The sequence below is a fragment of the Zootoca vivipara genome, chromosome 16, assembly GCF_965207765.1.
Source record: "Zootoca vivipara chromosome 16, rZooViv2.hap1.1, whole genome shotgun sequence".
NCBI lineage: Eukaryota > Metazoa > Chordata > Lepidosauria > Squamata > Lacertidae > Zootoca > Zootoca vivipara.
The window spans coordinates 285,436-566,458 of record NC_142599.1 but is presented as its reverse complement, the minus strand read 5'-3'; the positions used below and the strand labels follow the sequence as shown (position 1 = coordinate 566,458).

Below are 281,023 nucleotides of genomic sequence, written 5' to 3'. Positions count from 1 at the left end.
TACTGGTCATTGGACTCAAATGCACATGACTCTCGCACAAGTACCGTAGATGAAAGACCATCCAAGGAATGACTCTGGGAAGGCGACAGGAGCAAAGAAAAAACCCACGTTGCCTTACACGCTTTAACTATTACTTACCTTGGATAGTTCAGCAGCAGGGTCCCACCCTGACAGCACCTCCAGATAGGGTTGGGAAAGACATTCATGTTGCCCACAATCCTGACCAGCTTCCTATGTCTGAGATAGCAGCTAACCCTTTGCCTGTTTGATAGATGGGTGACTTTATGCAATGAATTCTTAACTGGTTGTGAGGTCTTGGTTATCTAGCTCCGTCAGGAGAGCATGAGATGCTTATTTGCCCTGTGGAACGCCCTCCCATCAGAGGTCAGAGAGATAAACAACTACCTGACATTTAGAAAATACCTAAAGGCAGCCCTGTTTAGGGAAGCTTTTACCAGTAGTCTGTGATATTTTAATGTATTTTGATGTGTGTTGGAAGCTGCCCAGAGTGGCGGGGGAGACCCGGCCAGATGGGCGGGGAATAAATAATAAATTATAATATTATTATTATTATTATTATTATTATTACTACTCTCAGGTACATAGGTTTGAGCCCCACACTGGGCAAAGGATTCCTGCATTGCAGGGGGTTGGACTAGTGGTTCCTTCCAAATCTACGATTCTATGGTTCTATAAACAGTGAAACAGAGGACACACGGAGGGATTAAATTATTGAAAGCTACAGAACAATCATACACACACACAAATCAGTATTCTCTCTAGAAAGGAAAATCCTGCCTCATTGTATGGCACCAGCATCCTTGTACAATTGCTAGGGTCCCAGCAGAACCCACTATTGTTGATGCCTGGCCATCTGAGTCTCCTATAGAAAACCTGATGCTTTAAGAATACCAGGCCCAGTGGGACTGCATCGTGGGGAAATTAAAGTGGTGCAGACCATGTTCAGTCCTGGCCATTCAGGGTCACTGCTGCAGAATGGAGGCTACTCGTTGTTACCTGGTAATCCTGCCACCAGCCAAGGAAGGGCTCACTACCTTTCACAGGGCTGTGAGGGCACTTAGGTCAGGGCCTCCTGACAACTTGTGCCACCCTTGCCAATCCCCGAGAGTGGTGGCAAGAATGTAGGCATCATTTTAACTCTAAAAATCTTCTGACAGTCCTTTGCACAGCCAGGCATCTGCTGAGGTTCTGTTGGCTAGACCTGAAGCAAGAGGGGGCCACAGAGGCCCCCCAAAACCTGGAGCCAACGCAAAGTCCTCTGATGGGTTGGTAATTAGGAATAGGAAGCAGAGGATTAGCAACAGATGGTCCTTACAGTCAAGGGATGTTAGCAGTTGAGTTCCACGCAACTGGTGTTATTTAACATAAAAATGATCTGGAGTTAGGCATGTCCCGAGAAGCAACCGAGGCTGTGGAGATTCAGCAGAATGCTGAGAGCCCAAAGAGAGTGGGGTCCCTCAGCCCAAGCCACTCTCTACCATATATACCAGGTGAATGGCCAGTTCCATGTTAGGGATCATCAGGGAAATAAAAATGCTTTGACCCATGGTGTGGCCACCTTTGGAGTGCTGTGTTCTGCTAGAGTTGTCCCATCTCAGCTGCAGGAAATGATCAAGGAGCTGGGAGCATTGATCTGATGGCGTTTGGGGCCTTTGGTTACAAAAAAAAAACAAACCAAACCAGGTTGTAAGTCAATGCTAGTTGTCCTCAATGTAGACCCACTGAAATCAATGGGCCTAAGTTGATCATGCCCATTAAGTTTGTTTACACTGAGTAAACAACATTACACACAACCCCAAATCAACATCTAAGAAAGGAGGGAGCATAGGGGAGGCTTGTACGATTCTGAATGTTGTACAGAAAGGTGATTTTTCTCCTTCACATGAGAACTTGAGATCCAGCCACTTAAACCAAGTATGAGAATGGCTAGGCAATTATCAGTTCTTGGTCTCTGGGCATCTTACTGAAAAGGCCATCCCTGTGTCTGAGGCAGCCAGTAGCATCTGATGACACCTTAAATATTAACACATTTATTATAGCATAAGCTTTTATGGATGCTAGTCTATGTCACCAAATACATGAAGTGTTGCTGTGAGTTGCTGGCATATGTAAGCACACATCAGTTGTTTTGGGGATGCAGGTAGAATTATGAATACTAAGGTCAAAGGGAAATGAAATGTAGTGAGCAAAGGGTTCTTAAGCAAGGGTCCATTAACTTGGCACAAACATTTATTTTTCCAACGTGATAAAGCAGTTGTATGCCAATTTTTGTTTGTGTTTATATGTCCTTTTCTGGGAAGAAGGTCAATAGCCTTCATCGTTCTCAAGGGGGCCTGTGATCCCCCCAAAACCAACTGGCATGGACAGTGACAAACTGGCTGTTGATACAACAGAGCATAGGCAGGGGAAGCCAGTTAACACTTGTCCTTTGTCTTGGTTCAAGTCGCAGCGGACATAATTTAATATCTTTAGAATTTGTAGTTAATAGGTTGCAGTAATTTGAAGTTCCTCTATTGCTTGACTCATCTTTAGGGGTGGGGTAATGTCTGTTCTGGAGTGGATTTTTGCTGTTGTTGTTAAGCAGAAAGCAATACAGAGGAATGATATCTGGAACACAAGATACTTTAGAAATAATTGTGGCCTAGCAAACCAAAGCCTGAAATAACTAAGTAGGATACATAAAATAAAAAATAATGCATTCCAAGTGCAGATGAGGACTCTAGAGAATGAACTCAATTATTCTAATGTGCCACAGGCTTCATGGAACATACTTCATGTAAATCTTCCACACTTATAGGAGATAAAATTAGAGTTTAATCAAGAGAATCAATAAATAAGAGTGTTAAATCACCTCCAGGCCCAGGAAGGAGAGTCCCCACACTCTCACTTTGTGGGGACAATGAACATGACGGTGAAGGCTAACACTTAATGGGCAGACCATAATAACTTCAAACTCATTAGCGCCCCAGGCCCACCTTTCAACTTTGTCACTTGGACATATTAAAAAGGACAAAGCTGCATCGGTCGAGACGGCAAGCATTGCTTTCCTCACCCTCATCCCAGCCGGCAGCCAGGATGCCTTGGGGGCAACTGGGCTACTGGAGCTCAGGTCACCACAGAGGCTGGAGATTCACTGGGAAGCGCTGCCTGGCAGAGTGTTCTCCAGAACTGCGCACCAAAATGGCTCCTTCATGGACATTCCTCATATGACAGGAAATCCGGCTCTGAAGGGACTCCATCAAAGGAGGGAGATGCGCAACCAAGATCAGGATGCCATTCTGGATCTGGTGCTCATGCCAAGGCAGCTCCTCCTATTTCATCATCATCATCATCACCCTTATTAATTTATTTAGAGCATTTGTACCTATTATTCAGCCAAAAAGCTCCCAGAGCAGCTTAAATACAATTTTGCCTTCTTTGGTGCACAGTCTCTTTCCTGCTCCCTTCACCTGCTAAGTGGCCTCTGTCTCCTTTGACCCCAAATAAGAGGCAATGCAGACTGACTACTGAGCCACACTCACTACAATAGAGGATGAAAAGAATCAGAGGAGGAGGGAGAGGGGAACCAAATCTCAGAAAGAGGCAAAAAAATGTATTCATATATGATAACATGACATCACCCCTCCCACCCCACCCCACCCCACCCCCGGCCATAAACACTAATGGATAGCCAAGTTAAGATGGCCAAATTCCACTATCACAGTAACATCTTCCTATAATCGAGCAGCTGCATACTCAGTTTTGCCTGTCCCAGGGCCTTGGTGGTATAATTGGGGTGGGATGGGGAGGAATCCAAACAAGCCGTTGCTTTTTCTTAGCCTGTGTGGATATTGCCTTCTTTGAGCATCAGCTGAGGGCAATGGCCAAAGGACTCTCAGCTGCTGCTCTTTGGCCATTCTGTGAGGTTTCAGGCAAAGTGTCCTTCCAGACAGAAGGCTCTGCCTGCCCCTCCCTCTGAACCAGTTCCACATCCTCCATTGCTTCTAATTCTGCCCTTCCTCACCAGAGCCGAACACAACAGACAAGGAGTATTTTTTGAGCAAATTTATTTAAATTTTCTTAACAGTTTAGAAACTGCAGAAGTAAACTAATTTTTACATTCGCTACAAAGTTCCCCCTCGTCATTTATTATGAACCCCCCCCCCACCAAACCCACACAACTGATGCATTGTGTAACTTGCTGTTTGGGGCAGGTCTTGGGGCTCTCCTTGGTATTGGTGGGAGCAGACTCTTGCATGGGAAAAGCCAGCCCTTGGATTATTTTATGAGCAACAGACCTAGAGTTGCAAGTCTCTTAAAAACAGTATTTATATATTTACAAAGCTAAACATCTGGTGGGGTGATGAAGAAGCACCATAATCCTGGAAAGGTCAGGCTCCAGATGAAAATGCAGCAAGCTTCTATTGCACTTTAAGTGCCTCCCCCCGCCCCCCGCACAAGCCAGTGGTATGCTTGCCTCATTCAAAAAGAGGGTGAGCTCATCAGACCTCGGTGCCTTTGGACCAAACAAACAAAAGTCCATTAGCTCCCAAACAAAAAGCCAAAGCCAAACTCTCAGCTTGCTTGGGGTCCTGGAATATTTGCTGAGCTACTAAGCACTGTGATAGTTATATCCAAGATAAAATTCACCTTCCTCAACTGAAAACAGCTTTAAGAAATGTCTATGGAGTGCCAACTTTATGTGATCATGTGCTTGGTGCAAAACTCCTGAACTTCTGCATAGCTTCCAAATGAAACTGTTGGAAAAGGCAACCTTTCCAGAAAGCAGCCGCTCTGGCTCTTTTTGGGCACTTTGCTTTTATGGTAATTTATGCTTAAGAACAGAAATGAGAAGGTTTCAGTAATGCCTTCACTCCTGATGCTTATGACTTAGAAGCATTTTCTTATTTTGCCAATTATAATGAAGAAACACTTGATTTTCCAATGTAGAAAACTCCAATAAAACAGACCCTTTTGCAGCAGACAGATAAAAGTTGTGTTTGTATTTTTCACTCAATAGAGGGGGAAATGATCCTTACTGCCAATAAACAGTTCTGATTTGATTCCAAGATAGTGACAATCTAGAAATAAATACCTATAAATACATTCAGAGTTCCTATTACAAAATCATGAAGGAAACACAAAATGGAGAATTAACTTCTGATCCAAACCTAAGCATAAAAGACAAGGCATGTCCTAGCAGGAAGAGACACTCAAGACAGGCATAAAACAAGAGGGAAAGAATTGGTCCAGCATCAACAGTCTTGAAACATACCAATTAGCATAATTCAGCAATCTCTTCCTCTCTTAAATGACACTAGGTGGCTTTATTTGCTTTGGGTATACATAATGAAAGCAGCTTCTTTCTTTTTTTGGAAGAGATTCAGTACCTTGGAGAAACTGCAGTGGTCTCTCTGTACAAAAGCACACCATATGTGTGTGAGCGCGTGCATGCATGATTGCACGTGCAAAAATCATGCACACACATGCGCGCACACACAGTTGTATCAACACGCCATGTATGCGACTGGAGCACAGATCGGTCTTCATTCGTCATTGGCAGCACTTGTCCCTCTCACTTCACCTTGGTTACGCAACTGTATGGGGGAGAGGGGGGGAAAGAGTCTGTCAGTCAGTGACCAATTTTCACTGATAGACAGACAGACAGACAGACAGACAGACAGACAGACAGACAGACAGACAGACAGACAGACAAATGGTCTTGCACATTTCTCCAGGGAAGAAATTCTTACCATTTCTTACATGGTGCAGCTAAACCACCAAGATAAAGGAATATTGTGAAGCTGATGTGAATGTCAATTTACAATTGAAGCAACATTCAGTGATTTGCAGGGTGTCCCACTCAGAATAAGAGATCCTGATGTTGTGCATTTAGGTGTGAAAGCCAAACTTTGGGGCTCTGGAGGCTGTAGTTCATTCAGTAGGAAGATCTGGCCTTCTTGGAATTCCTCGGGAGCCCAACAATGCTAACTTGAGAGAAACAGCCTAGAGTGCGACTATGGCTTGGATACACCTTGCAAAACGAGGAAAGGCCTGCAGCCTGTTACTGCTTTTCCAGTTTAACCACCAAGTTTTTAGTGCCTCTCCTACTTCAGAGCAAGTCCTGAGTGACTCAGATAGCTCTGTCTAGGGTATATCTAGGGTGTGCCAGGAAAGTACGAGGTTCTGCTACTGGGGTGAGGGTGGGGTTTGTTTCTTTTTTAACATTCTGAAATAAAGCCACAGCTGCCACGTTCACAAGAAAAGCCACTCACGGTTGGGAAGAAGCAAGGACCCAGAGCCTGTCGCTCTGAGGAGATGCCTTTGCCCTGGAGTGTCTCGCCCTCCCCTGACAGGCACACCAGGTCCCCAGGTGAAAATGTGCCTCCTTACCGAGGCTTTTTAGGTTTTTAGCTTCTTCTTTTCTGCAACTGTCTTCATCAGCTTTCATTTGCTGGCATTTTAAAGAATTGTTTTTTACTGATGGGTTCTTTATCATTTATATTATGCTGTACCTCAACATCATGACAGGTGGGCTACAACTCTTTTAAGTAAAATGAATAACAAATGAAATGCCTACATTGAGGTGCCAGCGCCTGAGCTAGGAAAGATGGAAAAGGAGGCTAAAGGAGCACCGTTGCATCATTTGAGTGATGCAAAAACTCCCCTTGGCAGGAGAGGCCCGCGATCCTCAGCACCCAAGTCACTTACACAGCTTCATTTGGCCTCTGACCCTACAGAAGATTCCTCTAGACATCGGCAGCCAACGTACCTCGGACGGAACCCTTCTTACGCATCTAGATGCAAAATAAAACTGTCAGCCACCAGGCAGTTAACAGAAAGGATTACACTGGTCAGAGAAAAGCCTCTGGTAGCCAGTATCAAACAGCCTTGTGCCCTGAAGCAACTGAGAGGAAGGAAGAGCACTCCACTTGCAACCAACAGCACACAGCTCAAGCAAACGGCAGAGTTGCCCAGGGGAGGAGAAATGGAAAAAGAAGAGGAGGAATTACCACCAAGCAAATATATTTTAAAAGGTTGAGAAAGGGATCCCCCGATGTATGTTCAGTTTAAAAGTGGTGCCTGGGTCTAAAACAGTTGAGAACACCTGTCCTGTAACATCTCTCCCCTGCTGGGGCCTCCTATGAAGGGCAAAAAGCCGCCAGATGCAAGATGTTAGTCACAATGAACAGCAAGAAGGTGGGATGCAGGAGGTGAGATGAATCAGACACACAAGATGTCAAGAAGAAACAGAAAAGCTGGCTGAAGAAGAGATGAGCCAAGGCAGCCAGAGACCTTCAAGAAAGCAGGAAGGCCAGAAGAGGTCAAGGCAAGAAACCAGGTCCTGAGGGGGCAAGAGGTCCGTAAAGTCCATTCCCCCTCCCTCCAGGCTGGGCAGTCTTGGCACCCCTCAGTACCCCTGTGCCTCTGATCAAATGGTAAAAGTAAAGGGACCCCTGACCATTAGGTCCAGTCGTGACCGACTCTGGGGTTGCGCGCTCATCTCGCATTATTGGCCGAGGGAGCCGGCGTACAGCTTCCAGGTCATGTGGCCAGCATGACAAAGCCGCTTCTGGCAAACCAGAGCAGCACATGGAAACGCCGTTTACCTTCCCGCTGTAGCGGTTCCTATTTATCTACTTGCATTTTGACGTGCTTTCGAACTGCTAGGTTGGCAGGAGCTGGGACCAAGCAACGGGAGCTCACCCCGTCACAGGGATTCGAACCGCCGACCTTCTGATCAGCAAGCCCTAGGCTCAGTGGTTTAACCACAGCGCCACCTGGGTCCCTTCGCCACCTGGGTCCCTGATCAAATGAGGAACCAATAAATGGGCAACTGGGCTGCCCAGAGACACATAGTTGCTTGTGAAGAGGGCAGCAGCTTCAAGGAGCACAGCAGCAAGGGCTGGAGGGGCTGCTGGAAGTCCCTGTGCAGAGCCCAAGAGCGACCTGCGTTTACCTCCATGGCGGGAGCCCCACAAAGCAACACGCAAGAGGAGACAGGCAGCAACAACACGACGACAGGGAAGGACAGAAAAGAAACACAGGACAGTCTCCATGACGTACATGTAAAATCCTTGTTCGCTGGAGATCTGAACAAATGAGCAGCAAAAGAATGTGGCAGACACCAGGGGGCACGAAGCAGGTAGCCCCTTGCTCTCTTGGGGATTTTCCTTCCTGCTCTGACTCTTTCCTCGGGGTTCTCAGCCACTCTGCTCTATGGGGAGATGTTCCTTGTAGAGCTAGTAGCATTAGCAGAAGCGTACAGAACAAGCACATGTATCCAGGAAAAAGACAAGTCAAGTTTTAATAGCCAGATTTCATACAGGGGAAAGGAAAGCCCTGCAGACTGGCCAGGATGTCCTGGTGAAAGAGGCAGCTGGCCCATCAATCTGTGGTTTGTCTGCCCTTTTTAAAAGGGGAGCTGGCTCCAGTGAACAGCCTGCCTACAAACTCTGCTCGCCACTCTTGCCTTTTTGCTTCAAGAGGAGCCTCCAGAGGGCTGAGCAGTCTCTCCCACCACAGTAATGCTCCAACAAAGTGCAGTGCTGCATTTCCCAGAAGGCCTGAATACAGAACATGGCAGCTGCACCAAGTCAGAAACCTCTGCAAGAGCACTCTTACCGCTTCCAGCTCTCTCTGAGTTTCATCCTCCATCCGCCGGATGTCCTCCATCGTCAGGTCAATCCACCTGTCAATCCAGCAGAAGAGCTGGCGATGGAAGTTGGTAAATATCCTTTTTTCTTGCTTTAGAGAGAGAAAAAAAGCAGGCTGAGGCCACAGTCCCTCAGGCTCCCTAAGCAACTGCTGTTCTAGTTCTCCTTCCGCTTTCATAGCTGCCTCTCCCACAGGACTAAGGGAACAGTCCAGAAGCAGGAGATTCGCCCCCAAGAAGGCAATTCTCCAGTCAAACCAAGCTTGTCTCCTCCAAGCTCTGACAAACATTCCCAGCTTCTCACCTTCTGAATAAAGTTCTCTATTTTGTTCTGCAGTCCCCACCACTTGAACTTGATTGTCACCAGCTTGTAAGCGCACATTTTCGGACAGTCTCCATCAGCAGACAACTCCTTCTGTTTGCAGGGAAGCAAAAGAAGGTGGTGAGTGGAGCGTTTCTGTTTGACAGGCATCAGGCACTCTGGGAACTGAATTGAAGTGTCTTACCTTGAAGTCATCCCTACTAAAAAATCAAGCCACAATTCTATGGAACAGGACCTCCTCTCTCTCCAAGGCTGCTTTGGGACTGTCAGTGCTGCACCCAGGAGGCCTCTGGCCCAGTGGGCAGTCTTCCTTCCAACATAGCTGGGGCACATTTTCACATGGGCAGGCCAGCCACCCTCCTCAGAGAAAAGGGCTGATAGGGGGCTGGGGGAAGCTGGGCTATATCCTACCACACAGCAAGAAATGCTGGTGCCCCAGAAGAGGCAAGGGCAGCAAAGAGCCAGAATAACTGAACTGATATTTTATCAATGCTACATTCGGTTCATAGGAACACGGGAAGCTGCTTTGTGCCAAGTCAGACCCTTCTAGCTCAGTATTGCCTCCACGGAATGGCAGCCATGGTTCTCCAGGGTTTCCGAGGAGGGAATCTCTCCCCCGCTCGCCTTGAGATTCCCCTGGACATCAAACCTCAGACATTCCACATGCAAAGAAGATCCAAGGTTTAAATAGTTTAAAGGCAACCAGCATGTTTACCTGCTGTGGTTGCAGATTAATAGGAAGCATTTAGGATTAATTAGGATGCTGAATGCTGCAAAAATCTGGCACCATAATAGAAAACTAACTTGCTTGTTTTGCCTTGACTCCCACCCATTCACAGGAGAATGGAGCCTTAAGAGATCTATGCCTACAACCCCCCCAATTCAGGCCTCAAGCCACAGCCAGGAGGAAAATACAAGGTGGTCTCCCTCCCTCCCTCCCTCCCTCCCTCCCCCAGACACTGACCACAGGCAGACATGCCTCTCACTCAAGGGCAAATGCTTCACCTGTACACCTGTGCCTCACTCTCACAGGCCACCTATTCAGACATACCTCCCCCCCCCAAACTACCCAGACACTTGCTCTTGTCGTTCTCTCACAAACACACCAAACAGATGCACACCTCTCCCTCTCACACTCATGGCCATCCAAAGGGGGTGATTCAGAGGGAGGGGCACAAAGCAAAACACTGAAAAGGTACAGCAGGCTAGATTCTCAACCCCCCCCCCAAAAAAAACAGTAATAGTCTATATGTTTTATCTCATATCTGGTTCTAAAAAGACTAGAAACTTTTTTTAAACAAAAGCTGGGAATTTACGAATTATGGTTCATCCTGGGGGCACCAAAGGACCACAATGCTTGTGGATGCTGGGTTGGCAATCCCTGCTCAAGAACTACTCTGTGTTGAGTTTTTCTGTTGATTAGGACAGAAAAGTCAAATAGTATTACCTTCCAGTTAGGTCCCAAAGGGCCTCTCTTGGTCTTGACTGACTGGAACAAGGCTGGGTCCTCATCAGCTTTGTAGTCCTGTGAAATCAAAAGCCCAATGAGGAATTAGGATGGGTTTTTTGGGGGGGGCACTCAGGCAGCATTTTTCATTGCCAAAAAACAATCAAGTAGGAGCCACAGAAGCTGTAGAAGAAAGGAGAGTACAGCTGTGTTCTCTTCATTTAGCAGCAGCTAAAGGAGGGAAGAATGAACCCTAAAAAGGGGAATTTAACACAATACTGGCCACTTTTCCAGAAGACTCGCCCTTAAGCTGACTTCTCAATGAGTCTCTACAATATCTCTACACAGGTGTTATTTGTTTATTTATTTATTTATTTAGGAAGCCTCATTAAGGAATCCTAAGTCCATTTAAAAGTTTGGACTTCACTTGATGCCTGAAGGATAGCAAGGATGGCAGCAAGCGAACACATTCTAAAAAGTCCCCCCCCCCCAACCCTGAGGAATCGCAGAGGGTCACATCTGTTGTTTGGGGGGGGGAGCATTTTGGACTTGTTTATGCCAGTGGGTGAGCAGGCTTTAAAAATCCGTGTCCAGGCATCTGACCAACAAAATGGAAGACTGTCCAGCCTCTTGGACCCCCCCCCCCGCCCTGCCCCCATCAGGATGATGAACAGGTATGCAAGAATCAACCCCATGGATACCAGAGAAGCAAAATGCTCCATTAGCAGTTTTGCAAGATGGGAGTTCTGCTGCCCTCCCTCCCTCCCTCCCTCCCTCGGCATTTGCTCCCTGAGCCAGGCTCTTTCCATGTGCAGACTGGGACCTTGGCCTTAAGTCAGTTGAAGCCAAGGGATTCCTGTGCAATTGCCACAATCACTCTTGGGATGTATTTTTTCCTTCTGCATCCAACTACAGCACAGAGCAAACATCACCTCAGCTCTAATTCTGAGTAACAGAGAAGCAACTGGCCAGCAGAGCCAACTGGGAGGCTATTGGGGAGTGGGAGAGAGAAGCGGCTAAGCAGTTGCCTTCTCCTTGCCACCAACTACAGACTGTTCATCTCATTATCAAACCAGTGCAGCCCCCGCAAATCTTCAATGGCTGGTTGCTTCAGATTCCTTCTCCTTTGCCTGGCAATGAGAGCACCATCTTGTGGGCAGGCCTCCCTCTTGGGCAGCAGAGCAGCACTTAAGCCACTTCCAATGGCCCCTAGGAGTTGGCACCTATGCCTGGTGATAACAGAGTAAACGATGCCAGGAGGGAGCTGCAGCCCAAGATAGGAAAAGAGGTGCTAAGGAAACACTAGGCTTCTTTAAATGAACCCAAATCTCCAGGGCCTGATGAGCTGCACCCACGGGTACTAAAAGAGCTTGCAGATGTAACCTCGGAGCCTCTGTCTATCATTATTTAGAATTCTTGCAGAACAGGTGAGGTCCCTGTGGACCGGAGGAGAGTAAATGTTGTCCCCATCTTCAAAGGGGGTGGGGTGGAGGAAGACACAGGTAAGTACCAACCAGTCAGCTTGATGCAGATACCAGGAAAAGTCCTAGAACCGATAATTCAACAGTTGATCTGTGAGCACTGTGATTACTAAGACCCAGCATGGGTTTCTCAAGAACAAATCATGCCAGGCAAATCTCATTTCTTCTTTTGATGAGTTAGAAGCCTGCTGGATCAGGGGAATGCTGAGGACATAATGCATCTTGATTTTAGTAAAGCTTCTGACAAGTCCCCCATGAGATTCTTGTGAGGAAGCTGGTAAAAAGTGGACTGGACAAGGTAACTGTTACCTCGATTTGTAGCTGGTTGGCTGACCAAACCTAAGGAGTGTTCACTAATGGTTCCTCATCATCCTGAAAAAAAGGGACAAGTGGGGTGAACACAGGTTCTATTCTGGCCCCTTTTGTTGTTCAACAACTTGGAGAAAGGAATTCAGGGGTGCACATCAAATTTGCAGATGACACCAAGTTGGGAAGGTTAGCTAATGTTGCAGAAAGCAGAATCTGGATTCAATATGACCTTAACAGATTGAAGAACTGGGCCCAAACTAACAAAATGAATTCCAATAAAAACAAATGTAAGGTTTTACACTGAGGCGGGAAGAACCATCTGCACAAATATAAGATGGGGGACACCTGGATTGCCAGTAGCATATGTGGAAAGGATCTAGGGGTTTTGGTGGGCCACAAGATTAACAGTGTGATGCAACAGTGAAAAAAACTAATGTCTTTCTTTGGTGCATCAACAGAAGTATAGTGTCCAGATCAAGGGAACTAATAGTTTGACTCTATTCTGCCTTAGTCAGACCACACCTGGAGGACTATGTCCAGTTCTGGGCACCACAATTTGAAAAGCCGGAAGGTGTGCAGAGGAGGGGGACCAAGATGATCAAGGGTCTGGAAACCAAGTTTTATGAGGAACACTTGAGGGAATTGGGTATATTTAGCCTGGTAAAGAGGAAACATGATAGTCATCTTCAAATATGTCAAGGGCTGTCACATGGAAGATGGAGCAAGCTTGTTTTCTCCTGCTCTGGAAGGGAGGATTCAAACCAATGCCTTCAAGGTACAAGGAAGGAGATTCTCACTAAACATCAGGAAAAACTTTCTGACACTAAGAGCTGTTTGACAGTGGAACGGATGTCCACATGAGGTAGTGGACTCTCCTTCTTTAGAGGTTTTTAAGCAGAGGTTGGATGGCAATCTGCCATGTATGATTTAGCTGAGATTCCTGCATTGCAGGGGGTTGGACTAGATGACCATTTGGGGCCCCTCCAACTCTACAATTCTGATTTGTATTGCAGCTATTTTGAAGGCCATTTTTGTGGCAAAAAGGCCTTTAACTTTGTTGTCAATGAAAAGAGCCCTCTTTTCCACAAATGAGAAAACAACCTTGGAGCCACACACACACCAAGTTCACAAAGTTGTTAGTCCCATTAAGTTGCAAATCTTGTGGGACAAGGAAGAAAGGGGAAACCCCACTCACAGGCAGCTTTGTGGGGGTGTTGGTGTGTAGGCAGGCGGGCAGAATGGGGAGCGTGAGTCAATTGGCTGCTCTTTGCTTCTGCTCCCTGGATAGAGGAGTGGGCTTGACTTGCTGCAGTTTTACAGATCCTTTGGAAGGCTGTCACAGTTGGATTCACCTTTTCTCTAGGATGGTGATGCCCAACTGCTGCAAAACATTTTTATAACCAAAAGCATACTGAGCAACTCTGGTGAGCCCCAGTGATATTTCAAGGTTATGGGAATGGCTTGTTCTCTCCAATATGTTTTCATTTAATGTGAAAAATCCTGCTCTCCATATTGTTAGAGACACTGTCAATTCACTCAGAAGCACTTTCCACAACAACCGCTGTATTCTATATATGTATGCTAATGAGCCCTTTCAAGAACAGCATTAAAAAGTGCTGGAACCAGAGTCAGCCGTGGCTTCATGTCAAACCACAGCAGGCGCCTCCAGCAAGATTGCAGCTCCTCACTTCTCTTAACCTAATTTCATGTATTAAAACTAAATTAGCAGGAATGTTAAAACAAGAGGAAGCACATTCAAAAGATTCACTCAATATGCAAGTCAGCGTGGAGGGAGGTAGATGGAGGATCCTGTCACAGCATGTGTCTGCATGGGGAAAACAGCAGGGGCAGCACGCGGAGATGGAACAACAGCCAGGGCCCTTGACCGTCCTGCCAAGGGGGTTCCCAGGAACTGTAGAGACATCCAAGGAAGGAGTCCTGCAGGGATCAAGCCCTTCAGCCAACTGCCCAGGAGGGAGTTCAGGAAAGGCAGGCAGTGGTTCATGCTCTGGGTCTGGGGGTGCTGCTGCTGCTGCTCCTTCTTCCTCTCCACAAGCCTGTTGCCATGGGAAGGAAACTGTTGGAAGACCCTCCCCACTATGTACATTTCAACCCCCACACCCTGGAAGCTGCAGCAGTAGCTCATGGTTCACATGCAAGACGCAATGAGTCTGCCTGCTGAATGAAGACCCAAAGGGCTGGTCCAGATAAAAAGGCTAGCTAAGATGACCGTGCCCTGAGGGCAGAGCTTCCTTGGATGGCAGCCCTAGGATGGCGAGGAAAGCCAAGGCAACTGACAGGGAGATGATGCAAGTGGCTGAACCATCATGGATGGGCCTGAACTTGTGGCCTGGGTCCCTCGCCAGACGGAGAGCCAAGGATATGGTGCTGGGAAGCTGGCCTGGGCAGAAGAGGGGGCAAGCAAGGGAACCCCCAGCCCTGGACACAGAGGAAAGGCAAGAAGCTGATTTCAATTTCTGGTTTTTCACTCTGCTCATTTTCTTCCAAATCACTTCCAAAAGCAGAGGCCTTTCTGTAGTTAATTGTGTGTCTCCTTCTGCTTACACTTTAAAAGATTCCTCCTCTCTTGGGAAGTGACTTTTGTATACAAATCACGTAAAACTGCTTAGACAAACCTCTGGAGATGATTAGAAGGGGCCAGCTTTCCATTTATACCTTAAGAAAGCAGCAGATGTCAAATGAACCATTTGTATACATTTGGAGAGGCAAAGAGCTGGCATCTGAGTTTCATTAGGACCTTCAAGAGCACACAGAGCTTGGGGCCAGCTGCTCATTGATTAGAGCTTTGGAACAAAAGGCACTGCCTTGCAAAGACGGTTTGGCCAAGGTTCACTCAAGACGAAGGCCGAATGCTGAGCAGCACATGAGGAGCTGGAGAGCAAAAGAAATCCCTGTGCTCCCTTCACAAGATTATCTGCTCACTTTTCAGCCAAATCTGCAATGTCAAGAATAGCCAGGCTGTGGCCTGATTCAGAGAGGATGGCAAAGAGCTTTCTACTACAAAAACACTCCGGGGCTGGGGATGGGGGGGGGGGGAAAGCAACAGGAAGGGCCTTTACTGCTGAGAGATCGCCTTTCCAAACCAACATAGGAACTTGAAAGGGAAAATATGACAAGTGTTGCAAAACATTCCATGGACCGTGCTGAAACAAAAAGAACAAAAAAGTCGCTTCAAAGGTTAAGCCTGATGAAGAGAGGAGAGAGAAGCCCAGCAGAGGGAGGTCTGAGCAGGGGGGTTTGATGGCCCAATCCTGTGCAGGAACTGCAAGCTCTTCCAAGGTCAAACCCTTCCAGACCTTGAATTAGAGCTAGGACAGCACAACTGGGATGCACAAGTCCTCCAACTACCAAGTGGGAACGAATTGCAGATCATTCCTCACTTTTGCGAGTGGTTCCTATAACTCATGTGGAGCGTTCAGAAAGGAGTGAACTTGTGAACTGTGTTAAATGCAACACAGAGGGGGGAGGAGGAGGAGAGGGGGGAGAGCTGTTCAGGATTACAGTACAATCGTACTTGGTTTTCGAAAAGAATGAGTTCCGGAAGTCCGTTTGACTTCTGAAATGTTCAGAAACCAAGGCGCGGCTTGGTGTGGGTGGGTACAGGAACGTCCTGCAGCCAATTGGAAGCCGCTCCAGACGTTCGGCTCCCAAGGCAAAGTTTACAAACTGGAACACCTACTTCCAGGTTTGCGGCTTTTGAATTCCAAGTTGTTCGTGAACTAAGCTGTTCAAAAACCAAGGTACGGCTGTACTATGTTATTCTGCACATGGATCATTCACCCACTCTACAGCAGAAGCAGCTAACCTGCAGCCTGGATCCCCTCACCGAGGAGCTCTTGTGCACTCTCAACATTTCAACAATTAAAATTTTAAAAACTCTGTTCTGAAGAAGTGTCCCAGCAGCCCCCCCCAAAAAAACCTGGCTGCTACTGCCTCCATTTACCTTGCTTTTAACAGCTTCTCTTCTCCCTCTGCTGTTGTGACATTGTCCAAAGTGTCCTTGGCACTCAGAAAGGAACACTCCTTCCCCTTCCCTCAGCCCATATTACAATGGGCATGTGGTGGGCGGGGGGGGAGGCACATTTGCAAGCTAAGGCGGCACCTGAATGCATTTCCCCCCTCCTCAACACAGCGCATGGGCGGGGAGGGAAAATGCTGCAGAATCTCCACCCCCCACCCCACTGCTGGTCTTTGTGTCTGATTGTGTTTGTGAGGCCTGGGGAGGAAGGGGCAGAAACAAGGCTAGAGGTGCTTCTGCCCTTCAGATACAGCAGCTGCCAAGCCAAGCAGGCCAGGTGGACTAGCACAAAAACAGCAAAATGTTTCAATGAAGGCACTGACCCGGGAAAAAAGCCTTCCACGGGCCCATGTGATTAACCCCACCAGAAGTGTCTGCTGCACCCTGAGTTGTGTGATCTACAGCTGCATGAGGCCACTTACTCCAGGCTCCACCTGGCTCCTGTCAGCAATGTCAATGTGGACAACTTCCACGTTCTTCCATGTATTTGGATCTAAGTCGTGCACCTGCGGGGAGGAGAGGAAAGGGGGTGAACCTGGGCAGCAACTAAGAGTTTCCCTGATAATGCCCTCCTGGCTCAGGGTACAATGTGGTCTTGAGGGTAGGATCAGTGTGAATCCATTTCCCTCTGACTGGGGCCACTGTCAGGCTGCAGCTCACCCGCCCAATATGGACCACCAGCTGCAAACATAACAAGGCAAAAGGAGGGCATGAGACCGTTTTGAGAGGAACATGCATGTCTCATTTTAAAGAAAGTTAGTTTCACATTTAATGTAACTTTCTTTCACCTGAGCATTTAAAAACATTTTAAAAATTAACTTTAGTATTTTAAACTAAATGAGCACTTATCTGCTGGGTTTTTTTGCATGTATTTATTGTTGATGTGCTTGTTTTAGAAATTTCTTACCTTGAAATAATTGTTAAAGGTCAGTATACATACAAGTTTTAAAAACCACAGAGTTGGATGGAGCCAGAGGCTGAAGTACAGTCTGAGCACTCAGGGTACGGGAGAAACATTTGCTTTGGTATGAACCCCTGTGCCCCCCCACCCCCCACATTGCTTATGAAGACATGACTCCAGTGGCTGTCATGCTCTGGAGTCTGCTGTCTGGCAAAGAAGCAGCAGCAGTAAAGGCCTTGCCCAAACAAGGTGGTGGCAAAATGTGGCTCTCCAACTTACATTGTTAGATGTTCCCAAATCTGATTTATGCCAAGTCTCAATTTTGATGAAGAAGTCGTCTTTCATATATTCATTCTATCAAAGATAAAAAATATAAATAAGGCAGTAACTAATGTGGTTCATTTGTAAATCCTCTTCTAGTCTTTTGCAATATATCCATCTGGTCTTTGGAGAGGCAAGTGGGGGGGGGGGACCTGATTCCCACCCCCAACTCAAAGGCAAGTACATGTGTGGTGGAGGAAGAGAACTGTCAGGAAGCAGGAGAATGCTAGACGCTTCCAACCAGCCACAGATTCTTTCCTGCAAATGTCCCCTCCCCAGACCCCACAACTGCAAGCCAGCCCTGCAAGCCAGATTCATAGGAGAGCACTGCCCAGAGCAGGTAGGGCAAAGCACCTTTCTCTACCCTCCTGGCCACAGCTACCACATCTGTGTTGGGGAGGGGACACAGCAGCAATGCCCAAACAGAAAAGCTCCAGAATGTCACCCCACTTTTAGCTGCAATGTGGCAGCACGTGGGAAAGAGTTTAACACACCACAGACTAAAGCTTTTGTCTGACCCACCACTCCCAGTTTAGCTCTCAGAGAGCTGAATATGGGATACGTTCCTGATTGAAGGCTGTGAAGGAGGGAAACCATTTTCAGAGAAAGGCAAGAATGCTGTTTTTCTTTTTTTAAAAAATGAGGTGCCTGTACTCATAAAAGGGTTGTGGGTGCCAGCACAAAATGACTGCCATGAGGAGGGGTGGTACTCTACTGTTGAGTACTATCAGAAGAAGCACTGCACCTGAAAGAGGGACCTCACACCAAGGCCCCAGGTGCCTACATTCAACCGAGAAGAGCTAAAAAGCTTCAAAGGTGCCAACAGTTCAGCCTATTCACAAGCCAAGAGAAACATAGTACTCACCGTTACAACTGAAGCCCACCAAGACATGGAAAGAAAAAGAAAAGGGAGACAAACAGGTATGAATGTATCTCAACAGGAAGCTCAACAGGGTGTCATTCTTCTTTGGGTGAAATTGCTGGTCACAACAAAGATAAGTAACTTTTGCCTAAGAATGGCTTCTGTACCTGAGGGCTAGAAAGTACTAAGGGGATTATTGGGTTGTCTTTGTTTTTACTATGTATTTTGTGTTTTTTGTATTGCAATTTTATGTTGTGAACCACCCTGCGCTCAACGGGTATAGGGCAGTATACAACCTAAATAAATAAATAAAACTTAACGTGATAGAGATCTAAAATAATGTCAACATCATAATGCTGTGCATACATTTTCACTTGGGGATAAGAATGGTTGCAGACGCTGGGTTTTTTCCCCCAATGGCTTGGAGCACTGAGTGGGACTGCGGTGGTCAGGGTGGCCGCCTACAGGGCTCATGGTTTCCCACAGAGTGAGACAGCCAACAAATACCACTTCCTCCACAGCCTGGCACTCCTGGCTGTGCCCCACAGCCGCTATCCCATGATGGCAGCCCCCTGTCCCTGGGCATGTTCTCTGCCACCCTGTATTACTACACAGTGACAAGGGACCTGGTCCTGACCAAGGCAGCACCTTACAGTGGTTCCCTCCTCATCCTCAGCAGGACTGCCATGGCCCCTTGACACCCCCAGTCCATCCCCATGTGCCCCCTCTCTCCCATCGCTGGGGCAGCCACCCCTGCTGCTCATTCCCCCTCTTAGGCATGCAAGAAGAGAACCCTGGGAGAGGAGAGATCTCCCAAATGTCAGAGAGGGATCCCTTGAGGTCTTCAGCCTGCTCTGAATATGTCTCTATCCTGCATCTTGGAATTCCCTAAATGCCGAATCCTTTTTTAGAAGTCAAGATCCTTTTCAAAAATTGCAACCAGATTTGAGTTTGTGATGGAGGAAGAAAGAGCTTAGGCCTCAATGAAATGTTGGTGCTTTTTAACTCAAAAATGAGAGTGATTTAACTTAACAAACAGCCGCCACCACCACATCATAATGCTGTTATACAAATGTATGGTGCACTTGGAATACTGTGTTCAATTCTGGTGGCTGCATTGCGAAAAGGCAGGTTGGTCACTCTAAAAAACTGTATTCAAGGTTACCTGTGAAATACTAAAATACAAACAGCATCAAAGCAGGCATCATGAAAAGATGTGAGCTAAAAACAAATAAAACAAAGCACTGCAAACTGCAAAAAAGACCCTCTGGACATCACAACTTAAGAACCCCTTGGTGCGCTCTCTCTCAGACACCTGTGGCTCCTGCAGCATCAGGTCTAGGCTAAGGCACACACTACATGAGCCACAGTCACCAGCAATACCCCCCCCCCCAGTCTGAGAAAGCAGCTCTTTATATCTTCAGACAGCTCAGGACTGAGCTACAACACAGAGCACACAGCCCAGGTTAAACTGCGGTGAGCCACAACTCCAATGAAAGCAATCCAAGTTGCAGGCAACTCTGAAGAGTTTGAGATCACCCATATCCTTGCAGTTCTCTGAAGGGGTCAGGCATTTGGTGCTTCCCCTTATGAGGACCTGACATTACTGACAAGCCCAGTCAAAATCCCTGGAAGTCAGAGGGGGGGGGAGACTGAAGTGGCAGATTACTTCCCTGCCTGGCCCTGCCCCACAGTGGTGTTTGGCTTGAACACCTTTGAAACCACAGAGCCAAAGTATGGGGAAAGGAGACTCACTTGTCCTGCAGTAAGGATAGGCATTCCAGGCCTTTTCATGGAATACCAACGAACCTTCTGGAGCAAACATCCGCACAAACCCAGGAACTTTGCTGCAACAAACCAAAGTGGGATGTCAGATGTGAGCCTTGCCAAGTGAAGTATGGTCCAGGCACCTGCTCCAAGAGATGCATCCCTTACCCAAATACGTTCAATGGCAAATACAGTTGTACTAAAGTCAGGGGCTCAGCTCTGCCTCTTCCCAAGAGTGTCGCACTGCCAACAAGGTCAGAGGGAGGGAGCTATGGTGGACAAGGAAAGGTCATCAAGTCCCAAGGAGGATGTCTCTCCAGCCCACCCCAGCTGCCGATATCTGTCGTGCCCCCAAGAATGGAAGCTGAGGAAGGTACTCAGCAAGGGGAGCTCCTGTAGCCCCCAGGCTGCCTATCAGGGATTAAGGCTGAGTCACCCCACTCTTTCAGGCCCACCTATCTGCAAGCAGCCCCTTCTCTTACCTCTTCAGGTGGTAAATCTTGTGTGTATACTGTCCTTTTTCGCCATCCTTCTCATAAGGCTCGTTGGTTAAGACTTGGATCCCTTCACCACCACCTGTCTCATTTTTACTGGCTTCAGCCACAGAATAAAGTTGTCCAACTTGATACTAGGGAGGGGGGGAAGGAATGTTAAGATTCTTTTTTTGTAAAGTGCCCTGTGTCTTTCAGCAGCCTCCCACACATAACTGTGATATTTATGGAACCGCTGGGAAAGCCCAGGGAAAGCCCACAAGAGTTCCCTTTGCTGTTGTCCCCACAATGCTCTGTTCTTTGGCCAATAAAACCCCATGCTCCAGTATGGCCAGAGGTTCTCCTGGCAAACCATGGTTTTCTCCTGGCACCCCACATATAGGACTACCATTCACCAAGAGATCTCTGCTAAGGCTCAAGAGAAAACTGTTTCCCAAGATGGCTTACACTCGTTCTTAAGAACATTTTACAACATGTCTACTTTTTTAAAAAGCAAAACAGTAGCATAAAACAATTCCCAATAAAGATAAATGAACATGTTAGTTTAAAGCTTTAGCTAAAGGCAGGTTAAAATATCATGTTTAAAGCCCACTTAGAAGCAGTCAGGGAAGAAGCCAGAGACAGACCTCCTTCTGGGAGGGAGGGACATACACAGATCTGTAGCCTCCACTGAAAAGGACTCTGTCTTTTGTATCCACCAATGGTGACTGACCTAGTAGCAGAGCCTCTGTGATGGTGCTTGGCACCTGGGCAGGTGAGCCTTCAAGCACTCTGGCCCCAAGCCATTCGGGGAGGCGTGGGGTGGGGAGAGCTTTTTTTGGCCCAAGGGTGGCACTGACAGTCAGTCATTTTTAAAGGGCCACACGCCTGTGGCAGACACAGCCAATATATATGCATACACACACACAAAAATATATACACTCACCAGTCATGCAGGAGCAAAGCACCTACCCCCAACCCTACCAAGCATTTCTAGCCCACCCCAATCCAGCACTTGGGTATGTCTGGAAACACTGCCTTTTGGTTTGTACAGATCAAAAGAGAGTACTGTGGCGTTCCTTTAGAGGTCTCTCCCTGAAGAACAGGCAGAGAGCCTTGTCTCCTGATCAGACTGAGGTATGAAGCTGGCATTTGCCAGCCACTTCCTATGACATGGTTGGCTAAATCTGGCCTGTAGGCTGCAGGACTGGCACTCCTGGATTGAAGCTTTAAGGGTCAATTCATCACAGAAGCAAGCAGGTAGCCAATGTATCTGACACAAAACCAGTTTCATGTCCTCTGAACACAAACATCACTGAACCATCTTCAAAGGCAGATAAATGTTTGCCTGCCAAACTGCCTTGCCCACCCAAGCACAGGGCCAGCAGAAACCCTGGCCCCTTTTCACACCCTCATCTTCCTGGGCTGAAGGGGAGTTGAGAGCTGGCTGGAAACTCATATCCTCACCAGTAACCAGAGTCACATAATCCCAAATAACAAGGAAGCAGCTGCCAGGCCCTTGTGAGCAGCAAAGGATTGGTGACACTTCACTGGGTGGTGACAGTCGATCCATTTTCGGAAGGATGGGGCAACCATTGCCAGGAAAAGCAGCAGGCAGCGTCTAACTTGATTCAATCCAAATAAGAATTCGATCACCAGGGGAACGGGGCAGGGACACACGTACCTCTTGCACAGAGCAGGGCAGGACCACACGGCTGAAAGACAAAAGAAGAAGAGGCTATGCATGTAAGACAACTTTGAAAGAGGGCTGGCAAGAGGCTGGCTAAGGACTTATGTTTGCAGATAAAACAGTTTCTTGATGCAAGGGGTGGAACAGTTTCACTCAACTACAAGAAAGCTCAAATCCTGTCCTGAAAACAAACAAGAATTGGCTAATAAGCTTTGCAGTGCTTTTTGTTCTAGAAAAGGGCTATCCAACTTTTCATACTAAGTGGGCTGTGAGAGGACTGTGACACAGAACCTGTGGGCGATATACTGAATTAAATTTTCATACTGTAAATTAAAGAGTGCTCAATGTATTTAATATATACTATTAATATAGGTAATTTTATATATATAATTAAATATGCAATTAATTTTATGGGGTGCTGCTTTTCTCACATGTCTGAGAAAGAGACAAGCAGCAGGGTTGTGGCGAAAGACTCCCCTGCTCCTTGTCCCTTCAGCCCTTTTCAGCTTAATCTGCTAATTCAGTCCCCCCCCCCCCCAGGCCAACCCTCTGACTTCCAGGGATTTTGACTGGGTTTGTCACTAATGCCAGGTCCTCCTAAGGGGAAGCACCAAAGGCAGACACCCCTTCAGAGAACTTCTTTCCTGGGTTCTTCTCCCTTCCCCTCCACCAGAGGCAACACTGGATCTGATTGCCTGGGCACCAGGTTATTTTTTCTACAGCTATTTAGTGGCACTTTAATGGTGGGCTTGTGAAAGTGTATCACTAAAGATATTTACCTCCAGATATGGAGGTAGGAGTGGAAACACTATAAAACCATGCCCACTCAACCGATCCAGTTTAGGATACCTAGAGATGGGAAGGCCTGGGGGAGGAAACAGAAAAAATGGGGGGGGGGGAACCAGGTTCCCCTGTTTTTCCCCCAAAGCCGTTTTTTTCTTTTTAAATTTTTTATTTGCTTTTTTGTTGACACACTGAGAGAGAAAAAAGGAAGAAACCCAAAAATACAAATGAAAATAATAATGAACACAAAATTATTTACAAAACAATAAAGCAAGATTTGGTCTTTGAACTATAGACCTGACCTCCCGTCTATTCCTTACTTCAATTATATATTACTTGTTGCCAATACACCTTTATCATAATTTAACTAATCCTTAATTTGTCTAAGGTCTCATGTCTTTCTTAAAGCTACTACTGAAGTTATTCGAATGCTGCAACAGAGTTTAAACTGCTGCAATTATTTTTCAAATACAGTGGTACCTCGGTTTAAGTACACAATTGGTTCCAGAAGTCTGTACTTAACCTGAAATGTACTTAATCTTAATCCATTCCAGACGGGTCCGCAGAGTACTTAAACTGAAAGTACTCAAACCGAAGCATACTTAAACCGAGGTATGACTGTATACTTTAAAGACCTCCCATTTTGAGACAAATTCCTGTTTTGGTTTACTCTTTATTTTTTCTGATAGACTATATAACTCCGCATACTGTCAATTTTTGAGTCCATTCATGAATGGGGGGATTTCATCACTCTTCCATTTCGCAGCAATACAAACTCTTACTGCAACCGTAGCGTATAAAAAGATAGCCTTCATGGGGGGGGGGGGGATATCCAAATCTGTAATTCCCAGGAGAAAGTTTCCAGGGTGTTAAGTACCATCGGTGCTGCATTTTTTCCATAAATCTTCCCATGGTTTTTCCATAAATTTTCCCATTGGGACATAGTAATTGAGTGCCCAAAGTCTTGTGACCACTTAACCATGGCTGTTGTAACCTCCCCTCACGTCGGTATACTTTTGAAAGGGTTGGGGTTTTTTAGAATTTACTAGCTCAGATTCGAATTGAGAAATTTCTATTGCAAAACCCTTTTGTTTATCAGATTTGAATTTTTCATATACGTGATGGTATTGGAAGCAATCTGCAATGAACTCTCTTATTTCCTCAAAACTTTTAAATTTTAGTTGGTTATCTTCTTCCTTTAGAAGTGTTTTGTATGTTGGCCAAATTTCCTGGGTATTTTTCCTTTTCACCGTGGAGGCTTCTATTGGGGAAGTCCACCATGGGACTTTGGGCTCCAACAGACTGAAACAGAAGCAGATTCTCAAGGAACTCCTGCAAGGGCCCTGCCACCTTCCCTCCACCAACTCCCCTAAGAAGAAAGTACTGGTATAGCTGACAACTCTTGTCATGCAGGGACACACGAACCTCACCCTAGACTCACCTGGTCACCTTCCAAACTGGCCTTTACCAGGCAGGATGGACAATGGACTTACGAAAGCAAGAAGCTGGTTGCATCGCTGCACGCTTCATTGGACAGCAGAGACTAAATAAGACGACTCCTAGCTAAAGTAACAGGTTCAGCAGGATGCAAAGGTCTCTCCTGCACAGATCCAGACACTGGATTGCATCAATGAACTTAGTGAAGCATGCCTAAGGGCTCATTTCTTCAGTATCACTGATTAAACCTAGAAGATAACTTCACATTTCACCACTGGGGTTTGGAATCAACTGTCATCCCTACAGATAAACCTTTCCACAAAAGTGTTTGTGACTGTATCCCAGTCTCCAGTACAAAACATTCCGGTACATTACAGGGATTCTATAACGCAAGTCAGTAGCACAAGATGCTAACTGGATCCCGTACAGTGGAACCTTGGGTTGCAAACGTGATCTGTGTGGAAAGCACATTTGCAACCCCTAGCATTCACAACCCACAGCGTTTGCAACCCGCGCACACGTGTGATGCGATTTGGTGTTTTTGCGCATGCGTAAGCACCGAAACCCGGAAGTAACCCGTTCTGGTACTTTTGGGTTCGGCGCAGAGCGCAACCCGAAAACGCGTAACCCACAGCGTTTGCAACCCAAGGTATGACTGTATCTCCCGAAATTAAATAGGAACAACCCAAAGCAGCTCACTCTATAGGATTATGTGTCCAGCAAGGCCCAGAAGGATCTAAATTCTGCTTAACTTTACGTATCCCACTCAACAAACTTTTCAAAATGAGTCTTAAACCCCCCCAAGTTCCATATGAGTGAGCAAAGCTCCACATGGATAGGAAAATAATATTCCTGCCTCCGGACAGAAAGTTCGTTTTTCTTCTAGTTAAATACCATTTGACATTGTCTGGAATTGAAGCTATTGCTTTTCTTGGGGGAATTCGCACCAAGCCATCCCCGCAGGTGCAGCCCCTGCCTTCCCAGTGATCTTCCCTTTCTGCTCGACTGAGTTTCTCTTTCACGGAGAGGTTTGTGCCATCCCTACGCCAATACGAAACCTGGCCAAGCCGGTGCGTTCTGTACTTCAGGACTAGCCTGGTGGCAGCTGCTCAGGCTTGGAGAGAAAGTCTCCATAATTAATAAATAATCTCCATATTAATTATAATTGTTAACTTGCATAGCTGCCCAGTTTTCCCTTTTCTCGCGAGGAAGCCTATTCAGCATAAGGGAAAATCCCTTAAAATAAGGGATAACTGGGCAGCTATGAACTTGTCAGGCGGCCTTCGGGTCCGAGAAGGCATCTCACCAACAGGGGAAGGCGCTCCCCCCCCCCAACCGCGCAGAAGCCACTGAGAAGCGCAGGAGGCGCCCAATGGCCGGCCGCCGCCGGGGCCTCCCTCCTTCCCTTCGGCCTTCCGCCCTGATTTCCCCTGAGCAGGGAACGGCCCTGGCGCCTCTGGGCTTCGCCGGGAGGGAGTCGAGGCAGGGGGCAGGGGCGGCGCTGAGGGGAGGCCGAGGGGGACGAGACCGGAGGAAGGACCCCCCCTCCACTCCCCCCTCCCTCCTCCGCTCCGGCCACTCACAATTCCTTGATGAGCACCATCTTCCCCCGCAGACAGGAGGCCAACGCGCAGGCGCGACCGGCGCCTCCTACCCATAGCGCACCGCGCACTTTCCGGGAGCTGCTCCCCGCCCCGAACGAAGAGAGCAGCCAATCGCCGTCGTGACCTTGCCGAGATGGCCCAGCCAATAGGAGCGGGACTTGGGAAGGCACGACGGCCGGGAGTGTCCGCACCGCCCCACAGCCTCGCGAGCCATTCGCTCATTGGCTGAGCGCGCGAGCGGACGGGCCGCACTCTCCAGCCAATGACAAGGGCGCCCCGGTTCAAGCCCAGCGGCATCTCGTTCGCCCCGCCGCTAGCCAATCAGCGCCACCCGGCGTCCCGAGGCCGGGCGGGGGAGCGGAGCGCGGCCGGAAGTGACTGGCACCAAGCCGAGGCGGACATCCGGCCGCCCGACGGAGCGGCTTCCGGGTCCCGTCTGCGGAGGCTGTTTCTAGCGCATCCAGGGCCAGCCCTTCCGGGGCGCCGGGGAGAAGGTGACTGAAGACCCCCGGGCAGCGCTGGGCCCCTCCCCGCCCTCGCTTCCTCCAAACGGGTGGAGCCCGCCGGCCCCGGGCGGGAGGCATTTCTCGGGTGAGAGGCGTCCCGGCGGCAGCCCGCCTTTCCGCCCGCGGCCCGAAGCGCCGTCCCCCGGGGACACCCCCGCCCCGTCGAAGGCAGCCTCCAGACAGTTGAGTCAACTTGACTGCGTATGGAAATAATAGTAATAATAATAGTAATAGTAGTAATGGTTTATGTGGTTTACACGAAACACCGTTCGCGCTTCCGAGTCCTTGCTGCCTTTGCCACCTGCCTGGACACCCCCGCTGGCTAAAGCTGAGAACACGCAGGTTGCCGGTCAGCTCCCCGCCTGGGACGGCTGCCTATTCCGGCATTGCAGGGGATTGGACTAGAAGATCCTTGGGGTCCCTTCCAGCTCTACCGTTCTTTGCTTCTATGCCGCGAGTCCCTTCAGAGATGCTTCATAAAAACGCCAAGCCAAAAGGCACTGAGCATCGCCCCAGAAACAAGCCACACACAGGGAATATATAGGCCACTCACGGAGAAAATATAGGCCCAAAGAAGAACCCCACATTTTTATAGCATAGCTCATTAGGGCTCCCTGATTACACGCAGAATACTGATCTGTGGGATTTGGACTGAGAAATGCAGAGTCCTCCTTCCTCACAGGAGAATTCAAATAGGGACACTGTCCAAAGTAGCACAGGCTGCTCTGGCACATGTGGCAGTGAGACAGCTTTGGATGGTACACAAGAGGTAGAAGGGTAGTTATGTTGCTAACACAATGTAATTCAAAACAATACAAGGAAGGTTTTTGTCAGTTGTCCTACATTCCAACTACCCAAGCTCACAACAGTGGCAGAGAGTTGCTCTTCTGCCTTTAGCAGTCCTCAGAGGCAGGACCTCCATTAAAACAGCATTTTTTACATTACTGGCAAATAAACCATATTGCCCCTGAAGAACAGTTGCATGGATTGGTTTATTTGTTAGGGCAAATAAATCACTTGCAGCTTCCTCCTGTGTGGTCCTCTATCTCTCCCTGTTGATTTTTAGCCATCTCTGTCATGTGCGGAGAGGGAGAGTAGGTGTGGGATTTTTTTCAGCGCGGGCGGTATTTGTGTCATCTGCTGGAGTGCCATGCTGCGTGGCAGACCCTCCTGGCTCTGTGAATCAGGTATTGATGAGGCTTTTAAACTTTACTATCGTTTATGAATGATTAACATGGAAGAAGTGAGAGGATGAGGAAGACAATCAGAGGATGGACCCATCTTTGAAGGGGTTCCTGCTTCATGCTTGCAGTTTTAATGATTAACACACGTTTGCTGGGTTGTTTGCACTTCTGATTAAAAGCTAAAGGTTACATTTCAGCTGGCTGAAGATCTTTCGCTAAAGCTCAATGTGCTTTACAAGCGGCACTTTAGCAGTCAGAAGTCAATGTATCTGAGGTCTGTTGAGCTTTTCCCCCGGAAACAATGCGTAGGGTTGGACAGCTGGAACGTGTCCAGAAGAGGGCAACCAAAATGGTCAAAGGCCTGGAAACGATGCCTTATGAGGAACAGCTTAGGGAGCTGGGTATGTTTAGCCTGGAGAAGAGAAGGTTAAGGGGTGATATGATAGCCATGTTCAAATATACGAAAGGATGTCATATGGAGGAAGGAGAAGGATTGTTTTCTGCTGCTCCAGAGAAGCGGACACGGAGCAATGGATTAAAACTTCAAGAAAGAAGATTCCACCTAAACATTAGGAAGAACTTCCTGACAGTAAGAGCTGTTCGGCAGTGGAATTTGCTACCAAGGAGTGTGGTGGAGTCTCCTTCTTTGGAGGTCTTTAAGCAGAGGCTTGACAGCCATATGTCAAGAATGCTTTGATGGTGTTTCCTGCTTGGCAGGGGGTTGGACTGGATGGCCCTCGTGGTCTCTTCCAACTCTATGATTCTATGATTCTATGATCTTGATGATCCCAAGGCATTGGGTTGGGTATGTTGTGGCGTTGCTGCTGTTTAGGGTGTGTAGGTGTTATACAGTAGTGATGTGTGGAAGTAAGAGCTGGACCATAAAGAAGGCAGATCGCCAAAGAATTGATGCTTTTGAATTATGGTTTTGGAGGTGTAGACTCTTGAGAGTAGGGTGTTTCATAAAAAAATTTTTTTGAAAATGTTTCCTCCCTTGATCTTATCTTGGGCGTATGGTATAAACATAGTCAAATTTCAAATTTGGGACAAATCGGTTAATATTTAGGCCCTGCTCCTACAGATTGAAATTTTGCCTCACTACGAGTGATAAAAACATAGGAATTTGATTCATTTAATTCTCAGTATGTTAAATTGTGAACTAATAAACATAAATTTTAGGTTTTATGTAGAGCAATAATAGTTGCATACTATTATTTTCTGGAGTATTTATTTATTTAAGATAAAACATGTTGATAATTTACATGAAAAACCAATGGTTTTGAAAAAATTATATGGAACAATTAAGCAAACGGTGTACTAAACAAGTAAACATAAACAATATTATGTAAGCATTTAGTACAATTTATACCAAGTAATTAAGTATAATGTGATGTTTTGATGCAACACATAATATGAGTGGCATTTTATTGTTTATGTTATATAATTTTTTCCATTTTTTCCATTTTTTGTACATATCCCTTTTAAATCTTAACTCAGTTAAAAGTTCTTTCAATAGCCACCATGGCTTCTTTAGGCACCTTCCATGTTTCCGTCTCATTGGTATTGCCTGAAGTTGTGCTTTTAATATCTCCCTTTTAACAAACTCCCAACCATCGTGAGCTCCCTTCCATTTTAGTATTACTCACCATGGGATCTCACCCAGCATTTCCCTAAGTTTTCTGAAGTCTGCTTTTTTAAAGTCTAGAATTTGAGTCTTAGTATGCTTGGTTGCTCCTTTCCGCTGTATAATAAACTCCAGAAGAGCATGGTCACTCCCACCTAATGATCCTGCCACTTCTACCCCACTAACCAGGTCATCACTATTGGTTAGGACCAGATCTAAAATGGTTGATCCTCTTGTTGCTTCTCCCACTTTCTGGACAATGAAATTGTCTGCAAGGCCAGTGAGGAATCTGTTCGACCTTACGCTCTTGGCTGAGTTTGACATCCAACAAATATCAGGATAGTTGAAATCCCCCATTACTACTATCTCACTTCCTTTTGGATGCTTGGTCATCTCTACCAGGAAGGCATCATCTGTGTCCTCAGTTTGGCTTGGGGATCTATAGTAAACTCCCACAATGAGATCACTGTTATTTTTCTCTCCCTTAATTTTGACCCAGATACTCTCAATTTGGCTTTGAATTTTAAAATCCTGGATCTCTTCATAGGTATACACATCTCTGATATATAATGCCACTCCTCCTCCTTCCCTGTTTGGTCTATTTCTCAGAAATAGATTGTAACTCTATATTACTACATTCCAATAATGAGACACACCAGGTTTGCTGTACCAAGAGCTCAAGTTCATCTTGTGTATTTCCCATGCTCTGTACATTAGTATACAGACATTGAAGACCATTGACCATTCCCCCATGTCTCTAATTTAAGGATATTTTCCTGCCACCACTGGGTCTGCCTGCTGTTTGCTCCATTTGGTCCTTGACATTTGGATGATCATCTTCAGCACTTGATGGACTCCTACCTTGATAGACTCCTACCACTGTCTCCCTCCCCCACATAAGTCAGTTTAAAGCCCTCCTGATGAGGTTTTTGAGATTCCTGGCAAAAACATTCCTCCCAACCTTTGTGAGGTGTAGCCCATCACTTGCCAGAAGTCCATCTTCAAGAAACTGCAGACCGTGATCTAAGATTCCAAACCGTTCCTGTTTGCACCATTTGCGAAGCCAGTTATTCCCTTCCCCTATTTTTCCCTCTCCCTGTGCCACGTCGTTCAACTGGGAGGACAGATGAGATGACAATTTATGCATTTAATTGCTTCAACTTCCTGCCCAGAGCCTCATAATCACTTTTGATCTTCTGGAGGCTATGGCTTGCAGTGTCATTGGTTCCCACATGGACCAAAAGGACGGGGTATTTGTCAGTGGGTTTTATGATTCCTTGCAGCCGTTCTGTTACATCTTTGATCCTGGCCCCGGGGAGACAGCACACCTCTCGAGACATCTTGTCAGGCCCACAGATCACTGCTTCTGTACCCCTCAGTAGGGAATCCCCTATTAACACAACACACCTCTTCATAGGCTTGGTCGGGATTCTTCCATGTGGTGTCCCTTCCAAGGTCACCTGCATATTCCTGGAGGACTGACTTTGCTGCTCATCTTCATATTCCTGATCAACTGTGATGAGGGAGAGATCTTCAAATGGATTCTGTTCCTCGTGTTCCATGTTAAAGGAGAGCACTTAAAATTGATTGTGTAGTTCTAAACACTCAGAGCAATCCCTAGGCCTTCTGCTTCTATGAGTCATGTTCCTCCATACATCTGGCTCCTGTTTTGGGGAACTGACCTCCTCCTCAGGGATCAATTGCTAGAAGTAAGGCAATTGCATGATGAAAGAATCCTTAGCTGATTAATCCTATGAGCTGGACTAATCAAGCAAGCAATCAAATTTGTATGTATGGGCAGAAACAATAGTTCTGAAGTCGCCATCATAGTTTCTGTGCCTGTAGCTGATGTCTGCATCGCAAGCATTGAGCCAAGCTAGAATTGAGCAGCACATTATTGGTAAGAGCTCTCCATCCACCCCACCCCCCCTTAAACCTTACCCAACACCCACAAAGAGAAAAGGATGGCCGAGATCCTTGGAACATCCAAGCCCTCCAGCACTGGACCACGCATGTGCACTTGAGGGCATAAAGCTGACGATTTAAAAAGAAACCAAATGTCAGGGGCAGTGCTTTAAAATGTATAGTAGCACATGGGTGTGTTGCCCTCAAAAAGTGTATTGTAGAGCAGGAAAAAGTTCAGAAAAGGGTAGCTGATATGCTCGAGGAGCTAGAGCAACTCCCTTATATGGCAATGTTACAACATTTGGGCCCTTTTAGTTTAGAAAAAGCAAATTGTGGGCATGACAGAGGTGTAAAATGATGCACAGAGTGGAGAATGCGAGCAGAGAAGAGCCTTTCTCCACTTCTTTGTAATGCTAGAACCCCAAGGAGTCGTCCAATGGAGCAGAATGGACAATTCAGGATAGGCAAGAGGAAGGACTTCTTCACACACGGCATCAATAAACCATGGAATCCACTCCCACCAGAGGTCAGGGTGACTAGCAACTTGCACGGTTTAGGGAGCTGTCAGCAGCTGACTCCAAGTCTTCAGCCCCCATGATAAGGCTATCATGGCCAAGTATAGTCACAGTCCAGCTGGAAATCAGCTGGTGTGATTATGGGATGGGGATGGGCATGTCGGCCTCGCCCATAGCTGTCAACCCTCCCTTTTTTTGCGGGAAACTCCCTTATTCCAAGCCACAGCTGTCAAGTTTCTCTTTTTTTGCTGGAAATTCCCTTATTCCAGTGCTCTTTCCCACTGCTATTCTGGATTGTTAGATATACCGTAGACTGTCCCTGGGACAGGTGAGGCTGCTGACCCCTTATTTTCAAATCCGAAAGTTGACAGCTATGGCCTCGCCCTTATCAGAGGGGGACAAGCAGCCATGTCATTGGGAAGCTCGACAGCCCACAAAGGCTAGCAGATGGAAGCTTTTGCCACCTGGGAAGAAAACAAAGGTCCTAAGGTTGGTCCCCAGCAGCACCTCCAGGTAGAACAAGGAGAGACACCTCCCTGAAACCCTGGAGAGCCATTGCTGCCAGCCAGTGTTGACAACACTAAGCTAAATGGACCCATTTTCCGACTGGGCTGCCCACACTCTGCAAGCTGGCAGGTGGAAGATCAGGTGCCTCCAAGGTCTGAAGAAGCACCTCAACTCAGGAGTGGCTGGAGGAACCCAGACTCAAGATGGGTGGCAACAGAACTCCCTCCTCATCAGCCTTTGTGAAATCTCTTGCTGCTGGCTTAAAAGGCACCAACTGCCATTGATCAGTGTGGGTCATAAGGAGGAGATCTTAGTGGAGGAGAAGAAGGATATCTAACTCCGGTTAAATTAGCAAAAAAATCTAATAAGTGTTGTTAATGTAAAGAAACAGGGGGTACGTTTTATATCTGGTGGGAATGTAAGGGTAAAGGGACCCCTGACCGTTAGGTCCAGTCGTGACCGACTGGGGTTACGGCGCTCATCTCGTGTTATTGGCCGAGGGAGCCGGCATATAGCTTCCAGGTCATGTGGCCAGCATGACTAAGCAGCTTCTGGTGAACCAGAGCAGCACACGGAAACGCCGTTTACCTTCCCGCTGTAGCGGTACCTATTTATCTACTTGTACTTTGATGTGCTTTCGAACTGCTAGGTTGGCAGGAGCTGGGACCGAGCAATGGGAGCTCACCCCATTGCAGGGATTTGAACCGCCGACCTTCTGATTGGTAAGCCCAAGAGGCTCAGAGGTTTAGTCCACCCAGAATGTAGGAAGGTTAAAAACTTTTGGAAAATGATTTATATTGAAATTAATGTTTAGCGTAACCTTTGTTTAAAAAAACCCAGAAGTCTTTTTATTAGATATTGTAGTAGCGGAGATTCCAAAAGACCAGAAAAAAAAGTTTCTGTATGCTATGACGGCTGCCCGGATACTGTTAGCCCAAAGATGGAAAGAGGAAGCAGTCCCAACCAAAGAAGATTGGCAAACCAAGTTACTGGACTATGCTGAAATGGTGAAGCTAACTGAAAAGCTCAGAAATCAAGATGACAAGAAATTTTTAAAAAGAATTGAAAATGTTTATGTATTTGCAAAAGTATTGTAAACAGGTTAATACATGGGCAGGATTTTAAAAACTCTTGTAATTTTAGAAATAGTACAGGAAATCTGAGGTAAATAATAATTTGGAGTAGAAATGATATGCAGTGGATGAGGAGAGAGGGAAGTCACGGGATTCGGAGAATCCCATTTTATCAATTTGATACTTTGTGTATATTTTGATATTTTGTGTATATTTTTCATTGTGGTTATTGTATTTGTTATTGTGTTTTTTTTGTTCTTGAAAATTTAATAAAAATGTTATAATAAAAAAAGTCCCACCACTGGATCAAGACAATGGGAGATCCTATTTCCTGCTGTGTCCACTCTCAAGTAGGTGTGGTGTGTGGTATTCCCATGCTGTTCTTCAAAGGTAGACTGCTTCTGAACACATTCAGGCCTCACACTCAGGAGCCTCCCTTCTCTTGGGCAAGCACCCCATTCAGATCCATCCATGCTTGTGGCAGCAATAAGTTTGAGGTCAATGTATTGAGACAATCGTTAATATGGTGGCTTTATTAGCAGTTTCAGCCAACACTCATTTCCTGCTGGAGTTCCCTCAGCCATTCCCCAGGGATCATTTCCAACTCCCACCCCAATCTCTCTTGTAAGGAAATGTCTCCTGATTACTGCAGGGGAACCTGACCTTAAAGCAGTGAAGTTCATGCACGAACCAAGCAATTTGACTCTGCAAAATTTCTCTTGCAAGCACCCCTTTCCTACCCCACCCTGACCCAAAGAGTGAAACATTTATCAGCACAATGCTTCTAACCGCCCCTTTGCAAAAATATTGACAGTTGTCTGAGTTGAGGGAGCAGCCCTATAATTGCTTCAGAGCCATTGCTGGTTTGCCTCTATCTGGCTTATATGTGAAAGTTTCCCTGGCCTGGTGATGGAAAAGGGGTGGGAAGGGAGAGAGAAGTGCTCCCTAGTGAAGATGCCACACCATTGGCATGAAAGGGAGACTGCAGCCTCCTGAGAGTTGTGCTGTGGGTGGGTTTGAGGAAGATGGGAATAGGCAATGCCTTCTGAGAGCCTTCCAGATACCTTGGGTTACAACAGGCACCCCCAAACTTCGGCCCTCCAGATGTTTTGGACTACAATTCCCACCATCCCTGATCATTGGTCCTGTTAGCTAGGGATCATGGGAGTTGTAGGTCAAAACATCTGGAGGGCCGCAGTTTGGGGGTGCCTGGGTTACAACATTAGATGGGTAGAAATCCTTGGCTTTTTCTCTCTGCCTGTGAGAGTTTAAACAAATGCACTTTACTACACACCATCAGAGGAAATCCTTGCTGTGGCCTAGCAGCTAATAATTCCACTGTGCCAGCCCATGGCAAGGGGAGCACAGGATGAAGTCACCCAGGGCCAGGCAGGTGGCAGGCGCTGCATGGGGCTTGCTCAGTGCTGCACTCGGCGAATGGATTGCACCTGGGAGGTCTGAGCATGAGACCCCAGTTCCCGGACATGTTTGTATTCGCCTCCATGGCAATCGCTCTCCACTACATACTGGAAGCCCCGGTACCCAGGGAACTGGAAGCAGACCCATCTGAGGAGACAGAAAGGAGGGGGGAGGGAGACATCCGCTGAGATGTGGGGAGATCAAGCCAGCACAGAGCAGGGCAGCCACAGGCTCAGAGGGCAAGGGGTGTTTGGAGGCTGCAAGGCCACACACCATCCTCATCTGCATAGAATTCCCTGCTGCTGTTTATTCTTAGGGAGCAGAGGCCCCTAAGAATGGCAAGGCCTCCGCTCTGCTGGTTCAGGGAGCTGCCTTCTTCAGACCAGAGGGCCCACAGAAACACCAGAAGGAAATGTCACAGGTCAGGCCACCAGGCCTTGTTGTGCAAAGTCATTTTGGCTCCATCCTATTGCTATCAATCCATCTCTTGCAGGAAGGAGGAGGAAGCCAGTTCTCTACCAAAGACGAGTCCAGGGACATGAAAACATTGCAACATGCTAGCTCAGCTCTCCTTTGAAACTCACCCTGAGAAATGTGACCCTCAGTTCCAGCCCTGAGAAACAAATGGAAGAGCGGTGCTTGGCAGGGGCCCCCCAAAGTACTTACGCGCCAGAACTCGCATGGAGGGACCCCACCTCGTTGCTGCCCCATCCCATTGCCTTGAGAGATGGGTAGTCATCACTCAGCTCCCCTTTGCGTCCCATAAAATTTTCCTGCTCAAATATGGTCATCTTGCTCTCCCGGTGATTCTGTGCAGGGCAAAAACATCATCTTATGCTCTGGCCTGGACTCCTCGTGATGAATAAATGCAAATAACAACAATATCAATATCAATCATAATACCAGCTACCATGTCTGTCCTGCAGCTCTTGGACTCTACAGCCAAGGAGCCGAATCTGTTAAGGCGCAGGGGAGCAACCTACATTCCTTCAGATGCTGGATGCGAACAATTCCCGCCAGGCCAGTGTGGCCCTTAGTCAGGAATGATGAAATCCAGGCAGCCCACTGACACCCTAAGGGCTGCGTTCCTGTGCCAAGGAGATGCTGGCTGCTTCCTCCTACTGATGCTTCTCCTGGAGGGATGAAAAGCTTGCCTGAGCTACCACCTGTCTCTCCTGATGTCAGTAGCGCAGGGCTTGGTTTCCAAAGCCACCAGGCAGACTTGGTCGACTTTGACTTTCCCTGGGACCTCTAAGGCAGCGTGGCTGTCAGCTGGGTTCCAGCAGGCTTGCTGGCAGTGGACCCAGGGCAGACCACAGGAGGGACTTCTCAGTGATTTACTTCAACCATTAGCTCCTGTCTGAGACATGGTAATGCCTGCTGGTCCAGAAGGCTTTCAAAGGGAATGAGGGAAATTCATGGAGAAGCAACAGTTAGTCCTTCTTAACCCCCAGCTTTAGAAGCAGTCTATCTCTGAGTAACAGCTGCTGGGACTAAACAAGATGAGGAGGATGCTACCTTCAGGGCTACTGGGTGGGCTTCTAGGCTCAGCCACTTCAAGATGTAGGATGCTCAGCTAGGTGGACCCACCTGAGTCTGATTCCACCTGGCTCATCTTAAGTTTGTTAGCAAAATAAAAAAGCTAAGCTCAGCAAGTCCTGCAAGCTCTGCTAATTATAGCAAGTCATGTATTGAATGAGGGAGGAGCAGGAGACGGAGGCAACACAAAGGGCTTTATGAGGAAGAAGAGGAACCTGGGTGGAGCAATGTTGCACACACACACACACACACACACACACACACACAGAGTACCTTAATAGAGTATCCCACCAAATGTGGAGCTACTTCCTGCTCCAGAGGGTAGGACTTGAACCCATGGCTTCAGGTTCCAAGAAAGCAAATTCTGACTAAACGCCAGGAATAACTTTTTGACTGCAAGAGCCTGTTGACAGTGGAACAGTCTCCCCGGGAAGGTGGTGGACTCTCCTTCCTTTGCGGTTTCTAAGGAAAGGATGTATGGCCACCTGTCATGGAGGCTTTAGCTGAGATTCCTGCATTGCAGGGGGTTGGACTTGATGGCCCTTGGGGCCCCTTCCAACTTTACATTTCTATGATTCCTCAGCAGAGCAACCCTACTCTCACTGAGGAACATAATTTGGAGTCTTAACCTTGGTCCGCCTGCTCAGTATTGCGTGCACAGGCAGGCAGGCGCTCTGCAGGGTTTCAGGCAGGGTCTTTTGCTGGCCCTCCCTAGAGATGCTGCCGAGGACTGAGCCTGGGACCTTCTGCATGCAAAGCCGGCAGCCTGGGCTACAACTCCCTCCACGCAGCCTGCCTCCTGCTGCCCCACCCCAGTTGCTCACCGCGCAGGAGATGGGCCGGAAGGAGCTCAGCCGGTGGGCATGGTAGGCGTTGCTTCCGCTCCAGGCTTCCCAGCAGGGGTAGTCACCTTGCTCCAGAACAAACTGCTGCCCCTGGAAACCGGGGTGCTCAAAGCCGACCCACCTGTGGGGAGAAAGGAGGCGGGCCTCTGTAGCCAGGAAGGGGCAGGCTTAGCTTGGGGGATGAACATTCTGCAAACAAAGCTCGGCAGCAGCTTTCTCCCCGCTGCATGCAGCACAGTCCTGTGCACATTCACTCTCGGCGCTCCCCATACCATCCTCACGACAACCCTGTGAGGTAGCCTGGGCAGAGAGACTGTGATGGACCCATGGTCACCCAGCAGAACCCTGGTCTCCCAAGGTCCCAGCCCAGCACTAACCATTGCACCACACTCCCCATCTGAGCAGGTCTAGGGTTGCAAGCCTCAGGGATTTGCCTGCTAGGAACTCTGAGGAAAGGAGTCAGGCCCTGAAGCTCAGCAAGGTCCACTCACGACATGTGAGTGAGGCATTCACCACCAGAGCGAAGGTGGGAACTAGGCAAGGACAGTGGGGTAAAGGGGTCCCAGGAAAAGCAAGAAAGGGAGCAAGAATTCTGGGAAGCAGTAGGGAGCCAACTCACGTGCCACTCTCAATGCGGGCTGAGCAGACATTGTCGAAGCCACACAATGTGATGTCATAGCACTCAGAGGTGAACTCCTGCTTCCGGCCCTGGAAGGTGGGCTCGTCCCAGGCCACAATCTGAGAAGAGATAAGGGTGGGGGCTCAGGGGCCTGGGGAATGGGGAGCAGGGAGGAAAGCCCACCAGAGAACCTGCTTTCTGCTGTCGCTGCTCAGGGAGCTGCCCTCAGACTGGCAGGATTGAATGGGGCACCGGTGGGTGAGGGTCTCTCATTCCTCACTGGAGGGTTGGGGGCTTGGTTGAGAGAAGGGTCAGGAGCAGCCAGAAGTGACCCTGACCCCCTTTTCCAGAGCAGGGGTGAGTGGAAGAAGCCACACACTTAATGCCCACCACAGTCGTATATGAAGGCATGTGCCTGCATTCAACCCCACATGCAACACCTCTGGGGAGAAGCATGAGGAAGCACATGAATGCAAATAACCTCATCTTATCCCCAGAAGAGCCAGTGAAGTAGGAGGAAGGGGAAGGGAGATTTTGAAGGGATTTGAACCCAGGCCTGAGCCAAGTGCTCCCAAATCACTACACCATATGATTCCTCCTTAGTGCAGAAAGATCTGAGCTCAAGTCCTTCCCTGTCATGGATTCCTTGTTTAGCCTTGAAGAAGTCACTCACTCTAAGCCTCAGCTCTCCATCTGCAAAATGGGCACAACGAACACAGGGAAGCACCTTGCAGATTGGAAGTGTAAGATAAATCACAGGATTTGATTCTGTTAATTGGTTTCAAGCAACCTGCCCCAAATTTCTGTTCTTTGCCTTCACAGTTTCTTGATACTGCGCCCCCCCCCCCGCAAACAAATTTGTTCTCTGGGACTCCTCTACAACCCTGCTATACACTTGGCTCATTGCTCCATACCTTCCAAAGTCCAGAGACTTTTCCGCTGTGATGGCTCATGGTAGACTCCGCTTCCCTGTAGGGGAGAAAACTCAGGGCCAAAGGTGTTACAGGACGTCTTTGGGAGCAAAGCTTAATGCTGGAAACCTCTTTCCAGGCCACACCAATATGGAAAAGCTGGGATAAAGGAAAGACATGTGGAAAGGGCAAGACTAGTGATTACTCAAGGGACCTGCCTTCAGCCAAGACTGAAGACACTCCATTCAGGACACATTTAAAGCCACATTTCATCACATTCACACTTTCCTTAACAAGATGAGAACCAAGCACAGACCTACCCTTTGAAAATTGCACATATATGAATTTTTGCAATGCAGTTTTCCAACCAAAGTTTTTAAACATTCATATATTAGGGTGAAATAAAAATGGATATATTTGTGAAAATAGCATACACTGTTGTATTCTATTAGAGAAAACTGCTTGTGAAATGTGTACGTTGGTCAAAATTGTTCACATAAATATTTTTAGCAGAAGAAAATTGCACTAAAATGCTTACAAATACTCATTAAGATTTAAAAAAGGACAACCTGCAAATTGTTATAGAAATGTGAAGAACCAAATTTAAGGTTGGAAAAAATGAGGAACTAAGAGAGCGAACATCGGCAGATTCTTCCACCACTAGACAGCACTTACGGATGAGTTTGCCACAGAGCATGTGCAGAGTACAGCTCCCCTTTCTTGCCGCTAAGACACCTATCAGGGCACGTTGCCCTCGGAAAATGATATCCAATTCTTCCTCAAGTCAATAGTTCACACCCGTTGCCTGGAGTTGCTAGTTTCAGGGTTGTACCCAAGTCTGCCTGATCCTGTTCTAGGGTTGAAGTGAATGGAGCCCCATGGGACCTCCGATGTCACTTACCTGTGAGCTCCAGCCAGACTCCCCCCATCAGCTCTTCTCCAGAGGGATTTTTATATCCGTTGTGCACCCCCAAATCCCCTGACTCAGCACAGGCCGGAACAAAAGTCCGTCTCACAGAGGATCAAGCTGGCCTCATCCAGAGCACGACCCCCACAGTCAGTTGCAGTTGCACTCTCTCCCTCTCAGCGCAGGAACTGGAGGCAGGGACAAAGTCACTGGGCACATGGTGGGGTTCAGAGCAGCCCCTGTGTGCAGAACTACTGTTTCCCTGGTGCTAAGCTTGGCCCAGAAACAAGGGGATGCGGAGTGCCTCAGAGCATAAGCAGAATGCCTATGAAGTGGTGTGCGAGGTGGAGGAAGAGGATAGAGAGAAAGCCACTTCTATCATGCTAGAAGCCAGCCGCGCTGTCTGGTGAAGGTGCAAGACTGAGGAGCACCTGCTTAAACTTTGAGTCTCCTTTCCACAGGAAGTAGCAACGGCCACCAGCTCTTATGAAGGAGGCAAGACAAATTCATGGAGGAAATGGCTATCAATGGCTACCAGCCCCGATGGCTTGCTCTGCCTCCGCTGTTGGCGGCAGGGCGCCTTTTCCACCTTGGGGGTGTCTGACTGACCGTAGGCAGGCAGGAGAAGATTGTGGACTAGATAGGCCTTTGGCCTGATCCAGCACGACTCTTCCTACGTTCTTCTGTGGGTGCCTCCCTCATGGCACTGAAAAGCCACAACAACCCTCAGGGGAGACTGAGATGGGGATTTGCTCAGAGCCACCCAGGGTGCCAAGGAAGGTTTGAGCCTGGGTCTCCCTCACTGCATGGCTCTCATGGGTGGCCCAGGAGGCCTGGAGGTTGGGCGAGGTGCTGTTGGGGCTGCGTGCCCGGCTTGGGGTGCTATTTATAGTCTGGCATCCAGACTGAGTTGCAAAATATTCCTCAGCCCAGCAAGGTCTTTTCACAAGCTCCACAATGGAAGCTGCTTCATCAGCAGCTGCTCTGCCTGGGATGGAGGACCAGTCTGGTGGTGGCAGGGGCGGGGGGGGGTATTGTGGGGCAGAGGGCAGGGCTGGGCGGATATCTGGTGGTTTTCCAGCTGAGTGCCCTCATTGCGAGATGTGATGACTGTGGTCTTTGAGGAGGACTCCGATGACCAAGCGTCTCCATTGTGTCCCCCTGGGCTTTGCCCTGGCCAGGGCATAAAACAAGAGTGTATAAAATGCAAGGGAGTCACGACATCAGCAGAATCACTCCACCACGAAGCACCAGCAACCCAGGTAAGAGGTGGAGGGAAGGTGCCCTGCATCCTGGAGACATCTGGGGGCTTCTGGCTAGTGTGTGTGTGTGTGTGTGTGTGTGTGTGTGTGTGTGTGTGTGTGTGTTGCCCCATCAAGGCATGAGATCTGCCTTCATTTCCCTGGGAGAGCCCTTTTTTTGCTCACTCCCTTCACCATGGAAACCTTCTCATCAGTTCCTCAAGCAGTGGGAAAGATGGGTCAGGATCTGAGCAGCAGGAAGATGGACCAGATCAAAGAAATGTTATCAGGACAGGTAGCAGAAAGTCGTTCTTCCCGCAGGATGGCTTTGGAAGAGTGCTGGAGGCGGGGAAGGCTATCAATGGCTGCACCCACCATGGCTGTGTCCCCAGCTGCAGACAGCTGTGCTTCTGAATGCCAGTTTCTGGAAACCACAGGAGGGCAGAGGGCTCTGGGACTCCATTGCTTGTGGGCTTCCCAATGATGCCTCTGGTTGGCCACTGTGAGAACAGGGGGCTGCGCGAGGTGGTCCCCCATTGCCCTGATCCATGAGGCCCTTCCTATGTTCTTTCCTCTGAGCATTGATGAAAAGCAAACACTGCCCTGAAGAAAGGGCAGAAAGGAACTGGCAGCAAAAGGCAGGGGTGGAAAACAGAATAGTACCAAAAGGACAAGATGAATTTTGGGAAGTGGCAAACTCTGCCCCACAAGTTAGATATTGGAAAGGAGAAGTAACAGCATATTTCACCAGAATGCTCCCGCAGTAAGTATGGTAGGGATGTCCCACGACGATGGCAGTTGTCTTTTAATTGGCAGCTTATTATTAGTTGTGCGGAAAAGTGTGCAAAAAGTGCTTTTCTTTTGTGAAACCAGAGGGAGTCAGCAGGAAAGGACAGGAGGTGGCATGAGGCTGCTCCAAATACGTAGGGTAGGCACCTGAAAAGGTGCTTTCTAACCAAGCAGGTGTTACAATTTCAGGTCTTACCCGGACACGGCCATGTCTGAAAGCACAAGAAGCACCCCTCCCAGCCATGACATGGACAGGAAGGGAAAAGACAGCCCCACCCCATCCAACAACTCATCCCCCGATTCCAGCAGCCAGGGGGAAGAGTCCTCTGCGGAACCTTTCCGGGTAAGCTGGGCGAAGGACGGTGCCAGTTCTGAGCAGAGAGGCAGGACTAGGGGAGGGGGCCCTGATCCCTCAGAGCGCATGGCTGTCCCTTCGGTGCTGCATCCAGTCTGGGCCTGTCTTGGGAGGGGAGGGGAGGGGAGGGGAGGGGAAGAGAGCCCTGTTGGAAGCCCAGTCCCCATCCTTTGGTTAGGTCAGTGGCTGGTAGCCCAGAACTGGAAAGAAGGGTGAGGAGGAGACACTTGCAGCTTTCTCTCTCTCTCCTGCAATGGAATGGCCACCAGAGCGTCAGGAAGGTGATAACAAGAACAACCTTTTATTTGTACTCCCTCCCATCTGACTGGGTTGCCCCAGCCACTCTGGGCGGCTTCCAGCATGTATCAAAACACAGGGAAACAAGCTTCCCTAGGCAGGGCTGCTCACTCTCCCCACCCAGGCAAGCACACCGGACCTCCTGAAAAAACGGCTGTGAGAAGGGACTGGGGAGGCCACGGGGGACCCTGGTTCCACCCCTGGGGGCCCCTCTAGATATCCTTCCTATGGGGCATGCAGGGTGATTTGTATTCACAATGCTCAGGGGGAGCCATGCGCAATCCCATGTCCAATACTGTTTGCACCCTCACAAGATTTGGGCTGGTCACCCTGCTTCACTTTTAGTCAGTGCCTATCCCACAATTCCTGCTGAAATCCTGTAACTTCTTATACCACAAAGATACTGGTTTGGCTTCGCCTCGCTCTTGTCATCTTTTATCCCCCCTCAGACAGCAGCGGTGGGCTGGCATCACAGAACAAACCAGGGCAGAATCAACCCCCCATTAAGGCTCTGCTTCTGTGCCCAGAACGCCTTCCCCCTCCCCAATGCCTGCCAGGAGGGGATTTGGCTCTCAGCCTAATCTGCCCCACTAGGTTCTTGTGAGGATCAAGGTGTATAGGGGGGGAATGCAGGCTCTCTTGAGGTCCCTGGAGAAAAAGTGGGATGCAAAGAAAAGCAAAAAATCACAAAGAGCTGCATCTTTCTCCAGGGTCTGCTGCCTTATCAGAGGGTTGACATTCACCTCCCCATATGCTCTGCTTGCTTTTTCTGTATAGAAACTGTACAAAATAGCATCACCATACTAGTCTTTCCTCTGTAAGGCAAAGGCACCAACCCTGGCAGTGGCACCCTGAAACATCTTACCAGAATCTGAATTAAATGGGAAATTGAAAGGGGGCTCTGGAAACTGACAGGAATAAAAGAAGATAAGGCAGCTGGGAGGCGGAAACACAGGAAGAACAGAGGGTGGCAGAAGAAGTTCGCTACATGGCCATTTCCTCACCAAACACACCAGGGATATATGTGTTTGGGTGTGCATGCATGCATGTGTGCAGACAAACACGCATGTGTTCTTGTATTAACCCAGCAGGGCTACAAAGTATGAAAATCGGATTTATGCTGTTCCTTAATCCCTGCTGAGGGAGTTGAATCTGGGACACGCAGCTCCAGAGTTCACCTCTGCCACATCCCTGGACATTTGAGCCACCCTCCCTGAGTGCTCATTCCTTAAGGGTGTCAATGGAGCAGTATGTAGCCCTCTGGCAGCTGGCTCCATCCGACGTGGCACAGACTTCTCAGGGTTCATATTTTGATTTGGGGCAGCAAAATGACCTATTCTGGCTGGATCTTCTTGTAATCACATCTGTGCTGTTGATGCATTTTGTTCTGGTGTCCCATTGCCAAACTGGGGCTTTACTCTAGATGTGCTGCCTGCCCTGGGACCTTTCAGGGAATGAGAGAATATAAATGTGCATAGCAAATAAAGAAACAAATCCTCTAATAACTGCTGCTTCTGCTTCTCCCCCAATGCCCCCAAGGAGACGTTTCATATTGCTTCTTTCAGATCATTGTGTTTGACCAAGAGAACTTCCAGGGCAAGCAGATGGAGTTCACCAGTGCATGTCTGAACCTGGGGGACCACGGATTTGACCGGGTGCGCAGTGTCCTGGCAACCTCTGGACCGTAAGTGATCTTGAGAGGCAAGTGCTGGAGGCGGGGATGTGCTGGGCTCTATAGCCAATAGGAGTCCCAGGGGATTCGCTTCCTTCCTTCTTCTTTTAAAAGTAAATCTCTACCCTCCTAGAAAGAAAACAAGGAAGCAACATAAGACCTCTCCCCTATTTTATGTGAGATGAGCCAGGCAGGCTGCTATGTCATAGCTGCCAAGTTATCCCTTTTTTAAAGGGATTTTCCCTTATGCTGAATAGGCTTCCTCGTGAGAAAAGGGAAAACTTGGCAGCTATGCTATGTTTTAGTGTTTCTAATCAATGAATGAAATCAGAGTTGGGGTTGATAAGGGAGCTATTTGGACATCAGGATACACACACCCTTCCCTTTCTCTGCTTGAAATAAGGTACTCCATGTAAGCTATTTTCTGCAGATTCTACTACTCGTTAGACATGTTTGCTCAAAAGTAAGTCTCTTTATGGTTTATAGGGCTTACTCCCCGGTAAGTGGGTGCCAGATTGCAGCAACCTAGGCTTTTTTGGTAAGGAAGCGGTAGAGAAGAGCTCATGGTGAGAGGGTCCATTGTGCACACTCACCTCGAAGTAAACTCACTTGAATGCAATGGGGAATTATGCATCTAAATACACAGTAATCATGCAAAATTGGATGAAGCCTTGGAGGCATGCTAATCTACAGGTGGGAGTGAAAGGGAGAACAAAATGAATGCCTTTGGTTAAGACAAGCAAAAATGGACGCCCCCAAAGCAAGCACAAAGTCTCCTTTTACAGCCATTTTATACCTCCAAACATATGGCCAGAAGAAGAGCCTGCTGGATCAGGCCCGTGGCCCATCTGGTCCAACATCCTGTTTTCACAGTGGCAAGCCAGATGCTTATTATGGGAAGCATAGCTGCCAAGTTTTCCCTTTTCTCGCGAGGAAGCCTATTCAGCATAAGGGAAAATCCCTTAAAATAAGGGATAACTTGGCAGCTATGATGGGAAGCCCACAAGCAGAGCCCAAGTGCAAGACCAGTCTCCTTCTGACAGTTTCCAGTGACTGGTGATATTCAGAAGTGTTACTGCAGGCATCCCCAAACTTCGGCCCTCCAGATGTTTTGGACTACAATTCCCAGCTTCCCCGACCACTGGTCTTGTTAGCTAGGGATCATGGGAGTTGTAGGCCAAAACATCTGGAAGGCCACAGTTTGGGGAAGCCTGTGTTACTGCCTCCAGTGGACCAGCCCTGGGGCCCAGAAGACCTTGATAGCTCTCTCCTCCATCCATTTTTCCAGTACTCTTTCCAAGACATCAGAGTTGCTGGCCATTGCTTCCTCTGGTGGGAGTGAGGATGCTCCACTTTGCCATGCTTTAAAGGCATTATTATTATTATTATTATTATTATTATTATTATTATTATTATTATTATTATCTTACGGTATATACCCTGCCCATCTGACTGGGTTGCCCCAGCCACACTGGGAAGCTTCTAACATAATATAAGAACACATTCTCATTCTAATCTAGACTTCTCTGCTTCCTTGGGCATATCACAGGAATGGGAACTATGACCTGACAAGGAGTTCTCACATTTTGAGCTGAGCTGATTTGCAAGAAATGCTTTGCTTTCAGCCAGCAGCCTTGACTTTCAACTGTTTACTAGCCATCCAGAGTGGATGGGGAGGCCCGCCCAGGTGGGCATAATAAATTATTATTATTATTATTATTATTATTATTATTATTATTATTATTATTATTACTTTTGCCGGTAATGCTTAAGGAATCCCAGCAAAGCTAAAATGAGTCACAGCAAATGTAACATCAGGAAGTTGGACTCCAGAGCAGAAGAAATGGAAGTTAAGTCTGCTAATAGGAGGGACAGACAGCGGTATTCTATCTGATACGTGGCACAACCCACTTGAATCATAGAAATAAAGAGTTGGAAGGGACCCCAAGAGTCATCTAGTTCAACCCCTGCAATGCACCCAAGAAGAGCCCTGGAGCTGGATGAGGCCTTTGGGGGGGGGGGATCTAGCCCACCATCTTGCTCTTACAGTACCCAGCCAGATCCCTCTTTTGGGAAACCCACAAGCAGGACACAAGGGCAATAGCAGCAGTACTCTCCCCCACAGGAATCAACTCCCAGGGGCCAAGGGGTCTTTGCCCCCCTTCCCCTAAAATATTTGAGGGGGCTAGTTGATTATCTTTGCCATTCAAATGGAGTACGTGCACCAAATCATGTGATCAGTTATGCAGGGCAGAGCTTACCGCCCCCTTAAAAAATATTTTGCTCAAGTTGGCTCCCCTGCTCTCCCCACTTGAGTTCCTCAGTATCCTGCCTTTGATGCCGGAGGTAATTTTTCTCAACTGTAACAAGAAGCTGTGACGCAAGGGGTCCCGTTGTTTTGGGGTGGGACTGTGAGGCATCCTGCTGCTGGCTGGGTGGGGCTGATACAGAGCAGACACTGAGGCAGGGGGGTACCCAGGATCAAAACTGGGGGGGGGCAAGAGAGGGGAAGAGAGAGGGAGGGAGGGAAGAGTGAGAAGGAAGGAAGGAAGGAAGGAAGGAAGGAAGGAAGGAAGGAAGGAAGGAAGGAAGGAAGGAAGGGGTGAGAAAGGAAGGGAGGGAGAGAGAAAAAGGAAGAAAGAAAGAGGGGGGAAGGAAGGATGGAGCTCCCGTCCGCCTCCGCCCCCAGCTCAGGCTGCTCCTCCCCCGTCCCACGTTCCTGTCGCTGGCTGCAGCCACAGAGGGGGCGAAAACAGCCCGATTTCAGGCTGCTTCTTGCCCTCCCCACCTTCCTGTCGCTGGCTGCAGCCGCGGAGGGGGTGGAAACAGCCCAATTTCCATAATCCGCAGCGACTTTTCCCCTTCAGTTTTCAGAGGGAAAACGTGCAGGTTATGGGCCGTAAAAGACAGTAATTTTTTTTTGCTTCTGGGGGGAGCTGCCCCCCTGCCCCTTGCTGGGTACGCCCATGCACTGAGGTGCAGCTTCTTGCTGGCAGAAGTGAGAGAGTGCCCAGAGAAGCCCGAATCACAGCAAGGCAAAGTGGCTATGATATTCTTCCAATTACAGTGGTAACTCGGGTTAAGAACTTAATTTGTTCCGGAGGTGTGTTCTTCACCTGAAACTGTTCTTAACCTGAAGCACCACTTTAGCTAATGGGGCCTCTCGCTGCTGCCCGCCACCGGAGCACGATTTCTGTTCTCATCCTGAAGCAAAGTTCTTAACCCGAGGTACCACTGTACAGAGCAGGGAGGCTTCCCAGAAGGAAAATCCAGGGATGGAAGGTCAGCCGAGGGACACATGGATCCAAAGCAGCTCCTAGCAACCCAGGAGACAGAGAGGCTGGCAAAGGAAAACGCTCAGGAGCAGGGAGAAAGAGGAGCCAGCAAAGCTGGGTGGGAAGGGGAGGTGGGGGGGGGCTGTCAAAAAGCTTCCAGGAATCGACTGGCCACTGCAAAAGATCCTTCTCCAAGGACAGAGTCTGAGCCCAACTGCCCAAGGTTTGTAGCAATCCCAGTGGCAGAAGCAGACCCACAGACCTGCAGTTTACCCCTCGGAGTGACCATTCGCATCCAGGGGCGTAGCCAGGTGGTGGTGGTGATGGGGCGGTCCACCCCGGGTTCCACTCAAGGGGGCATCACTTCAGCGCCCCCCACCTCCACCGACAACAGCCGCTGCTGCCACAACCGCCATTGCGGAGGCGCCACCGATGTTGTCGCCATCCACCACTCTGTTGAGTGGCATGTGAAGCAGCCAACGGAGCCTCGCCAGGCCCCTGGAGGGTGAGGCGGGGCTCCATTGGCTGCTTCACATGCCACCCAATAGAGTGGCACGGGAGGGGAGGGGCCGGGCGCGGAGCCTGGGGGTTCTCTGAGCGCCATAAAAGGCCATACAGGCTCCCACGTGGCCTTAAAACCCCGCAGCGGCTGCAACCCCCTATGGTACAGCGCTTGGGCGGTTTGCTGGCGGCTCCGCTGCGTAGCATGCATGTGCGGAGCTGCTGCATACGCTGCATGTGTCGTGTGCGGCGATGCCCCACTCCCGGGTGCACGCCCACAGTGCCACCCCGGGTGCCGGAACGCCTTTGTCCGCCCCTGTTCGCAGCAATTCGAGCCTGTAAAACCAACCAACCAACCACCTACTTGCCTGTATTGGAGGAAGGAGGTTGAGATGGAAGCAGGTTGCAAATGGTGTGTGTGTGTGTGTGTGTGTGTGTGTGTGTGTGTGTGTGTGTGTGTTATAAAGCCTTGGAAGACAGAGCTGTGCAGTGCTGCTCTCTGACTCCCAAGTGGGACCCTTGCCCTCTGGACTGCTGGAGAAAGATTTGGCTGCCACTCTAGCTGGGTTCTGCATGTGGGAGGGGAGGAGGTCTTGAAATGCTGACTGCCAAGTCACGGCTGCTCTGCTGCATCCAGTCACCCTCCGTCTTTCTGTCTTGTGGCTGCCAATATCCTCCATCCTCCGGACGCACCTTCCTTTGCACGCTGCCCTCAGCTGGGTGGCCTTTGAGCAGTGCAACCTGCGTGGCGAAATGTTCATTCTGGAGAAGGGCGAGTACCCCCGATGGGACACCTGGTCCAGCAGCTGCCGCAGCGACTGCTTCCGCTCCCTGCGCCCCGTGAGAATGGTGAGTCCAGGCCTGGCATCGTGCAGCGTAGTGCCTTTGGGCATCTGCTGAGGGCCCCCACTCCCAGACCTCTTCCTCCCTCGCAATCTCATTCTGCCACCTCTTGCTGTGGCCTAGGAACCTGTGGGGTGAGGAAAAGGAGCGGTTGATGGCCCCCGCCCCCCGCTCACCTTCATTTGGCACCCTCTCTCTCTCAGCAGGAGGCCCAAGAGCAGAAGATCCTCCTCTTTGAAAGTGCCAACTTCAGGGGAAACAAGATGGAGATCCAGGAGGACGATGTGCCAACTCTCTGGGCCCACGGTTTCTGTGGGCGTCTGGGCAGCGTGAAGGTGCCCAGTGGAATGTAAGTCAGAGCCTGGATCTGACCGCTTCCCTCTGAATCAATGGCTGCCATTCCTCTTTGGGAAAGCTCCGTAGCTTGTGCAGAAGACCCCAGGTTCAATTCCTGGCAGCATCTTTGGCAGGGCTGGGAGAGACTTCCTCTGTGGGGGGCCTCTGCCAGTCAGTGTAGGCCATTCTGAGCTCGATGGGCCAATGGTCTGACTTGGTCTAAGGCTTCATATACTGTATTCCTCTTGGAGAAGAAAGGGTTTGGGCTGCAGCCATGCCCTTGGACATGGCAGCCCCTGGCATGAACCACAGATCCTGTCAGGGAATGGTGAGTTCCGAATGCTAAACACTCCACTTCTTAGTGGCAAGGAAAAAACAGATATAAAAAGAATTTCCTAGGTGCCAAGATCCAGGATAATAATAATAATAATAATAATAATAATAATAATAATAATAATAATTTATTTATACCCCGCCCATCTGGCTGAGTCTCCCCAGCCACTCTGGGTGGCTCCCAATCGAATATTAAAACAATACAGCATTAAATACTAAAAGCTGCCCTAAACAGGGCTGCCTTCAGATGTCTTTTACAATTAAGATAGCTGCTTATTTCCTTGACATCTGATGGAAGGTGCCACTACCGAGAAGGCCCTCTGTCTGGTTCCCTGTAACCTCACTTCTCACAATGAGGGAACTGCCAGAAGGCCCTCAGTGCTGGATCTCAGTGTCCGGGCTGAATGGTGGGGGTGGAGACGCTCCTTCAGGTATACAGGACCGAGGCCGTTTAGGGCTTTAAAGGTCAACACCAACACTTTGAATTGTGCTCGGAAACATACTGGGAGCCAGTGTAGATCTCTCAGGACCGGTGTTATGTGGTCCCGGCGGCCACTCCCAGTTACTAGTCTAGCTGCCGCATTCTGGATTAATCGCAGTTTCCGGGTCACCTTTAAAGGTAGCCCCACATGGAGCACATTGCAGTAGTCCAAGCAGGAGATAACAAGAGCATGCACCACTCTGGCGAGACAGTCTGCGGGCAGGTAGGGTCTCAGCCTATGTACCAGATGGAGCTGATAGACAGCCACCCTGGACACAGAATTGACCTGTGCCTCCATGGACAGCTGTGAGTCCAAAATGACTCCCAGGCTGCGCACCTGGTCCTTCAGGGGCACAATTACCCCATTCAGGACGAGGGAGTCCTCCACTCCTGCCCGCCTCCTGTCCCCCACAAACAGTACTTCTGTCTTGTCAGGATTCAACCTCAATCTGTTAACCGCCATCCATCTTCCAACCACCTCCAGGCACTCACACAGGACCTTCACCGCCTTCACTGGTTCTGATTTGAAAGAGAGATAGAGCTGGGTATCATCCGCATACTGATGAACACCCAGCCCAAACCCCCTGATGATCTCTCCCAGCAGCTGCATGTAGATGTTAAAAAGCATGGGGGAGAGGACAGAACCCTGAGGCACCCCACAAGTGAGAGCCCAGGGGTCTGAACACTCACCCCCCACCACCACTTTCTGAACACGGCCCAGGAGGAAGGTGCGGAACCACTGTATGACAGTGCCCCCAGCTCCCAACCCCTCTAAACGCCTCTCCTCCCTGGCCAGGGATGTGGGGCTGGCATCGTCCAGGGGCAAGTACTCTTTGGTGAGAGAACCCCAGCAAAGATTTAAAATCACAATATATGCAGTGCAAATATAGGCTATTAGACCTTTAAAAAATACCCTTGCGAGTTCCATAATATGCCCCTCTTACCCCAACATAGAAAAAGACCACATGCTTGGTAAGTTTAAAACAGTTTGTAAGTAAAAACGGTTTACTTACCAACTCTCCAATTGTCAGATTTATGTGCTTTTTCCATACAGCATTCAGGAAAGTTGCACAGGCAGTAAAACTTGGTTTAGTTACAGTGGTGAAAGTTCCTAAATTATTGGTATAGGAATTGAAGAGTGGTTTGTAAGAGCCATGAGGTCTGAGCTTGGAGCAAGCAGCTCAGATCTCTACATGCTAAGCTTCTCAGGTAGATGGAGGGTGAACTATAGGCTTGACTACTGGTACCTTTTTCCCAAGGTGAGGGGAAGTGACTTACTGTATATTCCTGCGTATAAGACTACTTTTTACCCCAGGAAAATCTTCTCAAAAGTCGGGGGTCGTCTAATACGCCGGGTCGTATTTCTTATACGGCAAGTATATCCCAAACTCTATATTTTAACAGGAAAAATTGGGGGTCGTCTTATGCGCCCAGTCGTCTTATGTGCCGGAATATACAGTAGCTAAGCCTGGCAAGACAGCTTACTCCAGGGGTCCCCAAACTACGGCCCCCGGGCCGGATGCGGCCCAATCGGCCTTCCAATCCGGCCCGCGACGACCCCCGCCGCCCGCTGCCGCCACCCGCTCTCACGGCGCGCGGCGCAGCGACGATCTAAAAAATCGGCAAAAAATTGCCGAAAATCCTTTGTGCGCATGCGTATGGGCCTCTCCCGACCCGGAAGAGGTCATTTCTGTGCACTTCCGGGTCGGGGGAGGCCCATACGCATGCGCACAAGCGATTTTCTGCGATTTTTCCCCCGCCCGTGTGCGTGTGCGCATGCGCACGGGCGCGCACTCCCCCGCCCTCCGGCCCGCTGCGCGCGCACTCCCCTGCCCTCCGGCCCACCGCGCGGTCGGCGCGGCGGGCACCGGCCCGCCGCGCGGTAAGTCTGGGGACCCCTGGCTTACTCTATGGCATTAACCCCTTCATGCATTAATTAGGATTAAGCATGTTGGTTATATGAAGGTTGTTATCCCACACTACTCGTGTTCAAATGAGCTTTGGGTGGCGTATTTCCCTAAGGAGGGGAATCTGCCTCTGTTGCTCCCACAAAGTAAAGAGGATTTTTCCTCCCTCTCTCATCCTGCTCGGGCCAGTGAAACTGATGGGCAGGAGATTTGGGCGAGACCAAGGAAATCCTTCCCACACAACACAACATTATTTTTTGGAACTGCAAGATAAGAGGGATTGTCAATAACTGAAGTAGCAATATAATGGGGACTAGACAAATGCATGGGGAAAGAGGAGGGGGAGTCTGTATGTCAGTGAGTCTTAGTCATCATGATGGTGAGACGGAGCCTCCATGTGCAGAGACACTTTATCTCTGAATCTCAGTTCCTGGGTACAAGCAGGGGAGAGCTTGGGCTTCTGGGCTTCCCAGGGGCATCTGGCTGGCAGTTGTGGGGAGCAGGATGTTGCCTTTTGGCCTGATTCTGTTGCAGGGCTTTCCTTGTGGGTAAAACAGCAGCACTAGCATCCCCACTGTTAGGGCAAAATTCTGGGTGCGAGAATGCTCAGCCACCCAGCTCATCAGGCAAGGGCCTGTGGTCGTTGCGGAGTATAAAAGGAAGGAGTCCAGCCACGATCCAGAGCAAACAGCAAGGTTTATTACTGCGCAGCAGGTTCAATGCCAGACTGAACACCATGAACAGGGCTGCAAGAACTTTTAAAACTTCCCACCACCATCCCATAATGCACATTGAAAGCATCATACATACATCACTTGTGACAGGGTAAAACGTCAGAAAAGGGGAAGGTGCAAGGGGCATTAGCATACAGGTAAACAGGAGGTAAGCAGGATTAGCATAAGGTAACAATGCACTATGTCCCAGGACATTGTTAAGCAAGTACCAGTAAGTATCTGGGAGGGGATCCTTGAGTACCTGGTGGGGGAAAACAATGGGTCCAGGTGTGAGTATTGCCTCTGGCTTCGGAGGGTTGGGAATGGCAGGAGATAGTACCTGAATGGATTATGGATATGCAGAGGAGCACCACCCTGGCTACCTGACCTCTCGCTTAAAGGATTATGGCTGTTCCCAGCATCCCTGAGAGCCCTTGGCCAGAGTCGCAAAAGGGGGTTTCATATAGAAATACAGATACACGATATTCATTCATAAAGAAATATGGTTACATAGAGTCTCAGGCAACAGAGAAAGGGTAGGAAAGGGAGCCTTTATTACTCAGGGCTTGATCTTGAGGGGGTTCGTGTTGGTGCGATACTAGAGTGGTGTTGTAGGATCAAATGGGGTCCCCTTGAGGGCATTAGTGCCAAACTTGATTCCCAAATGAAGCCTCGTTTGGGTGCCCCCCCCCTATAAAATTCCCTAACACCCACCACCACACAAACAGGCAGCACAAAACTAAGACGTGGATCCTCCCAAATGCATGTTTGGGCTGAAGGTGGTTCTCAGTTTTGAAAAGTCTGAATCGCAGAATCATAGAATGGTAGAGATGGAAGGGACCCCGAGGGTCCTCTAGTCCAACCCCCTGCAAGGTAGGAATCTCATCTAAAGCATCCATAACAGACGACCATCCAACCTCTGATAAAAAACTTCCAAGGAAGGAGAGGCCACAGCCTTCCAAAGCTCTCTGTTCTACAGTCAAACAGTTCTTATCCTCAGAAAGTTCTTCCTGCAGACCACAGCCTCCCACAACTGCACTGGATCCCTATGATCTGTCTTGCTTTGGGATGAATTTTTAATCGCCCTACCTTGGCTGCCCTGTGGGCAGCTGAGCCCTGGGCAAGAGATAGCTGGGCACCTTCTCCGCGCTGTGTTTACTGATGCCAGCCTTCTCCTTGTTCCCCCCACAGCTGGGTGGGCTACCAGTACCCTGGCTATCGGGGCTACCAGTATCTCTTTGAGAGAGGAGACTTTGCACACTGGAACGAGTGGGCCGCCTCCCAGCCGCAGATCCAGTCCATCCGGCGCATCCGTGACATGCTGTGGGACCCCCAAGGCTGCTTCCTTCCAGCCGGGAGCCCCTCAAACTGAGCGACCCCCTCTAGCAGCCGGCAGAGAACATGAGAAGTTTGGTGGAGCAGGTGGAGGAGAAGACACTGCCTCCCCCTGAGGGACCTGCTACAAGCAAGAGCAGCGCTTCCCTTTTGTGTTCACCGAACCTTCCCCTTGTACATTGCACTTGGTGAACAAAATTTGTGTAGTTATCCAAACTAAAATATAGTCAAGAAGAGGATGAAAAAATGTGTGTGTGTGTTTCTACCATGTCCCATTGGGATTTAGGTCTGGGATTGTGATGGTTCACCACAGGGGCGAATCTACTATGAAATTAATGAAGATTCAGCTTTAGAGCACCCATCCTGGAGGGGACCCAGAAGACCTGAGTTCACTTTGCTTTAAAAATTGCTTTAAAAAGTGCATCACCTATGTATATAACATTTCCCTAATTTTCACCCCCATATTATTTAATTAATTAATTTATATACCATACAATTTTAATCAAAATCTGTAATGTAGTAGTAGAGTGTGGTGTGGTGTGGTGTGGTGTGGTGTGGTGTGGTGTGGTGTGTGTGTGTGTGTGTGTTGTGTGTTGTGTGTAATGTCAGGAGCCCAGGCTGCCGTCTTGATAACACAACACACAAGTCATAATTGGCTGGAATATTTATTGCAAAACAAACAATCAGCCTCGGATGCTCTATCAGAGCTTCCGTACCTTATGATTCAGTTGACCCTTCTGAGGAGTTCTTCCTGCTTCTGCAGAATATCCTGAACCTATGACCCTGACGTTTCTGGGTTTGTTTCCTGTCTACTCCTTGGGCTCATGGGATTAATTGCCTCCTCTTCTGGTGAGGAAATGCCCCCCCCCACCTTTCTGAGCCTCTTGAGCGAGTTGGTGGCTTCTCTCCATTCCACCCTCTGCTAGCGTCTTATCTGCATTCCTTTCGGTGTCAGGGGGAGGGGGAGTAGGCAGCCGACTGCTCCCAGCTGTCTGAGAGAAATGTAAGCTTTCCTGCTGCTGGCTGCTTCCTACCGTAACTCATGCTGTGCCTGTCTCTCTACTTTGGGCAGATGTGTTCATGACAATATATTTAAAAAGTGCTGATCTGTTGTGGAACAACCCCCTTGAAGATTTGATGGAATAAAATGACAAAAAATCACATTTAATTATTTCAAAATAATGGATCAATGTGCCCCAATAGTGGGGCACATTGATCCTTCATTTGGGGCACATTGAGCCATTCCAATTTAAGAGCAAAGAAGGCATTTTTACTACACAGTATAAACTTCCAAAAGAGTTTCAAAAATATCTCAAAGTTCAGAGTCAGCATCACTTCAACTTGCACTCATTAAGTAAACATGGAAATGTTACCATCTTAGAAGCACGAGCAGTTCCTCCGAAGCAGAGTGGTTTAGGCAACAATTTTACAATATCCTCAAAAGGAATCAAAGCTTCAGAAGAGGGAGTGAACTTGGGCCACTCATTCACTTTGGACAGAACACGTTTTAGAAATTTTACAATGAAGTACCCATATTCATCAGTTCCGATAACTTCAGCAACATACAGTAATGGGAAACTGGTTTTTCCTAAAATCTTCATGATAACAAAGTTTCCCTCTTTAACTTATTTAACTATTGTTACGAGACATATACATTTATTAATTTACACATTTGAAGAATTGTAAACTAACAGAATATAACACAAAAACTAATAAACTATGAATGGTATTTTCCATGGGGTACATTGATCCATGCTCAATGTACCCCATTTCCAATTGGATCAATGTGCCCCACATCACCATTTAAGACATAAATCTATTTTAAGCAAAACAGGCTGGCAGCCATGACAAATATTTAGGACATACTACAGCTATCTTAACTATGATCACATAAATGAAAAGATATTTCAGCTACCTTTACAACTTTTAGAGCTGGTTGACAATACATATAATGGTTGACAATACATATAATTTTTTTACTAAAGCTTACCTAATTTAACAAATCTGGATTTTTGTTTAAACTTCTTTGAAAACCCAAACCCAAACACAATGACAGTATGTAGTATCACTGTTGTTGTTGTAGTGTTGCCACAAACTTTGTATAAAAGCTAAAGTACGGTTTTAAAATGGAAAGGATCAATGTGCCCCATGGCTCAACGTGCCCCACTTTCCCCTACTGTGTCCAGTTCTGGGCACCACAGTTCAAGAAGGATACTGACAAGCTGGAACGTGTCCAGAGGAGGGCAACCAAAATGGTCAAAGGCCTGGAAACAATGCCTTATGAGGAACGGCTTAGGGAGCTGGGCATGTTTAGCCGGGAGAAGAGAAGGTTAAGGGGTGATATGATAGTAGGGTTGCCAGGTCTGCTTCCAAAAAATAGCAGGCAAGCATGTCGGCTGAGCAAGCAGGATCAGCAGCGCTGGCAAGAAGCCACGCGGGCCATGCCGTGACTGGTGCTCCCCTTCGCCGACAAGCGCCGGAAGGTGGGCACTGCAGAGCAGAACAGGGTCCTAGTGCTCCTGCTCAGCTCGCTTACCTCCCTGCTCTCCCCTGAGCGGCGCGGCTGGCAGAGGGAAAAGGGAGGCTGCCGCGCAGCTCCCCCACTTCCTGGGGCGCCCCTCAGCGCCCCCTGAGCGCCCCGCACCACTAGAATCAATGGGCGAGCCGGCCCTGTGGGGAGGCTCTGTCCAGTTCCCCCGGCAGATTCCGGTGGGTGAGAGCCTGGCTTTCGAGGCCCGGCGTGGCTCTCGAGGCGGCGTGGATAGCAGTGGAGGGGTCTGGCGGAGGCGGCTTGGGGCCTGGCCTGGCTTTCGAGGCAGCGGAGGAGGTGGCAGAGCTGGGTTCAGGGCACAGGCTGACTCCGGAGACAACGGTGGTGGTGGTGGTGCGGTAGTGGCGGCGGGGCCCGGCCTGGCTCTCCTGTCGTTGCCGGAGTCGGCGGAGGTGACTTCGGGGCCTAGCCTAGCTTTCGAGGCCCAGCCTGGTGAGGGAGGAGGAGGAGGAGGAAGGGGTGGGTGGGGTGGGGTGATACTACACAAATGGCATCTGTTCCTTTGACTTCCACTGGAGGGCGCTATTATTTTTTCACAAAATCATGTTTTTACCTGTGACAGGTGTCACATCTGTGTAATCTAAGTTTATGCAAACACTCACATGTTGGACTGGAACGTTGTGTCCAAATTTGAATGTAATTGGTCAAGTGGTTTCGGACATGGACATCAGGAATCACAAGACAGAGAAACCAGTAGGAGAACACTTCAATCTCCCAGGACATTCTATACAAGATCTCAAAGTAGCTGTCTTATTACAGAAAAATTTCAGAAACAGACTGGAAAGAGAAGTTGCTGAATTGCAACTCATTACCAGGCTTAAAACCATGGAGAGACCAGGTCTGAATAAAGACATTGGATTCTTATCTGAAAAAGTATCTGAAAAAGTGTGCATGCACACAAAAGCTCATACCAATGACAAACTTAGTTGGTCTCTACGGTGCTGCTGGAAGGAATTTTTTTATTTTGTTTCAACTACGTCAGACCAAAACGGCTACCTACCTGTAACTAGAACATGGACATGTTACATTTATATACAGTATATATGTATATATAGATGTACGTGTTTGCCTCGTACATTTATGACCATTTATTATATATCAGAGACCTTAAAATTCTTATAACACAGGCCACCCAGGGCATGCAGAGTGCAGAGCTGCAACAGAGACCTTGTTCCAGCAGCTTTTCCAGGCCAGAACTGCAGGTGTCTGAGCTGGAGGCCAAGAAGCAAGGCCGGTGCTAGGATTTTTGGCGCCCTAGGCGAGATCACCTTCTGCCCCCCCCCCCGGCCTAGACAGCGGTTTTGCGAGAGGTGGACGGCGGGGGGACCAGGCAGCGGCGAGAAAGGGCTCCTTTCTCGCACTCGTCCCTCTCCCGCCACCTCTGCAGCTGACAGCAAGGACAGGACCCGGGGTTTGGAGAGGAGCAGCGAAGTGCTTCTCCGAACCCCGGGTGACAAGCAGCAGGCTGCGGAGCTGGAGGCGCGCAGCTGAGCCTGCCGCCTCCACCGCAGAGCCCCCGGCGCTGCGCCTCTGCCCGGCCGCCTCGTGCGCCCTTGCGGGGCTTTCTCTGGCAAGAGGGCGAGGCTGCACTCGGAGGACCCCCGGCCTGTCATCGCCACCGTTGTGACTGGGGAGGGGGGGTGCCACCGCCGCCCCCTCAGCTCTCCTCCTCGCGGCGTAAGCCATGGCGCCCAGGGGAGGGCAAAGGCGCCGGTGCCTGGGTCGCGGGGTGCGCGGGGTGCGCCTCTTCCTGGGCACACCTTGTGGAAAGGGAGCGAGCACCGGGGAGCGGGCTCATGGTGCTCTGGCGGCAGGGCGGCGCTGTCATTGCTGCGCAGGGCGCGCGCTCAGGTTTCCCCACCTGCTCCATCGTGCGGCGCGGCCCTGCGCCCCCTGCAGGGCATTGCAGGGAAGTGCCTCTGCAGCAAGCAGCAGCAGGAGGGAAAGCAGTGAGCAGCGGGTGAGCGGGGGGCGGGGGGCAGGCTGGCAGTGCCCCAGATGATGGCGCCCTAGGCAGCTGCCTAGCTCGCCTCTATGGACACTCCGGCCCTGCCAAGAAGACCTTGATTCCTGGGGAGTCCTTGCCTGAGGAGTCAAGCATTTTTCCATGTGGGCCAGGTTCCCATCAGGTGTTTAATGTGCTGCCTGTCCAACCTCAGTGTCAGAAACCCTGAGAGCTTTTAGCAGGGGGGTGCAGTGATCGTAAAGCCTTGACTAAAGTCTCTCCTCTCTGGAATGGTATGGGAAAATGTGCAAAACAGAGTGGAACCCTGGCAAACCTCACCCAGGAGACTGATTTAAAAAGCCCTGGGAAGGAGACCAGGAGAACAGGCTCTGGCATGTTTAGGAGTGGAAAAGCCTCCATCTCTAGGAGCTGAAAGATTAGTAGTATGCCCTCAGTTATTATTTGAGACGTTCCACATAGATGTGGAGAAATATTTCTTTGTCGTTGTTGTTGCTCTGCTGCTTTTTCAAGCTGTTTCTCTACTTGGAATGAGGCCCTTTTGACTTCTAAGTACTCTCAAGGGTTCTTGCATCTGTGGGTGTTGCCAGCGCCTGCTCTCCTCTGGCTCTTGTTCATTGCAGGGGCCTCTCGAAAAGCCCGGGGACCATAACTGACTGCCCATAGGAGTCAAATCCTGGGGGCTGAGGGGTCTTTGGCCCCCATAATAAAATATTTGAGACCCCCCCCCAATTGATGGGCATTGCTGTGTGCACACCGCATCATGTGGTCGATTATGCAGGGCGGGGCTTACCTGAAACCTCCCCTCCTCCACCCCCTGGAAAGATAGGGTCCAATTTAGTTTCTAATGCCAGGTTCAGGCAAGCTGTGGTGATGCCCACCAGCGTAAATGGGTTCATAAGAGAAATAGACCAGTCCATGGAATAGAAGCTTGTGAAAAGCAATCACCACAAGGCTGTGCACTCTTCCCAGTACAGGAGGCAGACGGACCTTGAATACCAGTTGCCTGGGGGGGCTCTGAAGACCACTTTTCTTCTTTGTCCAGCATTGAGGTCAATGGCCTTTCACCCTCCCTCAAGAAAAACAGAGTACAGTACCTGATCATTTAAAGTCCTCAGGGATCAGCCTGAGATGCAAACCGTGTGTGTGTGTGTGTGTGTGTGTGTGTGTGTGTGTGTGTGTGTTTGTTTGTTTATTTATTTATTTAAAAAACCTTCAGGTCTGATTGTGATGCTACAACTCAGGGCTCATCTACACTGATTTTTTGCCCTGCTCTTTCCAGGCACAAGTCTGTGCCTTAAAGGTCCATTTCCGAGCACCCTGCTCCCTCTCTTTTTTTCTTTTTCTTTTGCTCCAGAGCTTTCCCTGTGAAAACCTGCTTTTTAAAGCTCAATTGAAACAAACAGCAATCTTGGTTTTCTGCAATTGCTATTTGTTCCAGTTGAGAGCTAAAGAGTAGGTTTTCGCTGAGAAAGGTGTAGAGCAGGGGTCAGCAAACTTTTTCAGCAGGGGGCTGGTCCACTGTCCCTCAGACCTTGTGGGGGGCCGCACTAAATTTTGGGGAAAAAATATGAACGAATTCCTATGCCCCACAAATAACCCAGAGATGCATTTTAAATAAAAGGACATATTATACTCATGTAAAAACATGCTGATTCCCGGACCGTCCACAGGCCCGATTTAAAAGGCGATTGGGCCGCATCCGGCTCCCGGGCCTTATTTTGGGGACCCTGGTCCAGGGGAAGGGGCCAGTAAATTGTGGGGTTTGTTGCCACCCATGAGGCAGAAGGAAGACGAAGAGTCTGGGCAGTCAGAGATAGGAGAAGGGGAGGCAGGGGTAGAGTTGCACGAAGGTGCAGAGGGGGAAGAGACAGAGTCTGGCCATTAGAATCTCCTCCACCCCCTACCCCACTGTCTCCAAAGATGAGGAGGGGTTTAACATGGCAAGAGCTACACACGAGAAGTTGCCAGTTTCCTGTGCACACTATGCCAGAAGGGAGGGTTTAAATGTGCTGATGGAGCTGTTGGTCCAACTGCCTGGGTCAGAGCACAAGTATAAAAAAAAGATGCCTAGCTAGCTATTTAGCAGGAGCAGTGCATGTAATTCTTGCACCTTAGGAACTGATGTAGTCAAGTGCTTTGCCAATAAAGGAATAAACTTCCAATTGTGTATCTCAGTGGTTTTCAACCAGTGTGCCGTGGCCCCCTGGGGTGCCTTGAATGATGGTGAGGGGTGCTGTGGCCAACACTGGCCTCTAACCCTCTTTCTTTCCCTCCCTCCCTCCCTCCTCTGATGCCCTCTTGCATCTCTGCCTCCCAAAAGCTTGCACAGCTTGCAAAGCAGTGTTTTCCTCCACCATATGCAAACTGTGGATCTGTGTGGTAGTGAAGAGTTAGAAGTTGCACTGCGTGTGTTACTACTGTGTAACTTTTATACTGACAAAAGAACCAGATTTACCGGTATTAGTCTTTGGATTGTGTCCTTTGTGGGGAGATCTTTAGAATAGCATATGAAGTGGGGGTGGGTTCATGCATGACCCAAGACTGAGATTCAGCTCAAAAAGGATTAATTGGAACATCAAGAAGAGTAAGGATGGCAAACGGGGCACTCAGCCCACGCCTAAGGTACAAACTCTGTGCTATTTTTCTAGAAAAAGAAGTGCTGGAACTCACAACGATCGTCTTCCTTGCTCTCTTATAATGGCAACAGTGCCAACCTGAGAAGTGCTGGAACTAAGTTCCAGTTTTTATTGCTGCCATAAATACAATTCTGCCCCTTACAGTTTTCCCACAGTGATTTACAGCTAGGAATGACTTTGACAGAAGACCACAGGTATTTAGTAACAGATTTCCCTGTACAACACTGCAAAATTGTTATCCATACAGAGGGGCGGTGGGTTGGGTGCCCGCATCTTCCGCACTGCCCCAAACAGTCCATCCGCCACCTCTCCCTCAGCTGTAGGGTGGCTAAGTGGGAGGAGGCAGGCAGACGCCCCGGAGGCCCCACGGAGCGTCCTGCCTCCCGCCCCGCAAGCAGCTGGCCCCGTCCCCATGGGCAGCTGGCCCTACCCCTGGGTGCAGGGCACGCTCACCGCCCCAGGCGCCCAATCGGCTTGCTCCGCCGCTGAGGGCGGTCTCCCATTCAGGGGTTTGGATTGGGATTGCTGGATATTTCCAGTCCCACGTTTTACAAGGGAAGAAATCCCTATGAGCATGTTCATTATTTCACAGTACTAGACGTCTCCACACCTCTGCCAGACTAATATGGAGATAATACTTGCCTGTCCCCATAGAGGTTTTATAAAACTTTTCATTTTTAGAAAAGGGAAACTGGACTAGTCAGATCCACCAGTACTATTGAATAAAGTTGCTGTAATTCAAAGTGGTGTTCAAACCCAATGGAAACAACTAAATATTTGTTTATTTGTGTATTAGTTTATTTCAAATCTTGCTTGCTCATTCCTTTGGAACTGGCAGCTGGGGTGTTTATTTCCACATTTTGTATTCAATCTTTGCATAAGCTTACATCTCACAAAAAAGTGTCTTTTAAAGGTTGCAGAATCGCACTGGTATTTGAATGCATACTGCCTCCAAGCAGTTGCCAAATGTTCCAAACGACCAGTACCCTGGAGTTATGATTTGTGTTGTTCCGAGCGTTCAAAGCAAGCTGCATTCTAACTGCCTCAGAACTCCAAGGAGCAGTTGCTACGGCGCTCAGAGCAGCCTCACTCTTCTCTTACGTCAGACACTGGAAGAGAGAGACCTGGAGAAATTCCTTGCCCTGGAAAAAAACTGATTGAAGAACTGATTTATTTGACGTAGGTGCATATATGCAGCGCTCCTCAGTTCCCCACCAACATAGCAGAGTTTTCTCAGATAGGAACAAATAGACTTTTTAAAATTTCCTTTTGTCCTGCTGCACCAAACTTTCTTTCCAGGGTAGAATGCATAACTTTGGTGGGATCATGCCTGACATCACTATTAGCTCAAACTTTAGGAGATGTCCATATGATACTGTGCCTAAGTATCTAACGGTTATCTTTTGTCTGTGTTTTTCTCCAGCATGCATTCCATCGCAAGACTTCCTACTAGTGAAGCTGAAATTCCACCCCAGGGGCATCACGGCTCCTTCCCAGTCCGACTGCTGTGCAGGGTCTCCTGCATGCAACTAGGTGCCTTTGTCCTGGCTGTTCTGGGCTGCGTAATGAGCATCTGGTCATCTGCCAACCCTGAATGGAGAGTCTGGCAGGTCATGGGCAGCAACCAACAGGGCACTGTGGTCATTGGCATCTGGAGCTCCTGTTCCATGCAAAGCATTACAAAAGAGAAAATTAACACGGTATGCGTACGCTTAAATGATGAGGAGACCCTACCAGCTGAAATCCTCATGGCCCAGGACTTGATGCCCTTGGCCTCAGTTGCCAATGCAGCGACCGTTCTGTGCATGGCCTTTGCGCTATTTAAATACATATTTGAGCCGGGAAAAGCCGAGAATTTCATTGCTACCTTCTTTTCAATTGGAGCAATGATGATCTTTGGAGCGGGTACATGCGTACTTATTTCCATTTTGTGGAATCTTCGTTCTATATTAACAAACGAAGGAATTCAGTTTCCTGAGGTTTGGGGGGTGCCTCCCCTTCCAACAGAACAACGGGCTGGAATTTCTATCTATATTGGATTTATAGCGGCAGCTTCCCAGCTGATAAGTGGAACACTGGTTCTGGGTGAAAAATATTTTTGGAAAATGAGGGAAATAAACACTTCCAAGCAAAAAGTTGAAAATGACCCAGAAAGTGTTACAGACACTGAATACCCAAAACTGAGGATGAAGACTTGCAGGCAGTACTTCTCTCTTGAGTGTGAAGAAGAAAAACCCACTATTTGGTGGCGATACCAAAGTCATATTAAAATGGAAACCATGCCAGAGTCGTTAGGAATATGGCTAAGGAATGGTTCCAGGCCTGTGACTGGCTTTTTTAAAATAGTAGCATGGGACGTTGTGAATGTTTCTGTATCCCACCATAGGGTTAACTATAAATAGGGGGGAATAAATGAAAAGTATAAAACTGTTATATTTAGGTATTTATTTTATGCTATGTCTCTTTTAGCAATAAAAAGAATGTTATCTCATCGCACACTTATGCTGGAGTGCTTATTTCGCTGCAGATTCTACTGACAGTTTATTTAATATTTTTTATTAAATCTTCTACTTCCTTACATTTTAAGGCCTCCACCACTGTGGGGAAGTATGGTGTGTCCCTCTGCCACCATGGGGAGGCGTGGCAAGGTTTGCCGTAGCTGCAGATATATATCGGGATATATCGTGATATTTGGCGGTGATATATCGCAATGTTGAAAACCAGGTATCGCCCAGCCCTAATCCTGCTGAGTTCCTTGGAGGAAAAGGGGGGCTCTCCCGGCAGGCGGCTTGCCATCTTCCGAAGAGCAAAAAAGAGGAGTCCTTTGCCGACTTCTCCTTTCGGGACGACCCTCCCCGGGAAGAAGAGGGCCAAGGGACCCTGAAGCGGCGCCGCCCGTGGGCTCCCCGCGACGGAGGTTGGCCGGGCTGCCCGGCGGCGGCGGCGGGGGCGGGCGTGTTCCTGGTCCCGGTTGCGCGTGACGTGGGTCTCGGGGCGGGCAGCGGGAGGAGCGAAGGAGGCGCCGCCAAAGCCGCCCGCCGCCCAAGCCGCCCGCCCGCGCTCCTCTGGCCTCGCCCGGCGCCCCATCCCGGCGGTGAGTGCTCTGGGGTCCCTCGCAGAAGGGGAGTTTGGGAGGGAGGGGGCCGCCTGCCTGCCTGCCCGTCTCGTCCCGTCTCGTCCCGTCCCGTCCCGTCTCGCGGCTTCGGGCCCCGCAGGATCAGAACATGGCGGGGGCGAGATAGGAACCCCCGCGTCCCGCCAGCTCTGTCTGTTTGGCGAGGCACATGGCGGCCCTGATGGGGGAACTGTCCAGCAGCGGGGGGGGGAGCGGGAGGGGGCGCCTTGTGCGCGGAGAGATGCGCTGCCAGAAGTTGAGTCGAGAGCAGAGGCCTTTTGCCTGGTCAGGCCGGCCAAAGCCCCCCCCCCACCTTAGACCGTTTGGCATCTCCGACCTGGGGCGGGTGTGTGTGTGTGTGTGTGTGTGTGTGTGTGTGTGTGTGTGTGTGGCAGACACGACTGTGCTTCGCTCGAGCTGCTCCTACCCTCGAGGCTGTTGGTTCCTGCACTGGTGGGGATGCGATGCGGGGGGGGAGAACCCTGGAACCCAGTTGCTCTAGGCCCCCCTCCCCACCACACGGGTGTCCCTCCCCAACCTGGACACCTTCCCTCTCTCCTGCCTGGCCTTTGGCTTCCTCCTGAGCCCCCCAGCTTTGAGGAGAGTGGCTTGTGGGGCCAGGGGGATGGCTTGGACTCCCCCCTAGGGGTCTGGTGTGTGCAGCTTTCAGGCCCTGCTCTCATCCTGGGCTTTGTCCAGCTTGAAGAAGAGGGTTTTTCTCTGGCTACACAAATGAGGGCTCTTTGTGGGCTAGGAGCTTGCGGTGGCCTTATGTAGGCAACTTCCTCTCTCTCTTCCCCTGCAGTTGGGCAGGAACAGGGTGTGCTGCTGTGCAGCCTGAATGGGACATCCGACTTCCTGTGTGAGAGCATGAGGCTCCAGTCCCTTGTGGTGTGACAGCTGAAGGTGGTCGCCAATGCGCCAAGGGAGCGAAGGTTGCTTGTTTGTGCCCATGACCCTGAGGCCATTGCATGCTGCGGTCTCCCTGCTAGCTGATCAGCAGAGGGTGAGGAAAGTCACAGGACAATGGCCTGGGGCTAAAGGAGGAGCTCTGGCTGGAGCAGAGGTTCCTAACCCACCATGGCCAGCCAGGTGCCCCAGGGAGAAGCCCACCAACAGGGCTTCCCTCACCTGCTGGTCTCTCAGCACCTGCTCTTTCCCAGGTAGGCTGCCATTGTGGGTGGCAGGCATGGAGAGACCTCTCCTTTTCAGAAGCCACCCAAGGCAGAGCCACCAACACATCAAGTGACAGGGAGGCTCTGCTAGGTAATTCTGTGTAGGGGCACATGTTTTAAGGGCTAGGATACAGTTTTAAGCAGCTCTGGCTTCCCCCCCCCAATGATTTCTGGGAGCTGTGAAGGGTGCTGAGAGTTGTGAGGAGACCCCCATTCCCCTCCCAGAGCTACAATTTGCAGAGTGGTTTAACAGCCTCTCCCCCCTTCATAGGGAATTTTAGATGGCAAAATAGTGTTTAAGTAGCATTTTTGTAGTGTTATCCCAGTGCTTCAAATGTATGGCATGAAAGTGGCACGCCTCTGTCTTGAATTTCCATAGGATTGTGAGAGGGAGATAATCTCTCTCTCTCTCTCTCTCTCTCTCTCTCTCTCTCTCTCTCTCTCTCTCTCTCTCTCTCTCTCTCCCCATAGCTGCACTACAGGCAATTTAAATTTATTTTAAATTTAGGAGTGGACGGAGCAGCCGAGTAATTGGGCAATGACAATAAAGATTATATTATCTTAACACCATCTTTTTCTTTGCTAAGAAGTCCCAAATTCTTTTGTTTTCCCTTGAAGGCAAGGAGCTTTTTCAATGTTTCTTCCAGCTTTGCAATATCCTCTGTTTTGTTAGACTCTGGGATTATCTCTCTCTCTTTCTCTACCCCCCCCCACCTCGCTCTGTTTCTTAAAACTATTTTCCATAACATAGTGTATATGGGACGTTTTGATTTCATAGCCAGTATGCTCACGATTAGCAATGTGCTCTATGAGAATTTGAATGAGAAAAACATTTTCCTTTCTACTCCATATCTCCAAATGATTTTCATTGTTTGGGACAATCCCATTAAACAAGAGCAGGTTAAATCTTATTATTTTTTCAACTTAAGAGTCATGATCCTAGTCATGATCCGTGGGTTCAGGGCAACCCAAGTGGCTGTGGTGGTGGAAATAAGTGCCTGACAAGCTGCTGTTGGTGAGGTGAGGGTGCTGCTGGGAGGAAATGGGGTACAGTATAGATCAGGCGTCAGCAACTTTTTCTGCCCGTGGGCCGGAGGATTCCATTTCCGGTGCTGGCTGCCCATTTCCAAAATGTCCACAGTACCAGTAATCGCTTCTGCATTTGCGTAGACGCAATTTCCGGTGTCGCTCGGCGAGTCGCCACGCTGGTTTCCGCAGCGCACGGGGGACTTGCCAAGCGGGTGGCTCGGTTGACGGGCGGCCCGTGGACCGGATAAACAGCCTCCATGGGCTGTATCCTGCCCATGGGCCGGAGGTTGCTGATGCCTGGTATAGATAAGTGGAGAGGAAGCAAACCCTGTGCCAGGATTGTACTTTCCTGATGAAAGATCATAGAATCATAGAATCATAGAGTTGGAAGAGACCACGAGGGCCATCCAGTCCAACCCCCTGCCAAGCAGGAAACACCATCAAAGCATTCCTGACAGATGGCTGTCAAGCCTCTGCTTAAAGACCTCCAAAGAAGGAGACTCCACCACACTCCTTGGCAGCAAATTCCACTGCCGAACAGCTCTTACTGTCAGGAAGTTCTTCCTAATGTTTAGGTGGAATTTTCTTTCTTGTAGTTTGAATCCGTTGCTCCGTGTCCGCTTCTCTGGAGCAGCAGAAAACAACCTTTCTCCCTCCTCTATATGACATCCTTTTATATATTTGAACATGGTTATCATATCACCCCTTAACCTTCTCTTCTCCAGGCTAAACATACCCAGCTCCCTAAGCCGTTCCTCATAAGGCATCATTTCCAGGCCTTTGACCATTTTGGTTGCCCTCTTCTGGACACGTTCCAGCTTATCAGTATCATTCTTGAACTGTGGTGCCCAGAACTGGACACAGTACTCCAGGTGAGGTCTGACCAGAGCAGAATACAGTGGTGCTATTACTTCCCTTGATCTAGATGCTATACTCCTATTGATGCAGCCCAGAATTGCATTGGCTTTTTTAGCTGCTGCATCACACTGCTGACTCATGTCAAGTTTGTGGTCTACCAAGACTCCTAGATCCTTTTCATATGTACTGCTCTCAAGCCAGGTGTCTCCCATCCTGTATTTGTGCCTTTCATTTTTTTTGCCCAAGTGTAGTACTTTACATTTCTCCTTGTTAAAATTCATCTTGTTTGCTTTGGCCCAGTTGTCTAATCTGTTAAGGTCATTCTGAAGTGTGATCCTGTCCTCTGGGGTGTTAGCCACCCCTCCCAATTTGGTGTCATCTGCAAACTTGCTCAGGATGCCCTCAAGCCCATCATCCAAGTCATTGATAAAGATGTTGAACAAGACTGGGCCCAAGACAGAACCCTGTGGCACCCCACTAGTCACTACTCTCCAGGATGAGGAGGAGCCATTGATGAGCACCCTTTGGGTTCGGTCAGTAAGCCAGTTACAAATCCACTGAATGGTAGCATTGTCTAGCCCACATTTTACCAGCTTCTTTACAAGAATATCATGGGGCACGTTGTCAAAGGCCTTGCTGAAATCAAGATAGGCTACATCCACAGCGTTCCCTTCATCTACCAGGATTGTAATTCTGTCAAAAAATGAGATCAGATTAGTCTGACATGACTTATTTTTCAGGAACCCATGCTGACTTTTAGTGATCACAGAGTTTCTTTCTAGGTGCTCACAGACTGTTTGCTTAATGATCTGCTCTAGAATCTTTCCTGGTATTGATGTCAGGCTGACTGGGCGGTAATTGTTTGGGTCCTCTCTTTTCCCCTTTTTGAAAATAGGGACAACATTTGCCCTCCTCCAGTCTGCTGGAACTTCGCCTGTTCTCCAGGAATTTTCAAAGATTATTGCCAGTGGTTCTGAAATCACCTCTGCCAGTTCTTTTAATACTCTTGGATGTAGTTCATCTGGCCCTGGAGACTTGAATACATCTAAACTAGCCAAGTATTCTTGTACTACCTCCTTACTTATTCTGGGCTGTGTTTCCCCTGCTGAATCATCTGCTCCATATTCTTCAGGTCGGGCGTTGTTTTCTTTCTTGGAGAAGACTGAGGCAAAGAAGGCATTGAGGAGTTCTGCCCTTTCTCTGTCCCCTGTTTGCATTTCACCATCTTCTCCTCTGAGTGACCCCACTGTTTCCTTGTTTTTCATTTTGCTACGGACATACCCATAAAAGCCCTTTTTGTTGCTTTTAACCTCTCTAGCGAGCCTGAGTTCATTCTGTGCTTTAGCTTTTCTGACTTTGTCTCTACACGTGCTGGCTATATGTTTGAATTCCTCTCTGGAGATTTCCCCCCTTTTCCATTTTTTGTACATATCCCTTTTAAATCTTAACTCAGTCAAAAGTTCTTTAGATAGCCAGCCTGGCTTCTTTAGGCACCTTCCATGTTTCCGTCTCATTGGTATTGCCTGAAGTTGTGCTTTTAATATCTCCCTTTTAACAAACTCCCAGATGCCTGGGACCTTCTCCTCTCCTGTCTTCACATCACCTGCCCCCCCCCCCTTTGCTGTGATGCTGTTCCTCAATTCTGTGGCTGCCTTGTTTCAGGCCATGCTCTTGGCCCAGCCAGCCAATACAGCTTACAGGGTCTCCATTTCTGATGGAAACACTGTTAGCCCTGGGAGCTCCCAAAGCCTTCTGCTCTTTTTGTCTTTCAAAGAAGGTGAGGCTGTGACCTCAGCCCTACAGGGCGCAGGACACCCATCACTTTCATTTTAATTGCTGCTCTGAAACTTGCATCCTTTGGGAAACAGCCCTGTGCAACCCAGAATCTTGCTCCCTGGATTTTGACCGCTTGCCGTGCAAAAAGGGGCCGTGATGGGGGAGGAGCTGATGCTTTAGCTCCACGATGCTGCACTTCCTCTGCCTTGCGGATATGCTGTTTGGGCTTGGCTGGCTTCCAGAGGAAGCCTCTCTGAAGCTCTTCTGAGTGTGCAGCGCCTGCCTTGGCACTCTTGTACGGGAGGCCAGATAGCAAAAGTGGTGTCTTGGATGGAGTGAGCTCCATGAAGCCAGGGGGCTTGCGGAGAGTGAGTGAGCAGCTGGCGGGGGGGGGGGCTGTGGTGGGGCAAGCCACTTGCACAGCAGACATGCCTGGCGGGGCCTCCCTGGCTTCATCTCAAGCTGTTCCATGTTGTCACTTGTGTGCCCAGGTGAGCAGGCAGGTGATGTGTTGCTGGGCTGGCACACTTGATAACAGCAGTTCAGCTTGCAACATTGCTCTTTTGTGAGGCCAGGCACCATGGAAATTCCAATAGCAAACTCTACACAACCATTTCCAATTGATGTAGAGTTATATTGCCCCAACTCTCTTGATAATGGGGGATTTAAATGCAATTGAGCCTCTGTTTGCATTTCTGCAATTTGCTCTAGTGATTTCAAAGCCTGGTTTTTGTCATAGATGGATACGGGCCTGAGGAGGTGGGGTGTCTTTGTATGCTGTGCTGCATTTTCCCAAACCTTCATAATCAGCAGTTGCACCAAATCCAAACTGTTCCACCAGTGAAACACTGTGAGCTTTGGAAAGCAACTCTTTGTTCACAAGGGATTTGGAATAACTGTTGTACTGTGGGTGGATTAAATGCTGCAGCATCAGCAGATTATCTCCTGAGCTTGTGTGATTTTTTGGTCATTTTGCAGTGGAAGAGACATGGCTTCCAGCAGAGACTCTTGGCTGCTGGACAGGAAGACGACTTTGCCCAATGTTCTGTCCATAACACAAGCAATAAGAAAACAGGGAATGACCTGCACACAGCAAGCAGGACTTTCAGCTTGTGTATTTATTTTTTAAGTAATGTACCGGTAGCAGCTTATTTGCAGGTGGATATTTTGAAACTCATGACCACTTTCTCTCTGGTGTCTCTTGGGAAGTCACCGATAGCCATGTGCCAGTGTTTTAATTGCCTGGGATAGTGATGGCCAATCTTGGTATTGTTCACCTGACCAGTTTTGTTGGGGGTTGGGATGCCTCCATCATGAAATCAGAGCTATCCACCAGTGAATGCTTCATAAATATGGAGCATGTGCATTTGCAGATGTGCATCAACTTATGGCAAACCCAGCCCAAGAGAGAGCTGCAACACTTGCACTAAGTGTGGACTCTCACACAGACTTACAAACAGAACTTGAAAATATTTTTGAGGAGGCCAGCAGGTGCCACATAAAATTGCTCTGGGGGCCAAAGCCAGGCCCTTTCCTGGTCCAGGTCTCCTATTTCTATGTCAGATTGGGTTCATGCCCATCCTCTGGCCAACTCCATCACTGGCAAAGTGCCACAATAGCTGGTTGTCCCAGTTCCACTGCAGCTGTGTTGGCATCCCTTCACCCTCATGCTTCCTCTTGGTGTTCCCTAATTTAGAGTCAAGGAGGGAAGCAGCAGGTATTGCTGCCCTCTCTGTCTCTGTCTGGCTGTAGCAGCGATGAAGGCATCAAAGAAAGGGCTCAACAGGTCACGGTGTGGCCTGCCCCATCCAAGGGTTGCAGCCCTGAAAATTAGCAGATACACTTACCTTTCCTCCACACTTTCCAGGCACAGCACACACTTTGAGGCTCCAGGTCTGAGTGCTCTTTTTTTTGCCCCAGAGCTTTCCACGTGAAAAACACAGAAATGGAGCAAATGGCAATCTTTGGAAAACCTGAATTGGTCTTTGTTGTGCTTCAGCTTCGGACAGTGGGTTTTTGAGGGGAAGGCTCCAAGGCAAAAGTGAGACCAAGGCTGGTTGATGGAGGGGGCAGGCTTGGTGGTGTGCAGAACAATTGCAATCGAAGGCAAGCTTCCTGCTGTCGTTTCCCACCCCACCCTGGGACACAAAACCTCAAAGTGCGGACCATGCAGGAAATGGTGAACTGAAGGAGGAGCTCCCCAGATAGCCCAGAGATGGAGAAGACGTTGGCCCTCTGTATGCTGTGAGACTTAACTCCCATCAGCCCCAGTCCAGAGGATGATGGGCGTTGTAGCCCATCAAGATCTGGAGAGCCACAATTGCTCAGCCCATCTGTAGGCCAGTTCCCATGGGGGTCCATAATGGGAGTTCATTGCCAACTGGTTTTTTCCTACCCTCTTTCTGTGAGTGGGAGGTAACTCTCATTGTTGGGTTTCTGCTCTGTGAAGTAGGACACTTGGAATATGCTGAGGAGGGGTCTCTGATGGGCTCGGATTAGACTTTAACTGTCCTCTCACTCCATAAGCCAAGAGGCCTTAACTTGGACCTTGCATGGCAAACACCTTGCCTGCATCATGGATGGTTCTCCTGTGGGCAGAGAGCAATTTCTCATCAGCAGATGCTCTGGGTTGCTGCCCACCCACCTTCGACTGGTGCCAGTAGTTTGGATTGCCTTGCATGTTGTTGGCTGGAGGGTGCTGCCTTGAAGCAGAAGGTTACAAAGGCAGGGCAGCCTGGAGCTTGGAGGGAAAGCTGTGCCCACAAAAAGTTCCAATCTTGATCTCCAGGAAGGACTGGAAACATATCCCGTCTGAAACGCTGGAGCCCCGGCCTCTGTCCTTGTAGACACTATGGAGCTAGGCAAGTCCAGGGATAATTGGTTATAAGGCAGTGAGGGCCTTTGGCCCTTTCCTGCTTGTGGGATCTCTGCCTTCCCTCAGCAATCCCAGAGTGCCTGGCCTCGTCTCATGGGGGGCAGAGCAAGTGGTGTATTCCACCTTCCAGGTTTACAAAGCAGGCCCCGCCGGCTGGTTGATGGAGGGGGCAGGCTTGGTGGTGTGCAGAACAATTGCAATCAAAGGCAAGCTTCCTGCTGTCGTTTCCCACCCCACCATCTCACTCGCTCCTTCTGGAACAGGAGACTTTTTATTAAAGGGAAAAAGCCTTGCACCAATTTATTACTTCCAAAATGCTCTGGAGTTTAAGCCGGATAATGAAATGCCCTTCCGATCACAAAAACTCCCCAAGGCAGTCCACAACTGAGTGCATTTGCACTCAGCAGCATCTGTTGAATCATTGCTGATTTTATTTAAACCTTGCTGACGAAGAAGCTGGCTTTTGTTCTGCCATCCCTGGTGAGGCGCTTTGTAGGAGTGGAAGGAGAACGTCCAAAGAGTCCTCTCCTATGAATATCTCTCTTGGCAGTGAGCTGCACGGCTCAGAATTTCCTTAGCAACATGCACATGTGACGGTTCTAGATTATCTCCATCCATTTGAACTACTTTTTGTGAAGTCTGTAAGGCCAGGGTTTAAGCAGATGGATTTGGAGACTTGCTGGACTGCACAGTCAGCCCTTCTGCTCCTCCAGCTCTTGGTAAAGGAGCCTAGTTGGGACGGATCTTGTGTTAATGTTCTCTCTTCCGGGAGGGGGGGGCAATTGCAGGAGAGAGTCAGCAAGAGCGAGCTTATGCTTTTCCACTTTCCCTAGTCTGCATCTTCTCCCAAGGAACTTGCCCACCTGCCCTTCTCCCCAGCTAAGCTCCATGATCAGAACCAAGGCCAGCCTGCAGGGCATGAGGGACTCAGAAACAGCAATTATGGGGGAGAATTGGTGGCAGGATGTAAGGTGACATACCTCTCCCTTTCTGCCCTCTGAGTCTCCCCTGAGTTGGGAACATAGCTCAGGGGCAGAACTTCCCAGGTTCATTTGGTAAGTAGGTTTAAGACTGCAGCCTCAGTTTATTTTTGTTTCTCTCTGTGTGTGTAACCAGGAAAGTGAAGTTGAATCACTCATGAGTGTGCATCAACTAAACATGTGAACTATCCCCTTAGAAAAGCATTGTGATCTGAGTTTCTGGGAGGAAATGAAATGCAGAGTAAATAAGCTAACATGTCTTCTGCTTTTTAACTTTTCTTAAGTTTCTTCCAGTGGTGGTGCAGGGCTGAACAATGCTCCCTGTGTAGCATTTGATCAGTGATGGCTGTTGCAAATACACAAGTCCTGTGTGTGTTTAAGTGTAAGTGAGTGCGTGAACTCACCCCAAAGATTGCCTTAGGACCCAAACTAGGTTCAGTGTCAAATGTTTCTTTGCAGCATGCAGGTTAAAATTGCTCCCCTGACGCTGCTGTTTGTATTGGGAAGAAAGCTCCCATGGGCACCAATTTTGTGTTTTTATATTGTAAACCACCCTGTGATCCTCAGATGAAGGGCAGTATAGAAAATATAATAATAATAATAATAATAATAATAATAATGCCCCAGTTGCATCTCTAGTTAAAAGGAGGAGCAAGGAAGCAGCAAGTGATGGGGAATTGGGAGTAGGGGATAGAGGGGGACACAACAGAAGGTGCCTTTGGGCAACTTTCCCCCCTGGGTCTTCCAGGGGGTCCCACCACTTTCCACCTGCGCCCTTTGTGCTTTTCTATGTGTTGTGGTTCTTGCCACCTTTGTCTGCTCAACCTGTGCAGGTCCCTTGAGAGCGAGGCTGTTAGCCAAGGCTTCCTTCTTTCTGAGCTGAACACATGCTTGGTTGCTGTCGCATTGGGACGACCTCCTGTGCTTCAGAGCGAGTTTGTTATCATCAAGATGCTGATGCTGCTTTGAAGATTGCCAGGCAGGCCATCAGGGTGCGAGTCTGGCCTTCGCCAAAATGGTGCCCTCCAGACACTTACTATGGCAGTTGGTTCAATGTATCTTTAGGAAATTAATAATAAGCCTTTGTTGAGCATTCCACTTTGATTTTTTTATTTATTAAATTTGTGTACCCCCATGCCCTTAGATCTCAGGGTGATTCACAACATAAAATGACAGTTAAAAACCCCCACTTTTGAGCATAATCCACATGTATTCCCAACATTTAGTGAAACAAACAACACCAAATGTAGCTGCTTTGTGCTATTCTAAACACAATGGCTAAGTGGATGAGAGTAGGTTTCTCAGAGCTTGCAAAGAGGAAGTTTTTACTTTGAACTGCTGACAGGCCTCCCCCCCCCCCAGTCATATTATACATATTTGTGTGCGTGTGCGAATCTATAAATAAGAGGAGGGAAGGCTGCTCATGGCTGAAGCCCTTGAAGGGATGTTGATGTCCCTCGTTGTGCTTCCCTTTGTACAACATGGCTGCCCCAGGTTGCCATGGTGACAGGCTTATTCTGTGGGCTGCACATTTGAAGGGTCCCTTCTTTAAGATGGGGACAAGTCAGTGCCTGGCAACAGCACACTTTAACCTGGGGGAGCTTCCACCAAAAACATTTAGGTTGCCTTGGGCCATTTGGAGTGAATCTGTAGTTGTTAAAGATGATGAACCATTTAGACAATAGTTCTTTGCCTCCCGTTCTAACTCAAGTGGAAATTTGATGTGTGTTTTTAAAAACTGCCTCTTGTAAGATAAAGACACTTTATGCTACACTTTGCCACACATTGCTACTCCTTGGCCGGCCGCCTAGCATGTGGTAACATCCGCCTGGTCACTTGCCAAGCGACCGAGGGCATCATGGAGGAATCTGGCCTTCAGAATGACCTCTAGCGAGATGAGGGGCTCTTATCTCGTGTCCTTCTTCCAGCTCGAGAGAGAAATGATCACATAAACAGCAGCAGGGTATTGATGTCTCTTCGACTGGATGCATAATTTTCATAGCTGCCAAGTTTTCCCTTTTCTCGCGAGGAAGCCTATTCAGCATAAGGGAAAATCCCTTAAAAAAAGGGATAACTTGGCAGCTATGATAATTTTGTGGAACTGGGATGTGGAACCTCTGTAGCTCTCAGGATCTTGGGAGCTGCAGTCCTGCCAATCTTTGACGTCCTCCATCCCTGAACTACAGTGTTAAGCTATGTATAAATGGTTCAACAACATGGCTGCTTGTTTGCACACCCAGCGCTGCTTTTGTGTGGGCTTGTGTCATAACTGCATGTCTTGGGGTTGGGTGGAGGAGGAGCCCGGCTGACCACTGCTGAGAAACGGCACCCATGCTGCCGAGAAGGGGAATCTCTTGCTCCTTGTGGCTCCCTGCTCAGCAACTGACTGACCTTGTCCTTCTTCCCTTCCTCCCTCCCCAGCGCAGAGAATCTCTCTCCCGCCTGGGTGTTTTTGGAGAGCAAGGAGCAGCTAGCAAGCCAGCCAGCCGCAAAATGAACTTCCCAGACCAAGGTGAGCGCCTGGCCACCGTAATGGATGTGCTACCATGTGCTGGCAGTGGGCGCATGAATCTTTGATGGCTCTGCCGGCGTGTTCCCCCTGTTCTCCCCCCACCCCACATTTTGTGAGATTAATATTTGATTACGCTCAAAAGCTACCAGAAGCCATTTGGAGCTGGCTTGGTTATTGGCACAGAGGCCCAGCAGTGCATTGAGAGGGAGGCTGCTGTGCCGGGGGGGGGGCATTGGCTGTGAGCCAGAGGGCCTGGCTGGGCAGAGCTATTTGAGTGGGGGTCCCACTTTCTCACGCAGGAGGCTCTAGTCTTGGCTCAGACGGGGGCTCCAGGAGTGGTTTCCTCCAAGGGAACAGAGTTCAAGGGGTCTATCAGCAGTCAGCCTTGTAAGAACTGGATGAGGAGGAAGTCCAGAAGGTTCAAAGTGGTCGAGCACCTGCTTTGCATACAAAATGTCCCATGTTCAATTCTGGCATCTTCTGGTAGTACTGGGGGAAAATGCTCTTCTGAAAATGTGGATGGCCACTGCCAGTCAGTGTAGACAAAACTAAAGTAGATGGACCGCTACTAAGCAGTTTGGCTCCCCTGTTCTCCCCATAAAGTAATACAATGCAATGAAAATATTGAGCTAAATGCCCAAAGAACAAGTATCCATCGCTGTCTTGAATGGTTGGCTTCTGTCCTTTCCAGGGAGTCTGTGGCTTGGCCTTCCATCCTCCGAATGCTGAAAGTGGGGAGAGCACCTCCGGATCCTGGGCCCATGTGGATGGGGAGAGGATGCGGGTGACCATGAGGCGGGTGCTTATGGGGGTGGGCTTTGCCATTGCCCTGATGGTCTCTGCCCACCTGGGCCAACAGATGCTGCAATGCCAGCACATACTGGGCCAAGGCGCCAACCGGGGACTGATGCGCCCAGAGAACGAGGAGCTGGTGATGTTGGACTCCAACCGGGTGGAATACCGTTACAGCAAGGAGATGCCCCTGATCTTCATCGGTGGCGTCCCCCGGAGTGGGACTACACTGATGCGTGCCATGCTGGACGCTCACCCGGAGGTACGCTGTGGGGAGGAGACGCGCATCATCCCGCGCGTGCTAGCCATGCGCCAAGCCTGGTCCAAATCTGGCCGGGAGAAGATGCGCTTGGACGAGGCTGGGGTGACTGACCAAGTCTTGGATGCCGCCATGCAGGCCTTCATCCTGGAGGTGATTGCCAAGCACGGAGAGCCAGCCAGGTACCTCTGCAACAAAGACCCCTTCACGCTCAAGTCCTCCCTGTACCTCTCCCGCATCTTCCCAAACTCCAAGTTCCTCTTGATGGTGCGTGACGGCCGGGCCTCCGTCCACTCCATGATCACCAGGAAAGTCACCATTGCCGGCTTTGACCTCCGCAGCTACCGGGACTGCTTGATCAAGTGGAACAAAGCCATTGAGGTGATGCACTCCCAGTGCTTGGAGATTGGGCTCTCACGATGCCTCCCCATCTACTATGAGCAGCTTGTCCTGCACCCCCAGAAAACGATGCAGGCCATCATGGAATTCCTGGACATCGCCTGGAGCGATGCCGTCCTGCACCACGAGGAGCTGATTGGGAAGCCAGGCGGAGTCTCCCTTTCCAAGTGAGTGTCTGTGCTGCAGCCTCGCTGCAGTGCTTGGAATGTGGGGAGGAGATGTGTGCATTCCTGGCACACCGGCTGTCATCTCTGGAATTGTCACGCCTTAGTTCACACAAAATATGGGATAGGGTGCAGCTGAGTCTTAAGAGCATCTCCTTGCGTGCAGAAGATCCTAGGTTCCGTCTCTGCTGATGGCATCTCCAGAGAGGGCAGAGAAAGTCCCCCAGGTGGAACCCTGGAGAGCCGCCACCAGCCAGCAGAGGCAGCACTGAGTTAGATTTTGCAACGGATCATTAAAACGTGATTGGAGGGCTCTCCTGCCCATTGAGAATCTGGCATGGGAGGGACGGAGAGCTCCGTCTGTCTTCCAGGCAAGCTGCTTTGCTACAGCTGCAGGAGGGGGCTGCAAATTTAGCTCTGGTAACTGAAACTCGCACACAAGGAGCTGTGGGAGGCAAAGTCCCCCTCAAAGCCTCTCTGTATTGACTTACTTAATTTATATCCTACTTTTCCTCCAGCCCTGCTGCTTTTCTAGCTTCATAGCTGTTTCCCGTCCCTCCAGGGCTCTGTGTGGAGTTTATGATCTGACCTCCTCATCTGTTGCTAAACTCACTCAAGTGCTTATGGTAATTCACCTGGCCATTTTTCCTGGGTGCTTCCCTGCCTGGGACAGCGTCTTGCTTTGTAGAGCTGGGCTTCCTTGCAAACCAACTTTAAACTTCTATAGCTATGGGGATTAAGAGAGCCTTGTTGCAACAAGGGCACGTGGCTCAGCTGTGGACCAGAGACAGTGGTGATGACAGGAGGGTTCAGATAGTTAAGCACCTCCTATGAATGCAAGCTTGTTAAAATTAGCTCTTGCCTAAACCCTATGCTAAAAACTTTTAAATTGAACTGATGAACTGCATTTAAAGCTTAAACTGAGCACTAGGCTTAAACTTCCGTTTGTACACTGAATGCTGTCCTGGCTCAATTGCTGTGGTCTTCTACGGTCATTGAGCAATGGCTGCAGTAATGAGAAGCAGATCAAGGGGCTCACAACGAAAACTAGGGACTTTGGAAGGTTGAAGAAATCAAGAGAGAATGGGAGCAGGTGCCACCCCTTGCCTCTCTGCTCTAGCCGGTTCTTACTGTTTTCTTGCCATTGTGCAGGATTGAGCGATCCACGGACCAGGTGATCAAGCCAGTGAACACAGAGGCCTTGACGAAGTGGCTGGGGCACATCCCAGCAGATGTGCTGCAGGACATGGCTCAGATTGCCCCCATGCTGGCCAGGCTGGGCTACGACCCCTATGCAAATCCACCCAACTATGGGAATCCAGACCCCCTGGTGATCAACAACACACACAGGGTGAGTGCCACTAAGCCTGTCATCCTTCAGGTGACAGGAGCTGGGTTGTGTGGTTTCCACCAGATCTGTGCCATGCGATAAAAGATCCTGCAGCAGATAAACTTGTCTGACTTTTAGCATTACTAAAGTTTGCCTTTATGGTGCAGCAGTTCAGTGATAATGAATTCTGCTCGAGAATGTGATTTTGTTAAAAAAAGAGCACGAAGCCTTCATTGTTCAAGGAAAGGGAAACAACTAGTACAATATCAAAAAAGGCAGCAAAAGTTCTTACTCTCCTTAGGGCTGTAAGATAATGTTCTGGTGAAGATTTGTGATCAGATCTACTGTTTACATAAATAAGTAATTAAGCAGCTGCTACGGCAGGGAAAGGTTTTCTGAATGTGATCAGAGCAGCCAAAGGTGTCTTCCTAGAGCTCAAGAAGAGCCTCTTGCCACTTTTCCCATTTCTCCAGTTCACTTCTTTTCCATTCTGTGATTTGCAGCATTTATTGTCCTAATTGCAGTCAGTCATTGCATTGCATAATATTGAATAGAATCCAGAATGGGCCAGCCTTATTGAGGATAGCCAGCTTCCCAACTGCACAGAGACATTCTGCAGGAGTAATCAATCACTCATGCCGTGGCCAAAGAGCAGCATTCAAAGTGGAGGTGGGCTCCGTGAGAGTTGAATGTGAAATCAGAGGTGTGGAAATATTGGGTGGGCAGGGGCCTCACCTGACCTTTTGCTCTTTGCGCAGGTTCTTAATGGGGATTTTAAAACGCCTGCCAATCTGAAAGGACACCTCCAGGTGAGTTCCCCTTTCCCAGTCACCTTTCTTCATCTGTTCTGCTCTATGCTTGTCCCCGCCCCCAAAGACCCAGGAATGTTTTGGGTCCTCCCTCCCAGGCCAGCTACTGAAGAGAAGCTGCAAATGTCCTCTTTCCCCCTTGCCTCGATCTTGAGGTTCTGCACTTTGGAACTGAATTGCAGCCATGTTTAGGGGATCATCTGGGACTCAGAAATGTTCTTCCCATGGAGATTCCTCTTCCCCTTCATTCTCTTCTAATTACAAATATTTGTAGAAAGAAAAGAAAAAAGCTCCATCATGGTCAAATGTATAATTCTTCACATTTTTAGGCAGCTTTGACTTTTTCTAATTGAGATATCAATTCTGCAGCACATGATATATAGAGGGTTGATTTAATATTTTGGCCAACCAACTTTGCTCCTCCTTGGCCAAGTCTAGAAAGGCAGAGTTCCCAGTGTAAAAAGAGCACAAATAATATGCTATTTTTTCTGCCTTGTGTCTTTTTGCAGGGTGCACAAAATACTACTGCTTTTCACTAACAAAGCTAGTGATTTCCAGGTACGTATTTGAGAAGGTGAGCAGATCTTTTTGCCAGGGTAGTAGAACTTATTTCTCTCAATTCTCAGCTTCCCTAAGTTTATAAAAATTAGGAGTGGGGGGATATGTTTGAAACCTTTGCCTTGTAATCCTAAACTTATATATTTTGGGTGGCAGCAGTGGCCTCAATATAATAAATATCAATACTTTGGCATTGAGTTCCAGGAGTAACTTTTTACTGCCTTCCTCTTTACCTCCTTTAGATGCAAATTGCTTCCCGTTGCTCTGAGGAGAAGAAAATTTGCAACCAGCAACAGTGGAGCTCTGTTATCCAAGCATATTGCTTGCTACTGATATTGCCAAATCAAGTGCTCTCCGTGAAACACTTTTTGTGTGTGTATGTGTGTGTGTGCGCATTTATTTGCCAGGTTTGGACAATTCTGACTCCCTTGTTTGAACACTCCCTGTGGTAAAAGGGTGAAATCTGTGGAAATAAAAGAGAACCACAAAGTATATTGGAGAAGATTTTATAGTGGTCTACTGGGGACCTTTTAAAAGTGTCTTGTAATTTTTGTTCTCTAATTTACAGACCTCAGATAGCTCCATTAATATAACCTCGTTAGAGCACTTTTGTCTTATAGGCAACAATCCCGAACTTGCCTCCTTTTAATTATCTCATTTGTAATTTACAAAAATGAAATAGATTTATTTATTAATTCTTAAATAAATATATGAGGCTGTCTCCTTCACATCTTGCCTTCCTTTATTTCACCTGCACTAAGAATGGTTCAGATACAGGATTAAAGTGCTGTAACCACAAAGCCACTCTTTACATAGAAGATTGTTCCTGTTGTCATCATATCGAAATTAACCCCCTCCCCAAATGTTTGTAGAAGAAGAAAAATGTGTGAATGTCTCTGTAGGCACAAGTGCCGGCACAGAACTGGGAATGATAGGCAGGGACATTTGTATAAAGCTAGAGCTGCAGGACTTGGTGACTTTCCTGGTTACTTTGAACTCCTCTTCTTACTTGCAGACATAGGGAGAGTGGGGCAGAGAGAGAGAGAGGGAGGGAGGGAGGGAGGGGGGCTCCAGACTAGGGTGGTCAGGAGGGCCATTTGTTAGGGGCCCAAAGCAGCCAAGGGCCCCTTGCTCTGAGAATGCTGCCCTTTCTACTTTGCACAAGGTACTAAGAAGCTCAGGTGCTGCCAAAGATTTGTGTGTCCTGGCTCTTCCAGGTTAAGAGGCCCACTCAAGGTGCTCTGGAGCCAGCATTGCCCAAGAAGGTGTGCACACATGGGGAGCACAGCCCTATTAAAAAGGGCAAAATAGTGCCGCTACATGGGGGTCACCACCACCAAAGGCTGTGCCAGCATGAAAGGTACTCCAATACACTAACACCATCCTCTCCCTGCACAGCTCTGCTTCTTTGCCACTGAACATGGGGTGGGGTGGGGTGGGGTGGGGGGATTCCCTCTGCAATGAGGGACAAACCCTACCAAGACCCCAAACGGCCTCTCCATCCCTTCCCATCCAGCAATCCCTCCTCACCCCCTTGCCTTCTACTATCCACCAGCGCACCTTGCTAAGCATCTCAGAAGTCTCTCCATGTCCCCTGTGTGATGCACCAAAGCAAGGGCTGCAGCTGTTTCATCCTTTAAGATCCTGCTGTGCCAATGCCAATATTTTTATGGCCTGCAGAGTGATGCCAGATTGAGCAGGAAATGTAGCACCAAGGCTTATCCATGTGATTCCCCCTCCCCCTCCCCCATCCCTGTGAATCCCCCAACTCTGTCCTGATCCATGACCTATTATGCCCCCTCTTCCCCCACCCCCGCTTATCCCTGTGATTTCCCACCTCTCCTCCCCCTAACCCCCCACTTACCCCTGTGACCCGTTAATTTTGCACACAATCACTCCCCCAATGCGAGTGTTCTGTAAAAGTTTGCCCTGTCCCAACCCTGACTCCCCTAACCACGTGTGATATGTGAAATAACACACGTTTATTCTACCGAAAGGCACGGCCCTGTAAAAGGCCCATATTCAGTTGATTCTATGTTGCGGCCTATTTGGGCCCCCCCAACCCCCCCCCCACTGGGCAGGCCCCTAAATCCACTCAGCCTAGTCTGCAAAGCCAAGGCGAGATACTGTGAAGACTCACCCCACTCCTGCTCTGTCCCAATCTAAATTTTGCTCAACCCTTTCTCTCCCCTGCTGTATTCCCAACATTTTATCATCAATCTCTTTCTCTTTCTGCCCCCACCTGCTTCCTCCTCCCCCTCTCTCACTGGGGTAACAACCTTTTTGTTTTTCCCCTTGGGGGGGGGGCTTTTGGATCGAGTCCCTTCCCTGTTCCACCCCTCCCACTGCTGAAACAGTGATTTCTTCTTCATCCTCTTCTGTCTCAAAAATCAGTTCTGTTGAATCAGCAATCTTCTCTCTTCCTTCAGGATTGCGGTTCTCTGTCATTTCCAGAATTTTTCCCAAAGTCAAATCACAGCATACGGCGTCTTCTAGTCCATCCCCTGGTCCTTCTTCATCTTCTCCCTCTTCTTCCTCTCTGAATTAATATGGATCCTCTGCTTCAAAATTCATTTCTATTAGTTCATCAGTCCTCCCATCCATGCTTGTTGCAACACCTTTGGGATTATGAATCTCCTCTGTCATTTCCAAAATTGTTATCAAAATCAAGTCCCACTGTGTACTGTTCTTCTCACAGTCCAGAACCTTCTCTTCCTTCCTGTTGATGCTTTCCGCCTCCATCCGTGGTATTGTTGTTGTCCTTATTTTATATTTTCCAAATATAAAAAGAATAAAGTCCCATCTGAACTGGATCCAACCTCTATTTCTTTACTTTTTCTCTTATTATTCAGTCTCAAATTCAACACTGAGTAGCCTTCAAGTCTATTTTTTAAAACTTCCTCTTTTGCTTATCTGCAGCTCTCAGTCTCAGTCTCATACAAACAAGCACATTCTTTTCTATTGTGATGTCATAAAGGTGGCTAGCCGATCCTTCCTTTGACCCGGCTCCAAGTTCACGGGGGTTTACCCTTGTCAGATCACAGTCTTTTGCAGAGATTTATACACACTTTATCTTTTCCCCTTACTCTGCATCAGGAAAAAGTTCTTAAAAGCAAATTTCTGGGCTTTCCCCAGCTTTACTGCATCGTCCATAACTCAAGTGGGGGGGGGCTGACTTCCCTTTTAAGCCTCCTCCCAGCGCCAATTATCCAGTCCAAATTCACAAATTTTAACTAACTTGGTCCAAATCTCTTCTTTTTAAGGGAAGAATCTGCTGCTTGCAGGCTGTAGGCTTGGAGCTTTGCTTCTTGGAGATAATGTTGGTGCTCAAAATGGCTCCCACGACTGCAACTCCGCTGGCTCTCGGGGCTCTTACGAGCTTACCGGGCAGCAGAGGAGTCACTCCTGGAGCTCCGCTGAGCTTTTTTGCCCCCGGGACGCTCTACCCGGGGTTCTACGGGGGTCCGTGTCGCCCCTGCGGAATTCCCCCCCTCGGAGCTCGAGGTTTCTGCGCCTCTCAGCCAGCGCGGCAGACCGGAAGGCGCTCATCTTGTGTTATTGGCCGAGGGAGCCAGCGTACAGCTTCCAGGTCATGTGGCCAGCATGACAAAGTTACTTCTGGCAAACCAGAGCAGCACACGGAAACGCCATTTACCTTCCCACTGGAGCGGTACCTATTTATCTACTTGCACTTTGACGTGCTTTCGAACCGCTAGGTTGGCAGGAGCTGGGACCGAACAACAGGAGCTCACCCCGTCGTGGGGATTCGAACCGCCAACCTTCTGATCGGCAAGCCCTAGGTTCTGTGGTTTAACTCATAGCACCACCCGCGTCCCTTCCAACATATATAAAAACATAATATAACATTGAAAATTAAAAAAAACCTTCCCTATGGAGGGCTGTCTTCAGATGGCTCAAGGTTTGGATAACTGCATACACTCCAACATTTCTCCCATGAAAATAGGGTCGTCCTAAGGAAAAGTGGGACATTCCGGGATAAAATAAGAAACTGGGACAGCTTCTGTAAATCTGGGGCTATCCCTGGAAATAGGGACACTGGGAGGGTCTGCAATGGCTGTGCACTTCCTCCAGTTTGCCTCTGGACACTAGTTCCTGGGAAATCACAAGTGGGGAGGGGGCTGCAGCTCTTGCACGCAGGCCCTGCTTGCCAGAAAAGACATCACCCCACGGCTGTGACTACCCCCCCTACCTATATATATATATATATATATATATATATATATATATATATACACACACGCGCACACACACACACACACTCACACACAGCACCGGGGGACTGGTGGTGGGGAAGGCAGGCAGGCAGGCAGGCGCTTGCTCTCTTGCCTGCCTGCATTCCCCACCGCCTGTCACACGAAGATCGGCGGCCGCTGCTTGCCGGGGCTTGTCAACCCCGGCAAACAGCGCCCGCCAATCTTCGGCTCTGTCCCCCGATGCGCTACGGCTCGGGGAAGCAGGCAGCTTCCCGGGCTGTTGCCGTCTCCCTGCCTGCTTCCCCAAACCAAAGCGTGTGGGGGACTGAGCCAAATTGCGGCGCGGGGGGGGGGGCTTTTCGCCGTTTGCATTCCCCCCAGGGGGAGGCAAACGGCGGAAAACCCCACCACGCCGCACTTCGGCTCGGGGACTGGCTTGGCGGTGGGGGGAAGAAGGGGAGGAATTTCTCCCCTTCTTCCCGCCACCGCCAAGCCAGTCCGCAGCGGGGGCTTTTCGCCGTTTGCCTTCCCCCCGGGGGGAGGCAAACGGCGAAAAACCCCGCCGCGCCGCAATTTGGCTTGGGGACTGGCTTGGCGGTGGGGGGAAGACTTCCCGTCACCGCCAAGCCAGTCCGCAGCGGGGGCTTTTCGCCATTTGCCTTCCCCCCAGGGGGAGGCAAACGGCGAAAACCCCCGCCACGCCGCAATTCAGCTCGGGGACTGGCTTGGCGGTGGGGGGAAGACTTCCCGCCACCGCCAAGCCAGTCCGCAGCGGGGGCTTTTCGCCGTTTGCCTTCCCTCCAGGGGGAGGCAAACGGCGAAAAACCCCGCCGCGCCGCAATTCGGCTCCGGGACTGGCTTGTTGGTGGCAGGTCTTTCCGCCACCGCCAAGCCAGTCTGCAGCAGGGGCTTTTCGCCGTTTGCCTTCCCCCGAGGGGGAGGCAAACGGCGAAAAACCCCGCCGCGCCGCAATTCGGCTCCGGGACTGGCTTGGCAGTGGCGGGTCTTCCCGCCACCGCCAAGCCAGTCCGCAGCGGGGGCTTTTCGCCGTTTGCCTTCCCCCCAGGGGGAGGCAAACGGCGAAAAGCACCCGCCACGCTGCACTTCGACTCGGGGACTGGCTTGGCGGCGGCGGGAAAAAGGGAGGAATTCCTCCCCTTCTTCCCGCCGCCGCCAAGCCAAAGCCGGCTTCCCTCGGCGCCCGCTGCCGCTTTGGCTTCCTCGGGGAAGGCAAGCAGGCGGGCTGTCTGCCTGCTTGCGTTCGCCGAGGAAGCACCGTCCCATGCCGGCGGTGTGCGGCAAGGCTGCCGGGGGGGAGCGCTTCTCTCCCCCGCCGCCTCACCGCGCACCTCCAGCATGAGACTGGGCTTCGGAGCGGGGGTTGGCGGAGCGGCGGTTGTCTGACAGAGGGGTTGGGGGGGGAGCGCGCGCGTCCAATCCCTGTGTCCGCTTGTCTCTCCGTCCAATCCCTGTGTCCCTGGCGCACATGCGCAGTACCCCAGGGACACACGGGACACACTTGGACGCAGGGACAACTTGGACTTTATATATATAGATATGCTGACACCATCAAAATGTGGGGGGTCTTGTTCAGACAGCAGAAGAATTAGCTTAGAATGCTGTTTCCAATGCCCTCAGACTGGGACTTTTATTAAGTTTTTCATTCCATGGCCCAGTTTAGTATTGAAGAGCTACAAATATAAATGTAAAAAGTACTATTTGTGTGTGTTTGGGGTTCTTGCAGGAGACAAAAAAACCCAGCTTTTCACTCGTTGGGGAACTGATCTCCACTGTATCTGAGTACAGTGGTACCTCGAGTTACAAATGCCTCAGGTTACAAACGCTTCAGGTTACAAACTCCGCTAACCTGGAAGAGTTACCTCGAGTTGAGAACTTTGGCCCAGGATGAGAACGGAAATTGTGTACCTGCGGTGCAGCGGCAGCAAGAGAAAGCACGCCTCTAGTTCAGAAGTTTCAGGTTAAGAACGGACCTCCGGAATGAATTAAGTTCGTAACTAGAGGTACCACTGTACAGAAGCAGATTTTTCCACCTTTGCCTCCCCATCACAGCTCCAAACGTGCCCTGCCTGCAGAAGTGCCCCAAGGCATCATCTGCTCGATTTTTTCGATGAGGCAGTGCAAGGATTGCATTGCAATCTGCTTTCAAAAGTTGTTTTTGTTGTCAGTGGGAAGCTGAGCCAGGGGTGACACATATCTTCCTTTATGCTTTCTGCTCTCCAGAAATCTATTTCAAATTTATTAAAAAGAGGGTGTCAGGAATGAGCCTCCTGTTTTGCAACCCAGGGGGGTGGAAATTAATCAGTGGCTCAATTAATTCAGTTGCATTCAACATTGTATTCCAGGAGTAATGTTGGCTTCTTCTTTCCACACCCCGATGCAAATTGCTTCCAATCCCTTCAAGAAAATTTGCAAACCACAAAAATGGAAATCTATTAGAGTCAATTTGTCCAATCAGTGCCCTGCCTGCCTGCCTGCCTCTCTCTCCACTCCCCCCCCCCCCGGCCTTCCATAGTTTGGATTCCCAAAGACTGTCTGAAGATAGCATAATAGAAGAAAAATGTGTGTGCAACCTAGAACCTGTCTAGATCTTCAGGAAGAGCAGGTGCTATTCCCCAGTACATAATCAAGCTGGAAGGGGTTGACTCTCCCTCAAGGAACATTTTAAAGCAGAGGCTGGAGGGCCATCTGTCAGAGACTCTCTAACTATGCAATAGGATGGACTAGATCAGGCATCCCCAAACTGCGGCCCTCCAGATGTTTTGGACTACAATTCCCATCTTCCCCGACCACTGGTCCTGTTAGCTAGGGATCATGGGAGTTGTAGGCCAAAACATCTGGAGGGCCGCAGTTTGGGGATGCCTGGACTAGATGAACATACTTGGCAGCAATTACTAGCTAGGAAACTTTCTGGTGTTTATTTCATAAAATTTATATACCTCTTGATTGGAAAAAGAAAAATCTAAAAAGTGTTGTTGAAAGGAGGATTATAAACTTGGCCAAATAAACCAAAATCTACTGGCTCATTTATAAGTTACAGTATTCTAAACCCACAAGCCAGGCAAGTAAGAAGCATAAAAAGCCCACAAAACAAGGGGCTCGGTGGAGGGTTCGGGGGCCGCTTGTCTGCTCCTTCAGCTGGAGCCTTGCCTGCTTTGGCAAAGACTTCCCTCCCGGACACGCCTCTGGGACCCGCGTGCTGCCGGCGCCACGTGTGAATGGGAGTCTGCAAAGGTCTCGCCGCCAAAAACCAAACAAAAGCGGCCTCCGAATTGGGTAGCGGGCGGGGCACACACAGTCTGCCTTGGCAGCCCAATGCCCTGGAAGGAAGGGCATTCTGCCCATGGTCAGGGGCTCCTCTATCCCCCACTTTCTTTCCGAGAGGACTCCGTCCTCCGCCGGGACCACCGAGTCTGCGGGAAGGAGAGGCCTTTTCCCTCCCGGCGCCCTTCCTTCCGCCTCTATGGTTCCTGGTTCCGGCGGAAGCGTCCGGTTGCGCATGCGCGTCCCTTTTCCCAGGCCTAGGGCGAGAGGCGGGCGAGCCGGTGAGTGAGGTTGGGGTGGCCCGGAGCGGAAGGGGCCCGCCAGGCGCAGCCCCTCCCGAGGAGTCCCGGGTAGTCTGCCGCAGACTCCGAGGAGCGCCGCCCGCCCCCGGTGGTGCTGCGGAGGGAGGCCGACTGCCCCTGGTCGTGAAGGTTCAGCTGTGGCCCCGGGCTCCTGGAGGAGAGCCTCGCAGCAGCCGGATGAGGCCGGCATGCTATGTTTCCGGGGACCAGCCAGGCGCTCGCCATGGGAGAGCCGAGCGGAAGAGCCACTCTCCCGGGTCGCCATCCCCTTTTATTGATTTCCAGTTTTATACATTTCAATAATTTTACAATCATTTTAACATTTCAAAACTCGACTTCCTTCCCCCTCTTTCTGCGTTTCCTTAAATTTATTTTTAATATTTTCTGCATATTCCAAACTAATTTACTCATTTATTCATCTACTTTAAATACATACTCTTTTAAAACTGCAGGATATTACAGTAATCCTGCCAATGTTCTTATCTGTTTAGTTTGTTTGTAAATATTCAATAAACCAATTCTATTATTTTATAAAAGTTTATTATTTTGATTTCTTTTCCCCCGATTGGTTTTTGTATCCATTCTTCTTTTGCTGGGATTTCTTCTTTCCATTTTTGGGCAAGTAACATTCTTGCCGCTGTAGTCTCAGCAGTTTGGGTTTGTGTAGTTCTGTCCCTATAATTCCCAAAAGAAGGCTTCTGGTTGTTGTTTTTACAAGTTTGTTATTGTAAACATCTTTTTCAAGTCATTCTATATTGTTTCCCACGAAGCTTCAACCCTACTACAAGACCAGCACATATGATAAGAACCTGCCTGGTCACCATTGCTAGCCCTATCACTCTTTGTGAGTTTCCCCAGTCCTCTCCGGAGGCCATGCGAGTTAATGGCCACCGCTGCCTCCTACGGGAGGGAGTTCTGTCACTTAACAATGCACTTCCTTGGGTCTGTCCCAAATCTTCCAACGCTCACCTCACTTGTCATCATTATTATATTTCTTTGTTGCATTTAGACACCACCTTTCCTCTCAAGAGCTCAAGCTGATTCTCCCCCTCCTGGGTCCCCACAACAGCCCTGTGAGGTAAGCTTCGGATGCGGCAGTGACTCCCCCAAGATCACCCAGTGAGCTTTATGGCTAGTTGGGGGATTCAAACCCTGAGCTCCCAGGCCCTCGTCTTAACCCCAATGTCATGTGCCAAGAGAGGGAGAAGAGCCTCTATTCACTTACTCGTATCTTGTCATACCTCTTGCTAATCTTTTCTCTTAATTAAAAACTCCCAAAATTGGGGAGGCAAATATACCTTTAATCATTTTATATTGGGGTAATTGTAGGACTAAACAGGAGGGAGAGTGGCAGCAGCAAAGGTTAAGATTGTAGAGGAAGCTGGGGTAGAGGCAAGGTAGAATCATAGAGTTGGAAGAGACCACAAGGGCCATCCAGTCCAACCCCCTGCCAAGCAGGAAACACCATCAAAGCATTCCTGACATATGGCTGTCAGGCCTCCGCTTAAAGACCTCCAAAGAAGGAGACTCCACCACACTTATTGGCAGCAAATTCCACTGTTGAACAGCTCTTACTGTCAGGAAGTTCTTCCTAATGTTGAGGTGGAAACTTCTTTCTTGTAGTTTGAATCCATTGCTCCGTGTTCGCTTCTCTGGAGCAGCAGAAAACATCCTCTTCCCCCTCCTCTATAAGACATCTTTAATATATTTGAACATGGCTATCATATCACCCCTTAACCTTCTCTTCTCCAGGCTAAACATACCCAGCTCCCTAAGCCGTTCCTCATAAGGCATTGTTTCCAGGCCTTTGACCATTTTGGTTGCCCTCCTCTGGACATGTTCCAGCTTGTCCAAATCCTTCTTGAACTGTGGTGCCCAGAACTGGACACAGTACTCCAGGTGAGGTCTGACCAGAGCAGAATACAGTGGTACTATTACTTCCCTTGATCTAAATGCTATGCTCCTATCGATGCAGCCCAGAATTGCATTGGCTTTTTTAGCTGCTGCATCACACTGCTGACTCATGTCAAGTCTGTGGTCTACCAAGACTCCTAGGTCCTTTTCACATGTACTGCTCTCAAGCCAGGTGTCACCCATCCTGTATTTGTGCCTTTCATTTTTTTGCCCAAGTGTAGTACCTTACATTTCTCCTTGTTAAAATTCATCTTGTTTGCTTTGGCCCAGTTGTCTAATCTGTTAAGGTCATTTTGAAGTGTGATCCTGTCCTCTGGGGTGTTAGCCACCCCTCCCAATTTGGTGTCATCTGCAAACTTGCTCAGGATGCCCTCAAGTTCACCATCCAAGTCATTGATAAAGATGTTGAATAAGACTGGGCCCAAGACAAAACCCTCTGGCACCCCACTAGTCACTTCTCTCCAGGATGAAGAGGAGCCATTGATGAGCACCCTTTGGGTTCGGTCAGTCAGCCAGTTACAAATCCACTGAATGGTAGCATTGTCTAGCCCGCATTTTACCAGCTTCTTTACAAGAATATAATGGGGCACCTTGTCAAAGGCCTTGCTGAAATCAAAAAAGGCTATATCCACAGCGTTCCCTTCATCTACCAGGCTTGTAATTCTGTCAAAAATGAGATCAGATTAGTCTGGCATGACCTATTTTTGAGAAACCCATTCTGACTTTTAGTGATCACAGAGTTTCTTTCTAGGTGCTCACAGACTGTTTGCTTAATGATCTGCTCTAGAATCTTTCCTGGTATTGATGTCATGCTGACTGGGCGGTAATTGTTTGGGTCCTCTCTTTCCCCCTTTTTGAAAATAGGGACAACATTTGCCCTCCTCCGGTCTGCTGGAACTTCACCTGTTCTCCAGGAATTCTCAAAGATTACTGCCAGTGGTTCTGAAATCACCTCTGCCAGTTCTTTTAATACTCTTGGATGTAGTTCAACTGGCCCTGGAGGCTTGAATACATCTAAACTAGCAAAGTATTCTTGTATTACCTCCTTACTTATTCTGGGCTGTGTTTCCCCTGCTGAATCATCTGCTCCATATTCTTCAGGTTGGGCATTGTTTTCTTTCTTGGAGAAGACTGAGGCAAATAAGGTATTGAGGAGTTCTGCCCTTTCTCTACCCCCTGTTCGCATTTCACCATCTTCTTCTCTAAGTGACCCCACTGTTTCCTTGTTCTTCCTTTTGCTATGGACATACCCATAAAAGCCCTTTTTGTTGCTTTTAACCTCTCTAGCAAGCCCGAGTTCATTCTGTGCTTTAGCTTTTCTGACTTTGTCTCTACACGTGCTGGCTATTTGTTTGAATTCCTCTCTGGTGGTTTTCCCCTTTTTCCTTTTTTGGTACATATCCCTTTTAAATCTTAACTCAGTTAAAAGTTCTTTAGATAGCCACCCCGGCTTCTTTAGGCACCTTCCATGTTTCTGTCTCATTGGTATTGCCTGAAGTTGTGCTTTTAATATCTCCCTTTTAACAAACTCCTAACCATCATGAACTCTCTTCCTTTTTAGTATTTCTGTCCATGGGATTTCACCCAGCATTCCCCTAAGTTTTATGAAGTAGTTTTCTGAAGGTAGTTTGTGTGTGTGCCAGAAGACAGTATTTTGGGAGATGAGGGGCATCACATGGGCAGGGGATCACATGATAAACGGTATGGGAATTACAGAATAGGAATTGTAGAATAGACAATTTTCGTTCCTTGGTTCTGTAGCAATGCATGTTGGGAGAGAGCAATGCAGACCTGGCTTTTAAACACCAGCCTGTGCCTTCTCTACTCCCTCCAGTATGGTAGCTGTCTGTAGAGAATGTGTTAATTGTCTCTGGTCCTGAAAAGAGGCCCAAGTTTTATCCATTTCACTGATTTACATTTGAATGGCCGGGCTGTGGCATGTGATGGGAGGATGGACAATAGATCAAGAAATCTCTTTTCACCTGAAGGTCTGCTTTCCATCAATTAGGCTGGGAAGACTAGGGGAGTATTGGAGACATTCCAATACCCAATTAAGGTACCCAACTTTGGACAGCTGAGAGTTATGCCTCACACCTAACATCATTGGTGACAGCTAATGTAATATTTTCATTGGTTTAATTCCGGAACCCCTTGTGGGGTATTTTGGGATAAATATGGAACCTCCAGGAACAGAACTTTGCACTTTGCTAACCCTGCCATAGTTGCAACTATGATCTACTGACATAGAGCAACTATGCTTTTGTTATTATTTTCTATGATTGTAATCTTCCTAAGAAATGTGCACCAATATTTTAAGCTGTCTTGTTTTATATTTTAAATCCTGGAAAAGGAATGCCGTTGGGTCTTATGTGCTTTGTTGAGGGTGGAGGAACCAATCTAGTCCCTTTAAGCCATTTGGTCGCTTACCGCTTGTTTGAGTCCTGTTGGTGCCACAGTAATAGTGGGCCAGGGTCTGACAATATACCTTTTGGAAGTTAATCCTTCCGTAGGCTGCACAAGAGAGTGGGCCTGGGTTTGAGTTAAGGAAAACCAAACCGGTTGGATTCCTGTCTGCTTCATAAGAAGAGACTAAGAGCCTTTCAGCCTAGTAAAAGGCAGAGAGATTTCGCTTTCGGTCTCTCTTCCCAGGTGCAAGTGTGGGGGAGAATGGATGGTGGCAGCTTCTACTGAAGTTTGTTTTGTCTAAGTTTCACACATACGTGACTGGGTTTTGCTATTCCCACCAATCTGTCCGAAATCAGGAGAGAGGGTTGGGAGAAGCGACAGGTGCCACAACCTTACACATGAGGTGGGGAAAGGAAAGGTCAGAGGGAGAGAGCTAGGTCAGGGAGCAGGTTGAGGAGATTGGGAGTGTGCACAGGGAGCTTCCTGGGCTATTTCTTCATCTTCTGCTTCCTCTCCCCATACCTAGGCCAGTTTCCATCATGTCGCTGTCCCATTTGTACGGCAAAAATGACGCTGCTGCTGATGACGATGTGGAGATGGAGAAATTTGAGATCACCGACTGGGACCTTCAGAATGAGTTCAACCCCAACCGGCAGCGCCACTGGCAGACCAAGGAGGAGGCCACCTATGGCATGTGGGCTGAGCACGATTCTGATGATGAGAGGCCCAGCTTTGGGGGCAAACGGTACTGGTCCCCCAAGGAAGTGATCAGGAATGTTGTGATTAGTGAGGCTGTTCTCAAAAGTTCTGCACCCATTTCCAAACCCTTGATTAACACCTCCCTTGATAGTATATGTCAGCTTCTGATTATGCAATATTAACTTGACAATAGCATAGATATCATTCAACAGTGAATTTAATCGGGGAAGAGCTATCTCATGTCTAAATGCATTTTTTAAAACTACAGAAACATCTGTGAATAAATGTATTTTTTCTTAACCCAGGTCTAAAGATTACTCGGCGCCTGTTAACTTTATCAGTGCTGGGCTGAAGAAGCCAGCAGCTGATGAGATAACAGATGAAGATTCCGATGAGGATGAGAAGCCTCTGAAGCTGGAAGAAATCCCCCCCAAAGAGTTTCTGCCAAAGAAGTTAAAGACAGTGAGTTCTTAGTTAATTGGGCCATAAATCACTGCATTTTAATTGTAGTTCTGGAGTGTCTTAAAGAACCTCAGGAAGCACTAACGACAACAGGATGAACCACACAATCTGGATTTTGTTGGTGTGGAATGTGCACAGTCTCAACTATAAACACCCCAAATAGATGTCTGGACTGAGACACACCAGTGCTTTAGTAATACAGCTGTCAATACAGTCAGGCACTGGATGAACTCGGACAGGGGTCAGCAACCTTTTCCAGCAGGGGGCCGGTCCACTGTCCCTCAGACCTTGTGGGGGGCCAGACTATATTTTGGGGGGGATTGGGGCTTATTTTGCCTACCCACGAACTATGATATTTATTTCATCTTTGTGTTTTAACAGGGTGGCAATTTCAAACCAAGCCAGAAGGGCTTCATAGGAGGAACCAAATCTTTTATGGACTTTGGTAGCTGGGAGAGGCATACAAAAGGAATTGGGCAGAAACTTCTTCAAAAAATGGGCTACGTGCCTGGAAGGGGCCTTGGAAAGAATGCTCAAGGTATGGCCCAGCACCCCACTTGATTTGTTGTACAGGCTTTTAAGAAGACCACAGGAAAACAAAAACCAAGTTGGTATCTGCCTTTCTTTCTCCTTCAAGCAGAATCAGCCTATCAGTTAATTTTGATCTGTCTGTAAAACCGGCACAGAAGTTGTAAACCAGCCTTGCCCAACCTGACCTTCGGTTGTGCTGGCAGAGGCTGATGGGACTTGTAGTTAACACATCTGGAAGGCATTCAACAGTGGCTACTTGCAAAGATTCTGGTTAACAGATCCAGGATGAACAGCAGCACTCCTTTCCCAGAGTGCCACAGGGCTAGTTAACTACCTGGCCCTTTAAGACCAAGAGATGCAACCCCATCAGCTCTTTTTGATATGGGTGGGGAAATCTATTGGGGCAGGCTTTCTGAAAATAGAAGAGCAAACCTGGGCTCAAGCACAGGGAAGAGTAGAGCTGCTGCTGTGCTATTTTGCCTCCCTCTCCAGCTTAGCTGCAAACTATCCCGTTTTTCGTGGGAAACCCCCGGATTTTAATCCGTTTCCCGCTGTTCTCCCAAATGGAGAAAAATCTCAGATTTCCTACCTGCCAGGGAGCCTCCATTTTGGGTGCCGCTCCGCCCATGTGTGGGCACCGGAAATCGGGCAGAGCGGCACCGGAAGTCACTTCTACGCATGCTTGGCGGTCATCTTGGTGCTGGCCGCATGGCAGCTGCCGTCACCAAGATGGCCACCGCCATGCAGCAACCACCAAGATAGCTGCCGGGCATGTGTAGAAGCAACTTCCGGTGCCTCTCTGCCCGATTTCCGGTGCCCACACATGGGCGGAGCAGCCCCAGAAGTTGCTTCTACGCAACTCCCAGTGCCGCGCCACTGCTGATCCTGCATTTTTCAGCGGGAGACTTGGCAGGTATGCTCTCCAGGCAGCTCTGATCGTTCTGTGTTCTTATATTCACTTCACTAACAGCTGTGAATTTTTCTAGGTATCATCAACCCTATTGAAGCTAAGCAGAGGAAAGGCAAGGCAGCCATAGGGGCGTATGGCTCTGAGCGAACCACACAGTCCTTGCAGGACTTCCCTGTTGTTGACTCAGACGAAGAGGCAGAGGAGGTATTCCCCCACCCCAAGCCGTCCCTCTCCTCATCTCCCCCCCTCCCAATTCTCATTTCCACATTTTGGGACCTGTGTGGAAGAAATGTGGTGGTTTCTTACAATGGTGTTTACGTCCTAACGAAAACTGCCTTCTGCATTTGACTGTTGTATCTGGCTCTGTGTCTGAGAGCAGCTGTGATTCCTGCATTGCAGAGGGTTGGATTAGATGATGCCTTGGGTCCCTTCCAACTCTGCAATTCTGTGATTCTTTCTTCCCTTGGGAAACATTTAAACGGAGTTCTTGGAACCTGGATTCGCAGTTCATTTCTGTACACATAATCACTTATGTTAGCAACTGGTAGGACCGAGAGAGTTAAAGCCTTGCTTTTTGTTTTCAGGCATGTCCTGTAGAAGACCATATTGTGGACTAGGGCTAGGGTTGGTTGGTGCCTGTTGGCGCAGACCTTTAAAAGAGTGAACCCCCCCCCCTGGACATAGTCCACTGGCAATATTCCCTGCTCAGCCCCAGGCCAAGGAAAGGGTTTGGTGCTCTGCAGTCCCCAGTGGAGTGTTTCCTCCTCCATCTTGCACTTCTCCCATCTCTTCTTTCATCCCAGGAGTTCCAAAAGGAGCTCAGCCAGTGGCGGAAGGACCCAGGTGGGGGCAAGAAGAAGCCAAAGTACACCTACAAGACTGTGGAGGAACTGAAAGCCAAAGGCCGGGCTGGGAAGCAACTGTCGGCACCTCAGAAGGAGCTGGCACAAGTGAAGGTGAGGCTGATTGTCCAAAGGAAGGTGGGGCAGGTTTCAGGCTTAAGGTCAGAAAAACTTGGGAAGAGCCTGCTGGATAAGGCCAAGGGGGGCCCATGTAGTTCATCCTCTTCTCACAGTGGCCAACCAGCTGCATGTGGGAAACCCACAAGCAGGGTCCAAGCATGAGAGCCCTTGCTCCTCCTGCAGTTTCCAGAAACTGGTCTTTGGGAGCGTGGCTGCCTCTGACAGTGGAAGCAGAGCCGTCCTGGCTAGTTGGCTAGTAACTACCCAGAGCGCTCTCCTCCTGGCTCGTTCTCTGACCTTTGTCCTCAGCTAGGGGGAGCTTTGACTGTCTTGTAACAGGTCCCTCTGCTTAGGGAAATACAGAAGATGATGAGCCAGGGAAGCTTTTCTCCCAGGTTCAAGAGTTCTTTTCCCTTAATATTCCTCCATCGGTTTTAAGCCGATGACTGGCGTAACTTATTCTGGCCTGTTAGCTCTTGTGCCCTTTCATGCTGGCAAGTCCAAGCCTGCTTTTGTATGGTATGTAATGCTTGAAGAGCAACAGAGAGCTCTGCTGCATTCTGGAACAATTGCCTGGCTTGATTTAAACTGGAAAGAAAAGTCAAGAGCCCACGTGCTTCCTAGAAGCCCAAATCCTTGACATACAGAAGTACAGCTCTTAAAAATGGCCGCTTGGCATTGGGTGTCTGTGGTTAACTTTAATGTTGGCTCATGAGCCCTAGGGCTAAGTCCTCACCCTGTCCTCTGGAATAAATGGTGGTCAGCCCTTGGGTTTCCCAGGAGAAGAGGGCAGTGGTGGAGCCAAGGTCACACTGGGGTTAGTGGGGGTGCGGAGACATGCCCTGACCCTTGTGAACCATTCCCTTGGAGCCTGCACACAGTCCCATCACTGCAAATGGCAAAAAGTGTTGGGCCATTTGAAGATGCAAAGTAATTTTGCAGTGGACCAAACTTAGGTTTGCATCTGGAATATGCAAGCTTTCGAATTTGAATTGACTGGACTTTGAAAGGTTGCCTACTGCTTCAGCAGCCCAAATTGGCCCTCTGAAAAGTATTGTTTGACCCCCTTTGTATAGATTCTGCCCACCAGGACACCACAAAGCAGCACTTGCTGTTGGTTGAAAGTGGCCTTGTAACTTGTTGGGGTTTTTCTGTTTGCTTCTTTGGAAGGTGATTGACATGACCGGCCGGGAGCAGAAAGTCTATTACAGCTACAGCCAGATCAGCCAGAAGCACAACATCCCTGATGACAACCCCCAGCTGCCTCCACCGCTGGGCAAGGACTCCAAGGCGCAGGCCTTCAGTCTGCCCGAACTGGAGCACAACCTGCAGCTCCTCATTGACTTGACGGAGCAGGAGATCATCCAGAATGACCGGCAGCTGCAGTACGAGAGGGACATGGTGGTCAACCTGACCCATGAGATCGACAAGATGGCGGAGGTCCTGGAGCAGGAGGAGGCAGACACGCGCAACCTCAGCGAGGTCCTGGAGCTGGTGGAGGAGTGTGAGAGGCGGATGCAGCCCAACTGCAAGGACCCGCTGACCCTGCCTGAGTGCGCCAGGATCTTTGAGACCCTCCAGGACAAATACTACGAAGAGTATCGGATGTCCGACCGTGTCGACCTGGCTGTGGCCATTGTCTTCCCTCTCGTCAAGGACTACTTCAAAAACTGGGACCCTCTGAAGGTGGGCCGGGGGGGGGGGGGGAAGAGCAGCTCTCAGAGGCCAAGAGCAGCAAAAGGGCCATGCCAATTGGGTGGCCAAACACCCACATTTGCTGGCCAAGCTCAGTTTCCCAAACCCCAATTGTCCTTCTGCCTCTAAAGGGTTTCTTAATGACTTTTTCCTTGCTCTCCCTCCAAGGAGTTTAGCAGGGGAGTGTAAACAATTTATTCTTTTTATCCTCACAACCAGTGGCAGAGGAAGGGGTGTGTGGTGGGTGCAGTCTGCCCCGGGTGTCATCACTGGGGGGGGGGGTGACAAAATGACAAAAATACGAGTTTTTTTAATATAAAAAATAAATAAGCCAAGTTGCAGGGAACCAGGCAGAGGGCCTTCTTGGTAGTGGCGCCCGCCCTGTGGAACGCCTTCCCATCAGATGTCAAAGAGAAAAACAGCTACCAGATTTTTAGAAGACATCTGAAGGCAGCCCTGTTTAGGGAGGCTTTTAATCTTTAATCGATCATTTTATTCTTTTGTTGGAAGCCGCCCAGAGTGGCTGGGGAAACCCAGCCAGATGGGCGGGGTATAAATTATTATTATTATTATTGGGTTCACTAAACCTTTTAGCTCAGTCAACAAACGTAAAGAAATGTGGCTGGCACTGGGCGCATCGCAGGGGCCTGCACTTACCATGAGGCCTGCAGCGTGCCTGAGCCACACTTCTTTCCTGGGAGTGACATGGTGGCTTGAGTGCCTGCAGGCTCGGCGCTGCCTGAAATGTGGGGGGCTTGTGTCTGCCCACTGCCTCTCCCTCAGCCTCCCTACAGCTGAGGGGGAGGCTGCGGAGAGGCTCCACGCAGCGTGCCCTGCTCCCATGGGTGGCTCACCCTGTCCCCTAGCTATGTCGCTGCTCACAACAACCCTGTGAGGTAGGCCAGGCTGAGAGAGAGTGACTGGCGCATGGTCACCCTGTGAACTTTGTAAGTGCATCTCCCTAGCCAAGAGTCCTACACTCTGGCCATCACACCCCAAAAGCATCCAGGGTGAGGAAGAATGCCTTCCAAATAGAAAGCCTTCCGAATAAATCCAATAAGCCATGCCAGCCTTGGGGAAAGAGCTGTTCCCTTGCTCCAAATAGGACTTCCCCCTTTTTAGGTTGACTCTCAGTTGCCTTGTGCACCTAACACACTGCCTCTCCTCTCCTCTCCTCTCCTCTCCTCTCCTCTCCAGGATCACATGTATGGCACTGATATCCTAGCCAAGTGGAAGAGCTTGCTGGAAAACGACCAGTTGCTGTCCCACGGTGGGCAGGACCTCGCCTCGGATGCTTTTCACAGGTGAATGCAGCGCCTGTGCAGGTTTGGCAGGGAAGTTTCTCTCCAAGGGAGGAGGAGCCCTGTGCTGGTCAAACAGGCGTGGCTGCTAATCCCCTTTCTTCTTTAATGTTGCGGAGATTATTTTGCTAATAATAATTATACATTGCACTTGTTAGTTGCTTTTTTATAGATACAAAAAGGAACTCAAAATGGCTTACAAAAAAGGGAGCACATAAATTAAAGCCAACATGCATTCTTAATTATAAAAAGGCATTGAAGCAGGCCACATATATAAAAACCCTCCAAATCAAAGGCTGAAGGTAGGGTTGCCAGACTCAATAGAGGGCAGGACTTCTGTGCCTTTAATTGCCCCGCTCTCTATTGAGTCTGGAAACTTTAAAGAGAAACCAGCAGACCCTTTCTTTAATTTCCAAGCAAAGGGTCTGCTGGTTTCTCTTTAAGGTTTCCAGACTCAAAAGAGAGCAGGGCAATTAAAGGCACAGAAGTCCCGTCCTCTATTGAGTCTGGCAACCCTAGCTGAAGGCCTGATGGAAAAAAAGTGTTTTTTGCCTGGCACTTAAAAATACTGTAGATACAGGCAACTCCCACTATGTTGTCCAGTGCCAAATCTGGAAGTGACCCAAAAATATTATAAAAGATGTCACTAACAGGGCAGGGTGGAGGGGGGGCGGCGGCGGCGGAAAAGGGTGTTTCAGTTACACACAGTTTCCTACAAGCACACAATGACCCGGAACCCAACCCCCATGCAACTTGGGGGCTGCCTGTAGTGATGGTGCCAGGTGTGCCTCCCTGGGGAGACAATTCTATAATTGGGGAGCTACCACTGAGAATGAAACCCTTCCTGCCTCCCTCAGAGGAAACACATGGAGAAGGGCCTCGGGTGACTAACACAGGGTGCAGGTTGGTTCATGCAGGAGGGGGGGAGGCGGTGCTTGAGTTATTGGGGTCCTGAGCCACGAAAGGTTTCATAGGTCAAAGCCAGCGCCTTGAATTGCACTCAGAAGTGAATTGCAAGCCAGTTGTGCCAGAAGTGGTATTATGTGGTTCAGACTACCCCTGCACTGGTCAATAAAATTTTATTTCAGAATTTTTCAAATTTTATAAGCATCAGTTAAAAAGAAAAGCAAAACAATAAACTTATCCCTTTGGACTTCCTTCTCCCCCTTTTGTGGATCCTTATATTATAGTTTCTCCCCCTGCATCTTCTTAAAAATTCCAATTTTTACTGAATTTTTACTGTGCTGGTCAATAAGATGGCTGTTGATTTCTGCACCAGCTGCAGTTTCCAAATTGTCTTCAAAGGCAGCTACACACATCACGCATTGCAGCAATCTAACCTGAAGGTGACCACAGCATAGGCAACAACCTACTTCATCCTTGACGTCAGCCTTGCAGGCTGGGTCTGATGGGAGTTGGGAGTCCAGCGAAAGCTTTGGTGCAGCCCATGCCCCTCCTTTCTCTGGCTATATTGTAGTAACGCATAGGCTTGAAATCCAAAAGCCGATGACGTGGAAACGCATTTTGCTGCCTATGTACCCTTGAGTTTGTTCCACTTGCTCAGGCATGTGTACCTCATGAGAGAGATTTCAGACTTTCCCTAAGCCCGAGAGAGAAGCTGGGAAAAGAGGTTTTGAAGGCGCAGTAGCTGCATTTGCACTGTCCATCAAGGAAATCTCTTAAAGCACCCCTAGTTCCTACTGAAGAAGCAAAGCGGGTGGTTTGTATCTGCCCCTGGCACCGCTCAATTTTAGATTTTTAATCCTTCAGGTTGATGTGGGAGACTTGGATGCCGTACGTGCGGAACGTGGTAGCACAGTGGCAGCCCCGGAACTGCATCCCGATGGTGGACTTCCTAGACAGCTGGGGGCACATCATTCCTGTTTGGATCCTAGACAACATTCTGGACCAGCTGATCTGCCCCAAGTTGCAGAAAGAGGTAGATGAGGGGCTCTTGGGGCTGCTCTCAGGCGCAGTGGGTGTTGAAGCTTCAGCAGGGCTTGTTGCGCGGGGCAGGAGGCTTAATCAGAAAGCCCTTGTTCCGACGGAAGCATGGTGTAGAGCAGGCATCCCCAAACTTCGGCCCTCCAGATGTTTTGGACTGCAATTCCCATCATCCCTGACCACTGGTCCTCTTAGCTAGGGATCATGGGAGTTGTAGGCCAAAACATCTGGAGGGCTGCAGTTTGGGGATGCCTGGTGTAGAGGTTAGAGCAGGGGTCAGCAACCTTTTTCAGCCGTGGGCCAGTCCACTGTCCCTCAGACCATGTGGTGGGCCGGACTATATTTTGAGAAAAATAAGTAAATGAATTAATTCCTATGCCCCACAAATAACCCAGAGATGCATCTTATATATATATATAAATGTAAAAAGGGCATGTTTGTGTGTCCGGACTTTTCTCCGAAACTGCTGGACCGATTGAGTTCAAATTTGGAGACAACGTCACATGCCAATATGTGAGTGTTTATATGCACTTTGCGTAGGCAGATGACACACCTGTGTCAGGTAAAGGTTATTTTTTTGGGGGGGAACCTCAACACAGCGCCATCTATTGACTGCTTTACTTACAACATACCTCAGACTGCACAGACTGCTGGGGGCCTGATTCTGACGTCAGCCTAACCGCCAGCCACAGGCAAAGCAGGCCCTGCTGACGGCAGAGACAGGCCGAACCCCGCCGCGCCATCGGAGGCAGGCCGCCCCTCACCGCCTCTGGGTGCAGGAATTTTACAGAACACGCGTGGGTGGGGGAGTCAGGGTTAGTATGGGATGGGATTTTACAGAACACGCGTATTAGGGGGAATGAACAGATGGAGGGCGGAAACGGAGGGCGAAAGACAGCCCGGGAGGGAGACTGGCCCTCGCCGCTCCACACCTCCCACCACCGGGCGGCGAACAGGGTGTGGAGATGCTGAGGGGGCACACTCACTCCCTGGGGACAACAGAGGGAGGGGTGTCGCCTGCGTTGGGGGTGGGGGCAGGACGGGGTCGGGATGGCTCATGGTTCGGGACGGGGTGGGGGGAGTCACAGGGATGAGCCACAGCAACGTGTGGCCGGGCCAACTAGTTTTAAATAAAAGCACACATTCTACTCATGTAAAAACACCAGGCAGGCCCCACAAATAACCCAGAGATGCATTTTAAATAAAAGGACACACTCTACTCATGTAAAAACATGCTGATCCCTGGACCATCCACGGGCTGGATTAAGAAGGCGATTGGGCCGGATCCAGCCCCCAGGCCTTAGGTTGCCTACCCCTGGGTTAGAGGAACAGACTAGAACCTGGGAGACCCAGGTTCCAATCCCTATATGGCTGCAAAGCTCCCTGGGTGACCTTGGACCAATCACTGCCTCTCAGTCTGCCTACCTCACAGAGTTGTTGTGAAGGATTAAATGAGGGAGGAAAGAACTACATATGCCACCTTGAGCTCCTTGGAGAAAAAAGTGGGATAGAAAGGCAGTAAGTTAATGCCTCTGGGCGTTCTGTGATGCTTACCGCTACTCTTGCGTCAAGGTGGAAAGCTGGAACCCCCTGACAGACACGGTCCCCATCCACTCGTGGATCCACCCCTGGCTGCCCTTCATGCACACCCGGCTTGAACCGCTCTACTCGCCCATCCGCAACAAGCTGTCCAACGCCCTCCAGAAATGGCACCCCAGCGACTCCTCGGCCAAGCTGATCCTGCAGCCCTGGAAGGAGGTCTTCACACCAGGATCCTGGGAGGCCTTCATGATCAAGAACATTGTGCCCAAGCTGGGTGAGTTGGTCCCCCCCAGGGCTGCCTTTGCAGCAGAGCAGGAGGCGGGCGACTGGGGTTGGAGGCCTTGCAGGAAGCAGCCTTCTTCTAAAACAGACCACGGGTCCATTTAGCTCCGCATTGCCTGCACACACAGTGACTGGCTCTCCGGGATTTCAGGCAAGGCACATTTCCTGTCCTGCCTGGAGGCGGAGACGGGTTGAACCTGGACCTTCTCACATGCATAATGGGTGCCCTGCCTCTCAAGAAACCCTTCTGGGGTTAAGGAAGCAGGACTGTCCCACAGAAGCACATGCAAGAGGGGCAGAGACCAAAGCACAGGCATGCAGAGTTTGCACATGGCTTAAACTCACAATAATTTTTCCTGATCCAGTGATTTGGGTTTGTTTGTTTGTTTGTTTGGCTGGCAGGGTGTCGGTTTGAGGCAGGGTAGACAGTGGGGTCAGGCAGGTAGCAGCCTCCGGAGCTGATTTTGGCTCTGGAACACCTTTCCTATTGGCTTGCTGTCTTGCTGAGTTCCGTGCAGAGTTGATGCTTTGCAGCTGCCAGCTATACTCCATCCCCTTCTCCCCATTTGGGCTGCTCTTGGGGGCAGAAAATGTTTGGGGTTGGAGGCAGCATAACATAGATCAGCACAATGTTTTCTCCACTGTAGGAATCTAGGCCAGCCACCTCCAACCTGGCACTTCCCATTGTCCTCAGTCACCACAATTGTACTCTAGTGGGGTAGACGGAAAGTGCTTGGCTGGGGAAGGCTGGTCCAGCTGATGATCCGTGGCAGAGCTCAGGGGGAAGTGTATCCAAGTGAGGAAAGAACAGGGACTTCAGCAGTTGGAAGAGCTTTTGGGATCCTCACTAGAGAAAGTTGTTTCAACGTTTATCTTGGTTGCAGCTTTGCTGGTTTCCCTGAGGGGAGAACATCAATAATTTGGGGGTGGGGGTGGGGTGTGTGCACGTGAAGAAGCCCCTCTGCTCTCTAGGCTGAGCTGGTCTAAGGTTGCTGTCATCTCCACTTTCCTCCACAGGCTTGTGTCTGAATGAGCTGATGATCAACCCCCACCAGCAGCACATGGATTCCTTCTTCTGGGTGATGGACTGGGAAGGGATGATCTCCGTCTCTAGCCTGGTGGGGATCCTGGAGAAGCACTTCTTCCCCAAGTGGTTGCAGGTGTGTGACTCCAGCAGTGTCCGGCTGGGTTCAGCCCTGAGGTTACCACAAACAGCAGCGTTGGGTTTTGTGAACTTCCCTTCAGTTCCACTTTTGCTTAAGGGCAGCTGCAGGGAATAAGCAGTAAGGAATCCCCACCCTGCCCCCGATGCCCCTGCTGAAATAGATTGGAGCCCTGCAGCTTGCAGGCTCACCTGATTTATCTGTTTGCCACAAAAAAAACTATTATGACTGTTTTTGGAACAACAAGAAGAAGCGAAGTCCTCTCTTAAAGGCAGCTCTTCACCCATGTCTCACACAGAAGGGGCCTGGGAGCTTCCCTTTCCTCTCCCAGCCTCCCACCCTGGGAGGTCTTCCTTTCCTTGCCTCTCACACTGGGTCTTTCACCAGGCAGCCATCACCTTCATGCATATACAATCCAGAGTAGAGGAGTAGAGAGATGTGATAACCAAGATTTACAGCTTAGTTATCATTAATCACCACATGATTATCTTTGTCAAGGGACAGTTGACAAGAAACGTCTTGTGCCATCTTTCCTCCCTTTCCCTTCCTGCTCACCTGATCTCTCTGGACCTAATTGGTTTGCTGGCTCCTCTGCTCTCTGCTAGCAGCAGTGGACTGGTGTTGCTGGAACTTGTTTTCCCCCCCTTTTGAGCAGCGGCCCCCTTTACAGTTCCACGTGAACTGCCAGACTTCAGCAGGGGCTTGGCTGTGCTGCCCTCTCCTTTGGAAGTTGGGTGGCTTCTGGTTTTCCCTTGAAATTCTTGTCCCTGGATCAGAAATGCACCAGACGCTGCTTCCTCGTGAGCCTGTCCCGTCTGCAGCCCAAGTGAAGCCTTGAGCCCCTGATCTTGGGTGGGGTGGGGTGTTTGTGGCCTCGCTGCTGCTGACCCTCCTCCTCCTCCTCCTGCAGGTGTTGTGCTCCTGGCTCAGCAACAACCCCAATTACGAAGAGATCACCAAGTGGTACCTGGGCTGGAAGTCGATGTTCTCTGACCAGGTGCTGGCCCATCCCTCCATCAAGGAAAAATTCAACGAGGCTCTGGACATCATGAACAGAGCGGTTTCTTCCAGTGTCGGTGCGTGAGTGATGGTTGCCAACACAAATGTCGCATTGGAAACAATCACTCAAAACAATAGTGTCCCTTTTCATATAGGAGGGAAATGGAAGAGACTGAGGCTGAAGAACCCTGTAGAAGGGCCACGATTGTCACCAGCCTCAAGCGGCCATGGGGGAGGGTGGTTGTCCACATTTAGAGATCACTGTTTGGGCTACCCTTGCTTTGCACACTTACTCATGAGTAAATCCCACTGAATCGTCCTTCTGAAGAGACACACCATGTTTCTGCCCTATGAGCTCACCATCTTTCTTATACTGTACTCCTTTCCAGCTCTCCAGAGCAGTTGGTTCTCTTGCTCGTTGCCCCCATTTCAGAAGGTCTGCAATTCCTTACCTCCTCAAAATCAGCAAACAGTGGGAGAAGAAACAGGGGCTGCACTGAGAGTGTATAGTTTATTAAACTATGGAATTTGCTCCCCAGGAGGCCCTGATCTCCCCCAACTTGGATGGCTTTCAAGGAGGATTAGGCAGGTTCATGGAGGAGGAAAGGGTTATCAAAGGCTACCAGCCAGGATGTCTGTGCTCAGTTTCCCCCATCAGAGTCAGTGATGCTTCTGAATACCAGTTGCTAGAAGCTACAGGAGGGAGAGGGCTCTTGTGCATGGGTTCTCCTTGCGGGTTTCCCACTCGAGCATCTGATTGGCCACCGAGAACACAGGATGCTGGACCAGATGGGCCCACTTGGGCCTGATCCAGCTGAGGGCTCCTCTTCTGCTTTTCGTCCCCTCACTCCACCTTTCCAGCTGGGAGAGCTCATTGTGGCAGCCTCGCAGGCTGTGTGACCCATGGCACCCTCTTCCCTTGGGCTCTGGCTGCGTGCTAGGAGGGCGCTGCAAAATTTTGCCAGCTGCCATATCATCTCTCTCCCTTTACTCCTCTGGCAGGTGGCTACATGCAACCCGGGGCCCGTGAGAACATTGCCTACCTCACACACACAGAACGCCGGAAGGACTTCCAGTACGAGGCGATGCAGGAGCGCCGGGAGGCTGAGAACATGGCACAGCGTGGGATCGGCATGGCTGCAGGCTCCGTGCCCATGAACTTCAAGGACCTCATCCAGACCAAGGCAGAGGAGCACAACATCGTCTTCATGCCAGTCATTGGAAAACGGCATGAAGGGAAGCAGCTCTACACATTTGGCCGCATCGTCATCTACATTGACCGGGGTGTGGTCTTTGTGCAGGGGGAGAAGACCTGGGTCCCCACCTCCCTGCAGAGCCTCATAGACATGGCAAAGTGAGGACAAGGTGCTGGGACTCGGGGCACAGCACTGCCATGCGGGTTGCCTTGCCTCATTCACTGGGGACCGGGAGGTGCAGGAAGGCAGTCCCTGAGTGGGATCTGCCCCAGTGTGTGGGGGGGTTGAGGGCTATTCTCAAACTCTCCTGCCAGGCTGCAGGAAGACCAGTGCATACCAAGAGGTGTCTAGCCCACCTGTATCTGGGGCTGGGGGCCAAGTACCACAACCACTAAATCTGATTGGAAGCCCCTCAGCTTTAGTGCACCTGAGCTTCCAATCAGTGCATCTAGAAAATGCTGAAGCCCTGAGACAGAATCAAAATGTCAACGTTTCCCCCCCCCCCTTAAGAGCTGTTTTGAGATGCAGCAGCCAGAGTGAGACAGTAGTTCCAAGTGTGAGATCACAGCACTGTTGGTGCAGTTTGACCTGGCAGCAGTCGGGGCTTGCTCACATTGTTGAACAGGGGGAGTCAGAACAGGGGAGGAGATAACTATGGCAATAAGAAATGACCACAAAAGTTCAGTGTGTGTTGCTTTTAATTAAAAACATTATTGGAAATACAAGGTTTGTGGAGAAGTTTGGTTTTCTGAAAAGTTGCTGCATTAATCATGAAGCAGCAGCAGCAGCAGCAAGGAGTATGAATGGCTCTCTCCCTACTGGGCAGCTTGCCTAGCACCACCCGATCTCTGCCCCCTTTTCCATCCCATGAGGGAACTCTCATAGGAGGTACCGGACCAGAGTTGAACAGAGATGGTGGTGAAGCCCAGAAGCAGATGCTTGGGTTTGCCCCATTGATCCTCCCAAGCTCTGCCGCTCAGTGAGCAAGCGAGAGACACAAGGAGAGCTTTGGCACCTTGTGCATGCTGTGCATGTCTTGTTTGTCCCATGGAAATGCTATAGACTAGAGCCACACACAAATAGACAGTGTGGCTAATCTTCTGCTTTAGGGTGGGTGGGTGGGGGGGGGCGAGTAGCTTGACATGAACATGAACTCTTTGCAACACCAGAAGTAACTCAAGCCCCTCTCCAAAGAAGGAAACCCAGACCCGGCCCTGCACCTCCAGGCCATAGTCTCTGGAATGGGAACAATTTCATTTCTTGTTTCTGATGATCTCTGGCTGATCCTCATCTGGGTAAACTGGCGGCTCCTGGAGCTTCCAGATCTCTGGGGGAAGGTCCCTCAGTTTCTCCAGCGGAAAGCAGTGGACAGAGGTGTCGTTAAATATGTCCAAGTACCGAGGGTGAGAAGGAAGGGCTTCTTCATCTGTTGCTATTAAAACCTGGAAATGGTCAAGCACAGCAAAGAGGCAGTTAATGGGGGCGACTCGGCTACTGAACTGGCCCTTGAGAAGGGAGGAGAGCAACAGGCTCAGATCCACTGCTAGCTATTGCCACATTTATGAAAGCCCCTGCAGCAGATATTTTGACTCCTCAGAATTCATCCCCTATGGCTGTTGTCAGCACCTGACATCTCCCTCCAGGGTGGAAAGGTGAAGGGTGACAGGTCCTTAGCTTTTCCATTACCTATCTTAACCACTGATCTCAGTATTTGTGTGACATGCTTAAGTTTTACAGTGCCCAATAAGACTAAAATGGATGTGCCAATTCCAAAGCCCACTCACATCAAAGGCTACCCAAGCAACCCAGCAGGTTCCGTTTCTGCCGGTTCCAGAGCAGCTCCACTCTTGTGCAAGAGCTCTGCTGCTCCCTGACCTACCAGATGCCTGTTTTCCACTGAGTGGGGCTTGATAGAAGGGCAGTTTCAGCTTGTTTATGAGGAAGTTAGCTTGTAAAGAGAATTGCCTTTGAAGCTGGGTGCTCAGCTCTTGGAACACACTCTTGGAACCCAGCAAAAGCAAAGCTGCTTAGAACACAGCCAAGCGGGAATAAGGGAGAAGAACTGACAAGCGTGGATCCTGTTCCCCCGTTAGGAGCTGACACATTAAGGGCTTCTGCTGGATGGTGAACAGTCGCTGTTATTCAAGCAACAAAGCCGTACCTTTGCAATGTAACTGTAGTCCTTTTGGAATATCCTGCTCAGCACCCTAGAAGCAAAGGGCATTAGAAAACCATTGGCAGTTGCAATAAAAGGCAACACCACTGCCTACTAAGCAGAGGGTGCTGCTAAGCTAAGAACACCCAAAGGGTTTGCTGGGTCTGGCCAAAAGCTCATCTAATCCAGCATCCTGTTCCCACATGGACCAGCCACATGCCTGTGGGAAACTTGCAAGCCAGTTCAGAGCATAAGAGCGCTCTCCCTCTGGTGGGGAGAAGCATCCCTCCCTCCAACTGGAGGCAGAGCAAAGCCTTTCCCATTCTGTGGTTAAATGCCTTCAGAGACTACCGTACTTGCAAAAATTATTAGGAAATCACTGCAAAAAGGAGTTAAAATTTTCAAAACCCAGATTTTCTGGGGAAAACAAGTGGAAAATGCCAAATCTGTTCTTGTATAGACACTGGGAGATCCAGAGCAGCAGCAGCAAAGAGGCCCAGCCCTGCCTGCTCTTGGGCTGGGTGATGCAGAAGGGCCCCCTACCTGTCTTCAATGCCCTTGAAGCTGTTCCCTATGATGACCGTTTTGGAAAGGGCCTCTATGGACCAGTTGCTCCAGAGCAGGTTGTTATAGAGAGCTTTTCCACAGTGGACCATGTAGAAGATGGTAGGATTGTGGATGCAGCGTTTTCCCTCCTGGGTGCAAGGAAGAGTGGGGTGTTATCCTCCAAAACTGCAACCATCCCCCACCCCACAAGAACTAAAAGAGTTAAACAGCTGTGAACTTTGGGTATCAATCATTTTGAGAAAGGCCACAGTCCTCAGCTGTGTGTTCTGATCTCTGGACACGTTTCTCCCTGAGTTTGTGCTCCTCTCTCCCTGGAGCTCACCTCGTTCTCCAGGAGCACCGTGAGCCCAAGACGGGCAAGGACTTTGATTTCCAGCGTGGAAAAGACAGGGTCAAATATGTAACACATATCTTCAGGGATCTGCAAGGGGAGAGAGGGAATGTTGCCTGGGTGCTTCTGGCTAGCTCTGCTCCCAAGTCTGCCACAACTGTGACCCTCACCTTCAGCTTCTCAAGCAGCAGCAGGAGGAAGGCCAGCTGGTATCGCGCTTGGATGCAAGAGGAGAACTTCCCAATGCCATAACACACACACTGCAAGCCCTGGGCTCTGCTGCAGCTGGGCTCCTCCTGCAGCTGCAAGCTGGGCTCAAGAATTGACTCAGCTGGTGGTGTGAGCTGCAGCTTCTCAAAGGCAGAGAGGGCTTTCTCCACGGAAGGCCTGGTTGCCCCCTTCCCTGCTGCCGGGTGCTTGGGGAGGGATTTTAAGATGGTTCCTGAGCAAGGAAAGAGGGTGGAATATAGACTAATGCCACTTCAGCCATGGCTGCATCTTGCCTCCCCACCACCTTCACCCCTGGATAGATTTGCTTACAAACAGGCACAAATCCAGAGCTGTAGGTACAAAATAAAAATCCAAGGTCTCTCTTGAGACGCAAGACTTACCGAGGCTTGAATCCCAGAATTCTGAGCTCTGCAGTTCTGAACTGTCACAGAAAGGCAGGGAGAAGAGGAAGATGTTATTTTACGGAAGGTGGGATTTAGGGCTGGAAGGATCTTGTGGGATCAGCAGGCTGGACAAGTTGGACCCTTGGTCTGATCCAGTAATCCTCTTTATGATGGTTTTGAGGATAGTAGCAGAGACTTATCAGGATTTAATCCCAGAACCTGATTTAAATGCCAAGTGGATATGTGAAGTAATAAGGGGGCAGCATCCTTGAGCATACACAGGGTTCCCTGTTGGCCAACTGCAGCCAAATTGCCAACCCACATGTAACATAGAAGTCTTAAGTTGCTACTGGACAATTTTTTATTTTATTTATATATATTTCTACTGTAACTTAGAACAGATCACAGTTTGCCGTGTGGCATCCTTTGCCAACCTTTTCTGCAGCTGGTTTGGACTACAGTTCCCATCAGCTGCAGCTATCACAGCTGTGATGCTACAGGTGATGGAAAGACAATAAAGAGGATAATGGGAATTATCCTGAGGATAATGTGAATTGTAGTCCAAAACATCTGAGGAAAGCAGATCCACGAAGACCGACAGACCAAGGCGCCATTTCCAACAGCAGCCAGTCAGATACTTCACAGCTATGAGCCTCTGGGAAGCTCAGAAGCAGAGCAGGAATGCGGCACATTTTCCTTGGGATTTGCCCTGCAGCAGCTGGGCATTCAGAGGTAGTCTGCCCTTGCCCAGGGGAAACCTCAGGCCCACCTGGAAGCTGCATGTGGCCCTCTTGGCAGGCCGGGGCCGCACCTTCTCCTGCCCCCTCTCCTAAGGGCGAAAATGCCCCGGTTGCCCTCCTGCTGGGATCTCAGACTGGCTGGAATGCAGAAAGTCACAAGTCACGCCCACTGGCCCCGCCCGCTCCTAGCATGTGGCCCCCGAAAGCTCGTCCACGACGCAATGCGCCCCCCCCCCCGACTTAAAAACGTCCCCGCTCTCCCAAGAAGGGTTTCTGCTTTAGGGCTAATCGCCTCCCCCAGAAGCCTCCCGGCGGCCCACGAGGCTGCCCTTCTCCTCTGCCCCCGCCCCTCACCACGCCTCCCGCAGCCGCCGCCTCTGCCTTTCTCCCGCGTCCTCGGGGCTCTCGGCCTCCCCGCCGCCCCGTTCCTGTCTCCGCCGCAGGCGCCGCCGCCTCCTGCTCCCTCCCGGGGCGTCCCAGGCTTCGCCCGCTCGGCAGCGCTCCATGCAAAGCCAGGGGCGAGCGCAATTCCACCAGGAGGGTCCCTCCGCGGCACCCGTAGAGACCATAGAGGAAAGGCGCGCGACAGACACACCACTTCCGTTACCCTCACCCGCTCGGGAGCCGCCATATGCGGGGCACGAGAGACGCTACGACCACGACTCCGCAACGAACAGTGCACAATATATTGGGCTGGGAGGGCTCAGAGTTGGAGCCAGAGCAGAGGCATCCGGGCTCTGCGGGGAAAGCCCTCAGGGTTGCAGAGGCAACCCTTGGAGTGTCTCTGAGGGCGCCTTTGGTGCTAGCGGGCCCGCCTCTCTTTGGTCCTCTCCTTCCCCAAACCCGCCCATTCATTCCCTTTCTCCCCCGACCCCGTTCGATCGCAAACCGGATGTGTTCATTGCACATTTCGCGCTAGGCCTCGGTCCTCCCCCTTCTCTGAGCGTCACGTGCGGGCGGGGCCAGTCATGTGACCGTTGAGCGCGTGGCGGTGGAACGCGGAAGAGGCCGCGCCCCCTTGGCTGCTTCTCTCTCTGTCTCTCACGTTAGGGAAGTGGGCAGGCCTGGCCTCTGAGCATGGACAGAGCGCCTCTTTTCCCGCAGGGTGGGGGGCTGTTGGGAGGCGAGGGGATGGGGACTTCTGCGTTCTGCCGTCTCACACGCCGCCCTCTCCTCGCCGGACTTTAACTCGAGCGGGAGGGTCCTCGGTCTCTTCGCGGGGGAGTTTTCTCACACGGCCTGGGGGAGCCTCGTTCCTTGGGTTAGGCTGCAGAGGCGCCTCGCCGAGAGCCCGAGCGCCGGTGGAGAGTTGGGCCCCGTGAGCTGAATGGAATTGGGGCGGCCACTACACGCAAGCAGTTACTTGGCTGTGTTTCTTCTCGTTTCCTTTTAAAAATCTCGCCCTTCCTTCAAGACACAGTGCCGTGTTCAAGGGACAGGACCTCACAACAAATCTGCGAGGTAGGCTAGCCTTGTCCGATCTTTAAGCCATGTCAAGAATGCTTTGATGGTGTTTCCTGCTTGGCAGGGGGTTGGACTGGATGGCCCTTGTGGTCTCTTCTTACTCTATGATTCTATGATTCTAAGTCCTACTCTGACCCCCTTCAACACTGCACCATCCTGGCTCTCTTGTTAAAATTAGATGCTGTGCTCTTATCAGCTGCTGTGGGTCACATGACTTGGGCAGCAGACTTCATACCTTAATCCAGTTCTTGATTTTCTTGATTTTAGGGTGAAGGAAGCCACGCCTGGAGCAGGAATCACAAGACATTCCAGAGAGAGAGAGAGAGAGAGAAAGAGCTTCAAAGAATCTTGGTTTGGAGGCTTCAGCTAAAACGTTCTTCAGTCCCCAAACTGGCATCCAAATGGCTGCTGAGATGCTAAATAAGGTCTCTGTTGTTTCTCTTGTCCTGACTGACTGAGCATCCATATTTAGTGAACATCCACATTCCCTTGCTTTGGAGTGCTGATTTTTGGATGAATGTGCTTGGCATGAAAATGAGGCTGAGGGGGACTTGTTGGCATCAGCATCTGTAAGAAAGCCACCCATTGAGGGGATTGGGCCATCCCTATTCAGAACCCACTCAGGACCCAAGTATGTGATGGGTTCTTGGAGCTATCAACCACTTCCTGGAATATGAATCTAGTCCTCTTCTCCCTTGTTCTGATAAGCGCTTTATGAAGACAATGAGATGTGGTGAAGAGAATCTGAGTTAAATGGCGGACTGTGTGCAGTCTGAGCCAACCTCCAGGGCCTGGTAAGTACCATTACAGCATCCTGGGGGCTGCTTCCTACAATCTTTGGGTTTTTTTAAAAAGAGAAACAATTGAAACTCCAACATTGAGCAAATAAGAGTGAGAGTTTCAAGAAGGACACAAGGAAGTGTTTCTTTACACAGTGCATCATTAAACTGTGGAGTGTGCTACCACAAGATGTGATGGCCTCCAATATCAAATTCATGGAGGAGAAGGCTATCTGCAGCTACTTGCTGCAGTGATTGTCTGCTATCTCTGACATCAGAGGGAATATGGCCCTGAAGAAGTGTCAGCAGGGAATGGCAGCAGGAGATGACTCTACTGCTCAGTCTCCTGTCCTGCTTGTGGGTTTCCCAGGGGCATTTGGCCACTGTAAGAAACAGGATGCTGGACTGCATGGCTCTTGGGTTATGTCCTCCTTATTTAAATAAGGGTGGGCTGGTGGTTTCATTTGCTTTGTACTGGGGCAGTGCCCTTCCTTAGTTTCTGTGGCAGCTTCTTTTAGCCTTCTTCAGTCCCTGTGTGTTCCTTTGAGATGCAGGGAGCAGAGAAGTGAAGACTCTCTGACACACTTGAAACCCACCTCTTAAGAAGCGTCAAGGTCACCTGGAAAGTCAGTAGCTGTGCTTTGAATCTCTTCCCTTCTAAACATGCCTTCAAGAATTATGGAGTATAGCTTCCCCACATCACCATGTACAGATCCCCCTGGCCTGGGGAAAAACTAGGTTGCCCCCTGGAGAATATTGACTGCTCCCATGAGATGATGCATCCTGAACGCCAAGGCGCTGATGTTTTGCAGGTGGAACTACTTTTTCCTCTATGACGGCTCAAAGGTGAAGGAAGAAGGAGATCCTATGCAGGCTGGGATCTGCTATTTCAACCCCCGCCAGGTAGGGCTGGCTTATTTCCCCACAAAATTTGCATGCGTAGAATTTAATTTGCTCTCAGCTGGCCCCATAGCCCTCTCCTCCATCCCTCTGTGCTGGCAAACATTGTACTGTTTGCTCCTTGGGGCAGGGACCTAGTAAGACTGGGGGTAGAGCTCTGTACTGATGCAGTCGTTTGTCACTGGTGGTTTTGGCCGTTCATGCTCCAAGCTCGGCAGATCTCTGTAGCCTGGGATGTGACATGGCTAATCCATTTTGTGGCTCTTCATTCCCCACATCTCTCAGACTCCTCTGGATCATCAAGAGCTTCTGTGTGGGCAGATAGCTGGCATGGTTCGCTGCATGGAGGAGATTTTGGGCTCGCCACCTGGCCTCATACGGTTGAGGAAGCTCAAGCTCTCCGTGAAAGTGGATGGAAGCTACATCTGGGTGAGTCAGTGCAAGGCGCCACAGGTTGTTGCTGCTCTTCTGGGCACGGGAATAAAGCCCGAGGAAGGAATAAGGCTGGCGATGGTGAAATCTTGGAAGATGGGTGTGGGTGGGCAGGCAGGCTGCATGATGGGAAGCTGCTGCTAGCCATGCTAGCTGAATGGAACAGAGGCAGCCTACCTTGGAGTGCCAGTTGCCGGGAGCAGACATGGGAGAGGGCACTGGCCTGCCATCCCTGCTTGTGGGCTCCTTGGAGCTTCTGGGATGGAAGCAACATGTTCATCCAGGTGATTCTCCAGCTCTGTTCTTGTGCTCCTCTATATAACATAGGGAGCTCTTTGCTCTGATAGCTGAATGGAAGGCCCATGTTGTTCAGAGGCAGCCTTCCTCCTGAGGGCCACCGATTGCCCTCCCGCCTTGCTTGTGGGCTTCTCAGAGGGATGTTCTTGGCTGTCATAGGGGATCTGAGTGCCCTGATTAGATCCACGGGGCTCACCAAGAGTCTCCCTCCCTCCTCTCTGCCGCAGGTGCTGGGCTGCACTACTGACCTCCCTGACATCAGCTGCAGGCGGTTCCTGGAGCAGCTGGTGGGACTCTTCTGCTTCTACAATGGGCCTGTTCGCCAGGCTTACATGGTGATTGCTGGTCCAAGGGGACAACGGGGCCTTGCTGAGCAGATGCTGCCTTGACTCCCAGCCATTTCCCTCCTGTTTCCTGTTGTGTTCTGACCCCCAAGCCTTTGCCCACAGCCTTGAGCCACACCTCTTAGTCTTGCCTTGGCTGACCTGCAGGCTGGCCTGCTGCACCCTTCCATCCCATGTGGGGCTTCTCTAAGCAAAGGCTTTTGTGTGACCTGGAAGTTGTGTGGTTCTCTCAAGGCAATCCAGACCTACCTCTCCTCCCTACCCCCCAAATCCAAGATGCTCAGAGGCTGGCCGTGGGGGGAAAGCCCTTTGCAAGGGCTTGGGCACATTTCCACCTTGAGTGCTCCTTTTATTTGTCCTCCAGAACAGAGTCCTGATGTGCAAATCTGCTTCCCGGACTGAAATCTTGAGTCCTCTGGAATCCTAGGGACCTCTTCTCCTGTTTTGCTGCCCTGGCTTCTGTTGGACAGGTTCCTGCAGCCCATGAGCAGCCTGTAACTCACCCACCACGGATAAACTCTCCAGTGACGTGGCCTCTTGTGTCCTTTCCCAGGAACGTGCCCAGGAGGAGCTGGACCAGGCATGGGATCGCTACGTGGAGCACCTGCAGCAAAACACCACTGACCTACACCGGATCTTCAACTCCCTCTGGGCCTTGGACAAAACCAAAGTAACTTGCTGCAGACCTTGTTGCTTCTTTGGGGCTTCTCACCCCCCCTCCCCACAGGGTGGCAGGAAGGCCTGATGGCCTCATTTGTGCTCCTCTCTCCAGGTGGACCCTTTGCTCCTGCTGAAAGCAGCCCTCATCCTGCAGACCTGCCAGCGCACCCTCCATGTCCGGGCTGGATGCATTTCCTACCAGGGGCTGTGAGTATCATGGCTGAGGGCTTGTTGTGTGGACTCTCCTGCACTCTCCATTGGAGAAAGGCTGGAGCACCTGCTCTGCATGCAGAAGGTCCCCAGTTCAGTCCCTGGTGGCATCTCCAAGGTGGGCTGGAAAAAACAGTGCACAGCTGAATGGACTAAGGACCTGACTTGCTCCAGGTTAAATGAGCCCTTCATTCAGAAAGCTGAGGACTGGAAGCTTGGCTTTTTAGAGAAGGACTGTAGCTCAGTGCTGGAGCACCTGCTTTGCATCCCCAATAGCATCTGCTGGGAGAGAGACCCCCCCCCCTTGCCTAGAACCCTGGAGAGCCACTGCCAGCCAGTGTGGACAGTACTGTAATGAGGAAGGTGAATGCAAATGGCCTGACTTTGTCTAAGGCAGCCTCCTGCACTCCAGAGCAAGTGTGTTTGGGGCACATGTCGTTCAGCCCTGCTACTTGCTCTGTACTGTCCTCACATTTGTCCACAGAGGCCATAATCCACATTTTCACCCACTATTTTCTATGTCTGCTTCTATAGACTCACCCCTTGGGCCTCCCAGATGGTGAGATTGACAGGGTGACCAAAGGACTTGCCTGCATGCAGGGATCTGTCTTGTGGCTGGGCCCTGGGAAGGATTGGGCCACACAGCCCACTCCGGGTAAATCAAGCCACGACTGTCCGAATGTTTCTGAGCAGCATTGGCAGCTCTCCCTCGGTCACCTTGCTCAGCTGAGAGCCAGGAGGGAACACAGCACCCAGCCTCAAGAAACCAGTTAATACTTGTCATCTCTCCTTTCCCCATCCCTGCCCAGGGTTGTCAGCAGTCAGCTGCCGCCAGACCTCACTGCCCGAGTTCTGCTGCAGGAGGTGGATGTAGCCTCAGAGGTGAGCTTCAGCTCAGCCAAGGGAGGGGCAGGGGTGGCTCAGGGCTGGCTCAGCGCCCGAGGAAAACATAGTGCATGGGTTCCTTACTGAGCAAGGGTGGAATCTGAAAGCTAATGTTAAAAGTCAGGTTTCTGGTCCTCATGATTGCTGAAGAAAGTCTAAAAAGGCTTCACTAGATCTTCCCAGCTTCTCATGGCCTTCCTTACCCACCACCTGCCTCAAATGTCCAGGTTTTCTCTTGAGGCAACCACAGCCTCAGGAGGCAGGAATGGCCACCAACTGGGATGGCTTTAAAAGAGGATCAGACAGATCATGGAGGGGGGGGGAGGAAAGGGCTATCTGTGGCTCCTCGCCACAATGCTCAACCTGCACAGTTGGAGGTGAATTGCATTTGCTGGAAGCCATAGGAGGAGAGAGTTGCTCTTGTGCTCAGGTCCTGCTTCCTGGTTTGTGGCTTGCCACAGGCATCTGGCTGGCCACTCTGAGAACTAGATGGGCCTCCTTTGGCCTGATCCAGCAGGCTCTTCTTCTTCTTCTTCTTAAAATATTTTTTATTGGTTTTATATATAAACAAATAAACACATAAAACTTTGACCATAAACCACTGATTTCCGGATCTTGTAAAGTCAAAACTAAATCATCCGCAAAGGCTTTTAAGTCCAATAATACAGCATTGTGGTCAGAACAAGTTTTTGGGCAAACAGCAGGCTCTTCTTCTGTCCTTAACTCCAGTCTGGAACCCTTGCCGGCATCTGCCTTGGCTTTTTTATTATCAAGCTCACCCAGTGCCACTCTCTGCCTTCCCTTTCAGGGCGAGACGGGAAACGGGGCTCTGCTGCAGACTCAGGGTAAGTGTCGGGATGGAGGGGAGATTACCTTGGTGGGTGGGTCTGCCAGGGACTGCTTGCATGAGAGGCCACACGGAGCCCTCCTGCGTCTCTGGGTGCTGGGCCTTCATGCCCTTTCCTCTGGAGGTACATCACAGTGAGGGGGAAATGGCCCCCACATATGCTCAGAGGCTGAGCTCTGATGCCCACAACGTATTGCAGAGCAGACTCCTGCGGAGGCTGGTCTGCACCCAAAGGGTGCTCAGGTGGGGGGTTCGGAGAGGGCTGCATCTTTAGGCAGCAGGCATTGCGCCTTCTCCCATCTTGCAGATTCCTTGGCGCTACTCAGAGAGCTTCCCCCATCCCAGTTTTCCCCGGTGCTGGAGACCTTTGCATTCTCACCCCTCCGCTTGCTTGACCATGGAGGTCTTGACACATGGCTGGCTCCTAGACCTCCATGCTGCTCACCCTCTCCTCTCCCCGGAGTTGGTGGTTCACAAGGCCCTGCCTTGTTCACACAGTCTGGAGGCTGTTTAACGTAGGGTAGTGATCCCAAGGAAGGAATTTCAGGTGAGCTCAAGTCCATTCCCTGGCCGGCTGTTTTGCATTATCCTATGGAACAGCAAGGAAGCTTTGCTCTTGGTACGGTTTGTGGGATCTGCTGAAAAAAGAAAGCATCTCATCTGCAGGAGCCTTGTTGATTGTTCCCCAGGTTGGCGAGGCTCACTGGATCCTTTAGTGCCATTGGCCCAGACTCTCTGCCACTAGAAATTCAGCAGGCACCTTTGGTGCCAGGTTTTAAACACCTGCTGAAAACTTTTGTATTCTGGCAAACTTTTGTATTATGCCAGCAATTAACACATATTTTCACAACAGCTACTTGATGTCCATTTTTAACTTTTTATATGCTTTTATAGTGTTGTTTTATGAAATAGCAGTCTATAAGCATTTTTATAAATAAATATTAATAAAGTGACTTGACAAGATAAAATACCATGCATAAAACAATTAAATCCAGAAAATTTTAAACAATAAATTCAAAAATGCATTAAATGTGCACCAAATAACATACCGGTATTAACAGGGTTACTGTCTACCCAGCTCTGCTAAAAGAGGAGCAGTGCCTCAGGGGGCAACTGAATTACCGAAGGCCTGAGTAAAGAAAAAGGTCTTATCTTAGCCTGGCACCTAAAGCCTGATGATGATGATGATGGCGCCAGGCAGGTTTCCCTGGGAAGAGCATTCCATGAATGGGGCCACCACTGAAAAGGCCCTGGTCACCCTTCACTTGCCTGGTGAGGCTTCTCTGATGAAGAGGAGTGCAGGGTCTGAGCTGGTTCATATTGGAGACAGACAAAATTATCACTTTGTAGAACAGAATAACTTTTATTGCAGTAATCTTTGGACCATAGCAGTACAAAGGAAGGTGACAAAATTTAAGCCAGAAACAAAATTTAAATAAACTTATATTGAAAAAAAGAAAATAGTCAGTGCTTACTACTTAAAATTAGTAATTAGTAAAATTAGTGATTAATAGTAATAAATTTGAAAGGATTCATAGTACAGTGGTACCTCGCAAGATGAATGCATTGCGCAACGAAAAACTCGCTAGACGAAAGCGTCTAGCGATTCTTTGTTGTCTCGCAAGACGAAGCTTTCTATGGCCGTGTCTCGCAAGACAAAAAAAAAATTGCCGCTTTTTTTTTTTTTGCCCTCTGCCGTTTGTTTCCACAAGACAAAAAATTTCGTAAGGCGGCACAACCCGCGGAACGAATTATTTCTGCCTTGCGAGGTACCACTGTAAAGCATAAAATGTATTAAAAGCATTTGTCTCATAATATGCTTTACTCTTTTAATAAAAAAACTTCAAGTGTGTCTCTCATGTTTTCCGCTCTCCAGGGCAAGGCTACATGCCTTCCTGCTATGCAGAGAGCCTTTCCTCCCAAGGAGAAAACAGTGGCCTGTAGCAGGAAACCCAGCTTCCTTTTAGCACCCCAATTTTCATTTTCTTTAAAAGGGGATCAAAATAACAACCCCTAATATTCCCTCATTACGAGAAGCCAAGTTACAGGGAACCAGGCAGAGGGCCTTCTCGGTAGTGGCACCCACCCTGTGGAATGCCCTCCCACTAGAGGTCAAAGAGAACTATTACCAGACCTTTAGAAGGCATCTCAAGGCAGCCCTGTTTAGGGAAGCTTTTAATGTTTGATGGATTTCTGTATTTTAGAATTTGTTTTTTTGGAAGCCGCCCAGAGTGGCTGGGGGAACCTGGCCAGATGGGCGGGGTATAAATAATAAATTATTATTATTATTATTGTATCATCTGCATTCAAGGATATAATTCCCTAGAACTGCTTTCCCACAAAGCCGCCCTCTCTCTTGAGCTGCCTGATTTCATCATTGAATCCATTTTTCCAGTTTGTAATTGTGTGCAAGCCCTTTGATGCTCCAACATCATGGCTATCAGAAGGTACCCTTTGCATTGGGGCTGCGCTTTATAGGTCCAGTCTACCCAGGACTCGTTCTTCCTTTCCCTAAGAAGTACTCTGACCCCTTTTGCAGAGCCCCCTTTACCTCCAGGGGTCCGGATCACCCCTGTTTACCTTTGGGATGATGAAGCAGCCGCCCTCCGGGACTTCCCCGTGGAGTGGGTGAGCAGGTAAGACAGGAGCTGCTGTCCAAGGGCCTCTCGCCAGCCCTGGCTTGGGTTCCTCCTTTCCTCCTTTGCACCCTGGATCTGTTATGTGTGATCTGTCAGACAGGGAAGCCAGCAGGGAAGCCTTGCTGTTCAACACACTTCCATCTTTTTTTGTGAATCCCCTGAACCCCAACAGTATCCATCCCTGGGACTGTGAGTAAAGGCAGGGTATTTTCCTTGCTAAACTAGGGCTGCCCTGCAGGTCCTAACTTATTTATTTAAGAAAATGTTTATACTGCTTGATTGTAAGTAAACCTCTAAATAGCACAAAGCAAACACCTCCCCCCCCCAGCTCCCTTGGAGGGCTTCCCTATTGAAAAGAGATTCAGAGGAGGAAGAAACTGTCTCTCTGAGGAAGCCCTGAGTGGGGCTGTTCCACATCCATTCCTTTACAAAAGGAGCATGTAGGTGACTCTGGAATCACTCCGCAGTCCTTGGATCTGGCGAAGGAGCAGAGGGAGTAGAAGGGGGCTTTCCCCGTCCCCAAGTGTGAAGAAGGGCTTCCTTTGGTCTGTCCCCAAATCACCTGCCAGCCACTTTTACTGGGGGATCCTGAGTTGGAGAATTACAGGAGAGAGAGAGAGGAGTCCCTTTCTCTTTCTCTCAGGTCCCAGGGAGGCCCAGGCAGCTGCAAAGACGGCCTGATTTCTGCTGGAGCAACTGGTGGGCCAGGTGGCACCACTTCGGTAAGGATGGTCTTGTATGTCCACCATGTTCGAGGCTTGGTGCTCTCCCTCCTGGCTGAAGAGCACTTTGCACACACCAAAACCTCCGTTGAGGATGTGGTAAGAGACTCTTTTGTTCATCTTGCTGCCAAAGGACCCCTGTCCCCCCCCCCCTTGAGCCTTGGTTGCCACCAAGCAAAGTGGCTCAGCCTCTGGGGAGTGCCAGCCTGCAGCATGGCCTTCCTGCCAGCAGGGGGCCCTTGTCTCTCGCAGGATCCCTGTGGAGGAAGAGGAGAAGGGAGCTTTGCAAAGGGAGCTGAGTGGAGAAGCCAAGGGATTGCAAGGGCCCTTTTCCATGGCTCTCTGGCAGGGCTGATGGGAGGAGAGGGGGAGAGGGAGGAAATGTGGGACCTGCCTTATACCTAGTCAGACCACTGGACCAACTAGCTCAGTATCAATTGCTCTGACTGTCAGCTGCTCTTCAGGATTTCAGGCAGGGACATTCCCAGCCGTGCCCTAGAGGTGTTGCCAGGATTTGACCCTGGGAGCTTCTGCATGCCAGGGGTATGTTCTGAGCTGCAGTCCTTAGCCAGAGTAGGAACCCCCTTCCCCTGACATGGCTTTCTTATCGCTGTGCTCAAGTGGAAAGAGCGTGGTCAGAAGAGGGCTTTCACTACCCCCCTGCGATGCTACCCGTATAGAGCGGCCAGAAGGGATGGAGCCCAGCGACCTTCTGTCACTGAGTGTGCAGTCAGGTGCGCTCTGCTCTGGGATTCCTAGGTCAGCCTTCTTAGGAGTCGCAAGCTCTGCCTTGATCCCAAGGGTGTGGAGGAGGATGTTTTGGGGAGACGAGGCCAATGGGCATGGGGCTGGGGAAGCGTGTGGCCCTGCCGCGGCTCAGCAAGCGCTGTCCTGTGTGAGCTGGCCCTGGCCGGGTGTGGGACTGTTGTGGGCAGGGCAGGTGCCTTCCCCAGGCATACGGAGCTCATTTTCTCCCTTGGCCTGCAGTATCACAGCAGCCTGGCCTCCCTGAACGGCCTGGAGGTTCACCTGAAGGAGACCCTCCCAAAGGACAGCCTCTCCGCAGCCAAGGTCACCTACGGCTTTGCGCACTATGATGCCGTGCAGAAGGTTCTGGCCAGTAAGTGCTGAGGGGGCGGCTGGGGGGGAGGCTCAGAGAGAGCCTGCTCTGTGGGAGTCCGTGGCCAGGATCCGTCAAGCTGCTCTTAGGGACTCTTAGGTCCTTCTTGGCTTCCAGCTATTGCGGCAGTGTGGAAGGGACATGGGCAGAGGACCCCTGAATGCTGGAAGCTCTTATTCAACCCCCCAAGTCTTGCATTTCTGGTCCACATTGCATTGCCGAGGGTTGGACTTCCAGCTCTGCCGTTCTGAGATTCTAACCCCTGGCTCCTCCTTCCTTCATGTTGCAGCCAACTTCTTGCCTGCTAATAGCCCCCCGGACCGTTCCTTCCTGAGGGCAGCCAGCCTGATCCATGCCAATTTCCACCAGCTGCCCACGGCTTCAGAAATGATGGTCAGGTAAGACGAGGGAGGGGGAGGCCCCTGTGCGCGTGCAGAAGACAGACAGCGCTCCCACCTGGCTTTTCCTCCCGCCTGTGAGCCTCATGAGCATGCAGGGCAGGAATAAGCACGGGGGGCAGGTGGGCATGCAGAAGGAGCTGCCAGTTGTCTCTGGAGCCAGAATGGGATCTGGGCCTCAGAGTAAGGAGCAGCCCTTGGAAGGTTTAGAAGCAGCGTCTTTCTGCGGCGGCTGCTCAGGGGCTGTGAGAGCTGCTGGTTGGCTGGGCACCAGCAGGGCTCCTAATTGGCCAGGGAAGAAGGTGGTTTTGCTGCTGGGCCCTGGTCACTCAGGCGGAAGCAAGCTGTGACGCTGGCAAGCAGATGGTGGCGTTCCAGCAGGCAGAGCAAGGCAGCTTCCCTCCTGGCTCGAGGGCCCAAGGCCGCATTGGTCGCTTATTTCCACTCCTCATCAACTACTGCCCTGCACATGTGCTTCCCCCCCTCACCCCCCTTTCCTCTCAGCTGAAGGAAAGATAACAGCACACCAAATCCACACCCTGGTCTAACTAGAACAAATACTGTACATTTATGTTGAAAGGAAAGACTGCAAGCTTTGAAAGATTAGCCATGCCCATTAACCAGCCCAATCCCTGCTTGTTCATCACTTGCGTTGACCAAGCAAGTTGCTTGCTTTTTTCAGTTCTCCTTGAGGCTCCAGTTCATTATGCTTGTTTGTGTCTTTTCAGCAAAAGTGGGGTTTTCTTTTGCTTGCTGAAGAGGACCCCGCTGCCCCTCCTCCTCTTGCATTCAGCACAGCTGTTATTGTGCCCAAGCCATGGCCAGGCTTGCCTCTGCCACTCTTGACACCCAGTGTAGGCCTTCAAGAAGGCCAGCTGAGGCTCTCTTGCAAATCGCCAGAGAAATTCATGAGACTTAAGAGTCATTTTGCCCTCCGGCTGTTGCGGGACTCCCCCTGACCATTGGCCATGCTGGCATCCCCTGCAGAGCACCAGGTAGGGAAAGGCTCATGCTGGCTGCCTGTCTTTGGACTGAGCTTCCACCTTGCCGGGGGGGGGGGTGTCCCCCTATAAAACCACCTTTTACTGAGCAGTCTCCATCTGCAGGCGCATGTCTATCTCTGGAGAGTTACTTCACACAATCTGCATAAAAGTGCTTCTATGGGGATCCCAAGTGAAGCAGACAAGGTGTAACTTTCTTGCCTGAAAGAATGCTGATCAAAAAACAGCTGTTCTCTTTTGTGTGTCTCCTAAAAATCTGCTTATAATTGAATGGTGTCCTTTAAGTGCCTACTAGTGGTGTTCCAGAAAATAGAGATGACCTTGTTGGCTTCCAGTTTTCTCCTTGTTTTTTCTCTACACCATCTGTGATTTCATGAACCTTCATCTCCTCTCTCTCCCTATCACCTGTAAACTAAAAAGGTCCAGCAGATTTAGGCTTTCCTCACAGAGAAGTTTCTGCTGTGGAGGAGAGGGCAGCCAATGGCTCCTCTCCATGATGGCTCTGCTCTGCCTCCCCAGTTGGTGGAGAAGAGGGCTCTGGTGCTTGCAAGAAAGGGGCACCTGGCTGGCTGCTATGAAGATGCTGGACCTGGGGGGCGGGTGGGTGGGCATTGGCCTGATCCAGCAGGCTCTTCTTTAGACTTGATCCCTGTTTGTAGCAGCAGAACTGCCAGGATGGGGTCAAGCACCACCCCACTGGCACAGTTTGTGTCTCACCCCACAGGAACGCCTCGACTGCTGTGTACGCCTGTCGGAGTGCCGTCCAGGAGACCTATTTCCAGCAGGTGGGCTCCCCTCTGCGCAACTCAGGAATGCCCAACCCTCACGACAGCGCCTTTGGCCTGGCCAGCAAGGCGAAGCAGAAGCTGCTCAAGCATGGAGTGAACCTCCTCTGAGACCCTCCTTGCATGGGCTGCGATCCTCCGGAACTTCTTACAGCGTTACCAGAGTTTTTGTTGGTTCGGTTCCATGAAATGGGTTGAAGGTCGTCAGGACTTCAGAGCCCCACCGTGTGGCTGGAAGAAGCCCCATCAGCCAGGCCCTCAACCCAGACCCTCAGCAAGGCTTGGCCAAAGAGAGCAGCCGCTGCCTCACCGCCTCTCTGCCCCATCTCTCTCCCCCCTTGGCTCAGTTCTAGCTGGGAGAGCACACGGAGGCCCACCCCCACCTTGCCAAGGGACAAGATCACAGCTCCCCCCTTTCTTGGGAGAGCTCCTCTGAGGGAACATGTCCCTCCCAAAAGCACATCATTGGACGTGCGTCGTCTATGGACTCTTGCCTGCCTTTGGAGAGCTAGCTTCTCAGGAAAGATTTTGTTGCTCCTTGCCCTGCTCATTTTTTCTGTGGAGCTCAGTGTAGCTTCAAACCCCTTTATTGGAGGGCTTTTTCTAAACCAGGCCGCCCTCCCCTCTCCAAATTTGATGCCCTCCAGATGTTTCTGTCTTTGCTTTCTCTTGAAGGCTGTTTGATGCTTTAGATGAGCTCTGAAACTGGGGGGGGGGGGAAGCCTGGAGCTCCTCCCCCCTGGCAACTGAGCCTCCTGCTGTGTGCATGCACCCCCACCCCTGCCTGCAGGAGGCTCAGCTGTTGCCTTTTCAGCCTCCTCCCTGGGGCCTGCCTGGCTCTTGCACATGGGCACATTGACTCCTCCGCCAAACATGGCCCGCTGCACACACCCCTCGTGACGCTGGCCCACCTTCTTCATGGGCCCATGCATTCCTCTCCCCCTGCCTTCTGAGGTGGTGGGTCCGGCACTTTGGTACTCCTTCAGGGCAAGTGGGAACAGATGCACAGCTCTCAGCCAGTTCCGCTTTGTATCAAGTGTCCTGGATTGTGTCCCAGATGTTTGCGAAGGGAAAGCGAACAGCTGCCTTCCTTGAGAGGGTTTTTTTTGGAAGCTTGGAGCTCCCGCCATCTGCTCTGTAAGTCCCCCAGCACAGCAATAAAGTTGCCACCCAGAAAAGCCCCTCTTGTTCCTGCCCCACTGGCACCCCAGCCCCCCTCTCCTGCCAGAAGGCGAGTCACAAGAGCGCAGGGCTGTGGGTGGCTTGGTCTTGGGCCAGAAAGGGAGGCTTGCAAGAGCAACAAAGGCAGGGAACCAAAACAGCTTCTGCGCTGCTGCCTGCAGAGAAGGGCCACTTGCTGCCATCTGTGAGCGCCATATGCTGCTAGCAGCTGGTGGGAAGGCTGCCCCCCCCCACAGACTGGAAGGAGCACTTTGCAGAGGGAGCCTTGGGTCATGCTCCACCCTGGACCCACATGTTCAACCTGCACTTGCTCAAATGCACCACTTCTGAGACGGAATTCATAGTCCTGCCCTCCCTCCTTACAGCAAGTTCCTAGTCCTTATGGGGGTAAAGCATTGGAAGGAATCCCAAGGGCCACCCCACCCACCCAACCCCCTGCAATGCCCAGAGTCCTGCCAGGCCCAGCCAGCCCCCAAGGGCAAGAGGTGGAGGCCCTAAGGCAGCCTCCCCTGTGCTCACCTCAGCCAGGAGGGGCTCCACAGCCGCCTCCCACAAACCAACTGCATCTTTCAGCACAACTTCTTTTTATTGGATAGCCTTTGTGGTTTTCACCGGCACAAATATCCCCAGCCATAGCACAATGCACTTTAAGACTCCCTTCAGCCACTCTGATGGGAGGGGAGCATCAAATAAGTCTTCCTCTTCTGCCCCCACCCTGCACCTCCCAGATACATGACAGGCTGCTCAGCCTCCCCTTGGCAGCTGGGGGGGGGGGTCCAGGAGGCCAACCCACCCCCCTCGACCTCTGCAGCCGCCTCTTCCTTGCAGGAAGGTGCAGCAAGTGCTCAAGGCCGGGACAGAAAGCAGCAGGGGCCAAAAGGAAGGAGAAGGCACAAAGGAAGCTGATGCAAAGCTTGAGAGAAAGGGGGGCTGGGGGTCCCACACCACTGCTCTATGCTTGGGGAAGGACAGTTTGTGCCCCCCCCACCCTCTGCTCTCACCTGCTGCACATAGAGATGTTGGAAGGGGCCTGTTTTCTTGCAGGTGGGGGGAAGAATGGACCCCAGGCCACCCAAGCCCCCATGAAAAGCTACAGCAAGAAGAGCCCCCGCCCACCTCTGAGTTAGACCAATTGGGGGTGCTTTACTTTAAAGATGACAAGGTGACACAGACATGGCTACATTCATCAATAACACCCAGGGTTGATAGCTTCTAAGGTCAGGACACTTCAAAACACAGTTAGCAACGTTAACACACTACAGTGGCACAGTGCCCAACCAGAGGAAAAGGGGGGGGGCAGGGGGGAGTGGGAAGGAGGACTTTGGGAGCCTCTCCCCCCCCCCAAAGCAAAGAATAGGAAAGCGAAAACTGCAAGGTGAGTTTCCACCACCAAAAACCTGGTGCAAAGGAGCTACACATGGAGTGTTTTGTGTGTGTGTGAGACCCTCGCACAGGCAGGCCAACTGGGGAGGGGGCTCCAAGCTCAGGGCCACCCCGCATGGCACCCTCTGCCTGCCCTCTAGCCTGCTGCACCCAAGGAAGCGGCGTCATCGTCCGGGAGCAAAGATGAAGTCAAGGGCCTGGCGCTCTGCAGCAGCGACATTCGGGTGCCAGAGGTCCACCATGAATACGGCTCGGGGTCCTTCCTCGGGGGCACCTGGAAGCAAGCAGTTCAGTGGGTGAGTTTGGTCACCAGGTCCCACCTCTCTTACTGCCATACCTTTAGGGCACTACGATGCCACCGTAAGCGGTTCTGGCAGAGCCTCATGACAACTCGGCACCCTTCACAAACTACAGCTCCCAGCCATGACAGTTTAATGAAGTCTCCTAGGGCTGTGAATGTATGATTGAATGCCCCCTCTGTAGCTCAAGGGAGGTACAGGAGCAGCAGCCCCAGGAAGGCCAGCTGGAACCACGATGTGTTTTCTGGGTCTTGCAGGACAAAGCTCTGGTCAGAGGATTGCTAGGATGCGCCCCCTTTGTGCTCTGCTGAAAAGGGTCCCCAGGTGAGTCCCCAGGATTCTGTGCACCCTGTGGTTAATCGGCATGCAAGAGGGAACAGGACTAGGGAGCACTTCACAGGACCATGCACTCAGGCCTGGTGTTATCTTTATTCTTTTAAAAAATCAAGCTGCCAGCCCTCAAGGCAGTGGGAAGAAACGCTTGAAAGTGTCTCCCTGCCCTCTATATTTCTCCCATGCTCATGTACACAAGTACCTTTTCCAACAACCTGAAATGTCAGACCTGCAGAAGCTGACTGCAAAGGTCAGAAGCTTCATGGGACGTACTGAGGCAGCGTTGCAAGGAGTCAGGCAGAGAGAGGGTTTTCCCTTCTCAGCTCTTGGGAATCAAGTGGAGCTAGGGGGACACACACACCTGTTTCCAGCAAAGCCCTCCCTCCCCAATCAGGCCCTTGGGGAAACCCCTCGGGGCCCACTCCAGCTTCTGGGTGTGTCGGGGCTCCAGACTTACCTCCATGGAATGCCGTGTGCAGGAACGAGTCGTCAAAGAGCAGGCAGCGCCCTTCCGCCCAGCACTGGGGCTCCCCTCCCACAACAAGCTCACAATTGCTGGGGGTCTTCAGTCCTGCAGGAAGAAAGAAGATGTATGATGGGCAGAGCCAAGGAGGAACGGCAACGGAAGCAGCCCAACACCAGCCAGCCAAAACATTTGCATCTCCTTGTTCCCTGAAGGTGGGTGGATTTTACAATCTCGCCCTCTACCTTTTGCAGTCCTGGGGGGCCTGCTACAGAGGGGCTGCTTTGCCAGGTTGGATCCAGAGCCCACCAGGTCTAGCGTACTCTTTCCGCCAGGAAGAGGTCTTGATGATCATCACCCTCTGCTATTATTATTAGGCACCTTTTTTCTTCCAAGGAGCTCAAGGTGGCCTATATGGCGCTCTGCATATCATTTAATCCCCACAACAACCCTGTGAGGAAGGCTAGACTGGCCCAAGGTCACCCAGTGAGTCATGGCTGACTGGGGTTTCAACCCCTGGTGTCCCCCAGGACCTAGTCCAGCTCTCCAACCACTACACCGCTTTGCCTCTCTGGCACCTGGGATGGCATCGGAACAGGGAGGCTTTGAATAGCCTGGCATGGCAACAGCCCCAGAGCTCTCCTTCACAAACCTGTCCAATCCTTTTTTCGACTCACCCCGCTAAGCCCAGTCCTACCTGGCTGAACAAGAGCAGCCGTTGTGGCACTTTTAATGGGAGGCAGGGAAGCATCCGCCAGGCTTCAGCCTCAGATTGGCCGGCCGGCTGGCCGGCTGGAAGCACGCAAGGCCCCCTCAGGGGTTGCTATGGCAGCAGCCCAGCCTGGCAGCACGAGTTGCACCCAGCAAACAATGAGAGCTGCGTTTGCTATTTGCTTGAAAGCAAGGCAGGGAGTGCAGTCAGGTGCAGACTTTTGCATGGAAAAAAGGAAAGGAAAGCACAGAATCCTGACATTGTAGAGTCTAGAAATGTAGGGGACCCCAAGGGGCACCTGGTCCAATGAAGGAAGACTCCTCTCTGCCGCCATCTCTAGCGCAGGAGACCTTTGGAGGGAGCCCATTCCCAAGACCCCCTTGCATTCCAAGTGTCTGTTCTAACTCTTAGGGGGCTGCCCATCAATTACTTGGGAAACAGAGGACATGAAAAGTAAAATCTTCACCCTGAAGAATTTGCAGAGGACCATTGACGTCTGGAGGAAACTCACGTCAGTTTTAAAGGACCTATAGAATTTATCCCTCCTTTAAGGAACAGATCCATGGACCACACCACCCTACAAAATATGGAGTGTGTGTGTGTGTGTGTGTGTGTGTGTGCACTTTGCACCTGTAAGGTGCAGGGCTCACACACCTCAAGAGAAAATCCACACACACACACACACCCCCCGGAGGAGTAGTGAGGCTTCCTTTTCAGGACTCAACTTCTGCAAAGTCCACAGTAAGGCAGGGATGGGGTAGCTGTGGGGCCTCTCCAAATGCAGACCCCAAGGCCTGCCCTCTGACAGGCTGGCCGCTGGGAGCTGGAGTCCAGCAGCAGATGGAGGGCCAAAGGTCAGCCTCGCTTTCATGATGCTCCCCAGAGCTGCCCCCCAGAATCATTTGCCCCCCAGCAGGTAAGGGGGCTGAGCTGCCCTCCAAGCTGCTGTGCTTCCCCCCCCCCCCCGGGACGGTTGCTCCATCTGTGCCCAGAGCCCCTGACTGCTAAGGGCCCAGTCAAAGGACGCTCTCCTGAAAGGTAAACTGAAGGGGCCTACCAAGGTGGCAGCGGATGCGGATGTTGGTTGGTCCGTAGTGCTCGGTGATAACGGCCCCCGGGGTCAGGAGGGAGATGCAGGCATTCCCAAAAACGTTGTTGCCAATGCAGGTGCGCAGGCTGCCCAGCAGGCGATAGGTCCGGGGGCACTTGCGGCAGTTCCGGGGCACGCAGGTGCCCTGGTTGACCAGGTAGAAGGTCAGCCACTCGCCACTGGGCGTGCTGTTGGCCTTCCAGCCCTGGGGCAAGTTGCAGTTGGAGAAGGCCTTATAGAGGGCCTCAAACTCGCAGGCAATGGTCTGGAAGTTGCGCTCCAGCAGCTCCACGTCGTGCTTCTGGGCATCGCGGGGGAAGTAGGGCATGGTGGGCAGGTCGGGCAGGAAGAAGACCTCTGGCTTCTGGATGGAGGGGCGGCTGCTGAGATAGCGGCCCTGCTCACGGATGCCCTTGCGGATGCGGCCCATCCCAGACCACGAGTAGCGCTTGGCGTACTCCTGCAGGTTGTGGTAGAGCTTCTGGTTCAGGCCGTCGCTGTGGGCGCAGCGGACACACTCCGGGGAGTGGCAGTGGGTGTAGCCGTTCTGCAGGCCATTGGTGTCCACCCCCTGCAGGAGAGAGTTCCCCAGGGTGTACGTCCGGGGCTGCTCCCGCCCAACGTGGTAGCAGTACCACACAAACATGGCCAGCAGGAAGGCCACGGTGCCCAGGGCGGTGGTGTCGCAGTCCCGCACAGACTGGATCCCACTGGCGATCAAGTCCCTCAGCCGGTCTAGAGACCCGCTCCATCCCGCCAGCCATTCCAGAGACATCTTGGGGCTGCAGAAGGGGCAGCGGGTTCTAGCACATGCAAGGGAGAGTCAGTTCTCAAGATCCCCACAGGCACCTCCACCACGCAGGCTGTCGGGGGCAAGTGGGGAGAGGCCAGCCATGGGCAAGCAGTGCCAGGGGGTCCCGGAGGGGGGAAGGCTGCATCTGTGGTGGCTCGCCAGCTCCGGCGTCAGGGCCGTAGACCCGGGAAAGCTTCAGGGGCAGCCATCCTGAAAGGCAGGTTGCCAGGATTCAAGAAGCCAGGGGCACAGCGGAGAAGCTGCTCAGCTCAGGCGCTGCCTTTCCACAGATCCGCCCCACATCGCTTCCGAGCCAATGGGCGCCATGGAGCCCCATGAGATCCGGGATCTGTGGAGCAACTTCACTTCTGCAATGCCGCCGTCACCCACATCAGAGTCCTCTGCTCTCTGGGGCTTCCTTCATTTGTTGCCCAGGTTAAAGAGATGGGCAAGTGGCGTCTGCTCCCTCCATAAGCGCCCAGTCCAGGTCCCAGTTTCTGCTCCCCTTGAAGGATCTGCAAGAAAACAGGAAGCAACATTGAGAAAACCGGTCCCTCTTGCTTCAGAGCCCCCTTGCCTGTCCAGCCTGTTTCCCACTTGTGTGTGGAGGCTGCAGAGGAGGAGGACTCCCAAAAGCAGGGAAGGTGGCTGTCCGGAGCGCTGCACACCCTGCGAGGCTCCAACTTCCAGCAGCCGGCCTGGCCAGTGACTCTGAGGGAAGATGGCAGTTGGAAAGCAGCAAAGTCTGAATTGCCCCTGGAGGCTTCCCATCTTGGCCCTTGTGCAGAATTGTGCCCCCCCCCTTCTCTCTCAAGTGGGATGCAGGCCAGAGTCTTCAAGGGAGGCCAACTGCACTGCATGGGCCCACCTTTCTTCTGTCCTGCCATCACCTTCTGGCACACAGAGCAAAGCTGAGATGAGCTCCCATGTGGCTCCAGAAGCAGCAACACCCCTCTGTTAAATAACAACAACCCACCCCCACATCTCCCATGTCATTTTGCCACCAGGGTTGGGCTACTGCAATTTTTTAAAAAAATATTTGTTTGCTGCATACTACCTTTCTCTCCATGGAGCTCCAGGTGTTGCACAGGGTTCTACTCCTCCTCCTCTTAATTCCTCACAACAACCCTGTGGGCTAGGCTAGGCTGAGAGAGACTGTGAGCGGCTCAAGGTCACCCAGTGAGCTTCATGGCCAAGTGGGGATTTGAACACTGGTCTCCCAGGCCCTAGCCTGACACTCTAACCACTAGACCACGCTGGCTCTCTAGGTGAGCAGGGTGCTCTAGCTGCACTGCTCCCAATCACTGGATGCCTCAAGCTGGGCCAGGAGCGGGGGGCGGGATGGGGTGGACCTGCAGGCTGGCTTCCCTCCCCCTCCCTCCCTCCCTCCCAGCCACCCCCTGTGCAGCTCCCAGAGATGGTTCTGCCGGCTTCGCTTGCCTGCCCTGTGCTCCATCTCTCTAGATTCGAATCAGCAGCACCAGACTCAGCCCTCCCACCCTCTCAGCAGGCACCTTCTCCACTCCCCCCCCCACGCATGCACATGTCAATCACCCTTGACAATGCGTCCCACCTACTCACCACAAACGCGGCAATTGGCACCTGAGTCAGCCGCCTGCCCCTTCTGGAGCGCTGCTGCAAACAGCATCAGCTCCCAGAGTGGTTCCATTTACTCTGCAAGGAAGGCCTGCTCCCCTGGCGGAAGTACCTTGCTGGGTCAGGCCGAGGGCCCATCCAGTCTGTACAGGGGCCAGGGAAACGTCAGCAGGAGGAGGCTGCCTTGCGCAGCACAGCTCTCCTTACCCAAAGCCAGACTCCCCTCAAAGAGCATTCAGGCTCAGCGCCCACCCGATTCACAAGGCTTCTCCTGCTTACCTGGCATGGCAGAGATTGCCTTGCTGTGCTGCGAAAAAGCAGAGGCAGACTTTGGGAGAGAACTTCTCCATTCCAAACCAGCCGGGAACAGAGGCAATATCCAGTGATCCCTTAGTACTTGGGCCATGCAGCCTAATTCCCCAGAAAGGGGGATGGGCCAGGACTCCCCCCAACCCAGGACCCTGTCCTGAGCAGAGGGCACACCTGGCAGAGTCCACCTCATGGAGAAATCCGGCCCCTGTTTTGCTGCTACCCTTCCACTGCTCCATTTAAACAGGGGGCTTTTGGAGCAGCCTCAGTGAGAGCAAAATGCAGGACGTGAGAGCCCACCACCACAGCATTTCTTCAACTCAAGCCCCAAATGATGGTCCTGAGACTTGGGAGACCCCCAGAGACTACTTGCCTGACCGTGTTCTGGATGCCCAGGCACTTGGTGAAGTTCCAGAATGAGCCCCACAGAAGTCCATGGGCGCTGCAAAAATAACCCCAATGAAATAAGGCAACTCACCCAATCCAACCAAGCAGGCAATATAAAGCTTCCTCATTGCTGGGAGACACCCGCCCCACATTACTTTGCTCCCCCGCCCCCGAAATTTAATCAACTCTGTCTCCATCTCCATGCTACAACACACCCTGAGGCCCCAAAGGAAAGTGAGCCAGAGTTGGGCTCACTTTCTGCTCATGCTGAGATCGCTGCAGCCTCCTGAGAGTTGGGTCCTGTGGCAAGACCCAGAGCCCTTTCCTTCCTGCCTCTGGCTGGCCCACCTTGGAGCCCAGGCCTGGTACTGGTGCTGAAAGGCTCGGGGAGACAGGGACACCAAGCAGGGGCCAGCGCTGCCACATGGCAAATGGAAGTGCAAAGACTGTGACACAGCAGCAAACCAGTTTATGATGGCATTTCCTGCCTCCAGTCTGGACGTGCCCCCCCCCCCCCCGGACCTGCTCAGGCTGCTTTCAGCTTGTTTGCATGAACAGCCCTGGAATTGAGGGCAACAGGAAAGGGGGGGGGAAGAGGGGGGAAGAGGATCCATTTCCAAACTGCACTTGTATAGCACATTCCAAAGCGGCAAGCGGAGAAACTCCTAGGCAGGAAAAGATGTTATGTAAGGACTGAGGTGCAGAAGCAGCAGGAAAAGTGTCATGCACAGGAGGTGTAGGGGTGTGTGAAGCAAGAATATTGGGGGTGGGGTGGGGTGGAGAGCCCTCCCCTGCTCTCAAGGAATCTCCTGGCAGGCAAGGAGGGAAACCTCCCAGGATGATAAGCTGCTGGGGTGAAGCAGATGGTTCCTAAAGCATTGGAGAGCAGCCTAAGCCATCGCCTGTTAGGGCACCCAAGCCAAAGCAATTGCCCCAGGATCCCAGTCCGTGGGCCTGGGCTGCCTGGAGCACTTGGGGGCAGGCGATGGGGTGCCTGGAGGTCCTCTTCCCCACTTCTCCTGTCCTGTGGAGCCTTGGAGTGCCAGTAAGTCACTTTGCAGTGGGTACTCCTGAGCATGAGCAGAGGTGTTTAAGAGGAGCAACTCAGAGCGCCTCCCCCCGCTTCCCGCCCCCCCCATCAGCTCCTGTCCACATTCTCTGGAAGTCCAGGTTCAGTTGCAACGGCTGATAAGCCCAGAACACGTTTAAAGAGGGCCTCCAGAGCATGTGCAGAGTACTTTCCTGCCCTGCTCAGAGTCAGGAGGGGCACGGCTGTGAGTCGCTGGCCCGCTCGCTCCGGCTGGCCTGCCCTTCTTCACGGCCGCGTGGCTCCTCGCACCCACGGCCAAGCCCAACACCCCGCAGCCTCCGCGGGGCACCAGGCGTGGAAGCTCCTTAGGGCCCCAGGGGCTCGGCACGTGACGGGAGTCCCCCCCCCACTTGGCCCCGGGGGGCTCTCCGGCTTGCAAAGCCACAGAGTCGGCCGCTTGCCTGCCCCGGCGCCGGCGCCTCCCAAGGCCCAGCCAGCCCGAGATCGCGCGAAAGGGACCGCCTCCGAGCATGTGCAGAGCGCCGCCCTCCCGTCCCCAGGCGGGCGGGATCGGGGCCACGCGCTCTTGGCGGAGGCAGGGGACGCTTTTGCTGGCTGCGCCCGCCGCCCAGACCGGAGCGCCCGGCTCCCGCGCGAAGCCGAGGCGGGCGGGCCACCGAGGGAGACGCGCCTCGCCTGCCCTCCGGCGCCCACCTGCCCGCCCAGCGGCCCACCTACCTGATGCTGCTGCTTCCCGCTGACGCGCCCGCCCGGCCGGCCGTCCTCGGCGCTCCAGGCACGGCCAGGCTCTCCGGCGGCGGCGGCGGCGGCGGCGGCTCGGCAGCGCGGACCACAACTCCCAGCAGCCCGACGTAGGCGCCGCGCGGGAGGGGCCGCCGAGCCAGCGCCGCCCCAGCGGGAAGGAAGACCGCGCCGCTCAAAGCACCACAGGCGGGGCAGGCGGAGCGGCTGCCTTTGCTTTGCGAAAGGATCCTCTTCGCCATAATGTCACACTGCTTTTATTATTTGTCCCCCAGCCATCTGTATGGGCTATTTCCCCAGCCCCAGCCACTTTGCGCGGCTTCCAGCATCTAGGCGCGGGGAGGGCATTGCAGTGCACAGGGCGGGGCCATCACGGAGAAGGCCCTGTGCCTGGTTCCCTGCAGCCTCTCTCCTCCCAGGACAGAGCCACCGTCAGACCCTCGAGGTGGACCTCAGTGTCCGGCCTGGATGAGCGGGTCATAGGAGCCAACTCTAATATGCCTACAATCAAGTCACACTCAGGACTACGGTAATCACTCAGTGGCCTCAGAATAGATCCTGGGGGTCACAGGCCTACTGTTTGACAGTGGAATGGACTCTCTCAGAAGGTGATCGATTCTTCCTTACGAGATATTTTTAAGCAGATGTCGTATAGCCACCTCTCATGGATTCTTCCAGTGTGGTTCCTGCATTGCTTGGGGTTGGACCAGATGACTCTTGGGTCCCTTCCAACTCTACAATTCTCAGGTAAAGCGGACAAAGATTTCCAGGAGAGCAGGCTGAACTCCACCCCCACTGGCACGAGCCACCTACGGTCTCTTCCAAGTCTCTACAAAGTATGAAGGTGGAGTTACCCTTTCATGGGCTTCTGGCATGCTTGCCCTGTAATGGGGAACCCCAGGTCAGCCTGGCTCGTCCTCCTGCATGTTTCCCAGGGCTGCCTGCTCTTCTGGGGTCAGCCAGCTTGGCATCCCAAAGGCTTTTGGCTCCAGTCTGGTGAGCAAGGAGATTAAACTTCCTGCTGCTTTTGTTGTATTTGCAGCCAAAGTGGGTCAGGCAGCTGAAATGCAGCAGGAATAAGATCCTCCTTGGCTACAGTTGGCTCTGCTAGTTGTGAGCTCTCCTCCTTGCAAGTTGAGGTCAGGCCTCCCCAAAGATACCTGATTCCTCCCAAATGCGTGTGTGAGATCAGCTCTGCCCCCATCTCCCTTTCCTAATAATTATTAAAAGGACTTTGGCTTTGAGCTGCTACCTGCCTTCCCTGGAAAGGACTCGCATGCCTTGTTAAATGCTGCTTCATGTTATATGCAAGAGGTACTGGGGGAAAGTGTGGTGTAGTGGTTACAGTGTTGGACTAGGACCCAGGAGACCAGGGTTCAGATCCCCAGTCGGCCATGAACTTTGGATGCCAGTCACTGCCTCTCTCAGCCTAACCTGCCACACAGGGTTGTTGTTGGGGAGGGGAAGAACTGTGTTTGCCACCTTGAGCTCTTCGGAGAAGAATCATAGAATGATAGAGTTGGAAGAGACCACAAGGGCCATCCAGTCCAACCCCCTGCCAAGCAGGAAACACCATCAAAGCATTCTTGACATATGCCTGTCAAGCCTCTGCTTAAAGACCTCCAAAGAAGGAGACTCCACCACACTCCTTGGTAGCAAATTCCACTGTCGAACAGCTCTTACTGTCAGGAAGTTCTTCCTAATGTTTAGGTGGAATCTTCTTTCTTGAAGTTTGAATCCATTGCTCCGTGTCCGCTTCTCTGGAGCAGCAGAAAACAATCTTTCTCCCTCCTCCATATGACATCCTTTCATAGGTGGGATAGAAATCCAATAAATGATGGAATGAATGAACAGAAGCTGCAATATGTAATATCAAACACTGGATGTTATGAGTCACAGGACCTTGCTTTTTGTGGTAAGACCGGGACCACAGGCAACAGAATAGACCAGGGGTTCCCAACAAAATTTTCTCGAGGACCCCTCATCGAGCCGCTATTGTGACAAGGACCCCCATTAATTCCTAATCCTAAAATTAAAAAGTGAGAGCCAAATTAAGAGTCTTTTTATATTTTATATTTATACGTTTTTTACAGTTACAACAGAGTACTCCATCAGTATACAGTTAGTTTTAATTTTCAGTTCTTAATGAGATGAACCACTTTTTAACCAACGGTCCATTTTTAACTACGCGAACTGTAGCTTCCGCGAAAAACAACGCTTTGTTTACAAACACTACTGTTTTGCAAAGAGGCAGCGCGCGCCAGGTAGGAGGGAGGGGAATGGAGAAGACAGGGTACCTGCGCAATAGCGCACAAATGAAGCTGACGCGCGCAAAGCTTCTTGGGGAGGTGAGCGTTAGTAGAATGTGCGCGCTGCCTCTTTGCAAAACAGTAGTGTTTGTAAAGCGCCACCTAACGGCATACAGCAGAACTACTGCCTAGTAATTCTAATTTTGCGCTAGACTCTGCTCATGCAGGAAGCGGCCAAAACAAAAAAATCTGTTATCATACAAAATATATTTAATATATTTTTTATTCTAATAGCATCTTGCGGACCCCTCTGGCATAGCTCGCGGACCCCTGGGGGTCCACGGACCACCTGTTGGGAACCACTGGAATAGACATTTTGCAGGGGATGCAAGAACGCAGAGCAATAAAGTTGTGTGGCATGATTTTGAGAGACACTATTGTGGCACTGTGGGTTAAACCACAGAGCCCTAGGGCTTGCCGATCAGAAGGTCAGCGGTTTGAATCCCCATGACTGGGTGAGCTCCCGTTGCTCGGTCCCAGCTCCTGCCAACCTAGCAGTTTGAAAGCACGTCAAAGTGCAAGCAGATAAATAGGTACTGCTACAGTAGGAAGGTAAACAGCGTTTCCGTGTGCTGCTCTGGTTCGACAGAAGCGGCTTTGTCATGCTGGCCACATGACCTGGAAGCTGTACGCCGGCTCCCTCGGCCAATAATGCGAGATGAGCGTGCAACCCCAGAGTCGGTCATGACTGTATGGACCTAATGGTCAGGGGTCCCTAAAGGGGTTGCGCCGCTCATCTTGCGTTATTGGCCGAGGGAGCTGGTGTACAGCTTCCAGGTCATGTGGCCAGCATGACTAAGCCCAGGGGTCCCCAGACTTACCCGGCTTTGGGCCGGAGGGCAGGGGAGTGTGCGCGCAGTGGGCCGGAGGGCGGGGGAGTGCGCGCCCGTGTGCACGCGCACACACACTTACTGGCGCGCTGGTGCGCTTCCAGGTCGGAAAATCGCCGAAAATCGTTTGTGCGCATGCGTATGGGCCTCCCCCGACCCGGAAGTGCACCGGAAATTACCTCTTCTGGGTCGGGAGAGGCCCATACGCATGCGCAGAAACGATTTTCGGCGCTTTTTTCCGATCTGGAAGTGCGCTGCCATGCTGCGCGCCGTAGGAGCAGTGGGCGGCGGGGGGCGTCACGGGCCGGATTGGGAGGCCAATTGGGCCGCATCATGCCCTCGGGCCATAGTCTGGGGACCCCTGACTAAGCCGCTTCTGGCAAACCAGAGCAGCACACAGAAGTGCTGTTTATCTTACCTATTTATCTACTTGCTAGGTGGGCAAGGAGCTGGGACCGAGCAATGGGAGCTCACCCCACCGTGGGGATTCGAACCGCCGACCTTCTGATCAGCAAGCCCTAGACCAGGCATCCCCAAACTGCGGCCCTCCAGATGTTTTGGCCTACAACTCCCATGATCCCTAGCTAACAGGACCAGTGGTCAGGGATGATGGGAATTGTAGTCCAAAACATTTGGAGGGCCGAAGTTTGGGGATGCCTGCCCTAGACTCTGTGGTTTAACCCACAGCGCCACCCACGTCCCACTACCTTTATTGTTGTGAAGGCCTGCTATTTCCTGAGATTCTCAGTTGTAGCAGATGAAACAGTAAGTATTTCTGTCATATAACAACTGTCTCTAGGTGCAAGATTCATGGAAGGAAGTGATGGGAATGTGGAATTCCCTTCTGCACACGAAGAGTTGCTTGGGTTTGTTTCCATCTCAGGCCAAACTGTAACATACTTTTACCTGCTTGTTCTGATTTTGGACCAGGTCTCAATAATGTTAGTTGGGCAAGGATAGGACGGTTGTTTAACTATGGCAGGAAAATCATAGAAATCATAAAACTGGAGAGTTGGAAGGGACCCAGAGGGTAAAAGAGAGTCTAACACCTTCCGAGGAAGACTGTTCACTGTCAAGCAGCTCCCTGCACCCCTAGAGGAAAAAGGTGGCATAGAAGTGCAATAAAATGAATAAACTATGAGCCCCCAAGGTAGTTATGAGGTCTTAAACACTGCTGAGAGGCCACTGCAGCTCCTGGGAAATGCACTGGAACCGAGGTCTAGGCGAGCACCAATTGCACATGATCATCAAGAGACGCGCGCACTGACTCCCTTTGCCCATATTTCCCACATGCAGCAGTTGCCCTTTAATAGCTCTAGAAGGAGGGTTATCTTGTGGCATGATCCAGCTTCCTGGCACTGGAGTGTGGGATCGTTTTAGTGGCGGGGGAAGAGATGTATGTGTGGGAGATCAGATCAGGGAGAGGAAACAGCAGCTGCCCTTGGGAGGAACAGGGATTGAGAAGCCCCCACCCATAGGTTGACTGGCCTGGCTGTGAAGACGCAGAGGACCCTCGTCTGGGAAGCAAATAAAAAAGGGCTTAGAAACGCCAACTGCCGGCCCCAAGAGCTGCAGCCAGGCTGTTGACTCGGGCTGGTTTTAGGGAGCAGGGACTCCCTTGGCTGCTGGTCTGTTTCCAGGCACAATTCAGAGAGCCCTCAGTCCAGGCCATCTGAAAGACCGTGTCCCCCCCCCCCCCCCGTACAAAGCTGCCTGGGCTCTGAGATCTATGGGGGAAATACTGCCCCCCTCAAGGGCATGCTTGGTGTGGACAAAGGAGGGGGCCTTCTCAGCCAGGCAGCTTTGGAGCTCCCTCCGCCCTGAGAGAAGCCAGACTGTCTTCTTCCTTCAGTGCCCCAAGGCTTTGAATGAAAGGGCTGGTGCACTGCTGTTTTTATTATAAAGATTGGTATGGTTTTAACAGATTTTATATGTGTATATAGTTTTAATCTTATCAATGTTTAATTGCTTTTTAATTACTGTTCTTTCTATGTTTTTAGCTGTAAGCTGTCTTGAGTCCCATCAGGGGAAAAAGTGGGGTACTGACTGACTGACTGACTGACTGACTGACTAACTGAATGAAGCGGGGGACTCCACTTTGTGGGGTTCCTGAGTCAGGAATCCCTCTTTGGTGCGGCTCCACAGGGTTTGTCCTGGGGTTGGCATTCAGCTCTGAATTGCCATTGGTCACCTAAGCTTTGGTGAGTTGCTGGGTTTCTGGAGCTGGGCTCTTTGCAGGATGCCGTTCTCCGCTAGCAAAGGCTTCCCTTGTCCATGCATTCTTTGCCCCAAGAATACTGGAGAAACAGCCTTATCTCCTGCAAGCTCCTGTTCAGGCTGCCTCTCCCCCCCCCCCAAAAAAAATGCTCGACTGAAAGCAGAGGAAGCCTTGGGTAAGGGGGCAGTGGGGAGGAAAGGGGCTGGGCATTTTATACCTGAGGCCTTATTCTGAGTCAAAGCAGCATTTGTCAGTATTGCTGCTCCCACCCAGGAGGACTCCCCCCCCCTGCTCAGCACCTGAGGGCCCCAGTCCTGCCCCTCACCCCCTGGCCCAGGGCGGGGGCTGATGGGCTCTATAAAAGACTGCTCTTTTCTGTTTTGGGGTGTGGGAGTGGGAAGGAAGGAAATTAATCCTTTTGATTATGTTTATGTGTAAATCTTGTCATGTTGTAAGCCGCCTTGAGCATTGTTTTTAACTCTGGAAAGGCAGCATACAAATAAAAAAATGAAATGAAATGAAAAAAATTGCCTACACTGTCTGGTAGCAATGGCTCTTGGGGATTTCTGGCCGGAGTCTCTCTCTCCCAGCCCTCCCCGGAGATGCTGACCTTCTGCAGGCCAAGAGGATGCTCTTCCCCAACTCCAGTCCAGAGGAAGCCCCACTTCTGGACCACAGGGTTGCCAGATGTGCCTGGATGTGTTCCTATGTGTGTGCCAAGGGAGAAAAGCAGGGCTCTCCTGTGATGCCACCATCAAATTCACTGCCATTGTTTATTTTGCTGAAACTTATAAGAATTCTAAGGCCCCAAATATAAAATAAATGTTCATAAATGTACAAGGCAGACACCTACATAAGTATATAAACCACGTGTCTAAAATAGTACAGGAGAGCAATCCTGAAGCCATTTTGACTCTCCCAGTGACCTCAATGATTCCTTTGCAGTAAGGGAGGCAAATGGGGGAAACCTCCCCATTGTCTCTTTGCTCACAAACCCTGTCTGAAGGGCTTATTTGTGTATGAATAGGGTGAGGTGAGTCTATGACCTGGACTCAGAAACTGAGTATTTACCATCCCAAAAGAATGGCCAGGCTGCCCAGGTAGCCATTATTAGGTATCCTGACAAACAGGATTTCTGTGGGGAGGGGCACCTCTTTCTGTGATGTATGTATGATATTTTGGGGGGTGGTCTTGAGCTACAGGGTGGGCAATTTCAAAAGTATACAGTATAAGGGCTTGCACACCATTGTTTGGGGTTTCTCTCCTCCCTTCCTGTGTGTGTGGGGTGGGGTGGGGTGGGGGGACCCTTTTGCAACAGTTTAATAAAGATCATGCTTACTAGCTGCTTTGCTTCTCAATATTCTCTGGTTGGCCTCTGTTATTTTCTCCTTCTGATAGACGGGCTCTTGGATATCCCATAAGGAAAAATGAAACGGGGGGGGGGGGATGCCACAGCAAATCACAGCACAACCAAGCACAACCAAACACAGTGGTACCTCTACTTACGAATAACTCTACCTACGAATGTTTCTACTTACGAATGGAGCTCCGTCCGCCATCTTGGATGCGGTTTATATAGGATTTTTTCTACTTACGAATTTTTAGATAGGGTTGCTTCTACTTACGAATTTTTTCTCCCAATGCATTCCTATGGGATTCGACTTACAATTTTTTTCAAGTTACAAATGTGCGTTCGGAACGCATTAAATTCGTAAGTAGAGGTACCACTGCAAAACCATTCTCAAAGGAAAAGAAGAGGCAGCCAAAGCCACAGAACATAAACTGACCAGCATAAAGAGTTTTCAATGCCTGGTCCCCAAAGATGGCCAGGAGGGGTCCAGGGGCTACAGCTAAAGGGAGGTCCAGTTCTACCTCCTTGCCAGCAGAGCATGGGAGATTCTACTGAACGCCTGAAGGAGCGGGCAGCTTGGCAGAGCAAGAGATTCTCCTTCTTCAGGTCTTTGGGTCCCCAGCCGTTGAGGCCTAGAAGCTGAGGCCTTGTGCCCTCAGGTGGCTTCTAGAAAGGGGAGACAAATCCACAGCTGAGAGATCTTTCTGTAGCTAAATGAGAGCCCTCTCCCAACCCAGGTGGCCTCCAGATCTTTTGCACTACAACTTACAACTCAGCACAGACCCACATCCCAGCAGGGTTCCAGATGTAGGAGACACAGCACTGACCCAGCCACCTGCCTTCTGGGCTTTGCTTGCCAGCCCCTCACAGCAGCGTCCAGTGGACTGGGGGCCGTTTTCTGTGGCCCAGAAGGCAGATCCAATACTGTAGTCTGACGAATTCAGGGTATGACCACAGGCCACAGAGAAATAGCCACAGAGAAAATGCTGGGTCCAACATGCAGGGGCAATATGCTTCTGAGCCCCAGGTTCCATGTGGGTCTGGGTGGGGGTGGGACAAACAGCGGGTGATGGCTGCTGCCTCTGGTGTCCTGCTGGGGGTCTCCATGGAGACACAGGGGGAATCTAAACACTGGACCCAATGGAGCCTCAGCCTAATTCATGGAGTTCTGAGACGCTTGCCATTAAGAGCATAAAGCAGGCTGAAGGGGCCGCTCTAGTCCAGCCTCCTGCTCTCACAGTGGCCAACCAGGTGTTCATTGTGGGAAACCTGCAAGCAGGATTCGAGCGCCGGAGCCCTCTCCCGTCCAGCGCTTTCCAGAAACTGGGGTTCAGAAGCGTCGCTGCCTCTGACTTTGGGGGCAGAGCACAGCCATCGTGGCCAAGAGCTATTGATAGCCTTAGCCTAGAATCATAGATTTCCCCAGTCCTCTTTTTAAGCCACCCCAGTTGGTGGACATCGCTGCCTCCTCGGCGCGTTCCCTGGTTTGACTCTGCGCTGCATGAAGAGGGACTTTCCTTTCTGTTTCCCAAATCTTCCAGCAGCCTGCTTCCTTGAATGCCCACGGCATAGACAGCAGAGGATGTGTGCATGCACGAGAGAGAGAGAGAGAGAGAGAGAGAGAGAGAGAGAGAGAGAGAGAGAGAGAGAGAGAGAGAGAGAGATTTCAACTTGCCAGGCACAGCTCCCTATGCTTCTGGGTGGTGGGGGCAGGGAAAGAGAGACTGAGAGAGGAAAAATGCAGTTTATTTCCTCTTATCCCCTGTGAGTTAGGAAGAGGATTAAGGGTACAGTAATTAGAAAAGGGACTTGTTTGGGAAGGCCTTTCTCTTTCCCTCTGGCAACACTGAACCCCAGCAAAGAAGCCACAGCCTCCCGATGCCTTTGCCTTCCGCAAGGTGGGGAACTTCGACATCATCCTCCCCAGCTTCACAGCAGCCTAGTTTCTAGTGGGGGAAATGGGTGTGGGGCCTGAAGCCCACTGGGGAGTGTGTCACCTGCCACATTTCCTGATCCTAGATCTGTAGAGGTTGGCTATAGTTATTCAGTGGTAGGTGGGAAGGGTCTTTCTGCACATGCTAAGAGAAGCTCTCTCTGGGACTATTGGTGTACTTCTAGTACAGTGGTACCTCTACTTACAAATAACTCTACTTACGAATTTTTCTACTTACAAATGGAGCTCCATCCGCCATCTTGGATGCGGTTTAGATAGAATTTTTTCTACTTACGAATTTTTAGATAGGGTTGCTTCGACTTACAATTTTTTCTCCCAATGCATTCCTATGGGATTCGACTTACAATTTTTTTCAACTTACAAATGTGTGTTCGGAACGCATTAAATTCGTAAGTAGAGGTACCACTGTATTCAGGCAGCCCTGACTGTTGGCAACTGTGTGACAGGCAGAAATTCATTAGGTGAAGCAAATCCCCCCCCCCTCCCGCAAAATCAGAGGAGTCAGATGCCAGGGAAAGAAGGGAAGCAACAGCTTCCACCAGTCAGGATTCCCTATCCAGCAAGAAGCCTGGCTGAAGAGGAGGCAAGTTAGTGTCCAGAGAAAAGGGATCTTCTAAATTCTCTCCACAGCTCCTGATAAGAGTCCTCCACTCACACTCAAAGGGTCAAGGGGATTAATTGTGGCATGCTGGCAACCCGTAGCCTGTGCTGTCGTAGTTTATCACAACTGGGGCAAGAGCTCCGACTATGTCCACTTCCGGGTGACAGCATGGAGATTGGGACCCCCCTCAGGCTGCAATTGACATGCTCCCAAACCGAGTGCCTGATGCCATCTGGTGGCTGTGGAGGGGTACAGCCACCAAGAATATCTCACCCCTTACAATCTTGATTTGGGGGGTAAAGGAGTGAAATATCCTTTGATATTTATAACAACAACAACAACAACAACAACAACAACAACAACAACAACAACAACAACAACAACAACAACAACAACAACAACATTATACCTGCTATCACAGGAGCGGCCTCTGAATAGCAGTTGCTGGAAAACACAGGCAGGGAGAAGGCTCTTAGGCCCTGCTCCTGCTTGCAGGCTTCCCATGGAGGCATCTGGCTGGCCAGGCTGAGAACAGGATTCGGGACCAGTTGGGGCCACTGGCCTGAGCCTGCAAGCTTGCCTTACCTTTTCATGACTGAGGGAGGGTATTCACAGGATAAATACTAAGTCCCCCTGGTGACATTTGGGGGGGGGTCATAAACATTTACTGTATTTGAAATTGCCAGGGAGAAACCTGGTTGAATGGAACTTCCTTGTTATAGAAGGATCTTGGCCATGGGGATGTCTCAAGGTAACAGCCACACAGAACCTCTCCTTCCATGCTAGCTGGGCTAAAGGGATGTGTGGCAATTGAGAAATGAGACTTTTAGCCTGTGGCACAGCCTTGGAGGGCCCCAAGGAAGAGGCCTCTTTGGCTGAGTTTGATGGCAAGGCAGCATCTAACCCCCCCCCCCGCCTCCTCAGCACATCAGGCACAACTGCACCAGTGGAGACGTGCTCCAGTACACAACCCCTGATCCCTGGGGGTTGCCCCTCATGGCAGAGAGGTGATGGCCCAAGCAATGGGGTGGCCAGCAGCCCCCAGATTTCAGGCCAAAAAGAAGATGAGTCAAACAGATTTCAGTACCAGAGCCAGTGATCCTCCCAGCAGAGCCCTGCAGGAAGTGACGGATAATAGAAGCCCAGAATTGTAGAGCTGGAAGGGACCCCAAGAGTCATCTAGCCCAACTTCTTGCAATGCAGGAATCTCAGCTCAGGCATCCATGGCAGATGGCCACCCAACCTCAGTTTAAAAACCACCAGGGAAGGAAAGTCCACCATCAAATGAATTAATTCTGAATTAATTAGGTCCAACTAAGTGAAAAACTGTGGTTTATTTGAGTAAACGGGGGTTGTTATTATTTTCCTAAATACGGAATTTGGATTTTGAAAAAGATGACATATGATTCTATGTTCCAGCACAGAGCAACTGAAGGGCAGGGAGCTGCTGCTACAGAGATGGCGAGACTTGCAATGTTTCAACAGCCCCTGGAGTTCCCAGAGCCTAAGGGCAGTGGAAGCAGACTGCAGCTCCAGGGGTTCTTTTTTTAAGAGCAGGAGCAAATATATCCTCTGCCATAGCACCAGTCAGGGCAGTCGATGGCTCCTCTTTGTTCTGGCATATAAGAGAGGTGGAAAAGAGTGTTTATTATTAATAATAACAGTACTTAATTTGCCTGGTTGTTTACATTTCTACTTAAAAGCTGAATTTTGCATTTTGGTTGGCTGAAGGCGGCCTTTTGCAATAGCTCGGGGTGTTTTTCTGCAGTCAGAGGTCGGGTCAGCATCGCACAGGAGGAAGGCAGTCATGTGTTCAGTCTCTTCTGGAGGTGTGGTTGATGTGTGTGTCATGATGAGATCCTGCACTTCCAAATCTACTATTACACCTCTGGCCATAAGCTGACCACCAGTGCTCTGCAAGCTTCATTCAGCTGGCCTGTGGTATACCTGAAAAGTGCCATTGAAAACTGTTATGTACTGAGCTGAATCCTAGAACAATAGGATTCAGAAACAGCGGGAGCTACCCAATCCAACTCCAGGTGGAAGTGAATCCGCAACCTGATTGGCCTGCTGGAGCAGCCAATCAGGCGGCGGGCAGAAGTGAATCTGCTACCTGATTGGCCTGTAGGAGCAGCCAATCAGGCTGCAGGCAGAAGTCAATTCACAATATAATTGGCCCACAGGTGTAGCCCTGAAGTAGCCAATCACGCAAGGCCCATTGTGTAAATAATGTATATAAGCAGATGGTTTTGGGAAAAGAGCCATTCTTCTTCTCCTCTTCTCCTTGATGACTATGAGCTGAATAAAGAGCATGAAATTCACTCTCGACTCCGAGTACATTTCACTGGCGACGAGGATGGGATCCTGCTGAGCTGACCGCCACCACGCACTGCACCGCAGCACCGCCACCTGCTGCACCGCTGCATCGCACCGTGCATCCAGGCTTCAGCTCCAGGACCCAAGGAACCCAGAATGGCAACCGACAGCAGCTTCTCGCCATTCAAACCAGCATCAGGAGACTGGGAAGGGTACGCTGCCCGTTTCAACTTCCTCCTGCAAGCGAAAGAAGTCACCAACGATGCCATGAAGAGGGCGACATTCTTCAGCGTCTGTGGAGAGGAGACGTTTGAAATCGCCCGGGCTCTCCTTGCACCTAGAGATGTCGCTACCGTCTCGTACAAAACAATAATGGAACGGCTGAAGGAGCACTTCTCACCGCAGCCCTCGGTGGTAGCTTGCCGAAATGCCTTCTACGCAAAGCGGCAAGCCCCGGGGGAAACCATAACTGGGTTTGTGACCTCCCTCCGCCAAGCCGCCCGGCTATGCAACTTCTCAGAGTTGGAGAACATGCTTCGTGACCGCCTCGTCGGTGGCCTGAGGGACGAGATGTTGCAACGACGCCTCTACGCCAAAAAAGACCTCACGTTCCAGATTGCTCTGGAGGAAGCCCTGGCAACCGAAGCCGCCGAGAGGTCAACGCAAGAGGCACGACCGGCCCCGCCATCCCAACCGAGGGTCTACCACGAAGACCTCACCGACGAATCCGAATCTGACAGGGAGGAAGTACACCGAGTACAGCGGCGCACTCAAGCAGCACACACACCACAGCAGCCTCGACGAGAAGGAGGGAACTGTGCAAGCTGCGGGGAGAACCACGAGAGGAGGACCTGTCGTTTCCGCAGCGCAGAGTGCAGGCAGTGCAGAAAATTGGGACACATCGCCCGGGTGTGTCGGGCTCGACTCACCCGTCGACAAGCATCAGATGACCGACCCAGGAGCCCCAGGTCACACGGCACCATGCACCAAGGCAACTCGACGGAGATCACGGACTACCAGGTATTCCAGTTGCCCCATCCCAGCACAGAGAAAATTTATATAGAGGTACAGATAGAGGGAGCCCCATGCCGCATGGAGCTGGACACGGGTTCAACTCTATCCATAATCTCGGCCCGAACATTAAGGGAACTGTGCCCTAATGGGGGTCCCAAACTAAGGCCGGCCCCATTCACCCTCCGGGACTTCCAGAAACGTAAGGTCCCTACAATGGGGGTGGGGACCTTCAGGGTGCAATATCGAGGGCGAAAGCAACAATTGGACTTGCTGGTAGTTAAGGGCCCCTACGTTAGCTTACTGGGACTGGCATGGTTTGGACCTCTGGGGCTAGCCGTTACCGGGGTGAACCGCACTAGCTTACAAGTGGACGTGGACGCCATATGCAAAGAGTTTCCAGGGGTTTTTGATGGGGCATTGGGACGATATACAGGACCCCCCATTGCCCTACAGCTAGACCCCGCTGTACGACCCATCAGGCACAAGGCCCGCCGGGTCCCGTTCGCCCTGAAACCCCGCATAGACGAGGAATTGGACCGACTCGTGGAGCAAGGAGTGCTGGAGCCGGTGCCCAACGCCCCCTGGGAAACTCCAATTGTCACACCCGTCAAGCCTAACGGTTCGGTCCGCATCTGTGCAGACTACAAATGCACCATAAACAAGGCTCTCACGGCCCATGCATACCCAGTGCCAGTGGTCAGCCATGTCCTCGCCACCCTGGCTGGGTCAAAAATCTTTGGCAAACTGGACTTGGCCCAAGCGTATCAACAGTTGCCTGTGGACGAAGCCACAGCAGAGGCTCAGACGATTGTGACGCACAGAGGGGCATTCAGAGTAAAGCGGCTGCAATTTGGCGTTAGCGTGGCACCAGGCATATTCCAGAATCTAATGGACTCTCTCCTTAAAGGGATTCCTGGCGTCACCCCCTTCTTCGATGATGTACTGATCGCCGGGCCCACACCAGAGGAATTTGAGGACCGCCTCCGCTCCGTCCTGCACCGTTTCCAGACGGCGGGCCTCAAGGTGAAGCGGGAAAAGTGTTTACTGGGAGTGCCGCAGGTGGACTTTCTGGGATTTAAGGTGGACGCAGAAGGGGTCCATCCAACTGGTGACAAGGTACGGGCCATTTGTGAGGCCCCAGCGCCCAAGAGCAAGCCCGAACTTCAGTCATTCTTGGGACTATTGAACTTTTACCATGCCTTTCTTCCGCATAAGGCAGCGGTAGCGGAGCCCCTACACAGACTCCTAGATAAAAGGGCCCCTTGGGTGTGGGGCCAGCGACAAAGGGCCGCATTCCAGGCAGTCAAGGACTTGCTCGTCTCGAACTCGGTCTTGGCACACTTCGACGAGAGGCTGCCAGTGGTGCTGGCATGCGACGCCTCTCCCTATGGCATCGGCGCTGTCCTGGGACACCAACTCCCGGATGGAAGAGAGGTGCCGGTGGCATACTTCTCCCAGACGCTTGCTGCAGCCGAACGAAACTACTCACAGATTGACAAGGAGGGTCTGGCAATCGTGAAGGGCGTAAAAAAATTCCATGATTTCTTGTACGGGCGGCCCTTTACCATAGTGACTGACCACAAGCCGTTGCTTGGCCTGTTTGCCCCCGAGAAGCAGACCCCCCAAGTGTTGTCTCCACGTGTCCTCAGGTGGTCAATTTTCCTTGCCGGCTACCAGTATGCACTAATCCACCGCCCTGGGAAGGCGATGGGCCACGCAGACGCCCTCAGCAGGCTACCACTACCAGAAACAGGCCCCGACCCAGCGCCTGCGCAAGAGGTTATGACCCTGGAGCTGCTTCCCGACCGACCCATTCAGGCACAAGAAGTTGCGCACCATTCCACAAAAGATAGGGTCATCTCCCGGGTCCTGGACTGGGTGTGGCGAGGATGGCCCAGCAGCAGCCCCGGGCCAGAATTCGCTGGCTACACAAACCGCAAACATGAACTGTCGGCCCACAAGGGGTGCCTGTTATGGGGAAGCAGGGTTGTTGTTCCCCAGCCCCTCCGCAAAAGGGTCCTCACAGCCCTACACGAGACACACCCAGGGGTAGTGAGGATGAAGGCCCTTGCCAGGAGTTATGTGTGGTGGCCGGGGATTGACAGAGAGATAGAGGCCTGGGTCCAACACTGCCAGACCTGCCAAGAATCCCGCCCGGATCCCCCAAGGGCCCCAGTCCAGCCCTGGGAGTCCGCCCGACATCCATGGTCACGCTTGCACGTGGACTTCGCTGGCCCCTTCCAGGGAAAAACATTCTTCATAGTGGTGGATTCCTACACCAAATGGCTGGAGGTCGCACTGGTACCGTCCACTTCTACGGCGGCAGCCATCTGGGTACTACGTAAGCTTTTTGCAACCCACGGGCTCCCTGACACCCTCGTCTCGGACAATGGAACCGCATTCACGTCAGAGGAGTTCCAGACCTTCACAGCGCAGAACGCCATCCGCCACATCCGCTCAGCACCATTCCACCCTGCCACCAATGGCCAAGCGGAGCGCATGGTGCGGACCACCAAGGACAGCCTCCGCCGCATGACACAAGGGGACTGGGAATACCGCCTTGCCGCATTTCTTCTAGCACAGCACAGCACCCCAAGCACAACGACGGGCCGGAGCCCAGCTGAACTACTAATGGGCCGGCGCCTTGCAACTAGACTGGACCGACTTCACCCCGACAGAGCTCAGGATGAGGTAGTGGTGGGGAAAGGCAGGAACCCCCGGACATTTGTGGCCCAGGACGCAGTGTACGCAAAGAATTTTGGGGCAGGCCCAGCATGGGTACCCGCCACAGTCACCAAGGTGACCGGTCCCGTGTCGTACGAGGTACTAACGGAAGGGGGGCAATGTTGGCGCCGCCACTGCGACCAGCTACGGCGACGATTCCCAGGAGGAACCCGGGAGGAGAGCGGGACAGAGGGGTCCCAAGGGGACAGCAGGGCAGTGAGGCCTGTAGAGCGAGAGGGGTGGGCAGGGGAAGCAGAAGCAGAAGCAGTAGGCACAGAGGGGCGCCCCGAGGCTGGAAGGACACCGGAACCAGAGCCACAACCTAGTGGTTCAGTGGCGCCAGACCAGACAGCCCCGGCACAGCCAGCAGCCTCGGAACACGAGCCAGAACCAGAACCCCTGACCAAGGAACACCCCAGGCCACAACGCACACGGAGGCGGCCAGCAGACCTTGGGGACTACGAATGCAACTTCCCGGGCAGGACTGGAACTTAGAGGGGAGGGGTGTTATGTACTGAGCTGAATCCTAGAACAATAGGATTCAGAAACAGCGGGAGCTACCCAATCCAACTCCAGGTGGAAGTGAATCCGCAACCTGATTGGCCTGCTGGAGCAGCCAATCAGGCGGCGGGCAGAAGTGAATCTGCTACCTGATTGGCCTGTAGGAGCAGCCAATCAGGCTGCAGGCAGAAGTCAATTCACAATATAATTGGCCCACAGGTGTAGCCCTGAAGTAGCCAATCACGCAAGGCCCATTGTGTAAATAATGTATATAAGCAGATGGTTTTGGGAAAAGAGCCATTCTTCTTCTCCTCTTCTCCTTGATGACTATGAGCTGAATAAAGAGCATGAAATTCACTCTCGACTCCGAGTACATTTCAAAAACCATGCAAAGATGTGACCGTGGGTGCACAAGGGGGGAAAGGCGTTTGGGGTACAGACAAAGTGTGTGAGGCAAGTCATAAGAAAACTGAAGTGGATTGCAGTGAAATGAATATCTTCCCCTGCCAGGACGGGCAAAGTTCAGAGAAGGTCTAGCATGATTTCAAAGGATTGGATAGGCACATTTTGGGGAAAACACAAACAATTTGTCAAAGAGATGAAATAGTTTTGAATCCTCTCTTGAGAGGGATCCAGAAGTCTGATTTGAGCCCAATGACCTGAAATGCAGCAACTCTGCAGCCCCATTCCCACTTGCCCCTGGTTCTCCAACTTAAGTTGCACAGGGCACCCCAAGAGAAACAGCTTGGGAAGAAGCCTTCAATGCCTCCTGTGGCTCTTGCTTGTGGAAATTGACAGGCCCCCTCCTCACACCATTTAGAAAGAGGAAAGATTGGACTATGTGTAGCCATTATGCATGGCAGCTAAGAATGGATCCTCCCTCATTAGAGGGAGTCTACCTGAGGTGCCAGGGGACACAAACAGGATAAAAAGAGAAGCCTGGGGGGTTTTCCTCAGCATTTTCAGGGCAGTTGGAGACTATGGAAATGGGAAATGGATGTGTGGATGAACTGAGCAGGCAGATTTTGTCATATTCCCAATGCCAGGTAGCCAACTACACAGAAAGAAGTCCACACAATTTGGGTCCCATGCAGTAAGGAACCGCAGTGCTGGGATAACTATGCCTTAGGCATGTGCAGGGAGACTTGGGCTGCAGCTGGCACCTGCCAGTCAGAAATCCATCTGGGAGCCCATGGCGCTGCCACCCAGGCCATGTGGCAGCAGCACCCTCTGTGCTCCCAAACTCTGAGGCAGAGCAGTACAATTTCTATTAAGGTGACTTACACCAAGTTCTGCCACCTCCCATTGAAGTTTAAGCTTAAAAATATTTAATCCCAACAATTTTATAAAAAGAGACCTGTAAGAATGGAAACAGAAATCTGGGTACATTTTTTCTTTTTTTGGCACTTTCCCCCTCCCTCCTCTTACCACTGCAAATTACAAATAGACATTCTTCTTTTTTGCTGTAATTTTTTTTTGGGGGGGGGGAGGAAAAAGTAAATTACTAAATAGCCCCAAACACCTTACTCTTGACAACTGCAGAGACGCACAAACCAGGTTTCTAAACTAAAACAGACGTTTAAAAAACATTGCCATGGTTACAGTTTCACCATTTTTACAAAGATGCCTCTCCAGTTACCCATTAATAACAGGGATGGTCTGAGAGGGGACAGGCTGGGTGGAGGTAGGAAGGGGCGGCCAAAGGGGCAGAGTTTCTCTGCAGTCCAACTAGTGCTCTTCCCATCTTCAGGTTCCTGTGGAAAGGCTGCAGGTTTGAGTTTCCTTTCTTTCCCCAATCGCCCAGGAGCAAAGGCAGCCCACACTGCAGGGCCTTCCGGTGGGGAGGGGAATCGGGGTGCATTTGCCCTGTGCCCCAAGGCAAGTGGTGTTTTGCAGACCACTCCTTTCTCCTGATCTAGCTCATCTAAAGCAGTTGTTCCAGGTGGCTTTAAAAAAAATAAGGCCCAACAGTGCAAAATCTCAATGATTCAGAATTGCAATGTTTCTCGCGCACAAACATGATGTATGAATGAGGGGGCTTTTGCTATACCCTGCTTTGCGAACTGAAGATGTTGGGGGACCAAACAGTTGCCAGTATGATCACCTGCCTGCTTCCTGTCATATTCCAGACAAAAAAGACTGGATGCAGCCCTCCATGTTCAGAAGCCACTAATCCAATACACCCACAGACCATTCCTTCACACGCCTTTCAGGGAGCCAAAAGAGTCACAATTTTCTTATGTTGTTGGCTCCAATGTGTGCACCAGAAACACCAAAACATGTCCAAAGAGCCTGGAACTGCCATTTTTGCCCTGAGGTACAGTAAAAGTTGGCAGGCAGCATACTTAAGCAGCAGCCACAGAATTCTTTAAAGGCAGGTAAGACCAGCTGGGAGTAATTCACCAATCTGCTGTCCAGCTTCCAGAGATATTTTTCTCTGCTTTCCCTAGCCAAGCCATCCCCTAGCTGGCCATTTTACACGGGTTCACATCCATGATTCAAGACAAAAATGGGATGAGATTTCAACACACGATTTTCATCATTTGGTCACTGTTGCTCTTCAGGCAGTCACCAGCGGCTTTCCAAGCTCCTCTACAAGTTGGCACCACTTTCTCTTCCAGCAGCTCAAACAGAGGAAAACACAGCACCAAGTTCCGGGGTTTTTTTGGGGGGGGGGGAGTGGCTGCCATGAGAAGAGATCCCTCTGCCCGCTGTCCTCCTGGCAAACAGCTGAACCTGGCGTTGCCCAGCTTGCTCAGGGACCCAAAGCAGCTTCATTTTTCAGTGACAGTAAGGAAAACCCCAACTCACAATACACAACGAATGCACCACAGTGTTATTTTTTATGCAGCCATACAGGAGGTTGCCTTGGTGAGCAAGGATTAGCTCCAGAGCCTGCAAATCCAGTGCAGCACCCAATCGTGATACTACCGGGAACATAACTGGAGAAGACTTCAAGATGGAGAGGAAGGTGGCAAAAGGAGAAGGAGCGACATGGTCAAGCTCTCAGCCAAACTCCACTGGACATTTATCACTTGAGCAGGTTCTGGGAGAAGAAATCAAGGCTGTGTCTGGAGAGTTCCACGAGGTCAGCTTCATATGGATACTTCATATTCTCGTGTTTCCTGGGGAAAGAAAGCAGACTGGTCAACGGCTGCCTTTGCCCCCAAAAGGGTGCCAGCTATGTCTTTTCAACAGGGGAAATTGCTTAGAGTTTCAGACACCTGGTCAGAACTATTTTATTTCAGGGGGCCTCTGCACTCTGATTACTTCTCAGGGGTTTTATTTTTTAAAACAACAACAACAACAACAACAACAACACCAAAAAAAATCATTGTTGGGCATAATGTTTTGTTGTTGTTGAGATTTTACATTCTTGAGGTTTTAAATTCATGTTAACTTCAAAAGGTTTGGGGCAGGCGGAAGGAGTCGCACAGCTTCACTCTCCATAAAAGGCAACCCCTTTAGGGTATGGCAGCTCCTCCATTGGCTGGCCTGCTCTGATGTCATGGTACATTCACAGACATGCTAAGCACGGAGAGAAAACTGCCTGCCATCGTTGACAGAATGCTGGCAACCAGGATGAGGGATGGGGACCCCTCACTGAAGGCTGAAAGAGAGGAAGGTGGTTGTGGACTGCTGCTGCTGCTGCTGCGGCAGATGCCATGAGTAGGACCACAGTCCGGAAGCAGGCAGTGAGGCTGGACATCATGCCTTGTTCTCAGACTACCAACTGCAAATAAACCCAAGTTGTAACCTTAGAAAGGGCAGCTCATTTCATCCAGTGACTCTGCTTCCCCTGTGGCCACTATGGAGAGGCTCAGAAACTACTCTGATGGCACATGGGGCAAGACAAGGGAGCATCATTGTGGTTCTTCGAGGCAGTTGAATGAGGACAACATTCAGGACTGTCCCGAGACATTTCACTGCCTCTGTCTGCCTCACAATTGCCTCCACGGGGACTTGTGTGTTCCACATGGAGCCAAATCAAGATGCTGCTTTCAATCCAGGAATCCGTCAACTCACCCCTGTCTCATAAATCGGGTTGTCAAACTCTGTCTCCACTGTGATCTGGCTATATGGGTGAGAGTACATGAGGGGCAGGCGCAGGCTGGAGTAGTAGCGGCACCTGAGAGTCGGGGAGAGAGAGACAGAAGAGTCAAGAGAGCAGAGTCCAAAGGGATCCACTGAGCAACACTTTCCAAGCCCTTCCAGCAGCACCTTTCATGGGAGATGATGCATTGATGGCCCAGGACATTGAGACCATTGGAAGGGGGCTGAACACCAGCTGCCCCAGGGCCCCTCCTCCCACCCCATTAGTTGCCCACAGATTGACATGTACCTCTCAGAGCACAGACTGCCCCAAATACAGAGCAGGGTGCTGAGGAAAGGTCCCGGAGAAGCCAAGAGCTACAGGTGGGCTGGCAGAAGCAGGCAAGCTGGCTCAGAAGCTGAGCCCTTTCCCAAACGCCCCAAACGCCTCCCAAACCAGAGAGGGCACCTGCCGCCCCCCTGCCTTCCTACCTGGTGATGTAGACGTATGCTCCCCCCAGCAGCAAGGAGACCACAAGCACTGGGATGAAGATGGCCAGCGCCATGTTCCCCCCTTCCAAGGATGTTTCTGCGGCAGCTTCGGCTACTGAAGAGAGAAGTGTCGGGGTGAGATCCTAGACAGGTAAGCACCTCATGGGATTCCCCAAGACTGACACCCCAAAGCACCCATTGGAAGCTGCAGAATGGAGATCAGCCTTGAAATGGATTTCCCTCCAAGGGCATTGCTAGGTGCTTAAGAGGCTTTGAACAGGCACAGGAAACAAATGGGTGTCCATGTTCCATGCAAAGTGTCCACACAAGCCGTCTGGGAGCAGCCTCATTCCAGGGGGGAATGCAAGCAAGGTGAGGGGTAAGGCTGCCTTCCAACTCTGCCCTTCTAGGACTGGCACCTGAGCGAGTGTGAGAGTTTCTGCAGCTCCACCCACCCTGGAGATGGATGGCTAACACTCAAGACAGATCTTCAGATATCAGAAGACAATCTTTCCCACCATTAGCTGGCACTGAAGAAACATTGACTGCCTGTTAAGCAACGGAGCTTTCCCCTGCAGAAAAGAGCCCTTCTCTCTTGCCCTCCATTTAGCCAGAGCAAAGTAGGCCTGCTCTCCAAGCCGGTTCCTGAATCCACAAGCTCAAGGATACAGTTCTGTCGGCCAGGAAGGCGGAGAAAACCCTGGTGGTAATTTCCAAGAGCAAACATCTTCTTTGCCATCTCCCTGACTCCTGCTTACTGGGCCATGGCTGGGAGAGTGTCAGCTGTCACCCATCCCAATGTAGGCAGGCTGTGAAGGAATGAGATCTTGTATGCATATTACATGGAATGCATATTTTCTGTGTTCGTTCATTGGGAATTAAAGGGTTACTTGGGAAACCTAGCAATTGCCCTGGGTCTGGAATCCACAGCTGCAGTCAGTCCATGGCAGGATATAAGGCATGCATATCTCAGAGGAGAGGCAAATTGAAAGCTCCCTGATTCTTTGATCCTGGGGCCTCTGCGAGGAGCATTTGATGGACAAGGAGATGCTATAAGAACAGGTGGCTGGCCAGGAGGCCAATGACTGGAGGACAGCAAAGGAGCTTGTGGAAGATTCTGTCTCTAGAACACATGAAGAGCCTGCTGGATCAGGCCAGTGGCCCATCTAGTCCAGTACCCTGTTCCTACAGTGGCCTGCCAGAGGTAAGCCTACATGCAGGATCCAAGCACAAGAGCACTCTCCCCACCTGTGGAGGCAGAGCACAGTCACGGCAGCTGGTAACCATTGAGAGCCATCTTTAGGGAAGTGGGAATCTTTGGGGAATGGGCTTAGAGATGGGCGCAAAGGACTGCATTTAATCTTTGCTCCCTTGCTCTGTTGGGGAATTTGCTGATTTCCTGTAATTTTTTATTTGCAATATCTTTTTCTTAAAAGGTCTTACTTTTTTTTTGCATCTTAATAAACTTTTTGTTTCCTAATGGATTTGCCAATAAAGCACACATGGCAGAAACTCCAAATGAAAACTAATCTGGGTCCTGTTGACTCTGGAACTCGGGGCATCCATGAAAATAGTCTGCTCACCTTCTAAGGCATGCTCAAAGCTGTCTTGATTCACTGAAAGAGAAAGGCAGGTAGGTTAGCTTGGGGCTGCTGGATCCAGGGGCTGCCCCAGAGAAGATGAGGCAAGCATCTGCACCCTGGCCCCTCTCTCTTTCCAGGGGAGAGTACCTTTGCAAACAGGGAGCGGCCCACTCCAGCGGGAGGGCTGACCCAGAATGCACTTGATGGTGACCTCTCCGATGAGCTCAAAACCCTCATAGCACATGAATGTCAGGGACTCCCCAGGCAGGTAAAGGCGCTTGTAGAGGATCTGGTATCCGTTTTCTGGTAGGCCTGGGTTCTCACAGGCGAGGGATTCTTCAGCTAGGAGGAAACACACAGAGGAGGAAGCCTATGAACATTCTTTCCCCCTCCAAATCAGGTCTGCATGAAGATTCTTTGGTTCAGGGTGCGTAGATTTATTTCTTGCACTTATCTCCCATCTGTGAGGCAGGTTAGGCTGAGAGAGGCAATGGCTGGCCCAAGGCTCATGGCGAAATGCGGGATTTGAACTCTGGTCTCCCAGGTCCTCATGCCACACTGCATGAGACAGAGAGTGTTTTTTCCCAGCAGCTCAAGCAAGACTGGCGCCACATAAGAAGTGCTGCTCTGCCCCTCCTGCCCCACAAATGTGTTAGAAGTATTGCTTTGCTACCTTCCCTGTGAAGAAAGAGGGTTTTCTCACAGCAAAGGCCACAAATTAACCTGTGGGCTTGGCGCACCTTTTGGCAGCTGTTTGCAGGTGTCAGCCAAGTGCTTCTCCACCTGTCTTTTGGAGGTTTCATCCAACTACTTGCTGGCAACAAATATTGATTGGATGCTATAATTTAGCTCAGTTCCTGGCATATCCAGGGGAAAAAGATTTCTGGCGCCATATTTGAAGATCACCATCTTCAAATATATGAAGGGCTGTCACACAGAAGACAGAGCAAGGGTACCCTTGAGGGTAGGGCCTAAAACCAATGGATTCAAATGACAAAAAAGGAAACACAGTATTTAAGCAGAGGTCATATGGCCATCTGCCAGGGATGCCTTAGCTGAGATTCCTGCATTGCTGGGGGTTGGATTAGATAACCCCAGTCCCCTCAAACTCTTCAATTTTATGATTCTAGATGATATGGAAGAGCCTTCTCCATCCGAGGCCCTGAAGAGAGCCCCTGCTGGTTAAAAGAGACCTTTTTGAGCCCAATCTATCAAACCTGGACCTGTTGAAGGCAGCTTCATATGGTATTTGTATTTATATTCAAATGCCAGCCACAGGGGTTGCAGTCCACCACAACTCAACCATGGCTTCTCATTTCCAGGAAGTGTGTGAGTTTTGCATTCAGAGGGGGGAGCCCAACGTACAAACACAGTGGGGCAGCCTTGAGGTCCAGATGGGCGTCCCCGTCTCCCGGCTGTAACAGGTCAGGAGAGAACTTCCTTCAAGAACGAAGCCCGGATTGCAGGTGTACTGGATTGTGGTCCCTACCAAGAGCACGGGGTCAGAAATCAAACGGGTTGAGTGCTCCACCTCCCCAGGGTCTGTGCAGTACATAACTAGAGGAAAGAAAGGAACAGAGTTAGATGAGAATCCATGGCAATAGTTGGTCTCTCTAGCTTGCAGTGTTGTAGGATGTGGAGGATTTCAGGTTTGAAATGCTTGGAGTCCTCATGAAAGCTTTGAAATCTGATGCCTTTTCACCCTTCAGTTTGAAAGGTTTCAAGTATTTGTGACCTCATTTAATGTTGTGGGGTGTGTAAGAACTGCCATTTATCTGTAGAGCTGTATTTTCAGGTTTTTATTGGTTGGGTTGCTATGCTTGCTAGGCTTCTGGACCTCGTGTGCTGAGAGGGCCTTGATAGTTATTTACTGCACCCCACATTTTCTCTCCAAGGAGTTCCAGGTGGCATACACAGTCCCCCTCCCCCATCTCATTTAATCCTCAGAGCAACCCTGCAAGGTAGGCTAGGCTGAGAGGCAGGGACCAGCACCCAAGGTCAACCAGCGAGTTCCATATGGCTGAGTGGGGATTCAAACCCTGGCCTCCCAGGTCCTATTCTGACACACTGGCCTTGACCTCCAAGCAAGGCAGAGGCCTTAAAAACTCCCTTTGGGCTGGTTCCTCTTGAGTCACCTGCTGCAAAAGGAGCTTTTAAGCTCTCCCCCTGGGCAGCTCCAAAGGACTTGGGCAAACCTCTGTGTAAGATGAGACCATACTATATAAACGGAGGGAGCCCCCTCAGCTCTGCTCTGTAAGGTGCAAGGCTCTCTCTTACATGGCAGATGCAGGGAGGGTTCCTCAAACCACAAGGAAAGACGTGTTAAGAGTCAGCACAGGTCACGCCACCCCTGCCTACATTGCGAGACCCATACTTTTCTCACAGAAGGGTGGGTCGCTGCTCCAGCTGAGGTCCCACTGGCAGGTGAGGGTGTCACTCCCGACAATGTCGTAGCCCGGGTCACACTGGTAGGTGATCTTGGCTTCACGAACAAGCTCTGTGTGAGATGTGGTCTTCCAGCCGTTCTGGATTTCAGGCAAGTCTGAACAGGAGTCATTCCGCGACACTTCTGTACCAGGAAAGCGAACTTGCAGTTAAGAAGCAGCTGGGTACACAGCTGGACTCTGCTCCTCAAGCACCTCAAATACCCCCTTGACAACTATTTGACAGCTGCAGGAAACATCAGGTTCTAGAGAAGCTGGAGGTGGAACTCTCAAAATCTGGGCTGCAGCAACCTGGGCTTCATCTGACAGAACATTTTGCCTCCTTTAAGGAGCTTGGATGGCACCGTCTCCAGAAGAGCTGCCCCTCTGATGGGATGCGCCCTGCTTAGAGCATTCTGTGACATCACAGAGAGCTTGCAACAGGGGTGCCAACTTGAATAAAATATGGGGGGGGCAAGCCCCACCCCACATAATCGATCACAAGATGCAGCACACACCATTTGAATGGCAATGCCCATCAACTCTGGCAGCCCCTCAAATATTTTAGGGGCCCCCGGAAGGGACCTTGGCCCTTAGGAGTTGACTCCTGTGGCTTGCAACACCCTCCCTGGTGAGAGGGAGGGGCAAAGTCAGAAGAGGCAGAAATCAGCGCTGTTGCTCTAAGGGAAATGGGAGGTAGGTTTGGCTGGAAGATGAAGGCCACGTGCCGGAGGGGTGGGGCTGGAGATGGAAAGGGCTCTATGCTGTCAAGGTCTTGAGGCTGCCAAGACCTTGAGAAGTGGGAAATGCAGATTTTTTTTGGGGGGGGGAGGAGCAGGCTGACAAAGGCCCATAGGACCAGCCAGGGGAACTCTGGGTCTCAGTTTGCATAGGGCCAGAGAGCATGTGAGGACCATCAAGGTGCACCTGACCTCTGGTCACAGTGCCTGGGGAAGATGCAGGTCAGAGCCCAGAAACACAGCAGATTCCATGTCCCTGACTGAGGTGGGAGGAGTTCCAAGTCAAGGATTTGGCAGCAGCCCCCTAAATCAGCACTGTGGGTGGCCAGGCAGGATCCCAAGGGCCATGGATCAAGTTTGCACCACCATCCTCTGCGTTTTTGCTCTGGAGCAAGTCACCGTGTGTTTAGTGGGGCTTGCAGTCCCCCCCAATAAGCCTATCAGCGTTGCACAAGGCTGGCCTGCCTGCCTGCCGATCTCTATCTTTATCTATCTATCTATCTATCTATCTATCTATCTATCTATCTATCTATCTATCTATCTATCTATATCTAATCTATCATCTATCTATATCTATCATCTATCTATCTATCATCTATCATCTCTCTCTCTCTCTCTCTCTCTATCTATCTATCTATCTATCTATCTATCTATCTGTCTATCATCTATCTATATCATCTATCTAATCTATCATCTCGGTCTACTGACAGAGTCATCTCAGGACACTTGCACATCACACAGTGAAAGCCCTTTGATAGTCACCTCCCAGAGCTACATGGTTTAGCAACCCACCCCTCTTCACAAGGAGCTCTGGGAATTGTAGCTTGGGTGTGTGTGTGTGGGGGGGAGTGTTGCCTAAGAAACTAGAGCTGCCAGAATTCTTGGGGAGGAACTGAAGCCATGACTGTTTAAAGTGTTATTGTGGCACTTTAAAGGGAGGGTGTGAAGGGGTTTCAGGCACAGAGAGGTCCCTTTCTCCATGGGCTCTTCCTGATCTTCTCCCATAGAGATGCAGGGAGTGGGCATTCTGTGCTCAGAGAAGCTGCTCTGCCACGCCCCCCCCAAGCACCCCAGGAAGACTTTCTTTCTCTCTCCTCCCCAGTTAAAGGACAAATGGGGGGAGCTGCCCCCAAACACATTTCCTTAAAGGTTAGAGAGCGGGGAGCAGGGAGCTGTTGCCCTTCCAATGTTGCTGAAATACACCTCCCAGCTCCCTCTCTGGCTGCGAAGGCTGAAAGCCTGGCGGGCCATGGGCTCCCCCCCCCATCTCCAGTGAGCCCCTGCATCTTGCGCAGTCAGCCCCTCCCCCAGCTTTGCCCTTTCCAGGCCAGGAGGTGGCGAGGCCTCTGAGCCCCCTTCCAGGCACCCACCAATGTAGTTCATGATAAATCCCTGCCCTTTCCCAAAGATGAGCCCAGCAGGGTCCGAGTGGAACTGGATGGTCAAGTCTGGCGTGGAGGAGTAGAGTTTCTGAGGTCCACTGCTGCCCAGGTACTGTCCCAAGATGTGGGCGCTGAGGTCTTCTCCATCATAGACAGTGAGGATATCGCTGTTGCTCAGGTTCAGACTGCTCCGGGGGACGGGGAATGGGTGGGCAGAGAAAAAGAGGGTCACCGTGAGAGGAGTCCTTCTGGATCATCTGGTCTGGGCTCCAACCTGCTTCCCACAGTGGCCAAGAAGCTTCCTCCAGGCAGCCCACAAAGCAGGACATCAAGCATTTGGCTAGGATAAACCAATATTCAGTGGTCTATTGCCTTTGAACTTGGAAACTCATGATTGGCTGCCATAGGGAGGAGCAGGAGGAGTGGCTGATAGACGTCCCTGCGGCGTATGTGTCTCAGCAACAGCAAGAACACCAAAGGAGCCATGCAGGCTCAGGCTCAAAGCCTCTCTGGCCCAGCATCCTGCTTACCACATAGGCCAGTCCAATGCTTTCAGGAAGTGCGCAGGCTGTGCATGAAGGAAGCCACTCTCCCTTGCTGTTACTCAGCCCCTCTGGATCAGACCAAAGGCCCATCTAGAGGTATATTTTGGAACATGCTCTATGCTTTTGATCATCATTGGTCTTAACTAGTTTTAATATTATATTTTTGAGTTGTTGTTATCCACTCAGGGACCTCAAAATGAAGAGTTGGAGAAGAAATCTAATCTAATCGTCTGTGTGCTTGCTTGATCTGCATGGCTCAGTTGGTAGCACATGAGACTCTTAAAGTTTTTAGTGTTTGATGTTGTAACTGTGTTTTTACTATTTTTGTAGGGAGCTGCCAAGACGGGTGGGCGGCTTATAAATAATAAAAATTAATAAAAACAACCATCACCACCATCCCAGGGATGCAGGTTCAAGCCCCAAGTTGGGCAAAAAGATTCCTGCATTGCAGGGGGTTGGACTGGATGACCCTTGTGGTCCCTTCCAACTCTACAATTCTATGATTTAGACATCTTAAGATACTGTAATCAAATCTTAGATGAAGAAACAGATTTTCTTCTATTTTTTGAAACAATTGGACTCCATTTGGACCCAGGATGGTGGACCAAACTTGTCAGAACAGGGGTTTTCTCTGTCTTGACCTTAGACTCTGGACTTTGCTTCTTGAGTTGCCCCTGTGTTTTGACTTTGGAATTCCTTTTTGGATTGCCCTGAGTGTGGACTTAGGGCAGCTGGGTCCCACAAACAGTAGTGAAGGCCACCAACCTGGATGGCTATAAAGGAGGATTAGAGAAATTAATGGTGCCTAAGGCAGATAGAAGTTATGACGCTGGAAGATGAGCCCCTCAGGTCGGAAGGCGTCCAACATGCTACTGAGGAAGAGCGGAGGACAAGTACAAGTAGATTCAGAGCTGATGAAGCGGCTGGGCCAAAGCCGAAAGGACGCTCAGTTGCGGATATGCCTGGAAGCGAAAGGAAAGTCCAATGCTTTAAAGAAAAATATTGCATAGGAACCTGGAATGTAAGAACCATGAATAATGGTAAGCTGGATGTGGTCAAAAATGAGATGGCAAGAATAAATATTGACACCCTGGGCATCAGTGAACTAAAATGGACGGGAATGGGTGAATTCAGTTCGGATGACTATCATATCTACTACTGTGGGCAAGAATCCCGTAAAAGAAATGGAGTGGCCCTCATAGTCAACAAAAGAGTAGCGAAAGCTGTACTGGGATGCAATCTCAAAAATGATAGAATGATCTCGATATGAATCCAAGGCAGACCTTTTAACATCACAGTAATCCAAGTTTATGCACCAACTTCCAGTGCTGAAGAAAGTGAAATTGACCAGTTCTATGAAGACTTACAACACCTTCTAGAAATGACACCAAAGAAGGATGTTCTTCTCATTACAGGGGATTGGAATGCTAAAGTAGGGAATCAAGAGATAAAAGGAACAACTGGCAAGTTTGGCCTTGGAGTTCAAAATGAAGCAGGGCAAAGGCTAATAGAGTTCTGTCAAGAGAACAAGCTGGTCATCACAAACACTCTTTTCCAACAACACAAGAGAGGACTCTACACATGGACATCACCAGGTGGGCAGCATCGAAATCAGATTGATTATATTCCCTGCAGCCAAAGATGGAGAAGCTCTATAATGTCAGCAAAAACAAGACCTGGAGCAGATTGTGGCTCAGATCACCAGCTTCTTACAGCAAAATTCCAGCTTAAACTGAAGAAAGTAGGAAAAACCACTGGGCCAGTAAGATACAATCTAAATCAAATCCCCTATGAATACACAGTGGAAGTGAGGAACTGGTTTAAGGATTTAGATTTGGTGGACAGAGTGCCTGAAGAACTATGGATGGAGGCTCATAACATTATACAGGAGACAGCAATGAAAACCATCCCAATGAAAAGGAAATGCAAGAAAGCAAAGTGGCTGTCCAATGAGGCCTTACAAATAGCGGGAGAGAGAAGGCAAGCAAAATGTGAGGGAGATAGTGAAAGATACAGGAAATTGAATGCAGGTTTTAAAAAAAATAGCAAGGAGAGACAAGAGGGCCTTCTTAAACGAGCAATGCAAAGAAATAGAGGAAAACAACAGAATGGGGAAAACCAGAGATCTGTTCAAGAAAATTGGAGATATGAAAGGAACATTTTATACAAAGATTACCATAATAAAGGACAAAAGTGGAAAGGACCTAACAGAAGCAGAAGACATCAAGAAGAGGTGGCAAGAATATACAGAGGAATTATACCAGAAAGATATGGAGGTCTCGTACACCCCAGGTAGTGTGGTTGCTGACCTTGAGCCAGACATCCTGGAGAGTGAAGTCAAATGGGCCTTAGAAAGCACTGCTAATAACAAGGCCAGTGGAAGTGATGATATTCCAGCTGAACTATTTAAAATTTTAAAAGATGATGCTGTCAAGGTGCTACACTCAATATGCCAGCAAGTTTGGAAAACTCAGCAGTGGCCAGAGGATTGGAGAAGATCAGTCTACATCCCAATCCCAAAGAAGGGCAGTGCCAAAGAATGCTCCAACTACTGCACAATTGCGCTCATTTCACATGCTAGCAAGGTTATGCTTAAAATTCTACATGCAGGCTTAGGCAGTATGTGGACCGAGAACTTCCAGAAGTGCAAGCTGGATTTCGAAGGGGCAGAGGAACTAGAGACCAAATTGCAAAATGCGCTGGATTATGGAGAAAGCTAGAGAGTTCCAGAAAAACATCTACTTCTGCTTCATTGACTATGCAAAAGCATTTGACTGTGTTGACCACAGCAAACTATGGCAAGCTCTTAAAGAAATAGGAGTGCCTGATCACCTCATCTGTCTCCTGAGAAATCTCTATGTGGGACAAGAAGCTACGGTTAGAACTGAATATGGAACAACTGATTGGTTCAATTGGGAAAGGAGTACGACAAGGCTGTATATTGTCTCCCTGATTTAACTTATATGAAGAATTCATCATGCGAAAGGCTGGACTGGAGGAATCCCAAACCGGAATTAAGATTGCCAGAAGAAATATCAACAACCTCAGATATGCTGATGACACAACCTTGATAGCAGAAAGTGAGGAGGAATTAAAGAACCTTTTAATGAGTGTGAAAGAGGAGAGTGCAAAATATGGTCTGAAGCTCAACATAAAAAAAACTAAGATCATGGCCACTGGTCCCATCACCTCCTGGCAAATAGAAGGGGAAGAAATGGAGGCTGTGAGAGATTTTACTTTCTTGGGTTCCATGATCACTGCAGATGGTAACAGCAGTCACGAAATTAAAAGACGCCTGCTTCTTGGGAGAAAAGCAATGACAAACCTAGACAGCATCTTAAAAAGCAGAGACATCACCTTGCCCACAAAGGTCCATATAGTTAAAGCTATGGTTTTCCCAGTTGTGATGTATGGAAGTGAGAGCTGGACCCCATAAAGAAGGCTGATCGCCGAAGAATTGGTGCTTTTGAATTTTGGTGCTGGAGGAGACTCTTGAGAGTCCCTTGGACTGCAAGAAGATCAAACCTCTCCATTCTGAAGGAAATCAGCCCTGAGTGCTCACTGGAAGGACAGATCCTGAAGCTGAGGCTCCAATACTTTGGCCACCTCATGAGAAGAGAAGACTCCCTGGAAAAGACCCTGATGTTGGGAAAGATGGAGGGCACTAGGAGAAGGGGACGACAGAGGACGAGATGGTTGGACAGTGTTCTCGAAGCTATGAACATGAGTTTGACCAAACTGCAGGAGGTAGTGCAAGACAGGAGTGCCTGGCGTGCTCTGGTCCATGGGGTCACGAAGAGTCGGACACGACTAAATGACTAAACAACAACAACAAGGCTGTCAATGGCTACTAGTCATGATAGCTATGTTCTGCCTCTGAATGTGCTTCTGGCAATTGCAAGTAGCGTGGGGGGGGAGCACTGCTGTTGCTCTGGGGTCCTTCTTGCAGGATTCCTGTGGGGAACTGGTTGGGAAGATGGTGATCAAGATGGGCCTTCGGCCTGATCCAGCAGGGTCTGCTGCTGCTCTTAGCAGGCTGCTGTTGATGTTTGGATGCCATTTTCAACCAAGGTGGTGGACTGAATCTTTTAAAACTGCAGTTTTTAAAGTTTTGGTTTCTTAGAGTTCCTGGGCAATGCTAGAGACTGCCAGTACTTTGTATGTTGACACTGGAAAGCAGATCTCAAGAAGTTTGAGCCCTGCTGTACATGGAGCCTGGAAATCAAGCACTGCAGTTTTCCAGAACAACTCAAAAGCTTGCCCAGACCTGTTTTGATCAGAGGCAGAAGTGGGATGCACATCCACATCACTAGGAGAAGTTGCTTTTACGAGACCCCTTGGCCCCCAGAGCTAGTTTGCCTCAGTGATAGACAAGCAGGAAAGAACTAAGCCAAATAGAATCATAGAATCATAGAGTTGGAAGAGACCACAAGGGCCATCCAGTCCAACCCCCTGCCAAGCAGGAAACACCATCAAAGCATTCCTGACAGATGGCTGTCAAGCCTCTGCTTAAAGACCTCCAAAGAAGGAGACTCCACCACACTCCTTGGCAGCAAATTCCACTGCCGAACAGCTCTTACTGTCAGGAAGTTCTTCCTAATGTTTAGGTGGAATTTTCTTTCTTGTAGTTTGAATCCGTTGCTCCGTGTCCGCTTCTCGGAGCATGGCTTTCAAAATGATGAAATCCAAAATGCAAAGCAAGACTGTTCCCCGAGGGCATGGGAAAATAAAGCACAGAGCAAAACAAACCCAGATGTTCCTGTGCCTTTAAAAGAAGTCAGATGCAAATGGGTTACAAATATCAAATAAATAAGTAAGTATGTATTCTGTTGTTTTATTCTTGCACTATGTTTTAGAAATATATATTTAATTTACAGGAAAATCAAGTTGTTACAATGCAATAGGATGAATGTATGTCTAAAGAAACCAATAAAAAGAATGAGAAGAAGAAGAAGAAGAAGAAGAAGAAGAAGAAGAAGAAGAAGAAGAAGAAGAAGAAGAAGAAGAAGAAGAAGAAGAAGAAGAAGAAGAAGAAGAAGAGGAGGAGGAGGAGGAGGAGGAGGAGGAGGAGGAGGAGGAGGAGGAGGAGGAGGAGGAGGAGGAGGAGGAGGAGGAGGAGGAAAGAACAGGAGTGGCAAGCAAAGCTCATGGCATGAAGGTCAATGAATCTCTGCATAGCGAGCAGATGGGACAATATCAGGAGCTGGTAACCCCTCACTGGTCTCACTTCTAAATTCAACACAGTAACAGAGCTTCTATTGGCCAGCAGAGGGTGCTGCTCTTCAATAAATTCAAACTTTCCCCTTCAACCCAGAGTAGATGGCAAATATTTGGGTGTGGGAGCAGGTGGAGTCAAGGAGAAACACCAGTCTGCCAGCCAGCCAGCCAGAAAAGAGACCCCTGCCAGGTTCTTGTGTCTTTAGCAGTAGGAATCAGCAGCAGCCCAAAGCACCCACAGTTATCCCCACCTGCTAATGTCTCTGCACACTAGATTGCGACTTCCAGAAGGCCACAGGGTTCTCAGTTCTGTTTAATAATGTTAAGGTCCTGATAGTGGTGGCAGGAGATGGGTGAGGGGTGAAGGAGAGATGCAGAAGCTGCATTAAAAAGTCCCCTGTGGGACTAGCAGAGCACCATCTAAGACATGGGTAGGCAAAGTGGTGCCCTCCAGATGTTGCTGGACTACAACTCCCATAATCCCAGGTGCCACTGGGGCTGATGAGAATAGGAATCCCAAGAACATTTGAGAACCATGTTGGCTACCCCTGGTCTAAGATGTAAATTGCACCAAACTGAGCTGTTCCACATCAGAAGAGAGAGCACTTGGAAGTCACTTGATGTGACGATCTCAAAATATCCCAAGGGCTTTCACATGGAAGATGAGCAAGCTTTGTTTTCTACTGCTCCAGAAGCAAGAACAGGAACCAATGGATTCAAATGATAAGAAAGGAGGTTCTGATGAAACATTAGGAATAACATTCTGACGGTTAGAGATGCTCGGCTGTGGAACAGGCTACCTTGGAAGCTGCTGGACCCTTCCTCATTGGATGGGCATCTGTTGGAGACTCTTTAGCTATGATTCCTGAATTTCAGGGGGCTGGACTAGATGACATTTGGGGTACCTTCCAACTCTACAAGTCTATGATTCTGTCTCCCTTGCATGGATTTCTGCCTTGCTCAGGTCGGCCCCCACTCCCTTCCTCAGCCCATACAGCTGCTGAGGCTCCCTCCTCATCCTTGGCTGTGTGCCAGCTCAGCTGGGAATTTGATTAAAGTTTTCTTTGGAAGCCACTTGGATAATCCCACTGGAAAGCTGACATTTTATAGTAAATCGTAGCTTCCTGTCAAAACACTGTTTTCATGGTGACATTTATGCTTGGTAACTCTGAGTACACACAGCCCCTTCTTTTCTCCTAAGAGCTGAGGAAAGCACAACTCTAATGGGTTCACACAGAGAGCAAAAGCCTTCTGCCTCTGAGGACTGCGCCAAATATGACGAACAGACTCTGCAGCCTGGAAAAGGACCTACTCTGGATTAGAAGGCTGACCAAAGATTTGGAGAGGGAAGGGTGGGTGGGATCTTCCTTCAAGCTTCCTCTTTGGATGTAAATTGCCCTCTTCTTAGTCTCAAATCACAGGTCAGCCAGAAAGGGTTGTGCTGCTGCTGCTGCTGCTGCTGCCGCCCACACACCTGCCATCCACTACTGTTTGTGACCTGCAGAGCTGTGAAATTCAAAACCCCAAAGCCAGCAACTGGCATGTTATTGGCTCGAAGTGCAATGCCAAGAAGGCACCCTTGCAGGGGCAGGGCAAGTGGACCTGCTGCCCTTTGACTGTAGCTGGGAGCCACCATTGAGATGTGGTTGCCAGGCTGTTGTAGCAGTTGCAGACTCTTCAGAGGACGGGCTCAATATTGCATGTTAAATAAGCAAAAGGCCTGCAGTCTTGAACTGGGAAGCCCCTTTGGTCCCCTTGAAATCTCCAGGTGCTGCTTCCAGAGGTGGAAAGCCTGCAGCTCACACTGGCAACTTTTCCACAGTGTCCACATGACATCACTGGTATAAAAACGAGACCCTGTATCCCCCCCCCCATTCCTTAATCCAGATTTTCCCTATCCATGACAAATCCAATGCATTATTTACAACAAACAAGCAGACAGACAGACAAACCCATGCTGTTGCTGGCAGCTCTTTTGCAATTATCTATGTGACCTGTTTGTGATACTAAGCCCCCATCTGGAGCCCCCCCCCAACTCTGGGGTGCCTTCATCTCCAGCAACTGATTCCCAAGGATAAAATGCAGTCGTCGGATGAATATTCCTAAATGGCAGCTTCGCTCAGAAATACACAAATAAATTGGGCCTCCTGTTACATGTTTAACTTATTAACATTTGAATCATAGTTAGATCCCACCCTTCCTCTATGAAATTCAGGGCAGTCTCCATAATTGTTTCCCCATTTCTTCCTCCCAATAAGCCTGCAGTGAGAGGGGTGGACCTTCATGGCTGGGGGTGGGCTGGGGCCTTTCCCCACCCATTTACCTCTCTGTTGAATGTTAGGAGGGCATAGGAAAATATCTGGTTGTCTGTCTCTGTACCTAGAGGAATAGGAATCACTGGCCAGTCAGGGCCAGACTCTGGTAATATGGTGCCCTGTGCAAGGACAACGCTGGGCAAGGACAACGCCCACTAAATGTTTCTTATTTTCACAATAATTCCTTTTGGTGCAGTTGCTTTTTATGGATCTTCTCAGTAGATACTCATATCAATATAGGGATGATGATGATCCTCCTCTGCTCAGTGCCCTGTGGGGGGGGGAGCTGCCCGCCATGCCCTGAGTCTGCTTCTGGGCCAGGGAGGCAGCTGTGCCGGCGTTGGTCTGCCAGGCCCTCCCTGGCGCAGAGGCCCTCTGTTTGCCTCCACGCTGCAGTCAGAAATCTCAGCTTGGTGTTAGATGTGGATCTAAGGCATGTGGATTTATTGGAAGACAAAGACCCATCAGGCTTAAATAAATGGAAGGTGGGTATTTACAAAGCCATCAGCGAGCTCAAGGGGTAAAGTAAGTTGTGGAACTAGCTCTTGCCTAAACCGCAAAGCGGCTTTTGCCAGGGGAATTTCTCTCTGATCCCTTTAAGCAAGTCAGAGGGAGGAGAGCGGCTGATGCTAAAGGAGCTGCTCCGTATGAATCTAGGCTGTCTGCCCTATTATCAGATGTGGGTTGCCTGCTGTACAGTAGCTACTTGGCGGCATTCTGTGCATGCTCAGAGATATTTGTTTTCTCCATCAGTTTCTAGTCTGCTGCCTCATCTTCCTCTCCTCCCCTTCCCCCCCCCCACAAAAGACCATAGCAGCAGGCATATACTGGCAATTCCGTTTTTAAGCACCCCAATGATTCTGTAGGGAAGTCTAGACTGAGAGCCTGAGATTTGCTTTCCTGGCTTGAGAGGGTATTTGCACCTGGATCTTCCCTGGCTAATCTCAACCATCTCTCTGTTCCCCTGACTTGCTCCCCTGCTTTATCCTCCATTGCCAGACATCTCCCTCTCTCTCCACCCTCAACATGGGGAGGGAGGCTTTCATATGTGGAGGGGAAGAATCAGATGCCTTAGGGGACTTGCTCATTAGTGTGGGTCCTGGCAAGAGGGGGCAGGGGAGACAACAGCTTGGTCCCCGACATCTCGGCTTGAGCCTACAGGCCTGTCTCCTGCCCATCAGATGATCTTATTTAAGAGAGAGCCGGTTTGTGTCAGGGACTGGGCAGAGGAGGAGTGGTGGAGACGGCCTCCCCATCCTGACCTTTCCAGGGAGGAGGAAGAGGAAGACAGTGTGGATTTACAACAGGGGTTTAAAGGAGGTAGAAGCTCAGAGGCAGATGAGGGGGGAAACTGGGAAATCACAGGAGAGACAGAGCAACATCCTTCTGACACACTGTCATTAGAAAGCATTCCAGACCCTCCATCACCAAGAACCCAGTGAGCCTTAAAAGTAGGAGAGCAAAGAGCTCAAAGACAGAGGGCATGTAGCAGCCCCCGTAGAGGAGATGATGACCAATGAGGAAGTGGGAGTGAAGGGGAGTGGAGATTCACTCGGGACAACGCCATTATCCAAGAGGCTGGGGTCTATAGCCTCTCTCTGTAAAGATTAAAATAAAAAAGGACTGCAAGGAACTTTTCCTTGTCTTTATCACTGACAGCATCCTGACAGTTTGATTGTGGCATGTACAGTATGTGAGCATTCAACATTAAATGTGCTTAGATGGTTGAGATGCATTGAAATGTTTTCAGCTGGTTTTAAATGTTTTTAGTGTCATAGAAATTATAGGAAAAATAGAATTAAAATTTGAAATGTGTGTGAAAAAGGCTGAAAAAGTTGAAGGTTGGAATGTGAAGGTTGTGATTGTGGCAGAAGCATCTGAGAAGGACAGAATGAGACACATGCAAGAGCTGTTGTTATGACTGCTGAGGGCAAAGGAAGGAGGGAAAGATAAGAAAGCTGTGATGCCTTGTGATTAAACCAGTATAAGCTGGAAGAGGACTTCCGGTTTGCCGCGGCCATCGCTCCGGAGGCGCGAGACGACCGTTCCGGGAGTCTCGAACGTTGCGGGGGTTTTTTTAGGGGTTTTGTGAAGGCTACACAAACCCCGGTACCTCAGGGGGGGTTACCCTGAGGGAGGTGTACCCAGCGGCGCCCTAGAAGTTCTCCTTAACTCAGGATTTTGTTCGTAAATCCCGGAGAAGGATCGGAGCTGTGGGCGCAAAGGGGAGGTAGCGCAACCCCCTCAGCGCGAAGTCTCAAGCCTCTGATGAAAGCGGCAGGCTTCCAAGGAGGAAAAAACGAGCCAGGATCTCTTTTAGACGCATTGGACTATTAAGAACACCTAAAGTTAAAAGATCCTTAGACTCGGACTGCTGCGAGTGTAAAAAGGGAGTCCGCTCCAGCAGATGGGAGATCATGGCGTACGACGATTCACTGTGAGAGGGAGAAGCTGGTAAGAAAGTATCCATCTAACGAGAGAACGCAAAAGACCTCAGCTACTTTGTAAATTCTCTAGCAGAGAGCTGAGGCAGAGTTTATTTGTTGGACTTTATTTGACTTAGCTGGTGGAAAAGTGGGGAGTTTCCACTTCGTGCTACCCGTGATTCTTTTTGGAAGGGAAGGCATGACTTGCACTTTCGCTGCGCTCCTCCATTTTGAGTAAGAGAAAACGTACTGACCTAGATTTCAATACTTTGCAACTAAAGGTTTGGGACTGTCTATCTCTCAACACTCTTCTATCTGGTTCTTTTTTTTTTTATATCTTCTGGATATTTCGAATATTCTGGGACATTCTGCGTTTGAGGAGAAGAAGAATGGCTTGTGACTATCTTCGCCAGTATTAGAAAATAAACCCTCCCCCTTCTTCCCCGCCGCTGGCTACAGCAGTGCAAAGACTGACTTCTTGGCGACTTTGGACTTTTAGATCTTAACAACGGTAGCCTCAGAGCCATAGACATTTTGAAAGTACTGTGTTAAACGCCCAGGGGGATTCAGTGTCTTGTCTCCCTAGAGGAGACCAGAGCAGAGGAGCAGAGTTTCGAGACTCCATTTTAAAAAGGAGGAAAGCTGGAAGAGTCCATTTTCCGTATACTCTAAAAGGACTGGAGCTGACGTGTGGTGGAAGAATGAACTGCAGTACCCCATTCTAAAGCAACGTAGTATCAATCTTAGAGGGGAACCAGACTCTGTATAAGAACTCTTCCAAACGCAAGAAGAACTCTGATTTGATTTATACTCTGGGGTTTGAGTTGGGGTCCAGGCTTGGCTTGAGAACATAGATTGTTGACTCTTATTAGACATTGACTTATTGATATTTTGATATACTGATACATTGGTTTATTGCGGTGCCTAACCAGCCCCAAAGTGTTTCTCCCCCCCAAAGGAAAGATTTAAATTTACAAAAGTTGAATTTTTTCCATTCCCCCGTGAATTTATTTTCCCCTGTTTTCCCTTACCCCCTTCCCCCCCTTTTTTGCTTGTTCGCCTGGTTTGTTTTTCCCTCCCCTTTCTTCTTTTTTTTTCTTTTCTTCTTTTTTCTTCCTTTTTTTTTTTTTCCTTTTCTACAGGTTGAAGCTATGTCAGGAACGGGAAAGAAAGGAGCGGTAGGGTCTACTGAGAGACGCTCTTCAAGACAGGAGAATGGAAAGGAGAGTAAAGAGATTAAAGACTATGACACCTTAATGGCAGAGATCAGAAAGGAATTTAAGCATAATGAACACTACATTGACAAGAAGCTATCAGAAGTCCAAGAGACACTGGATAAAAAACTCGAAGGCTTAGTAACAGAAGTAAATGACCTAACAGTAAGGTCTAAAACAATGGAAGACAATATTAAAAAAACTCAAAAAGACTTCAAAGAAATCATGAAGGAGACGGAAAAAATGAGGGAAGACATGTCTGATATGAGTAAATTACAAGAAGACATACTGGATAGCATCGCTATGCTAGAAATGAGACAAAAACAATTAAATTTGAAGTTCAGGGGGATCCCAGAAGAGATCAACGAAAACATCCGGCCGAAAATAGTGACAAATCTAGCAATGTGGCTTGGCTTGCAAGAGGAAGAAGTAGATAGCAAAATAAGCAATGTCTTCAGGATAAAAGTAAGATCAGTTAAGGCAAAAGCCAAAAAATTACCTGGGGACTGCTTAGTATCATTTACCTCGATGGATTTTAAGAACAGGATCATGCGAGAGAGTTACAGTAACAACCTTAAGATAGAGGGAAAGACGATCATCCTTTTTAAAGAGGTCCCGACTAGATTTTTGAAAAAAAGAGAACCGTTTAAGGAACTCGCTGGCTTGTTAAATAAAAATGGGATCTCCTATAGGTGGGAATACCCACGAGGGCTGATCTTCTATTACAAGAATAAAAGATTTACGTTGATTAATGAAAATGATGTAGATAAATTTGCCAGGAAATATTATAAATTCCTTGGAAAACCAGAATCGTCGAATCCAAGAACAGACCAAGACCAAGAAGAGGAAAAGAAGGAAGGTACAGACGAAGAGGAGGGAGAGCAAGAAGAAGAAACCGAACCACCTATAGACATTAACACCGAAACGCAATCTTAAATTGATTTTAAACTCAACTACCGAAATGACATTAAAAGTAATATCTTGGAATGTAAATGGCCTTAATGACAAAAACAAGAGAAATAAAATTGAACATGTTTTGAAAAAGAAAAATCTCGATGTAATTTGTTTACAGGAAACTCATATTGCAAACAAACATAAAAAAAATTCTGAGTAATAAAAGATTGGGCAATGAATTCATAGCATCGGATCAGAGTAAAAAAAGGGGAGTGGTTATCTATGTTAAAAATAAGTATGAATCTGAATTAATTTACAAAGATGAAGAAGGTAGAATTTTGATTGTACAAGTTACTTTACAAGGGGAAAGGATAATTCTTGTAGGTATATATGCACCTAATGAAAGAAAGGCCGAATTTTATTCTAAATTAAAAGAAATTATGCTAGACCACCTTGATGCTAGAATTATTCTTATGGGAGACTGTAACGGGGTAGTGATGCCAGAAATCGATCGATCGGAAAGAAGAAAAGATAGAAACGAAGGCAAACTCCCGAGATCCTTTTTCGATTTGGTAGAAGACATAGGAGTTGCAGATTTATGGAGATTTAAATATCCCACTACTAAACAGTATACCTTCTTCTCAGGATCCAATAATAGCTGGGGAAGAATTGATTATATTTGGGCTTCTAATGATCTAATCCCCAGAGTTGCGAAAATAGACATCCTCCCCAGAACTTTCTCTGATCATAATGCAGTGTATTTGGAATTGAAATTAAAAGATAAAGTCAATTTTAGATGGAGAATGAATGAGAATCTCTTCTATGATAAGCAGATAATTGGAAAAGCTAAAGATACAATTCGGGAATATTTCAATTTAAATATGCATAAGGAGACATCAACCCATATTGTATGGGACGCCAGCAAAGCCGTCATGAGGGGGTTCCTCATACAAAAAAATAGTCACAAAAGAAAAGAAAGAGGGAAAATAAAAGAAGAAATCTTGACACAAATAATGGATTGTGAAAAACAGTTAACATCAATGCCAACAGACGAAACTCTGAAACAAACTATCAAAAGACTCCAGACACAGCTTTCCATACAAGTAAACTACGAGGTCGAATGGAAAATCAAATGGCTAAGACAAAAAAACTTTGAATTTGCAAACAAATCGGGTAGATTTTTGGCCTGGCAGCTAAAAGCACGGCAAAAACAGAGTACAATCACTAAGATCAAGGATGAAGGATTAGAAATAGAAGATCCTAAAGAGATAAGGAAGGTCTTCTTAAGATACTATCGAGAGTTATATAAGAAGGGAAAAGAAGACAAGACCAAAATCGAAACATACATTCAAAAATATGGCCTCCAGAAAATATCTCCAGACCAAAAAGACCTCCTTAATAAAGACATCACTAATCAGGAAATTGAGAAAGCCATTAACAAAATGAAACTGGGCAAGGCCCCCGGGCCAGATGGTATATCTGCAAAGTACTATAAGGTCCTAGTAAAAGAAATCACACCCGTACTCTGTGAAGTTATGAATAACATCCTTAAAGAAGGGATAAGGAGAGATGCAGAAGCTGCATTAAAAAGTCCCCTGTGGGACTAGCAGAGCACCATCTAAGACATGGGTAGGCAAAGTGGTGCCCTCCAGATGTTGCTGGACTACAACTCCCATAATCCCAGGTGCCACTGGGGCTGATGAGAATAGGAATCCCAAGAATAGGAATCCCAAGAACATTTGAGAACCATGTTGGCTACCCCTGGTCTAAGATGTAAATTGCACCAAACTGAGCTGTTCCACATCAGAAGAGAGAGCACTTGGAAGTCACTTGATGTGACGATCTCAAAATATCCCAAGGGCTTTCACATGGAAGATGAGCAAGCTTTGTTTTCTACTGCTCCAGAAGCAAGAACAGGAACCAATGGATTCAAATGATAAGAAAGGAGGTTCTGATGAAACATTAGGAATAACATTCTGACGGTTAGAGATGCTCGGCTGTGGAACAGGCTACCTTGGAAGCTGCTGGACCCTTCCTCATTGGATGGGCATCTGTTGGAGACTCTTTAGCTATGATTCCTGAATTTCAGGGGGCTGGACTAGATGACATTTGGGGTACCTTCCAACTCTACAAGTCTATGATTCTGTCTCCCTTGCATGGATTTCTGCCTTGCTCAGGTCGGCCCCCACTCCCTTCCTCAGCCCATACAGCTGCTGAGGCTCCCTCCTCATCCTTGGCTGTGTGCCAGCTCAGCTGGGAATTTGATTAAAGTTTTCTTTGGAAGCCACTTGGATAATCCCACTGGAAAGCTGACATTTTATAGTAAATCGTAGCTTCCTGTCAAAACACTGTTTTCATGGTGACATTTATGCTTGGTAACTCTGAGTACACACAGCCCCTTCTTTTCTCCTAAGAGCTGAGGAAAGCACAACTCTAATGGGTTCACACAGAGAGCAAAAGCCTTCTGCCTCTGAGGACTGCGCCAAATATGACGAACAGACTCTGCAGCCTGGAAAAGGACCTACTCTGGATTAGAAGGCTGACCAAAGATTTGGAGAGGGAAGGGTGGGTGGGATCTTCCTTCAAGCTTCCTCTTTGGATGTAAATTGCCCTCTTCTTAGTCTCAAATCACAGGTCAGCCAGAAAGGGTTGTGCTGCTGCTGCTGCTGCTGCCGCCCACACACCTGCCATCCACTACTGTTTGTGACCTGCAGAGCTGTGAAATTCAAAACCCCAAAGCCAGCAACTGGCATGTTATTGGCTCGAAGTGCAATGCCAAGAAGGCACCCTTGCAGGGGCAGGGCAAGTGGACCTGCTGCCCTTTGACTGTAGCTGGGAGTCACCATTGAGATGTGGTTGCCAGGCTGTTGTAGCAGTTGCAGACTCTTCAGAGGACGGGCTCAATATTGCATGTTAAATAAGCAAAAGGCCTGCAGTCTTGAACTGGGAAGCCCCTTTGGTCCCCTTGAAATCTCCAGGTGCTGCTTCCAGAGGTGGAAAGCCTGCAGCTCACACTGGCAACTTTTCCACAGTGTCCACATGACATCACTGGTATAAAAACGAGACCCTGTATCCCCCCCCCATTCCTTAATCCAGATTTTCCCTATCCATGACAAATCCAATGCATTATTTACAACAAACAAGCAGACAGACAGACAAACCCATGCTGTTGCTGGCAGCTCTTTTGCAATTATCTATGTGACCTGTTTGTGATACTAAGCCCCCATCTGGAGCCCCCCCCCCAACTCTGGGGTGCCTTCATCTCCAGCAACTGATTCCCAAGGATAAAATGCAGTCGTCGGATGAATATTCCTAAATGGCAGCTTCGCTCAGAAATACACAAATAAATTGGGCCTCCTGTTACATGTTTAACTTATTAACATTTGAATCATAGTTAGATCCCACCCTTCCTCTATGAAATTCAGGGCAGTCTCCATAATTGTTTCCCCATTTCTTCCTCCCAATAAGCCTGCAGTGAGAGGGGTGGACCTTCATGGCTGGGGGTGGGCTGGGGCCTTTCCCCACCCATTTACCTCTCTGTTGAATGTTAGGAGGGCATAGGAAAATATCTGGTTGTCTGTCTCTGTACCTAGAGGAATAGGAATCACTGGCCAGTCAGGGCCAGACTCTGGTAATATGGTGCCCTGTGCAAGGACAACGCTGGGCAAGGACAACGCCCACTAAATGTTTCTTATTTTCACAATAATTCCTTTTGGTGCAGTTGCTTTTTATGGATCTTCTCAGTAGATACTCATATCAATATAGGGATGATGATGATCCTCCTCTGCTCAGTGCCCTGTGGGGGGGGGGAGCTGCCCGCCATGCCCTGAGTCTGCTTCTGGGCCAGGGAGGCAGCTGTGCCGGCGTTGGTCTGCCAGGCCCTCCCTGGCGCAGAGGCCCTCTGTTTGCCTCCACGCTGCAGTCAGAAATCTCAGCTTGGTGTTAGATGTGGATCTAAGGCATGTGGATTTATTGGAAGACAAAGACCCATCAGGCTTAAATAAATGGAAGGTGGGTATTTACAAAGCCATCAGCGAGCTCAAGGGGTAAAGTAAGTTGTGGAACTAGCTCTTGCCTAAACCGCAAAGCGGCTTTTGCCAGGGGAATTTCTCTCTGATCCCTTTAAGCAAGTCAGAGGGAGGAGAGCGGCTGATGCTAAAGGAGCTGCTCCGTATGAATCTAGGCTGTCTGCCCTATTATCAGATGTGGGTTGCCTGCTGTACAGTAGCTACTTGGCGGCATTCTGTGCATGCTCAGAGATATTTGTTTTCTCCATCAGTTTCTAGTCTGCTGCCTCATCTTCCTCTCCTCCCCTTCCCCCCCCCACAAAAGACCATAGCAGCAGGCATATACTGGCAATTCCGTTTTTAAGCACCCCAATGATTCTGTAGGGAAGTCTAGACTGAGAGCCTGAGATTTGCTTTCCTGGCTTGAGAGGGTATTTGCACCTGGATCTTCCCTGGCTAATCTCAACCATCTCTCTGTTCCCCTGACTTGCTCCCCTGCTTTATCCTCCATTGCCAGACATCTCCCTCTCTCTCCACCCTCAACATGGGGAGGGAGGCTTTCATATGTGGAGGGGAAGAATCAGATGCCTTAGGGGACTTGCTCATTAGTGTGGGTCCTGGCAAGAGGGGGCAGGGGAGACAACAGCTTGGTCCCCGACATCTCGGCTTGAGCCTACAGGCCTGTCTCCTGCCCATCAGATGATCTTATTTAAGAGAGAGCCGGTTTGTGTCAGGGACTGGGCAGAGGAGGAGTGGTGGAGACGGCCTCCCCATCCTGACCTTTCCAGGGAGGAGGAAGAGGAAGACAGTGTGGATTTACAACAGGGGTTTAAAGGAGGTAGAAGCTCAGAGGCAGATGAGGGGGGAAACTGGGAAATCACAGGAGAGACAGAGCAACATCCTTCTGACACACTGTCATTAGAAAGCATTCCAGACCCTCCATCACCAAGAACCCAGTGAGCCTTAAAAGTAGGAGAGCAAAGAGCTCAAAGACAGAGGGCATGTAGCAGCCCCCGTAGAGGAGATGATGACCAATGAGGAAGTGGGAGTGAAGGGGAGTGGAGATTCACTCGGGACAACGCCATTATCCAAGAGGCTGGGGTCTATAGCCTCTCTCTGTAAAGATTAAAATAAAAAAGGACTGCAAGGAACTTTTCCTTGTCTTTATCACTGACAGCATCCTGACAGTTTGATTGTGGCATGTACAGTATGTGAGCATTCAACATTAAATGTGCTTAGATGGTTGAGATGCATTGAAATGTTTTCAGCTGGTTTTAAATGTTTTTAGTGTCATAGAAATTATAGGAAAAATAGAATTAAAATTTGAAATGTGTGTGAAAAAGGCTGAAAAAGTTGAAGGTTGGAATGTGAAGGTTGTGATTGTGGCCGAAGCATCTGAGAAGGACAGAATGAGACACATGCAAGAGCTGTTGTTATGACTGCTGAGGGCAAAGGAAGGAGGGAAAGATAAGAAAGCTGTGATGCCTTGTGATTAAACCAGTATAAGCTGGAAGATGGAAGTCCTGCCATACTAACTTCCGCTTTGCTTCCCTTTGCTTGTAAGTATATACATGTTTGTGCTTTTGTTATATTTGTGGTGCCACCTCTCAACTCCTTGCTGGCTGAGCTTGTGTTGCACTGGCCTTGCAACGCCTAAATAAACACCCTACTGGACTGACAATTGGACTCTGGCCATCCACAATTCAGGAGCAGCCACCGAAAGGGCTCTCTTGGGTCATCCCCAGCTGTGCCTCTGATGTGAATGGGACCAGAGAGAGAAGGTGCTCACCTGAGGATCTTAGCATATGGCAAAGCCATCAGTCAGGTAGCCTGGGCCTGAGCATCCCTATCCATTGTGTGGAGGATGCTCTATAGGGTCTGAGCAGGAGGTTTGGCTGCATCACAGAGAATGTCTGTATCCCTTTCCTTTCCTTGCCTGCTTACCTTTATCATATAGAACTGTAAGGTCAGAACGGACCCTGGGTGTTATCTAGTCCAACTGCACTTTCACCAAGGAACTGGCTAGAGATCATTTATTTTATTATTTACTAAACAATATTTATATATTGCTTGACTGTAGAAAAAGCCTCTAAGTGGTTTACAAAAATATAATATAAAACATCAACATGTCAAAAGCAAGTATTTAAAATTATTCAAAAGATAATGGCAGTGGTTAAAATTAGTGCAGCTTTGAAAGGTCCATTCTGCCATTTTGACTCAAAATGATAAAGAAGTGTTCAAATGCATAGTGAACAAGTGTCAGGCTGTATGATGAATCCCCTCAATGGAGCAATGCACACAGCTGAGAGAGGCACCCAGTCCAACAAGTAGGAAAACTACTCACAACTGGATGTCCAGGAAAATGCGCTTCTCCTCTCCGACGTGCACCCTCCAGACACAGTCCTCGCCCTCAGCGTAGGGCTCTGGCCAGTTGGGGGAAAGGATCACCCCTGCTCCGGTGGAGAGCTCCCCTCCGCACATTGCTGCAACATCAAGAGAGGCCGGCATTAAATGGTCAGAATGCAGCTCAGAGCCACTTGGGAAGGCCAGATCTGAGCCGCCTCTGCTGTCGTTTGCTAAGGAGTTGGACGTGGAGTCTGCTCAGCCTCTGCTGAGGATGAGATCTGCTCCTGGGGAACCAACAGGTAATGGCAGGCCTTGGTGGGACCCGGCTGCTGTGAGGTGAGTGAAGCAGAGGGCGGCTTGTTCTGGGCAAAGGACAGAAAGGCCACCTGGGAGCAGCACAAGAAGCAGAGGTGGTGCTGGACTGAGACCTGGGAGACCAGACAGTCTCAGCCTTACCTACCTCACAGAGTTGTTATGAGGGTAAAACGGGAAGAAGGAAAACCATGGATACATTGGCTAGGGTACAAATAATATCACCAACTCTCCAATCCCTGTAGTTTTGTACATTATTATTATTTTGCAAATTGTAAGGAGAGGGGTGAATCGATACATGACGCGCACATTGCACAGCAGCTGCCTACCCTGGTGGTTGGTCCTTCTGCTTTGGGGGGTGGGGGTGGGAAAGGGGCCCAAGAGTGATGGCTAGATGACCCATGTTGGCTGCTCAGCTGACTTTATGCCATTTTTAGTCTATCACATTGTACCCCACCCTGAGATCTACTGTGATGAAGGCTAGGCTATAAATATGCCTAGCAAACATGCAGAAATAACAAAAGGCCCCTGTGTGAATTGCCCCCTGCAACCACTGTCATGTCCATTTTCATCCTGGTGCAAAACAGAAAGCAAGCAAGAAAAAGTGTACATGCGTTTGTGAAAAAACACCCCCCAAGAACCGGTGAGTTGAAGCCCTGCAGTGCAGAGCTCTCCCGCTCTTTCCTCTCACCTTTGCACAGTGGCTCAGTGTCATTCCAGTAGGGCTCCCTGATGTTGATGCACTCAATGATGGCTGGTCCTTGCTCCAGAGAGTGGCCAGGTTCACAGGTGAACTCCACAATGGTCCCAAGGTTGTAGGTGGGATCAGAGGAGGTGAAGTTCCCATTCTGGATGTACGGCTCATAGCAGTGACCTTTCTCAAAAGCTTGAAGAGGAACAGAAGGACAGCCATTGTTTGCATGCACAACCCCCCACCTTCTCCCTCTGCCAGACTGGGCCCCCCTCTGATTCGATCAGGCTGTGCAATGCCAGGTCAATGATTCATAAGACCACTGCCATCCATGACTTGATCGTGGATGGAGGACTTGACCTGGCATGTGTAACGGAGACTTGGTTGGATGAAGCAGATGGGCCTGTTCTTGCTGCTGCTTGTCCACCAGGTTTCTCTTACGCACAGCAACCCAGGCCTTGTGGGCGGGGAGGGGGGGTTGCAGTAATTTTTTTAGGAAGTCATTAGTTTGCACCAGGTGTCCTATTGGGAAGACCCAGTTCTCTGAGTGCATGTTCTGGAAGTTGGGCAATAGGGGCAGTACAGGATTCCTTTTGGTGTACCGACCTCCCCGCTGTACCAAGGATTCCCTGCCTGAGCTGCTTCAGGTCACGGCGGATGTTCTCCTGGAGACACCTAGTTTGGTGGTCCTAGGGGATTTTAATATCCGTGCCGACACGACCTTACAAAGGTGCTGCTTGGGACTTCATGGAAAGCATGGCTTCCATGGGGCTGTCCCTGAATAAGTCTGGCCCAACTCATAGCCGCAGACATGCCTTGGACCTGGTGTTCACCTCTATGGATGTTGGTGATCTAAAAGCGAAAGTAACGAAGTGCCATGGTCAGATCACTACCTGGTGCAACTGGACTTCTCCGCGACCCTTCCCCTCTGCAGGGAGGTGGGACCTATTCGGATGGTCCGCCCCCACCACTTAATGGATCCAAATGGTTTCCAGAGAGTGGTAGGAGATGCTTTATTCCATGTTGATGGCCTTTCAGCCGATTCCCTGGTGGCCCACTGGAATGTGGAGTTAACTAGGGCTAGTGACTGTCTGGCTCCGAAGTGCCCTCTCCGATTGCATGGAGCCCGGATAGCCCCATGGTTTTCCACAGATCTGAGGGCAATGAAACAATTGCTGAGATGGCTAGAGTGTCGGTGGCGGATAACTCATTCTGAATCTGACCAGACATGGGTTAGAGCTCAGTGTAGAGCCTACCAAGTGGCAGTAGCGACGGCGAAGAAAACTTTCTTCACTGCCTCTATTGCATCTGCAGAAAACAGCAGCAGGAGACTCTTTCAGGTGGTTCACAGTTTAGTGGAACCACCTGCTACATCGGGGCCCAGTACGGGCCACATGATCTCCTGCAACGATTTTGCAAAGTTTTTTGCAGATAAAGTCGCTCAGATTCGGGAAGAGGTAGACTCCACCGTGGGAGCAGGGCCAGAGCAGGGGAGTGCTAGAGATCTGTCTAGTCAAGCTGCGTGGGATCAATTCCAATCTGTTACCTCCGAGGATGTGGACAGGATGCTTGGACGAGTGAAACCAACCACCTGTCTCCTTGATCCTTGCCCATCCTGGCTTATAAAAGCTAGCCGGGAAGGGCTGGGCAATGGGCTTTGTGGGTTGGTGAATGCTTCTCTCTGTGAGGGAGCCTTCCCAGACCCGCTAAAAGAGGCGGTTATTAAACCACTTCTTTAAAAACCATCTTTAGATGCGGCCAATATGGCCAACTATTGCCCAGTCTCAAATCTTCCATTCTTGTGCAAGGTGATTGAGCAAGTGGTTGCTGAACAACTGCAGGCACGCCTGGAAGAAGCGGACCATTTGGATCCCTTCCAGTCAGGATTCAGGCCTCATCATGGGACTGAAACCGCCTTGGTTGCGCTGGTTGATGATCTCTGGCAGACTAGGGACAAAGGTGAGAGCTGTTTCCTGGTCCTGCTGGATCTCTCAGCGGCTTTTGACACCATCGACCATAACATCCTTCTGGACCGTCTAGAGGGGTTGAGAGCTGGGGTCACTGTCATACAGTGGTTCCGCTCCTTCCTCCTGGGCCATGTTCAGAAAGTGGTAGTGGGGGGATGAGTGTTCAGACCCCTGGGCTCTCACTTGTGGGGTGCCTCAGGTTTCCGTCCTCTCCCCCATGCTTTTTAACATCTACATGCAGCTGCTGGGAGAGATCATCAGGGGGTTTGGGCTGGGTGTTCATCAGTATGCGGAAGATACCCAGCTCTACCTCTCTTTCAAATCAGAACCAGTGAAGGCGGTGAAGGTCCTGTGTGAGTACCTGGAGGCGGTTGGAGGATGGATGGTGGCTAAGAGATTGAGGTTGAATCCTGACAAGACAGAAGTACTGTTTTGGGGGGCACAGGAGACGGGCAGGTGTGGAGGACTCCCTGGTCCTGAATGGAGTAACTGTGTCCCTGAAGGACCAGGTGCGCAGCCTGGGAGTCATTTTGGACTCACAGCTGTCCATGGAGGCGCAGGTCAATTCTGTGTCCAGGGCAGCTTTTTATCAGCTCCATCTGGTACGCAGGCTGAGACCCTACCTGCCTGCAGACTATCTCGCCAGAGTGGTGCATGCTCTAGCTATCACTCACTTGGACTACTGCAATGCGTTCTACACGGGGCTACCTTTGAAGTTGACCTGGAAACTACAACTAATCCAGAATGCGGCAGCTAGACTGGTGACTGGAAGCAGCCGCCAAGACCACATAACACCAGCCTTCAAAGATCTACATTGGCTCCCAGTACGTTTCCAAGCACAATTCAAAGTGTTGGTGCTGACCTTTAAAGCCCTAAATGGCCTCGGTCCAGTATCCCTGAAGGAGTGTCTCCACCCCCATTGTTCTGCTCGGACACTGAGGTCCAGTACCGAGGGCCTTCTGGCGGTTCCCTCACTGCGAGAAGCCAAGTAACAGGGAACAAGGCAGAGGGCCTTCTCGATGGTGGCGCCCGCCCTGTGGAACACCCTCCCATCAGATGTCAAAGAGAAAAACAGCTACCAGATTTTTAGAAGACATCTGAAGGCAGCCTTGTTTAGAGAGGCTTTTAATGTTTAATTTATTATTTTATTTTATTTTTCTGTTGGAAGCCGCCCAGAGTGGCGGGGGAAACCCAGCCAGATGGGCGGGGTATAAATACCGTGTTTCTCATAAAATAAGACGTGCCTATAAAATAAGCCATGGCACGATTTTCATGCATTGAAAAAATATAAGACATTCCCCGAAAATAAGCCGTAGTGCTAAGTGCCGTTCTGGAGGGCCTCGCCAAAACACCCAGCAGCACATGCCGCGTGGAGCCCCGAGCAGCGCCGCACAGAGCGCCCCGAGCCGCAGGAGGAGGAGGAGGATTCAAAGTGCTACAGAGCACTGCTGGGTCCCGCTGGCTCGGGGTGCTCCGCGTGGCGCTGCTGGGCGCTTTGTCGGCGCTTCCGCGGGGCCATGAATCCTCCTCCTCCTGCAGCTCGGGGCGCTCTGCGCAGCGCTGCAGGGCGCTTTGTCGGCACTTCAGCGGGTCCTGCTGGCTCGGGGCTCCATGCGGCGCGTGCTGCTGGGCGCTTTGTCAGCGCTTGAGCAGCAGCAGCAACTTACCGGTAATTAAAATAAATAAATAAATAAAATAAGACACCCCCCGAAAATAAGCCATAGGCTTATTTTCTTGAGTAAAATAAATATAAGATGGTGTCTTATTTTATGAGAAACACGGGTAATAAATTATTATTATTATTATTATTATTATTATTATTATTATTATTCCCTTCTGTATTCTAGACAGAGAGAAAGAGGACAAGAGGAATAGTGAGATGCAGAGAGGCAGGAAGCACAACAAAGAACTTGTAAGAGCATGAGAAGAGCCTGGTGGATCAGGCCAAGGCCCCACCTAGTCCAGCATCCTGTTCTCACAGGGGCCAACCAGATGCTGAGCCCAACTGCCCCTCTCCCCTCATGAAACTTCCATCAAGTGGCATTCAGAAGCATCCCTGCCTCTGACTGTGGAGAGAGAGAGCAGAGCCATCCTGGCTAGGAACCCTTGGTAGCTTCATCCTACATGAATTTGTCTAATTCTCTTTTAAGGTCATCTAAGTTAGTGACCTGTGGGAGGAAGTTCCACATTTCTCTGTGCTGCATGAGGAAGTCCATTCTTTTAACTGTCCTGAATATTCCAGCTTTCAGCTTCATTGGATGTCTCTGAGTTCCAGTGTTATCTGAGAGGGAGAAAAACTTTCCTCCGTCCACCTTCTCCATGCCAGGCATAATTTTATCAGCTTCTATCCTATCACCTCTTGTGGGGGTGACATGGAGCCAATGCCTGAGGGTGAAGGAGAGGGGCTTGGCAGGTGGTTCTCAGTTTACCAGAAGAAGTAAGTTTCTGGAGCCTGTCTCCTCCACTGCCCATCCACCTGCTTTTCATTGTTGTTTTGCCCTCTTTGCTCCTGAGAGGCCAGAAAGCAGCTGAAAGGTGTTGTCTCCTTGCCCTTCTGGTTTCTTTCTTTCTCTCTCTCTTTTTTGAGATCATGTGCTGACCAGCTAGGCTGCGTTTTGACATGCCAGATTGAAAAAGCAGAAGTCCTTGCAAGTGTTGGCAGGGGAGGGGGCTGGAGAGTACTGCTGCCCCGTTAAATCTCCCCAGAGAGAGGCTGATCCATCTTTACTTCCCTGGGGAATGAGCTATTTTTCCTGTTCCATCCTAATTAAAATGAAGAGCTGGGATGCTCAGCTAGAGGCCTGCCTGGCCAAGAGTGAGCGCTGGGACCACAGACAGCCTCCATCCCTCAGAGCTACGCCTCCCTTGTCACTTTCATCAAGGGAGCTGGGTGGTGCTGATGCAGAAAACAGAAGCCAGGTTTGAACTGCAACTGTGCAAAGGATTTAGGTCCCCAGCTAAGGAGGGAAGCCTGTTTCTTCCTCACCTGCTTAGGAAGATCAAGAATTAAAGCCCCAGACCTCCCCCCCCAAAGCAGCCGCAATGTAGAATCTTGAAAGGCCTCCCTGGGGTGCTCTGTCCCTGCATATGGCATGATGCTTTGCTGTCTCCCCTCTCATACAGATTCTCCAATGTACACATTTATTTTTAGAGTAGCACATGCATTCCCCCGTCCTTGGAAAGGCACATCCTAGCAAGAGGGGCAGCTTTGGGCTGTTAAAAACTGGAGGAATCTGGTTTCACTCCCTGGTCCCGAGATTCGTAGCTTGCTATGGCCATTCTCTGTATTTCCAATTCCAGTCTTGGAGCGCCATGACTTTTTGCACATCTATACAAGAGAAGGAAGTATCAGTGGGCTTGGAGCAGCCCCAAGGTTTGCATAGGTACAAAAAAAGTGAGAGTAAAACAGCAGATTTGGTGGAGGCGGGGGAGGGCAAGGATTCTAAACAGCCCAGTGAGGACTGTGCATATTAGTGGCCACAGGATGCTGATTCAGGGAAGGGGCAGAAAACCAGAGCAGGGGCGGGGGGGGGGGCAGAGGAGAATCCTGAACATCTACACTTGCTGCAAAACCAGGACTTTTGTTAGGGGAGCAGAAACAATCTATCTGCAGTGTGATTGGTCAGTTCGTTAAGTATTTTTATTTATTTACTTGATCAGGGGGGGTCAGCTGCCCGCCCCCGGCCCCTCTGGCTACACCCATGTGCAGGTCCAGCTTGTTCAAATAACAAAGGATGAATGTAGACCACCTTTCTTCTTTCAGGCAGCTATCTCTGATTGGCATGACGCACGGGGATTTGGCAGTCACTGAAGGTTTAAAACAATATTTGTCCTTTCATATCTGAGGGATTTCTGGTGCTTGCATGTGAGAATCTATGCCACTCTAATTGATTTAGGGCTTTGCTTTGTCAGGATGCCTTTTGTGTGAGCAGGGAGGAATAAGGAGAGGACTAAATGCAATCTTAATCCTAACTGAGCAGGAGAGCAAAGAGCAAAGCATCATCCTCTCCCCAAACAAAGGATTTTATTTTATTTTTAAAAAGATGACTTCAATCTGCTCTACTGGTCAGTTTCTATATCTCACTTGTTCCCTGTTTCTGAGCGAAGCCTCCTTCCTTGCAGCCCCAAACCTTTTCTCCCTTCTACAGCATTTGCATCCAGCAGTGTTTGATCTGCCTTGACTATTCAGCCCCAAGTTGCAAAATACCTGCTGGAGAACAAGCGGTAACATCACACGCTGTGTTGGCAGGCGGTGTATTAATAAGGGCTGAGCTGGGATGATACGGAGATTGTGCAAAGACAGTGGAGTGTAGCAAGACAGATCCGCAAATGCAGAAGAACACATTTTCATGCCACGGGCTGCGGATTGCCTGACAAAGATGCAAAGAGAGTCGTGACTGCAACCCTGAGTCTTTTTTCTTTTAAAAAATCCCTCCTGACGCAAAGCCAGCACAGATTTCCCCCCACCCCAGAAAGTTCCTTGTACGTTGCCCAGAAACACTGCCCTCCCTCAGGTCCTGTTGTGGGCTTCTCCAGGGGCACCTGTTTGGCCACAGCCAGGACCGGATCCAGCAGCCAGTTCTCCATCTGCTCTTCATTCCCTGGTGAGGGGCTGCAATCAAGGAGATTTCTCTGCCTGGAAGGCAATTTCAAAATATAGTACAGTGGTGCCTCGCTAGACGAAATTAATTCGTTCCACGGGTCAATTCGTGGAACAAATTTTTCGTCTAGCGAGTCCCAGTTTCCCATAGGAATGCATTGAAACCTAATCAATGCGTTCCTATAGGCTCTGGGGGACTGGCAGCAGCATGCAACGGGGCTTTGAAGGTCTCCGAAGCCCCGTCCGATGCCGGCTGTGTGCAAGGCGGCGGGGGGAGAAGCTCTCCTCTCCCAGCCACCGCCTTGCCTGCCTCCTGCGGGGGCGGGAGAAGGCAGGCGAGAGGCGGCAGCGGGAGAAGGTCTTCCCCGCCCCCGCCTCTCGCCCCACACCCCAGGCACAGAACGCAACTTTGGAGACCTCCGAAGTTGCGTTCCGTGTTGGGGGAGGCAGGCGAGAGGCGGCGGCGGGGGACGGAGCCGAATCGCAGCGGGCGCTGCTTGCCCCCGCCTGTCTTCCCCGAGCCAAGGGGAAGACAGGCAGGGGCAGCCGCCGCACCACCACATTTTAGCCCCGTCCCCCCTGGCAAAGGAAGATCAGCTGTCAGCTTCCCTCGCTGACAGCTGATCTTCCTTTGCCGCTTTCTATGGCCGCGCTTCGTAAGACGAAGCAGCGGTCATAGAAAATTTTGTCGTCTTACGAATGCCTTGCGCAACGCAAAACTCTTTTGTCTAGCGAGTTTTTTGTTGTGCGAGGCATTCGTAAGCGAGGCACCACTGTAACCCCTGACACCACCAATGTGACTGGAGATAAAGAGATACAGCATCCTATGTAGTTGCTTTGGATAATGCACTTGTCTTTTAGAATCTTATTTGGCCTTTCTAGCTTGCAACGGGATCCACTCTTGGCATTCAGTTTTGCACACAGAAAACCTGGAAGGGGGCAGGGAGGAGAACTGTTGTTCCCTACATTCCAGATTAGGAGCTGCCATTACAAGAGAGAGTGGATGGTGCCCCCCACTCCTGAGGTTTCCATGTCCAACCTGTGTCTCTGCACCTCTGCCTCTACCCAGCTGAATTTATATTGCATATGCATTCTGGGTTGATGTCCAAAATGCTCAACACTTCAATGACAGAAAAGTGGGACTTTGGGGGTTATCTAGCCCATCTCTCTGGTTCAGTGTAGGATCTGCAACTACAGCTCTCCCTAACAGACAGCTGCCTTAACCTCTAAGAACATGAGGCCAATGGTCCATCTAGTCCAGCACCCTGGTCACCCACGGGATGCCCCAAAGCAGCCACCCAGGGACAAGAGCCTCCTTCCCTCCTGTGGTTTTCAGCAACCAGGAGGCTGAAGCATTTCTGCCTGACTGTGGAGGCAGAGCAGAGCCCTCCTGGCTAGCAGTCCCTGATCTTCGTCTCCATTCATTGGTATAATTCTCTTTTAAAGCCATCCAAGCTGGTAGCCATCCCTGCCTCCTGGGGAGCGAGTTCCAGAGCATCACTATGCGCCTCCTCCTTCAACACGCACACACCTTTGCTTGCCACCCCCTCCCACCCCAGGCCCTCCAGATGTGGTCGGACTCCAGCTCCACTGGCTTGTGCCTGCTGGTCACGTTGGTTTGAGCTGCAGGGAGTTGTAGTCCAATCCCATCCGGAGAACACAGGTAGGGAAAGTGCCTCTGCCCTCTGGTCCTGCTGGTTGCCCTCTCCCACCCAGCCTGATAGCATCCTTCTTGAGCTAGGATCACTGGAACTGCCCACAAGGCTGCTTTTTTTGGGGGGGGGCTGTTGTTGTTTCAGCCAGATTTTGTGAGGGCCCAGGCTTCACCCCAGCAGGGCCTTCCTTACTGCCAGACCAACCGAGCTTTGTTCCCTTTATAACTGGACAGGCGAACCAGCCGTTTCCCCAGCGCCTGGCAAGTGTTGCAGTGAAAACTGCTGATGCCCCAAGGAGGCCAACTCTTGCCCGGGACATTACAACTAATGCCTGGATTTATTGCCTGAATCTATCGTGATCAGCAGGACTGCAAAGGGACTCCCTGCTGCATTTCCATCATCGTCAGAACCGCAAGTGGGGAGGGAATCACCTTCGAAGCGGATGTTGAACGTAGGGATGGCGCTGGGGTCCTCCGAGGCAAAGTCGATGCGTAAGGTGGTGCCCTCGCTGATCACCCCCTCGAAGGGGACGCTGTCGCTCTGGTGGGAGTTGTAGAGCACGGCCGAGTGGTTGCTGTCTCCGTTGTAGACCAGCATGCTGTGGGTGGGGGTGGGGTGGGGGGACGGGACAGCACAGGGTCAGGAAGGCCAGATCGAAAGTCCCAGGGATCCCTCCCAGAATCCTCTGTTGCCACCTGTCCCAGCTTGCCTAAGGTAGCTGCTTGCTTTCTGGGAATTGTCCCTCTTTTGCCTTTAGGGAAGAAAGAGTCTCCTAGGCGCCACTCTAAGAATATTTCCTACTCGCCTTTAAAAATCCCCCCTCCCCCCCCAGCGCCATGTGCCCTCAATAATAACATTACGATGAAAGGAAAGATCAAAGCGCCAGGAGAGGAGACATGAAAGCAATGAGATCCAGCAGAGCTAGAGCATCCCTGCACAGACACATCAAAGAGGAGGCAGGGATGCCTTCACCCAGTACACATTACCTGTTTGGTTTCCCTGGCCCTGCCCCCCCCCCCAAACCCACTCCAATTTATGAATCCTTTAAAAAGTGATCACTACAAGTCAGCATGGGTTTCTGAAAAATAGGTCATGTCAGAATAATCCAGTGATGAGCTTGGTGTGTCAAAGTTCGCCAAAACCCCCGAGCATAACTCGGGTGGTGTGTCACTTCGAGAAAAAACCCATAATTTCATGATATTTATAGTTTAAATAACAAAAATGTATAATTGTTTTCCCTTCAAAAAAAGGAAAAAGGGGAAAGACTATGCATGTCAGTGCTGACACACGTGTCATAGGTTCGCCATCACTGGACTAATCTGATCTCATTTTTTGACAGAATTACAAGCCTGGTAGATGAAGGGAATGCTGTGGATGTAGCCTATCTTGATTTCAGCAAGGCCTTTGACAAGGTGCCCCATGATATTCTTGTAAAGAAGCTGGTAAAATGCAGGCTAGACAATGCTACCATTGAGTGGATTTGTAACTGGCTGACTGACCGAACCCAAAGGATGCTCCTCAATGGCTCCTCCTCATCCTGGAGAGAAGTGACTAGTGGGGTGCCACAGGGTTCTGTCTTGGGCCCAGTCTTATTCAAAATCTTTATCAATGACTTGGATAATGGGCTTGAGGGCATCCTGATCAAGTTTGCAGACGACACCAAATTGGGAGGGGTGGCTAATACCCCACAGGATCACACTTCAAAATGACCTTAGCAGATTAGACAACTGGGCCAAAGCAAACAAGAAGAATTTTAACAAGGAGAAATGTAAAGTACTACACTTGGGCAACAAAAAAATATGAAAGGGACAAATACAGGATTGGAACCGGCTTCTGCAGCGCCGGGTGGAGCGCCTGAACCAGCGGCCTCACCTCCGCCTGACCTGGCCGAGGAAGCCTGCTGCCTCAGTGCCCGGAACCGGCGGCTGCTGCAGCGCCAAGCACTCGGAGAGCCCAGCAGTACCCTGAGCCAGCGGCCTGGCCTGGCCTCCGTAAGGTACCGTAATAAAAACCTAACAAAAAATTAAGACATCCCCTGAAAATAAGACACCTTGTGGGGTTTTTTTTGAGGAAAAAAGTTATAAGACGGTGTCTTAAAAAAGGGGAAACACGGTCTATGATTCTATGATTCTAACCAGTCATCTGAGCATGTGCAACAGTTGTCTCAAATGGAAACACCTCAGTTGAACTGTGAAGTGAATGCAGCTTATGTTTTCCATGCTCCCATCCAAATGGAAAACATAAGCTGCATTTTTCAAGAAACTACAGGATAGATATGGATTGTGGTTAACCTTGTGTGTATACATCTTCCAAAGCCAGTGGAGGGAGTCTGGGGGTTGCAGAGGAAGCAGCAATGTGTACTCTTGTCATGTGTGGGGAAGCGTCATAGCTCAGTGGCAGAGGGTCTGCTTTGCAAGCAGAGGGTCCCCAGTTCAATCCCTGGCCATCTCCAGGAAGAGTTGTGAGAGAGCCCTTCACGAAACCCTGGGGTGCTGCTGCCTGCCTGCCACTGTCGACAATTTTGGGCTTGTGGGCCTGATAGATGGGCTTGGTAAGTCCAATGCTTTCTCTGTTTCTCTAGTTCACATTTGGTTCAGCTCCCACCTCCATTAAAAAACAACAACAACTAAGAGCAGGGGATTACCATTAACAACTCTCTGTGAGCCCTTTTGCAGCTCTCTCCATCCCATAATTTTCCTCTTGGTGAATTGTCCCACCCTGCTCATTCCACTTGCCCCTGCTCCTGCGTGAAGACATTATTTTAGAAGGATTATACAAGCTGAAACTCTTTCTCCATGTATATGTTTACTGCAGTCACAAACAGATGTTTTACTCCTGGATTTCACTACAGCTCATAAAGTTGCTTTATTGCCCCTTACCAGACTGCATTTTCTAATGCTCCTTTAAACACAAGCGCTAGTTCCTTAAACAGCCTTGTGTGTTGCAGGAGGCCGCCTGTCGACTGGTGAGAGGCTTGGGGGTTCCAGCAGGATTGTTCTGGGGTTGGGAGGAGAACTTGGCTCTGGACATGTGGCTTCCAGGCTACCAGGACTGGCAGTCATGTAAGGAAGAGAGTGAACGGCCTTCCCTTCCCTTCCCTTCTGTCACAGGGGCAATTTTATCTATTAACTTCCTTACAACAACCCTGTGAGGTAGGTTAGGCTAAAGACTGGCCCAAAGTCACCTGGTCTCCCAGGTCCTGGTCTGGCACTCTAACCACTGCACCCCACTGCTTGCTGCCCCAGAGAGACAAGGAGTGCAGTCCACTTGAAGACCATGTTTGTTTGTCAGACATTTTCGCCAATACAATCCAACCTGCTTTTCTCTTCTCTTCCCAGACCTTTGGCGCAATCGGTCAGTGTGTCTGGCTGATAACCAGAAGGTTGGTGGTTCAATTACTGATTCTTTCGATTTATTTTCTTTGCTATGTTTGCACCTTTTTGTTGTTAATAAATAAACAGTTAAGGTAATTTCCCTGAATAACTCACCCATCAGAATAATTGGCAGGGGGCAGAATTTTGCAGACAGATCTGGAGTGGGGCCCAGTGGATTCGCACAGAAAATGGGCACATCTTAGGTGTTTCCCCTCCTTCCCCAGCACAACTCAGAGATCTCTGCACTCACTGAGCTGGAGCAGCAGCTGTAATGAGACCTCACCTTTGCTTGTCTCTCAGCAGGAGCCTCTCAAAATGCAGGTGGAGCTTCTGGTCCCCCTGGGTGCTGATGGTCCAGGTGCATAGCATGCTCTCAGTGTGATTCCTCCAATGAGTGGGGGCCAAGATGCGTCCGATGATGGCATTGTGCACTGTTCCTCCACAGGGTGCTAGAGATGCGGGGGGGGGGGAGAGACGGGGTGTGTGTGAGAGAGATCATCAGACAGTGACATCTTGCCCCCACGCCCCCATCCTTGCACTCCCAGCTCTGTATACCTGAGCAGATGGGTTCTGGGCTGCTCCAGTGGGGCTTGGAAGCATTAATGCAGGTCAGAACTTCTGGACCTTCCAGCTCATAGCCCAGGTGACAGTGGAAGTGTGCTGTGCCACCAGGATGCAGGCCCATGACAGTGACCTCCCCAGAATCTGGTCTCCGTGGGAAGCTGCAGCTCAGCATAAATACTGCAATGGAAGTAAACGGATGGGATTACAATCAGGCCCTGGAGGGATGTGGCATATCTAGGCTGCTGGGTTTTGCAAGACCGTGGTTGTTGAGATCCTGTCTCATGAATATCATCTGGCCAATGGCAAGAGAGAACTTAAGAACATAAGCAGAGCCTTCTGGATCAGGCCAGCACCCCAACTGGAAGGAATCCAAATGTTCTGTATCCTCCAGGCATGCCTGGAGTTGTTCAGCAACCACCCACTCAATTACCTTGCCCAAGAATGGAAAATTTGAGACTGGGCAATAATTGGCCATACTGTATTGGCCAGGTCCAAAGGTGGTTTTTTAATAAGCGCTTTAATAACCGCCTGTTTCAGCAGGTCTGTGAAGGCTCCCTCACAGAGAGAAGCATTCACCATCCTATGGAACCCATTGTCCAGCCTTTCCTAGATCACTTTTATGAGCAAGTTGCATACGATCAGTTTCAACTCCCAGGCCCACAAATATTAGTGCTTGGCCTCCACATGTCTCTCTCCTGTTTCTAAAAGCCAGAAGCTGCTCTCTGCTTCTTGAGCCAGGGAGGGAAATAAGAAAGGCAGGTGGATGGAGCTCTGCTCTAAGGGGACAGAAGGAACAATAAATTCCCTCCTTAGATTCTTGGAGCTGCTGCTGTTCAGCGCAGATGAGATCAAATTAGAGGAACCAGTGGTCTGACTCAGTGTAAACTATCTTCCTATGTTCCTCCACAAAGAACTTCTGGGATTCCTTGCTTATCAGGTGTTAGGCATTAAAATCCTAATTAAAAGCCCCCCTTTTTCTGAATGCCCCAAATATTTCTGGGGGAATTTGGGGGAAAGGGGGGTTGATATGGGTTATTGGGGAGGGTATTAATGTGGGAGAATAAATCAATTAAAGATTACTTCAATCTGAGATGCTTTGGGGGCTGCTGAAGAAGAGTTAACTGATTCAGAGAAGGCTCTGTTGGTTTCCAGCAGGCTAGCTCTCCGATGGTGAAGACCAGGCTTTTCAGAAAGCCATTAGATTAGTTATGCTGCTCATCATATTATGGGTTGCATCATAGTAACTACAGGTGCCCAGGACTCTGAGCTTTCATTCTTTCCCTCCACTGCCTGTTTTCAAAGTATGTCTCTACAGCGGGGGGCACACCCCTGGGAGGGGGCAGGGGGCAGAGGGAGCCCGCTCATACTCACTGACTCTCCTCCAACCTGCTCCCAGGTCAGACCTAACCCAGGAGCAGAGCTGCAGCTGGGCGCAAGGAAGCTGCCTTAGCAGCTCCCTTGCATGACTCTTCACTCTGCCCCGGGACAGGTCTGATCCGGGAGTGGAGCTGCAGCCAGGAATAAGGGAGCTGCTGAGGGAGCTCTCTCTCATGCGGTGCAGGCAAGGAGAGGGGTGGCAGCTCTGCTGCCAACTCTCCTCCACTCTGCCTCCCGGGTCAGACCTGACCTGGGAACAGAGCTGGTGCTGGGCGCACACTGGAGCCGGGCTCTGATAGCAGCTTGTTGTGGGGTGCCTGGTCAGGCCCTCGCCCCAAAATGGGGCTGGGGCAACACACACACCCAGCCCTCCACACTATGCCAGTGTGTCTCTAGTCATCCTAGAAAAAAAAAGTTATAAAACAAAATGTGCAGGCAACTTTCTGTGAAATGAGCCAGCCAGACTACTATCACCTGGCCGCGTTTTCCATGAAGTCAAATAAACAATGTGAAAAGTTGCAGAGAGACTTAACCATATTTCCTGTTGTGCAGGAGTGAAAGTCCAGGCACTCATTATGCATGCACCATAGCATTAACTTACTGTTCCACGGACCCTTGACCATTAGGTCCAGTTGTGACAGACTCTGGGGTTGCGGTGCTCATCTCATGTTATTGGCCGAGGGAGCCGGCGTACAGCTTCCAGGTCATGTGGCCAGAATGACTAAGTTGCTTCTGGCGAACCAGAGCAGCGCATGGAAATGCCGTTTACCTTCCCGCTGTAGCGGTACATATGTATCTACTTGCACTTTGACATGCTTTCGAACTGCTAGGCTGGCAGGAGCTGGGACCGAGCAACGGGAGCTCACCCTGTTGCGGGGATCCACAATCGGGATCAGCAGGAGAGACCTGACTTCCCCATGTAAGCAAGGGAGGAAAATCAGCAGACTGTGATTTTATGTAACATCCCCCTCATGGCAGCCATTTCATGACTGGTGCCGTCAGCATCCTCTCAAAATTCGATGGTCCAAAAAGGTTGGTGACACCCGCCTCCTCGCCAAATGCACAGTAGCTGCATAATCCAGGGCTTCCTCCTCACCTTGGCAGCCCCCCTGGGACAGGGAAGATGTTCTGCCCCTAACAAAAAGCCCCTGTACCTTGATAATGCAGCTGGAAAGTCCCAATCACGTCGTCTTGGAAGGTGCGGAAGAAGACCGAGATGGTATTGGTGGGGCTGCGTATGACTTGGCCCTCCACCAGGAGTGTCTGATTGGCCAGGACCATCAGCTGGTCATCATCTATGCCTCGGATGGACAGCACTTCCCCCTCGGAGAGGTTGACGCTTTTCACCTGTGTCCCAGGGAGGAAGAAAGAGCCCCATGAGATGCCCAGGATCGAGGGGAGGTTCGTCCCTTGGGTACCCCCCAATCTGCAGAATGTTCCCCCTCACACACAACAGGCAGTGACATTGCTCTCATATGGCACCAAGTCAAGATGTCGTTGGGCACTGATGTATTTTTAAAATAATTTTGTTCTAATTTTAATTTTCTAATGCACAAAAAGCAGCAACAATAAATAAGAAAGAGAAAGGGAAGAGATCAAAGCAAGAAAGGGAAAGGCATGGAATGGACAGACACAAGGAGAGAGGAGCCAGCAGGAGTACAGTATTCAAAAAAACATTGATGACATTTAATTCCATACAATTGTCCTTCATAAACATATTCTCTTAGAATGTTTTCCCAAAGCAATCCATGAGGAGACGACAGCTGCCAATCTCATTCCTTTACTACGATGGGTCCACTAAATGGATGCTAAACTTTAGAAAAGTTGTCCTTCATATCTGAATTGTGTAGGGACGTGGGTGGTGCTGTAGTCTAAACCACTGAGCCTAGGGCTTGCTGGTCGGAAGGTTGGTGGTTCGAATCTCTGCGACGAGGTGAGCTCCCATTGCCCGGTCCCAGCTCCTGCCAACCTAGCAGTTCAAAAGCATGCCAAAGTGCAAGTAGATAGTGCAAAGTGCAAAGTCTCCAGCGGGAAGGTAAACGGCGTTTCCGTGTGCTGCTTAGTCATGCTTGCCACATGACCCGGAAAAACTGTCTGCAGACAAATGTCGGCTCCCTTGGCCAGTAAAGTGAGATGAGCACCGCAACTCCAGAGTCATTTGCGACTGGACTTAACTGTCAGGGGTCCTTTACCTTTGCCTTCTGTGCGATCTCTGTCCATATCTTGATGGGTTTGCTGCTTGTTTTTATTGATTTATCTGTTTTTACAACATCCACTTGTAAGTAACTATCATTGAATAATAGGCTATAAACCTTTAAACAAACAGCTTAATAACCGGGGATGAGTGAATTTGTTCCTCTCAGTTTCTCCACCTGACAATCGATAGGCGTTTGTGTGTGCATTTCCTCTAGTATACACATTTGTCACAAGGTATACACAAAGCAATTTTCTTTAATATGAGGTTTCGCTAAGGCACATGTTTTTACCCACAGTTCCCCCTCCCCATGTGGGCTTGTATCATCAGATCAAGTTCATTGTTTTCAATGAATTAATTAAACTAAATAGTTTTTATTGGATTTTGAACAAATGTTCAATTGTTTTGAATGTAATTTTGTTCTGACCTTTCTTAATGGCTCATGCAAACTTCTATTCTGAATAGTATTTTTATAGGGCAGGGTGGAGGGTCCTGGGATGGGTTCATGGAACCAAGGGGGTGGTGTTCTGAGAAAGTTTGGGAACCACGGTTATAATGCATTCTGTATGAGGCTGCCCTTGAGAACAGTCCAGAAGCTTCAACTGCTACAAAACCCATCTGCCAGAATTTTAGTAGGATTCCCCAAAGGGTCCCATGTGACTTTCATTCTAAGGAGCTACAGGGGCTCCTGGTTCACTTCCAAGCACAGTTCAAAGGGCTGATGATTATATTTGAAAGTGCTAAACAAGTAACAGCCCAGGGCCCAAATACGTGAATCAACACCCTCTTCTTGAATCAATCTGCCTGTTCCGTACAATCGTAATGGCTCCTTCTTTGTGTTTCTCCTTGGGGAAAAGCAGATCAGCTGCATATTTCAGTTGTTTAGAGTGTGGTGCTGAGAATGCTGAGGTTGCAGGTTCTGTTCCTGTAAAGGGCAGCTGCATATTCCTGCATTGCAGGGGGTTGGACTAGATGATCCTCAGGGTCCCTTCCAACCCTTTGATTTTATGTACAAAAGAGTGAGGGGATCTTTTTTGCAGTGACATTCCCAACTTTGGGATGCCCTCCACAGGGACGTTGGCAAAGGGTCAATTAGTTCAGCCCCTTCATCAACACGCTGCCTTTCTATTTGCCTGGGCAGTTGTAATCATGGTATTGTTTTAGCTGATTGAATGTGTCTGATTCCTTTTAATTTCATGGTATAATTGGTTTTTGGAATTTTGAAGTTCATTTGTATACCACCCTGAAAATCTATTTGTGGATGAAGAGCAGTTTATAGGAATTTCTAAAACCTCCTATATACAGTATTTTGGAAAGGGCTTCTGTGTCCATCTGTCCTCTACAGGCTCCGCTGCCTCGCAAGGATTCCTGAGGTGAGGGCACCAGTTGTTGCTGATGTTTAGATGCCAACTGCCATTTTGAATCGAGACAGAAACAAGACTTTGCCCATCTCTCAAGATACCAGCACCCAACTCAGCATGGGGTTCAGGAGGCAGGCTGGGGGACTTAACCAATGTTTGGATGCTGAGCACCATTCTGATTTGAAATGGCAAATCAAAACATGACTTTGGCATGATTTCACCTGCTTTTTGATGTGATGGGTCTAAACTCACAAATTACATTATCCATTTAAAAATCACCCTATTTGTTGTTTTCTAAAAATTCCCAAGCAGTGCTGGGGACTCCCCACTAGGAAAGAAGCAAGCCAACCATCATGTTAGGAAGAGATGTATAACAGGAACCCGAAAAGAAGAAAAGAGGGAGAGAGAAACACCTTGGGCGCGCGCTGGACATCCTTTATGCTGTTTTGTCCCTGGGTTTCTACTGCTTGCATGGCCAGCCAGTCACCAGCTTAACTGGCCAGCTTAACTTGTCCTGCAGAGGTGTAGTCTGGAGTGCGCCCACAGGCACACAACTGTGTGTTTGTGTGTGCGTGTGTCTCCCGGTTGCCAGGTGATGAGATGTGACATGAGCAAGGCCAGGAGATGAGGCTGCCTTGTCAGCCTGCAGCAAATCCAAGACTTGTGGACAGATCCACAGTGACTGGGAAGTCAGCTCAAAGCCATCCTTCTGCCAAGAAGCAAGCCAGAAACTGGCAGCTTTCCCCAGACAATTTGTGAGGTGATGTCAAAGCAGAGCCATTTGTTAGCAGCTGAGCAGCCCTGCAGAAATGCAGGATGCTCCCTCTGGACCTCTCTTCTTAAGCCTCCTGGAAACTGCAGGGGATTTTTTTAAAAAAGGGAAGGGGCAGCGATGGAACAGAACAGAAAGAAAAGAAAACAGTGACAGTTTGGTTTGGAGCAAGAGAAGGCAGAATGTCCTTTGTGACACATTGCCTGGCTTCTCCAGCTCTTGGGAAAAGAAAACAGGGACATCCTTTTACAACTGGAACACGTCCATTTTTCCACCAACCCTCACTATCCAAGACCCCCCTCCCACCATTGCCAAACGATCTGACATTGGAACGGATCCTTTGGCCTTGGCCTGGTTTAACACGGAACTTGATTCCCTGGCTCAGCAGTTTGGAAGGCAGCCTACACCACAGCTGGGCCCTTCCACATATTCCACGGTTCATGAGGTTCATGGGGAGCAAGAATTTAGATGCATCTGCTGCTTTATTTTCTCAGTTCAGGCAGTCCAGGATCTTGGTCCCGGCTAGTCCCAGAAGGGCTCGGATGCCTCGCTGCAGCGTGCCTTCCAGCCAAGCCTCCCTCGTTCGCAGTCTGCACCCCCGGGGCCTGGGAGCTCAAGCATTCAGGGTGGGCAGCGGGGGGGGGAGTCTTTTTCTCGGCAAAGCTCCTTGCACGCTTCTGCTTCTGCTTCCTTGCAGGTTGCCTTCCCCCCGCCAAGGGAGGTATTCAACATCCATTCATCTGAGGAGGATCTTCTTCCAGAGGCAAACGCCGAAAAGGCAGTCACTCCAAAAACAAGGCCAAAAGGCGTTGGGAAGGTGACTATCTTCTCTTCTGGTATGTCTTCTGAGTATGAGAGTGACTTGGCCCTTGGCTTGTACTGGGGTCACGGGGAAGGGGCTTTGGGCCTTCCCAGGTGGGCATGGCTACGTAGGGCCAATACCCACAGGGCAACGTATGCTTTGCCTTTAGAATGCATCGATGGAGTACCGGTCAAGGACATTAAAGTCTCAACCAATACAGTAAGGGATTTAATTCAAGACTCCGGAAGTCTGCACCTCTGGATTTATTCATCCTTGGTGCATAAGGCCTTCACACTGGCGAGTGCTCAAGCTGCCATAGGCTACGCTGAGACCTTCCGCCGCAGGGCCTCTAAGATTCCTTCCACCTGTTGGGATCGGAAGGATCTCGATGTGTGGACTACTTGTGTGTTTCCACAGGCAAGAGGGAGCCTGTCCTCTTTCCCCACACCTTGAAGAATATTATCCATCATGGCCACCTTATGCTAAACTGAAACAGCCCAAACGTGACAACCTTTCCTCATAGGGAACTTGTTCCACCCCCTTGATAATTTGGAAGGCCCTTTTCTGAACTATTTCTGAATCTACTTTGCCCTCTGTGAGGGACAGGGGATATCGCGAAGTCCCTCCCCTCCTAAGTTCAAGCCAATCCCCGAGCACAGGGGGAAGCAGAGAGAGTTCCGATTCCAGTGGGGAAGCAGGAAGTCGTGTCCGAGGCTCAGGCAAGGTAGAGGAGCCAGGGTCCCAGGTGGGACAGGAAGGGGCGAATAAGGGCGGGAGACCCATCCCCCCAACTCCGGAATTACGCAGAAAGAGGAGGGGAAAGAGGATGGGTCTGCCAAAGCTTTTGTGTTGGAGAAAGACGCGCCAAAAGCCATTAGGAGGTTCTGAAACCGACTGACAACATCACTCCGTGTAAATAGCAATGACTTGAGCACTGTAAATACGCAGCACCAATAAAAGAATAAAATGCAGAGCTGCGTAGCGTCGTTACTCTGAAGTAGTCCACTCCGGCCACTGTGACAGCAACCTCCTAATCCTTTTTGGGCTACTTTGGAGTTGCCGGGATGAGCGTGTCAGAGGCGGAGAAATGGCGGCAGATCGCGGAGCAAGCCCAGCAAGAACTGCAGCAGCTGTCGCTGCAGGCGCAGGGGGAATTGAAGGCAGCTAAAGAGGAGACTAAGAAGGTCCAGGACGACCGGCTACAACTTGCGGAACAGGTGAGAGCGCTTCAGGAAAAAGAGCAGCAATTAAGGGCGGTGGCGGTAGACCTCCAAAACAAGCTGGATGCAGAGAAAAACAAGGCGGGAGGGGCACCCCAAGTCCAAGTGCTGCCAGGAAGGAGAGCCGGGACCCTAGTCAGCAAGTTCAATGGAGACCCGAGGGAATTTCAGGGCTTTGAGACTGAGATTGTGTATGCTCTTGAGCTGCACCACGATGAGTTCCCTGATGATGAGCACAGGGTAGCGTTTATTGTGGAGCACCTTACCGGGGCAGCCAGGGAGTGGCTAAGACCGTTAATTGCAACAAGGAATCCTTGCATGAAGAATGTCAAACTATTTCTAGAAGGTTTGAAAACGATGTATTCGTCCGATAGTCATATGGATCAGACTAAGGAGGAACTTCATAATTTACGCCAAGGAAATATGACAGTTCGCGCGTATTGGGCGAAATTCACCATGCTGGTGCACAGATTGGGGTGGGAACTTGAGTCCCCCCCAATGCAAGCGGCGTTCTACTTGGGGTTGCATGAGGAGGTGAAGGATGAGCTCTCGAGAGGTCCAAAGCCCAGTAATATGGATCAGCTGAGCAAAGCGGCTCTGGCGGTGGGGGTGAGACAGGAATCCCGGTGGAGCGACAAGCAAGCAACGCGCGCAAAGCGGGCTTGGTTCCCACGGTCGCAGGAGAAGCCACTCCCCCAACAACCCTTTCAAGCCACGCCTGGGGCCAGTCAGGACCAGGAACCCATGCAGATTGATAGCGCGCGCGCGCGGGCTTTTCAAACCCCAGCGGCGCCAAGACGCAAGGAGGGAAGGGGTGGGAATTGCTTTCTCTGCAACTCCCCCCAGCATCTCGTCAGAGACTGCCCACATCGCAGGGAGTGGCAAGGAAAGGCGGGAACGGTTGTGCCCTCCCCCACTGACGCAGCACCACAGCAGGGAAACGGGAAAGCCTGGCTGCAGGAGACAAGGGGCGGCAGCCAGGCACAGTCAGCAGACAACAGCCCCAGCCCACCCACCCGCACAGAGAGGAGCAGAGCCAGCCCACCCCTCCCAGAGCAGGAGTGGTTCTAGAAGTGACGCTCACGCTTCCAAATGGCTATCCCCTGACAGTCCTCGCCCTAATTGACAGTGGGGCGTCAGCGAACTTCTTCTCGAGAAACTTTGCAGAAGAGCACCAGATCCAGCTTCTGCAGCTGGATTTTCCTCTGCACGTGGCAACCATTGACGGCAGAGAGCTGCTGGGAGGGGCCATCACGCATCAACCCCCCCCCATGAGAATGACGGTTGGAAGGCACTCAGAGACACTGGCATTCAACGTCACCACCATCTCAGACCCCCCCATCGTTTTGGGCATGAGCTGGCTGGCGCGCCATGACCCCTCCATAAGTTGGCACCAGAGATGCATCACTTTTGGATTGGACTTTTGCCTGGAACATTGCATGCAGCACCAACCAGGGGAGGGGCCTCCGATAGCCACGGTGGCCACCATGCACGTCAAAGGGGGTGAAGCGATACCCAAGCCGTACTGGGACCTGCAGGAGGTCTTCAGCGAAGCGGAGTCCGACCACCTACCCCCACACAGGCCTTTTGACTGCCAGATCAACCTGGTGCCAGGGGCAACTATACCCCCAGCCAAGCTGTACGCCATGTCAGACCAGGAACTGGAGGATCTGCGCGCTTTCATCGACAAGAACCTCAAGCGGGGGTTCATCAGAGAAAGCAAGGCAGCAGGGGGCAGCCCAGTCTTCTGGGTGGACAAGAAAGACACGCAACAGCGCCGTCTTGTGGTGGATTTTAGACGGCTGAATTCAGTGACAGAGCCAGTGGCTTTCCCCATGCCCAGAGTGGATGATCTCCTGACAGCGGCACGCAGGGGCAAGATTTTCACCAAGCTAGACCTGAGGGGGGCGTACAACTTGATCAGGATCCGGGAAGGCGATGAATGGAAAACCACGATGTTCACGCCTCTGGGCTCTTTTGAATATCTGGTGATGCCCTTCGGGTTGCAAGGGGGCTCAGCATGCTTCCAGGCCTTCATGCACCACGTCCTGGGGTCCCTCCTCTTCAGGAAATGCTTGGTCTTCCTGGATGACATCCTTATTTACTCCAACGACCCAGTGCAGCACGTGAAAGATGTCAGGGAGGTGTTGCAGCGCCTGAAGGAGAACCACCTGTATGTGAAGCTGGAGAAGTGCAAGTTTCACACCAAGGAGGTGGACTTCCTGGGCTACAAGCTGTCAGACAAGGGGCTGGCGATGGACAAGGACAAGGTGCAGGCCATCCTGGACTGGCACAGCCCCAGGACTCGCAAAGATGCCCAACGCCTACTAGGCTTCGCCAACTTCTACAGGAAGTTCATCAAGAACTTCTCTCGCGTTACGGCTCCCATCACTGACTGCCTGAGAGGCAAGCAGAAGTTCAGGTGGACACCAGAGGCGCAAGCAGCGTTCGAAAGCCTCAAGAGGGTGTTCGCCTCAGACCAGAACCTGTTCCACATGGTTCAGGACGCGCCCCTGCGCGTGGAGACAGATGCTTCTGATAAAGCTGTGGGCGCCATTTTGTTGCAACTGGACGCCAACCGAGAGTGGAGACCCTGTGCCTTCTTCTCCAGGAAATTGACTCAGCCAGAGCGAAACTACACAGTGTTTGATCGGGAACTTCTGGCGATCCACGCTGCGTTCCAGCACTGGAGACACTTCCTGGTGGGCGCCAAGCACCCCATCCAGGTGTGCACAGACCACAAGAACCTGGAGTTCTGGAGAACTGCCAGGGTGCTCAACCAGCGGCAGATACGGTGGGCAGAGTTCTTCTCGAACTTCAACTTCTCCATACACTACATCCCGGGAGAGCAGAATGTCAGGGCGGATGCCCTCTCCCGCAAGCCAGAATACATGGAGGAGGAGGCGCCACCGGCACCCAGGCACATTTTCCCCCCGTCAGCATGGTCCTGCGGAGCAGCAGTGGTGAGCGAGGCAGAACTCACAGCACTGACGGCAGCAGATGAATTTGCCAACCGCATCTGCAGAGAACTGAGAAGGGGGGGGGAGCAGGCAAAAGACTTTGCAGAACGCAGGGGGCTGCTTTTCTACAAGGGTGCACTGTACCTGCCCACCACCCAGCTTAGACGTACGGTCCTCAAGCAGATGCACGACAACCCAACGGCGGGTCATTTTGGGAGGGACAAAACCACTCACCTAGTCATGAGACACTTCTGGTGGCCAGGGGTGCGGGAAGATGTTCGAGACTATGTACGGGGCTGTGACACCTGCCAGCGGGCAAAGGTGGTCAGAGCAGCGCCACCGGGATTGCTGGAGCCCTTAGCCACGCCACACAGGCCGTGGGAAGTGGTGTCCATGGACTTCATCACAGATCTGCCTTCTTCCAGGGGCAAGACCGCAGTGTTGGTGGTGGTGGACCTCATGTCCAAAATGTGCCACTTTATACCGTGTGCCAGGGCGGTCTCGGCAGAAGAGACAGCCAAACTGTTTGTGGATCACGTATTCAGACTGCATGGATTACCCTTAAGGGTTATTTCGGATCGTGGCCGCCAATTTGTTTCCAGGTTCTGGCGGCGGCTCATGAACCTCCTGCAGGTGGAGGTCAGCTTGTCGACGGCTAGACACCCGCAGACCAATGGACAGGCGGAGAGGGTCAACGCCATTCTGCAGCAGTACCTGAGATGCTACGTCAGCCAGAGGCAAACGGACTGGGTGGATCGCCTGCCACTGGCAGAATTTGCCTACAACAATGCGGTGCACGTCTCCACAGGGGTGTCGCCCTTTAAGGCCAATTACGGGCGTGACCTCAGATCTTTCCCTGAGAGGGAGGGGGAGGAGGAGGAGGAGGGCCCACAGGCTGAGGATTGGGCAGAGGAACTGGAGACGGTGCACCAGCAGCTCAGAGAACACTTGGAGAGAGCCAAGGAAGCGTACAAGAGGGGGGCAGATCGCCACAGGCGACCGGGGGAGGTCATTAGGGTGGGGGACAAAGTTTGGTTGTCCTCGGAGGGCCTTCCCATCAGAGGGCGATGCAAAAAGCTGGCGCCCAGAAGGTTGGGCCCCTTCACGGTCACGCAACAGGTCAACCCGGTGGCATACAGGCTGGCACTGCCAGAGGACATGAGGGTGCACCCAGTGTTTCATAGATCGCTGCTGTCACCGTACAGGGAAAGCAGCAGGCTCCGAGACAGCGAACAAACCCCTGAGGGAGGGGGGGAGAGGGAAGGCAGGGAGCAACTCAATGAGGCCACAGCCATCCTGGATTCAAGGTGGGGGGTGGGGGGCCTGGAGTACCTCATGGCATGGGAGGATGCTCCACCGTCCCAGAATGAATGGGTCCCAGCCACTCAGATACAGGAGGAATTCCTGGTAGAAGAATTTCACGCCCTTTTCCCCCATAGACCCAAGCCCTGGCACATGGAAAGGGAGGGGGAGGGGGAGGAAGCACGGGAGAGCAGTTCACCATGGCGCTGGGAAGCGGAGTTTGAGGAACCAGAGGATGAGGTATGGGTGTCACCGAGATCCACCCAGTCAGAGGAAGGAGCAGATTGGCAGAACATTTTTACCCCCACCAGCTCTGACGCCACAGACTTTTTGGGATTCCCGTCCTCCCAGGCGGAAGGGGGGGGCTTGCAGGACTGGGGGGAGGTGTTCACGCCAACGGGCTCGGAAAGCACTGAGTTCTTAGGCTTCCAGTCGTCACCGACACCTGGGGGGGACCTGGGGAGGGGTGAAGGAGAGCTTGGGAGGGGGGTGGATGTGAGGGACAGGGGATATCGCGAAGTCCCTCCCCTCCTAAGTTCAAGCCAATCCCCGAGCACAGGGGGAAGCAGAGAGAGTTCCGATTCCAGTGGGGAAGCAGGAAGTCGTGTCCGAGGCTCAGGCAAGGTAGAGGAGCCAGGGTCCCAGGTGGGACAGGAAGGGGCGAATAAGGGCGGGAGACCCATCCCCCCAACTCCGGAATTACGCAGAAAGAGGAGGGGAAAGAGGATGGGTCTGCCAAAGCTTTTGTGTTGGAGAAAGACGCGCCAAAAGCCATTAGGAGGTTCTGAAACCGACTGACAACATCACTCCGTGTAAATAGCAATGACTTGAGCACTGTAAATACGCAGCACCAATAAAAGAATAAAATGCAGAGCTGCGTAGCGTCGTTACTCTGAAGTAGTCCACTCCGGCCACTGTGACACCCTCTCATAGCATAATGTTGCAAAATGTGGATTCCTCCAAGACCCCTTTGGAGGTGAGGTGAGTATACTTCAAATGCTGCTTCCCTGGAGCTTTGCATTGTCTCCTTTTGCTCTCGGTCACTCTCCTAACCACTCCTTGGTCTGGAACCCCCCTTTCCCACAACTCGGCCAACATATTTGCTAAACTATCCACTATGAGCATCATAACAGAGGTGAGCTCCCCAGCATCCCCGAGAGATGGCACTTTCTTGCCCCATAAACACACACACACAGTTTAATACTGGTGAGAACCCAGCTCCTCATCCCTCTGAAGGGTCTCTCTGAAGCTCAAGGTGTTTCGGGTTAGTCTGTAACTAAGAAGATAAAAGGCAGAATGTACAGCAATTTTAACTCCCCTGAGATGGAGCCTCCCTTTTGTAAGAGAGAGGTGAGAGGAGGGGTCAGACAGCCTGCTTGAAATCCCTTTTTGCTCTGAATAATTGGCTACTCCAGACCAGAAACTCATCTCCCAATGAAATGGAGTTATTCAAAAGCATGGAAATGGCTTACAAAAATGTGTGGCTGATACTTTCCCAGCTCAAATTGTTTTGCAACATGGCCATTTGCAGATAGTATGGGGATTTGGGAAAGGGGGCTGCAAAGCACAGGGCCTTGAAAATGTCTGAGTAATAATACCTAAGAGGGACAGACACAACCCACCAGGAAGGTCTCCTGCACAACTTGCTCCCCCAGTTCTGGGTTCACCACTTAGCTTGCAAACCTTTTCAAATCCAACAAGTCACAAAATTAGAAGGAACCTCAAAGGTCATCTAGCCCCAACCCCCTGCTGTTGATTTACTACAAAGAATCAGAGTATCTCTCATGTCTCTATCTCCCCTTTTCGCTAAGAGTCCCAAACGCTGCAAGCATTCCTCATAGGGCAGTCACTGAGCCCCCTGGATCGCTTGGTGCCCCTTTCTCTTCTGAGCCTTTTCCAACTCTGCAAAATCCCTTTTGAGATTGGCGGCCAGAATCACACCATAGATTTGTTTAACGGCATGATTTTATTGGCATTTTATTTTTATTTTTATTTCCCACCCCTTTCCTAGTGGTCGGTCCAGCTCAGCCCAAGGGATACTCTTTGTGATGCTGTCGCTCATGATGGTGTGAAAGAAATCAAAGAAACCCGGTTTGCATTTTGCAAATGTCTCTTGCCTTGAGTGTTTGCTTCTGCCAAAGTGAGATAGATGTGGGGTCGGGGTCAGGTGGGGGCCCCTTTGAGAGAGCCACAGCCCTGACTCCCTCTGACACCGGCCACCTGCCTACCTCATGGAAGCAAATTTATCTTGCCCGCCTCTGCTGGGATCAGCTTAGTACTTTCCATTCCTTCCTTTCTTTTTATCCTTAAGCTGGAGGGATACAATAAGGGTGACCCCTGTAATCGCTGGGGAACTCTCACCACTAAACTCCACCAGATGTTGCTTTGCTCTGGCTGTGCAATCCACTGCACACACACACACACACACACACACACACACACACACACACACACACACACAGCCTCATTCGCTAGGGCTCCTGCCTCCATGCCCAGCTCTGGTGTCCCTCTCCTGGTGCTGTCCTGTCCCCAGAGCAAATGCTGACACAGAGTCCACCCCTGAGGTTGTTACATAAGTCCTTCCAGCTGCCTTCCATAGAATCCCTCATCTGCCAGTCCTGAGGGCACCCGGGAAGTTTGTGGAATTGATACATGGATGTCATGACCTGGGACCCAGGTGGATGTCATGGACCAGAAGTGTGTCAGAACCTACAGCACACACACACCAATGTTCACACCCTCTGTCATAGAGTACATCTCGTTTATTTTTGCTGCAGCTGCAGGCTGAAATGAATATGAACTCTTTCCACGGCGCTGCTGTCTTTATTTGGCTAGAGAGGGCTGGCGTATTTCCAGACCCCCTTTGTAGGGTAACAGAATTGCAGAACCTCTGTGCTCAGAGATCTGTGCTGGTTGCCCATCTGCTCCAGGCCAAGTTCAGGGTGTTACCATTACATGTCCTCCAACATTTGTCTGATGAAAATAGGGCTGTCCTAGTCTGTAATAACTTTTTTTTATACCCCTCCCATCTGACTGGGAGGCCCAGCCACTCTGGGCAGCTTCCAACATAAAAAACTATACAGGGCTGCCTTCAGATGCCTCCAGGATCAAATCAGAAACTGGGACGGCTTCTGTAAATCTGGGACTGTCCCTGGAAAATAGGGACACTTGGAGGGTCTGCCATTAATATATAAAGCCCTTAAGAACTTGGGACCAGTTTACCTGCGAGATCACCTCACCCCATGTACCATGCCCATTTGAATGCTTCAAACAGCAGAAGTAGCGCTGTTACAAAGGCTGCACAATCCCTGTTTTACATCTGTATGAATTTAATATTTTAGTGTGGCAACAACTTCCCTCTGGACTTCCCTGATCATTCACAGCACTCTTTCAATGCCTGCTAAGAGCATTTTTGTTTAGACAAGCCTACCCAGACATTTAGAACACTGATGCAAGTCTTACATTGTTGTTATTAATTCTTCTTAGGAATCATTTGATTGCTATCTTTTTTGTAAACTGCCTTTTTAAAGCAACCCAGCAGTGTACAATTTTTATGAAGCAAAAATGAAATGATAAAACCAGTCCAGTCCCCAATGGCAGCAGCATCTTCAGAGAACGCTGGGAGACACTCCCTGCCTGAAACCCTGAAGAGACCCTGTCAGTCCATGAGGACGAGACAGAGCAAGATGCACCAAGGGTCGCACTCAGTACATGGCAGTGTCCTGTGTTCCATGTAGCTCAGTATTGCCCACACTGACTTGCAGCCACTCTCCAGGGTTCCGGTCTGGCAGAAGGGCATTCCTACTTGAAGATGTTGGGGATTGAATCTGGGACCTTCTGCACTCTAAGCAGGTGCTGTACCACTCGGCCAGGCTCCCCTCCTGCAATTATTCTGTGCATTTGCTCCAACTGCCCCTACTAACCAGGCACAGCGGGTATTTTCTACTACCTACGTATGTATGTACACTGTTTAGTTTTACATGATAGTTTTCCAAATAACATTAATTTCAACAATGGGGGTGACGAAGGAAAGGCACTCTGCACATGATCAGAGGCACTCTGCTTAAGCATTGCTGCTTTGCATGGTTCAGAGCTTACGCAGAAAGCAGGACTTAAGGGCTCCAGCTCAAACGAAGTGCAGACCAGCTTTGACATTTGGGTCTGTGTTAGCACACTCCCACCCACCACCTGGGCCACTTCTTGCATGCCTACCTGCAGCTCCACCCCGTATCCAGTGTAGACAGTCACATTGTAGGTGCATTCCAGGAAACGGTTCCACGGCAGAGGTGGGTAGTCGGTTGAGTCAATGTATCCTTCTGGCTCGTAAAAATTCACGCCGCAGAGAACTGGAAGGAAACTCCATGTTAATCATAGACTGACCTGTCCCATAAAATCCATAACCAAATGTCCACTCATGTCTAGGCTATAACCAACCAGGCACTAATTCCCCTTAAAAGATTCATTTGTTTGTTGTCAATTGTTGTCAGGGCTAATGCCCTCCATAGAAACTTTCCAATTCTTACTAAAAAATTAAGTAAAAGCATAATGTGCTGGGGGGGGATGGGTTGGAGGCCTTGTCATTCCCCTCCCCTCTAAGAGCCAGACCGCTCTAGGTTGGGCCACTTAAATGCCCAAAGTAAAGGAGTGTTTAGTGGTGGGGAGGAGCCCATTGGGGATGGCAGGGCAGAGAAGGAGAAAGAGGCCGTGGTTTGCTTGGGTCCCTTCCATGTTGTGGGACAGACTACAGCCCAGGCCAGCCCAGAAACCAGCACCTGGAGGTCTACAGATTCCCCATCCCTGGCTGATGCTGACTGGCAGTGAGTGGCCCTCAAGGGTCTCAGGCAGAGGGTCTTTCCCAGACCTATGCAAAGCTGCTCCCCTTTGCTTTCTACAAGCAAAGCAATGATTCTGCTGGTGCTCTGTGGCCTCTGTCAAACGCGCATGGCTCCTCTCCCCTCCCCACCTGCTGTCCCAAAGGCCATTTAGCAAACGCACTGACCGCCTGGCAAGTCAGCTGTCTCCCACTGCCCTGCAGATTTGTGATAAAGCAGCAGCTGTGACCACTCCAACTCTTAGCAGAGGAGCGGGTAACAGGGTGCCCACCAGAGGTTGCTGGCCTCCAAGTCCCACCATCTCTGACCTTTCTTCACTGATGGGATTTGGAGTCCAGCATCCTCTGAAGGGAACCCCATGGGCAATCCCTGCTTCAGAGCATGGGAAGACAGAGGAATTTGGCAATGAGGGGGACTCCCCAGGGGGCACAGGCAGCCCCTGGAATGACTTTGGCCAACAACACCACTTTCCCTCCATACGGACTTCTGTCACAAAGGCATCATTGCAGAAGGGAGATGTCTTACTTGGAGTTTGCTCGGTGGTGATCACAGTGGTGGGGGTGATGGTGGGTGTGGGTGTGTCTCGGCTTTCCTTGGTTTCATCCTCTGGGCTCTTGACCGGAATCTGGGCTTCGCCCTCTGGAAAGGCAGCCACAAGTGGCTCTGTGGCTTTGGGGCCGCGAGAGGAAGTCTGTGGGATTGTCGGCTGCATTGTAAATGGTGAGATCTGGAACAGGGAGTAACTGGTCACCTCCCGGCTTCCTTTCGTGCTGCCCCACGAGGTCTGCTCTGGTGTTGTGGGCTTCTCCTTGTGAACTGTAGCCATCATGTCATTGTTGTCCCCCCAAGTGTGCAAGTGGTCTCTGGAAAAGGATGCCCTCGATGTTGGCAGGCTGGGCTGGGCAGCAACTGTGGTGGTTCTGAGCTTCTGATGTTTCCTGGCTGTGTTTCCTTGCTTGGAAGAGGATGGCTTCTTCTTGGAAGGTTGGATTGGTCTCGTGTTGGTGTAAGGGGGAGCTGTCAGTTTTGGGGACTCGTCCCTTTGTGAAGAGCCCTTCTTATTCATTGGGAAATCAAAGACGTCCTCTGTTGACTGAATGAGACTCTCAGGGGTAGGGTAACTTGACTCCATGTTCTCTCTTAGCAGTGTGTTGTTGGTGAACTCATCCGAGAGGTGTGGGGATGCCTTCAAAGAGTCCCTCTCCAATCCAGAGCGTATGCCTGTAACAGAAAGTCCAGAGAAAGAGACTTAAAAGCTCTGGTGTGCATTAGGTACATTTGCACTGAAGGGGGTTGGACTAGTTGCCCCTTGGGGTCCCTTCCAACTCTACAATTCTATGGCAGAGGCCAGGAACACTTTGCTCATCTCATAGGATCATAGACTAGTAGGGTTGGAAGGGACCCCAAGGGTCAACCAGTCTAGCCCTCTGCAATGCAGGAATAACAGAGTCTTTACTCCCCAGGTGAAGGTGGCTTTCTTCCAGACCTCTTGGCACCTGTAGCATTCCCAACTCAAATGTAGCTTCGCCAGCCTGGGGCCCTGCAGCTGTTTTAAGAGCACAACTCGCATCAGCCCTAACATCCTCTGCCTGGGTTGGTTGGGGCTGGTGGCAGCTGCAGGCCAAAACATCCGGAGAGAAAAGGCTACTTTTACCATCTTTTAAAAGATGGTGGGCATTGACTTTCACTCAAGCCCCACATGCTGAACCTACAGTACTCAGGTTAAGCAAAACCTTTGCAAGACAGTTGACTTGCAAACTAAGCTCAGGTGCTTGCATCAAAACCCGGAGCTCTTTAAAAGCTCTTTCTCTGTATAAAGATAGTGGGCATTTAGCTCAATGTGAAAATAATAATAATTTATATGCTTGGTAGGAGAGTGCAGTGTCCTCTTGGGTCAGGAAAACTTTGCCATCCAGCATCAGGAAACTGGCCGTGCAGGACTTGCTGTAGTGATGCAATGATCCAAAACAGGACTAAATGGGCCACAAGGTGTCACAGACAAGTCAATGGCTGTCTGCTTGGAACTGGTACCAGGAAAGACATCTGAAGGCAGCCCTGATTAGGGAAGTTTTATTCTGTTTTAGTCCTCTGTTGGGAGCCACCCAGAGTGGCTGGGGAAACCCAGCCAGATGGGTGGGGTAATAATAATAATAATAATAATAATAATAATAATAATAATAGCCTTTGCTCAGTCAGAGATTTTCCATGTCTGGCATACTAATGGGTAATTTATCTGCTGTCTTTAAAAAAAGCCCCTTCACCTGTGGTTTCACTTGGGGTTGAGGAGAAGTGCAACCTTCAAAAAGCAAATACAGAACCGCCACATGCACACACCAATCCACAAATATGACAAATCCCCTTTATAGGTCCTCCTGCATTTCAAGCCTCTCATTTCACCTCAACCCAAAGCAAAGAAGCCCACTTACTTTCACAGAAAATCTTAAATTGAGCGTGATTTGGCCAGTACGGGTTTAGCACTCTCCCCATGTAAGTGCCATCACACCAGAATGGCTAAATGGTTTTTTTGTGCTCTTCCTCTACAGTTCTAATGCCTTTGCTTGTGCTGCTATGGCAAATTCTTTTCCATAAAAGTCACTTCCATGGAGCACAGTGGGTGGGAAGAGAGCCCAGTGCCCCTCTTAGCTGCCCTGCCCTCAGTACAGAGAGGGAGCCAATAAGAAAGAGCAGCAGCGACAATGGCAGGCTGATGAGAAAAGTGGCAGTCCGCTGCCTTGCTGCCATAGCTCTCTTTCAGCACAAGGAAAATCTGGAAGGTCGGGGAAGTGTGCGTGGGTGATGGTGATGGGGCTGCTGGCATTTTTGCAGCTCTGAATGGGCTCCTGGGTTCCAAGAGCAATCTCCATGCTGGGTGCCTGCACCAACCTACGCACCACGTCAGAAAGCCCACACTAATGTTGCCAGGGGTGGATCTGAGTGGAATCCCCCCAACCGAGCAATGCTCTCAAGGGAACGCGACTGCAGGAACCCACTTGATGAAATAATTTCTGAGCTGGTTAGAATGGAAAAAACAAGGGAACTTGAATGTGCGCACATAAAGAAACTTTCCTTTTGAACCCTTTCAGACTCCTGTGCCTCCTTCACCTTATCACGTTCCTTTATCTTTGAAAGGAGGCAGAACAGGGGGGAGATGAATGAGCATGCAAGGCAGGAAAAGGCTGGCTTCAAAATGACACTCCCCACCTTGTGGCTTTGAGCTGTCTGTGCTCCGGAGTTTGGTGGGAACAAGCATCTTTCTCCACACACACACACACACACACACACACACCACTTGATTTCTTAAAAAAAAAAAAAAAATCAACTCCAGCTGCAGGCTCTTAATTTCTTAAGTAAATCACTTGAATTGTTTAATCAAATTAGTTAATTCTCTCTAGGCCTAAACTCAGGACAGCACACTGAAAGGCAACTGTTCTTTCATTGCCGCAGACTTGGTGATTAAACTTTAAGAAAGGAGAGAACATATTTTGCAGGAGTTGCTGGGTAGCGATGATCAGTTTTGGTGAGGCATGGCACCCCCACCCCCAGTAAAACACCACAACCTCTGGAGCTTATGGAGAAATTTCACCATCCTGTCCCGTCCCCCACACACACTTTGGCCAATTGGATTTTATGGTAAGGAGATGACATTAAATAAATGTCTCTCAAAAAAGAACCAAGCAGATGCTGCTGCTGCTTCTCTTCTCACTTGCCTTCTGAGCTCTGTTATGGCAAGGGGGAGGCCTGGGGGAGGCCCAGGAGGGCTGGTGGGGTAAGCAGAGTGTCTGTGCTTTGGCTTGTCCTTGCCATCCTTGACCAGCAAGCAATCCATGGTTTTGGGAAGTTCCCTGAATGGAATAAGCTATTGACACCCACGTTGGAATCCTGTGAAATTCATGCATTGTGTCAGTTCATTGATTGGTGCTTTTCTGTTTGATGTTTTGAATGGGATTTATTCTCACTGTAAAATGATTGATGGCCAGAGAACATTTGGTGTTGCCCTGAGAAAGCAGCAAAGAATTGTTGAGTCCCCCGGATGGAGGGGACTGAGCAGCAGATCTTGCTGGGTGCTGGTGTCACTGGCAGGCAGCAGAAGCATTTCTTGGCTGAGTATGAAAACCTCAGCGCCTGCCTGTGTGGTCTGGACCTTTTCCAAAGCTGCAGGCAGGTGTTCAATCTCTCCCCGCTGTAAACAGAAGGAAGAGGTTGCCATTTCTTTGGTAAAAGTGGCTTCATCTCATTATTCTTAAGAACTAAATCATCATCTTGTTGCAATTAATTACATATACACCAGGCAAGGATGGGAGTGATAATCAGGAAGGCAGGAAACGCTGATGGAATTGGCAGATTCCCTGCAAGGCAGTCAGCTGAAGGATTTGTGGCGCATTAACAAACACACAGAGAATTGCCAAAATCTCTCTGAAATTTGCAAGATGGAGACATTTCTGTGGCCAGCAGAAGTGACTAGGACCAAGGGAGCTTTGCAATCGCTTATCCTGCTTATTCTAGCATACCCACAATTTAAGATGGGAGATAAATTCATTCGGCAAATTTGTACTTCCCGAATAAATACGTAAACAGAAATGCCTGTTTCTGTTGTGAGTTCCCAAACCGCCCAAATGCCTTGTCCATCCAAAGGATGCAGACAAATATGCCTGTGTTAGAGGAAAGTGTTCTGGTGAAAATAATGCACAGAATTGAAATTAAGGAAAACTGGAATGTCTTTATACACAAAAATGTGTGCAGATGTTTATGTGAACTCTTCTTCTTCTTTGGAATTTTTTTTTTGCCTGAATTAGGCCAATGGCTCATCCTGTTCTCACAGCGGTCACCCAGGTGCTTGTAGGAATCCCACAAGCAGCACCTAGGCACATGAGTCATCTCTCCTCCTGAGGTTTCCAGCAGCTGGCATTCAGAGGCCTTGCTGAGATCAGCTGTGGTCGTGTAGAACATGGTGCCCGTGCAATTTCCAACCCGACAGGCAGAATTTCAGTGGCAAGAACAGAGAAGCCCACTGGTGTGTGTGTCATTCCTAATGACTGGGTAATGTGTAAGGAGCCCATCACAGGGAGGGATGGAGAGGCACAGTCTTTTGCTGCTGTTGATCCTCTTGGATTTTCTAGATGGCTCTGATCCACTGAGGAGCACTGTGAGGAATGAGCTCTGGAAACCCATTACCCTGAAATTGAGCTATTTCTTAGGAATGTAAGAAGCTGTTAAGGGAAATAAATGGCTCCTTTCACTAGTTTGCTTTCAGTAAATGGCTCAGCCAAAGAAATAGGCAGCTCCTGCTGCATTTGACCAAAACTGATGATGGGAGATGGCAGCTCTGGGTCTAGCAGGAGGGGGAGCTAGAGGGAGTTGGGAGAAGCCACCTCCTCATCCCATGCCAAAAACAATTCCTCCCTACAACTTTCCAGGTGGACCAGATTTCCTCCTCTTGGGGTACAATGCCTGGGTCAGGTAAAAGGGGGCCTATCTAGTCCAGAATCCTGTTCTCACAGTAGCCAACGATGCAAAGCTTGCCACCAATCAGTCCTGGTCTTCCTCTGAACAGACCCATTGAAAGGAATGGGCATGGCTACCTTTGGTCCATTTATTTCAAGGGGTCAGCCTCTGGGTCACATTAGCACTGGATACCACCCAATATAGAGTCATCATGACTGATAGCAACTGAGAGCCTCCTCCTCCTCCTCCTCCGATTGGCCTAATCACATTTTAAAGGCACCTGTGTTGGGGGCCATCCCTACATCATGCGCCATAGTAACTCAGAAGCGCAGCTGCAGTGCTGAGAGCAAGGAAACCTTGATTCTGTATCCACCTCCCACCTCTGTGCAGGGTCTGTCATGGAGGAATCTTGCAATGACAGAGCCAGGCTACATTTCTCCAGCAAATCCAGCAGAGGGGAGCCCTTCGCTCCCTCCGGTCCTGAGGCAGTCTGTTCCGCAGCCAAACAGTCCTTACCCTTAAGATGTTTCTCTGAATCTTTCATCAGAATTGCTGTCATCAGAATTGCAGAATTGCCATTTCTGTCAAGTTGTCCTAGTCCTGCTCTCTGAAGTGACCAAGAAGTCTGCTCCATCTTCTGTCTGACAGTCTGCAGGGACGCCTTGCTTTTGAGTTGAGCATGGTAATGCTGGGGCTATCCAAAGTATCTGTAGGGCACCAGGTCTGCAAAGGCTGCATTAAATCATCACCTCCATGTTGTTTGGAGGTAACATGCAGCTTGGAAGCTTAGCCAAGTCAGGTTACTCAGGGCCAGGGTTCTGGTATTCATTTACAAAGCCCTGAGCAACTTAGGTCCCAGGGAACCCTTGCATGCATCCCAGCTTGATCACTAAGATCAGCCGCAGGAGCATTGCTGGTTGTTCCCTGATTGGTGAGGCTCACCCGATAACTATAAGAAACTGAGCTTGAAGTGACATCGGCCCAGTCCTGTGGAACTCTTCTCACTGGAGATTCAGCATGCACCTTCTGTGCCAACTTTTAAATGCCTGCTGAAAACTTTTCTATTCCCCCAGGCCTACACAGGAAATCAGGAGCACATCCTTCCACAATGGTTAACTGGTGTCATGTTCCCCCTGTATAGACACAGTGGGGTAAAAACATTTAAATAAGTAAGTAAATAAATAAATAAATAAATAAATAGGGCCCTTGACCCAGGATGTAATTACGCTGAGACTCTGAGCTTGGAAAACAAGAAAGCTAAGTTTATTAAAGGAAATACATACTTGGTCGGAAAGATCCTATTACAGTCTAACAATGGTGGAGCTGCGACGAAACCATGCCTGCTCTTTATTCTCAGCAGGAGAGACACAGAAAGGATCTCCTCTCCTGGATCTCTTAGGGTGGGAGGCTGGGGGAAGATCCTTTCTATTTTCTATTTTTCTTTTTAGTTTTGCTCTTTTTTACTTTTTAAATTTAGATTAGGTTTGCTTTTGTTAAATTTTATGCTGAAAACGTGTAATAAAATTGATCGACCATGGGGGGGGCAAATATGTCTTCTCTCCCAAGTGAGCAAGGAGGAGGAAGACAAGGAAATGAGGTCAGCAGCTCTAGAAGTCCCTCCCTCTAGCTCTACCCTTCCATGCAGACACATCAACCTACAGGTTGCATCCCAACACAACCACGGTTTCTGCCATTCACTCTGAGTGCATTAACCAGGAGTTCCCAAACTAAGGCCCGGGGCCCGGATGCGGCCCAATCACCTTCTAAATCCGGCCTGCGGACGGTCCGGGAATCAGCATGTTTTTACATGAGCAGAATGTGTCCTTTTATTTAACATGCATCTCTGGGTTATGTGCGGGGTCTGCCTGGTGTTTTTACATGAGTAGAATGTGTCCTTTTATTTAAAATGCATCTCTGGGTTATTTGTAGGGCATAGGAATTCGTTCATTTTTTTCCCTTCAAAATATAGTCCAGCCCCCCCCAAGGTCTGAGGAACAGTGGACCAGCCCCCTGCTGAAAAAGTTTGCTGACCCCTGGCATTAACACTAATTGTGCTAATTGTGCAGCACTGAAGTCCACCAAACGCAGTGTTTCCCAACCAGTGTGCCTCCAGATGTTTTGGGTCTACAACTCCCATCATTCCTGACCACTGGTCTTGCTAGCTAGGGATGATGGGAGTTGTAGTCCCAAAACATCTGGAGGCACACTGGTTGAGAAACACTGCACCAAAGGGTTGGAATGAGATGGAATAACACAATAAAGAAAGAAAACTTTTTCTCCCCCTTTGCTTACCTCAGCCTGTGAGGTTTGTTTGCTATGTGCATTCAAGTCATTTTCAAAATCCTTTAATGAACCAATTTATGAGAAAGGAGGGGGGATTAAAATTTATTTCTGAAAAGCAGAGTGTTCCCCCCACCTACCCACTCAGGGGAGGTAAAAACGCTTCCCAAGATTGTTATTTAAAATGGTTGCTGGCATTTAAAATAATATGACTAATTTCTCATTAGCTCCTTTGCTAGAAAGCACTGGATGATCTGCCTCTTCAACAAGGCATGAAATGAAAAATGTAGCACCACAAACCCATAATGAGATCCATTCAAACCCCTTAATTTCCTAAAGGCGGTCTTGTTTGTTGACTCTGCAGGATGAACTTGAATCATATTAAAGCCAGAAAGAGTGGCTCCCCCATTTGCCAACACCCCCACCTCAACTCCATGAGGATCCAAGAAGGGGCCTCCACATTTTGCTGCCTGAGGTGGGGCAGCCAAGAAGGACTCCCCCATCTTCCCAGCCCCCCAGGCCACGAGGTCAGCCCACAGGCCCACCTTGCTCAACATTCCCTTCCCCAGGCTGGTTGTCTTCTACCTCGCTAGCCTTCCCCAGCCGGAGCCCCCCCCCCTGCAAGCCCACCGGTAGGGCATGAAAGCGACAGCCCTCAATCTCTCCCCTTAACCCCTAAGATGTCCTGCTGGGTCCAAGGCACAGCAAGCCCAGCAGCTGATGGGAAGCTCCCAAGCAGGACAAGAACTCAGCAGCCCCCCCCCACTTGTGGCTGGGAGCTGCTGGGAGCTTTATTTGCTGTGACAATTGCGACATCCCTTTAAGAAACCACCTGCCTCCTGGCAAACTGTAATGGTGCTGGGTTGCTTTCTCACGAGTAACATGCTCCAACTCTGTAAATGGTTTTTTACACTTTTATTATATACAGTGGTGCCTTGACTTACGAATTTAATCTGTCCCGAAGGCACCTTCGTAGGTCGAAAAATCCGTAACTCGAAAAGCGCCATTGGAAATGCGATTTCCCATAGGAATGCATTGGAAACGGAAAAATTCGTAAGTCGAAGCAACCCTATCTAAAAATTCTTAAGTAAAAAAAACCCTATCTAAAACCGCCACGGTTTCCGTTCGGGTGTCGAGAAATTCGTAAGCGTGCGGCCATTTGGCCCATTCGTACGTTGAAAAATTCGGTTGTCAAGTTGTTCGTAAGTCGAGGTACCACTGTACATACGTACAAGACAGAGCATCAAAGTGCATGACCGTTCAGTCCGAGTCAGAATCTGGAAGTGCTGCACAGGGGAACTTTCTCCAGCAAAACACCCTCGGTGCCCCCAGTCTCCTCCTCTCCTCACGGTGCTTCTCCCCCCTACACTGCTGGGGTGATGGGGCTGGTGGAGCACCTTCCCCCCTTGAGCTGCTCAGCTGTAGCCCCTGGAGCCTCCCCTTCCGCAGCACTCTGGTCTGACCCTCCAGACCTTCCCTGCTGACACCTTGTACTCTCAGCATCCCGAAGCTCCTCCGCCTGAGGAAGCCTTGGCACCACCCTCTCAGTCTCAGCATCCTGAAGCACCTGGTACCACCTTTCCAGGCTCTCTGCTGGCTCCTGGAGGTCCACTAACACAAACCCTCTGAGATTGGCAGAGGAGGCCCTCTTGGTTGTTCCGCCACCCTCAGAAGCTTGGGGGTTGGAGGCTCAAGGGAATAAGAGGGCTTTCTCTGTGATGGCCCCTAAGCTTGGGAAATCCTTCCCTAGAAAGTTACATCTGGAACTCTCATTGTAGAGGGAATGCTGAAAGTGTACCTCTGTACCTCAACCCTCTCAAGATGTGTGTTTTCAAGACCTGCCTTATTTCTGAGATTATTTCAAACTGCTTTTAATATTGGGCTTTGTGTTATTGCATGCCCTGGGACCTTACAGTGAAGAGTGAACAGCAGCAGCAGCAGCAGCAGCAGCATCTTATGGGAGTGAAGGCCACAATTTAACTCTGCTATGTGTCGAAGTCCTTCGTTTTGTCTCTCCTGAATTTTCCAACAACATTCTTTGGCTACAGAGGGTAGGACCCAAACCAATGGATTCTGATGGTAAGAAAGGTGATTCTGACTAAACTCTGGGAAGAATTTTCTGAGGGCAACAGTCATTGGGCAGTGGAACAGACTCCCTCTGCAGGTGGGGGACTCTCCTTCACTAGAGCAGTGTTTCTCAACCTTTTTTGGGCCACGGCACACTTGTTCCGTGAAAAAAATCACGAGGCACAGCACCATTAAAAAAGTTAAAAAATTTAACTCTGTGCCGCCCTATATTATAATTATGACTGTAAGAAACACTTGTGTTGTGCATTGGTGGCCGCCAGGCTCGTTTGCACTGAGCTTTGGGAAAGAGGAGGAGAAATATGAGAAATATTGTTTTCCGGTGGGTCCCGCCAGGCACGTGACAATGCAAATCGCCCTTCTCGTCGCCGCATGTCGCGGCACACCAGCCAGCGTCTCGCGGCACACTAGTGTGCCGCGGAACAGCGGTTGAGAAACGCTGCACTAGAGGACAAAAATGTATCAATACAGGATGGAATGGAATAAATAAAAAAATTGTCCAGTAGCACCTTAGAGACCAACTAAGCTTTCATGCGTGTTCCGTCCTCACTCCACTGCCTTATGGCCTATGCGCATTGCGCAGCTCAACGTGCAGATCAACCTCCCTGTTCTCCATTAAGCAGACGATTTAGAAATCTTGACTGTATTGAAGGAACAAGGATGAGGTAAAACTAGAAGGCAATAGAAGTACATACAATAAGTATATTGTATACGTGGGGCTACCTTTGAAGGTGACCCGGAAACTACAACTAATCCAGAATGTGGCAGCTAGACTGGTGACTGGGAGCGGCCGCCGGGACCACATAACCCCGGTCTTGAAAATATTATTATTATTATTATTATTATTATTATTATTATTATTATATCTAACAAACAACGATCCAAACATCATTACGTTACTACATGTTAACTGCAGGCAAGACAAGAGATTACCAATGATGCAATCACAACAGGCAGAAACTCCAAACATGTAGTAGAGAAATCCTGACTCATGGGGATCCTCCTCTTTCTTCACCATCTAGAATACAGGATGGTGCATTTTACATTGAAATACGGGTCAAGAACCCAGGGGGTGCATGCCCCAACCAGTTCCATTGTGTACTTGCCAGGCTTGTAAAGGTAAAGGTAAAGGGGCCCCTGACCATCAGGTCCAGTTGTGTCCGACTCTGGGGTTGCGGCGCTCATCTCGCTCTATAGGCCAAGGGAGCCAGTGTTTGTCCGCAGACAGCCCACAGGTCATGTGGCCAGTATGACAAAGCTGCTTCTGGTGAACCAGAGCAGCGCACGGAAACACCATTTACCTTCCTGCCGGAGCGGTCCCTATTTATCTACTTGCACTTTGATGTGCTTTCGAACTGCTAGGTGGGCAGGAGCTGGGACCAAGCAACACTCCGTTGCAGGGATTCGAACCGCCGACCTTCTGATGGGCAAGCCCTAGACTCTATGGTTTAACCCATAGCGCCACCTGGGTCCCAGGCTTGAGGAAGGCTGAAATGGCACAAGTCTGTCGGTAGTTCATTCTCTCTCTCTTCCTCTCCCTCTCCCTTTTCAGTAAAGAATCCCAAGCTGTTTTGGAACAAGCTTATCTGATCTATACCCTGAACAGGCCTTTAAAACAATGTTTAAATAAAGAAAACAACTTGCAAGGTTAAACCCAATACGCAAAGGCACACAAAGGACTCATTAGATTTTAATATGTGTGTCAAGGTAGAAGGCTTTGGGGGACACATCACAGCTTTTCAGCTAGTCTGGAAAGATGGTGTTGGAAATCATGAGTGTGTGAAGCCGATTGTGATTATGATTATGATTATTTTTAAAAAGGGGGGGTCGCTGTGCAGGATGAGGTACACAAAGTGAATATGTTTGCAGATGACACCCTCTTATTTTTACAAAATCCAATAACAGCCCTCAAGCCACCTAAGCACCAGTTAGAAATGTATCACAGGGTAGCAGGATTGCAAATCAGCTATTCTAAATCCGTGCTCCTTCCTATCAATTTAGATGACACTACAAGAGACTGGTTACTAGTTAACTCTCCATGTGCCACACGGAGGATTTAAGTACTTAGGTATTAACTTCACGGCAGACACAAGAAAACTGAGACACAGAAATAAAATAATAATAATAATAATAATCATAATAATAATCATAATAATAATATATTTATTCCCCAGCCAATCTGGGTGACTCCCAACCAAATATTACAAACACAACTATTGGGGACTGTAGAAAGGCAATGACAAACCTAGACAACATCTTAAAAAGCAGAGACATCACCTTGCCAACAAAGGTCCATATAGTTAAAGCTATGGTTCCCCCAGTAGTGATGTATGGAAGTGAGAGCTGGACCATGAAGAAGGCTGATCGCCGAAGAATTGATGCTTTTGAATTATGGTGCTGGAGGAGACTCTTGAGAGTCCCATGGACTGCTAGAAGATCAAACCTATCCATTCTGAAGGAAATCAGCCCTGAGTGCTCACTGGAAGGACAGATCCTGAAGCTGAGGCTACAGTATTTTGGCCACCTCATGAGAAGAGAAGACTCCCTGGAAAAGACCCTGATGTTGGGAAAGATGGAGGGCACAAGGAGAAGGGGACGACAGAGGACGAGATGGTTGGACAGTGTTCTTGAACCTGCAAACATGAGTTTGACCAAATTGCGGGAGGCAGTGGAAGACAGGAGTGCCTGGCGTGCTCTGGTCCATGGGGTCACGAAGAGTCGGACACGACTAAACAACAACAACAACAACAACAACAACAACAACAACAACAACAACAAGAAAGGCATTCAGCAAGCACTTAGGAAATGGAAATATCTCAGCCTTAAAGGTAAAGGTAAAGGGACCCCTGACCATTAGGTCCAGTCGTGACTGTCTCTGGAGTTGCGGTGCTCATCTCGCGTTATTGGCTGAGGGAGCCGGCGTACAGCTTCCGGGTCATGTGGCCAGCATGACAAAGCCGCTTCTGGCGAACCAGAGCAGGACACAGAAACGCCGTTTACCTTCCCAATGCAATTCTGGGCTGCATCAATAGGAGTATAGCATCTAGATCAAGGGAAGTAATAGTAGCACTGTATTCTGCTCTGGTCAGACCTCACCTGGAGTACTGTGTCCAGTTCTGGGCACCACAGTTCAAGAAGGATACTGACAAACTGGAACGTGTCCAGAGGAGGGCAACCAAAATGGTCAAAGGCCTGGAAAAGATGCCTTATGAGGAACGGCTTAGGGAGCTGAGTATGTTTAGCCCAGAGAAGAGAAGGCATCCTAGGCATGCACAGAGGCGATTTTTGGCAGCACTTGGCAAGTGAGCGAGCAGCCAGCCGCCGAGCGAAGCATTTTACAGGGAGGCGGCCGGCTGCTCGCTCGCTTGCCGGGGGGGGGGGGAGGCAAGCGGAGTCTCACTAGCCAACAGAGAGGGAGAGGAGCTGCTTCCTTGGAAATCCGGTAAATTTACGAGGTATTTAACAAACTGGGGTCATGGCGGTAAACGGATTTAAATCCGGGGGTTTTCCACCAAAAACGGGAGGGTTGACAGCTATTTGACCTTCTGATCAGCAAGCCCTAGGCTCTGTGGTTTAACCCACAGCTGTGGCCAAATTCTTACTATTATTTTTCAAGTTTTGCCTATTCCCACCCCTCCTATTCAGCTAAACAGATGGCAAAACAAACTGAACACATTTTTGTCAGGAGGCAAAAAATCTAGAATATGCAACAAAAGTCTCTTCAAACATAGAACAAAAGGAGGGATGAAAATGCCTAACTTAATCTTATACTATGCTGCTTTTCAAATCAAATCCTTGATCCCATTGCTCAGGGGAAGAACAGAGGACCCTTGGGTCCAACTCAAGGTGGTCCCTCCCACACCTTTTGTTACCTTTGTCCTTGGAGGAGGTAAGGAAAATAGATCATCCATTTACTAGATCAGTACAGATGGTGTGCAGAACATGGAGCAAAACATTGGCCCCTGACCCTTCACCACTGGTCCCATTCCTGGCTCATTCAGCTTTCAGACATACAGATAAATATCAAGAGTTCAAGGATTGGGAAGATATCGTAGGCATTTACACAATCCGTAACCTGCTTCCCAGAGGGAAAGCAATTTCCCAAGAGGAACTGCAAGGTAAATTAAAAGGCATTCATACTGGAGAATTTTAAGCATGTGTGGTGAAGTTAGCTTTTTGTTGGTTCCATCCATGTGGCCCAGATTTACCCCTGTGGAGATCATGGGGGATGTGGAGGTGTCAGGAACCCAGCCTCCGGCTCAATAACACAGAGGGTGTAGTTAATTAGAAGAATGATTTATTGCCCTAGTACACAGATAACTCTGGCAGGCATTAACCCAGCTGCCGCCACCATGAATTATAATGACTCTTCTGAAGAGTCTCTCCTCTTCCGCCAACTTAAATGGAATGTATGGCCCTTACTGGTACGTTTCTGATTCCACCTCTTATCATACACCCTCCCCCAGCGACAACTCCGTGGGCTCATTGGATCCCCTCCAACTTCTTCCTGAGAAGACAGTCAATCTTCTCTTCTTTGCCTTTTTCCTCTCCCTGAGAGACCTGGCTGAGATCCTGCTCGGCTGAGAAGTTGGCCCTCGGCTAGGCTCCTTTTTTCTGGTAGATAACCATATCTCTTCCTGCCTACTTCCTTCACTGGAAGCTGGCTGGGCTGGCTCATTCATGACAGGAGGCTTCCGAGGAGGCCAAGGCGGAGGCTTCAAAAGAGGGGGAAAGGCTACAGTAGACTGAGCTCCACAGACATGAAGGTGTCTTCATCTGCCAGGGAAAGGAAGATGGTACCTTGGGGAGTCTGTTTACAGAGAGAAGAGGGTTTCTGAGGACAAGGGCACACTGAAGGTGGAATGCTGCACCTGGAAGCCCTTCTGCTCCAGGCTGGCTGCTTCCATCTCGCTTTTCAGGCTGAGAGAGCCAGTGTTTGTCCGCAGACAGCTTTCCAGGTCATGTGGCCAGCATGACTAAGCTGCTTCTGCTGCAACGGGACATCTACTGAGTGCCAGGGTGCATGGAAACACCATTTACCTTCCCACCACAGCAGTACCGATTTCTCTACTTCTACTGGCATGCTTTCGAACTGGTAGATTGGCAGGAGCTGGGACAGAGCAAGGGGGGCTCACCCTGTTGCAGGGATTCGAACGGCTGGCCATCTGATCAGCAATCCCAAGAGGCTCAGTGGTTTAGATCACAGTGCCAACCACATCCCTACAATTAGCAATAGCTCAACACTGGAAGAACCAGACTGAAATACCCCATAACATATGGGGAAATAATATCTGGGATACAGCAATATCTGAGCATCTCACCAGACACAGGAGGGCAATTAAAAGCCTAACAAATAGAGATACCTTCCAAGAAATGTGGACCCCTTTTGTTAACTATGCTAATGACAAAAATCATGACCATTCAATATTCTCTGTGGAAAGGTTACATTAAGTAATATGTTTGAACACTGAATGTGTAAGTTTATGTCTAGAGTCAATAGATAGAACAAACTCCATTAGATGTACTGCTGGATAAGTGTTTAATGGTTCTTGTATTTGTATTTGTTTAAAAACCAATACAAAATAGTTTTAGTTTTTTAAATGTGCTGCTTGGAAAAGTGCTTTCTTTTCTCTGTCCTGTCCACATGTTCCAACATTAGAATGACACAGCTGTTCTTCAGTCCTGCCACAGGGCTTGCAGTGTTCCTTCTTCGTCAGGCTGCCTTGCCTAAATTTGGCACGTCCTCCTCCGACTCCTTCCTTCTACAGTATCTGTCCCCAAGCAACACACTTGTTTCTCTTCCTCTTAATTCAGCCTCCCCCACCTCCATTTGTATTCAACTTGCACAGTCGCCTGCAGAGAAACACATTAGGAGGCAAAAAGGCTTGCATCTCTAATGTGTTGGGAGCCCCTCTCTCCATGTGTCTGACTGCAATTCAGGTGAAGGGGTGATCTTAAGCTGAGGTGGGGGCAAGATTTATAAGCAGAGGAAGTTCAGGGAATGTGTGCATACAGAGGAAGGGCAAACCATGGGCAGGGAGGGAGGTAAAGGAGTTAGTTAGTCAATAAATACACCATGAATAAACGGAAGAAACGGAGCAGGAAGACTACTGTAGCCCACCCAGGAGGGACATAGATAAGTGAGGCACAAAAATAGACTCCGGAGGTGGGAGGGCCATGGAAGTGTGCAAATATTTGTGGGCTGCAAATTCTGCCCTCCCCACATTCTTCACCCCACAGCCTATTCCCCATGTTATATAGTTAAAGAACAGCAAGCATGTGACTAAGCTTCAGTTTTGCGACCTCAGGGTTTGAGAAGGCCCAAGGCAAGACCCCCTCCATGGGTACCCCCAGCTAGGGTCGCCAGACCTCCAGGCCTGACTGGAAGTCTCCAGGTTTGCCTGGACCCCTCCAGGTGGCAGCGGAAGGGCTTGAATCTCTAGGTGGGCCAGAGTGCCTTGAGGAGGAGGAGGAGGAGGAGGAGGAGGAGGAGGAGGAGGAGGAGGAGGAGGAGGAGGAGGAGGAGGAGGAGGACATGGGTAGGCAAACTAAGGCCCGGGGCCCAGATCCGGACCAATTACCTTCTAAATCCAGCCCATGGACGGTCTGGGAATCAGCATGTTGTACATGAGTAGAATGTGTCCTTTTATTTAAAATGCATCTCTGGGTTATTTGTGGGGCATAGGAATTCGTTCATTCTTTTTTTAAAAAAAATATAATCTGGCCCCCCACAAGGTCTGAGGGACAGTGGACCGGCCCCCTGCAGAAAAAGTTTGCTGACCCCTGCTCTAAGAGGAGGTAAAGAGCAATGAAATTCATGAGCATCTACAATATGCTGGGCTGGAAGTAGACTTTGCACTTATAATGATGCATAGAGGCAGTGTGGCATAGTAGTTAGTGCAGGGTTCATCAACCTTTTTGGAGCAGTCAGCACATTTTTGAGTGTGTGTGTGTGTGTGTGTGTGTGTGTGTGTTGAGAGTACCCATGACAAAATTTCTGCTATGGGGAAAGGCTTGCCATGGCATAAAAGGGCTTCCATGGGGAGAATGGCATCTTAGAGAGACAGCCAACCTCGACAGCCTTATGCTTGCCATGGGAAGGCAGCTAAGAACATGAGAAGAGTTTGCTGGATCAGCACAATAGCCCTCTAGTCCAGCATCCTATTCTCCCAGGTGCCCACAAGCGAAGCCCACAAGTTTCAATCCCCACAGGTGAAACCATGGAAAGTCACTGCCAGCGAATTTTGAGAAAAGACAAAAAGAAAAATCATACAAAGTTAGAGCATACGCGGACGATTTGATAGTAACAACTGAAAGCCCAAAACAAAGTATTCCAGCAGCTATAGAAACGATTAACAAATTTGGAAGATTGGCAGGATTTAAAATAAACTACAAAAAACGAACTTATTAGTTTAAAAATATGAGACCTGAGGAGAAAAAATATTTACAAGAAACTACAGGTTTGGAGATTAAGAATAAAGTAAAATACTTGGGAATTTGGATATCCACACAATGTATTAATTTGTACCAGGATAACTATATACAAACATGGACCAAGATAAAGAACATGGAAACTTGGAATAGACTCCATCTCTCCCTTTGGGGCAGGATCTCAGTAGTTAAAATGAATATTTTACCAAAAATGATCTTCCTGTTTCAAACCATTCCCATACTAGGAGGAATGAAATGCTTTAAAAATTGGAGGAAAGACATCACCAGATTCATTTGGAGTGGAAGAAACCCAAGAATTAAACATCAAATACTTATAGACCAAAGGGAGAGGGGAGGTTTTGCCCTACCTGAATTAGAACTCTACCACACGCCACTGGGCTAATATGGATCAAAGACTGGATTACTTTAAGAGATATGGATGTGCTAGACCTAGAGGGTTTTGATAACTGCTACGGCTGGCACGCATATCTAATTTACGAAAAGGTGGGGGTACACAAGGGATTTTTGAATCACATTATAAGAAAATTGTTATATAAGATCTAGGTAAAATACAAAGGAATATTAAAACCAAAGATCCCTTTGTGGACCTCACCGACAGAAGCCCTGGCTGTTAAAAAGAAAAATATGAAGGGAGACAGGACCACTTATAGACAGCTGCTAGAAGAAATTAATGATAATTTAATTGAAGATATTAGAAGATATCTGACAGACTGGCTGCCATATTGTCAAAAGGGTGTGTGCCATGAGAGCTGCCTTCCCTGGTGCATGGAGGGTGCTGTCCCATCTCCAGTGCTGAAGTGAAAACCATCTGCCAACCTGGTTTCCGTGCACCCAGGGGGACACCCTGTCTAGGGCAGCCAAATGCATGTGCTGGCCAAATGGAGCACCCTCTTCTTATTACCTTTCTCCATTTCAGTGCCAATTAAATTTACATAATGTCACTGGCTACTCCCCAGCCTTTCAGGCTGGCTTTGATTCCCCCATGAAAACAGCAGGAAATAACTATATGCTGGATTTCCACCCCAAATTTCATCACTTTAGTCTCATAATTTTCTAGGTAAAGGGAGCTGCCAATGGATATTTTCTGGAATCAAATGACATGGAAATGAGAATTAAGGACCTGGCAGAGACCAGAGTTCGAATCCCCACTCAGCCACAAAGTTTATTGAGTGTGACCTTGGCTAGTCACTGCCTTTCAGGCTAGCCTACCTCACAAGGTTGTTGCAGGGATTAGATTATCCATATGCTCTGCTTAGCCTACTTCACAGGTAAAGGTAAAGGGACCCTTGACCGTTAGGTCCAGTCACGGACAACTCTGGGGTTGCGGCGCTCATCTTGCTTTACTGGCCGAGGGAGCCGGCATACAGCTTCTGGGTCATGTGGCCAGCAGGACAAAGCCGCTTCTGGCCAGAGCAGCGGACGAAAATGCCGTTTACCTTCCCGCCAGAGCGGTACCTATTTATCTACTTGCACTTTGACATGCTTTTGAACTGCTAGGTTGGCAGGAGACGTCACAGGTAGAGTTGGTATATTTTGAAGAGCAAAAAAGAGGACACATTTGCCTACTACTTTTAACTATGGATCATTATGACAACTCTTCCCCATGAAAAAGAGAACATGTGGCAACCTTAGTTAGGGTGAGGATAAAATTGAGAAAGAGGGAAGGACCAATCTTCTTGGAGGAAGGATAAACTAAAACTAGAACTGCCTTAAAATCATAGAATTGTAGTTCTGGAAGGGATCATCTAGTCCAACCCTCTGCCATGCAGGAATCTTTTAGACCAACGTGGGACTCAAACCTGCAGCCCTGCAATTAAGAATCTACTGGTAATGCTCTACTAACTGAGGTATTCTTGTTGGATCATACCTAGACTATCCCTGAGTTTTCAACTGGAGCCAGTCAAATGCCTCTGAAAATAAATAAGAGAGAAAGAGAGAGAACCTCCCTCCCACTGCTACTGCTTTGTCTCAGCAGATGCCACTTGAAGATAGACTACTTCTGAGCATGGATGTTCCATTTAGCTGTTGACAGAGCCTTGAAGAGGGCATCTATCTCCCACCCAGGCACTAATAAGACCCAAGCTAAGCTCAGATCATCCTCTGGGCTCACAGTCTTCAAAATGCATCTGCTGCTTTCTCCCTGGGTTTCTTGTTTCCATTGTCTATTTAACAAACACACAGAAGTCTTTCAAAAGTTGAAATGCAGAATGAAGACTTAGAATTAGATGAACAATGAACAGCAATTCTAAAAGCAGCAAGGAAAGCAGACAACAGCAGTCAAATTAATAGCAGAGCAGATTAGTAGACATTCAATTTGAAACAAAGAAGTCTTTAAGATATCTTATTGACTGAGGATTTTTCTTTTGTTTTACAAACTGACAGTTTCCAAAAAGTGCTCTTCTCTCTCTCTCTCTCTCTCTCTCTCTCTCTCTCTCTCTCTCTCTCTCTCTCTCTCTCTCTCTCTCTCTCCTCTCTCCCCTTTCCCCTGCCAACCCTTCCTCATCCTGGAGCCCTCCAGGATAAGGTTGAACTGCAACCAAGGGTAAATTAATAACTTTAGAGGTTCTAATCAATGAAAAGATGGTGGTGTCCTCCCCATATGTAATTCAAAATGAAAACAACTTTTAAAAATCCAAATCACACACTATTTTTTGTGTATACATACATACATACATACATACATACATACATACATACATACATACATACATGGGGTGTTTAGGGTGTTAGGGGAGAGGCAATACTTTGGGGGGGCCATGCCATGCCATGCTCCTTCTGGGATTGTTTGCCCGCCTTTGCACCCCACTCTGCACTCAGCTGCCACCTGTGGCTCCTAGAAGCTGCCAGCCTGCAAGAGCAGCTACAATCCTGGTGTTATAGGAATTCTAAGTCTCACCATAGCTGCCAAGTTTTCCCTTTTCTCGCGAGGAAGCCTATTCAGCATAAGGGAAAATCCCTTTAAAAAAGGGATAACTTGGCAGCTATGAGTCTCACATATATATAAATCGTATGTTCATAAATCTACAAGGCAAATACATACATAAGTATATAAACCACATGTCTGAAATAGTACAAGAGAGCAATCCTGAAGCCATTTTGACTCTTCCAGTGACCTCAAATAATTCTCTGCCGTGAGGAAGGAAATGGGAAAAGCCTCCCGATTGTCTCTTTCCTCACAAATCCTGTCTTAAGGGTGTATTTGTGCTTGAAGAGGGTGAGCCTCTGACCTGGATTCAAGAAGTATTTAGTATCTCAAAAGGAATGGCCAGCCCCCCAGGTAAAGCAATCAAGTGACCGTTATCAGTATCCTACCAGACAGGATTTCTGTCTGTGATGTATTTCTGCTGTAACCCGCCTCCTTCTGTGATGCATGAATGATATTTGGGGGGGGGGGCGGTCTTGAGGTACAGGCTGGGCAGTTTCAAAAATCTATATAAGGGCTTGCGCACTATTGTTCTGGGTTCCTCCTCCCTCCTGCTTGTGGTGAGTGAGCACCCTTGCTTCTCAATATTCTCTGGTTGGCCTTTGTTATTTTCTCCTACAAATAGGGAACCTATGTAAGGACTCTATACGGGCTCTATACCCTATGTATAAGGCGTATAGGAGCAGTTTTTTCCTGTAACACTGGGAACAGCTTTGACTGGCTGGCTAAACCAGGGGAAGGAAGCCTCAGACCCTCAGGTACAGCAGCATAGCTAGACGCTTGGGCAAGGTGAGCTGGCCATGGGGGCAGAGCGAGCCAGGGCAGGGCCTGTTGCACAGAGCCTCCATGGAGTCCCCCCGCCGTAGGGTGGCTGAGGGGAAGGTGGCAGAGAGACGCAAGCTCCACGCTGCCATTTCAAGCAGCACAGAACCTGCAGGCACCCAAGCCACAGCCCCACGCCCAGGAGAGACATGTGGCTTGGGCGTGCTGCAGCCCCCTGGCAAGTGCCACCCTTCGCGGTGTGTCCCCCCCCCCCAGCTACAGCTCTGCTCAGTGATTGAGGGACTTCCCCTGCAAATGAAGACAGGCTCTGGTGGATGGAGCAGATGGGACAAAAGTGGGTCCAACGGTCTAGAACAGGGGTCAGCAACCCTTTTCAGCCATGGGCTGGTCCACCGTCCCTCAGAAAATGTGGTGGGCCGGACTATATATTTTTTTTGGGGGGGGGAGTGAATGAATTCCTATGCCCCACAAATAACCCAGAGATGCATTTTAAATAAAAGCACACGTTCTACTCATGTAAAAACATGCTGATTCCTGGACTGTTGGCGGGCCGGATTGAGAAGGCGATTAGGCCTTAGGTTGCCTACTCCTGGTCTAGAATGAGGTTTCTGCCCATGCTTTTAAGAGAAGTGAGGGGCTGGTGGGGCTCATCCACATGGGAAGGGAGCTGTCAGAGAATACTCTGAAGATGCGGATTAGGAAAGGCAGGGAGATCAGCTTCTAACAGAAGAGAAGGGGGTCTACCGTATTAACCCCCCTTGCTTTCAGCATTTCCAGAAGCAGAGAGACAGGCAGACACAGAGCTACCTAGCTTGGAGATAGTTGCTGAGCAGCCAGAAGGGAGGGAGCAGCTGGGCAAAACCCCTCCCTCCCCCCAAACTCGGAGGTACGAGAGTGTCAGAGAACAAAAGAGATGCAGGGGGGGGGGACATCCTGTTGGCATGCTTCTTGCTGCGGAAGTGGGGGGGGAGGAGTCAGAGTGAGCAATGTCTATCCTTGAGAGAGATGCCAATCTGTGTTCACAACATGATACTGTAATAAAAAGACTATAAATCTACCAGATGCTCATTAATTCTTATTGGTGAGCTTCCAGAAGGGAGAGGGGAACTCCCGCACTTGACAGGAGCCCATTGAGGAGAAGGGAAACTGATTCTAAACCTCTGTTGCCTGGTGATATCTTTGGGGGAAGAAAAGGCTTAGGAACAAACCCTACCCAGAGCTGGCGTGGAGTCCCTGCCTTGTACACTTCCTTCTGGCAACTCCTGCAGCCAAGCTGGTGCCCAACACATTGCTCTAGCTTTTCTTTGGGCCACATCAGTCTTGTCATCTTCAACCTTAGCCCATTTCAGTGACTGATCTGAAGATACCCAGGGAGCCCCAGGTTATGCAAGATTCAGACACATCCCTCCTTTGCCCAAGCCCTGTACTGTATTACATCAGCTCCTCACATACTTATTTATTTCATAAAATTTATACACCATTGGATTAAAAAAACCCCCAAAGGAGTTTACAAAAAGGAATAAAACAATGTTATTGCTACAAACAATGGAAAACAACTTTTGTTAAACATTTGAAAAAATTAAGAAGAAAAAAATTAAGAGGACCTAAACCAATGTTTTTTTAATGGATGTTTTAGCTGAGATTCCTGCATTGCAGGGGTTGGACTAGATGACCCTTGGGTCCCTTCCAGCTCTACTATTCTATTATTTTATTATTCTTGTTTGTGAAGTCCAGAAACTGGTATCCTAAGGAACCCATGATTCTATACACTAATAGTTTAATTTCTTACCAAAGTGGAACAAGTATTCTGTGGCACCTGTAGCAGTGCCAGTTCCTCAAATCACAAGGGGTTGAGTGGGTGTGTTTGGGGTCAGGCAGTATTGCAATTAAATTCATCTCATCATGTATGGATGAGTTGTGCAGGTGCCCAGGGTGCCCACAGTTTCCTGCACAGGAGTGAAGTTGTGGGTGTCAAAAGTTGCACAAAGCAGCCCTTAGCAGATCCAAGAACTCCCTGTTCTCTGTGTTTCCGCTCAGCTGGCTTTTCGTTCTGAGCTCCTGGCTTGTTTTTTTCTCTGCCTCTATCAAAAATCTCAGCATGTGCTTTGATGCAAGAAATTTAATATTTTGGCAGGTTCTTTGGAGGCAAATGGAGTCGGGGACAGCCAGGACATTTTACTGCTTAAATGGTCTTTTGGAGCAGTTCTCTGGGTTAGACCTTTAGGTGAAAGCAGCTTCTGGAATAGAATATATTTAGCTACATTACTTTTAAACATATATATACAGTATATATATATATATCCCTTTAGCTTCTACGTAGCAAGACTACAAGGATAAACTCCCATGTGCAGGATGAATTTTAGTTGGTAAGGCTTGAGGATGTGGACAAGGTGCTTGGAACAGCCAGGGCAACCACTTGCCCCTTGTGGCTATAAAAAACCAGCAGGACAATTGGTCGGGTCGGAGAAAGGGTGATTCCTGCCTGCTTGAAGGAGGCAGTGGTAAAACCACTCCTTAAGAAACCCTCACTAGGCTCAGAAAATCTAAGTAACTACTGGCCAGTTTCTGATCTTCCCCTCTTGGGCAAGGTTCATGGACCATACCCAGGTGTTCTTGTAGGAAACAGATTTTCTAGAACCATTTCAATTGGGATTTAGGCTGGGATTTCTGGCGAGGCAAAATGGTGGGCGCCACGACAGTGAGCAGCTCCTGAAGCCAGCCAGAACCAACTGTGCTACCAGGCTGGCTCTGGGCTGCTGAGACTGCCGGTGCCGGTGCCGCTACCAAAGGGGAACCAGGGGAAACCGGTGCGTCAACTGAGGGAGCCGCTGACGCACACACCCCGGCGCAACCCAAATTGAGCTAGGAGCAAGAGTGTCCATCCACCTGGCCAACTACCCAGCGGAGCTCCGGGGCCCAGAAAACCCTGGAGCCAATGCAAAAAGAAAGGAGAAAGGGGAAATGAAAAGGAGGAGAGAGAAAGAAGAAGGGAAAAAAGAAAGGAGCCGCAACCTTGACCTTGCCGCCACCGCCAAGGAGAGGTAGGAGAGCCGAGGAGACACGTGGCCGAGCCCAGGCCCCACCTGAGCCTACCTACCCGGCGGCTAGCGCTCCAAGAGCAGGCTGGGGCCCAGAGGAAGACCGTGCGACAGAGACCACACAAGAGATTTCTCTCTCTCTCTCTCAACTTTTTTTCTCTTTTCAATTTTTTTTTAAATTTTTTTAAAGGGGCCACTGCCGCTGCAGCCACCTTTTACTTACATATATAAAACTTTACAATATCCCCATTTTATTGTATTTTTTTAACTATTGTTATTATTATTAGTTTATTTTCTAACTCAAATTCTTCTCTTAAAACTTAAAGTAGCAGTGCCCAGAAGAGAGCCATGAATCAGCATAGGCCATTCCCTGGGACTGCCACTTCACCCCAGACTCTCTGTTCTATTTTCCTTATTTTTTCCTTATTTTCTTTATTTTATTTTATTTTTACTTTTCATTTTCATTTTTTAAATAAGGAAAAATAGGAGAATAACAAAAAATCTGAATCCCTTTTTATTTTGTAAGTTAGTTTGTTTTTGAGGAGGGGATCCTTCCTCCCAGGGCCGTCTCAACCATGTCGGGCGCCCTGGCACCGTGGTGCGGAGATCGCTCCGGCGCCCCCGCTCCGCCCCATTTCTTGTCCCAGCTGGCGGGCGGGCGCGCCACCCAGCCTACCCCTAGAGCCGGCCTGCTTCCTCCCCCCCCACCATCTCACTACTATCAAAATCCACCTTTAAAACAAAACTTTTCTCCATATCATTGCTATTGCTATTGCTACCTTTCCCTTCCTCCCCCCTTCCCTCCATTCTCTCTTTCTTCCCCCCTCCTTCTCTCCTTCCCCCTCTCCTTTTTTCTTTTTCTTATTCTCTTTAAAGAGAACGCATACACACTGTTAAATCTTCATAAATGTACCAAGCAAACACATACATAAATGTATAGACCACATGCCTGAGACCCACAGGAAAAGTCCTGAAACCATTTGTCTCTTCCAAATTGACCTCAAATATTTCTCTGCAAGGTCGAAGTAAATGGGGAGCCTCTCCATTTTCTCTTTGCTCACAAATCCTGTCTCAAGAGCACAGTTAAGATATGAATAGGGTGAGCCTGTGAACTGTGACCTGCATTCAATAATAAAATGAAAACGGGACAACAAAACTACAGTGGTACCTCGGTTTAAGTACATAATTGGTTCCGGAAGTCTGTACTTAACCTGAAGTGAACTTTCCCATTGAAAGTAATGGAAAGTGGATTAATCCGTTCCAGACGCTCCGCGGAGTACTTAACCTGAAAATACTCAAATTGAGGCGTACTTAAACTGAGGTATGACTGAACTTACATTGTACCATGACCTGACCTCCAAAGTGGAAACGCTAAAGAACAAGAACCAAATAAAAGAAAAAATAATAGAGCAGCACTGAGAAGAAAAGACCTGTGAATAATCAATTGGCTGAACTGGAAAGCCACCTGGAAAGAATAGAAACAGAAAAAGAAATCACAGAAGCGACCGGACAATGCAAAGCAGCACAGCCAAGCACCAAACACAGAATAGTTGCGCTGAACATACACCCCAAGACACCAGACCAACCTCAACCAGTTCAACCAAACCAACACATCCTTGATGGGCAACCCTGCAGCAACAACAACCACAACTGAACGAAGCAACCGGAAAACACCTCAAACTGACGGACTGGTGAACCCTCTTTCCCTTTTTCCTCTCCCCCAGGCCATAAATATATGTAACACCATCAATACCCCCCCCAGCCCCACACCTCCACAGAGATCCCCATCCCAACACCAGTGCAGACAACTTCAAATCACATTCCCCATCACCCAACAACCCACAAGCCACACTTTCAGCGCCCCCCTACTCCATACTAAGTAAAATAACTCTTCCAATCTCAATAAAACAACCCAAAAACACTGCATAAGACACACAGACATTTCCCCTTACTTTTTAGGAGGAAAAAAGTGTGTCTTATGGAGCGAAAAATACCATACTTGCTACAACCTACCCCCCCACTCTTTAACCCAAATCTAATTCTAACCCCCCTACTCCCCCACCCACCACACTCTAGGTCAGTGCAAGCCCATTGGTTCGATAGACAACACAAGGTGAGAGACACAGGGCAACCCAAAAGGGTTGGCAGGGAATCACCCTACATAGTAGATAAGCAAGACGGCCAGCTTAAAAGCAATTACATTAAATGTGAGGGGGTTGGGAAACCCCATCAAAAGAAAATGCACCACCTCATATATAAACACCATGAAACCACACATCCCCTTCCTACAAGAAATACACAACTCCTGAGAGACCCCCACTTCAGTCAACAATGGGTTGCACCTGGCTCAGGGAAGGCCCGAGGAGTAGCCATAATACTGTACTTAGTAGAGACCTGAACTTCAAAACCACAACAGTCCTAAAAGACAAAAGAGGGAGATTCATTTTCGCTAAGAGGACACCAGATGGCAAAATTAAACTGACAACCAGCTCCATATATGCCCCAAACTCAAAACAGCAAGAATTCATCCAGAAAACACTAAACAAGTTCCTCTCCTTCTCCAAAGGGGAAGCAATCCTAGGAGGTGACCTCAATCTAAATATGAAAGGCATATCCCTGAAAGACATCCACCCTACAACCCCCTGGGCAACCTTCCTCCGAAGGGAACCCCTAACAACTAGGGACTCCTACAAGTTACTAAAAATGCTAAAAAAACAGGGGGCTCTATGACTTTTGGGGTGAACAAAACCCAGGAGACACCACATTCCAATCCAGACACCATGGCACAGTGTCCAGACTGGACAGCATTCTGCTCACACAAGGTCTGATCCCCTCAGTGGAATCAACGAACATAGGTAACATTAAAACCACAGATCACGCCCCAGTAGAAGTCACCGTCAAAATAGGGGAGGGAACGCAAACCACCCCATCATGGTCCTTCAGTCCCATCCTCCCAGAAGTTCTGAGAGTTTAGTTTGTCATCACACTGTAGTTTTGAGCCCCACCTGTCAGTGGCCGTGTGAATTTCAGCCTGACAACATCCTTAGGAAAATAGGTACAGTATTGGGAGAAATATATACAGAGCAAAGTTGGTTCCTGAAAAGGTTTGTCCCATTTACAGTGGTGCTTCACTAAACGAAATTAATTCATTCCACGGGTCAATTCTAGCGAGTCCCGGTTTTCCATAGGAATGCATTGAAACTTAATCAATGCGTTCCTATGGGCTCCGAGGGACTGGCGGCAGGGAAGGCAGGCAGGCAGGCGCTTGCTCTCTTGCCTGCCTGCCTTCCCCACCACCTGTCACACAAAGATTGGCAGGCGCTTACTTGCTGGGCTTGTCAACCCCGGCAAACAGCGCCCGCCGATCTTCCGCTCTGTCCCCTGATGCGCTACGGCTCGGGGAAGCAGCCAGGGAGATGGCAACAGCCCGCAGCTTCCCGGGCTCTTGCCATCTCCCTGCCTGCTTCCCCGAGCTGAAGCGCCCGGGGGACGGAGCTGAATTGCAGCGCGGAGGGGGGGGGTTCGCCGTTTGCCTTCCCCGAGCTAAGGGGGAGGCAAACGGCAAAAAGCCCCCGCCACGCCGCAATTCGGCTCCGGGACTGGCTTGGCAGTGGCAGGAAGAAGGGGAGGAATTCCTCCCCTTCTTCCCACCACCGCCAAGCCAGTCCGCAGCGGGGGCTTTTCGCCGTTTGCCTTCCCCCCAGGGGGAGGCAAATGGCGAAAACCCCCGCCGCGCCATACTTCAGCTTGGGGACTGGCTTGGCGGCAGCGGGAAGGAGGGGAGGAATTCCTCCCCGCCACCGCCAAGCCAGTCCTGGAGCTGAATTGCGGCATGGCGGGGGCTTTTCGCCGTTTGTCTCCCCCTTAGCTCGGGGAAGGCAAACGGTGAAAAAAACCCCCCCACGCCAAAATTTGGCTCCGTCCCCTGGGCACTTCAGCTCAGGGAAGCAGGCAGGGAGACGGCAACAGCCCGCAGCTTCCCGGGCTGTTGCCATCTCCCTGCCTGCCTGCCTTCCCCAAGCAGCGCCCGCCAATCCCCGATGTGTCTGGGGGGAAGCGGAGGAAAGATCCTGCGCTCTCCCCCCCATCCTGCCTGTCACACAGCGGGGATCCTACGGGGCTTGAGGCATTTGGCTCTGTCGGGTGGGCGGAGGGAGAAGCGGAGGATCGGATCGGTCCTTCGCTTCTCCCTCCCCCCACCCGACAGAGCCGAACTACGGCGGTGCGGGGGATTTTCGCCGCCTGCCTTCCCCAAGCCAAGGGGAAGGCAGGCGGCAAAAAGCCCTGGCAATTTCTCGCTACATGGTAGACTTTGCTGTCGGAGGTTCATTTTTCTATGGCCACGCTTCGCAAGATGAAGCGGCAGCCATAGAAAACCTCGTCGTCTTACAAGGCAACCTTTGATCGCAAAATCCATTCGTCTAGCGAAAAATTCGTCTTACAGGGCATTCGTTAAGTGAGGCACACTGTATTTGTTTATTTTACTTTAAATTATTTACGGTACAGTCAAACCTCGGTTTACACCTACCGGTACCTCGGCGAGTGGCCACCACGGACCCTGAAGTGTTTACATCCAGGTTCCGTGGCGTCTGATGCGCAGATGCAATTGGTGCTTCGCGCACGCGCAGAAGCATGCCTTCGGCGAGCGACCGCCTCCGCAGAACGGAATGCGGTCACAAACCGAGGTACCACTGTATATACATTGCCTTTCACCAAGAAAGACTACAAGGCATTTCTGAGTTGCAACCTTTCCCACAGCAGAAACCGATAACTTCAAGCTCTGAACGGGAGCCCCATGCAAGTGTTTTATGTAAAAAGATATTTTCTCTCTCTCAATCTCTTCATTAAGATTTCAGAAGCTGATAACATTACGAGGCGTGCAAAGTAATTTCTGAAAGTTAAAACAATTAAGATGGCGTCACATTCTTCCTTTTGATAAATGCAGCCCACTGTATTTCAGGGGAGATGATTGCCTCCGTGACCTCTGCTTTATTATTCAATTCAATTGGTCTTAATTATATTAGAATTATATATTAATTATATTAGGCCTTTAGAAGGGGAAAGAACACCTTTGGAATGGAAATGGCAGGTGCTCTGCTCTAAGAACTGCAAGCGGAACAGTGAGAGCCTGGTGGCCCCATGGCAGCAGCTGAACCAGTGGTGAGATGCCAGGCACAGTCCAGCTCCTGTTTCACACAGTGACCAACAAGTTGTCTCTAAGAAGCCCAGAACCAGGCGTTGTCCAGATCAAGGGAAGTCATAGTCCCGCTCTGTTTCGCCTTGGTCAGACCACACCTGGAGCCCTGTGCCCTGTTCTGGAATTTGCTGCCAAGAAGTGTGGTGGAGTCTCCTTCTTTGGAGGTCTTTAAGCGGAGGCTTGACAGGCATATGTCAAGAATGCTTTGATGGTGTTTCCTGCTTGGCAAGGGGTTGGACTGGATGGCCCTTGTGGTCTCTTCCAACTCTATGATTCTATGATTCTGGGACCATAGTTTAAGGAGGGTATTGATATGCCAGCCACCTGTCAGGGATTCTTGAGCTGTAATTCTTGCATGACAGGGGTTTGGACTAGATGACCCTTGGGGCCTCTTCCAACCTACAATTCTACTATTTTATGATTCTTGTTTGTGAAGTCCAGAAACTGGTTTGCTAAGGCGTGCCACTGCTAATCCTGGAGATAGCCCATAGCCATCATGACTAGCAGTGACTGACAGCCTTAGATTCCTTGACTTTTAAGATTATCCAAGTATCTTGCCATCACAACATCTTATGGTAGCAAAGTTACCTGGAATTACATGGAGGTGAGTGTTGTGGATGAAGTCCACCTGCTTTCTCCACCAGGTATCCCTACCTTAGATTACTCTTGACTTAAATGCTGCTAATGGAGGGGCAAGAAGCAGGAATTGGTCTTAATTATATTAGAAAGGCTAATGATAGGCCTTTATGTCAGCAGCTTGCTCCACCTTTGCTGTAGCAAACATTTGTGACCTCTCCTGCTGCCTTTCCTTTATATTTTCTCTCCTGCTTGGCTCCCTTCAGCCCCTCCTCCCTTTAGCCCCTCCACAAACCTTGCCCCCTCCCCCAATTCCAATTATTTCACCTTGTTATCCTCAAGGAGACCTTTGGTTCATGATCATTAATATCAGACCTGGCACGTCTAGGTCATTGCTTGATCAGATTTAATACTCTCCTGTCCCAGAATACCCAGCTCCATTTCCTGACTTGGCTCCCTCTCAAAGCAGCTGACTCATGTAAGCACAGGAGTTTTTCCTTGTAAAATGACCACAGAACAAATGGGGGGGGGAACTTTCTCCCCAACAGGACTATGACGTATTTCTTGCTGCTCAGATTTGACACGCTCACAGGACTGCTGTAGTCCGACTCAAGACATCCCTCATTTCCCTTTATAGAAACACAATCTTCATATCAGATTAGAGATTATTGGCCAACCCATCATAAAACTGGATGTAGTAGTTGCTTTGGTATCTTTATTCCTATATCCTCACCATGATCCTCAACCATAAAGCTCCTATGAGGCACCTTGATCTGTCTCCTCCCCTCCCTGTGATGCTACATTATCTTCAAGGGGAAGAAGGGACAATTCACAAGCGAAAATGGTTCTGCACACTTTTCCAGAAAGCCACTTCCCCATCATCAAAGCAGCCCCAGGGAACGCCTGACAAGCAACACAATATATTCAGGGAACCCTAATTAAGTCATGTCATGTCACATCATGTCTAATTTGACTCTCAATCTTAACTGACATCTGAGAACTGTGTTTGGTGGACCCAAGTTCAAACCTTCCGCCTCAGTTCTCAATTTTTCAATCTTTTAGGGGCCAACTTTGCAGGTTTTTGCAAAGTTAAATGGGATGATTCACTTTAAACGTTTCAAAAAGTGATGTGCAAAAATAATGCTGGGGTCAAATAGCCTGTGAAACTATTTCTCTTGGATTCAATTAGTTCTTAGCTCAAGGCTGCCATCCTATGCAGTGTTACCCAGAGAAAGCCTAACTCTGTGGTTTTCAACCAGTGTGCCATAATGAATTAAGTTCTTAACCCGAGGTACACTGTATTTTATTTTATTTGATTATTATTGGTATCAATAATCACTCTTGTCACAAGGGAGCTCTTGAAAGGAAGTCAGACTAAGCATTCTGATCCATCTGCACACTTGGCTTGCACACTTCCTGCCTGCTCCCTTCAGCAGCCCAGGTTTTACCAGTCCACAGTTTCCAGCAGAGCTGGCTCACAGAGAGATGGGAAGGAGGAGCATTGCTTTCCAAGTGTCTCAGCATGTAACAAGCCAGTGAATTAGAAAGACTTGTGGGGGGTCCCAGCTGGGCCCCCTCCCGAACTTGAACGGTTTGTGCTCTGTGGCAGCAAAGAGAAGCTCCTCTTTGTCACTGCTGCTGCAGGTAACTTTGGAGAGCTGATATTTCTCTTAAACTATTCCTCTTTCACAGCTGTTCTTTAAATCACTTTTAATTACATTTGTTAAATTAAAATTATAATCAGCATGGGAAAAGACTGAACAGAGCATGGGAGGGGGTTGTCTTCTGCCTCTCTTATAATCCTAGGCCTAGAGGGTTGCCCAAAATGCTCAATGAAATGGACAGATGGTGGCTGAAATGCTTTGTGGCACAAAACGCCTTTAGCTTTTGAAACTCACTGCCACAAGTCTTAATTTTTTAAAAAAGGACTGGACAAATTCATAGAAGAGAGGTGTGTCTACAAAAGACTATTAATTAGTGATGTTTGACAAATCCATTCCTTACAAATCCCAAGATGAATCTGAATTTTGCTATGCAGTTCTTGTACCAAGAAATAAATACCAAAGTGCATATTAAACAGATGCACTTTAGGATAAAATATGTTTAAGAAATTTGAGAGCAAACACCTTAAACATATATTTTATAGACAAAGTTTTGTGTAGATTGCAGATTACTGCAGAAACAGGGCAGGCTTCTACGAACATGTGTGAAACTGCTCCATCCCAATTATTTGCTATTTGGACCCTTATGCTCTCAAGATTTCCCCCTTGGACTGGGCTCAGGCATCCTCTAAAGGCCCACAGCCTCCCTAGTCATACCCAGTCATATGGGTACAAAACTCCCCTTAAAATTTTAAAACCCAGCAAATGTAACTGTTGCAAACTGCTTCATATTAATTTTTTAAAAAAACCTTTGGATTGTTAGCCCCCAGCTCTAGTGTAGCAGAAGTAATGAACAGCACATTCATCATTTTACAAGCACATCCAGAAAAAACTGCCGGCATGCCTTGTCCAAACCACCCTCTCCCCCCCCCCCCGATTGCCGAATGCATTTTGACATGGGAGTCTTTCTTGGCAGCATAAAATTAGAAATAATATGCAGAGTGAAATCAAGCGGAGCTGATCATCCGTCACTCAATGGGTAGATGAGAAGCTTACTGGGTATGAGAATGTCTCAGAACTTTATCTTCCCAGAAAGCCTTTATCCTCAAAGAAAGATGACAATGAAGAGATCCTTCTCCTTCCCCTCCCCCCAAGAATCCCAGTCTATAGCCTCCTACCTCCCTTGCTTGGGATTTCACAGATTCACAGAAATCCCAAAGTCCATCTAGTTCAACCCCCAGAAATGCAGGAATCGTAGCTAAACAACCCTGGCTGGTGGCCATCCAACTTTTGCTTAAAAACCTCCAAGGAAGGGATAATCCACCACCTTCCTGACTCTGTTATTCGGAGGGAGCCCCATTCTACTGTCAAACAGCTCTTACCCTCAAAAGGTTATGCCTAATGTTTAGCTGGAATCTCTGTTCTTGTCATTTGAATCCTCTGGAGCATCAGAAAGCAATTTCACAACCCTTTCAGGTATCTGAAGATGGTTATATGTCTCCTCTCAGCTGATCTGATCCCACAGTTCCTCCTCACCTCAAAATTTAGCATGACATTTCCCCTAAGACAAGTTTCTTCCCAAAAGCCACAAAAACACAGGGCACCCTGTAGTCAATATGTATTTTTTTCTGGTAGGAAGGCATGGCTGGGGCCAGGCCAAGGCATTTGTGCACCTGAGGTATGTTCCCACCAGAGAAGAAAGGGTGAGTGAAGATCTGCACCAGGAACAAGGGGGGGGGAGATCAACAGGAGATCAACAGGCACCACCTATTCACCAGGAAGCTCTGTGGAAGCAGCATTGGGAAGGGACTGTGGAGGAGACAGCGGAGACACCCTCCAAGGAGGAGGCTGTGGCAGGTGATGCATTGCATGGAGGCCACAGCTGCTGCTCCTGTGGATCCTGCTATCAGAGGCAGCTGCCTCACTTTATCTCATGAGTGGGCTGGCGTTGGCTGGTGCTCTCCTGGAAGGTGCTGGGAAGCAGCACCACTGCTGCTCTCCCCTGGAACACCACAGCCAGGAAAGAAACATGGGAAGACCCTTCAGCTGAATCAGGCCAATCGGACACGTGGTCCAGCGTTCTTGTGGTGGCCAACCAGCACCCCGTTCCCACTCTAGCCTGACGCCCTTAGGTATGACTGAAGCAGGAAGGTAAGCTCTGGAACTCCCTCCCATAGGAGGAAGTGATGGTCACCAACCTGGCTTTAAAAGAGGATTAGACAAATTTGTGGAGCAGGAGAGGGTGACCAACAGCTACCAGCTATGCTGGCTATGCTCTGCCTCCGTGGTTTTAAGTAGCAATGCTTCTGTATCCCAGTTTCTGGAAACTATGTAGATGCAGGGGGTGGTCTTATGATTGGTCCTGTTTGATGGCTTTCCAAAAGAGGCATCTGATGAGTCACTGGGAGAACAGGATGCTGGCTGTCAGGAGCTGGCTGGCTTGAGAAAAGAGGTAATTACAGAAGATTTATTGCAGACAAGCAATTAGCCTCTGACCGCTCTCTCTGAGCGACCATCTATCACAATCAAGTTGACTCTTCTGAAGAACACGTCCGGCTACTGCAGAATATCCTGAACCTCCTCCCCTTACATTTCTGGGTTCATCTGTCTTGGACTTTCTCCATTCACCTAGTTCTGGGACTGATGGGGTCATCCACCTCCTCTTCCAGTGAGGAAATTCCCTCCCTCCCTTGTGCCGTGAGGGACTATAACTCCTCAGAGAGCTGGCTCCCATCCAGCCCACCTTCCCTATGTTGATAAGCTGCATTTCTTCCAGCTTCAGAGGGAGGAGGAGGCGTCAGCCCACTATTTCCAGCTGTCTGAGAACTCTGCAAGACTCTCCCATCTGCTGCTGCTGCTGCTGCCTGCCTGCTTTCTAGCTGAGGCTGACCTTCTTGGTTTTGGGCTGTCGTGTCCATGACGATGGGTCATTGACTTGACCCAGCTGAAGGCTCTTCTGAGGTTCTTGTGTCTGTCCCATTGGCAGTGCATGCCAGTCCAGTTGTCTGGGCCTCTGGGGAATTGTGGTGTGTGTGTGTGTGTGTGTGTGTGTGTGTGTGTGTGTGTGTGTGTGTGTGTCTTTTAACATAGTTATGAAACCTGGAGTCAGCAGACACAGGTGTTTGACCACATCCACAGTATAAAGCACCTTTAAAGCTCATGGCTTCTCCCCTCCACATCCTTGGGAACTGCAGTCTATTAAGGGTGCTTGGAACTGTAGGGTGCAGGGGGGGGGGAACTGAGTTCCCACTTTTGACACAGGCCAAGAGGGAAAGTGCATTTATTTTTATAGATGCTTTTGGAAATGTTTGGGTTTCACCCTGGGTAGCCTTGATCAAAGAGATTCTGAAAATGATTCTGAATGTTGTAAAGAGACTGGAAAGAGCTAAATAAATAAAGGAGCTTGCCTCAGGGGGAACAAGGCCTGTCATAAAAACAACAACAATATATTAAATGGTTGCCGTGTCTCCAAGGTTTGTGGCTGGCTTGCCAGGGTTTTTCTCCTGCTCTCCAGAATGGTGAGATGTAACATTGCATTTCTGTTTGAATTGTGCCAAGTGCTTCTCCATTTGCAGCTATACATATTAATGAACATATGCAGATTTCATGCAAATCTGTGTCTTGGTTTTTTGGAGACACCTTCCCTCTTTTCTGAGCAATGCACCAGTGGCTCTTGCCTCCTTTAGTCCCAGCCTCTCTCTTGTGTTCAGCGTGATCCTTCTGCACTTTATTTCCTACCTCCCAGTGGCCCACAATGCCCTCTTGCCTTCCGGACAGCTTCTGAAATCTTCTGACAACTGCCCACACCTTCCCACCAGCACCCTAGTCACACCCACTCCATCTCTCCCATAAAGATATGAGGCTGGATATCCCACTAAAGGGCCCCTCCCACAAGGTAGGCCTTATGGTTCTCTCTGCCCTGGCGATCATATAACCCTAGGCTTCTAGAGTTGGAAGGGACCTCAAGGTTCATCTAGTCCAACCTCTTGCAATGCAGGAATCACAGCTTGAATAAGAGAATAATAGAATTGTAGAGTTGGAATAGAATCCCAACCCTCAGCAATGCAGGAGTCCTTTGCCCAATGTGGGACTCGAACCCACAGCCTTGATGTAATGAAAACATCTGCCCCAAGAGTTTGGAAGCAGTCAGACAGCTTCAAGCAGTGCCCCTCTCCCTCCTCCTGCACCAGAATGGAATGTAGATATGGTGTCAACAGAGAGGGAGAGCGAGAGAAGTCAGCTCGCTCAAGAAGCACAGACAGTCTCGGGAAGCAGGCGGGGAAGCTGTTCCTCATCGGAAGAGAAGGCAATAGATTCCCTGAGCCCAAAGAGTAGATGTATGGGAAAGGTCTTAGACAGAAAACAAACCTGGAAGCGTAAGGGTCATAGGTTCAGGATATTCTGCAGATAGGGTTGCCAGACTCAATAGGGGACAGGACAGGACTTCTGTGCCTTTAATTGCCCTGCTTGCTTTTGAGTCTGGAAACCTTAAAGAGAAACCAGCAGACCCTTTCTTTAATTTCCAAGCAAAGGGTCTGCTGGTTTCTCTTTAAGGTTTCCAGACTCAAAAGAGAGCAGGGCAATTAAAGGCACAGAAGTCCTGTCCTCTATTGAGTCTGGCAACCCTATCTGCAAAGCCCGGAAAAATTCCCCAGAAGGGTCAACTGACTCATAGGCCACAGACGATCCGAGGCTGTTTGTATTGCAATAAATCTTCAAGCTAATTACGACTTGCGTGTTACCAAGACGTGTTACCAAGACGTCAGGCCTGGGGTCCTGACAGCTGAGATGGGGAGTCTCATGTTCTTCAAAGGGCAGCCCTGACAGAGGGCCACACAACCTCTGCTTAAAAAACCTCCAAGGAAGAAGAGCTCACCAACTTCCAAGAACTTTGTTCTTCCTTAGAATCGCCTTTCTTGTAATTTGAATCCCTTGCTATGGGGACTACCCTCCATGCATCCATCTTGTGACATGCTCCACTCTTAATTATTCCTTCACCTGTTCCATGGCTCAGCTCTAGAGTTGAAAGTTTCAGGCGAAAACCTGGGCTTTAATGATTTGTTCAGAATTTTAACACAGAATATTATTTTGCTGCACTCAAATGTTCTCAGCTGGACTGTTGTGTTGTCTGCACTGTAAGAAGGAAGTAGATAGATTGCAATGGGTTCAAGGGGGGGACAGGAAAGATGGTCAGGAAAGGATGAAGAAATCAATTATGTGTAGTTTGGATACTGCTCACTTCAGATCCCTGAAGGGCCGTCAAATGAACTTTAGTTACAAGAGGGTATAGATTTTGGTTGAACATTTGGAGAAACATCTTGACTATAAGAGCTGCTTAATAATTGATGCAGTTGCCTAGACTCGACTGATGGTCTTTCTCCCCCCCCCCTCCCAGTCTTCTTCCTGTGGAAGATGAACAGCCATCTGTTAGAAATGCTCCAGGCCTGGATTTCCAGAACCCAGCAGCGGGTTTAACTACCGGTAGATGTCCTCCAAGACCCATTCCAAGTCCATGCTTCTGGTCAGCTGCATTCTTCTAGATCAGCCTTTGCCAACACAGCACCCTCCAGCATTTGGGGTTTTTTAGTTTAGAGAAAAGGTGAGGAAGAGGTGATGTGATAAAAGTTTATAAAATGATGCATGACATGGATAGAGGAAAGCTTTTCTCCCTCTCTCATAAACCTAGAACCCATGGGCGCCCAATGAAACTGAAGGTTGGAAGACAGATTAAATAAAGTCCTTCTTCATGCAAGCACATAAACTATAGAACTCCCTCCCATAGGAGGCAGGGATGGCCCCCAACGTGGGTGGCTTTAAAAAAGGATTGGGCAAATTTAGGGAGGATCAGGCTCTGAATGGCTACGAGCCACAATGGCTCTGGTCTCCCCCCTTGGTCTGAGGCAGCAGTGCTTCTGAATCCCAGTTGCTGGGAGTCCCAGGGGGGGCGAAGGCTCTTGTGCCTGGCTCCTGCTTCCTGCTTCCCCACAACCCATGGTGAAAACAGGATATTACTCCGTTCCAGCAGTTTCTGTTGAGTGATTTATTGCATTTGCAGCCTACTCTTTTCCCCAAGGGGCTCAAAGAAGGCAATGACTGGCCTCACGTCACCTAGGGAGTTTCATGGCTAAGTGGGGATTTAAATCCTGACCTCTCCCAGGTCCTGCTCTGACCCTCAAACCCCACACTGGTTCCCTTTTGGCAACTCCCCTATGTCCCAGCCAGCATGGCTCCATGACATCAGGGCTGATGGGAGTTGTAGTCTGAAGCACCTGAAGGTCACCAGGTTGAGGGACGCTGTGCTACATCACACTGGCAGGGGGATGCCAGGTAACCAAAGTCCTTCAGTTAACTTTCCCATGCTACCCAAAGCTGCTGCCACATCAGATTTTGCTGCCATTGATTTGGCGTTGCAAAGTGTTAGTGGGGATGCCCAGGAGCAAACCCTTCCAAACTGTTGTCTTGCATTTTGACAGGTCTGTAAAGAAATTAATTGTGCTTGAGCGATTCATACTCCTACTACATTTAATCAAAACCTTCTTCCCACAATCTAGAACGTACTGATTAGAATGTACTGGGCTATCAGTCCTCCAGCCATGTAAAAAGTGGATGATAAATAGCCTGGGAGGAGGATGAGAAGAAAGGGAAGGGGGTGGACGGATCTGAACAAATCTGGCAGAAGAATGCATGTGCAGGTTTGCATTTGGCAGAGTTCCCTGCATCTAGGCCTAGGGGACACTTTGAGAGGAACGCCAATCCTCATTCCATGTCAGTCTTCCTTTTTGAATTTGTACACAGAGCTCCCGAGTTTGTTCTTTGCTGAAAGGCAACACTGTCTGCTCTCTAATTCAACAAGAGGGATGACTCAAGGTTAGATGTTCCCAGAGCTGCCATGAATGGAAGGAGGCAGAGCATTTCCAGCTTGGTTTGGGGATTCTGTTCTTTGCTGCTTGTTCTACAAACACAGGCAAGTCTGCAGTGAAGGAAGGAAAGCCAAAAGTAAGGGAAGGCTGGTGATGGTGGGATGCAAAAGCTCTTCCTCAAGGAACTGAAAGAGTCAAAATGCCCACTTTATTCCCCATACTGTGAGCTTTGCGGGACTGGAAACCGCCAAAGAGGGAAAGGAGTGAAGGAGCGGCAAAGAGACAAAGGCACCCTGAAGCAAATTAGTGCCAGATCCCCAAACTAAGGGCTTGTCAGAGGGGCCACTTAGAATAATTGACTCATAGAGCTGGAAGGGATCAAAGGGACATCTAGTCCAAACCCACGTAATGCAGGAACCATAGCTAATCACTTAATTCAGATCTACAGAAGAGAGAGGGTTAATATCACATTTGTATACGAGTGATACAATTGAGTTCTCTGGGCAGCTTTCGGACCATTAAAAACCTAAATAGCATTTAAATGATTAGAGAAAAGCTTTTGGGAATGGGTGAGAAGGACCCTTCAGTGGATGTCCAGCTCCCACCCCTGTGCCAGGGAACAGCTGCCAGGGATTGTGGGATCTGGAGTCTAGCGCCACCCAGGAGGCCACCACTCTTGGATACAAGATGCTTCCGGACAGGACCTTAATTTGCAAGTGGGTTATCTGAGATATCATAAATGAGCTACTGGCAAGAGGTGCTTTTATTATTGGATTTTCCATGGAAAGGGTAACTCTAGATTTAAAGGGGAGATATTGGTAATAATAATAATAATAATAATAATAATAATAATAATAATAATAATAAATTTTATGCCACTGGTATCACATGAATGCTTCGCCCCTGAAATCTGTATCCATGTGGGATTAAAGGCCTTGTCTAAGTGCACCTATCATCAAGATCAAAGGGGAACAAGGGCCTCTGAAAGCATCTCTTCATCTGCCAATGTGTTTTCTGCCCTCAGCTTCTTTAAGGAGGAAGGGAGGAATATACATTTAATAACTAAATGATAAACTATGACCTAATGGTGAGGGGTCCCTTTACCTTTACCTAAGTTGATGGAAGAGGAAGTTGTTTTAAGCTGCATTAAACCCTTGGGCCATCTAACTCAGTCTAGTCTACTCTGACTGCCAGCAGCTCAGCAGGGTTTCAAGCAGGTGTCCTCCTGCAGAAAAGGTGGATCTTTCCAGAAAGCCACAGGCTTCCCTGCAGTGGGTCATTGCCAGGTCAGGCAGGTCGACTGCCTCTAGTCAGAATGCACCACGTGTCCATCTTCCCAACCTGTTACAGTGGAACCTCGGTTTACAAATGCAATCCGTTCCACGGAGGCGTTTGTAAACAGAGGCATTCGATCCCCGAAGGCACACTTTTGCGCATGCGCGAAGCGCAGATAGAGCGCTTCTGCGCATGTGCAAGCTGGGCAGAAGTGATCTGCGCATCCGACTCTGCGGAACCCGGATGTAAACACTTCCGGTTCCATGGTGTTCGTAAATGGAGGCATTCATAAACAGAGGTAGTTTATGATCCAATCAGGATTCCCTTAACCCTCCCAGGGGACCAATGATTAAAGACCAAAACCATAAATCACTTGTCAACTATTCACCACAGCTGGGCAACAGCTGATTAACAACCATCCGTTTGGGTCACTCCCTACCTTCCCAGATCCAATGCAATTAAGGGAAGAGGAGAAAAGCTTATCTTAAAGGAGCGCCAGACACAAAAGCCAGGCACCTTCCCAAAATGCCAACCTTGGCTTCTCTCCCCAAACTGAACAGGGACCCAAAGTTAAGCTTTTTGCAAAATCCCTCTTGCACTACAGACTCTAACCAGTCAGCAAGCCATTTTACTGCTGTGCAGACCTCAGTAAGGAAACGTTTAACTCTGCAACTAAACTAAAGTATATTATAAACGTTCCTACAGTTTTGAAGGGAAGGGCTGCATCTCAGTGGTATAGCATCTGCTTTGCATGCAGACGGTCCCTGGCATCTCCCAGTGTCCCCTCTCTAAAACCCTGGAGAGCTGCTGCCAGTCAGTGCAAATAACCCTGAGCTAGATGGCCCATTGGCCTGACTCTGCATAAGGCAACTTCCCATGTTCCTCCTCTTGAAGTTCCAAAGGCCAAGCCAGGGGGGTTGGTGTGCCTGATGGGAAGAAAGAGGCATGGACGGGCAAGTTCTGGATTAGTCTGATTCAAAACAACTTCCCAGATCTAAGCCAGCATTTACCAACTAGGAGTTTTGGACTACAAATCCCATCATCCCCAGATAGCATGATTCAAAGGTTTTGGAACACAATTTATGAAAAGTTAAAGAGGATGTTAAACTGTACATTTGAAAAGACCCCAGAGTTGTTCTTACTAAGCATGGTACCCGAGGGTATGCCCAAAGACGGGAGGAACATCTTATTATACGCGGTAGTAGCGGCAAGGACTCTTATAGCACAGAGATGGAAAGGGGAGGAGACTCCGACAGTACGGGACTGGCAAAATAAATTAATAGAGTACATGAACTTAGCAAAGATGACAGCCTTTATAAGAAACACCCCAAAACAAAAAATCCAAAGTGAATGGAAACTACTAGAGGAATATTTAATAAAGGAGGGTTTAAAATCGGAGTTGGTGATATGCTTAAATTAAAAGCCATACAAAGAGACAACACACATTAGGTAAAAGCAGGTAAAGTTACCCGGAAGTGGCCGGGGATGAAAGTTGGAATATAACAAGTAAAGGGAAGATTATATTACAAGATACCAGTATACAGACAATCGGAAGTACTCCTGTTTTTGTTTTTATTCTTATGTGTATCTGTATTTTTCATTTTCTGTATCTTTTTTGTTTTTGTTTTTTATATTATGTTTGATAGCAGATGTATTTACTAGATTTTTGAGTTAGTATATATATGCATGTGTGTACATATATATATATATATACAGCTTTTTGTTATTATGTTTGGAATTATGATTTTTGTATGCATGGATGGGTTTATGCTTAAGTTTGAGTTTTGGTTTATGTAAACTTATGTATAATGATTTTCCTTATTTTTCTTTTTATGTTCACGGCTTTTTTGGTTTTTCTTTTTTGCCTTTTTCCGGTTCTTTTCCGGCTCTTTTGTGTCTTCCTTTAATATGTAATTTTGAAATAAAGTATTTTAAAATTTAAAACAAAAACAAAAAAACAGATAGCATGATTCTCTTGCCTGGAGCTGATGGAGTTTGTATTCCAAACTATCTAGAGGGCAACTAGGGTGGTGTGAGAAATACAGAATCATATAATGTTTGGACAGTTAAAGAAACATCACATAATTTAACACAGGCATCCCCAAACTGCAGCCCTCCAGATGTTTTGGCCTACAACTCCCATGATCCCTAGCTAACAGGACCAGTGGTCAGGGAAGATGGGAATTGTAGTCCAAAACATCTGGAGGGCCGAAGTTTGGGGATGCCTGATTTAACATAATTTTATTTTTTTCAGCACCATTCCAAGGTGTCACCTTGCTCTGAGGCTTTGAGAGAGCAACCAGCCTGGCAGAGTGGCAAGGCTACATCTCCTCTCTTTGGTTCCATACTTGCAGCCTAACAATTACAGCTCGTCCAGCTATTAAATCCTGGTTGTGGAGGAGGAGGAGGAGAAAAATCAAAAGCACATGGTATTGCATGGGGCTCAAGAGGGAACTTTTCAGCTTTTGTTTTTTGTTTTTGCACAGCAGCTTCAAAACAGGAGCAGTCTATCTGAAATGCCAAGATCTTGGACTTTCAAGAGCTATTTTTTTTGCAACAGGGCTCAGCTGCTCTTGATTCTCCCTGGCAGCTGTGGATAGCACTTGCAACAGCAAGAAGCTAGTGCTTCATAATCTCTGGGGCCAAGAACTCCATGACTGACTTTCAGAAGAGTCGCTCTTGGGGCATACACAAGCTTCATCTTAGCAGCCTGCTTTTTCTGATCTGCAGCTGAAGGGGAAAGGCTCTTAGTCCTCATGCAGCACCTGCACTTATTTCTCACTCTGAGTCCCGATTTGTAATGCAGTTTTGTGGCCCTTCATCATGAAACAGCCCTTTCCTCCTTTCTTTAACAGCAGCTTAACCCTGATCCAAGACGAGAAGCGATGCAGCTTCCAGGGCACTCCACCCACCCCTCCCCTTCCCAGGTAGCACCTGGAGCCCTTGGAAACAAGGTTCATTAACCCACAAGGCAAAAACCATCCGGATTCAATTCTGAGCGCGTTTTCTATTTCTCCTCTCATCTTCCTGCTTATTAACTGCAGAGTGAGATTCTCTGTGGGCCTCTGTCTTGAGCGCTTGCTTTAATAGACTCCGCGGCATTTGCTCTTGCATAGGCTGCTCCGTAATGGGGAGGAGGCCAGCCAGATGAATTGGAGAGCAAAACTCATCCGTCGCCTCGCTGGCTGCATGTCAGGGGCACTGCCAATTCCCTCTTGGCTCCTCTGCCATGCAGAGACCTCCTTTTTGTGTTAATTGCTTCGGATGCTGCAAAGCTCCATGTCAGATCTCTCTTGGAGGCAGAGCACTGGGTTTCAGTGGGTCAAATGATACTCCAGAGTCCAGCTCCTGTAGATGAGCAGGCAGTGAAAGAATGAAAGGTCTTTCAGAGGGACCAGCTGCACCTACCGGTAAACCTCTGCCATCGAGGGTGTTTTCAAAAGACAAGAGCCACGCTCTTACTTTTAAAGAATACTGTATGCTTTGATAGCAAAATGCTCATCGCTTAGGTGGGTGTTGTGTGGTGAGACAAGGGAAAGTATAACTTGGAGATCTTTCTGCTTCGGTTACCGTACATTAGCCAATACTGTACTCACAAATGATAAATGAAAATGATTTAAAAGTATGTGTGAGGGTTGGCCTAATACTTTTCCTGTTTCTTCGTCACACTAAGAGTGCAAGAGAACGCTGGGATTGTTGGGGGAATTGGATTGCATGGCTATAGATAGAAATAAACTAAGAGAAGCAGCCATTGTAAGTTTGAATGAATGCTGCTTATTTATTTGGAGTGTGGGTGTTGGTAGCATGGGAGTAGGGCTGCCAGGGTGATAGCCCATGGCACATTTTGGGGGGAGGGGGCTGGCAGGGCAGCATGAGGAGGATGCAACAGCCATGCACCCTTTGACCCCAGCCTCGCAAAGCCTGGCTTTGTGTTGGAGGCAAGAGCTGGGCTAGCTGGGCATATTATCATAGAGCTGGAAGGGACCCTGAGGGACATCTAGACCAATCCTCTGCAATGCTGGAATCACCGCTCTAGTCCTCCTTACTTATTTGGGCAGACAGATTTATTCGGTATCTGAAGCAGTGTGCATGCACACGAAAGCTCATACCAACGACAAACTTAGTTGGTCTCTAAGGTGCTACTGGAATGAATTTTTTTTATTTTGTTTTGACTACGCAAGACCAACATGGCTACCTACCTGTAACTAGATTTATTTCTGGCACTCAGAAAGGGGGCAGGGGTAAAACTGGTGGGTTCTGGAAAGATTAATTAATTGACAAGCCTGGCAGATTCTGACTGGTTTTGAGAAAACCAATTACTCCCCCCTCTTCAGAACAAGCTTTTACATTGCACATTGATGGAAGAGGTAAAGTTCTTGGGGATGACTGAGCACTGGGCGCTTTATTTTAATGCCTTATCCACATCAAACTTTTATTTTATTGTGATAATGTAATTAGGTTTTCAGAATTTCACGCTGATTAAACAAAGCTACCTCCAGTGCACCCCTGGCACCTATTACTGCCATATCTTTCCCAGCTTCACACCTGTGAACAGGTGAGGTCTTAGGCTCTTCTGCTTCATTTCACAAAAGGTCTGCCTTTAGTTGTAACCTGCTTCTTGGGACCAGCTACCCCACAGTAAAGTCAGCACAGCTTTAGACAGGCTGTTAAAACTCTTTTTATTCGCAATTAATCCTAGTCTCCTTTGATAAAAAATATTTTTTCTTGTTAATCTTTTTTTATTATGTTCTAATTTTTTAAGTTAAATTCTGTTGTTTTTTAATTTATCAAATTTTGCTTTGCAAATCATTTCTAGCAGATTTGTAATAATAATAATAATAATAATATATTATTATTATTATTATTATTATTATTATTATTATTATTATTTATACCCCACCTATCTAGCTGGGTTTCCCCACCCATGCTGGGCGGCTTTCAGCAGAACATTAAAAACAGAATAAAACTTCAAACATTAAAATTTTCCCTAAACAGATGTCTTCTAAAAGTCGGATGGGAGGTTGTTCTACAGGGTGGGCGCCACTACCAAGAAGGCCCTCTGCCTGATTCCCTGTAACTTCACATCTCGCAGTGAGGGAACTGCCAGAAGGCCCTCGGAGATGGACCTCCATGTCTGGGCTGAATGGGGGGGGGGACATAGCTGCCAAGTTCTCCCTTTTTAAAGGGAAATTCCATTATGCTGAATAAGCTTCCTTGCGAGAAAAGGGAAAACTTGGCAGCTATGGGAGGGAGATGCTTCAAGGCTACTGGACCGAGGCCGTTTAGGGCTTTAAAGGTCAGCACCAACACTTTGAATTGTGCTTGGAAACATACTGGGAGCCAATGTAGGTCTTTTAGGACCGGTCTTATGTGGCCTTGGTGGTCACTCCCAGTCACCAGTCTAGCTGCCGCATTCTGGATTAGTTGTAGTTTCCAAGTCACCTTCAAAGGTAGCCCCACGTAGAGCGCATTGCAGTGGTCCAAGCGAAAGATAACTAGAGCATGCACCACTCTGGTGAGGCAGTCCACCAGCAGGTAGGGTCTCAGCCTGCATATCAGATGGAGCTGATAGACAGCTGCCCTGGACACAGAATTGACCTGTGCCTCCATGGACATCTGTGAGTCCAAAATGACTCCCAGGCTGCGCACCTCGTCCTTCAGGGGCACAGTTACCCCATTCAGGACCAGGGAGTCCTCCACACCTGCCCGCCTCCTGTCCCCCACAAACAGTACTTCTGTCTTGTCAGGATTCAACCTCAATCTGTTAGCCGCCATCCATCCTCCAACCGCCTCCAGACACTCACACAGGACCTTCACCGCCTTCACTGGTTCTGATTTGAAAGAGTGGTAGAGCTGGGTGTCATCCGCATACTGATGAACACCCAGCCCAAACCCCCTGATGATCTCTCCCAGTGGCTGCATGTAGATGTTAAAAAGCATGGGGGAGAGGACAGAGCCCTGAGGCACCCCACAAGTGAGAGCCATGGGGTCTGAACACTCATCCCCCACCACCACTTTCTGGAAAGCAAGGTGAACTGACCTGCACAAACAGGCCATAAACCAAAGGAAATCACTGCTTCTGATTTAAAGGCATTGCTGGAAATCCCAGGGAGAAAGTAGAGGCTTGTGATGATCTCATTGCAACCTGCAGTGGGCGGGTGAGTTTGATGCTGAAATCTAAACTGTCCCAGCCATGCTCATAGCAAGAACTTTCTACAAACCACCCCGACAAACAAAGAATTCAGTGCCCAGAGGCAAGCTAAACCAGAGGGCTAATTCCTTCACTGATACACCATCATCACAGGTTGGGGAGTTTTGGGGGGGATGTAGAAGGATTATTGAGGGGACCCTGAAGGAGGGGGCAATACCACTCAACTTGTAGCTAAGACACTTTCTGTAGAATTTAAATTACAGTGGTTTACTTAAAGTGTTAAGTCCCAAAGAAAATCCAGGTGCAGAAATAAGATGAGAAGCTAGATGGGTGAAGTCTCGTTGCCGTTTTCCCATCCCTAGGGCAGACCAATGGGGGCCCATCAAGTTCCGCACCCTCTTCTCACAGTGGCCAACCAGATATCTGTAGGAAACCAGCAAGCAGCCCCTGAACACAAGAGGAGCTCTCTCCCCACCTTTAGTTTCCAGTAACTGATAGTCAGAAGCATCACGGAGCACGGCCATCCTGGCTAGTAGCCATGGACAGGCCTCTCCTCTGCCATGAAATGACCCCATTCTCTTTCAAAGCCTTCTGAGCTGGTGGACCTCACAGCCTCCTGTGGGGGCAAGTTCCAACTGTGCACTGCCTGAATAAATCCTTTCTTTTCTCTGTCCTGAACCTTCCAGCATTCAGCTTCATGGGATGCCCACAAGTTCTAGTATTACGAGAGAGGGAGGAAAACTTTTCTCTCTCTCTGCATTCTCCATCCCATGCCTAATTTTATGGACTTCTAACATGTCACCTCTTACTCACCTCTTCTCTAAACTAAAAAGCCCTAAACGGAGAAAAGAGGTTCTTAGTGTTTGTTTTGCTCTTGTTTTTATTTTGTATTTTATGTGGTGAACTTTCCTGAGATCTAAACGACCTCAGCCCTGTATACCTGAAGGAGCATCTCCACCCCCATCACTCAGCCCGGACACTGAGATCAAACACTGAGGGTCTCCTGGAAGTTCTCTCAGTGTGAGAAGTGAGGTTACAGAGAACCAGGAAGAGGGTCTTCTTGGTAGTGGGGTAGTGGCACCCTCCCTGTGGAATGCCCTTCCGTCAGATGTCAAGGAGATGAGTAACTATACAACCATTAGAAGATATCTAAAGGCAGCCCTGTATAGGGAAGCTTTTTAAGGTTTTATTATGTTTTTACATATGCTGGAAGTTGTCCAGAGTGGCTGGGGCTACCCAGGGTGGGGTACAAATAAATTACTACTGCTACTATGTAGTACTAGACTACGCTGTAGTCTAAACCACAGAGCCTAGGGCTTTCCGATCATAAGGTCAGCGGTTCGAATCCCTGCGACGGGGTGAGCTCCCATTGCTCAGTCCCTGCTCCTGCCAACCTACCAGTTTGAAAGCACGTCAAAGTGCAAGTAGATAAATAGGTACCGCTCCGGCGGGAAGGTAAACAGCGTTTCCGTGCGCTGCTCTGGTCCTCCAGAAGCGGCTTAGTCATGCTGGCCACATGACCTGGAAGCTGTACGCCAGCACCCTCGGCCAATAAAGCGAGATGAGCTCCGCAACCCCAGAGTCATCCACGACTGTACCTAATGGTCAGGGGTCCCTTTACCTTTACTACTACTACTGATGAAGAACAGATGATGATGATGATGATGATGATGATGATGATGGAGTGTCTCTATCCCAGGCATCCCCAAACTTCAGCCCTCCATATGTTTTGGACTACAATCCCATCATCCCTGACCACTGGTCCTGTTAGCTACGGATCATGGGAGTTGTAGGCCAAAACATCTAGATGACGGCAGTTTGGGGATGCCTGCTCTATCCTCTTGATCGTTTTAGTTGCCCTTTCTTGAACCTTTTCCAGCTCCACAATATTCTTTTTGAGGATATTGCCAATGAATGTGTCCCACCTCAGAACGTCCCATGAAACCCCAAACCCTCTTTTGCCATGGTGGAATGAGAGTGTCCATGGAAGAAGGAGCTCCAGATGTCCAACACAAGTGACAGAAGCAACACGCAGAAGCAGGGAGAAAAGCCACAAGAAACGTGACCTATGACAGCAACATCCAGGACAGAAGCACCTCTTTGAAGCCCCTTCCCAAATGGGAGATTCAGGTGACCACATAGGGATGCTTGCTGGCTTCCAGTTGGTCCCATGATGGGACTCTGAAGAGCTGGGCACTCAGCAGCCTGGCATCTTGCAATACCAGTGAAAAGTGATGCTGGCTTCCATCTCAAAATAGTCTCTTTCCAAATGAACTTGCAGGCTGTTGCAGCTTGCAAAGGAACAGGGAGACAGCATGCCTGTCACAAGCTCACCGCAAGTAAGGGAGCTCATGCCAGCTAGCATAGTTTCTGTGCAAAGAAAATGTGCCCCCTGGCACATCTTCTGCCAACCCCGCAGCTCCAGTAGTCCTCTTTGCACAGGGGCTGGAGGACTGAGCAAAAGATCCTCTTGTGGGATGTGAAACACAAGAGCAGTCAAGTACAACATCCCTAGAGTGGACATAGAAAGGGAATGTCTGCACCAGCCAGTCGGAACTTCCTATTTCTCCTGAGCTGGGACAGACTTCCTCTGCATGTATCTAGAGATAGGTGTGGCTTCACCTGTCTTCATGCAAGCAACATCTGCTTAGCCTAAGATGCCCTCTTGGCTTCCAGCCAAGAGAGGACAAAGGAGCTATCTCCTTCTGAGATGGTTTCCAAGTGTATATTACTTTTTATAAGCTAAAGCCTGCCTTCTGGGACCATATTTGTGAAAAGGATGATGTGAGTAAACTCTTTTTATACTTTTACAGAAGACTGTGTTGTGTCTTATCTTTTAGGAGGGAATAAAGGGGAAAATACCAGGACAATATTATTATAGAGGTTTTAGCGAACCTGAGCAAACGCATCCACCGTCGTGAGTTTAAAAGGGGAATGTTACTCTGCTAATTTGTGAAACTTGTTAACACAAGTTGGAATAAGATATAATCAAATAATATATCCTCTTCTGCATCCCTGAACATTCCCACACCTCTGCCCCAGATTTCCTTGATAATCCAAGGGATCCGCCCAGAGGAAGGTTGCTTTGCCTGGGGGCTTAAATATTGCTTGCTTTATACTGAGTTTGAGAAAAAGAGGCTTGCTGGAAGACCTGTGGCACAGAGTGGGGTGGGGGTGGGGAATGTGTTCAGAGCATTTGTGGAGCTGTTGATCAACAGGTCCTATCGATAGTTGCCTTGGGATGTTATTCCCAAAGTATGAAGGCGCAGAGATGAGTTGGAAAGGACTCAAAAGGTAATCTAATCCACCCCCTGCAGTGTAGGACTCACAGTTACAGAATTCACAGCAAAGTTTCTCCTGGCAGCATTTGTGGGCAGATACTTTCTATCCCTAGATAAAACTACCTGCAGGTAGAAATGTAGCTGCTGGGATCACTCCAGCCACATCAGGGGCTCTTTTTCAGAGACAGTTTACAAGCCTGAATGATCATGGCGGGGAAAGTACATGGCCCTCTCACATGGGGGGGGGTACTCTAGGCTATTGTGAGGAGGTGCCCCAGCAATGACCACTCCCAATTTTGACCTCTTCTCCTTCATCTTTTCTTTTTTTACCAAAAGAAAACAACAACAACAACAATAATAATAATAATAATAATTTATTTATTTATACCCCGCCCATCTGGCTGGGTTTCCCCAGCCACTCTGGGCGGCTTCCAACAGAAAATTGGAACAGTAGAAGTTACCAGATTTTTTTCAATGAATCCGGGGACACTTTTTTTTTTTTTTGAAGCTGAGTAGCAACAGGGAGTCAGTAGTGAGGATGGTGAGGCAAAAGACCCTGGGCCCAAGCACACATGCATATTGTAGAAAGGTGCAAAGCCCTTCTTTTGTACCCTGTGAAATATGTATTGGCGGCCGCCAGGCTCGTTTGCACTGAGCTTTGGGAAAGAGGAGGAGAAATATTGCTTTCCGGCGGGTCAGTGCTGATTATTGGTGGCCGCCAGGCACGTGACAATGCTGTTATAAGAATTTTGAGGTCATATATATATATATATATAATAATTGTTCATAAAACATGTACATGAATGTACAGAAACATGTCTGAAGCAGCACAGGAAAACAGGCCTGACTGACACCATTTTGACTCTCTCTGACCAGGTGTTCCTCTGCAAGGAAGAAGGGGGGTGGGGGGAACCTTCTCATTGTCTCAGGAATTAAAGTGATAATCCCTGGCATCCTGATACCTGACTGCCAGACAAAAGGGTGTGATTAACTTGGCTGGGAAACAGGGAAATGTAAATATCTCTCAATTTTGTTGATTAGGTTCTGGGGGCAGGGGGCAGGGTCCAGGGTGCTCAGATTACTGCCACCAGACCTCCCCTTTCATGATGTACCTATGATGAATCTAGGGAGGGGGGGTCTTGGGCTACACCCCTTCTGTGACATATGGATGATGCTTCTGGGGGGTGGGCTGAAACCAATTTCAAATCTCTTTTTAAGGGCAAGACATCTTTGTTTGGGGTTCCTTCCTTGTTCTCCTGTGTGAGAGGAAGGACCCTGTTGCAACAGCAAAAATAAAAGTGCCTTGCTTCGCACGTCCTGGTTTGGTCTCTGTTATTTGGTGGGCAGGAGACGCTTAAACTTTGTCTGCTTGCCAGGATACCTGGACTCTTCCTGGGTCAAGGATCCACTTAATTCTAGGGCCGTGTAGCTCTGCAAAATTTTTACAACAGTTTGGCGACCACTTCGGGGACCCAGTTTTGCCTTGAGCTCCGGGTTCACTGAGGAAGGGGAGCCCAGCGCGCCCTTGCCTCTTTTGCAGGGGGGTAAACCAACCTCAGGACCCGAGGCACTTGGTAGTAATTGAGAGTCCAAGCGGGACCCCCAGGACGAAGCAACGTTTAAAGGGACAAGGCTGTTTTTTTTTTAGGAACCAGTTGGAAGCTGGAGACAACGGGATTCGACTGAAAGGATCGGTCGTGAGTATTAAAAGGGGACACCTTGGGTGAGCTAAGAACCACAGCAACTAAAAATCTATTTCTCCACTTGGACTATCCTTTTCTACTCTCCTCTTTGGACCTTAGTTGCAGCAAGGCTGCCAGGCACAGTTACAGAGTAGAACTGAGGTCCCGGGCAACAGTCTTTACGTTAAACGCAGAGCTTAGAAAGACTGTCCCAGCTCCCTTCTGCCAAACTGAGCAGAAGTCTGAGCAAACTGTCGCTTTTCTACCAATCTGGGAATCTGGCTATCCCAGCTCTGTTTCCTATTCCTCTGCTCTTAATCTTCGGGTGAAGCCGCCCCTAGACACCCCCGATCCCCACCGGGAAGTGACGGGGTTGTTCTAGATCGCAAGGTCACCCGTTCTTTTCAAAAAACCTTCCTTCCAAGGCTAACCACCCGGCATTGCGTGGGCAAGCGTCCAGGGCAGGTAGTCTTTCTATTAGATTGTAAGAGGCAGGAAGTTGCTGTGGAACCCTCAGGCAATTGATGACCAGTGGGAGGGTTCCAATAGGGTTTTAGCTGCACCAGGCCGCCTAGTAGTTAGTGCACGCGAACGGCAGGCAGGAACACCACTAGGACGTGGGGGTGAGTCATAGACTCGGGAAGTTAAGAGTGTCCAGGAACAGGGTCGGGGACCCAGAACTGCAGTATAAAAAGACAGAAGTAAAATGGGTGCAACCCACTCTAAGGAATTCCTTTCCCAGACTCCCAACCGAGGCAAAGCACAACTGAGGCTTTGCTCCGGTAAGGACTTTGAGGATGAAAGTCCACTCCAATTCGTTCTCTTAAATTGGCATGAAATCCCCGGGGCGGACAAGCTTGAAGGGAACCAATTGCAAAAACTTTGTAAGAAAAAAACATAGGGTCCGATTTACTATGGACCACCCAGATGAGGGGAAATGGCTACCAGGAGGTTCCTTTAACATACAGTGAATCTCCGCTTTAAAATTAACCCTGGTGAACTCTGAATGGGAAAAGTTTTGTGAGGAATCCTGCAAAGTATGTTATGGTATAAAATTATATATGTTTGCATGTTACATGTTGTCTGTGTTGTCTGTTACGTGTATGTGCGTCTGTTCCTTGTGTCTGCTATAGATAGTTGTTTCCTTTAAAGTAAATGAGAGATATAATCCAGGTTTAGGAAATTAGGGGTTTGTGTTTAAAATTTGGCCATGACACCCACAGACTGCCTTTTTTAAAGCATGCATAGTTTAAAATAATATAAAAATTAAGGCAAGCTTGCTTAAATAATCTTATGTAAGGGCTTGATCAACCCAAAAACATGGCAAATATTTAAAAGAGTGGAGGTAGTGTGTAAAGGTTTGTTTTAAAGAGGCTGTAGAAGGCCATTGTTTCCTCTCCAAAAGTAAAAAGAGGGGGCAGGATGAAGGAAAATAACGAGCTGTAAGTTTAAAAATGCTTGCTCAATGCTTTGAAAATATTTTAAACTTGAAAATGTTCATAAACTCCAGCTATAAGTGGATAAGAGATGTACTCAAGGTTTAGAATGTTATGGGGTGTGTTTAAATTGGCTACAACATCCATAGACTGCCTTCTTAAGTGTGCATAGTTAAAACTGCCAACTTGTTTAAATTTCTAGTATAGAAACAATGTTGAACCGATCAATCTTAAACATTATAAATATGAGAATGAGGTGTGCAAATGTTTGTTATTGAGAGAGGCTCCAAAGGGGAGTCTTTCTCCAAGTGACTAGATGAATATTGACTAAAGGAAAATTGAACAGCTATTCCAATAAAGGTGATTTGTTTGTCAAAGGTAGAGCTTCCATAGCCAGGAATTGTCTATCTGAGTCTAGTTTTAACTTCAATTGTGTTGGACAGAAGGGTTATTGTTGGGCTCCTAATATCAGTCTCTTAAGAAAAAAACAACTCATCTGCTCAAGGGTTCTGTATAAAGTTGGTATTTTCATTCAAATCTTGTGAATCCTGTATCTTAGAGGGTTAGACTAAATGACCTCAGGGTCCCTTCTAACCCCCATTTTAGAGCTATGTGAAAGGCAATGTGTCTGATGTGGTGATGGGTTGAAATTCAGCCCAGCTCTGCTTTCTGGCAAGGAAAGATTATTGGTTTTCAGAGTTGGAACAAGAGTGTAATTGTTTTTTTTTATGGAGTGATTATATAAGTTTTTATCACGTTGTCTATTAAGGTTTAAAGTTTAAGCACATATGAAAGTCTTGAACATTTCCCAATCTTTATCCAATCTTAAGGTTTGCTAAAGGCTTCTATATAACGTTGGTACTTTTAATCTTCCCCTTCCTTATTTTTCCCTTAGTACACACATGTGCTTCCGTGATAGGGCATAGCCTGTGTTTCCTTCCCAGTCAGGCGTCTGTACTCAAATGTATGTGTATCCTAAGGGCAGTGATAGTGTTGAGATCCCCATATTTCAGAAGGGGGGGACTAGATTACTCAAGATCCCTTCCAACCCTTTCCAAACTTAGAAAAAGGAGGGAGAGAAAATGTGTTTGTAAGCACTGAAAAGTGAGTTTAAACCCTGGTGGTATAGTGAAATGGCCTGAATTCAGTCAAGCATTACTCTTTGGTGGAGAAGGATGGAAAGATAGATTTTTAAAGTTTGGCATGAAGAGTTTGAGGTGCCATTCAGAAAGAGGTAGAGATGGTATATCATGCATTGAAAATGAATGTCTGGTGTTATTTTTTCCACCATATTGTCAGCTATTTTTTTTAACTGCAAAACTCCAGCCAACAGTTCAAGTAAATAAAGGGCCAGAAAATTTTGTCTGGAATTGGTAAGGCTGAAAATCAATGAGAATGCAAAGGATTTTATGAATTCTGGCTCTATGGCCATATTACCCATAGATAAAGGGGCAGAGAATTTAGTCTGCCATGGCTGTAATAAATTAATTAAAAACAAACAAACAAACGAAAACATTTGCAATTACGAATTCACCCCGAACCCTGTAGATAAAGGGGGCAAATCAAGATTTATTTTGCCTGGGGTATGAGGTGTTTATTTGGTGACTTCATTAGGACTTTAATCTGACCCAACTTTTATTGCAGCTTCCAAGTTAGTTTAAGGTTTATAAGCCTGCTTCTTAAGCAGCAAGAAACAAGAAACAATGTATCAAATTGTATTAGGACTCCAAACAAGGAAAAAGAATTTAAACTGGCTCTGAAAAAAAAAACACTGCTATGTTTCTATCTTTTGTTTGAAATCTAACCCTACTTTAAAATCTACTCTTTCCCCTTCCCTTCCTTTATTCAGATGGTAATGTTGTCAAGAGGTACAGCACTTTAAAAAAAAAAGGGTATAATAGACTGCCGAATCATGAACTCTGTACATGCACAGAGGCTATGTCAGCTTGAAGAGGAAAATAGAGGAGAAAAAGGAGGTTTAAACTAAGGGGCGAAAAGGTTATAATCTGCTCATGAAATATTATTCAAATTTCTTAATGTAAAGCTTTGAACCACTGAGGGAAAACAACCTCATGTATGTTACTGGTCCATCAAAGTTAAATGGTTGCCAAGTTTCAAAATCTTAACATGCCAGATTCTTTCCACAGGTATAAATAGCAGAGTACTACTATAAGTCTGTCTCTTGAGTAGTTTATAAATTAATTAAGAGGTTCAAGGTTATGCTTTGCACATGAAACTTAAATTTAAATTTCTTTATGTAAAAATAAATAAATAGATAAAGAACCATTGAGAACCATCAACTGTTTAGAAGCTGCCAATTCCAGTTCAACATGCAAAACTCTGTACATTTTAGGAACATTTCCTGACTGATTTTCACATGAAATAATTTTCCCTTTCCAGCAGGATACTGAGATTCAGTGTGCAGAGAAATTCTTTCAGAACCTTAATGCAAAATTATCTCCCAATGGGGGGGGGGACGCCACCTAAACAAGCCCCCTCCACACTTGGAAATTCATAGAAAATTGCTGTCTACCAGTTGACAGACTATGCAAACAAAAGGCTCCATTTCTTTCCTAGCAGGTACTCAGGATGGATACTTATCTCTCATTTGCATTTCACCCCGAAGCATTACCCTATGTTAATATAACCCTCCCTTTTCTAATGTAGCAATGATTGAGTGTTTTGCCAATTTTTTTTCTTCCACAGCACAAAAAAAAAAAAAGAAAGAAAAAGTGAGGAGTGAGGAGATACAAACAGTAATTTCATTTCTCTTTGGCGCTTCTCTTTAGCTTATAAATAATCTGCTTCCATTTATTAAATCAGTTTTTCCATTATGTCTATGAAATTATTCTAACAATAACCAGGTATTGTTTTGTGACTGTATTTTGTCAGGTAGTCTTGCCTGAGTATTTCTTATTATGATGAATTTCAAAGCTTTTTCCGTTATTTTACCATTTTTCCATCTTAATTGGATATTTCACCTTCAGATCTTTAAGGTTCCTCTCCAATTTATAATGTCTTTGTATTATTTAATGATAATTCTTTTTTTAAAAAAAATCTGATATCTTTGTGTCAAGTCCAATTTCATTTGAAAAATTGTTGTGTGAGTGGTAATCTAAATTTTATTTTATTTTTGTATCTTTTTTTTGGTATTTCTACTTTTTCTTTCTGTACATACAAATGTAGCATCTAACTCATTCTTTCCTGTAAATAATAATAATAATAATATTAATCCCTTTCAAACAAGATACGTGAACCTCAAAGAGAATTCAGAACCACATAAGGAAAATGTTAATAACTTATCGATTGTGTCCTAATTAACAAAATTTTTGTCCTTTGTTTCCTCCACAGCCAAACTAGGTGAAGTAAATTAAACTGACTGAGCAGACAATAACAGCAGTAATTAAATATGAATGATAATAATAATATTTAGATGAATAAAATGCTTAACTATGATCTTATATTCTTTGCAGCTTCCCAAGAAGAAATTTCTAGAATATTCTCCCCTTTCTTGACTTTATCATTATTATACTATTTATTATTATTATTTTTTAACTAATTATATCTTCAGACCCCAACCCCCTGCAGGCCTATTTTCAAAAGGATGTTTTACAGGAAACCAAATTGACATTTTATCTCTTTGATCACAACCTAAGAAGGAGGACCTAGAAAGCTATAACGTTTCAGCAAGGTTTAGAAGTGCTGGCATAGAAGTACTGTTAACTTCCTCCCAGTGACTCGAAGGCAGACAAGAAAACCCCCTTGTTGGAGATACATGCAAAAGCAGCAAGAATTATCTCAAGTTCACCTGATTGCCTCAAGATATACAAGTGGCGTATAATTAATAATTTGAAGGTTTTGTGCATTATGTGTTATATAGGAACACTGAAATGTGTCAAATGACTTTGGGACAAAGGGGGAAAGTGAATTGCAAGGACATTCTCTCTCCTTGACCTCAAGACTCTGTGCCCTAGGATTTAAAAGCAGCCGGAATTGTCTCAAGATCATGATGGCCTCAAGACATACAACTGATATATGATTATGTTTTATGTTGTGTGATATTCGACAGAAACATTGAACTATGTCTGACAGTATGTTATTTCCACAAGGAGGGGGGGTGAACCAATTTTGTGTTTAATTGTTTTTTTATGTTTAATGTATAGTGTCCCAATGATTTTTTTTGTATTATTGTATGCCTTTTAAAGGATCAGGATATTGCATAGTCCAGTATTTAGATTAGATCAACTTATGACCACGTTTTCTTGTCCCACCTGGCACTCTGCAGTGTGCCAGCCTTCTTACACAATTTTAGATTGTTTTAAATCATTTTACCAAGAATAAGCCCCAAGATCCATGAAACACCAGATAAATGAAGGTATTTATGTCTTGATTTAACAGGAATGATCCCTTTTAGAGTTAAATTTGACTAATTTGGACATGTTTTATGGGGCTGTATAAATTCTAATTGGGTCAGTTCTAATTGGGCAAGTGTATCCAAGGTGCAAGTAGCTTTCTTCCTTTAAGAGCAACTGGGCAACTCCCTACAGTGCAAGGCCAGAGCCTATAATAAAGGCCCATAGGAAGCCCAAGGCAAAGGCATCTCTCTCATGACATGTCCAAACCTGTGGCAGCTATGGGGGGTGCCAGGCGACATGGTCAATATGAAAGCCCTAAGGGGATTCACCAGGGATTGTTGCTGTTGTGCCACAATGGAGGTGTGCAACCAGAGGAGAGCTAGCTTTTGACACCTGAAGAACACACAAAAGGGTAAACAAACAAACTGCACTTTCCAGTCAATATTGGTGGACCATCCTGTTAAATGAAATACGTAGACCATTTTTGAGAAATGCTTCTCCCAAAGTACTAAAACAACACATCTGGTTATTCTTTTGTGGGGCAACAATTTTTAAGAAAAATTATAGCCCCAAATGGGGGATATTGTTATAAGAATTTTGAGGTCATATATATATATATAATAATTGTTCATAAAACATGTACATGAATGTACAGAAACATGTCTGAAGCAGCACAGGAAAACAGGCCTGACTGACACCATTTTGACTCTCTCTGACCAGGTGTTCCTCTGCAAGGAAGAAGGGGGGTGGGGGGAACCTTCTCATTGTCTCAGGAATTAAAGTGATAATCCCTGGCATCCTGATACCTGACTGCCAGACAAAAGGGTGTGATTAACTTGGCTGGGAAACAGGGAAATGTAAATATCTCTCAATTTTGTTGATTAGGTTCTGGGGGCAGGGGGCAGGGTCCAGGGTGCTCAGATTACTGCCACCAGACCTCCCCTTTCATGATGTACCTATGATGAATCTAGGGAGGGGGGGTCTTGGGCTACACCCCTTCTGTGACATATGGATGATGCTTCTGGGGGGTGGGCTGAAACCAATTTCAAATCTCTTTTTAAGGGCAAGACATCTTTGTTTGGGGTTCCTTCCTTGTTCTCCTGTGTGAGAGGAAGGACCCTGTTGCAACAGCAAAAATAAAAGTGCCTTGCTTCGCACGTCCTGGTTTGGTCTCTGTTATTTGGTGGGCAGGAGACGCTTAAACTTTGTCTGCTTGCCAGGATACCTGGACTCTTCCTGGGTCAAGGATCCACTTAATTCTAGGGCCGTGTAGCTCTGCAAAATTTTTACAACAATGCAAATCGCCCTTCTCATCGCCGCACGTCGCGGCACACCAGCCAGCGTCTCGCGGCACACTAGTGTGCCGCGGAACAGTAGTTGAGAAACGCTGACCTACAGGACCGCCTCTCCTGGTATGCCCCGCAGAGGACCTTAAGGTCCACAAACAACAATACTCTGGAGATCCCGAGCCATAAGGTGGCTAGATTGGCCTCTACTAGGGCCAGGGCCTTTTCAGTATTGGCCCCAACTTGGTGGAACGCTCTTTCACAGGAGACCAGGGCCCTGCGGGATTTGTCATCTTTCCGCAGGGCGTGCAAGACAGAGCTGTTCTGCATGGCCTTTGGGTTGGACTTAGTCTGACCTCTGTGTTTTCCTCCCTCATGGCTTGGATTTATGGACTACTTAAAATCAGGCTGCATTTTAAATCTTAATACTGTGTTTTAATCTGTATTTTAATCAATTGCTTTTTATGTTTTATTGTAATTTTTTTGGTGTGAGCCGCCCTGAGCCCGGTTTTGACTGGGGAGGGCGGGGTATAAATAAAAATTTATTATTATTATTACATGAAAGAGGGGTAGATCTGAAGACACAGGTTCAAATTTCACCCATTAAGTATTTGGAGGAGTTGCCCCTTTCAGCTCAAAGAGAAGGGCAGTGGAGGAGGGGAAGATAAATGTGCAACAACAGGAGTAGGCAGTCCTTTTTTCTGAGGGTACTCAAGAGTGCACAGCACCCACACGCCTTTCCACTATACTCCAACAACTTCACGGTGTCTACCAACACCTTTAAAAATGCAGCACTAGGAGTAAGAAACCAACTTGATTATTCAATGCCAATCTGAATAAAATATTGGGGGGCCCAAGTAAGCCCTGCCCTGCATAATTGACCACCTGATGCAATACATGGATACCATTTGAATGACAATGCCCATCAACTTTGGGGGGGTTCAAATATTTTATGGGGGGTATGGACCCTTCAGCCCCCAGGAGTTGGCTCCTATGTCAGTGCATTTGTAGAGAGAGGGCCCCCATTTTACCCCCTTGCATTTGAATTGCATTCAGATGGCTGCCACCTCCTACAACACCCCTCTCCATGGATTCCCCATCAGCCTAGTAGAGTCTAGCCTGAAGAAGAGTTATGGAGGACTAAAAAGTCTGTAACATTTTGGAGTTTACTCTAACAAAGGTCATTGCCCTATTATGGATTTTGGATTCCCTCTCCCTTTGCTTTTCATCTTGTTAGGAATATCTGCTTCCTCTGTCTTTCTCTATTTGGCCAGAGAGTGATGGGGAGAGTGGAAATGATTGTGGTTGACACACTTCAGAGAGCTTGGCGGGACAGGACAGGACAGGACAGAAGATGGTTTTACTTATTTAATTTTGAAATTGGGCTCAGTAAACCTTTCTAAAGGAAGAAAAACAATATAGCCTTAACATAAGCCCTGCTTTGTGACCCTAGACCAGGGGTCAGCAACCTTTTTCAGCCGTGGGCCGGTCCACTGTCCCTCAGACCATGTGGTGGGCTGGAATATATTTTGGGGAAAGAAATGAACGAATTCCTATGCCCCACAAATAACCCAGAGATGCATTCTAAATAAAAGCGCACATTCTACTCATGTAAAAACACACTGATTCCCAGACCATCCGCAGACTGCATTGAGAAGGCGATTGGGCCGCATCTGACCCCTGGGCCTTAGGTTGCCTACCCCTGCCCTAGACCATTGGTCTATCTTGCTCTGTATTGTCTACACTGACTGGCAGGGGCTCTACAGCTTTTCAGGCCGGGCTCTCTCTCTCCCAGCCTTACCTGTAGATACTGCCAGGGATTGAACCGAGGACCTCCAGCATGCAAGGAAGATGCTCTGGCTTGAGGAGCCTCCCCTCCAGCAGCCCAACTGGGACAGCCACCCTGGGCCCACAGAGAACCTCTCTCAAAAGGCAGGCTGCTCTCCTTTTTTGGAAAACACCCACAAAGAGCCAGAAACTAGTCTGATTAAAAGAGCAAAAAAAGGGGGGGCTGCTGGGAATCCCGAGTGTACCCAAGTGAAGAGTGTGGGATGCAAAGGGTTAAGTGCAGTCAAGTCACAACAATCCCTAGATAGTCCACTTGGAGGACTGAGGAGGAGGATATGACTAAGCGTAGTTTCCTCTTCCTTCACATGCAAATGAGTTGAGGAAGTGGCAGATAAATCCTGAAGGAAACAGCCATTTTCCCTCTCTTGGACCAGACCTCTTGGACTACACACATCTTAGTGAGTCTCTCCCTCAAGGCCTCCAGCCTAGAGAGAGAGATGAGATGGAGTCTCACTTCTTATAAGTGAACTTCACAATGTATATATTACCTTTTAACTAAGCAAGTCTACCTCTTGAGTGTGCTGTACCTCGAGATGCTTGTAAGTAAACATCTTTTATACTTTTAAGAGCATTGTGTTGTGTCTTTTCTTTTAAGAGGGAAAAAGGGGAAATACCAGGAAAATACACTTTATTTTAGTGGCTTAAATCAAGCCTGCGCAAACGTTCTTCTGCTGTGTATTTTGCAAAAGGGGAATGTTTTACTCTGCTAAAGTTTTGTGCTTGCTAGCGCAAGCGGGGATAGGATATATTAAACAATATCTCCTCATCCACATTCCTGAACATTCCCACATAGGGTTATTGCGGCCCAGAGTTGCGTATTTTGTGTATTTTTGAAGGATTGATTTGGATTGTGATTTTGAACTCTGTAGGATTTTTCCAGTTAGGATTTCCTGGTTGAGCACATGGTCTCTTTGTTCTGCAGTGTGCTTGGGGGATTAACTACCCCTCCCCTCCCTCAGAGTTTACAGCACTGAGAAAGCTCAGAGGTAGTGAAGATATTTTTGAGATTTTGAATTTGATTTTTGAAAGATTTTTGAATTTTGGAAATTTTTGAAGTTTTAAGATGGCAAGCTGCAGTTTTGATAGTGAGGCAAGACCAAGTTTTATGCTGCTGGATGACAATAATTTTGTGCAGTGGAAGCAGCGCGTTTTAGTTTATCTTGCTGCTAGGCGTGTTCTGCAGGCCATTAAGGAAGAAAAGCCTACAGGAACCGATGCAGAAGCTTTAGCTAAGATAGAAGCTTGGAGTATTAAAAATGATGAAGCCAAGCACATAATTTTGAGCAGTTTGAGGAATGAGCATCTATCAATGATAAATTTTGAAGATGATGCATCTAAGATCCTAGAGGACATTGAACGCATTTATGCACAATCTACAGAGAGTTCCTATAGATACTTGTTGGATAAGTTACTCAAGTTGAAGATGAATTCTAGAGAAGAGTTTACAGAGCATTTTAAGAATTTTTCTGAGATTGTTCAAAGAATTGCCCTTACTCCCAGAGCCTTTGATGATGTGACTAAAGTAACGTTTATGCTTGCATCATTGGGACCTACGTTTGCTCCATTTAAAAGTATAATGGATCACACAAAGGATTTAACTTTTAATGAGCTTATCAACCATTTAAGAGAGGAATGCAGAGATAGCCTTGATTCTCAAGAAAGGAATCCAAGGAGGAAGGATAGCAGCTATGCATCCAAGCATTTTGGAAAGTCCAGACAGACATCTAGAGAAATAATTTGTTTTAAATGCAATGGGAAAAACCACATAGCAAGGAACTGCAAGAGTCAAAATGGGGATAAAGTTGAATCCCACCCCTCAAAACCACAAGGTGTTAAGAAGGGGAGTCATGAGCAAACCATGTTGATGCAGGAGAGGAGTTTAGCTGTCCAGGATTGTGAAAATAAGCGCAATAAGTGGATTCTTGACAGTGGAGCGAGTTCTCATTTCTGTTATGAAAAGGAGTATTTTAATGAGATTAATGGGGATGAAACCTCTGAAATTGAGATTGCTGATGGCAACATTGTAAAGGCAATTGGTTCAGGAACTGTGAATTTGAAATTCAACGTAGATCATGAAACAATTAATACTAAGATAACTGAAGTTAAGTTTGCACCAAAGCTTAATTGCAACTTACTCAGCGTGTCCAGTTTGGACAGGAAAGGTTTTAAAATTACATTTGAAAAAGGACAATGTATTGTGACTAAGCATGATGAAGTTTATGTTCAAGGCACACTAAAGGATGGTGTATATGAGCTTAATGTTTCAGAGAACCAGCAGAACCAGTCTGCAAAGGTGGCGCAACCAAGTCAAAAGGACGAAGGAAGTCTGGAACTCTGGCACAAGAGACTTGGACACAGAGACACCAACGTTATTCTGGAACTACAGAAAGGTGATCTTGTGAGAGGTCTGCAGGTAAAGCAAAGCAACACAAATACACCAACATCAAAATGTATAACTTGTGTTAGTGAGAAAGCAACTAAACCTTCTTTCCCACGTTGTGCAGAGAAGAGAAGCACTAAAGTATTGGACATTGTCCATACAGATCTATGTGGACCAATGAATGTGTCTTCTCTAGGAGGTAATAAATATATTTTGATATTTTTGGACGATTTCTCGAGATTCTGCGTAGCCTACTTTATCAAGGAGAAGAGTGAGACAGTGGAATTGTTCAGGGACTATCTTAACATGGTCAAGAACAAGTTCCAGCGAGCCCCTTCCATTTTAATGTCCGATAATGGTGGGGAATTTTGTTCACATGAGATGCAGGCCGTCATGGCTAGAGAAGGCATATCACACGTGACCACAGTTGCCTACACACCCCAACAAAACTCAATTGCAGAGAGGAAATTTAGATCCATTTTGGAAATGACAAGGTGCATGCTAAAGGAAGCTAACTTGTCACACAGGCTGTGGGGTGAAGCGGCTCGTTGCTCAGTCTATCTTCAGAACAGACTGCCCACAAAAGGCGCAGAGCGCACACCATTTGAACTTTGGCATGGAAAAGCCCCAAATTTGTCACATATACGTGTATTTGGAAGTTTGTGCTACTATCATGTGCCCAAGGAGCACAGACACAAACTTGATTCCAGAGCGAAGGCAGGGATCCTAGTTGGGTACGCTTCTGGAGGAAAAGGATATAGAGTCTTGGATCCGCAAACTGGCAAGACAAGTTCGCAGCATGTAATTTACTTCGATGAGCAAGGCAAAGTTGATACAAAGGACACTGCCATTGATTGTTCCAAGGAGCCACAGGATGAGGAATTTGTGATTTTTCCTTTTGAACCAATACAAAGTACTAATCCAACTTCTAGTGTCGTAGCACCCCCTATAGGTGACACCCGAGAAGACGTGGAGGTCCAGGCCCCTGGCAGCACCAGAGACGAAGATGATGACGAGCAGCTGTATGGGGATATGCCACTGCTGGAGGAGGATGAGGAAGCTGATGCGGTCGAAAGACCAGAGGTCAGACGCTCATCCAGAACCAACAGAGGTGTTCCACCATTACGGCTGTCCTACCTTACAAGGTCGGCGTCTCCACAGGAACCTTCCAAATGGGAAGAGATAGAGAGGATGCCACCAGATGAAGCCAGTCTCTGGAGGAAAGCTGCTCAGGAGGAGATAGATGCACTTCATCGGAACAGGACCTGGACACTCACAGAACTACCTCCTGGTAAGGAAGCAATTGGAAGTAAATGGGTGTTCAAGGTTAAAAAGGGTTCAGAAGGGGAGGTGCAACGCTACAAAGCTAGGCTTGTGGCACAAGGTTTTTCCCAGAAGTATGGAGAGGATTACGATCAAGTGTTTGCACCGACAGTTCGATACAGCAGTGTCAGACTACTTTTAAGTATTGCAGCATCTAAGCAAATGTCAGTTTACCATATTGACATTGCGACAGCCTTTCTTCACGGCGAAATTTCTGAGCAGATTTATATGAAGCAGCCCAAAGGTTTCATTAAACCAAATGAGGCACATCTAGTGTGCAAGCTGCAGAAAGGACTTTATGGTTTGAAGCAAGCAGCGAGGGCTTGGAACCAGAAACTCCATGAGATGCTGGTGCAGCTTGGGTACAAGCAAGGGACTGCTGATAAGTGCTTGTACACCAAACAAAGGAATGGACAGTTTTCGTACATTTTAGCCTTTGTTGACGACCTTTTAATTTCTACGTCAAATGAGAAAGACTATAAAGACATAGTCAAACACCTCAACAGGGAAGTAGAGGTCAAGGAACTTGGAAAAGTGAAATACTACTTGGGAATTCAAGTTGAGAGAGAAGAGGATGGATCGTTCTTACTCAGCCAAAGGCAAAAGATAACTGAACTGATTGAAAGCATGCAGATGCAGGACGCACACCCAGTTGCGACACCGATGGCCACAGACTTCTTGAAGAATCAACAAGGTTCGAAGTTGCTGCCAAACAACACGCAATACAGGTCAGCGGTCGGCAAACTTTTGTATTTGGTTACCACATGCAGACCTGACCTGGCAAGTGCAGTGGGGATCCTAAGTAGGAAAGTAAGTTGTCCCACTGAGCATGATTGGGCTGGAGTTAAGAGGGTTGTTCGTTATCTAAAGGGAACCATGGACTGTAAATTAAAACTGCCAGCTGTCAGAGACCCTAAACTGCTTGGGTACACTGATGCGGATTGGGCTGGGGACAATAAGGATTATAAATCCACAAGTGGCTATGTTTTTATGTATGGGGACGGAGCTATTGCATGGGGCAGCTATAAACAGAAATGTGTAGCTTTATCGTCCACAGAATCTGAGTACATTGCGGCTTCGGAAGCTTGCAGAGAGATCCCCTGGCTGGATCAGCTCCTGAAGGACTTTGGCGTGCCAAGAACGGGACCTGTCAGCTTGATGGAGGACAATCAGAGCAGTATGAAGCTGACACAAAGTGAAAAGTTCCTTGCACGCACCAAACACATTGGGGTCAGGTACCACTACATACGCCAGGTGATCGAGGATGGACTTGTTGAAATGTGTTACTGCAACACTGACCAGATGACTGCAGATGTCCTAACAAAGCCCCTGCCAAGAGAGAAGTTCCAGGATCTTCGTGGCAAGCTGGGACTCTTGGGTGGTTGATTAAAGTTATTTATGTATGTTTTTGTGTATGTTGTGAATTGCCTGAGAAGGGGTTTGTGGGATGCAAAGGGTTAAGTGCAGTCAAGTCACAACAATCCCTAGATAGTCCACTTGGAGGACTGAGGAGGAGGATATGACTAAGCGTAGTTTCCTCTTCCTTCACATGCAAATGAGTTGAGGAAGTGGCAGATAAATCCTGAAGGAAACAGCCATTTTCCCTCTCTTGGACCAGACCTCTTGGACTACACACATCTTAGTGAGTCTCTCCCTCAAGGCCTCCAGCCTAGAGAGAGAGATGAGATGGAGTCTCACTTCTTATAAGTGAACTTCACAATGTATATATTACCTTTTAACTAAGCAAGTCTACCTCTTGAGTGTGCTGTACCTCGAGATGCTTGTAAGTAAACATCTTTTATACTTTTAAGAGCATTGTGTTGTGTCTTTTCTTTTAAGAGGGAAAAAGGGGAAATACCAGGAAAATACACTTTATTTTAGTGGCTTAAATCAAGCCTGCGCAAACGTTCTTCTGCTGTGTATTTTGCAAAAGGGGAATGTTTTACTCTGCTAAAGTTTTGTGCTTGCTAGCGCAAGCGGGGATAGGATATATTAAACAATATCTCCTCATCCACATTCCTGAACATTCCCACAAAGAGCAGGCCCAGGAGCGAGCCACCCCCGTCCGCGCCAGCCTTGCGTGGCATGAGATGGGACCGTCCGCGGGGGCGCCGGGCAGGAGCGAGCCTGGGATGGAGAAAAGGAAGGAAGGAAGGAAGGAAGGAAGGAAGGAAGGAAGCCAGCCAGCCAGCCAGCCAGCCAGCCAGCCAGCCAGCCAGCCGCCACGGATCTGTTCTGCTTCCTGGCGGCGCCCCGCGTCTCATGGAAGCCCCGAGCGGGTTGTTCCGAGAGGGCATCGCGCGAGCCATTGGTCTCCAGCGTGTCAGTGATGGAGGCGGGAGAGGAGAAGGAGAGCCTGGCCGGAGCCTTGAGCTTGGAGGCATCATCTAAGGAAGTTTCCTGGCTGAGGGCGGCTTGGTGCGTTTCTCGTGCAGTGGCGAGCGCGGCCCTCCTCCTCACCCCCAAGCATCATGTGGCCTGGAGTCCCGCGGACGGCAGAGGAGAGAGCGAGAGCCCAGCGCTCGGTGGGGCTGCAAGGAGGCAATCGGCGACTCGGCGGCCCACACTTCCGCGGGAGGCAGCCCGCCCCACTGAAATCAAAGCCAACCTGCTTGGGATGGAGCGGAAAGTGGGGGCGAGACTTGGACCCGTCCCCAGCGCTGCTTCTGCTCAGCGGTAGATAGTCCGCCTTACAAGCAGAAGGTCCGCGTTTCAATCCCCAGCACCTACGGGCTCAGGTGGGAAAGGCTCCTGCCTGAAATCCCGGAGAGCCGCTGCCAGTCAGTGTAGGCAATACTGAGCTAGATGGACCCACGGTCGGTCTACTTGGTAAAAGTCAGGTTCCGACGTTCAAACCAGCCCCGTCTCCAGCTGCTTCTGAGGTACCGAATAAGGGAGGAGGGACTTCAGACCAGAGACATCCTCACTTTTAAGAGCCAAGTGCAGAAGTGATGGAGGGAGGGGGGTTGCTGCGCCCACTGCACGCCTCCCCTCCCCTCCCCCTCCCCCCGAGGGGAACCCCAGCAAAGTTGTTCCCAGAAGCTGCTCAGGATTCTGTCCGGCCTCTGTCCCGCCGCGGGCAGCGGACACACGTTCGCACACACAGACGCAAACGCGGGCGCCTCCGCCGCGCGACCACTCTGCCTCTTCCCCCAGTTTATCCCTCGCTTATCCCAGTTAAAAAGACAGATAGGGGGGTGGGGGGGGCAATAACACCCCCACCCACTCCCATTGCACCGTGTTGCAAGTTTGAGCGCCAGCTTGCAAGGCAGGGGGGGGGCGAAGCTCCTGCGGGCAGGTAGCGGCGAGTGACTCCCGAAAACACCCCTCCCAGCACAGCGCTGCTCCCCAATGGCAACGGCACGTCCCCCTTCCTCGGGGAGAAAGACCGAGCAGAGAAGCGGGACCCCCCCCCTTCCAAGCCGCCCTTCTTCCTGGTTCGCAGGTCCTACCTTGGGGGCGCCTGGCCGCGTTGGTGCCCAGCAGGAGGAAGAGGAGGAGCAGGGCGAGCCCTTGGGGGGCCGGCATGGTGCTGGGTCCCGGTCCCGGTCTGGTTCGAGCTGCTGCCCAGCCCAGCGGACCGCTCCCTCTCTTCCCAGCCTGGCTCGGTAGTGGCGGCGGCGGCAGCGACGAAGTCCCTCCTTTGCAAATCCGCGCTGGAGCTGCGAGGGGAGGGGGGAAGGAGGGAGAGAAGGGAGGAGGGGGAGGGGGAGGGGATGATCAGGGCTGGCGAACTGCACCGCCTTTCCCCCCCCCCCAACTGGAAAATACCCCACCCGCCGCTCAATGAGAGGCTCCAAGATGTAATTGCAACCCACGACCCTCTTCTCCCAGTGCCAGGATGCACAATTGAAGAGCAGGGGAAGCAGCAGCAGCCCAGGAGCGCCTCTGAGCACGTGCAGAGTGCCCTTTCCTCTTGAATCATGGCAGGAGACTTAAATCCTCCACGAAGTTTCCTTTTGTCAGCCCGAAGCGTCTCTGGAACCTCGTAAGACCCCACCCCCCCCATGTCCACACATCCCTCCTTCCTATTGATCGCCAGATCTTCTCACGCTACGCAAAGCTCTGTACATCTCAGGAAAGGACGCGTGAGCCCCGTCCGTCCCCCATGGACCTTCAGCGGAGACCCTCTCCGGCCACCCGCCACTCAGGGAAATCCAGGCTCGGTCCCACCCAACCCAACCCACTCGCTTCCCCGCCTGCATATCCCAGTCCAAAGCATTCAGTCAACATCGAGGCGCTGCTAAAACTCCCGAATGTCCTCTGCGCGAGGACTCGAGCAGCAATCTTGGGACCCCACCTGCCTAGCCCCCCAAATTTAGCCTAGCCCCCCGCCCGCCCCCAGAGCGCTTACTCTGCATCTGCAACCAGGTTGAACCCTTCAAAGGCCTCGAAAGGGGGGGGGGGGTGAACCCATGACCCTGAGATTAAGAGTCTAATGCTCTACCGACCAGAAGCCATTACATGTGACACCAACCAGCTCGCCGCCCTTTTGCACACACACTCAGAGAGAGAGAGAGAGAGAGAGAGAGAGAGAGAGAGAGAGAGAGAGAGAGAGAGAGAGGTCTGACAATCCAGGATAAATGCTGCAGGTCTTTTACAACCCAGGCATTACCCCAACTGTTTGATCGATATGATCTAGATAGACAACTTCATGGAGGCAGGGATGCTTCTGAATCCCAGTTGCTGGAAGTCACAGGAGGGGAGGAGGCTGCTCTTGTGCTTGGATCCTGCTTGTGGGATTCCTAGGGGCACCTGGTTGGCCCCTGTGAGAAGAGGAGGCTGGACTAGGTGGGCCCCTGATCCAGCCTCATGGAATCTGCTTTTTCCAACATGGTGCTCCAAAGTGGGACTACAGATCCCACCAGTCCCGCCAGCACTGGACTCTGCTGGTTGGGGCTGATAGAAGCTGTGTCCAAGAGATCTGGAGGGCACCAGGTTGGGGAAGACTGGCACAGATCCTGCCATGTCTGTTTCAGGGCTGTGTTGGCTCCTACACTATGATAATAGGTGTGAAAGCTAATCCCTCAACAATGTGCTCTGACATGTATGATAATGGTAGCTATGCTGGCATTGCTGTCTAAACCTACTGGATTAAAAAGAAGCAGCATCAATTATGCTGACTTTGGTTACCTCAGCAACAGTCATCACAAAGCAGTATCACCCAGGATGTCAATATAAAAGATGAGTCAAGAGAAGAGACAGCTGAGCTGTTTCCCAGGCAGGGAGGGATTCCCTGTTCTTGGGTTTCAGCAAAAGTGTGTGGCTCTTGCACTCTGCAAATGGTGGAGGAAGAAGTACGGCCGCAGGTCTACATGCTCAAAATCAGGTGCATTGCTAGGTATATAAAGGACTTAGGGAGCAGGTCCATGGTGCATATTTGCATCTAATTTGCATGTGCTAATTTGTATGTATAGGTACTGCTGGGCAAAGTTAATGGGGCTGTGACCTGGGAATCAACAGCACTGCTCTTTGCATCCCAAGATGTTGGTTTTTTAAAACGTAAGATCAGGGCAGGCTCCATGATCTGCTGGACACCTGGCTACACCCAAACGGTGCCACATAATACTCATTCTGCATTTGGCCCATCCAGACATGGAGAAAGCGGATGTTTTTAGCTTATTGTTGATTTTACCTTTTGAATGTTTTAAAGAGTTGTTCTTACTGATCATTTTATTGTTTTCATTGCCTTGCAGAGGTCCAGGCTCTCTGAAAGTTTGTATCCGTTCATGTGAACCTGCTCAGGTTCTGAGATCTTTGGGGAAGGAAGGCCCTTCTCTTGATCTTGCCACTCTCTTGGGCACATTTGGTGGGGAAGGGCCTTCTTGGTGGCTGCTCCCAGGCAACTTGGGAACTCCCTCCAAAGAGAAGCTAGACTGGCCCCCTTCTTGCTGTGTTTCCACCGGCAGTGACATCAATATCTTCCTCTTCCAAGAGGCCTTGGATAACTGATTGCATTTAGTGTGGCGCCTGTTGCCATGCTGTTTTTGTTGTAATTATCCGTGTGTGTGTGTGTGTGTGTGTGTGTGTGTGTGTGTAATTTGTGTTTAATTGCTTGTTTCCCCCCTCTATGTTTAGCTGTTTTTATTTTATCTGTAAGCCACCTTGAGCCCTGATCTGATGAAAAAGTGTTGTTGTTGTTGTTATTGTTGTTGTTGTTGTTGTTGTTACTACTACTACATTCTATTTTTCAACCTCTTTGGGGCTTAAAAAATTAATTTTATGAAATAAGTAAATGATGCAAATAAATTTGCAGTGCGGCCACAGCAGCTGGCCAGTTGTGTGCAGAGCCCAGGCAGCCCCGTTCTTCTCCACAGGCCAGCCAGCCTCTGCCTGCTCTTGGAGACACGTCATGCCTCCATCAAGCAGCAGCTCTTCTCTGTGCTGCAGGGGCTCTGCGTGTCCTTCACTAAATTCCCTGCTGACTCAACTGGGAGGACAGAGCAACACAGAGAGAGAGGAAATCGATAGCTGGGATGCAGCAAAAGATGGGCTTTGTTGTCCCATTTTCTGTAGGCCAAATTGTCTTGCTGAGGAAAGCGCTTGGGATTTGCCAAAGGACTGATCCAGACATCCTGCCAGGGTTGCTGCTGCCATCTCAACATCTCTTTTCTGTTAACCCACTGTAAAATAAAATGAAATGAAATAAAACCTCTCCTTTCACTCCAGTACTTCTTATGTTGCTCATTCATATCCTGTAAACAAGTAAAAATAATAGAGGTAACAGTATTTTATTTTGTTTTAAGAGCAGAAAACATGAATGTCACTGTAGCAAAGACACATTGCATCTCTTAAGCTAGGGATGGGGAACCTTTTCCAACCTGAGGGCCACCTTCTCTTCTAGGTGACTTTTTAAGGGCCAAATGCTGGCAGTGGGTGGGGTCAGAGGCAAAAGTGGGTGGAGGAAAGAAGTATGCTCATTTCTACACACATGGTGGCCTCCCTTTCTAGCCTCCATCCAGCGAGAAGCACAATCTGAGTTCCAGGATCCAGTTATGGGGAAGGACTGCATGTGTCCTAGTGGCAGAGTGTCTGCCTTGCATGCAGAAGGTCTCGGGTTTAATCCCTGGTGTATCCAGGGAGGGCTGGGAAAAGCTCCTGTTGGAAACCCTGGAAAGATTATACCAGTCAGAGTAGACAGGACAGGACAGAGCAAGAGAGGCCTGTGCTCTGACTTGGGACAGAGAGCTTCCTGTGTTCCTTTTCTTGCCAAGCAGCAACTCTCAGGAGAGTACATAGAGGAAGGCCAGGGAGGAGTTGAGCTTAGGAGGAGTCGTGAGCCAGATAGAAATGGGGAGGGGGGCACAGTGAAATTTTCCATCAAGCCAATAAAGAGCCCCAACATCATCAAAGAAGCCTGCTAAATTTTCTCAGAGAACTTACATCTGTGTAAGTCTACTGCAGCAAAAACATCAAAGAAGACCTTAACACCAGGTGGGGGGGGATGCCAAGTTTGGGGACCTGATAATAAATCTGCATCTGATGAAGTAGACTGTAGTCCAGGAAAGCTGATGCTATACCGTAATAAATGTGCTAATCTTTAAAGTGCAACAATACTCCTGATGGTTTTTGCTGCCAGAATGAGTCTCTTGGCATTGGCCTGCATCCTGGCTTCACTTGATTGGCCTACAGGCTTGCCTTCAAAGTGAAAAGATGGATGAATTTCTCTCTTGGGGAGCATTGTGGCCTCAAGTGGGAGCAGGATCTCAGAGTGAATTCTTATTACCAGGTTGTGGTTCAGGGAATGATGCAACATGCAATGATCCATCTAGTTCTCTCTCATTTGCCCCATTTGCCCAAGAGATGCCTTGCATGCTCTATGCTCCATACCTCCAACAGGAGCTTCTGAGACCCACCTTGCACAGCAGGATGTGCCTTGATAGCACTTTAAGTTTTGTGCCACTTTTGCAGGAAATGTATATTTTTTTGTGCATTCTGCAATTTCCATTTTGGGCTGTGCATGTCCCTGACAGTTCCCCATGTTTTCTCCAGCATGATCTAGTCTAGGTTAGAACTGGGTCACTAGACTCCCACCCCACTCACTAAGGATGCTTGCTGACCTCTGGGCCCAGCTTGTGACCACTTTCCATCAGATTTCACAATGGTTCCCCTCCTCCCTCTTTATTATCTTCTCTCTGGCATTGTGTGAGTTACACTTTTCTTTTTAAGAACATCTTGCTTTGTTCTTTTCTCTTGTTTTGAGTAGTGATGCCATTTTGTTTTTCCTTTCCCGAAGAAATCCATAGTCTTGAACACATGTCTCCTGGCTCTCTGCTCTGTGACTGCATATTTTCAGAGCTCCTGATGACTCAGCTGATTCACCTGTAAAAGGCCTGACAAGAAATCAAACATGGTGCTTGTAAGTTTTCAACGGGACTGCCTCTAGATCACCACCTTGCTTTAAGAAACCCTTTAAGGCCTACCTCTCCTTTCCCCACCAAAGTGTGCATGAAGCAGGCAGAGTGCACTTGACTCCTCTTTCCTTTCATTTCTAACTTAAAGCTTCTGAACTATTCCTTTGCAGTGGATGCAGAAGCCAGTCCAAGAACTCTGCAACTGCACAGCAGCCCCCAAGAATGTCGCAGGATTCAACCCAATAAGTCTCATCCACCAGGCAGTGCTGGACAGAGTCTGCACCCCTGTTCTCAGTGTCCCCATCTTCTTTCTGCAGGATCCCCAATGACTGTTGCACACTGTAGGTTCCTGTAGCTCAGTCTATTCTGCATGCAGCTCTCCAGGGTTCAGACCGAAGCCTTTCCCAACCCTTCCAACAAATGCAGCTGGGCACTGCCCTGTTCAGCCACCAAGCTCCGC

The 281,023-nt window shown here is 49.2% G+C and overlaps 11 protein-coding genes across 17 annotated transcripts; 6 read left to right on the top strand and 5 right to left on the bottom strand.

Annotated features, from left to right (window-relative positions):
- Nucleotides 1-4,972: 4,972 nt before the first annotated feature.
- PITPNB (phosphatidylinositol transfer protein beta) lies at nt 4,973-26,113 on the bottom strand. The gene is made up of 11 exons (XM_060269991.2): nt 26,069-26,113; nt 22,260-22,290; nt 20,588-20,733; nt 20,094-20,185; nt 18,342-18,349; nt 17,435-17,509; nt 16,677-16,760; nt 10,426-10,503; nt 8,961-9,071; nt 8,626-8,748; nt 4,973-5,597 (listed from the first exon to the last, which is right to left on the bottom strand). Exons 1-11 carry the CDS (start codon nt 26,086-26,088, stop codon nt 5,547-5,549), a joined length of 819 nt encoding a protein of 272 aa, XP_060125974.1. The 5' UTR covers nt 26,089-26,113; the 3' UTR covers nt 4,973-5,546.
- A 7,799-nt stretch (nt 26,114-33,912) lies between these two features.
- CRYBA4 (crystallin beta A4) lies at nt 33,913-38,793 on the bottom strand. The gene is made up of 5 exons (XM_088660119.1): nt 38,740-38,793; nt 37,826-37,944; nt 37,186-37,327; nt 35,489-35,631; nt 33,913-34,969 (listed from the first exon to the last, which is right to left on the bottom strand). Exons 1-5 carry the CDS (start codon nt 38,776-38,778, stop codon nt 34,822-34,824), a joined length of 591 nt encoding a protein of 196 aa, XP_088516245.1. The 5' UTR covers nt 38,779-38,793; the 3' UTR covers nt 33,913-34,821.
- A 2,991-nt stretch (nt 38,794-41,784) lies between these two features.
- CRYBB1 (crystallin beta B1) lies at nt 41,785-53,962 on the top strand. 2 transcript variants are annotated; one of them, XM_088660117.1, is made up of 5 exons: nt 41,785-42,016; nt 43,891-44,009; nt 48,490-48,622; nt 48,820-48,965; nt 53,578-53,962. In XM_088660117.1, the coding sequence occupies exons 1-5, from the start codon at nt 41,882-41,884 to the stop codon at nt 53,756-53,758; spliced, it is 714 nt and encodes a 237-aa protein (XP_088516243.1). In that variant the 5' UTR covers nt 41,785-41,881; the 3' UTR covers nt 53,759-53,962. The 2 variants fall into 2 exon arrangements, with proteins under 2 accessions (XP_088516243.1, XP_034954635.3); XM_035098744.3 differs by having other exon boundaries at nt 48,823-48,965; nt 53,578-53,941.
- A 7,987-nt stretch (nt 53,963-61,949) lies between these two features.
- Nucleotides 61,950-63,369, top strand: LOC148683064 (claudin-4-like). Its single transcript, XM_088659269.1, has 2 exons — nt 61,950-62,053; nt 62,298-63,369. Exon 2 carries the CDS (start codon nt 62,299-62,301, stop codon nt 63,274-63,276), a length of 978 nt encoding a protein of 325 aa, XP_088515395.1. The 5' UTR covers nt 61,950-62,053; nt 62,298; the 3' UTR covers nt 63,277-63,369.
- A 496-nt stretch (nt 63,370-63,865) lies between these two features.
- Nucleotides 63,866-80,233, top strand: TPST2 (tyrosylprotein sulfotransferase 2). Of its 2 annotated transcripts, XM_060269459.2 has the most exons (7): nt 63,866-63,968; nt 75,104-75,194; nt 75,886-76,811; nt 77,961-78,159; nt 78,897-78,947; nt 79,457-79,505; nt 79,748-80,233. In XM_060269459.2, the coding sequence occupies exons 3-6, from the start codon at nt 75,973-75,975 to the stop codon at nt 79,484-79,486; spliced, it is 1,119 nt and encodes a 372-aa protein (XP_060125442.1). In that variant the 5' UTR covers nt 63,866-63,968; nt 75,104-75,194; nt 75,886-75,972; the 3' UTR covers nt 79,487-79,505; nt 79,748-80,233. The 2 variants fall into 2 exon arrangements, with proteins under 2 accessions (XP_060125442.1, XP_088515394.1); XM_088659268.1 differs by lacking the exon at nt 78,897-78,947.
- A 6,974-nt stretch (nt 80,234-87,207) lies between these two features.
- On the top strand, nt 87,208-106,034 carry TFIP11 (tuftelin interacting protein 11). Of its 3 annotated transcripts, none has more exons than XM_035097723.3 (14): nt 87,213-87,282; nt 88,313-88,381; nt 92,150-92,368; nt 92,628-92,784; nt 93,166-93,322; nt 94,302-94,429; nt 95,029-95,181; nt 96,358-96,873; nt 98,080-98,186; nt 99,954-100,122; nt 101,700-101,943; nt 102,969-103,111; nt 104,025-104,190; nt 105,116-106,034. In XM_035097723.3, exons 3-14 carry the CDS (start codon nt 92,163-92,165, stop codon nt 105,469-105,471), a joined length of 2,502 nt encoding a protein of 833 aa, XP_034953614.2. In that variant the 5' UTR covers nt 87,213-87,282; nt 88,313-88,381; nt 92,150-92,162; the 3' UTR covers nt 105,472-106,034. The 3 variants fall into 3 exon arrangements, with proteins under 3 accessions (XP_034953615.2, XP_034953614.2, XP_088515999.1); XM_088659873.1 differs by having other exon boundaries at nt 87,255-87,560; XM_035097724.3 differs by lacking the exon at nt 88,313-88,381 and having other exon boundaries at nt 87,208-87,282.
- SRRD (SRR1 domain containing) lies at nt 105,996-110,362 on the bottom strand. Its single transcript, XM_088659876.1, has 7 exons — nt 110,071-110,362; nt 108,974-109,009; nt 108,533-108,804; nt 108,354-108,452; nt 108,008-108,159; nt 107,471-107,516; nt 105,996-106,751 (listed from the first exon to the last, which is right to left on the bottom strand). Exons 1-7 carry the CDS (start codon nt 110,345-110,347, stop codon nt 106,563-106,565), a joined length of 1,071 nt encoding a protein of 356 aa, XP_088516002.1. The 5' UTR covers nt 110,348-110,362; the 3' UTR covers nt 105,996-106,562.
- Nucleotides 110,363-110,668: 306 nt separating this feature from the next.
- Nucleotides 110,669-124,377, top strand: HPS4 (HPS4 biogenesis of lysosomal organelles complex 3 subunit 2). The gene is made up of 14 exons (XM_035097725.3): nt 110,669-111,177; nt 111,448-111,974; nt 112,772-112,862; nt 113,145-113,288; nt 113,816-113,923; nt 114,486-114,602; nt 114,705-114,799; nt 115,612-115,684; nt 116,496-116,532; nt 119,074-119,170; nt 119,817-119,994; nt 120,883-121,015; nt 121,305-121,413; nt 123,139-124,377. The coding sequence occupies exons 2-14, from the start codon at nt 111,934-111,936 to the stop codon at nt 123,308-123,310; spliced, it is 1,395 nt and encodes a 464-aa protein (XP_034953616.1). The 5' UTR covers nt 110,669-111,177; nt 111,448-111,933; the 3' UTR covers nt 123,311-124,377.
- A 571-nt stretch (nt 124,378-124,948) lies between these two features.
- ASPHD2 (aspartate beta-hydroxylase domain containing 2) lies at nt 124,949-133,654 on the bottom strand. Of its 3 annotated transcripts, XM_088659874.1 has the most exons (5): nt 133,515-133,654; nt 131,733-131,801; nt 128,629-129,969; nt 126,854-126,967; nt 124,949-126,038 (listed from the first exon to the last, which is right to left on the bottom strand). In XM_088659874.1, exons 3-5 carry the CDS (start codon nt 129,434-129,436, stop codon nt 125,929-125,931), a joined length of 1,032 nt encoding a protein of 343 aa, XP_088516000.1. In that variant the 5' UTR covers nt 129,437-129,969; nt 131,733-131,801; nt 133,515-133,654; the 3' UTR covers nt 124,949-125,928. The 3 variants fall into 3 exon arrangements, with proteins under 3 accessions (XP_088516000.1, XP_034953619.1, XP_088516001.1); XM_035097728.3 differs by lacking the exon at nt 131,733-131,801; XM_088659875.1 differs by lacking the exons at nt 131,733-131,801; nt 133,515-133,654 and adding an exon at nt 131,838-132,175.
- A 17,009-nt stretch (nt 133,655-150,663) lies between these two features.
- On the bottom strand, nt 150,664-275,869 carry SEZ6L (seizure related 6 homolog like). The gene is made up of 17 exons (XM_035099185.3): nt 275,662-275,869; nt 209,481-210,176; nt 208,336-208,469; nt 194,667-194,859; nt 192,127-192,312; nt 191,855-192,020; nt 188,629-188,795; nt 179,976-180,170; nt 178,971-179,109; nt 159,997-160,193; nt 157,838-158,032; nt 156,829-157,020; nt 155,611-155,805; nt 155,464-155,496; nt 153,881-153,995; nt 153,383-153,485; nt 150,664-152,481 (listed from the first exon to the last, which is right to left on the bottom strand). The coding sequence occupies exons 1-17, from the start codon at nt 275,735-275,737 to the stop codon at nt 152,452-152,454; spliced, it is 3,012 nt and encodes a 1,003-aa protein (XP_034955076.1). The 5' UTR covers nt 275,738-275,869; the 3' UTR covers nt 150,664-152,451.
- LOC148683063 (uncharacterized) lies at nt 170,721-172,740 on the top strand (the record flags this gene model as incomplete). Its single annotated transcript, XM_088659550.1, has 2 exons — nt 170,721-170,907; nt 171,400-172,740. Coding segments are annotated over 2 exons (1,449 nt in total), but the record flags the coding sequence as incomplete, so codon positions are not given.
- Nucleotides 275,870-281,023: the final 5,154 nt, after the last annotated feature.

Excerpts from the sequence above, each read along its gene's own strand:
- PITPNB (XM_060269991.2), bottom strand. The coding sequence starts at position 26,088 with ATGGTGCTCATCAAGGAATT. Across the intron at positions 20,734-22,259 it reads TGCCCTGCTCTGTGCAAGAG|TATCAAGTTGGACAACTTTA; the intron begins GTACGTGTGTCC and ends CCCCCTCCCTAG. Across the intron at positions 8,749-8,960 it reads TAGAGAACTTTATTCAGAAG|CAAGAAAAAAGGATATTTAC; the intron begins GTGAGAAGCTGG and ends CTCTCTCTAAAG.
- CRYBA4 (XM_088660119.1), bottom strand. The coding sequence starts at position 38,778 with ATGAGCCATCACAGCGGAAAAGTCTCTGGACTTTGGAAG. Across the intron at positions 37,328-37,825 it reads GCCCGCATTGAGAGTGGCAC|GTGGGTCGGCTTTGAGCACC; the intron begins GTGAGTTGGCTC and ends TTCTCCCCACAG. Across the intron at positions 35,632-37,185 it reads TCCGGCCCATCTCCTGCGCG|AATCACCGGGAGAGCAAGAT; the intron begins GTGAGCAACTGG and ends TGCCCTGCACAG.
- CRYBB1 (XM_088660117.1), top strand. The coding sequence starts at position 41,882 with ATGTCTGAAAGCACAAGAAGCACCCCTCCCAGCCATGACATGGACAGG. Across the intron at positions 42,017-43,890 it reads CCTCTGCGGAACCTTTCCGG|ATCATTGTGTTTGACCAAGA; the intron begins GTAAGCTGGGCG and ends TGCTTCTTTCAG. Across the intron at positions 48,966-53,577 it reads GTGAAGGTGCCCAGTGGAAT|CTGGGTGGGCTACCAGTACC; the intron begins GTAAGTCAGAGC and ends TTCCCCCCACAG.
- LOC148683064 (XM_088659269.1), top strand. The coding sequence starts at position 62,299 with ATGCATTCCATCGCAAGACTTCCTACTAGTGAAGCTGAAATTCCACCC.
- TPST2 (XM_060269459.2), top strand. The coding sequence starts at position 75,973 with ATGCGGGTGACCATGAGGCGGGTGCTTATGGGGGTGGGCTTTGCCATT. Across the intron at positions 76,812-77,960 it reads GGCGGAGTCTCCCTTTCCAA|GATTGAGCGATCCACGGACC; the intron begins GTGAGTGTCTGT and ends GCCATTGTGCAG. Across the intron at positions 78,948-79,456 it reads ATCTGAAAGGACACCTCCAG|GGTGCACAAAATACTACTGC; the intron begins GTGAGTTCCCCT and ends GTCTTTTTGCAG.
- TFIP11 (XM_088659873.1), top strand. The coding sequence starts at position 87,481 with ATGAGGCCGGCATGCTATGTTTCCGGGGACCAGCCAGGCGCTCGCCAT. Across the intron at positions 92,785-93,165 it reads TGCCAAAGAAGTTAAAGACA|GGTGGCAATTTCAAACCAAG; the intron begins GTGAGTTCTTAG and ends GTGTTTTAACAG. Across the intron at positions 103,112-104,024 it reads TCTTCCCCAAGTGGTTGCAG|GTGTTGTGCTCCTGGCTCAG; the intron begins GTGTGTGACTCC and ends CTCCTCCTGCAG.
- SRRD (XM_088659876.1), bottom strand. The coding sequence starts at position 110,347 with ATGGCGGCTCCCGAGCGGGTGAGGGTAACGGAAGTGGTGTGTCTGTCG. Across the intron at positions 108,160-108,353 it reads CGGTGCTCCTGGAGAACGAG|GAGGGAAAACGCTGCATCCA; the intron begins GTGAGCTCCAGG and ends CCTTGCACCCAG. Across the intron at positions 106,752-107,470 it reads ACTACAGTTACATTGCAAAG|GTTTTAATAGCAACAGATGA; the intron begins GTACGGCTTTGT and ends GACCATTTCCAG.
- HPS4 (XM_035097725.3), top strand. The coding sequence starts at position 111,934 with ATGGCGGACTGTGTGCAGTCTGAGCCAACCTCCAGGGCCTG. Across the intron at positions 119,171-119,816 it reads CCCGTGGAGTGGGTGAGCAG|GTCCCAGGGAGGCCCAGGCA; the intron begins GTAAGACAGGAG and ends TCTTTCTCTCAG. Across the intron at positions 121,016-121,304 it reads CGTGCAGAAGGTTCTGGCCA|CCAACTTCTTGCCTGCTAAT; the intron begins GTAAGTGCTGAG and ends TTCATGTTGCAG.
- ASPHD2 (XM_088659874.1), bottom strand. The coding sequence starts at position 129,436 with ATGTCTCTGGAATGGCTGGCGGGATGGAGCGGGTCTCTAGACCGGCTG. Across the intron at positions 126,968-128,628 it reads CCGCATCCGCTGCCACCTTG|GACTGAAGACCCCCAGCAAT; the intron begins GTAGGCCCCTTC and ends TTCTTCCTGCAG. Across the intron at positions 126,039-126,853 it reads GCACACGGCATTCCATGGAG|GTGCCCCCGAGGAAGGACCC; the intron begins GTAAGTCTGGAG and ends GCTTGCTTCCAG.
- SEZ6L (XM_035099185.3), bottom strand. The coding sequence starts at position 275,737 with ATGCCGGCCCCCCAAGGGCTCGCCCTGCTCCTCCTCTTCCTCCTGCTG. Across the intron at positions 155,497-155,610 it reads GCCGCTCCCTGTTTGCAAAG|TGAATCAAGACAGCTTTGAG; the intron begins GTACTCTCCCCT and ends TTTCTCTTTCAG. Across the intron at positions 153,486-153,880 it reads GCATACGTCTACATCACCAG|GTGCCGCTACTACTCCAGCC; the intron begins GTAGGAAGGCAG and ends CCCGACTCTCAG.